Below are 216,024 nucleotides of genomic sequence, written 5' to 3' on the forward strand. Positions count from 1 at the left end.
TGGGGCCCTTTATAGCTTGTTGTTCTGTGTGAGCCAATGCTCCGTGTTGAAGGCCGTACTTTAACCTATAATGGTTTAATTTTTAAATTGTTATTTGGATGGAGAGTTGTCTCATTGGCACTCACACCACATCTTCCTATATCTACCAACAAAGCTAAAACGGACTGTAGATAACAACTGCCATTTTCCTGACTTGGAAGAGGACAATTTAAGAAAACCTGTTTGGTTGAACCTGTTTTATGTTTTGGCTTTCGAACTTTTTTTTATCTGATCGCGTCACTGGTTAGACTTGTGTGGACAAAACGCGCGTTTGGCGTATTAAATTATAAACATGTTACATTTTGTAAGCTATTAATCGTGTGTTTCTCTGTGTTATATGTTCTCCCCTTTATTTGTATCGTAATCCTGTCATGTAATGTTGTCATTTTAACGTTAGTTATATTTAACATTGCCATAACATCCCGCTTTTATGGTAATGTTTAAAATACCGATAAAATGACAATACGCGATAGGAATACAGTACAAACAAACGCAAGAACACTTAGTCCAAATAATTATGACGTCTTGAAAGGCTATTATAATTTTTTTCTTTGACGCCTTACTTCGAAGTAAGGCGTCAAAGAAAAAAATTATAATAGCCTTTCAAGACAGTAAGGCGTCAAAGAAAAAAATTATAATAGCCTTTCAAGACGTCATAATGAAGTAAGGCGTCAAAGAAAAAAATTATAATAGCCTTTCAAGACGTCATAATTATTTGGACTAAAGAACACTCAGCACAGAGAAATGCATCAATAAATAATACGATAGTGCATTACAACATGTAAACCAACTGAAAAATAACAGACAAATCAAATGACGTTACGACACCACAGTGTCAGCAAAAAACCACGAGTAAAGGTGCATATTTAATAATTTTTGTGATTACAGGTCAGAGACCACAGTTATTTCGTAGTACATTTCCTTTAGACAATAAATGAACTAAAACAAAAACCACCTGCGCTTTCTGAATATTTTTTTACAGTATGTTGTTTCACTTTTGGGACAAATTATTTCAAAGTTATAGAAAACTTTATCAGCTGTAACTCAAAATATGTAAAATTTTATGTTTAGGGGGTCTTGAAATCTTTTGACAGAAGCTGGAACAAATCATTACTTGACTTCTCAGTTCATAACCCTATTAATCACAGTGTAATTTTACCCCCTAATTGCCATTTGAAGCATAAAACATAAAAAAAAAAGGAAGCGGTATAAAAAAATCGGCAAGTAACACACTGTCCACAATAGGGACAATATTTGAGGACAACGAAAATCAAAGGACGATAACTGTGTACTCGGACCAACAAATGTTACATTTCATGTCTTGAACTTACTTTTCTCGCACTTGTTCCTGAAATGTGCCAGTAAAAGAAATCGTCTGGTTTTTCATCAGAAGTTAAAACGTGATTTTTTCTTTCTTTTCTTTATACATTTTATGGAAACCATGATGATCCTTTTGTCTTTTATTTGAACTAGGTTTTTCAAAATATTCCATTCAGTTGATGTATAATTGATAAGAGCGCAGGAATATGTCACATTTGAAATAAAACAGCTAGGTCACCAACAGGATGAACAAATTATCCTATTTACGACTGTATTTCACAAATAAAACAGATATTTTTTTCAACTTTGCCATACCAAAGGAGGTACCTAAGATGTCTGAAGAGTTAACTAAGTTGAGTAACTTTTATATTAGAATGTGCTGTAACTAACATGTTTAATTATGTAGCAAGAAAACGAGTCCGATGACCATTTTTTCCCTTTTAAGCTTTTCTTATCACTTGGCGTTCGTCGTCCGTCTTCCGTCGTCCGTCGTCCGTCATCCGTCTTCCGTCGTCGTCGTCGATAACTTTTGCAAAAAAATTCTCCTCTGAAACTACTGGGCCAAATCAAATCAAACTTGACCACAATCATCATTGGTGTATCTTGTTTAAAAAATGTTTGGGGTGCCCCGGCCAACCAACCAATATGGCCGCCATGGCTTAAAATAGAACATTTGGGTGAAATGAAGATTTTCGATTATAACTCTGAAACAAACGAATTCAGAGCAAATCTAACGAATCCATCACGAATCCTTTGTTTAATATGCACAAAGACCATGGTGAGCGACACAGGCTCTTTGAGTCTCTAGTTCTTATATAGAGCCATATTTTATCTTATATTTTAATAATGGTCCCTTTTAAGCCATTGCTGTCTCGTTTTTATTCCCTCATATTTCGATAATCCATTTTTAACTCTACTTAGTATTTCCTTTAAAAGTTACATTGTCAATGTAATGAAAAGGAATTCAAATATTGAACAATATTCAGCTAGTGACCCAATAATTTCGATTCGGACTGAACTCTATGATTAAGGAGTTGTATACTTTCTTGCAATTTATTAATGCTGTACCAGGATTTCTCTATAGCTAATTAACTGCACTTTTTATATTTTCTCTTGGTTTACAGATTCAAAGTTTAAAGGTTATGCAAATACAACAGTTTCTAATGGCACTAACCAATATTAAAACAATTATCTGCTGGCAAAACAAAGCCCGGTTTATACACTTTATCCAGACAACAATATCCAACATACCATTTAAACTGTTTCAGTGATAGGGTACCTATATAAAAACAAATTACGAGAGCGACCTCTTTGCTGAAATTCACCAAAGATTATACAAGTCTATAATGACGTGAAAATTAGCGTTTTTGGTACGTTTAAGGACGAATCTGTAACTTTAGTTAATTTAGAATATAACTCACGAATTACACGATCTATCAATCTATAATTAACTTCAATTTAACAACCAATTAAAATTTTATGATGATAGCAAAGTCAGAATCTAATGTACTTTTCGCTGAAAGGATATAATTCGAAAGGCAAATCCAACGCTCGTTAACTATTCTAATACTTTAAAGTTCAAATTATCATACAAGGAAGCTCAAAATAATGTACGAATAAATGAACTATGTAATGAATAAGATGTTCAAGTGTCATTAAATGATTTTTCTAAGCACATTTGATTGAAAGTGTTGCATAATATATTTCGGATTACTTTTTGGAGCACTTCAGGTTTATTAAGGACTCTTTTAGACGATGTTCAGAGAAGCAATTACAACGTTTATATGAAAGCGTTTATCAAAGAGGCTCAGCATTCATTGAATTTACTGTCCGTCACTTAATCCTGCTATTTGTTTCTTCTGAGATGCCTAGTTTGTATTGGGTTTTTTGTTGCTTTTGTATTGGTTTTTTTTACTTTGTCTTGTTTGTTGTTTTTGATTATTTACTTAACTATAATTCTTTATCATACGGGTTATTTCTAGTGTGTTTTGTGAATTTTTGACTAGATATCAAGGGCTAATACAATCAGAGACAAAGAAAAAACAGACAAAATCATCTTTAAACAGAAAGACATAGTTTAGCTTGTTACGTATCAAATCATAAGAAGCCTTTGATAACTATTCACACACGACGCAATTGCAAAAAGGCTCTACATTAATGAGATGGAAGCAAACAACTCAAAAATCAAGATATGATTTTCAACGATGAAGGGTTCTTGACTTTGATTTAACTCTATGATAGCATCTACGCATATTATACCTTGAAAGTAAAAAGACGAAATATTCTAATTTTTATTTATTCAATCACTGAAGACTAATGTGCTCATCGGTACAAATCAGTCGACACTCATCATGTTTTAATGACAAAAGTGTGTCAGAAATCATATCTTATATTCTTCCTCAGTCACAAGAACGTTCCTTCCATCATTACCGAACTGAACGAAGAAACAACACGACGGGTTAGCGTATACGGTGCAGAAAATGCTTACCCTTCCGGAGCACCTGATATCACTCCCGGTTTCGAGTGGAGTTCGTGTTGTTTCTTAATTATTATTCATAACAATTGATGTAAATGTCCTTTGGATTTTTGAGTCTTTGTTTACTCCTTGGTTTTGATTGTTATTGTCTAAAAAAAATATTAACAACAACAACAACAAAAATTTAAAGCAATATGTAATTGTATACCACTTTGAACATTTTTGTTTAGGTATAAGAATAGAGAATCTGATATAATCCTTCTATACTGCATTCAATGCTCAATACTTCTAAAGCTATTTTGAGAGAAATGTTCAATTTAATAATTATAATATAACGTTGATAGTAACTGAGAATAGCAATGAAATATTTTAAACATGGAATTAAACAGGTAGGAAATCAGCAGGAATCTCTATTACCAAACTTAACCGACGACGACAGACTTCAGTGAATAAAAAAAAACACCATTTTAACAGTTTCATGCATCACAAGCCCTTTCCTTGATGGTTCATCAGAAAATATTTGAAAGCAAGGGACGTATCAGATCAAAACATGAAAAGAGCTATATGATCAAATTAATAGGAATTCTTCTACGGTCATCTTTGCAGGAGACAGTTTATATAGCAATATATACTTTAAGGAACTTTAACTATAATTCATACAAAAATCAAGTATACGATTATAATGTTTTAAGTATTAATCATAGAGGATTTTGATATATAACATTTCGTTAAAAGCAGTCAACTTGAAAGACATTTGATAAGCTTAAAAACCTCGCTGATGTATTATTCACTTGCAAGTCAATAATTTAGCCTCATGGAATCGGTATTCATTCGACGTGTTAGATAAATGAATACTTTTGACAAACAACAAACGAGATTCGAGAGACAATAAACATTTTAAAGGAGTCTTCTCAAAAGAAGTAATGATTTTTTTCTATTGATAACATAATTTATCATTATTCATTACGTTAACCCAAATGAAACATTTTGAAGTAATGATTTTATTATTTTCAGTCAATTAAAGTGTGCCCTCTTTCTACCAAACCAGAAAAATTTCAACAATCTGAGATTTTGTCCAGCGCAGATGACGCCATATTGTACCAAATACTAAATTATAATCCTGGTACCTTTATTTGATAACTATTATTAGCACGGTATTTTCTTATTTTATGTCGCAATTGGTGTCTTGTGTAAGGCGTCATTAACGGATAGCGGTTAGCATATATTTTATCTGCTAATATAAAAAGGTTTCTGGGAAATCAAGTTGTAGTCCGTATCCTATATCTGGCATCGAGTTAGATTGTTGTGCATCATTGTGGTCGTATGTGATTTTGGTTGTCAATCAAAACCTGTGTGTGTATACAGTGCATATGTCTGTGTTCTGAATAAAACTGTTCATGTGGCTCGGTTTGTGGGCAATAAATTGCATGAGATGTACCATCTAGTGCCGCGACTGCGTTGGGTAGTCCTGGCCATCCACCTTTTAAGGACAACCACCCGTTATTCGACGGCAATCCAATGGCGAAAATATCTCCCATAACAACGGTAATATACTAGCAATTGTATGTGACACAGTAAATGAAGAAACATCAAATAACAAAGACAAAATCAAATAACACGGATATGTTCTTAAACATCAAAAGTCGATTTCTTGGAGAAAATTTATGTGGACGTCCTCTAGTCCCAACATTCAGTGTTCCATTGCAAAGTAAATTTAGTCTTTTTCATTTTTAGCCATGGCGTTGTCAGTTTGTCATAGATTTATGAGTTTGACTGTCCCTTTGGTATCTTTCGTCCCTCTTTTATGGATTCCCCTTATTAAATTGGCTGTTTACGCGATTAGATAGCAATGATAAAAGTTGTTATTGTAACGTGAAAATCAATAATATATATAAGATGCTCCCTAATTCAATTGTCTCAACTATAGACTCTCGACTCTCTTGCTCGCTATCTATTCATATTTATTTATACAAATGTATATATATATATAAATCTTTATTACCTTCGGCAATCTAATGTCATCTGGAATTTATTAAATTCACACGGGAAGTGGATACATACTATTTAGTCCATGCATTGTAATTTTCTTTAAAATTTTAGATGTTTAGAAATTCAAATGTTCATTTTGATTATGTTATCAATCAAATATGAGAATTTGAGATAAAACGCTGAAAGGGAATTTGAAAGCTTATGCTCCTTTGTAAAAAACGTTATAACAAATCAAGTCAGTGTTGAAGCACTAACTACTAAGTTGGTGTTACCATCTTGAACTGAAAATTACTGCGTTGTTTTCCCTTTCAGTCACCACAATTAATAAAACTTGATGCAAACAATAATTCGTTCATTAATTGTTATGTTTTCATAAAACAAAAATGTCATGTATAACTACAAGAATTAATAGTTACGAAGTCAACAACTGATACAAAGATCCGATTAGGAAACAAGAGCAGTGCCTTCGATAAATATATTTCCCTAAACGTATTGTTGTATTTCATGGTCATTGATTGTGTTGACCTTAAATATACTGTTCAAATGATCCTTTTATTCAATCCACTTATGCGACGACAAAGACCATACAAGGCTACTCATGACTAGGTTTCATATTAAACAGATTCGATAGATGTATATCAAATACGCCATTCTCCAACGATAATTAACAAAGGAAATAATAAATGAATTATTAAAAATCATACCTTTTATTTAATAGCAACACTAAGTCTGATTTATACAACATAGTTTACAATAATGCCAAACAAATTAATGTTTCAGTACTAGAGTACCAAAATAACAACAAAAAATAGATCGAATATTTGTTTAGATTTTCTATACAGTATAAAATTTAGAAAAAGAGGGACCAAAGATACCAAAGGGACAGTCAAACTCGTAAATCTAAAACAAACTGACAACGCCATGGCTAAAAATGAAAAAGACAAACAGAAAAACAATAGTACACATGCCACAGCATAGAAAACTAAAGAATAAACAACACAAACCCCACCAAAAAACTAGGGGTGATCTCAGGTGCTCCGGAAGGGTAAGCAGATTCTGCTCCATATGCGGCACCCGTCGAAGATATGGTATGACTAACAATTAGACAAATATCCACCAGGGCCCAAACAAGACGAAGAAGTTAATAAATACTATAGGTCACACTTTCATTCTTCAACAATGACCAAACCGCATATCGCATAGTAAGCTATAAAAGGACATGAAATTACATAAGCTAAACAATTCAAACGAGAGGACTAACGGCGAAATTTATGTACAAAACTGTAAACGAAAGTCAATATGATACAGTAACAAACAGCAACCGCTGAATAACAGGCTCCAGACTAAGGACTAACACTTTACAAAAAAAGAGGAGTTTAAACATATCTGCTAGCGCCAACTCCCTCCCCTAACCTGTGACACTGGTGTTATTGTACAACATAAGAACTAGCTATAAAAATCGGTTCAACATGGCTTAAATCATCAGATCAATAAAAAGCATACAAAAGCACAAGACACAAAATACCGACCTTAGAGTGCTCACAGTAACTGAAAGCTAGTCCAAGCTAATAATATGAGTATATCTAAAATATTAATCAGTAGAAAATCAGCCCCCATTTGGTTCAGTGTAAAGATGTCATTAACAGTCATAACAATTCTGACCTAGTGCAATGTCTAAATATAAATATCGACGTATTATATTACATATTAAAACTGTATATATTCAGGAATCTGATGATCAGTTGTTTGTTGATGTGGTTCATAATTGTTTCTCGTTTTTCTTTTTTTTATATAGATTAGACCGTGAATGGTTTTACACTCGTAATTTTTGGGGTCCTTTATAGCTTGCTGTTCGATGTGAGCCAAGGCTGCGTGTTGTAGACCGTACTGTGACTTATAATGGTTTACTTTACAAATTGTGACTTGGATGGAGAGTTTTCTCATTGGCACGCATGCTACATCTTTATCTATTACAAAATCAGTATTCATACCTATTAAACAAATTACAAAGCTGAAGTATAATTTAATTTAATAACAACGCGAACTATCAATCTATAATTCACTTCAATTTCTCAGCAAATGAAAATATCCTTATAATGAAAAAGGTTTGAATTCCATGTACTTTTCAATGCAAGTATATAATTTCAGACGCATATTCAAAGCACGTAAATTTTCGTGATACTTTAAAGTTTAAATAATCATATAAGGAAACCCAAAATAGTGTAGAGAAAATGAACGATGTAATAAATACGGTATTAAAGTGTCGTGATTTGATTTCGCTAAGCACATTTGATTGAGAAGTTACATAATAGATTGCGGATTACTTAACATGAAGAACTACGTGCTTATGAAGGACTCTTTTGGACGATGTTCAGGAGAACAAATTGCAATCGAATAGAAATTGTAATCAAAGGACCATTTAGTGACGTGTTATTTGACTATATATAAACCACTTTATTTAGATGATGTCTTTGTTGAGTTTGTTTATGTGTTGTAATACTTGTCATTAGGTCTTATTGTTGGGTGTTGTTTGTTATCGATTATTAATTGTCATTTCGTCTTTTTTTAGTCTTTAGTGAACTATATTTTTTTTCAAACGCTTTTTTTGTGTTTTGTGAACGTAGATGCTGGTTTTATTTATTTGTTGTTGTTTTTTCGCTTTGAACTTGCTGTCAGTAAATGCGACTACTCATATGTTTAGTAAGCTTTCCTATATTGTAAAGGTGTATACGAATACTGCCACATTAAGTCAGTTCATGTTAGATGTATTTCTGCTTTGTATCGAGCAGATGACTCAAGACTCAAGCCTTTTTTCAACTTACTTATTTATGTTTTTTTCTTTTGTCGTACTGCTTCACTTCTGTCCCAGGTACATAGGGTTTTGGGTTTGGAGTGTTGGCATGCCTTCTAACTGCTTTAACCCTGCAACATTATGTATGTGCCTGTCACAAATCAGGAGGCAGTAATGCAGTGATTTTCTCTTGTTGCTGTATATTATACTTATTTAACGTTCCTTTATTTTGTACATCAATCAGAGGACATCAGGGCGTTAGTTTTTGTGTTTGAAAATGTTTTACATTTTTTCATTACGATTTCTTTTACATCCGACTATGCAGTATGGATTTTACTTATTACCGAAATTGACCTGTATTCTTTGGTCTCTTGTGGAAAGTTGTCGCATTGACAATCGCACATCTTCTTAATTTTATAATATTTGTCATTTCATCTTTATGATGTATTTGTAATTTCGTCTTTCTGTCTTGTTTTCTGACTATTATTTGTTTTTTCGTCTTTTAATTGTGGTTAAGAACTACAATTTGCCTTTTCATTTTTCAAGTGTTTTGTGAACTATGATTTGTCATTCCGTCTTGATGTTGTGTTTTGTAAACTATTATTTTTCATTTCGTGTATCGGTTTGTTTTGTGAACTAAAATTTGTCATTTCGTCTTTTTTGTGAACTTTTATTTGCCATTTCGACTATTGTTGAGGTTTTGTGAACCGCTTTTGGCCATTACGTCTTCTGCTTTGTTTTGTGAATTTTGTTGGCCATTTCGTCTGTTTGTTGGGTTTTTTTACCATTGTTTACCATTTCGTCTTTTTGTTTTGTTAACTTTAATTTGTCGTTTCGTTTTTTTTGTGTATTTTTAACCATTATTTACCATTTCGTTCTTTTGTTGAGTTTTGTGAAATATAGTTTGCCATTTCGTCTTTTTGTTGCTTTTGTGAACTATTATTTGTCATTCGTTTTAATGTTGGTTTTTGTTTCTATTATAGACATTTAGTCTTTGTGTTTTGTTTTGTGAACTATAATTTGCCATTTTGTTATTTTGTTATTTTTTTTCACTATTATTTGTCATTTCGTCTTTCCGTTTGGACTTGGTAATGCTTTACCTTCTTTATTTAAACAATAATATGTGGTATGAATACAAATGAGACAACTCTCAATAGTAGACCAATTCACAAAGAAATTATCAACTGTATATCACTTTAGTTGACTATTTTGGGGTATTTATTTTTGAAATATCTAGTGCAGTTAGTTACCTCGTAAAGTTTTAAAAGAACCAGAAGCGAAAAGACTCTGAATTGATTATAAGAAGCAGCACATAGAAATACTTATTATCACAAAGATCAGTTAATTCTTTTACACGACGAAAAGAAACCATAGTTTCATTCAATATTAAAATAGCGTCTATTTATAATAAATTTCAAATCAAAAGATTTAACTTGATAACAAAATTTTGAAACATTTTATTTTGTTAGTATATACCTCTATGTACAAATCTTTTAACAATTATAAACCAAAAAATTACATCAACAATAAATAAACAAAAAACAAATACTAGTTGTCCATTAAAGATTTCTTCAAGGTACAATGTAGTTATATTTTTTTCTCCATTTTTAGTGACTTTTCTAGTAGAAACAAGCACTTGTTTATTTCTCACCTTTTTATAACATTTTAAGAAAATTTTATAATGCTTTGTCTTTTAGATAAAAGGGTGGTATATCAAATGAATTCAGTCAGTAGTTTTATTTTCAACAGTTTAATCTTGTGTTATCTTTTAACATGGAAAATACATCAAACGCCTGCATATTAAGGTGGTAGACCTAGGTTAAGGGAATAAATCTTAAAATCATCAGTACGTTTGTGTCAGCCATTTAAAATACGTTCTAAGCTTCTAGGATACATAGATTATTTTCAATCTGTTTCAGGTAAATGCTTAAAATACATTAATTAAACTTGCCTATAACAAACGTATCACTGAATTAAAGAGTTATCTCCCTGGACCAAGGTCTACCCCCTTAAGGAAAATTTAACACATCATACAGGTCAAAATATCTCTTCGTTCTTACGCTTTGCATTCATTGTAAAGAATTGAAAAATGATCGTTGTATTTGTATCATAAACAGACAAAAAATCAAATCGAAATATCTCAAAATGTTGATTGTTATTTTTTTTTTTATATATCTATTGTTCATATTAATGGAAAATTCAAAGAGTGGTCTCTTTTATGTCTAACATGTCTGGCTTAACAACTTGTGTGAAATGATATTAGACCAGGCAACCAAAACATAGAAATTAAGAATTTAAGATAGTTACTTCCAGATCTAATTAATCGTAAAATACATATTTCTTAGTTCGATTATATCACTAAAACGAAATCTTTAAAGAAAAGGAAAAGATTTTTAGAGCCACAATGTCTAATATTTCCAAAATTTATAAGTTCACATATTTTTCCTATAATAAAAAAAGATGAATATTTAATTTAAAAAATCATCACCGATACCATACATTTAAGTACGAAAGACAGTTGTTTGGTCTTCATAACACTTTCATAAGAAACTGAATGAAAACAAAACAGATGAGCGCCAAATCAATTACAAAGAAACAGTCCTCTACTTTGAACAGACTGTTTGTCTCTGATAAAGATTGTAAAAAATAAGACTTAAAAAATTAGTGGTTTCACAATGCTCATAAAAACTGTCGTTCATGACCAACTTATCTCATAATTCATTAATCAGTAGTAATTCAATGCGATAAAAACTTGTGTCTACATTTATACTTCCTCAGACTTTTCATCACTACTTTTGATATCTTTGTCGTACGCTAATTGGTCTATCTTGTTACCACTGTCAAATAAAAGCTGTTCTACCAGTTTTCATATCTGTTACAATCTGTTACAATATTTAGGATTGATTTTAAAACTTTTTTCAAATTCAATTTCATATTTGAAATTGCGCATGCTTTCCACTGTTTTATACAATAAAGTATATATATATATATATATACTATAATTTTTCATGTGACCTTCATTCCCAACTGGTAGATATAAAATATTGTCAATTTTCATTTAAGGTTTTCTGTGTGTTCATTTAGTTTTGTTAAAAGATTTTCAATTTATTATTTTTCAGCTCATCAATTTCTTTTTCAAGCTCATATTATCCATGCCGTAAGTCTATCCCTTTTAACTCGTGGTAGGTTCGTAAGATTATACAAAATCATCCCATTTGCTTACCACTGACACACCATTTTAAACTGATTAAGAACATCTTGCAAGTTCAAGCTCCATCCAATCTTGGCGGTTATTTTAGTTTTTCTTGAGTTGATGAACTACTAACTCATATCAGTGGTATACAAAGTGAAAAGTAAAAAAATACTGAACTGTGAGAAGAATGCTAAACAAAAAGTCAACTTTCATATAGCAAAATCAAATAATTACCCAGCTACGTAAACTTCAGTACATGAGTTACTCTACATTGAAGGCATTTTGTTGTTTCATTTTGTCATATCAAATTTTACTTAAGAGTCACTTGTTGAGAAATTGCCATAACAGTTTTTGAAATGAATGCCTTTTTAGTTATTTATTTCCCACATCTACCATTTTCTCTTAAATAGAGCGTAATAATGGTCAGGCTAGATGGTAATTTATTTGTTATCTGCACATCTTGGTTTCTTTCTATGTAAGAAAACAGTTCAGTTTGACAAGTTCGTAAATATTGTTAATTTTTCATGATCATATTATCGACAGTGAGATAGTTGAGGATATTGTTTTAGGTCTTCCTAATACAACTTTTTTTTTATTCTGACAAAATCTGGGCGACTGAAGACTAGTCGGAAATTCGTGTCTCAAAAATAGTTTCATGTATATGGCTGCATATAATATTCATAGTTTTTACAACAAGGATTAACATTGATAGAATGTTTTTATTGGTTTCAGCCAATCTTTTTCATTTGTCTACTGCAAATATAAAAATAAATTGTGGTATGATTTGCATTGCGACAAAGCTATTCACCAAAGTTCAAATGAAGTGCATAATAGCACATGAAATAATTTAAACATCCTTAACAACACAAAGACACTAAGTGTAGAAATGAGTGTACTCGCAGTTACTGACAGACATTCAGTTAAAAGCCAAGTACAAAAACATGTATTTAACACTCATTTATCAATCGTTACACCCCAGCTCTATTGTTATACTTCAAAGTTTCTATTTTTGAAACACGAGTAAATTGAATAGATCTATTGTTACGAATAACAATGGATTTTGACCACAGGCTGTGACAAGCGGGGTTTCTGGAAACCCCTGCTTCTACATCCCGCAAACAAAGTCCATTGTTATTCGTAACAATAGAAGTTGAGTATTCTTTAAATAGCATGACCACAAGAAATTACGTACAATGTTCACTACAAATTGTTTCAAGATATAAATAAAAACATTTAAGGAAATTCCAATAGCGAAAAAAAAATTAAGCATTTATTTCAAATTAAAAAAAATCCTTCAATTACTCCTTTGCTGAAAGTAATATTTTTTTTTATCCCAGTCATATGTTTCTATTATAAAAAGGGGAGATTCTAACTCTCGCCCCCTGTTATCCAGTGGCCGATCCGGGGAAGGGGCTCTGCGGGTTGGACCAGATTAAAAAGATCAATGTATTTGACTTATTTGAACCCCCGACCCTTTCTTTTCAGTTGGGAACCCCAGCTGGATCAGCCCCTCTTCCGCAAAAGAGAGAGTTACGAAATATTAAATCTGTATCTTTGTATGCTGAGCGTGTCTGGAAGTCGGGTTTCTATTGCAGACACACTCATCCCTTTGTAGGTCTGAATATAAATGTTTATTCTTTCTCGAGAAGAGGGGGGGAGCTTTTTTTCCCATAAAACCGTAAGATAGAAAATATAGTTATGATTACCTTTATTAAACTGATACAGGTGAGTACTTTGGGTTATAATATTGCCTTCATCTTTTAAATTAGTCTCATCTACCAAATCCAACGCTTGCTAAGAAATGTCGTCCGTCTCATACCCTTCCATATTGACAACTGCATACAAGGAGCATGACGTATTTTTTGTTTTTAATATGAATACACGATACGGTCAACCTTGACCTGCTGATCCATATCACCCTAAGGATTTATTTGGAATATGCAAAACAACCTTGACATTGGTAAAACATACTCACTTGTCAAAGTGTGAACGAAGATAACCAAAAAAGGTTACTAATGGGTTTTCATGTAATAACAAAAAAATCTTATAAATAATGGTTTGATATTGTCAATTAAATATATGCTATCGTTTTTTTCCATTTTATAATCAATGTTAACAATATAGAGTTTAGAATGGGGTGTAAGTTAGTTATACACCTCGGGATACGGCATGTCTAAATAAGAAACCCCTACGGCCTCCGGCCGACGGGGTTTCTTATCCAGACATACCTTTCCCTCGGTGTATAACTATTACGTACACATCCAACATACAAATAAACTCATTATCTGTACAATGGATTTGAATGTACAAATGGCATTACCAGTCAGAGAAAAAAAACATGACCTTGTGCAATGTCAAAATAAAGGTATCGATAGCTTGTAGTACCATGAAACTGCAAATGCTAATAACAATAATATTTAGTACGATTCTAATTTACAAAATAAAACATTTATAACAATACTAGCAATATTTGCAAGGGTCGAATTACAGTGCTCAGTTGGTAACCCTTGAGGATAAGACTTTTAAAAGGATTGATAAATTTACAAGGATCGTACATGTATTTATGCCATTATTATAAAATTTTCCTCGTATCTAAGAAAAACCAATTCTAAATGACATAAGAACGGATTCTTGTTTATTGGCAATACCAACGATAGAGTCTGTTTGTTTCTTTTTTAAAATGTCACTTTTAGAAAATGCCTGTACCAAGTCAGGAATATGACAGTTGTCATCCATTCGTTTTATGTGTTTGGACTTTTGATTTTGCCTTTTGATTTTTGATTTTCCTTTTTGAATTTTCCTTGGAGTTTAGTATTTTTGTGTTTTTACTTTTTTTGTATCTGTCCTTGTCTGACACAGAGTAAAAAAAGCAAGAGAAGCGAACATCCTTAATAGTTTAAGTACAAGAAGAAGTACTGTACGTTTATTCATTTATTTATATACATATATATTCATTTAATCTTATTTTATAAAATACCGAACGGCATGCAATCTTACATATTGAGTCAATTATTTAGCTTAATATACGTATGAATCTTATTTCACCTAGTTCCATATGAAAGAGTAGGAGGTTATATTGAAAACTAAGCTAAATTGATGATTTCACATTAATACTTTCAGCTAAATTAAACTTGAATTAAACCGTCTATTGGTAGCTATTAATTATGATCAAGTGTGAAACATCAAAGCTTTTACTAAAACAGAGGTGTAAATTAAAATAAAATATGACTATTCTAAAATAATAACATGGTACAGTAATACTTAACTCTCTTTCGTATTTTAGAATATTTGCCATCATCCGATTTCGAGGGCAAATTTAATGTTTGCAAGTTTGTATTTTATCAGATTTATTGAGACTCAATAAATATGATTCAGCTAGTATAAAAGAGGGACGAAAGATACCAACGGGACAGTCAAACTCATAAATCGAGAATAAACTGACAACGCCATGGCCAAAAAATGAAAACAACAAACAGACAACAATAGCACACACAACATAGAAAACTAAAGAATAAGCAACACAAACTCCATCAAAACGCTTGGGGGATCTCAGGTCTCCGGCAGGACAAGCAGATCATGCTCCACATGTGGCACCCGTCGTGTTGCTTATGTTATAACAAATCCGGTAAACAGTCTAATTTGGTAGGTCACATTCCTGAAAGGGAAGGGATTGATGTTACGACGTAAGGAACATCTATACTATTAAACGAGAAGACCTCATTTTCGGTGTCGCTTCTCTTCTTTCCACAATAAATTAATCATCATGCCTCTGTGTTCTATGGGTACAGTGCATAATCGCATTTGTCATCCATTCATATGATTAATCAGATTGAGTTATTTTGGGTAAAAAACGAGAAAAAAGACGTCCGGATATGTTTCCGTCATTGGGCAAAATTTTAAGTCAGATTAGACTTCCGGTTTGCGTTTTTCTGTATTCTTGATACATACATATATACTACGAATAAAGTGTATTTTCTGTCTGATATCATTTTCAAGTTTTAGTCACAGGGTTTACTTAATAGAGAGGGTCTGAATAATATTTCAATGACCGCTGTGGATCAATTATTAAACTGAGAATTGACTGTAAAAAGAAAATACATTTTCGGGACGTCTGGAACGGGTGTTTTAAAGGTCGAAATTTCGGGATCCGGGATTTCTTTTTTTCGAATTTCGGGATGTCGAGATATCTCATTTATATAATAGGTTCAAAACCTCGGGATTTCATGTTTTTAAGCCCGGGATATTGGGATCAGGGCCCTCCTCAGTAGCAGATCCAGAAATTTTCATACGCAGGGGCCCGTTGACTGCCAAAGAGGGGCCCGCTCCGGTCATGCTTCAGTGATTCCCTATATAAGCAACCAATTATTTTCCAGAAAGGGGGGGGGGGGGCGGGCCCACTAAATCCGCCTCTGCCCCGACCCCCCTTTAATGAATAACAGATAAGCGCTAAAATTATTAATGTGTCATTAGAATTAATAGAGAACAAACCATAAAAAAGGATTTTTTTGTGGAAAAAGGAGGAGCCGGGCTAGAAAAACAATTATCCTGTCCCAAATAAACTATGACTTTTGATACCTTTTCTGAAATTCTTAAGTCACTAAATGTTTAACAAAAAAAAGAAGATGCAGTTTGAATGCCAATAAGACAGCTCTCCACAAGAGAACAAAATGACACAGAAATTAACATTTAAAGGTCACCTCACGGCCTTCAACAATAAGCAAAAGCCGATACTGCATAGTCTGATATAAAGGCCCCGAAATGACACTGTAAAACAATTCAAAAGAGAAAATTAACAGCCTTATTTATGTACAAACAAATGAACGAAAAACAAATATCACTGAACCACTGAATAACAGGCTCCTGACTGGAATGTTCATAATACATGTACACTAAATGTATGTTCATAATGAAATTAATAGAAAACAAAAAATAGTAATTTTGGAATAAAAGGAGTAGGGTTAAAAAAAACGTTTTCCTGTCCCCAAGTACCTATGACTTTTGATACTTTTCCTGAAAATCTCAAGTCATTAAATCTTTTCCTACAACAGTTTACATCCTTTCAAATACGCTCTGAATGCCCGCGATTTCGCGGGTGTGTTCTAGTATCATTGATTTATAAAACATGTTTTAATCCACCATTTTATATACATGAGGAAATAATTGTTCTAAGACCGCAATGGGACAGTCGTTTTCCACTCGTTTGATGTGTTTGAGCTTTTGATTTTGATACTGCAGGAGGCTTTCCGTTATGCTTTAGTCTTTTTTTATAAATATATATATTTTATATATTAAAGTCAATCTTGATCAACGGTGATCAAAAATGGACTTTGCACAATTAATCCATTTTGAAGCAAAACTTGATTTCTAGCAGAAGTATGTATAATATGTTGGATAACTTTTTTGAATTGTATAAGAAATTTGAAAATTGAATTTCGCCATTTTCAAACATAATAATAATTTTCATTAGTAACTATGCTCCTGTTTACCTTTAGAATGTGTGTATTTATCTATGTTAAAACTCAAGAGTGAGACATGGTATAGGAACAGCTTGTCCATGATTTACTTCAACTTTGTAATTGTTTGGCTTTCTAACTATTTTGATCTGAGCGTCACTGATGGGTCTTTTGTAGACAAAACGCGCATCTGGCATATCAATTTATGAGTCTGGAACCTTGATAACTATTAATATGTATGCGTATCTGCCATCATAGTAATTATTAGAACACACCCGTGATATCGCAGGTCCGTGACTGAATTAAGGTAAATAACTATGCGCAAGCCTTATTTAATTATTAGTATTGTCATCTGATAAAGTCATGCCGATTATAAGATACACAGTTTTTCTCTGCTTTCAAATCTTTCTGTTTGAACCCGTCGAACTGGAACTTATCAATTATTGGTAATATTAATTATTTGGAAAACAAAAGGTCCTGGAATGGAGTATTTTTTAATCAACAACATTGTCCTATATTAGTTATTATATTATTAATACAAAGATGAATTTTTGATTCGCTGTTTTACGTCATGTATGCCCACTAAAAAATTGAAAAACCGTTCCTCATTTTTAGTCTTGTTATCTTAGAAAGTCTTACTGATTAAAATACTACAATAGGTAGCTATTTGACAATTTAGTAGTGTCAACTCTGTGATTAGGACCCGTGTATATGGCATGTTAACCCTGAATACACCGTTTGGTTGTGCGCCTGTCAGGTGCGGAGCGTACAGATTAGGTAATAGGTAACAGGTGAATATACTATTGGTATCGGTATCGGACTCGACCCGGAACTTCTTAATTATTGGCAATATTAATTATGTGGAAAACAAAACGGCGCCTGTAGTGGTGTAATTTTCAATCTACACCTTTGTACTATATTAGTGATATATAAAGTTGAATTCTTTGATTCGTCGTTTTTACGTGATGACGGCTGAAAAATTGGATTTCGTAATTTTAGTATTATAGATATTCTCACATTAACGTTGTATAGAGTATGGGAATAATGTGACCGCACAATGATAGGCGATCTTGTCGGTTTTAAATTGCGTGTCCCAACTATGGTTGCGCTGTAAAAAATGTTTAAAAAGGCTGAATTATATCACTTTTGTATAATTCGAACGCAATAACCCGGGAAAAATTGCACTAGCTAAGAAAAAGCAAAACATGTAATTGCATTGTTTAAATAAGCTAATAACTATTCCAAATTTAGAAGAAAAAAAATTTAAATAGCCTCCGTGGTTTTCATCACTTATACTGATCAGAATGAGACTTGCCGTGTTCATGCTGTGTAATGGACATAATTTCCTAACGATTGGAAGAATTTATTTTCCTTTGCAAATTAGAAGCAATTTATGGGATATGTAATTCCACAATCTAGTCTCTCGTTAGTTCTGTGTCTTCAGTGATATTAATGAGTCGCAAGGGGTATATAGTTGTTACTTAAATGATTGTTGCCGTCTGTCGCTAATATTCAATAAGCTTTATTGAGTAAGAAGTGTTGACGGCATACTATAAAAGTTTCTAATATATTAAATACTTGGTATTTTACAAATTAAGATATATTAGGTGTTCCAAGCCATTATTATTGTCATATCTCATTTGATAAAGCAAGGTTGATGGTTTCGTTATTAGAAATTGTTTTGAAAAGAAAAAAATTGTTTACAAAATATCAAGCTTGTATAACTTGATGACAACTCTACGGTACAAACATCAAAAGAGCCTCAAATCGAGACAATTGTTTGATGATGTCCGTGTTGAACTTACGTGAAACATGTGTGATTATATCCAAATCACCAAACTTTTTTTTATTCTGATTGGCATTTTTCTTTTCTTTCCTGCAGAAGGTGTAAAACTAAACTAAATTGGGATACAATTGTTTATATTCTTCTCTCAGGTAATAACTTTATTGCGTTGAATTTATTGTACTTGATTCGCATTTAACAGCACTAAATGCAAGTCAAGTGTCTGTTTAATTTTACACCAAAAAGCAGGAACGAAAAAGAAAAAATACCATCAAAATCCAAAAAAGATTTTGTCTTTCTGAAAACGAAAATTAATTTAACTTAATATATCTAGTGGATGCCAGGGCTTATTTATTTCTAAACTACACAAGTAAGTGTGTTCTCAACTAAAATATTTAAAAGTGAAAATACATTCATTTGTTATGATAAACCCAAAATTAGTACGCATTTAACTCAAAAACATCATCAATAATTTCTTTGTGACTTTATTAACTTTTATTTATGACTTTAATATGACAAGGAATGTAATTTCTTAGTGAGGATTTAATTATTCAATTAGCTTTGATATATTATTTTACCCTTAATATTGAAGCTTTATTTTAATCCTTCAATTAATATTTCGTGCTCGTGCTATAAGATGCAACGTTATGCAACACGATCATAAGGAACGTGATTTGTTTTATCGGAAGTCTTTTCTAAACATTGGAAAAATGTAGTAGACTGCGTTCATACAACTTGGTTAAATGAAGATTAATAATATGATTAGTACGGAAGCGTATTAGGGACATAGAAAAAATAAAATTGGCAGTGAACTTTTTTTTTCAAAGTCGGAATTTTGACATTTCAAATCTCGAAATTTTGACTACAACTTGAAATTTTGACTTTTCAAAGCCCGAAATTTTGACTCAAACTTAAAATTTTGACTTTTTAAAATCTTGAAATTTCGACCTTTTTTAAAGTCGAAATTTAGATTTTTTGTAAACTCAAAATTTCGAGTTATTTTAACTCGAAATTTCAAGGTATTTTAAACTCAAAATTTCGACTTATTTTTAACTCGAAAATTTCAACTTCAAAATTTCGACTCATTTTAAACTCGAAATTTCGACTTATTTTAAAGTCGAAATTTCGACTTTTTTTAAAATCAAAATTTCGACTTTTCCTCAGTATTTATACGTTTGCGTCTATCACATTCACAGTCATTTATATCAACAAGCGGAGAGCCATATACATAATAAATATGATAAGCATATTTTAATAAACTAAACCATTTTAAAGAGGTTATTTTAGATAGAACATCTTTTTTTTTTGCCGAAGAATAAATAAAATATGTTTCTCGTTCAAACACCTTTTTCAAGTCTGGACTTCAGATATGTGTATCAAGATAAACTCGTTATTCCGACATACTTTTATTCAACAGTCTAATATATAAAGACAAGGGTTAATAGTTGTGTCATAAGAATGCAAGCGGGTACAGTTTAATCAATGTTCCAGAAAAAAGAACCAATTCAAAATTTCCAAATTAGAAAACTGAGCAGCTCATTAGTTGGTTGCTCTGAATATGCATGGCATTTTTGGCAACTTGATTTACCATTGTTTAAACAAGGCAAAGTCAGTGACTTGCTATTGGGAAATCAAACAGGCCTTTGAAACTGTGATGCTAATTATCATCAGATTGACGATCCAATGACAGTGACGTGGAAGCTAAATAATGGAATAGGGGGGGGGGGGGATTTTGTTGTCAAAATGCATGTTCTTTCCGAATGAAACTCTTCAATATTAAATGCTAATCCATATCTTAATTCAAGAACAAACGAATTTCTGAATATAAATTGCAAAATGTCTGGATGACGCTTTAATAATTTCCGTCCATGTATACATGTCTACTCCTTCTAAAATTATAATAACTGTGTTTGAATAATAACATCAAAGTTTTCATAGTACTTAGAAAAGTCAAAATTTCGAGATTTCAAAAGTCAAAATTTCGAGATTTCAAAAGTCAAAATTTTAAATTTAAAATAAAAATTTCGAGATTTTAAAGATGAAATTTCGAGTTTAAGAAAAGTCAAAATTTGAAGTTTAAAATACGTTGAAATTTCGAGTTTAAAATAAGCCGAAATTTCGAGTTTAAAAAAGTTGAAATTTTGAGTTTAAGGTTGAAATTTTGACACTTTATAAAGTCGAAATTTCGAGTTTTAAAAAAGTCAAAATTTCGACTTTAAAAAAGGTCGAAATTTCAAAATTTTAGAAAGTCAAAATTTCAAGTTTAGGTAAAAATTTCGGGACTTGAAAAGTCAAAATTTCAAGTTGTAGTCAAAATTTCGAGATTTGAAATGTCAAAATTTCGACTTTGAAAAAAAAGTTCATTGCCAATTTTATTTTTTTCTATGTCCCTAATACGCTTCCGTAGATTAGAAAGTGAAAAGTTTGTTGCAATATATTTTAGATGTTTTTTTTTATTATCTTGGGATATAAAAGTGCAATTTAAAGATGCATATACATCATTGTCATTGCAAACACATTATTTACAAAGAATAAGTTCATTGTATAATCCAAGGAGATTCTTAATGACGTAATGTATGAAGGTACTCCATCAAAATGACTTTCATGTAAACAAAAAGTCAAAAATAACAAAACGCATAATTTAACACATAAGACCTAAATTTTATTTACTCTTGTCATGATTTACAGCAGTATTCACCAAAATCTATCATTGTCGTTTTATTAAAACGGGTTGTGTTTTAATGTTTGGTGTTATGATTTCCATTTCAGTTTAACAAGTGATACATTAAAGGTTTTATGATGGCCTCATATCAGGGACAGGCTAGGTCAGAGGGATGCTGTATAGTACGGGTAACACAAAAACATGCTAAAACAAGTTTCCAGGATAGTTGTAATAACCTTTAGTTGATATTTTTTTTTATCTTTATTAAACCTTTAGTTGATATTCATTTGAAATATTAAACTTTCAATGGTTTGTTTTGAGCAACTATGATATATGGTTTGGGTGTTTAACAGAGAATTTAAGGTCCAGATTTTCAATCAAGTTAGCAAAATTTGATGCAGGAATGCAAATAACTAATGTGAATTTGCATTCAAAAGAACAAAGTTATAAGGTTATAACTTATAAATATTAATATTTGTACAAGTGGTGATTAGTTCTGCTTGAATTTTAATATTTTTAAATTGGCGTTCTAAGGGGAGGTAACTCTTAAATAGTGATTTTCTTAAGGAATGTACATGACATTTTGCTATATCGTATTTTAGCCGAAAAAAAACGCACGGTGACCCTATCTTTTCTTTTGAAATTCTCAAAAAGCTATCTTCTCGTATTTTTTTTTTACAATTCTATCATTCAGTTTAGCTTCTAATCACATAATGTTTATAATCCATACAAAATGTGTCATTTTGTTGGACCTGTAAATTGAGAAAATGCACGGTGACCTATCAATTTTATGATATTTTTGAACTTATATCAATAGATACTACGTTTGGCAAAGTATGAACAAATTCTAATTTTTAATTAAGACTCCTATATAATTTTAATTTCATTTAAATAGAATATTATGTTTTCAGTGCAAATCTAGGGATTGGGGACTTTTCGATTTGATTTCCCCTTGAGTACAGTATTTTTGTGATTTTTCTTTTTTTTTCTTAACCATAGCTTGTTTGTTGGTCTTGTGGGATTAAGGGTATATTTCTTATCTGATTATAAAAACTTAGCATTTTGAGCATGACTGGCATAAAATTGTAAATTTTCGTGACACAAATGCTGCATTGAATGATATTGTTAAATTTTATATGTGCTTCATTGTTTAATATTTGTTTGTTTTATTGTGATTAAGATTATAACACAATGGTGACTGTCGTATCCCCAATTTTTTTTTAAAATATGTCTGATTGTTTTGTTCACTCATCGTTGTCAATATAATGGAATTTGATGCGCCAGTCGGACAAGTGCGATGTTTACTGCCGGGTTAAATCCACCACTTTCTACATAAAAAAACGCCTGTACCAAGTCAGGAATATGTCAGTTGTTATCCATCCTTTTGATGAGTTTGAGATTTTGATTTTTCCGTCTGGTTAGAGACCTTCCGTTTTGCATTTTCTCGGAGTTCGTTTTTTTGTGATTTTACTTTTTTAATCGATTTCGGTTGCTTTGTCAACCCCTTTTTTAAATTAAACTTGAAGCTCTGTATTTTTGTTTTCATTTTTTTTTATGATTATGAAATAGTGTGGGGAAAGCAACATTTAGTCTTCAATCAAATGCAAGAGATAATAAAATAAACGCCAACAAACAGTCACGCAGACTTTTTGTTTCGAATTTTCCTTGGAGTTCAGTATTTTTGTGATTGAACTTTTTTTTCAAAAATACAGTCAGGCGTCTATGCAATATGTGACTGTCAATTGATCTAGTCAATGAAACAACATGAATAAAAAAATGTTAACAGGAACTATCCAAAGTCTACAATTTAATTGCACCACATTCTAAAAACTATAAAAAAAATGTTGCTAATTGACCTATGTTTTACCAAAGATAACGTGAAGACAATACTTAAAATAGTGACATAGACAAAAACGATGTATGCGTATTTAGAGTATTCGTACATTTATCTAATGTAACTGCAAGCTATAATTGTAGTATTCCCCCGAAGCTTACTAATGTGTAAACTGCATTTGGCTTTACATCTTTTGACACATGCTTAACACATATTTTGTCCAGATAAAATCCTATGGGCCTTACAAGGCAAACCGCCATTTACACCATCAGACGCAAATAGTCGTCTGCCTGATTGACACGCTTGCTCTCCGATCTTTTGATTTCCATTAATCTCTTTATTCAGTATACTCAACTGACACTTTTTAGATAGACATACATTTTACGGGTTGTTTTAAAAGAACATAAAGTTCAATGTGACCTATATAAAACAAGTACAAAATTCTGTTGTGCTTCAGCGAAGCATAATTGTGGTTGTGATTAATGTAAATTGAGTTAAGCTAAGCAGCAAAAATATGTTCTTTGTTTTTGCTTAATTAGATTTTTGTTTACATACAGAGCCATTTGATTTATCATCTCTATATATAACTTAATCAAAAATCCCTATAGATTTCATAATGTGTTTGCTCTTTGTAAATGGTGTCTTCTTTTTGAGAAAGATAAACGGGAAATCTGCAAGCTTACACTTTTTTTTTCATTTATCTTCAAATGTACAGTTCTTTACCCATGACAATACAGGCTAGAACAAGTTTAATTGTCTGTGTAACATATATAAAACATTAGATGAATGATTTACTTGCAAAGAATTAATTGTTTCTTTGAACACTAAATCAAATACGTTGTAATGTACTGTTATGCGCCAAAGGAAAACGCAAACGTGCAGGGAAAAAAAACAGTAAATTAATTTTGAACATAATCAGTCATTTTCAGCTGAACCAATCTGAATAGACTACACACAATGAACAACTAAGTCTTGTTTAGATATACAATACATTCAAATTCAGTGAGTTCATAAATGTATCATATTAATAGGATAACATCTGCATATTGACTTTATCTAACAGTCCTTGGTGTTGCTTTTTATCTTGGCATTACCTGCTCATTAAAATAAAAAAAATATAAAATATAAACTCTCTCTACCTACACACTTATTGATGATCATGCGGATACATATCGTCTCATTGAATCATATACAATTAACTAATCAAACTTTTTTATTCTGCAGACAATGTTGTCTTGGCATACAACAGTTCAATATAATAAAATATGTTTGGGTTTCATAAAGTTTTGCTGAAGGATGTTCGATACTCTTTGTGTTTGACATTTTGGTCCGATAACAGAATCCACTAATTTAATCCATGCACTGCCATTGCAACCTGTACCCGCTAACCCTTTTCTTTTTGTGATTTTATCACATATAATAGTTCTTATAAAATCCTTGTACAGAGTGTTGAAGAATAAATGTGTCAATGTAAAATGTATGAATAATATAGAGAGAAAAATTTTCCGCTAAACAATGACGATTTATATCTAAACACCAGGACAAGGCCCTTTTTTCTGCTTTTTAAGTCACCTTATTTATGTACAAAGATTTTTAACAGTCTTTTTAAAAGCTTGTAATTTAAAAACACCGGATCGAGCATCTTTGGGACGTAGAGTTACTTTCTTGTATATCAGTTGATCTTTGATAGAGAGTTGTTGTCTCATTGACGATAATACGGCATCTTCATATTTTTGATATCACGTAAAAAGGAGTTTGACCACTTGAGTCAATATAGATACAGAGTTGAACCATGCTGACGACCCACATCTGATAATGATTGCGAGATTATATGGAAGATCAAAATGATTATATCTAGTGTGTTATGATTACACCATACTGTATACAGTACAACACACTTCGTACTCGTTCTATACAATAATATACAAACAGTACACACGAATGCAACACGTTTTATCTTGCAATCCACTTTTCCCCTAATCCAAATATAATTTGAAATTTGTAAAATTATCACAACGAAAGAATCAATAATCATATAATTTTCTTTTGTCCAACATTCAAAAATGATTTTTAGGGATCATTTAATAAATTACTTTGTTAAAAATTGAACAAATGCGGTCAATCGCCTTAGCAAAATTATTATAGATCTGGCTTTAATATATTTATTAATTACTCATGATTATATTCTGATTGTATAGTACTATTAAACCTAATTACAGCAGCCAGGCCAATATGACATTGTGATTATAACAACCACCCCCCTATAAAAGGTTAAAAATGTGAAGAAAAAGGGGAAAATTAGAGCCTTTTTGTTTAGTTTTTTTTTATTCTTCTGACCAATTCAATTCACCAAATATTGGACACATCCAATTCTATACAACGATAGGATTATGGTAATCGAATTGAGATAGTAAGTTCATCTGGTGGATATTACTTACCTATGTGGTAAAGCAATCTTATCGTATTGATACCGTGAGATAATATGACATCAAGTATGTATTTAGTTTGTCATTGAGTATTCGTGTATCTAAATAATTTTGGTTTTCATAAGAAATGCGAAAGAAACCAACGATTCCAACTCATCAGTCGAAAACATACTGACAATGACATGACAAACAAACAACGAAAAACATACTGACAATGCCATGACAAACAAAACACATACTGACAATGCCATGACAAACAAACAACGAAAAACATACTGACAATGCCATGACAAACAAAAAACATACTGACAATGCCATGACAAACAAACAACGAAAAACATACTGACAATGTCATGACAAAAAAACAACGAAAAACATACTGACAATGCCATGACAAACAAACAACGAAAAACATACTGACAATGCCATGACAAAAAAACAACGAAAAACATACTGACAATGCCATGACAAACAAACAACGAAAAACATACTGACAATGCCATGACAAACAAACAATATACTGACAATGCCATGACAAACAAACAACGAAAAACATACTGACAATGCCATGAAAAACAAACACCGAAAAACATACTGACAATGTCATGACAAACAAACAATATACTGACAATGTCATGACAAACAAAACACATACTGACAATGTCATGACAAACAAACAACGAAAAACATACTGACAATGCCATGACAAACAAACAACGAAAAACATACTGACAATGCCATGACAAACAAACAACGAAAAACATACTGACAATGCCATGACAAACAAACAACGAAAAACATACTGACAATGCCATGACAAACAAACAATATACTGACAATGCCATGACAAACAAAACACATACTGACAATGTCATGACAAACAAACAACGAAAAACATACTGACAATGTCATGACAAACAAACAATATACTGACAATGTCATGACAAACAAAACACATACTGACAATGCCATGAAAAACAAACACCGAAAAACATACTGACAATGTCATGACAAACAAACAATATACTGACAATGTCATGACAAACAAAACACATACTGACAATGTCATGACAAACAAACAACGAAAAACATACTGACAATGCCATGACAAACAAACAACGAAAAACATACTGACAATGCCATGACAAACAAACAACGAAAAACATACTGACAATGCCATGACAAACAAACAACGAAAAACATACTGACAATGCCATGACAAACAAACAATATACTGACAATGCCATGACAAACAAACAACGAAAAACATACTGACAATGCCATGAAAAACAAACACCGAAAAACATACTGACAATGTCATGACAAACAAACAATATACTGACAATGTCATGACAAACAAAACACATACTGACAATGTCATGACAAACAAACAACGAAAAACATACTGACAATGCCATGACAAACAAACAACGAAAAACATACTGACAATGCCATGACAAACAAACAACGAAAAACATACTGACAATGCCATGACAAACAAACAATATACTGACAATGCCATGACAAACAAAACACATACTGACAATGTCATGACAAACAAACAACGAAAATCATACTGACAATGTCATGACAAACAAACAATATACTGACAATGTCATGACAAACAAAACACATACTGACAATGCCATGAAAAACAAACACCGAAAAACATACTGACAATGTCATGACAAACAAACAATATACTGACAATGTCATGACAAACAAAACACATACTGACAATGTCATGACAAACAAACAACGAAAAACATACTGACAATGCCATGACAAACAAACAACGAAAAACATACTGACAATGCCGTGACAAACAAACAACGAAAAACATACTGAAAATGCCATGACAAACAAACAACGAAAAACATACTGACAATGCCATGACAAACAAACAATATACTGACAATGCCATGACAAACAAACAACGAAAAACATACTGACAATGCCATGAAAAACAAACACCGAAAAACATACTGACAATGTCATGACAAACAAACAATATACTGACAATGTCATGACAAACAAACAACGAAAAACATACTGACAATGCCATGACAAACAAACAACGAAAAACATACTGACAATGCCATGACAAACAAACAATATACTGACAATGCCATGACAAACAAACAACGAAAAACATACTGACAATGCCATGAAAAACAAACACCGAAAAACATACTGACAATGTCATGACAAACAAACAATATACTGACAATGTCATGACAAACAAAACACATACTGACAATGTCATGACAAACAAACAACGAAAAACATACTGACAATGCCATGACAAACAAACAACGAAAAACATACTGACAATGCCATGACAAACAAACAACGAAAAACATACTGACAATGCCATGACAAACAAAAAAAATACTGACAATGCCATGACAAACAAAAAACATACTGACAATGCCATGACAAACAAACAACGAAAAACATACTGACAATGCCATGATAAACAAACAACGAAAAACATACAGACAATGTAATGACAAACAAACAACGAAAAACATACTGACAATGCCATGACAAACAAAAAACATGCTGACAATGCCATGACAAACAAAAAACATACTGACAATGCCATGATAAACAAACAACGAAAAACATAATAACAATGCCACGACAAACAAACAACGAAAAACATACTGATAATGCCATGACAAACAAACAACGAAAAACATACTGACAATGCCATGAAAAACAAACAACGAAAAACATACTGACAATTTCATGACAAACAAACATTAAACTGACAATGTCATGACAAACAAAACACATACTGACAATGTCATGACAAACAAACAACGAAAAACATACTGACAATGCCATGACAAACAAAAAAAATACTGACAATGCCATGACAAACAAAAAACATACTGACAATGCCATGATAAACAAACAACGAAAAACATACTAACAATGCCACGACAAACAAACAACGAGAAACATACTGACAATGCCATGACAAACAAACAACGAAAAACATACTGACAATGCCATGAAAAACAAACAACGAAAAACATACTGACAATTTCATGACAAACAAACATTAAACTGACAATGTCATGACAAACAAAACACATACTGACAATGTCATGACAAACAAACAACGAAAAACATACTGACAATGCCATGACAAACAAAAAAAATACTGACAATGCCATGACAAACAAAAAACATACTGACAATGCCATGATAAACAAACAACGAAAAACATACTAACAATGCCACGACAAACAAACAACGAGAAACATACTGACAATGCCATGACAAACAAACAACGAAAAACATACTGACAATGCCATGAAAAACAAACAACGAAAAACATACTGACAATGTCATGACAAACAAACAATATACTGACAATGTCATGACAAACAAAACACATACTGACAATGTCATGACAAACAAACAACGAAAAACATACTGACAATGCCATGACAAACAAACAACGAAAAACATACTGACAATGCCATGACAAACAAACAACGAAAAACATACTGACAATGCCATGACAAACAAAAAAAATACTGACAATGCCATGACAAACAAAAAACATACTGACAATGCCATGACAAACAAACAACGAAAAACATACTGACAATGCCATGATAAACAAACAACGAAAAACATACTGACAATGCCATGACAAACAAACAACGAAAAACATACTGACAATGCCATGACAAACAAACAACGAAAAACATACTGACAATGCCATGATAAACAAACAACGAAAAACATACAGACAATGCCATGACAAACAAACAACGAAAAACATACTGACAATGCCATGACAAACAAAAAACATACTGACAATGCCATGACAAACAAAAAACATACTGACAATGCCATGACAAACAAAAAACATACTGACAATGCCATGATAAACAAACAACGAAAAACATACTAACAATGCCACGACAAACAAACAACGAAAAACATACTGACAATGCCATGACAAACAAACAACGAAAAACATACTGACAATGACATGACAAACAAACAACGAAAAACATACTGACAATGCCATGACAAAAAAACAACGAAAAACATACTGACAATGCCATGATAAACAAACAACGAAAAACATACTGACAATGCCATGACAAACAAAAAACATGCTGACAATGCCATGACAAACAAAAAACATACTGACAATGCCATGATAAACAAACAACGAAAAACATACTAACAATGCCACGACAAACAAACAACGAAAAACATACTGACAATGCCATGACAAACAAACAACGAAAAACATACTGACAATGACATGACAAACAAACAACGAAAAACATACTGACAATGCCATGACAAAAAAACAACGAAAAACATACTGACAATGCCATGACAAAAAAACAACGAAAAACATACTAACAATGCCATGATAAACAAACAACGAAAAACATACTGACAATGCCATAACAAACAAACAACGAAAAACATACTGACAATGCCATGACAAACAAACAACGAAAAACCTACTGACAATGCCATGACAAACAAACAATATACTGACAATGCCATGACAAACAAACAACGAAAAACCTACTGACGATGCCATGACAAACACGCTTCGGGTTCGTTATTCTTTTAAAAATTGGGGATTTTTTCATTCAACAGCTTAACTATTTTGAATAGGTTTTGTTTTATTGGCAAATCGGCTTTATAACAACATATTTTAAGTGAATATGTTTACTCTCTAGAAAGCGGAATTGATATTAACTTTGCTTTAGCCTCTCATTTCCCCTTTGTCGTCGACCATGGCATTCATAAAATATTAACAACTAGACGTTTCCATCTATCAATCAATCAATCAATCAATCAATCAATCAATTAATCAATCTCTTTTGCCTTGAAATTGATCTGATGATGGCATTTTTAGATCGATCATCCCTTTTCTACAGAAGGTTATGCAATTTCAGCAATTTCTACTAAGTATTCTATTAATATTCAGGACGATTTGGCTTGAGGAGAGTACTACTATGTTCCGCTAGTCTTGTGTTGTTTCCTATATATGTTTTATATATAAAAAGTACGCCTAAACAAGTGACAACTCTACGACAGAATCATGCATTGAAAAAACAGTGAAGGTGAAACATGGCTGAAACACATATTATATCCATAATTACTCTAAATATTAGCACAACCATGTTTCAAAAATATGCACAGCAATGTTCTAAAAATATGCACAACAATGTTCTAAAAATATGCACAACAATTTTCTAAAAATATGCACAATAATTTTTAATCGGTACATTTGCATAAGGAATGTGTTGTTCTTCCCTCGATAGGATTTGAACTCATGCTATTGAGATATCGAGATAAAACCTTCTGTACTGTGTATGGCGCTCTAAACCACTTGGCCACCTCGACTGTACTCAAATTCAGCTTTCGTTGGCCGACTTTTAACTTCACTTTTCGGTAGAATCTAGAGTTCTATCATAGTACATGACGAATAATCCGTGATCGATTAATTAATTGCAGATTAGCTCAATTATCTCTTGAAAAGAATGGTAATATGCAGTCACAGACATAATTCTATGAACAGTATACGTCTAAATAAGTGACAACCCATTAACATATCCAATTGTATAACTAAAAACGAATGGCAATATACAACATTATGAATAATACAGATGTCTAGATTTTAAAAGTATGTTTTGGCTTCAAACACCTTTGGTCACATGCTGATGAAGCTTGTACCATAGAGACGTGTTGTGGATATAGAAATCCTGTCGTCCTGCTTTACTCGTTGTGGTATCTGCGAATGTGAATAGTCACTAGTTTTTTACTTGCCACGGACAACACGACGGGAACCACCTGTAGAGAAAGAACTGTGCACCTGAGTTTACTCTATGTTTAAGTATTGGGTTCTCGTTGCTCAACCTTACGGTTTTATGTGTAGTGTTTTGATGATTGACTATTGTTGTCAGTCCGTTTGTCTACCTTTTTATGTAAATCTGCTGTTTATTTCTCATGCCATATTTAAATCAATGATCAAACAAGAGACAAATGTAAAATAAACAACCCAAAAAATACAAGAAAAATACAACTACTGAAAAAAAATGTATTGCTTTCACAATATATTAAACTAATGTCATAACAGTTATAATCACTCTTTCAGTGCCATTCATCTTATGAGTATATCTTTGTGTTATCTTACCAAAGGTTTGTAATAAACAATTAATAAATGATAAAATAGTAAATGAACATCAGAATGTTTTAATCGATTTATTTCTGATGTTTTTTGTTTTGTTTTTGTGTTTTGTTTTATTACTTCAGACAGTGTTACATTTGTCTTCCTTGAATTAATTATATGCATTTACATCTAAAGTGTGCTGAACTCATTTCTTATTGAAGGTGTTATGCAAATAAAAATGTTTTTACTGTTTTTTCGCTAACTTCTTGTGATGATCAGTTCAGCTTGCAAGTTTATGACATAAAAATTATTATATTATACTTTGTGTATATCAATTATTGAATTATATGCAGAAATGTGTCAGACAAGTCGGAAACACTGTGTGAGGACTGTAAATTATTACAATGTTGTAAATACATGAAAATAGCCTGTCTAGACAAAACAAATAACAAACTTATCTTTTAAAAGATATTCTCATTTCAGTTTGGAACAAAAAATGACTTATTATCTGTATTTCATTGTTGTTGTCAAATATATTGGGTTTTTATCTAAAGTAGCATTGATATAATTTGTAAAAAAAAACACCTTATAAGTTGTTCTTAACAGTTAAATTAAATAATGAACTGTTTTACACCACTGTTTTAGTATAGGTGCAGGGTTTTCAAATCCAGATATTTCTTTATGTGTTTGTTCTAATACACTGTTAAAATATAATATCTTACGTGATTGGGACATTCAATCCTCATTTTTTTCACATTTTTTTTCCCAAGACTTTTTTTGTATTTGTAAGTTTACTATACGGTATGTATGAGTTCAGCTCATTGTCGAAGGCTACACGGTCTCATGTAGCTACTAACATTCTTGGTCATTGGTCTTCGATGGACAGTTGTCTCAACACCAATCCCATCATAGTAAATAGGTTTTTTTAAGGATGATGTAAATTAGTATTAGGTTTTAATTCATATGCTGTTTCCATTTTTGTCATGTCTGTATACATTTGGTAACAATGAATGAGTGTTCTGGTTCTTCTATCGGTCAATATCTATTAGTCATTTCTAAAGGATTTGCTTTTTGTATGTTAGTTTATAATGTAAATGATTGGCCAGTTTATTGAATCTGTTTCATTCTTAGATTAAATTTAGTGAAGTTAGTAGAGTATAGTTTATATATATATATATTCCAAACGATTGTTAAGAAAAGGCAACAGTAGTATAACGGTGTTCAAAACTCATAAATCGATAGGAAAAAAAACACAAATCCGGGTCACAGACCGAAATCGAGGGTAAATATAAAAGAATGACGACACAACATTAAAATGTAACACACACAGAAACTAGTTACATGTATTTTTGTTACTTTATCATCCTGAAACAATGATGAAAATACACATTGTTCCAACAGGTCATTTTATTTTTCCAATAAAGAAACAGATTGTGTGAACCAAATTTTTTAAATTATAGTTTACAACGCATTATCATTTGATGTTATAGAAAATTAAAAGCAACCCCCAGTAATCAGTATATATGTAAATAGATATAGGAAGATGTGGTGTGAGTGCCAAAGAGACAACTCTCCATCCAAATAACAATTTTAAAAAAGTAAACAATTATAGGTAAATTTACGGCCTTCAACATGGAGCCTTGGCTGACTCCGAATAACAAGCTATAAAAGACTATTATATAATAAGATAACAGAAATTCTTCGGCATAGCAAATTCTATAGTTTTACAGTAACTCAGGCGGTTATCTTTTGTTTGTAAATTCAAAAAAATGCATTATTACCTATTATATGCTATTTGATATTTTGTACTGGTTTATGCTTGACAACCAAAATAACCAAACATTCGGTAACTGTATACATATATTGTTTCTCTAATTCTTACCTGATTTATCCTTGTCCTGACCTATTGATTATTTTTTAATTTATCAACGTGTGTTTGTTTGATGGCAGTTTGTCATTGGTCAAAATATGATTTAGAAAATCATGAGGAAAAAACCCAGGTTTTAGCCACAGTTATCTCGAAAGTATTTTTTTTAATACTAACATTTGAACATTTAACTATCGTATTACACTCGATGCAGTTGTAGAATCTATATATGTTTGTATCGGTATTGTAATTAAAGACCAAACATTGCGAACTACTGGACGTTTAGTAACTACATATATATTTCTTTCCTGTTTACAATATCTGTTTACATGGTTGTACTAGCTGCCAAATTCTTGTTCACCGATTTGACTCAAATTCTCATATTTCATTTATAACAATATAAAACATTTTTCAAAACTATCAAAAGTATAAAAATAACCAATTTACAGGACATGGTCTCAATAAGATGTAGCTTCGTTTCATGTGAATTTTAGCAAAGACGCCATCTAACTAACTAACGAGTTGACCTTATATGACCATATAAGCGATGTAAACATAAACAAAGACATAAACAACTCGTGCAACTGGATTTTTATAGGTTTGTTAAATTCTGTATTTAAGAATTGAATGGTTTTTTTTGTAAATTTATTGGGTGGTAAAAGCGTTGACCGAAGTACATTTTGTATGAAGCGCGGAAGCGCTTCATTCTAAATATGTAAGCACGGTCAACGCTTTTACAACCTTATAAAGTTTCAAAAAGAAGCATTCAATACTTATAATTACATTTTTTAGCTAGGATCATGAAAACACGTGTTTTATCCAGTTTTATTTAATTCACCTGTGCACTTTATTGTGGGACCTCGTGTCATCATGCATGATAAATGTTATTGTCTGATGCAATTGTTTACGGAATAACATGTGATGTGCTGTTAGCCAATCAGAATATCGTATTATAATGAAACTTACATCTAATGTAATTATAATAGATTAGAAATTTATGTTTATCGTAGTTTTTACCTTGATACGAACGATTTTTGTGGATCGAATCAGACAATCAAATAATTTACGTTATTTTATCTCTTTCTACGGGGTTAAATTGAAGTTCACATGAATACGGATTCAATGAGGTCGAATTATTCACTTGCAAGTGAATAATTCATTATGAATGTTTATTGGCTTAATTTGATAAAATTGAACCATTTTAGCCGATAAAATCAAATTATTATTTCACTATTTCGCACACATTGAAAATTGAACAAAAAAAATCATACTTTAGTTTTTTTATATATCTCGTAGCTAGTGCCCCTTTAATATGAATATTTGTAGTGTTTTTCCTTTCAGAAGTAGATAATTTACCAGTCATTTGGGATATTTCGAACGTATTGCATGTGAATATTGCAAAGACGTAATCGTAATGTAGATCTATAAAGATAAAACATTTGATCCAGTTTTCTCTGTAACAGACGCGTAAAATGTTAAGCCATTTATAAGCTTTTATCTATACATGTATATGTCTTCTTACTTGTTTCATCATATTTTTGTAGATTTGTATTATTTTTTATGAAATTAGTTTTCCCGTCTTTTGATTTTCTGTTTTAAGTACACTTTGTATTTTTTAAGTACTCATCTGCTTACACGTGTTACGTTACGTTATGTCACATGTATGAAACTATTCTCTGTCTTTTTAGTGTAACTTATAACAAGTGAAAATATAGATTTTAAAAGAATAAACAAGGACTAATGAACATTTTAACGACACAATATATTGTACGTGAAACATTATGTCGTCCCACTCAATAAAACAGTATCATGACCTATCAATTTGTGTATTGATTTATTAATTACAGAAGCCTATTTCATTCAACCATTTCCGTTTTCAAAATTTTTAATGACGCCATAATGAAAATGAGAATAGGCAAAATTCGGCGTACAAATGTCAGAATCATAATTATAGCAAAAATAAAAATAAATTTGGTTTGTCTTATTATGCTTATTTATTACTCAAGAAACAGTTCCAGCACGTTTATTATTACAAATGTTTTCTGTTGTCAATTGTCGTGATTTCTGTCTGATCTTTATCCATTTGTAAAAGGGCTATACGATACAGTGACAGGGGAGGTAATACGTCGCTAGCATAAAGTGAAGGTTGCAGTCTTGTAATTGACTACTTCATAGGCTATCATGTACAATAGCTGATTTTTTGAAAATAAACAAATTAAAAATGCTACATAGAAAAAAAAATCATTATTATATCATTTATGTAGTAATGTGAAATTGTGAAAAGTAGGTCATGCCACGAATAATAAAAAGTCAATTTTTTTCGACTTTCAGTTTGCTGTTTTACAGTGATATGCAGTGAAGTTTAGCATTTGATAGTTCATTGATAACATTCTGGCGTATCATAAACAAACAACTTGTAACGTCTCATTTCATTGGCCGAAAGATTTAAATACAACAGCAATGTAGTCAGTCTAGTCAGTGTGCACGTGAATTGACACAGGTGACCGACAATGGAATTTACTATGTTACTACGAACGTAAAAACAATGATTTGTATAGTTTACAAACCTTTGGCCAAAAGATTTAAATAAATGTTTTGCTAACTTCAAATAGTGGGTTCGAAAAAGTATACTGATATTCTAAGTTCTTTATGCATGCAGCAACTCAATTATCTTGTACCCGGCATGATGAGAAATATAAGGATAAAATAAAATACACGTGCCGCTTTTATACGGATGAATAAATGAACCACTTTTAATTTTTTTCATACCTACGATAGGTTACAATCCTTACAATGTCGTAGTCACTTAATATAAAGTATTTCATAATACTGATCCTGCTTTACAATAATAATTTATTATGGGTTGCACTGACATTCCTCCTTTATCATTTTCATGCTAAAACATACACACAGTAGCTACCATAAAAGGAGGAAGTTGTTCCCCAAAGATAGAAACAAAATATCTAATAGTATCATTTGTGCACCTGAATGAATTCAGTGAAAATTATTTCTTTCACATGTTTGGAACTAAATAAATATTAATACTTGTGAGAAATGTCGTAGTTTATAAGGAACAACTCCCGTTTGAATTGTTTTTGCATTGTCATTTCGGGGCCTTTTATAGCTGACTATGCGGTATGGGCTTTGCTCATTATTGAAAGCCGTACGGTGAACTTTAGTTGTTAATTTCTGTGTCATTGTGGTCTCTTGTGGAGAGTTGTGGCATTGGCAATCATACCACATCTTCTATATTACATATAAATGTACTGTTTTCGATTATGAATGGGTGAATATTTAATTTTTAAATTTATACTGTAACAATAGAGTTGCATAACATTGTTGAACAATCCGCTAAAGTATATGTAGTATGTATTCGTATTTGAAATAAAATACGAAACGAAACGTGTATGATAAACTGATAAAAAAAATATCAAAGAAATTAAGGATGACTAAATGTATGTACAAGATGAAACTCACCTTTTTATAAATACATTTAAATGTTTTAATGAATACAGACATTGTTTGTTTCTATTCACATAGATATAGGAAGATGTGGTGTGAGTGCCAATAAGACAACTCTCCATCCAAATAACAATTTATAAAAGTAAACCATTATAGGTTAAAGTACGGCCTTCAATACGGAGCCTTGGCTCACACTGAACAACAAGCTATAAAGGGCCCCAAAATTACTAGTGTAAAACCATTCAAACGGGAAAATCAACGGTTTAATATTTACAATATATAATTTACGTTCGTTTTTTCAACCGAGAATAGCAAAACCTCATGAATTATTTCGTTTGTATAAACTTCATTTAATTATCCGCTGTGCCATGATTGGCCATCTCCATTTTTTCTTAACAAAGCGTGTTACATGTTATGAATTTACTTACAATTTCGGAATTTATTTTTTTCCTTCAAGTTAATGGAATCAGAAAAAAAATCACTATTCTATGAAGAATATCTTAAACTTTGCAAACAATATGAAAAGTGTTTGTAGTAAAGTATACAGTTTCATTTTTCAAGTACAACCTTAATTCATCGAGTCCATTGAGTAAAAGAGAAGGCGGGATAAGCAACTTGGGTGTGTCAATGAAAAAAAATATGTGAATTGAGTTTTTTTTTATCCTACATTAAACTTTTGATGTCGTCCCTTGATTAAGAGAAGATATTTAAATTGAATTTTTTAACTTTTAAGATTTTAAAGTTTAAACTTTACTACCAATTAATTGCAGAAAATTATAAAACAAATGAATTTCACATTAAGCTAGAATTGTGATTAGAATCATGTATGCGAATACGACGATGGAAGCTTTAGACGACCTTGACCAGCTACGTGAATATTAATCAGTCCATTCAACGTTAAAGTACGTGTGTTCTATTTTTGCAGGTGTGAGGTCGAAGGTTTGAATTGACCAATGAAAACGATCGTTCCTTAGAGAGTTAATCTAATAAAGTTTGTTTGTCTGATTATGTCGCACGACCTATCGCGAAGCTTGGCCGCAGTTGGGTATACTATGCCGCAACCCTTCCTATAAACATGATATCCTTCCAGTTTCCTGGATTTATATACCAAATGATGCAAGATATTTTTGAAATCAGTATATATGTTTCAATTCAGCATAAATGTTTAGCAACACAAACAAAAAAATGAGTCCAGAAAAAAAATCAGACAAAATGGACTATTAAATATCACTCCATGTTTTGGTATGCACCGGAATCATGCACAAGAAACTGGAATTGTAATACAAGACTGGTACCTGAAATCATTTTTCGCGATAACAAACTTTGACAACATTGATAAATTAATAATGAATTTTTGGACAGATTTAAAATTAAATCCTTTTCTTAAAAAAATCCGTTTTCCCCAAAAATTTGACTCAACCAATTGTCTATTTAAGGGACCATTCAACTTATTTTTGCTATGTGTGTGACATTGCTAAACACATGATTGATTGTTGTTGTTTAATTTTAAATTGCGTATGCTTTTTACGATAGTGAGTGGGGATTTTATTATATTATTTGTACAAAGTCGCATTTTAATACAGATTTCAGACTTAATGCATTTACCTTTCAGCAAAGCAAAATATTTAACAAATTTAGCTAATGCAATAACTGTGTATTTATTATAAGTTTGGATATATGCAATTGACTGCTCTTAAACTGAGATATCCCACAGCTACATATGCCCATATTCTTAATATTCTTGTCGATAAATCAGTGCTATTTAAGTGTTTCTTAATCATATCGAATGATAATGAGAAAAAGTTGATCGTGATTATTTCAGTAAATCTTTATCGAATTCATTATATGCTGCATGCGATCAAACCGCGATTTTATCAGGAGGTTAATATCAAACGTAGATAAAAATTTAAGACGATATAATAGCTTATAACAAGGTATTTTGTAATAAAAGGTGTATGTAACTTCAGTTGCATGCACGTGCTCAACAGAATCATACACATAACTAAATGAATATGATTAAGCACCGGACAGCTATATTCCAAATGAACCGTAGTAACTTATGGCATAAGGATCTTTTGAATAATGACGTATACTCTAATACTACGTTATAGGATTAATTTATGAAATTGTTTCAGATAGTGGAATTGATTGTTGGAGTTCTGTGGTTATTATCACCTTTGTCCAATAATATGGCATATTTAGATTGAGGAAGCTTAGTTAGTCAATCACTATCTCACCAAAGAAGTGATTATATTGGTTTTGTAATGGGAACCAACTTTCTTATCTTCCTGTTATATATATCATCCGGTAAGTTTTTAAAAATATTTCAATTTTTTATCTTATTTTATCTTTTATTTTATTTTTCACAATATTAGGTTTATTTTTGTTAAGTTCCAAATTTAGTTACATCAGCTTGAAAATAATATGCACAATGCATTTTGATAGAAATTACATTTGTGAAAATTGCATGTGTTTAAAGGTTGTAGTTCGGTACCAGGATAACAATACAGAGGTAATCATGGTAATGAAATGATAAAAAAGTAATTCAATTCAAATATACAAACTTGCTGTAATTTAGATATTCAACAAGTCGTTTGATGCAAATTACCGGAATTTAAAATATATGTTTTATACAGATACGGAAATTATCAGGAAAGATTTGCAAAACGTTTTGATAGTGATACAAAAGATGTACACGTAGATGGGCGATTGTTTTATCTCTATTCAGAGAATTTTGTCTTGATGAAAAATCGTTGATAGTCTCCAATGTTTGATTGAATTCGATCACAACTTTTCTAGACTCTAGACGATTTTAGAGGTGTTTTTTTTTATATTATCCATATTAAGTCCATTACTAGAGCTCTCCTATTATATATAGACACTTGTACACTTTTAACGACCATGTGTTGATCTCATTTGGAATTGTGTGTTCCACCTAATTTTTGTTTATTTTTAAAAACAAATAAGTTGACATTATGTGAAATGAGTTAATAGTTATCAAAGATACCAGACTTATAATTCTAAACATCACACACGCGTTTCGTCTACATAAGATTCATCAGTGACGCTCAGATCGAAAAAAAAGTTTAAGAGCCAAAACAAGTACAAAGTTGAAGAGCATTTAGAATCATTAAGATTCATGTATAATCTGGAAAACTTAAAGATTCTGGAGCAAATTATATATCATCGTAAAATAATAATAATAATAATAATAATAAAAATAATAATAATAATAATAATAATAATAATAATACAAAAGTATATAAAGACAGCTGCCCAGAGCCTTCAGTTAAATATGATTAGGAACAAATATGGTGGATCTTAATATCATCTAACTTAATCAAAGGTTAGTTGGAAGCAATTAATGGAGTCAGACAATAAAACCAAATATGCCGACAGTAAAATGAAGGTTTATAGGAAAGTATGAAGGGAGTGGGTTTATAACATTATTACAATGTGTAAATAAATGAGACGTTTAATAAAACAATTTTTCACAACTTAATATCTCAGTCGGCTTGACATGAAAAAAAGAAACTATGTGCGACAGATTGTTTCAGATCAAAAGATCAATTCAATTTCCATCAAACATGATAATACTAATAAATTTAGTTCAATTTAGTATTACTTATTAATCTCCTTTCAGAAATCCATTTATTAACGTCAAACTATTAATGAAAAAATATAAGATGTTTCATATGAGTCTACCCTTTATCTATGTAAATTTTGTCCCCACAGTATATGTTATCATACGTAGGGTCTCATTTCTGTTTCATTCCTGATAACACTCGTCTATAAGATGAGTTAAGCATACAATCTCATACCTCATTACCTCTTCGGTAAAAGTAACTAATAAATTAGTTGTTTCAACCACCTTAAAGTCCAACAAACTTGATTCACTTTGTGAACAGATAAGATTGTAAGAAACAATTCAATCATATCAAAAAAGTAAATGATTTATATGTATACAATGTATCATTCATTATACTTGACAAAAGAAAGGATGCTTTTGTCTGAAAAATTTATAGCAATTTAATTAGGTGTATCTTTCTTTTGTTGTATCTGCGGTACTTTTCTATCCTTGTGTTACAAACCAAATGTTTAGAATACTTAACTGGTGTAAAACTCAATACGAGTATTTTCCTCAATGTGAAAAAGTAAAGAGATGTGCTTTGATTGCCAATAAAACAACGTTCACCAAAGTGTTACAACTACTGGTCCTAGGCCTAATATGAGCAAAACTCGTGTTGTATACGTTACGACGTATATTAAACAAGACGAAAAGACAAATAGACAAATAAGAGTACACAAAACAAAACTTAGAAGACTAAAGCAAACCAACACGAACCGAAAGGTGCTTTGGAATTATTAGCATATCTGCAGACCATGTGGCATTTAAAATTTATGTATACAAACACAGTCAACATAAATGAAAACACGAGTAAAATGATAATTTGACATCAAGTTTTACATATAAACCTAATTGCTGGTTAACAGCCTAGAAGTGTAAAATTGTATATTGACAACAACACTACAGTACTGACAGGATGATTTGTTGTACAAAAGGTAGCATTTGCGTAGCAAAAATACTTATCTACAAATTATTTTTGCATTATATATTTACATATTTCATACTAAGGTATGCATTTAAGATGTTGTTGTTTATTGTGTGTGCCTTTTATAAATCACCTTTCAAAAGAAGTTTGATTCACCACCGAATGTTGTATTAAAAGACAAAATATATTCATAGAAAATTTCGTGTTAGATTAATTTACAGATATTGGACCTTGAATGTTGGTAATTTCTTTAGACAATCATTCCTCCGTGTGATTAAATAAAGACGAAAGTAGAAATAGGTCAAAAGTAACATAGACGAAAATATAATGTTATGATAAATATTGTCTTTTACCTGAAATGCATTGCTCCATTATGTGCACAATTATTTTTTTCAATAATTGGGACAAAGTGATTTTGACAACTATGATTACAAACTGTTCTTCGCAGAACTTTGTGTTTTGGTTGTCATAATTTATTGCGACACAATAATGGTAACTCAATATTTACTTTTTATTAACTTACCTTCAACAAATTTAGTATGTCAGTGAATTTGATCTACATGTATGTGTTCGACAGATGAACATAGCGATTTGTTCCCAATTATATCAGTATGAATTTGGTTGTGCACGACTTTGTGTACTCAATACCGGTATATGCTGTGCGTCGCGATGTGCGTGATTAATCAATATATGTTCAAACTTTATTCTCCGAAATGTGATGGCTTACCTTCAGTACTTCCATAAAGCCATCCTAATAAACCTCAACATATGAAATTAAAAAAAATTTCGTTAACCTAAACAAAACTTAAATCTATATTTAACAATGGAATTCTAAATAATATTACAAGGAACGTTTTTCTTTTTATACTTTTTTTGCATGTTCCATAGCCTTTCAAGATATTTCTAAAGATAACAGATTTTCTATTTAATAACAAGCTTATTAAGTTAATAGAAGGATTGGCAAGACAATCTTAATATGTTTTATGCTGCAGAGGAGTAAATGTATTTACCTATTAATACTTTGTATAAAGTTCTTGCTTTATAATGATATTCGCTATTGACTTTACTGATATGAATTATAATCACTGATTGAATCGCATGATCTTATTTATAAATATTTTTTAATGATCACACTATCATGTTTTGCAGGAATGTACAGCTGAATAACATTTTATGTAAGGTACATCATTTAAAACTCATTCAAAAAATTGTTGTATGAATACAGAATATAGTTCCGGTTTTTCAGAACAAAACAGATTTTTTCATATACTGATTTTTAAACGAACTATAAAAATGTAAACTTCAAAAATGTGCATTTGTTCCACTCTTCTACCATTAAAGTATTAAGAGTCTTCTTTTTCGTTTTTGCCAAAGAATTAGGTGCATTTTTTTTGTTATTACTAAGTATAATAGTTTTATTTGCAACATACTTATGATTGATGTGAATAAAGATAAATCTTCAATGGTTAATAAATATTGAATGAACGAAGAAATGTCTCTAATGTGAATGTTCAAACTTGAGTTAACTCAGTCATATACTCAGTATAGAGGATTCATGTTTGTTGTTGTTTCAATGGCCGCCAGGATGTGAACATTCAGTTTATTTTTTATGACTTTACATAACGCGCTCATTCTTAATTCATATAAAGAATAATCTTATTGCAATCCTTCGGTTATAAAAATTCTTATCCATGAGGTACAATTTCTTGTAAATGTCATTGATTATATTTTATGTAACTATTGAAAGGAAGCCCGTCTTATTGAGAAATACTATTTCACTTAGAAAGAGTTTTTACTCGTGCCATGAAAGGTTGTTAACAACTTATGACGCTAATTTAATGGCCAATTTGAATTTTTGTCGCATTCTGCAGTAAAGTATTGGTAAACATTGCATTTGTGCGTCAAAGTGAGAAAAGGAATTATAAATCTTGAATTTACGAGTTGTTTTGGTTATTCTCATTTTATTCAGCTTGTATATTGACAACTTCAAAGCAGTTCCATGATTTAAGCTATTTTAACAATGATTGAATGAAATTTATGCTCTTATCCTCAATGCATAAACGGCTAATGTTGAAAAATCTTCAGTTGTTTATATTCGTTACACAAATGCAGTATGCACTATTTGACACTAAAAGTGACGCAAACAACTTTCAAATCAACCAATCGCCCAAAAGATGTTAGAAAATAAACGAACAACAAACCTACGCCAATGACAAGTCAACCTAGTGGAAATCCGGTACTTTTCCCCCTAGATGTCATTACATAGTGTGATTGATACGTATAAACATTAATGTTGCAGTAATCTTCTATTTGTTATAAATACCACACTTCATTAAACAGGGATATTGGATGTGGCTTCGATGAAATGTAACTTTGTATGAATAAAGATCCTTTCTGTTTTTGCTTTTTGTGAGATAGTCTGTTTGCCGTATAGATATTTGTTTATTTTTTGCAAAATATTATGCTTGTTGTCACAATTTACCACAATATAGCCAATGAATATTTAACGACTTCGAGTTTGTCCGCCATTATAAGAGAAAAAACATACGTCTTGAAATGTTAAAATAATTTGTTTTCCCAAACGTCATTGCATTGGATCGACCATCGTAGGATTAACGTCACTCGTGTAAACCCCAAAATGGTTTGCAAACTGCCGATGCATATACTCTATCTCTTTCTTTATCCTTTGATTTGAAATAATATAATGATCTTTCACAAATTCTTTATCTTACTTTGATGTAGGTAATGTACATACCAGTATGTATTGTTGTTTTCACAACTAATTGGTGGTTATCAAAACGGGTTTCTTTTTAAGTTGAAGATGTAAGTAGTTTTCAATATTACCTATTAACTCTGCATGTCTCTACCGCATAGTAATCTATGTTATCAAACACGTTCCAGCATTTTTATAAAAGGTATAAGTGCAAGGTGGTAAAATAAACAAAGCCAACTATCCATTTGTAAGAGAACGCTTGAAATGTTATATATAACGTTGAAGTAAGAACAAAAATCAATTTTGAAGTCTTAAGTTTACTGTGATCGAGAACAAAACAGATCTTTTAAGTTAAATGTAAATAAACACAGCCAATGCATGTCCAAAATCCTTAATCATATTAACACATTGCTGACATTTTCAAATATATCTGTTAACATTGTATACATAACTTTGAAGTTATCTGCCTCTCTTTGTGCGGTTTTTCTCGCATACGGTTAAAGGCACCGTTCCTCTTGTGATCATACAAGTAATCACTAAGGTTAACGTTATTTTGTTAAGAGTGTTGCCATCAGTAACTGTTGTTACTAATGCAGCTCCTGGGATATTGCAATAAATTCTAGAAAGAATTCTAAATATGAACATTTGAATAACAAAAATTTGACTTAAGTTTCATTTAGATATTGCAGTTTTGAGCCCTTCAGCTTGGTCACTGGTCAATCAAAACGCCGTACCGCTGATATAACAGTGGTATAAACACACGAAGTCGCTCATGTTAGTACGGATTGAAAAACTCTTAAAAGTTGCCTCTCGTGTAAAATACATTGAGATGAAATCGTTCCAACATATTTTAAAGTCTTAGTTGGTTCTTCGTTGTCTCATCAAATTTGGTTCTTCTTTGTCTCTTCGAACTTGTTTCTGCGTTGTTTCATCTGCTTTTTTCTTCGTTGTCTTATCGAACTTGGTTCTTCGTTTTGTCCCGTAGGTGTTTTTCTTCGTTGAATCATCGGATTCCGTTTTTTATTGTCGTATATATTGAACTTGCTTCTTCGTTGTCACGTTAGCAAGTGTAGACTCCCTATATACATCTCAAAAGGAAGTTGAATTAGCAACAAGAAATGAATTCATATAAGGTGAAATTTTCTTTTGTGCACGTTTAATGCATATTTCTGAACATGGCTAATTTCTTCTATTCAAATTTCATTATCATATGCTCTTTATAGTTTATACAATGTTTCAGTGATTGTCATTTTGTTACTATATGACATGAAATAATTAACCAAGTCTGTATTCTGTTTCGTAGCTGAACTTGCGGCACGAAATTCCAAGGAAGCCAATAATAGAAACCTGTTAATAAAATAAATGGCACTAAATATCGAGTTACAAACCGTGGTAATGCAACAACAATGTCTAATGAAACTATTCATGATTGAAAAAGATGTTTTGTTGTGTGACATAGAAATCAAAACATGCTGTGATGAATGCTAAACAGAATATATAACGAGCTATATTCAGCATTACAAGGCAAATGTATGTTTAGAGGTACAAGTCTGGAGGTGGCGAAACAAACAATTGCATTGTTATATATGCAAACACAAATACCAAAGGAGGTTTGCTGCGTAGATAATTTGAACTTTAATCTTTCAGTCAGAGCAATTTTACTTTGAAAGACAAAAAACAAAATATTCGGGTGAGAATTTTTTTGAAAAGAAAACATATTTTTGTAAAATAAGATATCAATAATGGTATACCAGGGATGAAAAATTAAAATAAATGAACAATATATTGATGGATGTTGAGATTTAATATCTACACTCGTATTAAACGTACATGTATTGTCACAATTTTAAAGAATGATAAATAAAACGACATACTTAGTTTCGTCCGTTGGTTCAATTTTAATAGACTATTATTAGATGCACGATCTTTTTATTATTTGTTAGAAGCTTTGAACTTGCTGTCAGTTAACAGCGAGTACTCTTCAGATCTGTACCTTATGTCTTTTTGTTTTTGGGATATTCAAGTACCCGTCCACGTCCACTTATATATATATATGTTTGTCCACCTGAAGAGTTAAGCCTTTTTCAACAGATTTTTATATTTAGTTCTTATGTTGTACTGTTATACCACTGTCACAGGATAGGGCCGGGAGGGTTGGGATCCCGCTAACACGTTTAACCCCGCCACATTCTGTCTGTATGTGCCTGTCCCAAGCCAGGAGCCTGTAATTCAGTGGTTGTCGTTTGTTTATGTGTTACATATTTGTTTTTCGTTCATTTCTTGTACATAAATAAGGCCGTTAGTTTTCTCGTTTGAATTGTTTTACACTGTTTCGGGGCCTTTTATAGTTAAATATGCGGTATGGGCTTTGATCATTGTTGAAGGCCGTACGTAGACCTATAGTTATTTATTTCTGTGTTATGTTGGTCTCTTGTGGAGAGTTGTCTCACTGGCAATCATACCACATCTTCTTCTTTTTTAAAATTATATATGTTGATTATCAGTTTTGAAACATAATTAAAAATTTTATAGCATTCCATAACTTCATTTATTTGTTTCTAAGACGAACCAGTCAAACTTCTTTCCCGTAGTTCAAAATGACAAATCATGTGTAACGTGGTGATTGCCATCTGTAGGTATGTGCCTTTCCCAAGTCAGGAGCCTGTATAATTCAGTGGTTGTCGTTTGTTGCTATGTAAACATATATTTTTTGTGTATTTTTTTTTATATCAATTAGGCAATAAGTTTTTCTTGTTTAAATTGCTTTACATTTTGTCATTTTGGGACCTTTTATAGCTGGCTATGCGGAATGGGCTTTGCGTTTAATCCCGCTGCAAATGTTTGCACCTGTCCTAAGTCAGGAATCTGATGTACAGTAGTTGTCGTTTGTTTATGTAATATATACGTGTTTCTCGTTTCTCGTTTTGTTTATATAGATTATACCGTTGGTTTTCCCGTTTGAATGGTTTTACACTAGTAATTTTGGGGCCCTTTATATAGCTTGTTGTTCGGTGTGAGCCAAGGCTCCGTGTTGAAAGCCGTACTTTAACCTATAATGGTTTACTTTTTAAATTGTTACTTGGATGGAGAGTTGTCTCATTGGCACTCACACCACATCTTCCTATATCTATTTGCTCATTGTTGAAGGCCGTATGGTGACCCAAATTATTAATGCCTGTGTCTTAAATTGCCTCTTGTGAAGAGTTGTCTCATTGGCAATCATACCACATCTTTTTATATTTAATTGCGATTGGTTACTTGTATTTTGACAACAAATGCATATGAAAATGAACATGCTGTGTATTTACGTACGCACAATCTACACAAAGTAAATCCAAATAAAAATTATTTACTAGTATTATCACTAATAAGTTTCAATTAATAACAGTAATTCGCGTTTACAGTCAGGATCCTACTTCGTCAAAATTATCTCCCCATTACGCCAGTTCATTTTCACAATCGTAGAAACGGAAGCCATTGTAGGGATGACGCGCTACAAATTTTGCTCCTGGAAACCGATAAATTTATCCACAGTGCACCATAACGATCCCTATATGTCAGTTGTATTTTTAAAGACAAATGTATCAACTAGCTAATGAGCATCAGTTGATAATCTTGTCTGCATTGATTCAACTTAAAACTATTGTCTGATCGGTTGTCAGGTGGAATTTTCGAAAATTCATAAACATTTAAAAAAATTCTAACTAAATATTTTGTGGAAGGGCACACGAGATTTTTTTAGTGTATGAAGACTTAAACTCTAGTTATCAGACACAAAAAAATAGAATTTTTCGAAGATATGCATTTTCATCATCCAACTTGAAAGACTGTCGTCAAGTACTTTCAGTAAAAAAAAAGCTATTCGAACACACCTTCTCTGTTTTTGTGACTCATTAGATAGGTATTTCACTTGACCTATATATTTCATCTTTTAGTACTGTAATTTTTTTGTGTTATAACGTCAACCTGTAGCTTTAATATATAAAAATAATAGAATCTGAAGCGAGACGATGTATGAAATATTCTTACTTTGTACGATATCAAGAAAAAATACTCAACTCAAACACGCCCTAACATAAAAAGGTGCACTCGATTTTCTCTTTTCGATACAATTGTTACCCATTTTTTGGAATTTTTTTTTCAGTCACATAATGGAAGAGCATACACGAAAATTACTGAACTTATAGATTAATATGTTTTCGGTCCGTCGTAATTTTTTCAAAAAAATCGGAGGTTATGCATTTTTGTCATCTAACTTGAAAGATACCCTGTCGTCGACTTGATACCTAATTGTTCTGTTTAACTATGAACTAGATAAGTTGAAAACTTATGCAAATGGTGTTTTTAAAATAAAACACCTCGTAATTGAGAAAAAAATTGCAATTTTATTTGTTTCTATTAACTTTTCAAAATTTTGTCACTATAGTAAAAAATATAGTAAACTTTTATCGCCTTCTCTAATAAAGAGCTTCGATTCTTTTGTTCTATTTCAACCTGGTTTCCGACTGTTTAATCACCTGGCTGTAATATATTTTATATCACAAAAATCTATTTTACATATCATTAGATGAATGTCTCTGTTAGATGCTATTATTTTTTTTTACCCAACAACTATTGTAAATAAGTCTGCTACCAGGATGTGTTTCTCTTGCTTAGAAGATTTTAAGGCTTAATTTGCTCATAGTGTGCCTGTATTTACAGTTATAAAAATGATTTACGAAGGACGCCAAAAAACATTACAGACTCAAGGGAGTATAATTACCATAGTTGACGCAGGCAATTTTAAACTCAAAAGACACACACACAAAAAAAAGAAATAAGACAATACTGCACCATTGGTAAAGAAATAAGGCAATAACGCACTTAGGCTAAACGAAAGAAGACAATGTCGTACATGGTCAAACAAATAAAGACAATGCCATGCCATGGATAAAGAAAAACACATCCACAAAATATTTTCATATGTTTTAAGCGTTTGAATGCTGGCTCATTGAGCTGTACCTGATGGATTCTCATTATATATCTACTCAGAAAACTAAGCATTGAGCAAAACTAACTCTATCATTAACCGGGGTTGAACTCAGATGTACATGAGGGATTTTCTACAGAATAACTTTATTCCTGGTTATTAAAACACAATCTTTTAAGAAAAGATGAAAAAACTACCAAATTCCAAAGAGAGTGTTTTGGTGGAAGCAATGACACACAAAACTTAGTGGAGATGTCATATTTGACAGCATATTCTTAGTTATGTAAATCCGATTTAATTGATTTACCAGCATCCAGTGCTACAAGGGAAATATCGGACGGAAACTTTGCAACATATTTTCATAAACGTTTATCGGATTTCCCATGACTACTGCACGAGTTGTAATTCTATTACAATTTGATCCTCTTGTCAAACAGAACAAAATATCGATGCTTAAAATTATCAAGTTTGATAAAGCTAAGGGTAAAAGTCGTTTAACTTATTGATACCAATTCTTACGTGCTGACAAAAAATTAAAGCTACAAGATCCAAATAATATTTACCGAATTCATAAAACTATTAAAATGTCATTTAGCGAAACAAAATGTCATTGGCCTTTCCCGATTTTTCTAATCAAAATGAAACGATAATGAAATACACTTAAATCAATTACAGCCGAAAAATGTGTATGTTGGTGCTCAAATTAAACTTGAAGCGGATTTAATTGCGTTTGATTATTCCTAAAAGCAGAAAACAAATCAAATCTTTAAAAATTAATAAGGATAAATTTCTAAAAATTGTAAACGCTTTTGAAACTCAAAATTACGCAACGTTATAGTGTAGGCTGTTGTTATCTCAAATTGAGGCAAGTGAATACAAACACAGTCTATAGAAAAATAACGAATCACATGGACTATTCAAAATATTGTTGACTTCCTAAAAAAAGTACCATTGTTACATTAAATGCGCATTCATACGCATTTGCTGATTTTCGTTCAAGTACATGTTTTCCTAACTATAGATTACAAATAAAAGATTAGTAGACAAGAGAAGATGTGGTATATGAGTGCCAAAGAGAAAACTCTCCGTTCAAGTACCAATTTGTAAAATTAATTATTATTATAGGTCACGGAACGGTCTTCAACACGTAGTCTTGGCTCACACCGAACATATCATATTTAAATAACAGCATCCCAAGCTTGGAAGTGAGAAATATTGACGATACCAAGATAGATAATATGAATAAGACAGCCACCAATGACGACATAAATATGATAACAATAATTTCACGAGTGAATATTTTTTCGAGAGACGCTAATCCTGAAATATGTTATATATATATATATATTAAATAATACTTCCAATCATTGTTTCCATGACATACCCATAATTATTCTCAAACTAAGTTGAGATACTTTCATTCCAAGGTTTATCTTTTTTTTTAAATCGAAAGCAATAAAGGAGCGAAAACTGGACAATTTCGCTGTTTAAAGCATTTTATTAAGTCACATATGCATATGGTTTATGCTATTTTTCACTGATTGCAGATACATACCATGCGCGTTCTGTAATTTAAGATGATTTCAGTAAATATCAACTAGTATTAGAGAACCAGGATAAACATTCATAGATTCAGATTCAATAGTTTATTAAAGTCTCACCACATACAACATGATTAAAACAAGATACAATTATAAAATTAATTATACAGTAAACATAGTTAAAACAATTAAATACATGTATGTGCCATTCTTAAAAGAATTATGAGAGACTATTAAAATAAAAATAATACTTATTCATTTTATAAAATACTACAAATACAGTAGTTATGATATATAATACTGTTTTCCTTGTTAAAATGTTATTGCAGGTTTTGGCAACAATATTACAAATATTGGTATTTTTAAAGATATATATAAATTTTTCTTCATGAGACAAGTTTAAAAATATATCATTATGACATGTAATATATCAATAAAAAGAGCATGTCTTAGATCTTCATACAAGGGACAATTTAAAAGTACATGTTTTTCATCCTCTGAAATATTGCAGTTAAAACAGACTCTTTCGTCTAGATTTTTTTTCCATATGTACCATTAGTACACTGATTAATTGGTTTCCATGATCCTGTTTATATCAAAGAACCAATAAGTCCAAGGTGACCGAAGTGCTGAAACAATAACATTTGAATAAGTAAGACTTGACTGATGATTCTTATACCAAAAAATACACTTCTATTGTTTTATTGTGTTTTACAAGTGTTGTTTGTTTGACATATACCCTCATCTCCATCATAGTATCGTATACCAATTTCTCTTTTCATTCGTACTTCTAATTTCCCAATTGGTCAACCTTTATTTTACATAAACAAGGCAGTTAGTTTTCTCGACCTTTTTAGCTCACCTATCCCGAAGGGACAAGTGAGCTAATGCCATCACTTGGCGTCCGTCGTCGTCCGTCGTCTGTCGTCGTCTGTCGTCGTCGTCTGTCGTCGTCGTCTGTCGTCGTAAACTATTTCAAGAATCTTCTCCTCTGAAACTATTGGGCCAAATACTTTCAAACTTTAACTGAATGTTCCTTAGGGTATCTTATTTATAAATTGTATCCGAAGTTTTGATCTATCAACAAACATGGTCGCCATTGCTAAAAATAGAACATAGGGGTCAAATGCAGTTTTTGGCTTATAACTCAAAAACCAAAGCATTTAGAGCAAATCTGACATGAGGGTAATATTGTTTATCAGGTCAATTTCTATCTTCCCTGAAATTTTCAGACGAATCAGACAACCCGTTGTTGGGTTGCTGCCCCTGAATTGGTAATTTTAAGGAAATTTTGCTGTTTTTGGTAATAATCTTGAATATTATTATAGATAGAGATAAACTGTAAACAGGAATAATGTTCAGCAAAGTAAGATTTACAAATAAGTCAACATGACGGAAATGGTCAGTTGACCCCTTTAGGAGTTATTGCCCTTTATAGTCAATTTTTAACCATTTTTCGTAAATCTTAGTAATCTTTTACAAAAATCTTCTCCTCTGAAACTACTGGGCCAAATACTTCCAAACTTTAACTGAATGTTCCTTAGGGTATCTAGTTTGTAAATTGTATCCGAAGTTGTGATCTATCAACAAACATGGTCGCCATTGCTAAAAATAGAACATAGGGGTCAAATGCAGTTTTTGGCTTATAACTCAAAAACCAAAGCATTTAGAGCAAATCTGACATGGGATAATATTGTTAATCAGGTCAAGATCGATCTGCCCTGAAATTGTCAGATGAATCAGACAACCTGTTGTTGGGTTACTGCCCCTGAATTGGTAATTTTAAAGAAATTTTGCTGTTTTTGGTTATTATCTTGAATATTATTATAGATAGAAATAAACTGTAAACAGCAATAATGTTCAGCAAAGTAAGATTTACAAATAAGTCAACATGACGGAAATGGTCAGTTGACCCATTTAGGAGTTATTGCCCTTTATAGTCAATTTTAACCATTTTTCGTAAATCTTAGTAATCTTTTACAAAAATCTTCTCCTCTGAAACTACTGGGCCAAATACTTCCAAACTTTAATTGAATGTTTCTTAGGGTATCTAGTTTGTAAATTTTATCCGAAGTTATGATCTATCAACAAACATGGTCGCCATTGCTAAAAATAGAACATAGGGGTCAAATGCAGTTTTTGGCTTATAACTCAAAAACCAAAGCATTTAGAGCAAATCTGACGTTGGGTAATATTGTTTATCAGGTCAAGATCTATCTGCCCTGAAATTTTCAGATGAATCAGACAACCTGTTGTTGGGTTGCTGCCCCTGAATTGATAATTTTAAGGAAATTTTGCTGTTTTTGTTTATTATCTTGAATATAATTATAGATATAAATAAACTGTAAACAGCAATAATGTTCAGCAAAGTAAGATCTTCAATTAAGTCAATTGACCAAAATTGTCAATTGACCCCTTAAAGATTTATTGCCCTTTAAAGACTTTTTTCACAATTTGTTCATCATGTTGACTTACTTTAAATAATCTTCTCCTTTGAAACTGCTGTATCAATTTCAGCCAAACTTAGGCTAAATGAGTTTCAGAGTATCTAGTATAAATTTTATATTTTATTTCCTTGTATGTCAAGAAACATAGCTCCTATGGCTAAAATAGAACATAGGAGAAAATGATTATTTTTTTTGTTTTTTTAAGAAAATAGGACGATCCAAAAAACATTTAAATAAATTGAAAAGCCAAAATAATCATTGATGAGAGATTTAACCAAAAGAATTAAGGTGAGCGATTCAGGCTCTTGAGAGCCTCTTGTTTCTTTTCTTTTTTAGTGACCTATAGTTGTTAATGTCTGTGTCATTTTGGTCTTTTGTGGATAATTGTCTCATTGGCAATCATACCACATCTTCTTTTTTTATACTTAACCGCTTTGAGAATTGTAATCTCGTAACTTTACAACTGTTAAAGACAGACATCTGAAATACGTTTGTATAATGTACTATTGTGAGATATCAGTCTACATAATCTTTATATTAATGATCTTTAACTGTGTCGTTTGGTCTCTGGTGGAGAGTTTTACCATCTTATTTTTATAACTCCTCGTCGTTTACAGTACAAAAAGGGCGTTTAGATATAATGCCGTAATTGCGTACCATCTTATTTGAAAACGTTTTATTTCATTTGTTTTAACATTTTGAAGTTCGTAGGTTTGTTATTAACATTGAGTTATGTGCTAACATTATATATGAAACATTAAGCATTTACAGTGCTACTGCTGTGCAATTTGTCAGTTCCGTCTTATCATTTTGGCTCATTTAAGTTTATGCTATCGAAAAATTACGAAACAATTAACATGTTACACATTTTTTGTTGTAAAACTGCAAGAGGGAAATTGTTAACGTTTACTTAGTAACATATTGACAACTAATCCGTCTGTGTTGTCTGATGAAGGTGATAGCTGAAGAAAATTAATGAGCCTTACTGTTCGGGTAATTCTTTGAAAGATTACTATATGTAATTACATGTGATCGTTGTAAAGTGGTAATAAATCATACATAAATTTATTACATCGCTTTATCAGACAAGTTTGATGTCGATTAATTTATAGAAGTGGTATAATTTATATTTTTGTACGATAAAGAAAGAATTTTAATTGATTTTTGTTCTTTGTACGTCTTGGGTTTTAATGAAATGTGACGTACGGGGTATATATACTTCAATTAGACAGCAACTTGTCGACAACACATATCTAAAAGACATCTGGAGAGCCAAATATGTCAAGGTAAAAAACGTCGACAAAAATCTGGATTGTTACAATGATGAAAAAAAAGTAAAGAAAAACATCTCCAGATACTATAAATCAAATAATGGCTTTGTTCGTATTTCAGCTTACCTGTTTTCCAAACTGTCTATTGAAAATAATGAAAATGGCGTTTGAAGCAAACTTCAATTTCTATATTTAAACGTTCTTTATCTTTTACAAATAGTGACTTGGATGGCACTCTTCTTATATCTATTTTAGTTCTGATATTGTAACGACATAACAAGAGTATCCTCTGATTTATTCTGGTTTAATAAGAAGTAAGCTTTGTTGTATAATGTTACTTTTAAGTTACATTTTCTACAACTAAATTCCCTTTCATCCTTTCGTCGCTAGTTAATTAACTTTACTGTTGACATGACTTATCAATTAAACATTTATCTATTGTCCTACACTGAAGTCACCTTTCTTGATAAACATTTATCTATGGAGTATTTTAGAGCCAAACGTTTTGTACTGCATAAAAAATAAAGTATTGTTCGGCACGAAAATATACTTGTTCTGGAGACCGACCGACTTAAGTTATCTTTTTCTTTGGAAGAATGCAATTTTAGTTTTAACCTAAAGATAAAACATAATTGACTGGAAATCGAGTATTTTACTTAGGAATCATACTGCAATCAAGTACGATTAAGGATGATATGAAAAAAATATCATGTGTAATTATTAGAGGCATTAAAACAATCTGGAACGGAGACACACGACAGACATACCCTGAACATTTTGTATCTTGACTAACTTTCCCCATGTATTGTAAAGTGTTAAAGTTTGTGACTTTTTGTTATAGCGTCATTTACAGATTTGTAAATATGATCAAAGACTGTATTAGTGAAAGACAGGCTCATTTATTCACTACAAGCTGAAAAAACCCTTCTGGGAAATTCCTGTTTTATGTCTGCTTTTTTAAGTCGATTAAAATAAGCATGCACATTTTAACACAATCAAAAGAAATTGTTTACTTTTTTAAATTAAAAAGAAAGAAAATGAGAAAATAATTACAAAAATTATTGTCCTTACGGGTTTTTAACACAATTAGATGAAAAATTACTGAATTTAAGTGGAATTTCTCGGTCAACATGCGATGTTCTGACAAAGGGTGTGCCATAACAAAGATATGTATTTTTTTCATTCTTTTTGTTTCAGCATCACAATATTAAAAGCCGAGCTAAAACACATTGCAGGTTTTTTTTCAGCAATATTTCCTTACATATCATAATTTGATAGGCAATTACTTAGAAGTTGTTAATAGAATATTTAAATGAAGTGTTCATTCTTTGGTGTTTTTAATACCTACATGTATTAATTAATTCGGTTGATGAGCATACAATTGAGAATGGAAATGGGAAATGTAACAAAGAGACATTAACCCGACCATAGAGCAGAAAACAGCCATATGCCACCAATGAGCATGTATATAAACCCTCTAAGAAAAGCGAACTTTTAAAGAAAAAGTTTTTTTTGACATAACGTACTTTTAAAAACACGCAGACGATGAAAAATAAACTTTTTAAATTTTGTTCATTCGAACCACTTTTTAGGATTTAACTTTGATAAGATCTCAAAATAAAACTGTTGAAGCCACGGATGTTTAAAGTCTAACTTGTGAAATGTTTAACTCTTTGAAATTGTGTGTACATGCGAAAATTAAGTTTTATGAATGCTTGTGGGGCATGATGACCACCAGCAAACATTTCTGTAGGTACTGCTCAGCGGGGAATTGTAGATTTTTTTTATTTCTTTTTAAATATCTGAGATATGAAAAATATTTAAACTTTGAGTCTTAACAGTAATATATCTGAACCATAATTTATAAGAGTGTGTTTTTCGAGAATGACTGACAGTTTTGGATTACTAATGTCTTCGATAATACGCCACTTGATATTGTTTTTGTATTTCTTTGAACACTTTGACCTCGGGCTTTTTACTTAGCGACAATTGATAGTGGTGAGTTGTCAGATTTAGTTTACAAGGATGAGTATGGATAAAATGGTTAATTATACACCAATGAATATAAATACAGAAACAGAACAAAGCCATGAAAGTTATATCACGTCAACAAAACAAAGCCAGGAAAGACATTTCACGTCAACAGAACAAAGCCAGGAAAGACATATCACGTCAACAAAACAAAGCCAAGAAAGACATATCACGTCAACAGAACAAAGCCAGTAAAGACATATCACGTCAACAAAACAAAGCCAAGAAAGGCATATCACGTCAACAGAACAAAGCCAGGAAAGACATATAACGTCAACAAAACAAAGCAAGGAAAGACATATCACGTCAACAAAACATCTCCTCGTATACTATTTGTCAAAACTCTTTCTTTTTCGTACCTACATTTGTATATACACATGTAGCTTTTAAACTAAGTTGTGAATAATTTGTTACAGAATACACCTTATATCACATCGGAGTTCGTGTTGAGTAGTCTATGGTTTTCTGTTTGTTAACTGAAGTTTGACTGTTCTTATATCGTTACCGTTTATCAGCTATGAAATTGTCAGTTTGTTTTTTACTTGCGACTTTGAATGTTCCTTTGAATTTGTTCTCTTTGACCCAACCTTTTTCAAGCATTGCTTTCATTAACTTTATTTAGAACGTTTATACTAACACGTTCGGGTTTAAATGATGTCTAAGTGGTTCTCAATCCTCACCCTTTAGTCTTGGAGTATTGCAATAACAGAGACAAACGTATAAGAAGAACAAAAACTCAATTGAGAAATAGCACAGTTATGTTTTAAAATAATTCAACTTTTAATCGATGACAGAAGTGACACATACAAAATACAGAAAGATCTGACATTTTATTTACTGATATGATTAATCTTACTCTTAATCAATCATCATAGTGGATTTTAATATGCCGATAAAGCAAAATGAATTTCTCAACCTTTCACTCTCTTTTGTCCTCACTTCCGTTGAAAATATGATAAAAACTTAGAAAATTGATTTTAGGCATAAACTGACTGAAAATATTGGCAGTGATTGTACAACATTGGGTAAATTGAACAGCTCTACAAATTTGCTTTTATCAAACCCAGGAAGCCATACACCAAAAGGTGAAAGGTTTTCTTTCTGGCTTACGTGAAAAGTCTTATTAGTAATGATTAAATAAGTCCAGCGAAGGCGACCCACCAGGGAGTTATAGTAATCTTGTTGCTGTAATCTTATTTATAATTTCCAGTTAATTGGAAATAACTATATATAATTACAATCTGATATTTATACAATTATTTCTATGGTTAAATTATTGGACTTTAACACTTTAGATTACGTATAAAGCCACAACATGCGTACATATATTACGTGAAAACACATTGCTTTCAAATCAGTTAATTATTCTTAGTTTAAATCAAGAACAGTGTTAGTACAATAGAATATTACTAGTAAATGTGCACGTCACGTGGTTACGGGCATAATCCAATACACCACATATCAGTTTCATCATTTGAATTTGCATGATTGTCTAGCATTTGATTCTCTGAACTTTTGTTTCTTTGCGCATGCCATTGCTCGTGTGTCTATGTTTATGCTTCGTATCATGTAGCATTGTCTGAACTTGTCAGCACACGGTGCAATATTGCTTGGACCTTGAAGCTCATTTCATTTCGAAGTTGCAGTGTTTCAGTTGTTTTTGTTGTTGATGTTTTTTTTACTATAATCATGAATATTCTCTCGGTCTCTGTCTTTATATATCACCTAGAAATTGCACATGAATAAAAATGCAAACATTTCAGGTCTTATTAAATGAAATTTATAAGCGTATTTTCATCTTAAATGTGTAAATAGCCTTTCGGGGCCTTTTATAGCTGACTATGCGGTGTGGAATTTGCTCATTGTTGAAGGCCGTACGGTGACCTATTGTTGTTAACTTCTGTGTCATTTGGTCTCCTGTGGAGAGTTATCTCATTGGAAATCATACCACATTCTTTCTTGATATTTACCTGCATGTGCGATCACGCCGAGTCTGTCGAAGGGTCGTGGTTCGAAACACTTGCGGATCTTATCCAATATTTATAAAATTGGAATTAATGTTTACCTGTATTTGAAGCTGTATTTATAAAATATAGAAACAAAATATTTGTTAAGAGATAGAATATGTCACGAGTGTGTGTTGGTAGGATAACTTGTCTGCGGGAGGATTACCGTATGAAATAGCACGTTAAATACTTTGACCATAGTACCAAGTGTAAATATATCATTTAGTAATTTCTCATTTTTATGCTAGAGTATCCTTGTTATTTTATTCCTTTTTAACCGAAAACATTATCAATTAAGATTTTCTAAGTTAAAAATTATCATTTTTAATAGATTTGTATAACTACGGTCAATGTAGAACGATGTGTACTTTACTTAGGTCAGTTTGGATCTGTACAACACATTTGTTCGGCTGCAGTTTTCGAACTACCCAATTAAAGCACACCGAGTTGCATATAATATGTTTTAACAAGCTTGCATTGGCTGTAATCCATTATTTTAGCAAAACTTAATGAACAAAACCCAGAGGTACGAAGAGTAAAATATAATGATCAATAAATAATTCCCTGCCAAAAATCAGTAGTTATAATAGGTTTGATTTGTCTTTAGTTTTCTATGTTGTGTCATGTGTACTATTGTTTGTCTTTTTTCTTCTAAGTCATGGCGTTGTCAGATAATTTTCGATCTATGAGTTTGAATGTCCATCTGGCATCTGGTATCTAGATATATAACGAAATTCATTTATCAGATACGGCCTTTACTGCCAAAAATCAGATATTGGAATAGTTTGAATGGTTTAGAACAATTTTTAGACAAGGTCTGAGCTGCTAAACATAAGTTATTAGATTAGATCCGAACAACCAATGGTGTATCTTGAATTGGTCTGACTGCTAAAAATCTGTAATTTGTATAGATCTGAACTGCTAGAAATATCTAATTTAAATAGGTCTGAACTTAAAAATTCATAAAGAGATTAGTTTGCACTGACGAAAGTCACTTGGTAAATTATTTATTACGTCAAGAGAATGATTTGTGTGATAGCAATTCAAGAGTTTATTAGCAGTATAATCTGTTAAATTAATAAAATATTGTAGTCTTATTTTCATTTGCTTCTCGTGAATATTCCTACCGAAACGCTGAGGTATTAAAGCATTTTACCCTTAGAAATGCAGTCTCAACTATATTTATTCATATTAACGAATCATCCATACTTCTATTTTGTGACCGAAAGGAAGTTAACTTAACTCTTCAATCTTATGATTTAAATATGGCAAATTATTGTCTTCAAGTGTATTGATACTAAACCGGTCATTTGCCTTTAAATAAAGCATGCAGATGTTTATATTTGACAAATAAAACTGTATGAGTGGATTACATTTTAAGTATGAGTGATCGTGACACAAGATTACCTCATGATTATTGGCCTGTCAAAAATAAGAACTGATATTGGTCTATTATAAGAAATGTTTTGTAAGTTTTATAGCTAAAAAGGTTGACTAAAGATGATCATTGTACACAACACAAGTGATCTCTATGTGGTTTACTACATTCCCAACACTTAATCGCCTGTATTGAATCCTGGTACTTCTGGAACTGCATTTACAACGTTGTAATAGTTTGTCATCTTTATGTTCCGGAAAGTCATCTATCTTTGTCTCAAATCACATTATCTTTCATTATCTGAAGCAGTATAACATTAATACCTTGCAGTCATAGTTCTAATGTCGGAAGTGTTTTTTATGTCTAAATAACATTATTAGATTTCTTTTCTGAAACATCTGATAGTCTCATTAAATATATAAATATCGACGTCCTCAATTGGTATTTAATGTTCATATTATATTGTTTACTTCATACATTGAATGAAAATAAAAATCAAACACACATAATATTCATGAAAACGTCGTTGGGTGTATGGTAATGATACAACAATAAAACAGAAAACGAAACAAAAACAAAAATAAAAACAAAACAGTTATCAAAGCTATCATATTTCTGTCTGACGAAATCTATTAACATCAGAAATATTCAGATAGTTTAATAATTTATCGATTTATTAGTTATAATTATTATGATTTTATTATCAATCCTGCATCCTGTGGGATTATGAATTTTTATGAACATTTGATAAAGCAAATAGGAAATATGTATTTTTATTCCCTTCCGGTTATTGGGTGGAGTTCATATTAAATTCATCTTTAGTTTTCGGTGCAATGTTTTGTCGATTTTTGTCGTCGTTTGTCTGCATCTTCTGGTAAAAGTGTTATCTTGTTTCTTCAACTAGTAGGTTTGTGCACAGCCTGGTTGCAACGTAATTTTAATTTCTGTCGTTGAATATCCCTGGGTTAGGAAAAGATTTGTACAAAGAAGATGATGTATTTCACGAACAGATTTAACTCAAATGTACCTTGTATTCTTTAATGATGTAACAATGACATGAATTGGCTGTCAGGCAGTCTTGAGGTAATTTCTTTGAGTCAACCCATCTTCATGTTAGCTGCAAATCAGAGGAACACGAGATAATTTGATGGCATAGATAAGAAAGAAATAAAACTTGTTTCTTTATACTTTCGTAAAATTATGCTGATAAGAAATCAGTTTTCATAAATCAACAAAAATTCCCCACAAAATTTGCATTGTTGTGCCAAAAAGTTCAAGTATCATACATATCACTAGAACAATAAACCATTCTGATTTACATAAAAGTATTCAACTAGGTGTACTTTTTATCTATTTTTTTTTTTAGTTTATTTTGGATTAGTCTATAAATTCATTAATTCATTTATTTCTGGCATTTATTAGCTGCTACATCTACCAGATGAGTATGCCATGAGTTCATGAACTAATTAGAACGAATACTCGGTACACGTTTGAGAAACCAGGTGTGACATTATTAAGGTGGTACCTAACACTACAGGGAGATAACTCTGTAAAATCAGCAGAACGTTTTAATGACGTTATATTGTTAAGGAAATATTAAGCTTCTCAATGATCAATATAAGTTTTTGTCAAACTGCTATAAGTGTAATTTTTCGGATTAAACGGTTGGTTCAAATTTTTTTTTAATTTTTATATTTTTGTCAAAGGGTCAAAATAAATACTTTGTCAAAATTTTAAGAAAATTAAACGAGCCAAATTAATTTTAGTTAAAGTGTTGGGTACCACCTTAACAGAACGTTATATGAACACTTCATAAACCAGGTTTTGATATAATGCACCACGTGCTGCTGACCCTTCCGGAATACTTGATTATCCCTGTCAGCTAAAATGTGTGTCTCACATACATAAGTGTACAGTTTTGGTTATATAATGTTCTTGGTCTCACATACATAAGTGTAGAGTGTTGTTTATATTAAATGTTCTTGTGGTTTTTATATGCCAGCTCTATTGATAAGTGTCTATAATGTCGTATACCACGCTCTTAGAATAGAGTCTTTGTATGTGCCTGTCCCAAGGCAGGAGCCTGTAATTCAGTGGTTGTCGTTTGTTTATGTGTTACATATTTGTTTTGTTTTTTTACATAAATAAGGCCGCTAGTTTTTTCGTTTGAATTGTTTTACATTGTCTTATCGGAGCCTTTTATAGCTGACTATTTTTGTGGATAGTTGTCTCATTGGCAATCATACCACATCTTCTTTTTTATATCTTAAGAATATATGAAGATGCATTCCAATGCCTAACAAAGATTTACTTTCAACAATAAATGCCAGAAATAAATGCAAACATGTCAAGTTTCCCGACTTGAGACACCCCACGGTTAAAAGAAGGATTAAGCCATTAATTAATTCAGACTAAATTTGCAAGCATCTATCCATCTTGATATCAACAAAATGTACAAAGAACTAAAATGATGACATGCAACAGTTCTTAATATAACAATTCTTAAAATCGTAACGTTATACTGAACATGCAGGAAACATTTGCAACTGGACGTTAAGCAATCAAGAATCAATTAATTAAATCACAGAACAGACAACATCAATACTTCGTAAAAGATTATACCGCATCACACATTTATAAAATTGCCTAATTCTTAAATTGTCTTGTAAACTTTTGACATATTTATTTTCCAAATAACAGCCGCTGCAGTACTTTTACAGTCCTTTCCCTTTATGATATCTAATATGTTCTAACGACATTAAAACATTGAATACATTAAATCCTAGCATCTGGACGTTTTCTGTCTTTTTGTCTATCTCACGGCATCAATCTCATTGTATATCCATTTTAATTAACCGATCTAACTACATATAGGTATACGTATCACCATATTAACAAAACCAGACGCGAGGGCTGTATTGCCAGTCAAGGTCGTTAAAAACTTCTCTCATTGTATCGACAAATGATAATTTCGAACTAAAGAGTCATTATTGTCGTAATGAGCATCTGGAGCGCAGAAACATGTGTACCTTTAAAAGTATAAGCTAGTACAAAATAGAAAGGTCAATTTGGACGTTATTTGTCCTTTTTGAACAATAAAATTGAGAATGGAAATGGGGAATGTGTCAAAGAGACAACAACCCGACCAAATAAAAAAACAACAACAGAAGGTCACCAACAGGTCTTCAATGTAGCGAGAAATTCCCGCACCCGGAGGCGTCCTTCAGCTGGCCCCTAAACAAATATATACTAGTTCATATAGAATATGTTTTAACTAATATAAAGGTTATTTGATACTAAAGTTGTCATCTCACCACAGGAGTAAAATATTGTCATCCGTCAAGACCCTTCTCTAATGAGAAATATTGATACGAAATATGAAAACGCAAATTTAAGTAAATTGTTTTAAATTTTGAAAAAGACTAATGACGATCTTTTAGTTTGAATAATTCTTGAATATATCGTAAGCAGCAGAAATGATACTAAATGTTTTTTTCTCCATATTAACAGATGATAAAATTTCTGAAATTAAACGATAAGCAAAACTTTTCTTTGAATGCACATGGTTGATAGCAAATTAGTTATACTTTAATTTATTTACAGCTTGTTTAGACTATTGATGATTCGAAGCTTGACATGTTTTTATAATAACATTAAATGTATGTTTCATTATAATACGTTATTCTAATTGGATAACTGCACATCATGTGTTATTCCCTAATCAATTGCATTACTCAATAAAACTTATCGTTCATGATAACACGAGATCCTACAATTAAGTGCACAGGTGTATTAAAAAAAATGATGAAATTCGTGTTTTCATGATCCTAGCTAAAAAATGTAATTATAAGTATTGAATGTTTGGCTTCTTTTTGTAACTTCATAGGGTTGTAAAAGCGTTGACCGCGCTTCATACAAAATGTACTTCGGTCAACGCTTTTACACCCCAATGAATTTACAAAAAGAAGCTTTCAATTCTTAAATAAAACTTGCCTGTTGTTAAAGATTGTATCATGTAACTTCTGGATGTCTTTTTGGTTATTTTAATGACAGTGTCGTTGTCTTGCTGTCTCTTCAACGAATATTCAACATCTGCATTCATTGCACTGAAATATATTTCGTTTATCTAAACGCAATAACAACGCTATTAGAGTGAAATAATCCTTTGAAAAAAAATATGTTCATCTCATGAAAGTACATAATGATTTAAGTATTCAACATCAAACATTTTCTCGGGGTTATGTAACTAAGGTTAAGCTTCTATATTGAAAATAACCAGAACAATTGCAGGTCAAAACATAAAATAAAACATAATTACTGAAAAGAAATATAACAGATGTTGAAAATACGTTAAGGTCAACTTTTGTTTCGTCCTTTTGAAGAGTGTGTTAAGTATGAGGATTACTGTTGTGTCGATAATGTGTGTTTATATGGTTTCAACCATACAGTGTATAACATGCAATAACAGCCCAGCTTTAAAACTTCTCCTGTTTCGAGTACATACACATTGTGTATTTGTCAACATTGTACGTATTTTGTTTTCATCGTGTACATCGATGTTCAAGTTGAAATTCAGTTTCATAGTATGGCATAAGCGCAGTTTTTAGTACGGCTTTTATCGTTTTACTTAAACTCTGTTCAACAGTACTGATTTTATTTTATTGCTTATACTCAGTTTAAGAGCCTTGCTTTTTAAAAACGAAGTTTAATAGATTTGCTTGAACACAGACTACGAAGTGGACAGTAAATAGAACTGAAACAATAACACTAATTTGTATATTGTAGTTCTCTCATAAAATAAGCTTGATAACAGATGAAATTTGAAGGTCTATTTGTTCAACTGTATAAAAATATTCTGTAAATTGGACGAGTACAGGATACAAGTATTTCTGCTATGTACTCGATTTTTTTTTCTTCATATATTTAGATGATAGTTAATGTTTTTTTTCTTCCTAAGCGCGAACTTAAATACTTGTGTAGCAAACATATTGAAATACTGCTTGAAAATGTGGGGACTTCATGTTACACCAGAGTTCGTAAAAAAAATATAAAATGAACTCGTAATTGCAAAAGACGTTTATCTACATTTGTGCTTGTCTTGTATATAATATATCAAAATCTCAATAATATGTTGTATGATATGCTGATATTTCTTTTACTTCAAAGGAAATATTCTATTTATTTTTACCGTTTTATTTACTTCTTGTATGCATGGGAATGAAGGCTTTACTTAATATCTTTGATTAATGAAAGAATTTTGTCGAGTTTATGATGTATGATAAATTGTGTTTATTCCAATGTTATATGTTACATTGAGTCTCAATGCTCATATCATTAAACCAAAAAATACACTTTGATAAATTCGAGAATAAATTTCATTGCAAACAAATATTTCTGGAAATATCAATTCATTTAGATATGAAAATATCTTTATGAATGCCTTTTTGAATTGTTAGTACTTTAATCATACTTTATTAGAATCGTAAGTACGTTAAACATACTTTGTTAGAATTTTAAGTCCTTAAGCAAAGTACATGTACTTTGAGCAGAGTTTATTAGAATTGTGAGTATTAAAAATTATTTTATGTGAAAATAATATATTTTGCTTACAAACTTAATAGTAAGTGCAACCAATTAGTTTGTGAGTCAGTGAACAGAGTACTATAAAATACTTACCCTTTTTGTTATTTGCAAGGAAAAATAGACGAATACATTTCTCTATAGTAAGTTTTCACACACTGGCATACAAGTGAGAGGTTTAGCTAGCTATAAAAACAAGTTCAATCCACCATTTTTTAGATATGAAAATGCCTATACCAAGTCATGAATATAACAGTTGTTATCCATCCGTTTGATGTGTTTGAGCTTTTGAATTTGCCATTTGAATAAGGACTTTCTTTTTTAAAATTTCATCGGAGTGCAGTATTTTTGTGAATTTACTTCTTAACACTCAAAGCATGATAGCTCAGTTAACATGGATATGTTTAACGTAAGAGTCTGCCTTTGAGGGTATCGCAGAGTCGGTAGTTACGATGTCATTGATGTCTTTTGCTCTATTGGATTGTAAAGTGTAAGAACATAAAAGATTATCAAGTCAGAAAGATTTCATTTATCTCTAACTAGATAACTAGATTATTAACGGAAGGTAACTCAGAAATAGTTTACTTTCTTAATGAATCTACTTGATTTCTTTCTACTTTATGTTATAGCAAAAAAACGGAAGATGACCCAACTTTTGCTTTCGATGTTCTAAAAGCATTTTTCGAAGAGCTATATTACCTTCTATTTACACAAATGATGCTTTTCACTTTAAAATTAATATACAAAATTCATTTTTTTCACAACCTGTGGCTTATAAGAAGAAATCAACGACCTATCGTTTTAATTATATCTTTGAACATACCACAATATATACTACAAAGTATGAAAACATTCTATCATTTTACGTTTATTATACTACAATACCACTTCAATTTGGACACATACTTGATACTCAGTAATTTATTGATCTTAACACCTACGCACGCTTTATCGTTTTGCTGCTAATAAATCTCTCTTTCTTAAGATTTACAGAGCATTCGAGTTAACCTTAAATACAAATGTCCCTTTAGAGTACAACAACAATGAAATCACCATTCATGATTCGTTATCGTATTCATTAGGAACTTTCTATCCAAAGCTTTATTCTTATCGTTCCTATTACCCGACTTAGGAACCTTCTATCTAAAGTCTCAGTATTCTTATTTGGAAACTCGTTTCCCGTAAGTTATGGGAATAATTTGTAGAAGATTTGTTCGTTTCAATAAAAGACAAGTTTATGAAAGCATTGTTACTGATATAATCGAATATGGTATATATGATAGAATTCCGAGACAAACACATTTAGATCTGGATGTATTTCATTCCGCTACTTCTCACTATAGAAAATTCTAATCTTGACAAATAATAGATCTTGATTATATCTTTAGACAGACATTATGTGAGGCAAAAATATATCTATTGTTGTAGGATCTCCCTTTAAACCTCGTTTTGATATGACAAATAGCTTTCCATACATACAAACGTCTCAAATAATTTTTGGTAATGAATGATTAAGATTACACAGAAAGCTTAATATACGTTAAGGCTGGACTATCTATTCTGATTCATATATCGTTGTAAAATAAAAAGCGTCATGAACGTCAGGTCGAAACAATAAATTAAACGAAGTCTATACAGAGCAAGATGTCTTAGACGACAGAAAAGCAAAAGAAAGATTTATACATTGTCTCAGACAGGCTATGATTTGATTAAGAATATATCCGCCTTCCTACGTTTTAAATGAAACAGAATGTATACTAATTTATCAAACTTTATTTTGAATAATGACATCCACAACTCTGAATTAGTTCATGCAACTGAAAACATATTGAATTAACCGATTGACTTTGTATATGATACTTTTGCTCTTTAATAGTTGGAGTCTTACACTTGGCAACGCACAAAATAAGAACCACAACACATTAACGTATATACGTAACATTGAGCCACAACACATAAACGTATATACGTAACCTTGAGCCACAACACATAAACGTATATACGTAACCTTGAGCCACAACACATTAACGTATATACGTGACCTTCAGCCACAACACATTAACGTATATATACGTAACCTTGAGCCACAACACATTAACGTATATACGTAACCTTGAGCCACAACACATTAACGTATATACGTAACCTTGAGCCACAACACATTAACGTATATATACGTAACCTTGAGCCACAATACATTAACGTATATACGTAACCTTGAGCCACAACACATTAACGTATATATACGTAACCTTGAGTCACAACACATTAACGTATATACGTAACCTTGAGCCACAATACATTAACGTATATACGTAACCTTGAGTCACAACACATTAACGTATATACGTAACCTTGAGCCACAACACATTAGCGTATATATACGTAACCTTTAGTCACAACACATTAACGTATATACGTAACTTTGAGCCACAACACATTAACGTATATACGTAACCTTGAGCCACAACACATAAACGTATATACGTAACCTTGAGCCACAACACATAAACGTATATACGTTACCTTGAGCCACAACACATTAACGTATATACGTAACCTTGAGCCACAACACATTAACGTCTATACGTAACCTTGAGCCACAACACATTAACGTATATACGTAACCTTGAGCCACAACACATTAACGTATATACGTAACCTTGAGCCACAACACATTAACATATATACGTGACCTTGAGCCACAACACATTAACGTATATACGTAACCTTGAGCCACAACACATAAACGTATATACGTAACCTTGAGCCACAACACATTAACGTATATACGTAACCTTGAGCCACAACACATTAACGTATATACGTAACCTTGAGCCACAACACATTAACGTATATACGTGACCTTGAGCCACAACACATTAACGTATATACGTGACCTTGAGCCACAACACATAAACGCATATACGTAACCTTGAGCCACAACACATTAACGTATATATGTGACCTTCAGCCACAACACATTAACGTATATACGTAACCTTGAGCCACAACACATAAACGTATATACGTAACCTTGAGCCACAACACATTAACGTATATACGCTACCTTGAGCCACAACACATTAACGTATATACGTGACCTTGAGCCACAACACATTAACGTATATACGTGACCTTGAGCCACAACACATTAACGTATATACGTGACCTTGAGCCACAACACATAAACGTATATACGTAACCTTGAGCCACAACACATTAACGTATAAACGTGACCTTCAGCCACAACACATTAACGTTTATATACGTAACCTTGAGCCACAACACATTAACGTATATACGTAACCTTGAGCCACAACACATTAACGTATATACGTAACCTTCAGCCACAATACATTAACGTATATACGTAACCTTTAGTCACAACACATTAACGTATATACGTAACCTTGAGCCACAACACATTAACGTATATACGTAACCTTGAGCCACAACACATTAACGTATATATACGTAACCTTGAGCCACAACACATTAACGTATATACGTAACCTTGAGCCACAACACATTAACGTATATACGTAACCTTGAGCCACAATACATTAACGTATATACGTAACCTTTAGTCACAACACATTAACGTATATACGTAACCTTGAGCCACAACACATTAACGTATATACGTAACCTTGAGCCACAACACATTAACGTATATACGTAACCTTTAGTCACAACACATTAACGTATATACGTAACCTTTAGTCACAACACATTAACGTATATACGTAACCTTGAGCCACAACACATTAACGTATATACGTAACCTTGAGCCACAACACATAAACGTATATACGTAACCTTGAGCCACAACACATAAACGTATATACGTAACTTTGAGCCACAACACATTAACGTATATACGTAACCTTGAGCCACAACACATAAACGTATATACGTAACCTTGAGCCACAACACATAAACGTATATACGTTACCTTGAGCCACAACACATTAACGTATATACGTAACCTTGAGCCACAACACATTAACGTCTATACGTAACCTTGAGCCACAACACATTAACGTATATACGTAACCTTGAGCCACAACACATTAACGTATATACGTAACCTTGAGCCACAACACATTAACGTATATACGTGACCTTGAGCCACAACACATTAACGTATATACGTAACCTTGAGCCACAACACATAAACGTATATACGTAACCTTGAGCCACAACACATTAACGTATATACGTAACCTTGAGCCACAACACATTAACGTATATACGTGACCTTGAGCCACAACACATAAACGCATATACGTAACCTTGAGCCACAACACATTAACGTATATACGTGACCTTGAGCCACAACACATTAACGTATATACGTAACCTTGAGCCACAACACATAAACGTATATACGTAACCTTGAGCCACAACACATTAACGTATATACGCTACCTTGAGCCACAACACATTAACGTATATACGTGACCTTGAGCCACAACACATTAACGTATATACGTGACCTTGAGCCACAACACATTAACGTATATACGTGACCTTGAGCCACAACACATAAACGTATATACGTAACCTTGAGCCACAACACATTAACGTATAAACGTGACCTTCAGCCACAACACATTAACGTATATATACGTAACCTTGAGCCACAACACATTAACGTATATACGTAACCTTGAGCCACAACACATTAACGTATATACGTAACCTTCAGCCACAATACATTAACGTATATACGTAACCTTTAGTCACAACACATTAACGTATATACGTAACCTTGAGCCACAACACATTAACGTATATACGTAACCTTGAGCCACAACACATTAACGTATATACGTAACCTTTAGTCACAACACATTAACGTATATACGTAACCTTTAGTCACAACACATTAACGTATATACGTAACCTTGAGCCACAACACATAAACGTATATACGTAACTTTGAGCCACAACACATTAACGTATATACGTAACCTTGAGCCACAACACATTAACGTATATACGTAACTTTGAGCCACAACACATTAACGTATATACGTGACCTTGAGCCACAACACATTAACGTATATACGTAACCTTGAGCCACAACACATTAACGTATATACGTAACCTTGAGCCACAACACATTAACGTTTATACGTAACCTTTTCTGTGGATGTTGGCTTGCTGTTTATACACGTATATATATTTTGTCTATTCACTATTAGTTTTGTGTTGTTTACTAGAACTCTTTTATTGTCTCTTTTAAATTAATTTATCAGAACGGTCTAAATTTTTGATTAAGATATAATTGTAAATCGTACGGTGACGTCGAGATGTCTCTATCCGTCTTATTGTGTAATTGTGTTATATTACTATCGTTTAATTCATTTTGCAAAATGAAAGGCAGGAATTTTCAAATGTTTCCCAAACGAACATAAATATTATCAAGCAAACTATAACAGGCTTTAATCAGTTCTTTGCATGTCAAAATAGAAATTTGTTTTGTAAGTTTGATTACGGAAAAATGATTTTTTATGCTTTTAGCAGAAATTTTACAAACAGCAAAATACTTCTCTATTACATTTTTAAAGTTATACGCCAATAATCGAATGATTCATTTGAACCGATCAGTTTAAGAGAACGAAGTTTGTTAGATATATTGCGAACTAATTAGAATATGCCATATAATATGATAACGAGTGGTCGTTTATACAGTGTTGGTAAGATAAATTATATTTGTAAGGGGCCGATAAACCACTGGAACGGTATTTCACATAATATCTTTCTACATGTCTGACAACAAAGGACATTCCGTCAACAACAAAAATTGGTCTTTATTTATTCTGCACTTATCTCCTATTAAAACGTAAAGCATAGTGTTATTTCCCCTGCATATATGCAGGTCTACCATGAACGAGCATCAGGGATTGAAAAGTTATTTAAATTATCAGAAGGTAATCCGGAGAAAGACAAACAATATATAGTACAAAGAAAACTTAAACTCTAAATTTCTTATCAAATACAAGAAAAGCAGTTGTAAACCATAAACAATATCAAGAGGGCAAACCTATAAAAAACAGAAAATATAACAAAGGAAAGTGTCCAATAAACCATTACACAAAACCGAGCTTGGGCAAGCCGAACCACGGCATAACAAGGGATGAATGCACGTGTTACGGAGATGTACGTAACATATCTCTGTTATATCTATATCTTGATTAGATTTTGATTTAAAAGTAAAGATAACAACGATATTTATTATCCGTTAGGTATTTACAGTTTTTTATTCTTTTTTGCTTGTCATGCAAAAAGGTTTCTGGCATGTAAATAAGTTTACAAAGATATAATTATGTCTAGTTTAATGCTTTCAAGATACTTTTTAAAGATATGTAGACTTGCAATAATTGATTTAAGTTTGTTTATTCGAATATTGCATTGCCTATAAAACGCTACCTTGTATATGTCATTATTCATGTTGTAACAAACCGATGGCAATAATATCATTTGATCTTTCAAATCAAAGAGGTAAACAATATGGAAGACTGAGGGAAACTGAAGTTGCTTAAGACCCAAGGGTATTACAAAGTCTCGACACGTTCTCGCAGAAAAATTAAACCATTATCTCTTGAAGGATTGGTAAATGATGACGTAGATACTTTTTATAATGCTTGTTCGCTTTCTATATGTATTATGCTAACAGCTTAATTTTTCCGAAGTTCGGTGGACCGAAATTTACTGTCAGACATATTATGTAATGCCATTTTAAATAATCAGGTTTGCCGGCTTAATTGACGTATCACTTAGCATGAATAAATAAAGAAGCGTATGTTAGTCGCCAATTTGTCAAATAGAACTATACCTTTGTCAGTCACACAAGTCATCATGTTTGTTAAAAATCGTTTTGTAAGATAATTCCGACTTCTTCACTTTGAACAGCAATAATTGGTCTGTTTATTTGAATACTGTAATCTGAATGAAATGACATGTGCAGAGTGTGCATTGATCTGCTCGTCAATTTAACCTAACTCGTTTGTTTTAATGTTCATATGCTGGTTTTTTCAGCCATGTAAAGACTGTCACAGCAAACGGATCAGATAAAAAAAAGTATCAAATCGAGTTGTCCTTTATTAAGGTTCATGTGGACCCTATGGCTTAAATGGCCGTATTTTCACCTAAAATTTTTCTCTGAGTACAGGCAAATCTGTGCATCTGGAAAAGTTTTAAGGCATAGCATGCCCTAGATAAATAGAATTCAAATGCATTGTATGATTTAGAAAATTCATAACTTAACTGGATTTTGCCGTACACTTTTTTTCGTCTCTGCAGAAGATGATAAAATTAACAAACAGTTGAGTTTACCTTGATATGGTCCACTCAGGTACACAGTTTAAATAACCAATTGTTGTCAGGTAACTATTGTCCATCTAATGTCCATGTCAAAAAAAAAAAATGCTCACATTAATTTTTACCTGTGGGGAAGTTCTCAAACCTGTTTCCCAACTTAGTTTATTTTGGCACCTTCTGGAGGAATGAAAAAAAGTGCACGGCAAAATCCTGGTAAGTTTTTATTTTTCTTAAACATAAAACATACTTAAAATTCATTTATCTAGGGCATGCTATTCCTGAATGTTTTTACAGATGCGTAGGTTTGTCTGTACTCGGGGTAAATTTTGAGGTGAAAATACGGCCATTTTAGCCATAGGGTCCACATGAACCTTAATATTTCCTGTATGAGAATGTGGAAAATTATTTTTCGTTTACTGATATATTATGAGAACGAAACAAGTAAGTTAGATTAAATTGGAGACTCTGCAATGATAACACAGCAAATGTACAAAAAAAAATGACCATAAGGGATTCGAGAAAAAATTGTGATTGGACTCTGGATATATACCAAAACATGCCAGTTATATCTCTTATATTTGTCGTTTGAATAAGTTTGTTTGTCCTTTGGTATATGTCGCTTTTCTAAAATTATCATATAAACAGTAAATATTTAAGTGCAGTTATAATGCATCTCTAGAAATGCCTGTATCAACAATAATATTGTATTATGGAATATTACCCTGGACGCGGGAAAATACAAATCTGTTTTTTTTATAAAGAGTTATCGGACTCTCTCTCTCTCTGAAATTGAATCTACAGTATCTGATTATATTTTACATTATAGTGGGTGCTTATACATCCATTAAGGTTCTTGTGGACCTTTTTGTTAAAATGACTGCATTTTCACCTCAAACTTTACTCTAAGTACAGACAAACCTGTGCATCTGGAAAAGTTTTAAGGCATAACCTGCCCTATATAAATAGAATTCAAATGCAAGGTATAATTTAGAAAATTCATAATTTAACTTGATTTTGCAGTGCACTTACTTGTCGTCCCTGCAGAAGATGTTAAAATTAACAAAAAAATGAGTTTTGCTTCATATGGTCCACTCAGGTTCACAGTTTAAATTACCAATCATTTTCAGGTATCTATCAAAATTGAGAATGGAAATGGGGAATGTGTCAAAGAGACAACAACCCGACCAAATAAAAAAACAACAGCAGAAGGTCACCAACAGGTCTTCAATGAAGCGAGAAATTCCCGCACCCGGAGGCGTCCTTCAGCTGGCCCCTAAACAAATATATACTAGTTCAGTGATAATGAACGCCATACTAATTTCCAAATTGTACACAAGAAACTAAAATTTAAATAATACAAGACTAACAAAGGCCTGAGGCTCCTGACTTGGGACAGGGGTTAAACATGTTTGTGAGATCTCAACCCTCCCCCTATACCTCTAACCAATGTAGAAAAGAAAAAGCATAACAATATTTTGTCCATGTCAATCAATACAGCTCAATACAGCTCACTTCAATTATTACCTGTGGAGAAGTTCTTAAACCTCTTTCCCTTCTCAGTTTATTTTGGCACCTTCCGGAGGAATGAAAAAAGTGCACTGCAAAATCCTGTTAAGTTTTTTTTTCTAAAACATAAAACATATTTGAAATTTATTCATCTAGGGCATGCTATACTTTTGTCTGTACTCAGATAACTTAGGTTTGAGGTGAAAATACGGCCATTTTAGCCAAAGGGTACACATGAGTCTTAAAGTCACATGAAACGATTTTCTAATTACTAGTATTATAATGTTAGTGAAACGATTGAACAAATGCATGCATATATACTAAGCTAAGAACTGTCTGTATTATCTATATACACATTGCCTTTTAATGCTTTTATTACGATGCATAACGTATAAACAACAAACAATATTTCATTGAGTGAACGCTGGTCAAAAACTGTTGCTGCCAATGAACTTTCGAGTTTGTTGCCGAAGTTAAGCAATCGTGAACTTGATAAACAATCAAACATAGAATCAATCATACAGCACATAACAAATGAACGAGTTGATAGAGCGATGTCAATCCCATGTTTTCAATGTTTTTTTATGCTGATTAAACTTTGTAATAACACTTGTTAAATATTTTGCGAATTAATTTTTCTTTCAGAAACGTTTGTTTACTTTTTCATCACAGTTTTCCCTCGCACTTGTGCTGATCAGTTTCCCCAGTTCTTACGAGAGATTTCGTGGTTAAGGTCACTGCATACGGAAAATCCATCTGCGAATAAGAGTATACCGGGAAGAAAATAATTCAATAATATTAATAAATTTCAGAAGATTTTAATATAATTAATAAGACAAAGAATTTTCGTTTACAATCAAGTTCATTTTCACTTACTTTATATAAACAGTAAGCTTTTCAAATAAATAAACATATTAAACTTTTTTTTAAATTTGAACTTTCAGATAATATTTGATTGATATCTAAATGACATTATACATGAAGGAGGTAATGAAGGGATGACATTAACAGTTAATCAAAATGTGGATATTCTTCTTAGAAAAACTGTATGTAGGATGATGTATCATACACCAAAGGACATACACAAAATAATTCTTAACGTAGAGTCCACGAAAAGTAGACAGTGTCAATAAAATGGAACCATGTTTCACACAAAAATGTGTGTTGGAACTTTCCAATGTACAATGATAAATAATTCTACTTCCGTTGTATCATAGTAGTTCATGAAATAAATCAAAAACTTTTATACAGATTTTATTTCATATCATCATATTTTACTAATAGTTTGCATCCGAAAATGCCATTATGGAATCATCAATACTTTTTCAATTCTGTTTAATGGCTTATCTATCATATTGTCATATCTTAACAAGTGGAATTTATCATATAAATGGTTTTATGAGAGGAACATTCCTACTTTGTTAGATATACAATGCTCTATAAATACAATCAAATCACTTAAGCAGTAGAAATATAAGTTGTTAACAGCGTTATAGTTTCCGAGTTTTAAGATCGGTTCTAATAGGTATCTTATCTGATGCTGATATTCAGTTATGTTTTTTTTAAACTTTTTCACGATTTATTGACTTTTATTTTTTACATTGGATTATATAGTGTGAAATACGTGAAGCCTCGGATTGTAATAAAACGTACATATGTTTTCATCGTGTATCATTGCTAGTTGACTATGTACATTTATTTTTATTTTTTATATAAGTCTAATGAAATATGTATCTGATCTTCTGTTCTTTGAGGGTTTTTGTTTTACATTGAGTAATTGAGATAAGCAGAATAGATTTGAAATAATAAATTTATATATCCTAGTCTGTATCTTTAATTCTTAAAAGTCAGGCGAAAGCTACAACAGTGACCTTCAAACTCATTAGTAGACAATAAGGGGACAACGTCATGGTTAAAAAAGAAAAGACAAACAGAAAAACAGAGAAACAACAACTTTAAAACAAAAAACTTAAGACTAAACCATGCCATTTTTGCTATGTTTTCCTTAATTTGATTGATTTTTTATCTAATGAACGTTTAGATCTACCCAACACATCCTGTCATACCCGTTTAATGAAGATTGCTTAAGTGTACAGTGAATTTTTATTCGATTCATATCATTTGATCAAACATTTGTAGTTTATTTGAAATTATAAACACACATGTATGTATCGTAGATACGTTATGCTTCTTTTACGGAAAAAAATGCAACATATAAACAAACATAAGATGTATACCCTTTATCTTTTGCTGAAAAAGTTTCAGCAACTTTCAAGATTAACAACAACAACATTAATGCAAATACAATAATTTGTCTAAAATATCCAGTATATATAATGAAAATTAAATCGGTATCCACACTTTATTACCAGTCCTTCTTTGTTTAAAATCTGAATGTATAGTTTGGCAAAATTATTTTCGTTTTTTTTTATATATATAAATAAAAACGATGATTAACTACTTGAATATGAAAAAAACAACATACTAGAATAAGAAAAGCACTCATCTAGGAATATAAACAAATGAAGATGTGAGGAATACATCAATAATACAACAACAAACAACAGACAAACATAACCAAAAGTCATTGAAAGGGCAACCTAATGTCTTTATCAATAGATAGATATCTGTAAAATATATCAACCTTATACTTTCCTAATCATCAATACTTACTAATACCATTGTCCATGAATAGATCATTGTATATTGCATTTTAATATGATTATATTTATTTCAGTTTTAAGCCAATACCTTAACGAAGAACTAGTAGTCGCTGATTTTGTCAAATGTGAAGGAAAAGACGTGTTCCATTGTGATGACAAACAAGCAGAATGTATATCTAAAGACAAGATATGTAATGGTGTAAATGAATGTAGTACAGGGCGAGACGAAAGTGTGGAGGAATGTGGTAAGTGTACAAGTCTCATATTCTTAAACAATATGAAAAAACACTCCGAGGAAAACTCAAAACGTAAAGCTCCTAATCAAATGTCAAAATCAAAAGTTCAAACACCTCAAACGAATGGATAATAACTGTCATATTACTGACTCGGTACTACAGGCATTTTCATATGTAGAAATTGGTGGATTAAACCTGTTTGTATAGCTATAAAAACCTTTCACTTGTATGACAGTCGCATCAAGAACAAGGTTACCTCATTATAATGATAGTATATCCAACGAACAGAACCATTATATTGATTGACAAAAGTGTATGGACAAAACAAATATACATTAAATCCTTTTACAACAAGTTTTTTATGATTATTTCATGAGTACTAGTTTACCACATTATTTGACGACAGCAATCACTGTTAGATTCTATAACCAGATATGTAATGGTGTCATCTGCAAATATGAGTTAGGTTGAATTAAACCCAACTGGTATATCATTGATGTACAAATATAGCAGACTTTTGACTAAAACAGAACATTAAGGATCTCGTTTTGGACTGATTGAGAACTACATGATAAAAAGCCCTGTATCCATGCATTTGTTTTGTTTTGTATCACATGATGATTTTATATTTCACATGAAATTATTATACCATAGACAAATTCAAGTATGATTGAAATCGAGTGTTTGAAGTTTTGAAATGAATTAATCTAAGAAAATTTATATTTCTTATAGAAAAGAATCCATTGCCTTTGTATTTATAGTGCATATAATTCATCTTTTCAAAATGTAAAGTTTGATAAGATGTTCCAAAATGCTAGACAAGTTAAAAGGATTTTTAGATATGATTTTAAGTTCATTGGTATTCTTTTACAATTTATTGTAATTGAAACTAATAAAGTCAACATCTTAGTTTTGATATGATTGAAAGTTGTATTTACAATTGGATTATGTTTCTTTTTCAAATACTTGTAAGTTAAAAAAAATTATTCTTAGTACAGAAGAAGCACTTGATTTGATTTCTTTGTTATCATTAGTTGCTCACAGCCACTGTTAGTTGAAATTCTATAAGTAGATACACAAATAATACAATATCACAATTTACGTAATGATGTTATTCAACAAATAGGTAGTGTTATAAGATTGGCATTATTTGTTCGATACATCTTGAATTGAAACTAAACAAACATGCCAAATGTTATTTTATATTGAAAGTAAAGTTTATAAATTTCGAAATACAAAATATCACGAGCAGATACTTGATTTCTTGCCCAAAACAAAATCTCAATTGATAACGGGTTTTTATGTTAGCTGTTTCAAAGCTTCGATTGTTTGACTATCAGTAGGTCATTCATTTTAATTATGATATCATATATAAACCTTCAAATGAAAAGGAGTACTTGCTAAAAAAAACATTGAACCTTGAAAGTTGAAATTCATATTAAACATGACGCGCCACTATCATTTTATAAGCTGTGAGTGCAGTAATTCGACTGAATCATGAACATTTAGTTTTTGTAATTTTTTTTCAAACTTCCCCCTCTCCACCCGATGCCACTCGTATTTATTGAAATTTAGTATACCTTATAAACTGCACATATTGATTTGATCGTTTGGACTTTTAAAGCCTTTTAATCAAGGTCAAATTAAGATTTCATTTTCACTAATGATATAAAACTAAAAACTGTATACGTATGCAATAACTGTTATCAAAGTTACTCATTTTTTGGTATATCAGATATTTTTCTCCAAATTTTTGATTTTAAACGAGAGAGAAGATACTATACAAAAACTATAAGTCGAAAGTAAATAATCATGAAATAAACTTTCCAAAAACACTAATCGGAAAGATAGAAAATTAGCAGAAAAAACACAACAAGGATAGAAAATAAAGAAGAAAAAACACAACAAACAATAAGAAGTGAACTTATATGGTTTCAAAGGGTACACAGTTCCGAATCCCCTAGTGTAAACTATCATATTGTTCATGGTTAGCATTATGTCGGTGATTTCATTTCTAAAAGGAATAGTTGTTAATACAATTTTGTGACACATATACCATAACTGACAAGGGTAACACCGTCATTGTTTCCCCTATTAATTTTTTGAAAATTGGCATTGTCAAAACATTCTGCAAAATATATCTTTGTCAAAATAAAGAAATGCTTAGCATGAATAACGTTTCATCCTTCAACATTTTAAGAACTATGTACAGTCAGTCGTGTCATTACATATAGGGAAATAACGATCACCTGAGGTAGACCAAACCACTTTTTATTTTTTTCTCTCTGCTTTTCAACATGAAACATTATTTGGTGTACCATTTTTAGTTGTATTTCACCTTGTAATCACCTACCCATCTGTTTAGAAAAGCATGATAAGAACCCATATCTTATAAGAACCAACGGAAGAGTGTTAAACAACAGTCATATCCCTGACTTTTTAATGGAGTTTAACAAAGAAATGCTTAGTTTAAATTGGTTTTATAACTAGTTAAATCTCCTATTTGTATGGTAGTTGTTTAAAGTTTCATTATTTTGACAAAACTGGATCAGCAACCCAAACAAGTATATTGATTACTGTGACAATCCTTATCACCAATCTACCGTTTTTTTACATAAAGAAATGCCTGTACAGAATCAGGAATATAACAGTTGTTATCCATTCGTAAAAATTGTTTGAGATTTTAATTTTTGCTATTTTATTAGGGAATTTCCGTTTTGAATTTTCCCCGGAATGCGAACTTTTCTGATTTTACCTTTTGCTAAACCAAACAACTTAAAAATATAAATGGTTGTTGCACGACCTGCTTCAGCAAACCCATTATCCATCTTTAATTCTCATCACATGGATATGTTACATACTAAATAAAAATATATAAAACAAAAACACTATTTGTGACCATATTTAGGGATCGGTACTTAGAATTTATACTATTGCAATGCCTTTTCAATACGTTAGCTAATTACAAAATTAGTAGAATTGTTAACTTGTTAAAGGATTTCAACTTGAAATGACATTTCGCAAATATTACTTCATTCCTTTATAACACATTATGCTCCAGCAAGTAATAGATGTTATTCTAAATAATGTTTTCATTGAAGTCTAATGAATTGCAAGAAACAGATGGGTTTCATTTAAACAGTTTCATGACCTTTTATAATGCATTTATCTCTGAATGTTGTCAGTGTAATTTTCTAGATGAAAATGGAATATTTGAAAGTTTAAAAAACTGTAAAATTGATGCCATGTCATGTGTGAAGGAATTAAAACAGACAACGTTACATGGAAAACTTGTTAACATAGCAACTTTAATTTCGTGCATATGTTCTGTTGATGCAACAAAATTACATCATACATGCAAATAACCGTCGCTTCCAGTATGTGCACAAAAAGACGGTTTAGTTAGATATAATTAGATCGTCGATATCATCTGTTCTTCACAAATAAACCAACGTCATGTTTTCTTCCTTGATACTGATATCAAATGTTATTAAAAAAAACCTCCTTTTTGTTCCTGGTTTAGCTATGAAAGTACCAGGTTTTGAAATAAATCATACTTACAATCCTATTAGACTTTAACTCCACTTCATTGATATTATGAAAAAGAATTGCAAAATTTCTTTATATAGATTCTAATTGCAACAGGTTTTTTTCAAAGGTGTAAGGTATTAGTTTTAAAATTGCAAAAAATTTTTTCAAATTAATATGCATGCTATACATCTTTCTTTAAATTAATCTCTTGAATTTTGGAAAAATATACTATAAACTTTGATATATACAGTACTCTTGAAATTTTGAAAGGAGATTATATTAATATTTAAAAAGATCCATGCTACAAGATGATCTCCAATTTATGCTATCGAAAATTATAAACAGTGTATTGATAATATTGGTACATTCGATAATTATATACACCACTGGGTCTATGCCACTGCTAGTGGGCGTTTCGTCTCCTAGGGTATTACCAGCCCAGTAGCCAGCACTTCGGTGTTGACATGAATATCAATTATATGGTCATTTTTATAAATTTTCTGTTACAAAACTTTGAATTATTCGAAAAACTAAGGATTTCTAATCCCAGGAATAGATTGCCTTAGCCGTATTTGGCACAACGTTTTGGAATTGTGGGTTCTCAAAGCTCTTCAACTTTTTACTTGTTTAGCTTTACAACTTTTTTTTATCTTAGCGTCACTAATGAGTCTTTTGTAGATTAATCGCGCGTCTGGCGTATTAAATTATAATCCTGGTACCTTTGTTAATTATTGTAATTTCACAAATATTTTAGACACTTTTTGAGTTAGGTTTTAAACGATATCTGGTTTTTTTAAAAACTTTTAAACATTTATACTTAAAATAGACTGAATATTCCAAAACGAAAAGCAAACACTAGAACAGCAAAAACCTCAAATGTATTCTTTTACAGTGGTGAATTACAGCCTTAGTTTTTCTCCATTATTTAGAAGTTAAAAAGCATGTGTCGCACTTATCACATGGTAGTATCTAATCTATCCGTGAGATGATATTACCCGTGACTTATAGTCAAACACCCTGATTACTGATTCAGTAAACTAAAAGACAAAATCATTGTTGAAATTACATTCATCATGTATGGCCAATTTATTTCACTTGACTGGGCGGAGTTAAACCGATTCGCTCACAATAAACCAGTCCATCTATATATAGGTGTTTTAGGATAAACTCATCAATGAAGTGTCCAGTCATTGTTTTGTAAATTCCTTTGATGACAATGATAGGTGATTTGAAATCAGTTATAATTAAAACGGTAATCATCCTTATCACACACATCTTCTAATAGACTGTCCTTATGCAAATTAAAACGGAAGCTCCGCCCGATCAGTTGAATTAACATTGGTAATACGTCCGATTTAAAAACAAATATGAAATCTCCTAATATAAAAATATACAGAACATACATACAAAATTCATAACAAACAAAATATATTGGAAGACATACAATATAACTGACATTACACTAATGGAAGCCAAAAGTAAGGAAAATTAAGGAAACCATGTAAGACAGAAAGTGTTAGGAAATCTTATCTGCTATATCTAACAAAAATGTACATCAACAATACTTAGCCTTCAAAATGGAGTCCTTGTAAATATTTCATCTATATAGGACACTAAATGAAGTAGAAGTTGTAGATGACCGAACTGCATTCAACAATAAGCAAAACATATGCCATATAAAATGGAGCAAGGTCTAAAAGAGTCCGACATGAACAATGTAAAATAATAAAAAAAAAAATGAGAAATCTAGCGATCTGTTTTATGTACAAAACAACATGGTGATATAAATAGAAGACATTTACGCAAAACCTCCAGGAGTGACACTCGTTATGAGACACCTTTGTGGTGAGTTGCGACAACTATGAACATTATAGTACAAAAAACAACCTCAAAACAACGGAAGTATAGAATGATATTATATAATCTGCAGATCTCTAACATTTCAATAAAATTGAAAAGTTGCCATGCTTCATAACAATTAGAATGTCAGATATCAAAAGGTGAAAAACACTTTGATAAGCATTTTTAGTGAAACGGAAATTATAAGATTTCACCTGCATTAGCATTAATATATACTGACAAAAATAAGCACGTAAAAACATATTTAATTAAACATGGACAATAAAACTTTAAAATAAAGACAATAAAATTCATTTTGTTATCCTATTACTGTCTTTCATTGACAATATGTTGTCTGATTGTTTTTTAAATTATTGTTTACTGCCTAAATCGTCTATTAGTTAGAATCGTCTATTGTAGTTATTTTCATTTAGAGTTAAAGCGATGTCGATCAAAATACGCATTTGAGTAGATCTAAGATTAATATTTAAGTGTGCATAAGTAATGAATGTTGACTCATTTCTGCAGCCCAATATAAAAGGTTCAGCAGTACTTCTAGATAACCAAACTAAATAGGTTTCGGTTTATACTAAAACATTACTGATCATTTTGGCGAAATAGTAAATTAGATATCAGGGTAGACTGAATATTTCGATTATAAACGGGAAAAGATATATGGTTTACAGCATAACAAAAAAAATAAAAGCAACAGAGAACGGTCGGATTGTAATTGTCAATGACAAACAATCATTCGTACCGTATATCTCACTTATTGTTTTATCTCTTGATATACACTGTGATATCAACCACTATACTCTTAATATATCTTGCTTTTGAGTAGAGAAGAGCGATACGACCTTGTGCATTGCCTAATGAAAATTCAAATAGTAATGACACGGATAGTGAAGCATTATTAGGTTGTAAATTTGTTTTTTTTCTTACTTCACAATTTAAAACAAACGGAAAATATCATCTTAAAACTATATATGTATATGTACAACACTAAATTGTGGAAGCATAACTGACAACGCCATATCTATAAAATAGAAAAACAAACAGACAAATAATAGTACACAAGACACAACAAAGAAAAAAAGAATGAGCCACAAATACTCCAGCAATAACTGAGGGTGATCTCAGGTGCTTTGGAAGGGTAAGCAGATTTTTCTCCACATGTGGCACCCGTCGTGTTGCTCATAGTGTTACTTACCTGTTAAATAGTCTAATTCACATTCATGAAAAGGGAATGGGATTGTATTTATGATATAAGGAATATATCCGATACCATCATAGGCAGTCTTTGATAACGAAAAAAATAATTGCAGAACTATTTCAAAAATATATGAAATATAATACCAAGAGCAGATATTTTTTTCAACATTAACTTAATAACCAAATCACCATGGTATATGGTTATCCATTGAGTAACTGATTTTTCAATCGTTGTCATCATAAAGTAAATATTGTATGATAATAAATAAAGTGAGATTGTTTTTTGAAAATAGTGCTGTGGGAAACAAACCAATGTTTAAATTTACTAAGAAACTCGGTCAATACCACAACGAAAGCCAAACTAATATTACTCAACAAATTGTACAAATTGTCAATTCTGTTCACAAATTTATGATGATTTTTTAAAAGATGTAATTTCCCTATACTTTCGTGATGTGATAGAAGTACAACAGCCAATGCAATATCAATAAAATGAAGTAAAGTGGTTTTGTATTTTTTTTTTATAATCGAGACACAAGGAGGATGAATGAAGTAATCAACAGTCGGTTGTTTTGAATGTCTGTGATGGATGTTTATACAGTTTTAGCTCCTAGATCCCAAATAACTGTCACCTTAACCTTTTATAACGGTTGACGTTGCTCACCAAGTTCTTTTTAATTTAACACATCAAATTCCGTTAAAGGGTGAGATTAAGCTAGCTGTCAAACTAGGTTTAACCCACCATTTGGAAAATGCATATAGTAAGTCAGGTTAAGACAGTTGTTTTCCACTGATTTGTAAAACAATCCTTTAATCATTTTTAAATGATTTCGTCTGTTTAAACTTACATAGGCGTTCGGTAATCTGGTATGTATAAAACGGTATCAATGCAAATAGTAAAAGTATCATTTATTCTATATACCTTTTGGTTTTCTATGTTGTGTCATGTGGAGTATTGTTTGTCTGTTTGTCTTTTTTCATTTTTAGCCATGGCATTGTCAGTTTGTTTTGGATTTATGAGTTTGACTGTCCCTTTGATATCTTTCGTCCCCCTTTTTGAAGTTGATGATGATGGAAGTTTTTAGCGACCTAAACGACGTTGACTTGTTATGCAGCCCTAGCACGGTTGAAGTTAAAAGTAAAACTGACAAGAATTTCATAAAAAAGTGCAATTGATATTTTTTTCACATTGAGAGTGGAAATGGGGAAATGTCAAATAGACAATTACCCGACCAAAGAGCAAAATACAATCCAATGCCCACTAAATTAATAAATCTCTAGTTTACATATATTAAATTGAAAACTGCTTGACATAGAATCAGTTCAAAATTTCGCGGGTAACTAGAAAAAGGTACTTATATTTCAATTTGTCAGAAATATCAACAATGTCGAAGTAAGTTAGCATCGTAATGTCATAATGTACACAAGTTTAAAAATAAAAAGTTCTCAAAGATTTGCATTGTCAACAAATTGTGAGTATAAACATGTTACACTATTTGATACAGGTATTTATAAGTTGTCTAAACACTCTAAAGTTCAGTGACATACCATGTATGTGTTAATATGATACACTATGTGGTACAATTTTTTCATCCTAGGTTGTCTGAAAGACATTGAATTCCAGTGTAATGCCAGTGTGTGTATAGATATGATTAGACGTTGTGATACAAAACAGGATTGTGTCGACGGAAAGGATGAGGAGGGGTGTGGTAAGTATAATACTCAAAGTCCAAAAAATGTTTCATGCCCAAAAATCAGTGAAAATTTTGCCCATTTTCAGTGAATTTTTGAGATAAATCATAATAAGAGCTATTTCGGACGTTATGCATGGATTACTAGTATGTACATTTTCAACAAAAAGATTTTTTTAATCAAGTCATTGCATTATCGGCGATTTCTTGCGATATTAGTCAATTTATTCTAATTTAAAGTTGTAACTCAAAACAGGAGCCATTTTAAGGCCTTATCGAGCACACTCTTTTGGTGTATTCTCATTTGATTCATGATTTCACGGAAACTGGAAGCATATCATCATTAGCAGTATCGACAAAATAATCCGATACTCATGACAACCATAGCAAGGACAAAAGAAACAAAATCAAAATATGTTCAACTTTGCAGAATGTCATAATTTGGTATTGGTTCACTATGAGTATCCCATTACTCATCTTTTGAATCGACAATATTTAATAATATAACATGTTTGTTATGATTATACTTATGGATGTAACAGTTGTTTTGTACTTATTATTGAAATATTTATACCAATTTCAATTGTTCGTGTAAATATTCTAAGTTAAAATAAATCATTTTCTATAATATGATTTATTTCAGCCGTGAAACCAATATCAAAATATATCTTTATCCTTATTACTCATGGCAATTAAGGCATTTTATTAAGCAGGAACATTATTCAATACAGTCATACGATCTTATTTCAATCAACCTTATCTTCGAAGATCTTTTTTGAAAAGCTTTTCCATTTGTTTTGCAATTGACATACTTTAAGATAAACAGCTTCGTATATGCTTCATTAACAGTTGCATAATATTTTGAGTTTACTGGATATTATCTCTCAATTACGGAGAAATATCATTTATAGGCATATATGGATTGAAGTTTGTCTAATCATCCGTTCAAGTTCATGTTGATTTCTTAAATATAAAATGACAATTTCAAAGTTGAAATCAATGCATTATTATTACATTAATGACTTCAACTTTTATTTGATCACTCAGACACAATACATACATACAAACAATGCATACGTGTAACAAGAGGAATACAATACAAACAATACAAAACAATAGTGGGTATAACAAAGGAAAAACATAAAAAATACATTTTTAACAATCATTTTTCAAAATGTTCTTAAGTTGACTTATAAACATATAATGAAGTAGGATATCACAACACATTAAAATCTTTATAAAAGTAAGAAGATGCGGCATGATTGTCAATGAGATAACTCTCCATCAGAGACCAAATGACGTTGAAGTCAGCCATTATAGGTCAGCTTAAGGCCTTGGACAATCAGCAAAACCCATTTGACCAATTTTCATTTCTGTGTCATTTTATTATAAAAACAAGGACATTCGGTATGAATTTTAAAATTAAGATAATTTTTGGTACCGCATTAGTTATGTTAGGCAATTTTGACACATGAGGACTTGAAGATTCATAGATATGCATACGTCACTAACATGTAAACGTGCTTTTTATTGTAAATTATATATATTTTTTTAGTGGTATACGAATGTCCACCAACTCACAGTAAATGTAAAAACCATTTTTGTGTACCACGTGATGCAGCATGTAATTTTGAAAACGACTGCGGTGATTGGTCTGATGAGCAACACTGTGGTAGGTATTTAATGTTAGGAATAAAGTTAGTCAATACGACGGTAAAAACAAACCAAAGATACAAAGCGTATAATTTTGTAGGTCAGGTTCATGTTTCTTGAATCATAACATTGGATTGCCAACTGTTTTACAAAGTGAAAGAGTATTACAAACCGAAAATTCAGAAATGTTCAAAATTCGACTTTTGTAATCTATGCCAGGAGAAAGAATACTTTAGTGTTAAAGTTAATTTTTATGATTGGCCTGCACATTCAACACAGACAACACATGTTTATCCAATACTTAAAGATTTGATGGTTCAATGTTAGATATAAAGACATAAACATATTGTGTAAATTATCGAATAAAATATTGATTTGTGTATCTTTCCTGAAATTTAGACGTTTTTTTCTTTTATAGTACTCTGGCTGTTTCCACCTATCCCAGTTTCGCTGTTACAATTCTCAGTGTATATTTTTTATCTTTTAGAGTATTCGGACTGTTACCACCAATCCCAGTTTCGCTGTAACAATTCTCAGTGCATATTTTATGGCTATCTCTGTGATGGGGAGATAAACTGTGAGGACGCTAGTGATGAAACAAATTGTGGTCAGTAACATTTCACTGTTAATTTTTTTTGCATCCATCTCTCTCCGTAACAGTACATCTAAATATTTATTGTGCTTATGTATACTTATGGTTATTTTAAAGTTTCATTTGATTAACGAAACTCTTGCATACTTTGGGAATTTGGTTTTGTTTTGTCACAAATAAAATCTAAAGTTTAATTTTACATTTTAAACTGCCCAAAAATAATCTCCACAACAAGACCTGTGAAGATATACACTTAATGATAACAATGAATAAAAGTTGTGAGCAGGTACCTTTTGTAAACATAGTCAACGTATACTGATGTTATATTTATGTTTCCGTATTCATACCATCAGAAAAAAAGTATTCTGCGGATATATAATTAAACAAACGTTGCTCACAGAAAGTAACTAAACTTGTACAAACTTTATTTGCGTGTGCCGGATGGACACATACGTTCATTTTTTAAATTTATATAAACACTTATTCCATAATGTATCTTTATCAAATAAAACATCAAATTCAACTGTATGAACCTTTTTCTCCAACACAACTTAAATATAACTTCATCAGGACAGTTTTCCATATATCGCATGACGACATAGTTTGGCATTGTAACATGACAAGGGGTATACAACAATTTTCTAAATACAGAAATGATATGCAACTAGTATTGAGGCAATTATCTTGCTGGTACTATGAAGATAACGTTTACTTTATGGTCACTGCTTTCTACCGAAGGCAAAGTTCAAATTGTTTATGAATAGAAACTGTTGGATGAACATTAAAAAAAGACAATAATCAACAAACACAATAATCATTAACGTTGAAATCCTAAATAAGATTGTAAAGGGTTTAGCTAATCAATAGAAAATTAGGAATAATTATTAAACAACAGGAGTGAATTGCAATAAAGCAGTTGTAAGCATATCCTCAACTCATATGACGGCATTTATGATATTTTCCTAAAATAATTACTGATTTCTGGTTATGAGTGACTTCCATTGTTGGAGAAATATAACTATTAAATATATTTTGAACTGAATCGGTCATTTGATTTGAACAGTTCTAAAAATGTTCACAATGTCAAATCTTTCTGTCCCTTTTCCGAAATATCCACTGTCAAAATTCGGTTAATGTCTTAATACAATCATTGCAGTAAACTATGATCTTTTTGTTATTTCTGACTGCTTAAACGTCATTACATAGAGAATATCATATGGCTTTTTCAATATCGCATCCGTATCAACCCGAGACACTAATATAATCCCAAGAGCTCTGCTCGAGGGATTATATTGGTTGAGGGTTGATATGGTGTGTGATATTGAAAAAGCCATATCATATACACTTTATTATATACATATACCTTAAGTAGATGTTTTTATGTAACATGACGTCATACAGATAAGGAGGTTTGAAATGACGTCATACAGATTAGGGATTTGATAAAGCCTTTGCAACAGTGACTGCAATCGATGACGTGACGTCATACAGAATGAAGGTGTGATAAAGCTTTTGCATCCGTGGTGATATCGATATCATCACGGGTGGGTGATACAGCAAGCTTGCCAATGACTTTATTACACATACCATTTATCTGTATTTACAACTAAGTATATAAGAAATATATTTACGAACGAAGTACTGTGTTGTCTGAAACGCTCTTGAATATTGCTATTTAACTGCAAGTTAAACGTCTGACGTGTACTGAATTTACATTAGGAAATATCTAAAAAACAAATTTTGATAAAAAATTTCAACAATGTTTTATATTACAAGACAAGGCTTTTAAGATAATAAAATTGAGAATGGAAATGGGGAATGTGTCAAAGAGACAACAACCCGACCAAATAAAAAAACCAACAGCAGAACAGAACAGTCGTTTCAGAGTTAAATTCATTTACTAGTGAATACTTATATTAAAATTGGAAGAATAAATGCAATTGATTCCTTCTGTAATGACTTGGATATTTTTTAGATGCAATTGAACTAAAATTATAAAATCTATAAAGATATGATAAATCTCTACATTTAAATTGAAATACAGATATGCAATTATTGGAAAATATGTTAGGCAATTATAGATTAAGATGAAAGATTTATATCTCTGTAACGTAAAATGCAGTTTCGCTGTAACGTGTGAGTTCTATATCAATAGTTGGAGACCCACAAAAAGTAAAGTACACAAAACAGCGACACTTATCCTTTCTTCACTAGTTAAAAAATCTTTTAAAAAATATATCAGAAACAAAATCACTGACACGAATTTCAAGATAAGGAGAAGTCAATAGTTGTCAAATGAAGTCAAAGCAAGTACATGTAGGTCTTGTTTTATTTACGACTCAATTGATGGTATGTATTACAGCTGTTCAATATGGCTGTTTCTTTAATCCTTTTTTTCTACATAAGGAAATGTCTGTACCAAGTCAGAAATATGACAGTTGTTATCCATTCGATTGATGTGCTTGAGCTTTTGATTTTGCCTTTGGATAACGGAATTTCCGTATGAATTTTCCTCGGAGTTTCATTTCTTTAGTAAAGACATGTCATCTGTGAATTTTCGAGTAGTAGCAAATGTAAACTATTGTTAATTAAATATTAAAGAATACTAAAGATGAAACATATTTTGTCTAGAAGTTAGTGATGCTTATATTTGTCTGCTGATCACAAACTTTTCATGGAAGTCCCTAATAGTTAAAATTTAGTACGCCAGACGCGCGTTTCGTCTCCATAAGACTCATTAGTGACGCTCAGATCAAAATAGTTATAAAGCCAAACAAGTACAAAGTTGAAGAGCATTGAGACTTCTAATCGTTTTGTGAGTTATACACCGATTTTACACACAAATAACCTATATGCAACAATTGTTGAATCCTATAATAAATTGATTGTTGTACAAATACCTTAACCAAGGTTTCGTTTGCTCAAATCTTAACCTTGAGATGAATTATCACGAGCATTACCACACGCAGGCAACAAGTGTCTGTTATGATTAAATATATTAAAAACCATGTGCTGAGTTTGTAATGATTTGATGTATTTTAAGTGTTTTTATTTATGTTTTTTAAGGCTCTTACTTCAGATGTGGTGATGGAACATACAAAAATATGGACTTAGTCTGTGATGGTTGGGTGGATTGTAACGACCAATCGGATGAGACTAACTGTGAGTTATTTTGAACTTTTACCCTTAACTTAGATATAAAAACAGTACCTACACGGTACACGATATAACCGATATGACATTGTATAGAACAGACATGTTTTGGTCCGAGTTTAATCAACAATGTTGATAGTGGTCAAGGCTTCTAGGATTGTGATTTAGTACGCCATACGCGCGTTTCGTCTACATAAGACTCATCAGTGACGCTCATATAAAAATATTTATAAAGCCAAACAAGTACAAAGTTGAAGAGCATTGAGGATCCAGGATTTGTATTCGTAAATTGAAACATTTGTCATGAAAATATTTGTTTGTGGCCTCTTTGTTTACGTTATAAACATCCAGCATTTTGCTTTTTTTAAAATTAATTTTGGATGTAACTCGTCTTCTGATTGCCTGACGTTATTTTGTTATGAACCCATAGACATAATTTAGTCATGTGACCGTGACGTCATCAACGTTTTGTCATGGTTTTCTACGGTTTAAAATGGAATTTAGAATTAAATTATAAGAAATGACTGTAATATTTTTTTCTGTCTATTCGAAATAACATACAAATTTGGTGAATACTGTTAAATAACCCGCTACGCGCGTTATTCAGTGTGCAACAAGTTTTTTTTTATGTTATTTCGAATAGACCGAACAAATATTACAGTCATTTCTTATAATGCTCTTCTCTGTCATGGCACTGCTGATTCTATTTGTTTATTTGTATAAATTAATCATTCATTAGAGCCAAACATCAAGAGTTATTTGCTCAATTGCACATATCTTCAACAACATATGGAGTAAACGATGCTTACCATAGTCTAAAAAAGATTGATTAATAGGAATATTGGGTTCTTCAATCGGTAATAACATGTTTTCTCTGGTTGTGACAGCTCCCAAACCAGATTTTGCAATAAACAATTTTATTTATAACATAACATCTACAATTTACCATATCATGTCCATTGTCTAGTCATTAAGAAAAGATGTTTTGGAATTTTTACGATGGTATATATAAAAGAATCAATGTGATTAGAACGTTGACAGTTGACAACCCTACCAGAGCTTTATTTTATATGAAAATAGATTACAGAAAAAAAAATATAATGAGTATAATAAAAATGAAAGACTCCTGTTTAATTATCAGAGGTCTTGACAGCTTCCTTATTAACAACTGTCACAAAAATCCACTTTCATTGTCCTAATCGGCACAAATAACATACAATATTCTATGATTAAGAAAATAGTAAACCAAATTTTGAATCTAATCACCATGAGATTTAATCAAGGTTTTGAATGTCTCTTTATCCTTAACTTTTAAATAGAAAAATGCAAATCATAGCAAATTTGTTTATTTGTGTGAACAGATCTAGCCGTAATGTATAGTCCAATGATATCATGTTTGACTGTTAATGCCTAATAAACAGCTATATACGGAAATGACATGCAACCATTAATGAGGCAATTACCTTATTGATACCATGGACGATAACGTTTCTTTTATGGTAACTGATGTCCACCAAAGTCAAAAGTTCAAAATGTTTTTGCATACAAGCTATTGGATGAACTTTTGTGCAGGCTTTGTGATTAGAGTTGTTGGGTTAAAAATTATGCGCGGCAAACGTAAAACATTAAATTACCGTTGCAATTCATAAGCGATAAATGTTCATCTTATTTATAAAATGACCAAAGCTCTAATATGGTTTAGGCCCTCTCTGACTTTCGAATATTATAATGGGAGATATATATGGTTTTTAAGGTTGTACATAACACTACAGGGAGATAACACTTTAAAATCAGCTGTAAGTTTTAAACGTTATATGGTGAAAGAATATTAAGTTTCTCAATGATAAAAGTTGGTTTTAGTCAAACTGCTTTATGCCCAGTCAAAACTTAACGATACAGTTTGTGGTTAATTGTTTTTGAAATTCTTACGTTTTTATCAAAGCGACAAAGTAAACATTTTGTCAAAATGTTATTAAAATTAAACGAGCCAAATCAATTTTAGTGAAGGTGATAGGTATCACCTTTAATTAATAAAAAAGAATCGAATTACTTGAATTATATTTCGGATGTATCCGATGTACATATTGCAGGATACTGGAATATGTTATACCTTAACAATTAGTTATATAACTTGAATACAGCGTTATTCATTTATTAGCTTCAATTGAATATTGTATTGAATTATTAATTTGTTTCTTCTTTTCAGGTGGTCCGTGTAAGGCAGATGACTATCATTGTGGAAACGGTAGATGTATAAGGCTATCAAATGTTTGTGATGGCAAATGTGACTGTGGATATAGTTGTGATGATGAAAACACATGTGGTAAATATCTACTAAATACAACATTATCATAAATAATATATTGGGTTATTTTATGATTATTTTTGTCAATCCGACGTCTCTCTTCGATGAATTGATCTTTACAAGAGTTGTTATCCATCTTTCTTTATTTTGATCATATAACTATAACAAAGTTGGACTTAAGGGAGTAGACCTTCGTTCAGAGAGATAACTCTTTAAATCAGTTGTGCGTTTGTAAAAGTCAAGTATCATCAACGTATTTAAAGCATTTACCTGAAACAGATTGGAAATAATCTATGTAACCTAGAAGCTTTGAAGATATTTATGAAAATGGTTGACACAAACATACTGATGATTTTAAGAGTTATTTCCCTTAACCTAAGTCTACCTCCTTAAACAGCACAAAAGCGATTATATAAATCTATAGAATGAGTTGTTGCTATTGAATAAATATTTCTTTGGACTATTTTAAACACAAAGACATCCAACATAGATAACAAGTAAGAACGTCTATTTGCTATCTGTGCTTGACACTTAGAAATACGTTTCGTTTTCTCACAATGGTGTATCCCCATAAGACAATAACCCAAATGAACGCTCTTTTGTAATATTTTAAAGTTTGACGAACAGTCATTTGCATAAGATATTATATCTAAATATATAACTTTGCCTTTCTAATTGATAAACAGTTTTTAACTTTATCATGTGTGAAATTTTCCTAGACCGTAATCTTTTTGAAAAAAATAAGTGTGTATATTCTTTCCTTATCTCTGCTATCTCCTTTTGCTAATTCTGATTAATGTCAAAGATGAACTATATTGAAAATCAAATATCAAATTGAAATATCATCGTCATACAAATGTATAACGAAAAAAGACATAAAAATAGCCAAAATCCATATCAGGTAAACTTGTCTAAGAGAGTTGAAACCTTGGTTCAAATTATTCATTGGTCCATTATGCTTGCTGGACTAGAATTTGCAAGACTGTGATGAAAACTGAAACATGTTTTATCGTAAACAATCTCAATATTACATCCACATAAGTAAATTGTACCCTTTCTAGATCTAGCAAATCTCTATCGAATTACGGTTTTAACTTTTAAAAATTGAACGCTAAATTCAGACACATATTCTTCATGTATCACGTAATATAATGATCGGGATTTTAAATTCATAGCAAATTATCTCGACTGTATCTTGAAAGAAAAGTGCAACTTAGAAATAGGTTCACTTGAAGTAGGAATTAAGTGTTATCGCAAACATTCTTTATGACTGTGCATCAATTTTATGTTCATTGTGCAATTTCACATTAAAAATCTCTTTGCAGATTATTTTTTTTAATGCATTGCTCTATACCCACTAATTACTCCTAAGTGATGCGATTAATTACAACATGAATGTACATAATGATAATTATTAAACAAAATCGCGCTAGTCTGTGTAGTATAAGAAACACCTGCAGTATTATGCATGTATGTTTTTATATTTTGCATTTACTGTGGGTGAAAACATTCTGTCAATCAGAGTTTCCATAAAACGTTTGATTGATCGTGCACAGCTGTTAAATTTAAATTGTTAAAACAAACATGAAACCTGATCAAGCAATAAAGTATCGCCAAATGTAAACAAAGTCTTCAGAAACGGGAAGGAAGCTACTTTAGAGCTACTTTTTATATGTGCAATCTAGTAAGCTTTGGCTCATGCAAACAAGATTATAAAGTGGAAACAATTTATTTCACAAACCAATCTAAATTTGGTCCAATACTGAGAATAAAAATGTAAAAAAAATGTTAAACAACTTGTTGAATTATGGAACTGTCTTTGGACTGTTGTACATAATTAATACAACATTCCGTTGAAAGAATGATCAATTTGGAAGTTTGGTTGAAAACTTTCAGATCATTTGAATGAATAATTCTCAAGGTTATCAGTCTAACTTGACAATGAGATATTTGAATATTTATTTTAAAACAAACATTAATTAAGGTATCATGAAATTAAAACAAAGCATAATTAAATTGTAATACAGCTACAAAAATTGGACTGTTTTTGGCGGTTTAATACTGAACACTTTGGATTACGCAGATTGATATATAGTCTCGGATTCATGATTTTATATCATTTGTAAATGGATTTAATTTAGGGATTGAGTAGAGGTTTTAAAACTCATCAAAGACGTTGGTGTATAATAACTCATACGTGCGATTCGACTATACATAGGACGCATCAAGAATGGTCAAATTAAAACAGTTAGAAGGTCAAATAAAATATGAAGTAACACGGCAACTTTGAAAACTAAAAGCTCATTGAAATATTTATGGTTTTGTTATATATAATAATACCTTCTATGTTTATACATTAATTCTGTCCACGTTTTCTGCAAACATTGCAGATTTATAACCGTTTTGAGATGGAACGATATCATAACGATATTTCGATGTAATGAAATATTATACATTGCCCCAATGTATGATCATCCGAAGATTCAAGAGTACATAAACGGATCGTGGATACGATTAAGTGAGCAGTAGAAGTATAAATGATGAATGTGATTCAATACACTATAAAATGTTTCATTTATCTGATGATAATGTGTTTCGTTGTTATAAGTCTGTTATGTTTGTTTTAATTGTATGATACTTGATTGATACAAACTTTGGGAAATTTCAGATTATTTGAGAAATATTTTTTACGTGCTTGTTATGCGTTTAAAAAGGAATTCTTAATTTCTTGGAATATTAAGTAGTGTGTTTGTTTGTATATGCTGTTTTAGCCTTTTTGTCATACTATTCATTAATCACTTTTCGTTATCGTCTTGTTTAACCTCTAAACGTATTACATTTCCAACAGAAAACACTGAGGTCGGATCAGTAAATTCATACTTTTTCCATTGTGGAAAATATATCAATTAATATCTGCTAAGACAACTGAAATTGCAGGGTAACATCAATTTATGTAAATACTACATGTCAATGGTCCCCAGTTTGTTTTTGTTTTCATCTTTTTCTCTTATGAACTGAATGCTCACTACCTGACAAGAAGTTAATACTTGATTTATTTCACTTGACTGGGCGGAGTTTTACCTGTTCGTTTATCTAAGACCAGTCCATCCCGATCTATAGACAGGTGTTTTGGGATAAACTCTTCTATGAATTATCCAGTTATTCGTCCCATATTATAAACACAGTTCATTTGTATATTAATTTGGTGACACTGATAAGTGATTAGAAATCAATTATAATTATAACGGCTATCATCCTTATCACACATATCTTCAAATAGGCAAATTGAAATGATGCTCCGCCCAATCAGTTGAACTCACATTGGTAACAAGTCAGATTTTAGATTTGTTTCTATCTTGTAAAGAACTTTAGACACTTCTAAATTATTCATAGTCCGAATGTATGATTTAGGATTAACATAAAGATATTACAATGTTTTAAAGTCAATATAGAGAATACAAATTTATACAAGTGTGTCTATCTTTTTTTTTTTAAAGATATTATATTCCAATTCAAAAATCATTATTAATTCAATGCAGAAAACAACAACACTGAAGAACATTATGGTTGTAAATCTTGGATAAGTAAGAAGCGTAGTTATGTTTTCCCTTCTAAACGGAGTAATTATATTACCCTGTAAAGATCCCTCACAATCTAATGAATTACTATCATCAGTTCATTGGGCAACGCATTCAAAATGACGTAATCTATCTTTCTGAAATTTAACAAATGGAATAAAAAGACATACGTCGGAAGAACAACGAAACCTTCACTAATCTTGTTATATAATAGAAATTAATTAAACAATTTATCTTCTCCTAATAGCAAACTTCTTATCAATGGCAATAGCTATTACATTCAGGGTCGTATTTTGTGTTTGAAGTCATAGTTTAAGGGAGGAAAACAACAAATAAAATATTAGTTTGCGGTATCGGCTTTATCTATACAATTGTACAATTAGTATCAACTGAAAGTTGTATATTACTATGAATATTTTTGGTGTTTAACCGGGTTGGAATCTGTAGGTTTCTATGTAACCAACCTCATTTTGTTAATTGTCTGTGCCTGACCAAAACCTGTATGATGATTTATTAAAAGTTGTCCAATTTACTACTACAGAACATTTAAAACGTTGTATAACGTTTGAACCTTACATTGTACCTGGAGAAGTTTCTTTCACTTTCTTTATAATATTGCCGTTTTGGAATTTAGATAAACATTTGCATTCTGTTTTCAAAAAGTGTATTATACATCCCCTAGTTTACCTCTAACAATTTGTGGCTTCTGGAAAAGATTGCAACCCATCTAATTTTTTCCCTTTTTCATACGGTATACAAGAGGGACGAACGATACCAGATGGAAAGTCAAACTCATAAATCGAAAATAAACTGACAACGACATGGCTAAAAATGAAAAAGGCAAATAGACAAAAAATACTACACATGACACAACATAGAAAAAGAATAAACCCCACCAACCCCACCAAAAACTAGGGGTGATCTCAGGTCCTACGGAAGGGTAAGCAGATGCTGCTCCATATGTGGCACCCGTCGTGTTGCATATGAGATAACAAATCCGGTAAATAGTCTTATTCGGTAGGTCACATTTATGAAAGGGAAGGGAATTGAAGTTACGACGTAAGGAACATATTCGATATCATTTGTGAAACGGTTATTCCATAACGATCAACTAACTCGCGATGGCGTCCGTAAAAATTACGAAGAGATGATTTCAACTTCACCATTTGGAACTCTTGATTGAATAGCTTCATTGTGCGAAACAACCCTCTATCAAGAAAATCATGATAGGAAATGCAAGCACGGGAATATCGTATCAATTGGGAGATGTTTACACGTATGCAGATGCTGCTGGAATGTTGCTACTAATAAATGAAAAGTTCACAAATGGGAAGCTGAACTCATTTCTTTTGTCGTAAAACTTTGTTTTCAATCGACCCTCATTGTCAATTTATAGACGTAATCAACATATGAGGCCGACTTTACTGTATTTGTTGTATCCTTTATCTCTAGTTCAATGGGATAGAAGCTTTCGACATGGTCACCAGATGTTGAATTATTTAGTGAAAGAACATCATCGATATAGCGTAGAGTCGAGTAGAGTTGAAGGATATAGCTAACTTCTTATCTTTCTCCCTAAGAAGTTCCTGCATGAAGTCTGCCTCATAATGATAAAGAAACAAGTCACTAAGAAGAGGGGCACAATTCGTTCCCATTGAAATGCCGATCGTCTGTTGAAAACCATGTCCTCCGAACGTAACAAAGATGTTGTCAATAAAAAAATCAAGCATCTTGATAATGTCAGTTTCAGAGAATTTATCACTGAATCAGAGTGATTCTTTACAAAGTAGGATTTATCCTTTCCTTAGACAAGATCCTTGTATCTTCGTTGGCCATTCTTTTTCATGAAACAAAGCAATACCAACTCTTTCAATTTGTCTTTTAGTTTGGAATGTGGAATACTTGTATAAAGTGTAGAAAAGTCAGATGTTTTAATACTATAACAAGATGAAAGAGAGTTAGATTGTATGTACTCTAAAAGATCTTGGGAATTTTTAAGTATTTAGATCTGATTCACGCAACCTCTAGAATAGTCAGTTTCACAATAACTTTGCAGCCCGTCTTTGATTGCTGATAAAATAGATGTTAATAATTTACATGTATACATGTTTCCTTATGTCGTCTTAAGATATATGACGATAACTTATACAATAGATTTCTGACTTGAATCATGAATTGAAAAAAATTTCACAACAAAAAAATCATTTTGGTCTCTCAATTGTGAATTTTATTTTTATATGAACATTCCAGCTGTGCCTGCAATTTGAGAATACATATCTCAGCTTTTATTATATTGCATTTCAGAAATTGCATTCCTATCATGATATTTTTACTGAGATTCATTGCTTTCATTAATGCAATTTAACCAAGAGTTACAATTATAAAGTTAAAATCACGCCTTCTATCATTTTATAAAAGCCAAAACGATTTTCACAGATGACGAAAGCTAAGTTCAAATTGTCGTAACCACTATCAAGTTTTACCGAGTTATACTTATTCGGGTTTTATAATAAATGGTGCATGTAGAGAAAGATATACCCACCTTTTTGGGTTCATCTTAGTTCTCTCCCCTTTTGTCGTTTTTTTTTAGGGATTCGTTTTGCCGAGTTCTAAATTTTCATAGAAGTGTTTTGTAAACTGTATTTTGTGTTTTTAATCCTCTTCTTTTTTCTTTTTTTTACAATTGCGTTTGCAGTTTTTATTTCACATTGGTATGTTTAGTCTCTCTTTTTATAAAGTACACATTTTTTTAAATGTCAAATTGATCCTTTAATAAAAGCGAAGGTTTTTTTCAAATATTAATGATTATTAAAAGAATTTAAGCTCGAAGCTAAGCTGCAGTAATGATAACTATCAGGTTTGTCTTAAATTGATGTTACAAAGCTATCATTTTCGGTGGGTTAAATTATCAATTCTCCTTCCAGGGGCACTAGTTAAAACAAAAATGGAAATTATGATGGTAGAACTGAAATTACTTCCTCCTTATGATAAAGAAAGATTATGATCGCCGCTATAGGCTAATTCCGCTCTAAAGTATTTTTTAGATACAGAGCTGTTGCACGGATTGCAATGAAACATGTTCGCTGCAGTATTACTTCAAGCTATGCAGTTTTTGGTGCTATAAAGTAAAAAAGTGCAATTATAATATTGAATAAAGAAGGAATATAGAGTAAATAAATGCATGATGCGAAAACTATACAACCACATGATAAAAACTAAGACAAAGAAATCTAAAGAATGGGTACAACAAAACTAAGTATGCGCCCTTTTCATGAAGAAATGTTCTACGGCCACCACACAACATGATAATCTTACTAAACTTGTTCCCAGGACTATAATTGCAATGCAATGTCGTTTTGCAGATATATTTTATTCAATTTAAAGATTTATATATCTGTAAATAACAAGTATTTCAATAACGTTGCAAAAATCATTTATCAAATCTGTTAAACAATTTATGAAGTTTTATTGATCTCGTGAGGTTATTTAACCGTTGGGAACTTTAAACCTTGGTTAACAAAAGACGTTGTTGTAGAGTCTATGATGGATGAGAGGGATAGGTATGATTGATCTAACTTACATCCCACTTCTATAGCTAGAATAGTGAAATTACCTATTAATAGAGTGTCATTAAATGTAATTTAATAACTTTTCCCGCCGTTGTCATCCCGGGTAATTAAGATGAGATTCCATTACTGGAAAGGTCACAGTCACGTACGCTAACAACCCTACACAAATAGTATAAACTAATAGTTGATATTTTGATATCATTATGAAGTGCAAAAATAGAATTCAGATATTATTCGTAAGAAAGATGTTTATTTGTTTTATATAAAGGCAACGGTGGTATACCGTTCGAAACTCATATGCATATGAGCAAATATTGTGAACAACACAGTTACAATTGAATTATTTCATTTTTTTTTTTATTTCAGGCCTCTAATGGCCAATCATACGCTTATTGAGTTTTCTCATTGTTGAAGGTCGTATGGTTGACTGTAATTGCTAAAGGCCAGTTGATTTTAACGTTATTGGGTGATTGTTATATTGGCAATCATACACCATCTCCTTACTTGTATGGTGTTAGTGTCGAAACCTGCATACATATGTAAACTGGAGCAGTCAATTCGACTGTTCTCAATTAATTTAACCTCTATTGGTGAAGTTACTTCTACTGTTACTTTGAGTATTGTAATATCACATGATGAATACATTGCCTGTTTAATTTGATTTGGTGAAAATCAGATAATGATGAATGATAATTTGCCGGTTCAAAAGTTTAAAAATTATTTTCAAATACGAAATATATCTCTCGAATGAAAATATCGATTCTTTCCTGGGCTTGGTTTATATGTATTGTCATTTTATGTAGCTTTTTAATTTGTCTTAATTTTTTTATTTTCAAACATTTTGCCTTCGAGCGTCACTGTATACATTTATTGTCAAATGTCAATCGATCGTTTCTCTTTTATTGTCAAATGTCAATCTGGTGTAGAAAAATGTTTAACGTTGATAGTAATAAAGCCTATGCACATACATGTACAATGCATATATGAAATATTGATTTTATACATGTTTGCAATAGTGCAAATGTAATTCTTGTTGCAATAATTATTGTCGTGATGGTCACCCAAGACATATTGCTGTATGCAAATATATCAGTTGTTCATTAAATGTATATATTTTTTTCTTTATGTCGTACAAATCAAGTAAAACGATGTGGAAATATGCACCTATAAACATATAGACTTATAGACTGACTCCTGTTGCATTCAAACTATTTTAGAAATAGAGCTAATTTCCCATGAATTACATACACACCGGGTATAAAGCTAGCATTGACAGATGTTTTTGGAAATGTTACAAACATCCTTATATTTGAAATAAGCAACATGTGGATAAGATTGTCAGAGGAATAAATAACAATTCAAAAATATGAATATATAGTTAGATTTGCAATCAGACAACTATCCACTATGGACCAAACAAGACGCAGATGTAATTAATCAGAGGTTACTGTACGACCTTCACCTTTGATCAAAAGCTATTCGTCAAAGAACGTATGAAAGTCCCCAGCGTGATAAAATGTGAAACAGTACAATGAGATTCGATGACCTGATTTATTCTTAAATAACAAATCAAAACTCAAATAAGGCACACAGCTATCAGCGACAACCTCTCACTTGGGACATGAATGTTTACAATGTGGCGGAGTTAAACAAGTGTTTTAGCGTTCGACCGAATTTTAATCTATACTGAACGACTTTAGAACACTCATTTTGTTGATTTTTTTTATCAATGTTTTTTTGATTTTCTTACAACTACTTTACATGCTTATCATGCTTCTTTCTCCTTACAAAAAATCAAAATCTGACTTACCTGTGGTCATTGAACATACCGAATTTTTGAAGTCGCACGAATTTCTTAAAGCGAAATTTTGGTCCCATGAAAGATTGTTTCAGTTTTTTTTGCTTTGTGAAACAGTTCTTTCAATCCTTTGTCTGACATATTTTTTTCTTAAATGTTGCATCTCCATTTTGCCAAGTCTGAGAAATAAAAAAAACAAAGAACTGAATTAGCCCTTAGGAATACTGCAAAAATGAAAACATAAATGGGCTGCAACCATACCGTATGACTTCAGACACTCGTCCTACTGTCCTTCCGACAACGATACAAGTAGACAAGATATGTTGCTGGCCATCAATGAACAGATCAACGTGTAGTGACAATGAAACATCAACAGAATTTGATTGTGCAACGTCATTTGCCAATCATGTTTACGGCCGCCACGTCAACTTTAATCAAATTGCAGAGTGCCATTGAGTACAGGTTCATGATATAAATGTTTCCCATGAACTGCATTGCCATAGAATTGACTGAAGGAAAACCTGTAAAGCCCTCAAGTTCCAACCGCATAATTGCCAAAACCAATTAATGGGTTGAACAAATGCAAAATCAGAAGGTATAAAACAGAACTAAAAAAAAGTCAGACAGAATTTGTTGACCTTTCTGACAATCATTTTGGCGTTTGTAACAGACAGTCATCGCTTTTGAAGTTGACACATTCATTCAAAGATAACACAAAAATAATCTAGTGTTGCGTTTCTAAAGTCGGTCACTATATAACAGATGTACAACACTACACCATTACAAAAAATATTTTGACAATGTTTTACTCATTAGAGTATTTATTTGATACATGCATTTCCTTATGTAATGGTTTTAACCTGACTTTGTTTAACTAACTTAAATTGAATCATGTGTGTAATATCAGAGCACAAGCATTCAGCACTATTTGAATCGTGTTCTTATCATTTCTAAATTAGTCAAATGTTTGTTAAAGACAAATGTTTTCAATTGCATTTATTTGTGAGAGGGGTGGGGTATATTTCGATACTTTATTATTATTAGCAAGTATTAGAAAACCCTTTTTATTACATCTCTCTCATATTGCTATTTTCTGTTTTCAAATAAACTGTAGAAATACGCAGTTTTTATTCTATTTTCATTTTCTATTATTGTTTTTGTATATCGAAGTCTTACTCACTAACTCATCTTAAATATCTACACAACAGAGTACTCATAAAATATTAGACCCTGCAGTTTGGTAGGAATAACAATTCTAAAATAGCCTTACAAATAGGTTACGGAACGAATCATCTTACGTAAATATTATAATAAATATAATTCCGCCGCATTATTACCATTTGCTTACAAGTGTAAAAAAAAAATAAAAAAATCCTACATTCCTTTTTCTAAAATTAAGAACCATTGCGTAAACAAATATATAGGATATATCATCTAACATGCTCATAACAAATGGGTCGATTTCATTTCAAATATAAGTATTTTATGATTTGACTGTTCTTGCATTTGTTTATACAGTATTGCTCAGCAGTATTGTCATTATGGCGATTTGATTACGGACTTTCCGTTTCGATTTCCCCAAATGAGAGCATTTTTATGATTTATTCTCTATTTGTAAAAAATGTAAGTTAACAAATTTCATTTTGTTTTGCATTCGCACTTTTAATTCGAAAGGAAATCCAATTGCGATGAAAATATTTATCCTCTGTTTCATTTCATCCAGATAATTATTCATGTACTGTTGGTGAGAACTATCCATGTAGATTTCACCATACATCAACTGTTCGGTGCATCGACAAGAAATACCTTTGTGATGACAGGAATGATTGCTGGAATGCTGAGTCAGGTTCTGACGAATCTCTTTGTTGTAAGTATCATTTAAATAAAAAAAAGTTTCAATCATTTCTTATCCTTTTTCCACTTAGTATTATTTTTCTAAGAAAGTTAAATGAAATGACATAAGACACACAACGGATGCCATATGTGCTGCAGGATCTGCTTTCCCTTTTAGAGCACCTGAGATCAACCCCAGTTTTTTGTGGAGTTTGTGTTGCTAAGTCTTTAGTTTTCTGTGTTGTGTCTTGTGTACTATTATTCGTCTGTTTGTCTTTTTTTTTTTAGCCATTGGGTTGTCAGTGTATTTTCAATTTATGAGTTTGACTTTCCCTCTGGTATCTTTCGCCTCTCTTTTTTAAATGACATTAGTTATTGTACTTTACTTACCTTACTTATCCTCTTCATTCCAAGAGGCACATAAGGCCAAACAATTCTTTACTGTATGGTTCCATATCATTGGATAGATTGTGTCAACGAAGTTAGGAAAGATAGTTCGAGGGGTGTCACAAATCAAACAGAAACTGGTAAACTAAATTCTAAAAATTATGATTTCATCGCAGATGTTGGAATTAGTTTCTGTTGGATTAAATTTTACTTTTTCACGTGATGTTATTGAAACACTTGTGTGTTTGTTTGTCATTTTCATATAGTCATTTCATTCTGCTAAAAATATGTCAATTATTGCATATTATATTACATTCATTACAAGATAAAACCATTAAGACAAAAGCAAAAACAAAAACAAACTTTGACCTTTGATTATTTTTCCAAATACAAAATAAGTACATTAATATTTGGGTAACTATTTTGTGTTCATATCTTCACAAGCGTATGTACCGGGTATTTCTTAAGTGAAAAAATAAGAAACTGCGACCTTCAAACTCATCATTCACAAGTAAGGCTATAAATCCCATTTATATCAAGATAAACATCCTCTATATTCAAGGTGTTTTATTTATGTCAAGACGACATTGATCAACTAATGCTCGTGCTGCTATGATATAAAATTGACATGATCAAAAGCATAAGCAGCTGTCACAATAAAAGAAATTGTCCAAGAAGCAGGACATCGTATTAATACCATGATGGTTAATATGAAATACCGGAAGGTTACTGACCGTTTGAGGAGAATCTTGCTAGAATCTGTAACTTAACAAATCTGTTCCATTTCCAGTGGATTACATATTAAAATACTTGTTTTCCCAATGAATGGCATATTTGCGTGTCCGTTATTAATTTCTGACGCTTACTTATCCTGAACATATGGCTGGGAACTATGTGTTTGTTGACAATTATAACTGTCTTATATTTTTGTTGCCGTATTCGCAGGAGGTTGATTTTTATAATTTAATGTATCAAAGTTGTTGTCTGTTTTCTTCTTTTTCGTGGCGTTTGTGTTTTCCCTTAAATTCAAAACAAAATTATTTATAGCTTTATATTCTGAGCATGTATGTGTAAGCCTTTTCTTGTTAATAGTTTGATCCGTATTACTGTTATGGATATTCTCGTTCGTGAACTAACCTAGTGATTCATTTGCATTTTCTACGTTAACACTATTTATATGACATCTTCTTACTTTGAAATCTGAACAAATGTATCATTCCGTTATTAGCATCACTAACTATTTATGGAAACAAATATGACAATTATGAGGTTTTGAATTAGTTTGAAGATTTGCACATAGAATTACTAAAATCTGCAAATGGTATGCTAGGGGTGGGCAAATTGCAAACAATCTTCTTATCCGTTACATTTTATCCTATAAAATACACTGTATAAGAACTAGTTCTCAATAATAGTGTTGTTATAATGAATTAAAGCTTTAAATGTTTCATTCATGTTCCGGCAAATGAAATTAGAAAGAATTACGACTTCAATTATCTTATTAAAGGTTCTGGATGGAAGCTGGTACTAAGACTGACACGAGTCATTAATCAGCCGTTATTACCAGTGGTAATCTTGCAGTAATAATATGATAATAATATAATTTGGTACATTGAATCTGTCAGAAGCAATCAGAAATAAGTTAATTGATTGATTGGAGATGGTTTTTCGGTGTGGTCCGGTAGTACTTTACTAAATTCTTGTATTCTCTTGACTATTGAAAATTTCTGTTACAATCCATGGGTCGATTTTACGATTTCTTATAAGAATCTATTTACTGTAAATTCTTTGAATATTTTCCTTTATATCTATTTATGATTTGAAGCAGGGTTGAGAACTTATTATTTATGATAATCATTTCTGTTAGTAAATACCTATTTCATATTAATTTCTTTATTTCAAGATATCGTGTGTTATGGTTTTTTTCATTATTGTTTTGTTCCATAGCCTTCTTTACTCCTCGATTTTTTTTTGTCTTGTACTTGTCGGGTTTTTCTTCTAAGTAATATACCTGCACTTGTACGTATATGATAATGATTTCCCCTTTCGATTTATTTTAACATACATGTTGCCGTTTCATTTTTCCCCTCGAGTTGTTTTAGTCGACGTTTAATCAGTTGGTTGTATTATGTGCTGGAATGTTGTTTTTTTTTAATTTAGTTTTCTTCAGACAAAAGTATAGATACTTTTTTCTCCGATTTTGTTGTTTTCTTGGTTTTCTTTTGTTCTCTGAATTTTTGTTTGCCTTTGAACATAGATTATTTGAAACTTATCCTTTTAATTTTGTCATAGGTTTCTTAGTCTTTATTTATCCTCGTGATGTTTTTACAATCAATGTCATTGGTACCCCCTGAATATATGTCTTTGTTCTTTTTTATTTGATATAAGCAGGGATGAATGATTTTTATTCCGATCTACAATTGTATTTACTTAATTTAATCAAATACTTTGGGCATTTAAAAACATGTTGTTTGGTTTAAATACTTGTTTGTGTTGGATGAACGTATGGTGACGTCCTGTTGTTTTATGTTGATTACAAGAAGGTACTGACCGGAGTGAACATCTTTAATGATGATACATGCATTCATTTAATTTATATCTGATATTGTCAGCAAATCGTAGTATAAAGCAAAAATAAGGTTTTAACAACCTTGAACCAAACATAATTTTATAAACAGTAATTGAACCAATTTCTTTGAAATCATCCTTGAAATCGCTAGAAGTAAACATTTCACATCTAATAATGAAAGAAGGAAGTTAATGTTTGCATTTGATTAGTTCGATCTGAAAGATTTCTTTAAATAACGTTAGAGTTGCTTCTAGTTCAAATAAACAAAGTCCCATATAACACTAATAAAATGTTGGCAATTTTCTTTTTGTATTTTATTACACACTGCAGTTTAAATAAACATGTTCTTTAAAAAAAAGAGTATGCCATAAAATTTGTAAATCATTAGCTGTACTTTTTTGTATTCATTTAACAGTTTAAGGGTTAACAAATAGTGCTTTCGCACTTAACAGTGTAATGCTTAGTTGAGGTGGTACCCAACACCTTAACTAAAATTAATTTGGCTCGTTTAATTTTCATAAACTTTTGACAATGTATTTACTTTGACCCTTTGACAAAAATATAAAAATTTCAAAAATTTTGAACCAACCGTTTTGTCAGAAAAATTACACAGGTTACATAGCAGTATGACAAACACCGATTTTGATCATTGAGACGCTTGATATTCCCTTTTCAACACAACGTAATTAAAACGTTTTGATTCTCCCTTGGTATCATCATATTTTTTGTCCTCATATTATAATGTAAAATATATAATGGGGTTAAAATTAGTTTTTTTCATTATGAAATTGTTTATGGGAAGCCACACTGATTGTAATGAAAACGTGCACCAGTTTTGTTTGGCTCGTGCGCATATACACAAATGTTGGAATATTCTGTTGTAGATTGTTTTTTTGTTTTTGATTACACATTTTCGTGTATTATTATTCACATTTTTATGTGATTGAGTATTTTCAAATAAAGTATTATTATATTGTTCAAATAGATCTGTTAGTTTATAACGTGAATATGTAGGACCCTTCCGTTAATTTGACTTACAACAGTTTCAATAAATGTGTCTTATGTGAAAAAACCTCTCTGATTTGTCTCAATCCTGTCTTTTCTTAAACAAATTTATAATAAATATTGCCCAAAAGAATAAAATTATGTTGCTGAAAAACTTTCAGAATACATGTATTAAGATAAACATTTGTAAAAAATTTAATTCATTATTACGCGTCTGGCATATATAAAAAATTTAGTCCTGGTATCTATGATGAGTTTATTTACAACCACTGGGTCGATGCCACTGCTGGTGGAGATTTATTTCCCCGAGGGTATCACAAGCCCAGTAGTCAGCACTTTTTGTGCTGACATGAATTATCATTAATATTGTTATTTTCATAAATTAGCTATTTACCAAATTTTGAATTTTTGAAATACAAAGGCTTTTCTACCTCAGGCATATATTACCTTAGCTGTATTTGGCAACACTTTTTGGAAATTTGGATCTCAATGCTCTTCAACTTCGTAATTTATTTGGTTTTTTAAACTTTATTGGATTCGAGCGTCACTGATGAGTCTTTTGTAGACGAAACGCGCGTCTGGCGTATATATAAAAAAAAAAATTTTTCGCTATAATACAATAATTACATTATAGTATAATTTGAAAGTAGATACCGAACAAAACAGTCATATTGCCTTGTTTTCAATTAGTAAATAGGGATGATCGTGCTGAGATTAATCATATGAATTCATTCTGAATGCGTTCACTGCAAAGTAATTTTTAATCATTAAAATCTAAGAGAAGCCTCATTTACAAAGTTGTCCATAGACTTTTTTTCAACTGTCCAGGCTTCTAATGGGAGAATAATTGATTAAAGTTATTCTTGAGTCTTATGTGTTTCGCAGCAAATTAATTTGGTATAGGTATGTATGCACTTTATTTTATTGTTTGGTTTTAATGAGAAAGAATGGATGGAAACGTTCTTTTATATTTACAACTTTCTTCATCATTAAAACATAATTTCCATAGCAAACTGATTGATAGCTCATATCTTTCTTTCAGTAAAGCCAAACCAGACGTGCGCGGACTTGCCATATCTAGCTGAACGACATATAGAAAAATACTTCATATGTCCAGAAGGCCGATGTTTACCAGCCTCTGGGCCTGAAAATGCAACATGCAATTATTTTTATGATTGCCTGAATGGAGAAGATGAAGAAGGATGCAGTAAGTCTGAAAAAAAGATAAGATTGAATTGTCTTGAAATTATGGGTCTCAAAATACGACTTACCTTCATAAGGAGCATTCAGAGTCAAATCTGATAACATTAATCCAGGAGGTGTACGTATTACATAAGTACCATTAGAAGAAAATACAAATTCATTTGATATTAGAAATCTTGCAGCTATCATTTTTTTTGGATAGATTAAACCCTTTTATGGAGTGTAAACGACAAACATATAAATCAGAATCCGATTATTCAAAAAATCACCATATCAGGTTACGCATTCTAAAATGATAAAAACTACTGTGGATTCATTTATTTTTTCGTGGGTACCAATTTTCGTGGATTGAGGAAAACTCGAATATTCGTGGATATTTAATTTCGTGATTTTGGTAAAGACTGCATACATTCCTTTAGAATATTTGTAATTCGTTGAACATTTAAATTTGTGGTTCCCCTGTACCCACGAATTCAACGAAAATTAGTATCCAACGAATATTAATGAATCCACAGTAATCCACTTGTAAACAATACCATTCTTGTTTTGCTTAGTACTGTACGGATTTTATCCGACAAAGAAATATTTAAGAGATGCTATACTGTTGACAAATTCGACAAAACATTGTTTAAAGGTGATTCCATTAGCAAACCTTGCATTTTACATAATGAACTCATTGCACGAAGTCAATCCGTCAGAAAAGAACTATCATCTCTTAAATTTGTTTTATTTCTTTGTACTTAATCAATGGGGTTGGAGTATCAGCTAGTATTTATAAGATTTTAACTTGTATTAAAACAAAATACATAAGGCATATATATGTATAACAGCATCGAAGTAAATACATATGATTTATGTTTTAAAGTGTTTCCTGATTGTGCAGTTGACGAGTATAGGTGCACTAATCACCAGTGTATACCTGCAAGTCGACAGTGTGATGGAAATTTTGATTGTTTTGACCGGACAGATGAGGCCAACTGTGGTAAGATCGAATATAAGATCTTCAATCCAAACAAATCCCTCAAACACAATATGTCTCAAGTTTCCATAGACAGATTATATTCGTTTTTTACAATGAAGTAGACAATATATAAAAAGGAAATGTGGTATGATTGTCCATGAGACAACTATCCACAAAAGACCAAAATGACCCAGACATTAATAACTTAGGTCACCGTACTGCCTTCAACAATGAGCAAAGCCCATTACACATAGTCAGCTATAAAAGGCCCCGATAAGACAATGTAAAACAATATGTTCATTTGATAAAGCTAAGTTCAATATACCTCTAATCATTCTTATAAAACATGCATTAAAGAAGTCTTCATAATACTTCAATCAGACAAATGCCAAAGAAACATAAAAACCATTAAACTCGTGAAGAGGTCAACAAACATTTGTTAGCAATAGACAAGTGTTTATCTCGTATGACAAGTTGTTAATCAACTTCTATAGAGGTCAGACGACTTTGTTTTGTAAACTATGCCTTATACTAGCGTATTCAGAGTTTTGAAGACCATAATTGTACACCTGCCTATTTAATTAGTACAAAAACAAATTAAGAAAATTGAAATATGTTTGACTGAAACAAATTAGGTATTTTTTAAATAGATTTTACTTTGAACAATATCTTACGCAGACCTGGGTGACACAACTTATAGAATAATGTCATAATGATAAATCGATCAGTAAAAATCAAGTCCTGTGGCAAACGAAAAATACCCTCCCAGTCAACTATCTATTGTTGTTTCGTATCATTAGTATCATGATAACGTCAGGCAAAACTAAAAGCTTGACCAATAAAGTGAAAAGCTAATAGTCTAGATAAACTCAGAAGGAAAACAAATGGTGAACAATGAAGCTATAAACCTTACAATATCATCTATTTACCACGAGGGTTGAAGTAAGTTCAAATTGGCTAAAATTATTTTCAGGATTAACTGCTTGTCAAACGGGAGAAATAAAATGCCGGAGCGGTCAATGCATACCCGAGGTCTGGTGGTGCGATTACGTCAGAGACTGTCCAGATGGTAGTGATGAGACACAGTGTCCTGGTAAGTTTAACAAAGAATATTATGTTGTCATAAAGAATGATTTATTGTCAAAATACGCGATAAAATGGGTATCGCTAATGTTTCTAGAGATGAAAGACTGTTGGATAGGGTAAAAGTTTAATTGAAATGTTAAAATGTGATTAAGAAAAACAGCACTGCCAACCGAATTAGTAGTACTAGTTATTTTACACATTGTTGGCTGAATCGTAACTAAGGAGTAGTTGGCACTATGAAACGCCGGTATGAAAGACAACAACAACCGGCAAAAAAATGTAAACAACGCTGATTTGATTAAATTATATCAGGAATGATTTTAAACGACAACCACTGAATTCCATGTTATTTATTAGTATGTATTAGCAGTCTTTGAATTATCTTTTAATAACTGTGAGATCTCTAAAAATTGATGGTTTGTATCGTCGATCTTTTTGTGTGTTATTTTTGTGTTATGTGTTGGTGTTGGTTCAATGCGTCAATTTCGTTTCAACTAGTTGTACATTTTTTTCTGATATTGTTCTGTTACACTACATAGCGAGGCAAGGACGAGTATTTAGTTCGCGAAAACGTGTTCAACCTCGCTACCTTCGGCATGTAGGATTTGTACATAATTTGTTTTTCATTTGAATTGTTTACATTTTTTTTATTACCTTTTATAGCTTGCTTTGTTGTGTTTGTTATGTCCATAGGCAATGTTGTTCTATGGTCTCTGTTTGCTTACATTATCACCATTTGCCTATAGTGAATATTTGTCTGATTGGCATTTTGTATTCAAGCCTTTTTTATTTGTACTGACTTTGTACCATTCAAGGGTTTAAGTTTTAGTAGAGGTATCTTTAAAATATTTCTAACACGAAAGAAATATCATCTTTTGTTTTTTTTGTATTTTCTATTCTACGCGTTTTGCATTTATTTTCTCTTGAACCTTATTTTTTCATCTTACTTTTTAGAGAGGAGATCATGTGGTCCAAATGAATTTACCTGTAAGAATGGCCAATGTATTGATATGAATCATGTATGCTATTATGATCCAGATAACCTCACAAGAAAAGGTTGTGCTGACAAATCTCATCTACTTAACTGTAGTAAGTTTATTTGACATAATTATGGCTTGTATTTTTATATTCCAAAATTTTGATTTGGATCGCATACAATGTTAGTCTATTGCAGAAACACAATATTTAAACTTGCATAGAAAACACGACAATGTTGAATAGGATGCTAACTATTCGTTTTGGGGTTAGGGATTGCAGATAATGTCGAAAAAACCTTATCAAAGATATCTAGCTTGTGATTGTATATGTCAGACGTGCGTTACGTCTAAAAGATAGGCCCCATCGCGCAAATAAAAGTCAAATAGGCTAAATAAAGTACGAAGTTGGAGAAATTACTACAAGCAATTCTAATAAATAAAAAAAAAAGTATGGTCTTATGATTTTTCTTTCTCAAGTGTTTTCTCTCCTTTGTAAAACAAATTATCCGAAATTTTGTTTTTCATTATCATATGTATTGATATTAAGGTGATGTCAGAAGTCAAATCAAATAAAAAGCTATTTATATATATGGAAATATATATAATGATTCCCATGAAACCAAAAACCAATCCTTAATTCAGAAGGTACTAATGTCTTCATGACAGTTCTGAGTTGATAAGTTAATAAAACGATAACTTGAAATCAGTGCATTAATGTACTATTGACAATGCAATATATATTTTTCCAGGAGTGAATTGTTCCGAAATAAAACTAAAATGAAAAGATTAATGACATACCATTGAAAGTGTTTTCTTGATTTAAGTTTTGTACGGACAATCGCCTTCCTTTAAACATTCATTTCTCGCTAGTTAATCAAGCATGCAATGAAACGCTTATTCTCAAATTCCTTTAGTTAATAAAACATTTGTGTGAGACTTTAGTTATTATTCAATTTTCGTTTAGTTCCAAATGTCAATATTGGATTACAGACATATCTAAGAGTCCACCAACCCACTTACGTCGAACATTTTACAAATGAGTCCAAATAAGTAAAGCTGAAGTATTATATTGTCATCAATAAACAGTTAAACCTGAAAGGGTCACCCAGTAAATATGCCGAAGAGGAAACCTGGTAAATAGAAAAAATATTTTTTTAATTCACGAAGAGGAGGATGTTCTTTTCTGCTTTAACTTTTTATAAGCATTATAAATACAAAATAAAAATTTACTAATTTTAAACACTTGAAAAATGACACATAATATGATTAGTTCGGCTACAACAGGTTCTTATGGCATTATCTTTGCCTAGTAGTTTACATAAAACCGAAATTTCTAAACCATACTGATTAAAATTTGAATACTACAAGTATTTATCAAAACTAAACAGTAAAGACAAAACCACCTTAGATCAGGTTTGTTTTATTATTTTTTTGTTTCAAAAAGTAAAACATCATTCTATATATTATAGTTGTAAATCTAATTACCACCGTTTACATGAATAATGAATGGACGACAAATTGGAATTATTTTTCGCTGTTCTGAATTTCTTTTTTTTTTCGAAAAAGGATCTTCTGGCTAATTTCTTTCTTAACAATTGCTGTTGGTTTTCTATGAGTCGTGAATTGGTGGCTTGTATGGACTGTTGTTTATTCTACTGTTTTACGTTATTCTTGTTATTAATTGCATGTATTATGCTAGGATGATAGGTGATTTAGTCAGATGTAGATATGTAATATAACTGATTGTATATTTTCAACTTTCTTTGTGTGTCGTTCTTTGTAAGATGACATTTGGGAGATAGTTTCTTATGCATGTATGACCTTTCAATGCATTTGTGGAGAAACACGAATTAAACGAATTAAAAGTGCAGCGCTTGCGATCAAATTATAAAAACTTGCGCATAACCGGAAACCCCGTGAAAAGGTATGCTCGCTACTATTCGACGCTAGATAGGATAAATTCAGTTATTCTTGGGTTAAAGCAATGGACATCAAAACATTATAATAATAACAACCCTCAATATATGGAATACAGATTGTGTATTTAATCTTTGTCAGTGGTCAAACATTTGGAATCTTCTTTTTTATTTATTTGATATGTCATGGTTTAACTTAAACAATAATGTTGATTAGAAATTTATAATTAGAAAAGACAGTTAGTACCTCCGCGATGTATTGGTTTATCTTTGCTTTTATCAAAAAAGTTTGAAACTGAACCGCACAGTATTTTTACAAAACAGGTTTGTTACAACTAACTATTTTCAATTCAAATATTTCACATCTCTGGCAACTTATCATGTTTATGCCTTAAAGATTAAAATTTTCTATTATTCATTCTAATGATAGTTCAAATTAGATATACAGTGTTTTGTTTATATAGATTAGACCGTTGGTTTTCCCGTTTGAATGGTTTTACACTAGTAATTTTGGGGCCCTTTAAAGCTTGTTGTTCTATGTGAGCCAAGGCTCCGTGTTGAAGACCGTACTTTAACCTATAATGGTTTACTTTTTAAATTGTTATTTGGATGGAGAGTTGTCTCATTGGCACTCACACCACATCTTCCTATATCTATTATCAGCAATTACATATTTCCATGCAAAAATAGCAAAGTCACGGAAGGTTATAATTGCAAAAATAATTGTTGGCGGGTTATTCTTTTTTTTTTAAATTAAAATCTACAAAAAATATAAGTATTATTTTATCACTTAGTAACTGTCATATAGACTTGATATGCAAAATATAATGTTTACAAGTTTATGAGTTATTAATTGAAGATTTAAAATGAAAAAGAAAATAAAACTCGCATCACTTAACTACATGTACTGTTGTCATCCGTTATTGCAGTAAAATGCAGATTGTGAGTTCATGCGTTTATTATTGAAATAAATAGTAAAGGTTGACAGACTTTAGGGGAATTTGAAAACTAAAAGGTCGATAGAAACTGCCAACTCCATGGAAAAACACGATGCTCAATCCTCAATAAAAACCAGAGTTCATTGGGGATGATGCTTAAGAAAGCTGCAGATCGATTTTCATTAGTAACAGCAAACGTGTTCTCCCTATCAAAATACATTGAAATGCATGTGATTCCTTACTATGACCTCACTCTATAGCTATACAAAAATGTAGCCGTTTTGTTTTTGTTTTCCTTACACTGTAACGCCAAATGACCACTTGAATAAGGTGCATGGTATATGTGAGGCACTAGAAATAAGTTCGTATTTTAAAAAGTTTTTAGCATTGAGAGTGTGAAATATGTGAAGTAATATTTTGATTTTAAAAATAAAAATGTCACCCCATGGCATTATCTTAAACTATACTATTGACTATGTGTTGTGCAATGGAGCTCTCTCGTTGTTTATATCTAAGTTCATGTTAATTTGAACCTAGTTGCTATAAATAAAGGCAATAGTGGTACACCGCTGTTCAATCCAGACTCGCACCACACAACCATTTTCTATTTAATCAAGAAAAAGAAATGTTTTAAAAAGCTTAAATAAGTTTTGATTTATAGGTTCGTGGCAGTGTCGAGATGGTCAGTTTAAATGTAATAAGTCTTTTTGTATTGATGGTCATAGACTTTGTGATGGAGTTCCAGACTGCACAGAAACATATGTGGATGAAACAAACTGCCGTAAGTAATTAAACATAAGAAACCTTTTATTACGTAAAAGGGATAAAAAATATAGTGCCAAATTCATTTGAGTTAAAAGTATACCATTCCAAGGTACTCTGTTCTGATTTCATCTTCATTAGAAATTGTCTACATTTCGATACTAACATTCTACTTTATGTTATTTTTATTGCTTTGTTGCTGTTTAACTTTTTAGCAAATGTGTCAATTGGTATTAACTGTGTAGCATAAGATACAGACGAGGTTTAAGAGCGTTCTTCTAGTTTTATCCAATCCCATATTAGGTCTTGTTCTCTTGGCCCAAAATGTGTGGTAAATTGTACTTTTTTTAGGATTTTATATTTTTTGGTTCTGGTGGTATCATTTATGACAACTCTTTTTCATGGATGTCTAATTCCATTGCATAGGAAACAGTTTAAAATGTATATCTATTATTTCTTTAGAGATTTGTCCGAACCTATTTTATTCATGTTGAAGATAAAAATATTCTTTCAAAGTTTTCATGTAATTGAATATCTATTTGAATCTTTATTTTGTATCTTTTCGACAGACACTTTTTAACGAAATCAACCGTATAATAAAACTTATAAATGTTTAAATTTTAACTGTTGGTGTTTTTGCAACATATATAATTTGTATTTTTTAAGATTCCCTATACACAGCATTCACCAAATTAATGTGTACATTATTTTTGCAGCTTATTCATGTCCGTATCAGGTAGATGTATGCGTTTGTAAGGAAGATGAAATGAATTGTACTAATCTTGGTTTAGAAGATTTGCCTGAATACCTGACTCTAGAGCGTAATCTAATCAAATTGTAAGTTTAAAATTTATTGCGTTAACTCTAATTTTAAGTCAAAGATAAAAAAAAAAGTTCTGTACATACCTTATCAAGACTTAGCAGTAATTTGAAAGATGCAGTGAAAAGCGGAGTTTAAGTCATTTCACTGTAAATATCTAGTCTAAAACTAAATTCGCCCACCCGCCCCTTTATATCCCCCCTTCCCCGCCCCACTTTCAATATTTTCAATCTGCGGGATCCTTATTTCATTTCATCTTTTATCAAACTGCCAAGTTTAATATTTGTATTTCAAAAGGTAAATAAATTATGAGGAAAATCAACATTCAACAGTACAACTCGTAGTTATACTAGACATATCTAAGTTCAGACGACAGTAGTTTACTGATGTTCATATCTCGTAAATCGATCGAAAAGAGAGACAAAAGAACTGATAAACAGCTGTAAAGTATCATCTATCTTAGTGTAATTTCAGATACTACAAAATTGTTTATAAACGTGTATCTCTGTCCTCTGAAAACATTTCCGGTTCGAATTGAATAGAGATTTTTTAGTTGACTGCGTACAATTTCAACTTCTAAGAATGAGTTTTATCGACATTGCCAATTTCGTTCAGTGACATTCAAAAGTACTGATGTCAAATAATAGGTTTATTTGTTGTCAGTGAACTAGACGTAGTTCAAAATTGAGGTTCAATGTTCAGTGTTTAACAGGAAGTATGGAAATAGAATCGTTGTTTGCAGGCTAAGAAATTTACATAATTAAATGTAAGATTTTGTTCTTCTTTAGTATACTGAACATCTTCATTCACTTTAAGTGTACAATGCCCTGTACTTCAGATGTAGCTGTGTTTGTATTCAGGCCTATGGTAAGGGGTAAAGCTTAATTTTATGGTTAGTATAGGGCTGTATTGAATGGGTGCCTCAAAGTAAATGAATTCTTGATTTATTTATCTATTTTAAATTTTTTTCAATTTTATATCCTTTGCTTAAACACAAAAAATGAAATGCTACCGATAGAATATTAATATTGAGGCTATCATATGTTTAGTATATAAAAATATAGTAGTATATCTAAGGAATTACTCTTATATACATGTTTGTTCTGTAAAGCACACTGAATAACACGAATTCCATGTTTAAGGAGTAAACAACATGACAAATTTTGTCTATGAACTGAAGGATAAAAACTTTTCGGCCAACCAGAAGACGTGTTGCACCCAAATTAAATCATTTGGAAAATAATTTCAATAAAATTTCATTATTGTCTTCTTTGACAAATTGTTTAAATTATACATTTCTATATGACATGTACCTTTTTTCAGTGTACTCGCTGGTAACCGAATAGGGATGACATTTAATGCAGATACATTTTTTGATCTAGATAGATTGTCGTACTTGTAAGTACAAGTCTTTTAACTTTATATTTTCTATTCAACCGAACAGACTTCTTACTTATTACATCAAAGACATGTTAACGAGGGATATTCAAAATCTCGTAAGGAATTTTGTACGAGATTAACTTTTTGTAACTTACGAAACTATTCCTTGGTCCGATGAATTTTTTTAATAAACTCTTAAGCTACTAAATGACCGGAAGTAAAAAAAAGAGAGTTGTGTATAGCTGCTACTAGGGTTTGCTAATGTGAGCCAAGAGAATACTGAAATATTTTTGATTCATGAAAAACATACTTCTTTGATTGGTTTACTTATTTTAGAATTAAAAAAATGGATAGATGGATGGTCCGAAGATTAAACAATTGACAATTGAAAAGTATAAATGTAACTTATCAAGTCATTATATTCATTCTTTATAGATCAGTTCGAATTTAAATGGTCGTTTTAGTTCAGAATATGTTTACTTGTGTCTTCTTATTCACTTTAAACTAACTCTGAGCTCACCAATAAATCATTTCAATACACACTGCATTATTCTAAGTGACGAAGTAACAAATATAAATGTTCAACTTTGAAACAAAGAACCCCACACTGAAGACAAGGTCACCATTGATAAACGTTGACATTTACTCTAGTTGATCGATATTTGTTATTGGATCTTTGAAGCCTTGCGTGCCCACAATGAATTTTTCAATAAATGAATTATGTTATATGTATCCTTTTTTGTTAAGAGTTGACAATTTTTTTTACGTTAACAAAAAAATTAAAAAGTAATTCTAATTCTGTGACGTATGAAATATTTTAAGATGCAGATTGTATAATATACAAAAACGCTGTTTGTTTTGATAATTTAGTAATACTGCTTGTTTTGATAATTAAGCCGGAAGAAAAACATTCCTACCTTCAAAATATTTGATAAATATTACTTTCAAAGTTTAAAAAATGCATACATCAAATAGGTACGTTTGATTTGTGATTACATATAATGACTTCCGTTTTCTAAACCTTATCTTTAGTTTCTGTACTTTTCTACTACCTCAAATTGTACAAAGATGTATTTAATTAAATTATTATCAGTATTTCAAACCAGTATCGGTGCAGTACTGAGGTAATGAGCTTTTCCGACTCATATATGTACTTAATATACCTCATTGAAGTCTTGATAACATTTACAAATGAATATAATTGATGAAATTGCACTTTTCATATTCCGTTCTATGCTCAATTAGTTTCCCGGAGTTCGTAATCACTTCATGCTATGCAATCATTATTTTCAAAAATTACTAGTCTTTAGAAAAATCATACAAGACGTTGACCGCAAAATCATTAAAATCTGATATGTTTATGTTTAATGCATGCTCAAGATATGTCACCATATAATGAATGGTTTCAACAAAAATCTAATGAAACGATATGGGGTACTTTTAGCGTACTTTCAATGTTGCCACTTTAACTTTATAAAATTTAGCAATTTCTTTTTTTTTTTGTGTCTTACGTTTAAAATTGCTATCAACATTATGAACGGAAAAGAGAGTTTATTAATGTTGAAATCGTTCATTCTGTTATATATTAAGCATACTTATTGATTAAAGTATGCTGCATGATCATTTCGTCTTTTTTATCAAGACACTTAAGACACTTTTAAGACTTTAAGTTGAAGAACAACAATGAAATTGCTGGTTTTTTGCTGTGGATATTGTGACATGCGTTCGGGTATAAATTCTAGGATTTGTTTAGAAAATCCTTTTTAAATTACTGTAAGGACGTTTAATAACTTATAATCAAATAGGTAGAAACATGCATAGTCACTTCGTTTCCTTTTGTAATTTTCAACATTTTATCCTAGGGATATGAGCAACAATCTAATAACTGAATTACCAGATGGTGTTTTCCAGAATTTGTTTCGTCTTGTTACATTGTAAGTGTTAATTACAGTATATTTATAGTCCTTTTACTTGATTACTACTACGTCAATTCCATTTGAAGATTGTATACTTCTAAGTCATAATTAGTTGGTGTTAGATCCTTTTATTGACTACAACTGGTTCAATACCAAAACGTGATGGACCTTTAAATATAGCTAATAAAGGCAACAGTAGTATACCGCTGTTCAAACTCATAAATCCATGGACAAAAATCGGGGTAACAAACTAAAACCGAGGGAAACGCATTAAATATAAGAGAACAACGACACAACACTTAAATGTAACACACACAGAAACGGACCAAGCATCACACGAAATCCCAAGAGAATAACAAATACAACATGAAAACCAAATACATGAATTCGGGATAGACAAGTACCGTGACACGTCTTATCGCTATGTGAATTTACACTAAAAAATAAGAGAAAACAAACGACGCAACGTTAAAATGTAACACACACAGAAAAGAACAATAATATAACAATGGCCATATTCCTGACTTGGTAGACGAAACGCGCGTCTGGCGTATTAAATTATAATCCTGGTACCTTTGATAACTATTGGTACAGGACATTTTAAAAAAGGAAAAATGGTGGATTGAACCTGGTTTTGTGGTATGCCAAACCTCGCACTTTAAAAACTTTCGCAAAACTAGATCATACAAGTTTGTGAAGAACTCGTAGTCTCGGAGTCCATTCAGTTAGTTTTTTTTAATTTGCTGATACTGAATCAATAACCATTGCTGAATGAGTGCAACACAGCCGATGAAATGTTCGGCTTATCCTTTTCTTAATTAATGTAAGAATGTTTTACAGGCAATAATTGAATAGGAAGAAATATGTGTCACAGTTACTTCGTTTATCATTGTTATTTTCCACAATTTATCCCAGGGATATGAACAACAATCTAATTAAAGGAATATGACAGTTGTTTTCCATTCGATTGATGTGTTTAAGCTTTGTTTTGTGCCATTTAATAAGGAACTTACCGATTTGAATTTTCCTTGGAGCTCGTTATTTTTATATTTTTTATTTTACTTTTTACTAGGTGAATATCACTTAGTGATTAATTGTTAGTTCCTATAGTTTCCCACAATGATGTCAATACCCAATTATAATGCTAACACACAATTTGGTTTAACAAAAGAAATGGAATTTGTTTCTTTGGGAAAAGAAAAATTCTATGTACACATATTTATTTTGGTTTTGCTATGGCGTTGATGGTTTATCTACGACTGTTAAAGTTTTAAGTAAAAAAGCTTTGGCGTCTTCTGTCTATCTGTCTCTCTTTCTCTTTTCTTGTTTAGTACTGGTTAGTGATGGACTAATGCTCTCCTAAATTGAGTAATACTATGTCGATATAAATTAGCGATGGACTGTTTATTTATGAATAGGGAGTTATTGTATGATTACCAATGATACAAATATCCAACTAAAGGATTCGGATATTGATGAATACACTTCACCAAACGGCCTTCAACAATGGTCAACACCTAAACCATATAATCAGTTATTTAGGGTCCTTTTAAGTTTAACTAGTGGGTATTCTACTACAGACTAATGATTCACTATTTGACTTGCTGATACTAGGTGGATACCCATCGGTAGAAAACAGTGGTTGGACTGTTAGTTCCTCCAATCATTTCGGACTCTGTCGATACCAATCGGTGATTGATTGTTAGTACCGTTTATGATTTGCTAGTACTCTGTCGATATTAATTGGTTATGGCCTATTATCCTCCTCAATTTTTTAATACGTCAATACCAATTCGTAATGGGCTATTGGTCCCTTTAACTTGCGCCAATTAAGTACATGGTTTATTCAAAACAAATTTATACTATATGCTATAGAAATATCAAATGATTTTGACTCGTCTTTGTTCCATATGAATCTGTCGTTATTTCTTTACTACATGATCTTCTAATTTTTTAACCATTTCCTAAATATCACATAGGAGACCTTTAATATAGACTATATATATACACACGTAAGAAAACAATATGTAACGATACAACAACTGTCATATTCCTGACTTTGTACAGCTTTTCTTTATGTAGTAAATGGTGGATTGAACCTGGTTGTGTACTTAGTTAGCTTAACCTCTCACTTTTGGGTTGAATCTGATTTTATAGCTATCTAAACCTCTCACTTGTATAAGCTGTCTCATTGGTAATCATACTACATCACCTTATTATTTATGTATGAAAACTAAGTAATAAATCTTAGACTTTTACAAAACTATTCTAAAGTCAAGAAAAATCTAACATGTATTTAGAAAACATACTTCAATTAACTCATTTATTGGTGTTTTTTTTTAATTATTTAATTACTTACGATGTATGCTCATACTCAAGACAAACGTGTAAAAATATAATGTATGTTATAGGCAATTAATATGATAATGATAAAAGAATCGAATTTGCTTAATGTATTCATATTGTTTTGCATGATAAACGATAAACGAGTAAACTAAAGGACAAGTGAAAGATACAACCTGTTAACTAATACAGGTGCAGTGTTGTTCTTTCTAACGGTGTATTTATATTTTTGTACCCATTCCTAAATAATTTGTATTATCTATTATCTGTGATAGGAATTTAAAAGATAATCAGATAAGGAGACTTGGGAATGGTTCTTTCAGTGGACTCACCAGTATACGTGCGCTGTAAGTATAGTCTACGAAATTCTACGTGACATTCACTTGTTACTTTCCCTCTCTGTTTATCTAAGCGTACCAGGTGTAGGCTAATCTTGAATAAGAATAATTTTAAACGTCATTCCTTTCTAGATAAGGTATAATTTAAATCACCAGCAAGCTTATATCATTCGTTTAGTATAATACAAAAAAGTTGCACAAGATACAATTTCTTTCTACATAAACATTATCTGCAATTTCCGTATTTTTAATGTCAATACAAGCTGATATTTTTGAAATATTTGTCACGAAAATATATTTACGGTTTTAAATGAAATCAATTGAAAGCATAAGTATCTTAATTGCATTCATGTCTTTTTTTTCAGATATTTGTCTGGAAATGGTATAGAAGAAATTTACCCCTCTGCCTTTGTTGGACTTTCACAGCTACAAACACTGTAACTATTTAGTACTAATAAGATTACCTTATCAAATATAAATAATTGTAAAAAACTGCTCTGTAACTCATGTTTCTTCGGTATATATGCATTCGTTACATACTATTATTCTTCTTATCGTATGTAAAGATTAAACGTGCATCTTATCTGTATTTACTAAATCAAAGCATTGCATATAAAAATAGCAGAGGATTACATTGAAATAATTTTAGTTATGATAAAATAAATGTTTGTTTTTCAGAGATTTAAGTCATCAAAGACTTGTTACACTGCAAAGCGGAACATTCCTTGGATTACGTAGCCTATTCAGCTTGTTAGTATTTATGAGTTTATACTATTAAAACCTGATTTTTTAACTCATTATAAAAATAATTATTGTATTGCATAATGCAGTTATAGACTGTTCTCGATGCCCTTGTCACTAACGGAAAATATTGAACAATAAGGTTATGAGGTACAAAATCCAGAAGTCATTGTCACAAAACAGATGTATGATCAACAAGGACATATATAAAAGTGCATTGTATAAGCTTTGATTATTAACTCATTGTAAAAATAATAATGGTATTGCATAATGCATTTATAAGACGTGCTCGATGCACTTGTCACAAATGGAAAATATCGAACAATAAGGTAATGCGGACCAAACTTCATTGTCAAATGAAAACCTGGTGTATAATCAACAAGGAAATATATAAAAGTACATTGTATAAGCTTTGGAATGCTTCAGGGAAAAGGGATTTTCAATGGTTTTGTTAAAACTATTTTTCGTTTTGATGCCTATAAACATTTATCGTTTTTCAATATGATATATCTTAAGTGCACTTGTGGGAAGTACTGGTATTTAATTCAGCCGTACCAGTACGCATTAAAAAACAAATCATACATTAATGTTTTGACCGAAACCTAACCGTTCTCAAAATAAACGGAATTTGAAATGTTACGCATATCAAAAGGATATACAAACTAGCAAACAACACCTGCGTTATGCAATTATTTATGCTAATATTCAATGTAGAATATATAGAATATATGTAAAGGAAATTAAATGTATGAGAGATGAAGGTGCGCTATTTCTGTTGAAATATATACAATTAATATCAAGAAGTCTTGTCTTTAAACACATTCAGTGCTGGAAGATGTAAATCAGATGGTAAATTTATTCAACGCAAAACATCAACAAACACAGAATGGAGTCGACTTGGAGTCTGAATCGCTCTTTGGTTAAATAAGAACTATTTTAAATAATTAGCAGCATAGGCAGCCTTGCTCCCATGCTTATTAAGATATGATTTTCATCCATAGTCAATATAGAAATATCTAATCAGTTTTTTGTTTCAAATTTTGGTCAAACATCGTCATTTAGGTGTAGAATTATTATAAAAACTCGATCCAATAATTTAGTTATGTAGAAAAAGTTTTAGATTATTTGTGCTGTAGACATTCAATTCTCTATCCATTGAAAATCTGAAGAAAATAGCAAAATAAAGAAACATGAATGAGCATTTTACAAATTGATATTCCAGGGATATATCTCTAATAAACAATATCGATGGTTCAAATTTGCTGTTCAAATTCTCTTTATTCAATATATTCAGGGATTTGTCATACAACACAATACAGATAATACAAGGTGGTGGTTTAAATGGTTTGCTGAAACTGCTCACATTGTAAGTCTACCATTTTTTTCATATTCATCATTTTTTTCAAACATATTTCTAACACATCTTTCTCTTTTTTTTCATTTTTTGATAAAAAAAAAAACAACAGATAATTTCTGACGACGTGTTATACTGATACCGGTATGTCTGTCAATACCGATTGCAGTTTCCAGTGACTCAATCTGTTACATGTTTACATATTCTATGACATTTAAAACAGCAATATATTGAATGCTATACCGATTAAGTTCATATTTGCTTTCTGTCAAATTGTTAAATGGTGATTTACATTACACCTTTCTTCATTTTTTTCTTTCATTAATCTTATCTATCTACACTGTTTCGGCACTTACATAAATCTTAATGGTCATTATTCAATATCTGTAGTGGTATATTGTTTGTTTTGCAGGGATATATCAAACAACGAAATTATGATGATAGAATCAAACGCGTTTCACGGTCTTCCAAATCTTCGGACGTTGTAAGTATTTCTTTAAAGTGCTATATATTTTTGTTGATATGTTTAAACAGCTTAAGTTCTTATAGCCGGGAAAATAAAAAAAAGCGTATTAATTAAAAGTAGACATTAGGCATGAAGAACATCTGCTGATTAATATCAAAATGTAAGTGATTCAGTGTTCATAATACGATATCGGTAAACTTCGGAAATCCTCGTAATACGTCGGAACACAATAAGAATAGACTTTGTATTTTGATCTTGTATAAATTGATATATATTTAAGGAATGACTGTAATATTTTTTCTGTCTATGAAGAAATAACATAAAAAAATTTGTGCACATGAAATAACCCGCGTAATGGTTTATTTTAAAGTGTGCACCACATTTTTTATGTTATTTCGAATAGACAGATTAAATATTACAGCTTATAATTTAATTTTAAATTCCATTTTAAACCAGAATTAACCATTTTTAAAGGTTGATGACGTCACAGTCACATGACTGAATTATGCCTATGAGCTGATAAACAAAACGACGTCAGCCAATCAGAGGACAGGTTACATCCAAAATTAAATTATATTAATGTGGATATAAAATTCATTTATATTAGAAAATGATATGCAAAATGTAGTTTATAGACAAAAAAAAGCATGCTGTCATTACGGAGTGTTTCAGCGTTCATAACACGACATTTCTAAACGTTGGATTTCCTCGTACTGTTATGCGGTTATACGTCGGAACTCAAAATAAAAGTTATTAAATATTGATTTTGATATTTTAAAGTAGTCTACATATATTCACATAGTCCGTAATATTGCCGTAACCTCGATATGGTAACTATACCTTTATAAACTCTGTAATGTGTAGGAATTATTTTATAATAATCAAATGGCTTAGTTGTGTATTTTGTTTTCTTTTGAGAGACATACCGATGAGTTTCCTTACTGCTGTATGGTCAAGACGGTGGAAAATTGCTACCCAAAACCAGACGAATTTTCGTCTTGTGAGGATTTGATGTCGAACTTTGTTTTACGTACAAGCATTTGGATTCTTGGCTCCCTTGCATGTTTTGGAAATTTATTAGTAATTGGATGGCGAATAAAGGATTTTAAAAATGGAAAAGTAAGTACATTAAATTATTTATAAAAAGAGTACTAGTAATTGCTGTAATCTGGAATACTTATAAATAAAGGCAACAGTAGTATAACTCTGTTCAAAAGTCATAAATCGATTGAGAGAAAACAAAGCCAGGCTACAAACTAAAACCGAGTGAAACACATCAACAATAAGAGCAAAAAACAAAATTCAACAGAAACATTGAAGTGTAACTAACAACAAACGATAATGCTACACACACAGAAACGAAATATAAGTTAACGACTTCCATTCTCCTGACTTGGTACAGGACATACTATCAGCTAAAATACTTGGTATACAAACTGAGGTATCATTTCTCATTTATTATGTCCTCTTTGAATTGAGTATGTGTAGAGCTTGCTATGAGGTATAAAACTTTGGAGATACCTATGGCGTAAAGATGCTCAAATGTTGTCGTTCAGTGTTTTTTTGTAAGTATCGCATCGTTTGCATTATCCCTCAAAACCCTTTTTTTAATATGTATATATCTGGATTTGGTGGTCTCATCGATTTGTTTCAAATATACCCTTAAGTTCATTAGAGAAACACACATGAGTATTGTATTAAGTCATCTGATCTTTTTCGTGACATTGCGACATCAATCTGTGTTTGATCATTTTGGAGGTTCAAACGGCGATATGAGGGTTTGAGACGGCATGATTTATCTATCAGAGAATTGGTTGATCTCTAAAATTGTAAGCAATTTTTATAGTACAAAATTGAGAAAGGAAATGGGATACGTATGATAAAGAGACAACAACCCGTCCATAGAGCAGACAACAGCCAAAGTCCATCAATGAGTCAGTTTAAAAAAAAACGTATCTCTTTGACCGATGAGTCTGAATGTCCCCGTGGTATCTGCTGTCTCTTTTGTTCGAATAAAAAAAATCAGATTTGGCTTATAAAATTTCATCAGAAAGATTTTTCTTTAAAGGGAATGTATGTATTTTAACATATATTTCATATGTTTTTTCTAGACTTTAAAAAAAACTATATATAAAAAACGGTATTCAATATTTTTTTTCAGGTTCACTCCTTTCTTATAGCAAATCTTGCTATTGGTGACTTTTTCATGGGTGTGTACCTTATGATAATAGCTGTAGTGGATACTTATTATAGAGGAAATTATTATATATATGACAGATATTGGCGAGAAAGTGTGATGTGTAAATTTGCAGGATTCATTTCTACATTATCTAGTGAATTGTCCGTATTAACTCTTACAGTTATAACTTTAGACCGATTAGTATGTATAATATTTCCATTAAAACTGAAACGTTTAGGAATGAAAGAAGCACTTATAGTTATGCCGTCTTTATGGGTACTGGTAGTCTTTTTATCCGCATGCCCACTAATGGGTATAGAATATTTTGAAAACTTTTATGGTCGTTCCGGCGTTTGTCTCGCCTTCCATATAACACCAGATCACGTTGGAGGATGGGAATACTCAGTTTTTGTATTTCTTGTGTTAAACTTCGTTTCATTTCTCTTAATATTTCTATCATATTTGTGGATGTTTTTCGTGGCAAAAAAGACTACAACAGCTGTTAGAAAGTCTAAAGCGTTATCTGACAAATCAATGGCCAAGAGAATGACTCTTATTGTAATGACTGATTTTATGTGTTGGGTACCAATTATTTTACTTGGATTTGCATCACTAGGTGGTGCTCACGTTCCACAACAGGTATGTAGTGATTCTCAATGGTCAAGATTTTTTATCAAGACCAATTATCAGTTTACTGATCTTTCATATATTCAGAACCAATATTTACTTATAACTATTTAGAGACTTTTTACTAGCTCGGTAGACGTTTAGAAAACTCAAAACAACAACCACCACAAAGTACCAACCTGAAAGACAATTAGACGGAAGAAGTTAAAAAGACATTAAAATCGCTAAAAATCGTTCAATTCAGCATACGTAATGTTTACTTAATCAGTTAGTGCGAGTTACAAAAAAAAGTTGTATTGTTTTCAAGGGAAAATACCTTCAGTTTAAAATTGTCTCGTTACTTTTTATGCACTAAAACCCTTTATACTTTTTCGCTGTTTATACTTTTGGTCTCAAGGATATCGAATAAAGGTTGTTCCATAAACACTTGTATTGTGTCCTTGAATTGATATTAGACGTAAACAACTTGAATCCGGTTAATACTTCAAAGTACACATACGCGCCAAAGGAAATGTTAAACAATGCATGAAATCAAAGCAAAGTTTAAGCATTTCGATATTATTTTAGGCTAAAACGTTATCTTAATAACAACTGAGATGACCTCTGAAGACTATCAAAAGTTCTTTGACCTTTAACTATGAATAGACAAAAATGTATGTTCAACGGTTAAATGACTATTTTTTCTAGACATGTTTGGTTTCATGTCATAATTGAAATATATATAGGTACCGTCGATTAAACTGTTTACGAATGATTTTTATTGTCTGAACCAGTCATCGAAATGACAATACTTGGTTGCTCCCTTCGTTTCACTTGGCAATGATAACATTCACTAGTAAATTAATTTCCAATATCTTTAACGTCATATGGATTATAACACCATCTGAAAAAGATGACAATAAAATGTGTTGTCAACGTTCAGTCATTCAGTCAATTCTCAAACTTGTCAACTGCAGTAAATGTATTACTTTTCAAACAGTTTGCTTGCAGTTAATGTATCACTCTTAAAACAGTTCGCTTGCAGTAAATGTATTGCTCTTCAAACACCTAGCTTGCAGAAAATTCGGCATTTCGGACAATGCCGTGTGATACTGAGTAAATACGGGTAACTAACATCTTCTTAAAAATCTGAACTATGCCTGACCAGTTCTTAATTTAATGCAATTGATTTGCCGCAACAGTACCGAATGTACCGTAGTGAACAAGTCTGAAATTTAATGAAAGTCTGAAATTGACATAACAATTTACTTTTCAGATCAAACCGACCGTTTCAGATAAAAGTTAGTTTGTGTTGAATTCTTTCTTTTTTCATAACAAAGCTGAAAAAAGCTGGTCACACTCATCTCCAGTCAAGGGTCAAATAAAAAGCTGCGTGCAAACGGACCCAACATGGATCAAATTATTTACTTGCAAGAATATTAATTATATCATACACGATATTGAGTTTCTTTTAAAGAATGAAAACGAAATGGATGCTAATAGCAAATAATTAAATCAAATGGTCCACTTTTAATAATATTTGCCAAAAAACAATCCTTTCATTTCTATTTAAATTGTAGCTAAAACCCTATTAATGCTTCTGCATAGATATTTACTCACTTTGTCACTTACTTATATGAGTAATGACAAAGTAATCAAATTTGCGGCTGTCTTATTAATTTAATATAATTATCATGTCTACGATAGTTCTTACTGCGTTAGAATTCACAACGACTGACAAACTGTGATGTAATAATATACTTCAACATTGATTTTACTTAATTTTCTTTACATATATTACAACGACTTTTTGAACATATCACACGTCATGGTAATGGGACAGTTTCAACGGCTTCCAGTAACGAGTATCAATTCATATATATAAACATCAGTTGATAATGACCCCATATAAAATTGTGAAAACGTGGCATTGTTTGTTAGATATTATAATAATTGTTACTTAGGTTCACTGAACTGATATATTTTACAGGTGTACGCATGGATAGCAGTATTTGTACTTCCATTAAATTCCGCAATCAATCCAGTTTTGTATACAATTTCAACGGCGACTTTTTTAGGAAATGTTCGAAAAAGAGCCTGTAGATTTCGGAAGTCTTTCACTGGTGGTGGATCGTATAGGTCCACTGATACTAAACATTCTATTGTAGGTCAGTACGTATATTTCTGTCATTGTTTTTTTTAATTTTCTATTGAACGTTAATATTTTAAAATATTAATACAAGTATCAGAGCAAAACAAAATAAAAATATATACGTTAGGGAAACAAAGTGACAATTAAAATTAAGAAAGGAAATTGGGAATATGTCAAAGAGACAACAACTCGACCAAAGAGCAAAATCACCAATGTCGATTAAGGGTCTTCAAAGCAACGATAAAATCATCCCGCAAACGGAGGTGGGCCTCCGCAAGTTATACTATTTGATAACATTAATAATCGAAGACTTTTTTATTTGAAATATTTTAATAAGGCCCATTTTCATTATAATTATTACATTCAGCATAATCTTCGTTTAGTATTTTATGATTCAAAAGCCAAGGAAGTATAATTATAAATACATCGCATAGCTTTTTCTCCCTTTAGCTCTTTGACAACTATTTCACATGTTATAAAATAAATCTATCTAGATACACAAAACAGCAACGTTAGTGGTATCCAAACCGACATCTATAAATAACCATACGAACACAAACGATAACCATGTGCTACTTATGTGCCGTTCAGCCGCCCGAGTTTGAGACCATTTGTTTGTGATAGCGAAATTGCTGAAACTCTAAAATAAACTCAAAACTGAAAGGATTACGAATGAAGAGACTGCTTCAAAATCATTGTATGTATCTCAAACAAATACGCAATCATCTCTAGTGTGTAGAAATACATTTTATAATTATTCTTTCATCCATTACTTTAAACTCACATATGCTTTTTTGTTACATTTCAGATGACAAATATATGTGGCATAGAAACTCAGGTTATAGACAGTTAGAACTAACACGTCTTCGTGGCCTCAATAAGTCTTATTCGCTCACTGTACACAATAATCATAGCACTATTTCACGTATGTGACAACTAGTGTTGTTATATTTTGAATGATTTTGCCTTTGGAGTAATCCATTATTATACATGTTAAATGCTTCCTCTTATGGAAAGGACAGTACTATTTCAATTTGACATGCTTTGAATATGATGTTTATTAATAGTCAATTTAAAACTGGCAGGGACAATTCCAACCAAAGGCTAATATTTACGATTAAGTTACCCTTATATTGCTCCAGGTTTCCGATGATGGAAAACTTTAACGTAAGGATAGAATTATCCTGTCCCTATTACTGTTTAAGTTTTAAAAAAAAATATAACCACATATCAAAGAAATGAAGCCCTGAAGAGCGTGTCTGGGTCTGCAGGAATCACGGGATATTTTAAACAACAACACACTAAAAAATCAATCGAAAGTATGACGTGCATTCGATCTTACTCTATAGTTTTCCTTGATTCTACCTTAATGTGTTTAAGTAAAGTGCGGAATGGTTAATAGCTTACTTTAAATCAGTTAAAGGAATGATTTTGATCTTTTTACAGAGCATTTGTATTCTTTTGGGTTATATAAATGGTTAAGTTGCAAATCGAATCACTTTAATGTAAATATATTCCAGTTCACATAGAAGATGTACTAAAGGCTAAAATTCAGTATTATATATTTTTTATTTACATTTATATTCCATTTTTGAATACAGCTGGTGACTGTATTTTATGTAATAATGAAAATGTTATGTTGCTATGACAATTGTTAATTTGTATCATGTATTTATTGTATTTTGACTTCACATATGTATTTATTGTATTTAATGCATAAATTGTTATTCCAGAAAGTCTTTCGTCGTTATTTTTATAGATATATATACATGCGTTTAGCAATAAAATTGAGAATGGAAATAAAGAGACAACAACCCGACCATAGAGCAGACAACAACTGTACTGTTACGATATTGTCACTAAAAATTGTCTAGCTTCACATCTAGTTTTTCAGTAGACTGAACTTTATATATAATGACTCCGGTCGTCCAAATATTCATGCATTTTCTGGTCAATAATTATCCCTCATTTTGAAAAATAAGATGTCTACCAAAGAAGTACAAATTTTTACATGATTCGGAAAGATTTATTCCAATTGTTGAGGAAAAGATTTATTTTTCAAAAGTTTCTTGCCAATTATTACAGCCCCCTGGGGGGGGGGCGGGAGGGGGGGCTGTCCCTTTTCGCCTTGAAGCACTAAATAGTGAGGATATCATTTTCAATAGTTCTATCAATTGAGTCAAAACCACAAAAAAAAACTAAAAAATGTCATGTGTATAAAAAGCGCTAACATTACTGCTCAAAGGCGAAATTATTCTGTATGATCTACAGCTACCTTCAATTACTTTTATTAAAATATAAACAAGACGACATCAAAATCAATAATATCAGAACATAACACAAAAAAAACAATTTGAAAGAATAAAAAAGCATAGAACATCAAAGAACAGGAGACTCGTTTACTATGGAACAGTTCCTGTTCTAATACTGACACCATCCGTGCTATCCAAGTACGAACACGTTGATGGGTAATATGAGGCAATTTTATGATCCCATGATTTTAACAGATAGGTGAATGTGTCTTCAGTTTACCCAAATGTGTAACCAAATACGAATATGAAAGTTTGAGATGAAAAAATGCTTTTCGGGATAAAGGATTATGTAAGTTTTTCACACATTTTAATTTCAAACCAGTTTAAGTCCTAAACATTTGCATTACAAGTTAAGTCATGGGGAAAAATACTAAGATAGAATTCGATGTCATCAACATTAATTTGTAAAATTTAAAAATACCAATACAAATGACAATTAGAAGATATGGACCTTTAGTCCTAAATGCTTGATTTGTTGTGTTAGTTGGTATTGGGTTTGAACTAGCTATCAGTAACTGCGTGTGCTCGTCTTTACTTATTGTCTTTTTGTTGTGTGAATATATAAATACCCTGCAACCATCCGGTCTGTGTTTTGTTACTTGTTGTTCAACCTTGAATCGATCTTATGGGTTAAGTCCTTTTCAACTTATCTTTATAGTTTGTTCATATATTGTGGTGTTTCACCACTGTTCCAGGTTGGGGAGGGATATGGACGCCCGAAAACATGGCACATATAAACCCAGCCGGAGTCTGTTTGAACATGTCCTATGTCAGGAACCTGTAATTCAATGGTTGTCGATTGTTTTTGAATGTCAAATTTGTCTTTCGTTTATTATTTGTATATAAATCAGTCAGTTGTTTTTTTTTTTATTGTTTTACATTTGTCATGTCGGGGAAGTTTATAGATGATTCTGTGGTATATATTTTTCTCATTGTTGAAGGTCGTACCGTGACCTATAGTTGTTAATGTCTATACCATCTGGTTTGCATGTTTATACATGTATACTTTGTGTTTCTAGAAAAACACGTTCAATATACTAGATATATGGATAAATTGTATAAAAGTCTAGCGATTGTAATGTAATATTTCTCTTTACCACAATTTCTATCCAGGACTTTCAATTAACAACGACACATGAAACAAAGTGTTGATAAATTGGTAAAAAAAAATGAAGCAGTTGCGAGAAATACAAAAGGGTTGGTGAAAAAGATTGCAGCAGATGCGAAAGATAAGAAATAAGTATACGTGTAGGATCTATGCATGAAACATAAAGTCTTTCACTCTCGATCAAATATTTCAGTTTAAGGATGAGTTCTAGTGAGTATGTAAAGGAACACGCATGATATAGCTGTATAAATTTATGTCTCTTATAGCAAATAATAAACTGTTATATCTAGAACACGCAACATTTACATATAAATCGAAATCAGCGGATATTTATAACATGAGGAATAAATCAGATAATCTAAAACGACAACAATGCTCTTATTTCAGATGGAATGTTAAGAAATATGAACATACTAAAACAAGCATAAAAGACATGAAAATGAAATAAAATAGATAAATACGCATATTTCACATTCACTTAATATTAATGTTCAATTGCTAGACACATTTTCCCAAGAGTTCCATCCGTTAAACGCATTTTGTCTGTACAGGGTAAATAAACACTTGTATAATATCTACTTGCGAACTTCATCAGACAGAAATAATTATCATTATATACATGTTTTCTACAGGAATCTTTAAAATCTTTAAACTTAGTTACATTCCATGTACATTATCATGGAAAGCTAAATACATACGAAGTATATATTTATAACGATAACACATTTAACAAAACAACAAAATAATCCAACCGCTTTTGTTCTTCTGTATCTGAGCAAATTTTTAAAAAATAAGACCATCAAGCCGAAATATACCCTTGGGTCTGACGAAGAAAATGCCAATTAGGATATTTAAATTCATAAGTCGAAAAACAAAACAGACAGCACAATTTCACATAAATTAAAAGGACAAACAACAGACAACAACACACTAAACAGAAACATTTAGCTTGAGAAACACGATCCCAACCAAAGGGTAAATTAAAATGTCCTTGAGGAGCAAATAGTTCCTCCACCACTAGCACCATTCTAATAATTAAAATACACCTGCATGGGTCGTCCGATGAAGGTGATTCGAGTTCTACCGTGTTACTTTTTTTGCTACACGTACACGACAAAAACATCTCAGCTGATATTTGACAAGTCAATGCCGTCTTTCTAGAAATCAACAGCGCCTTACCTTGAAGTATTATCAACTGTTTACACCTACCTAACCGTTCGAAGGTCGAACTTTTAATATAAAGTATTGTTGTACAATTGTAATTTACAAATCAAATAAGACACTTAACACGTATTGCTATTAAGGACTTCATCTTTTTATATAATACTTGTCAACATTTTTGTCTCGTAAAATTTCCGATAAAAAGTCTCACGACCTTGATCAGAGTGGTTATTTAAGTAACTCATATTTTTTTCTCGTGTTTTGTTTTCGCTGAAAGTTTTGCAAGTGATCGACATGACGAGAATTAGTTATTTTCTAAATATTGCGACTTCGTATATTCGTTGCGCTGTTTTTCTAGTAAGAATCAGTATAAACATTTTATGTGATTGAATTTGCATAAAACAATATGTACTTGACGTTGAAATATTTATATTTGCATGTGTCCAATAAATGGAGATCATATCATGTTAATTTTCAGTCTTATTGCACTTATCGGTATTTCTATTTTTGTTGATAACGTCAAATAAAAATGGGATCGGAAATATAGGAATACGTACAGCATTATATTGAAAAAGGAAAAGTGATAGAAAATACATTTATAGATTATCGTTGATCATCTCAACGAGATTTATTTTCTCGCTTGAGCTGGTATAAAGCATAAGCATACAAGATTTATTTAAAGTCGGTTATACATATAACAATACAACATTAGCTCTGTAGAGCTTTTATCCGACATACATATAAGACAAGCATAATACATAAAACACATAAAACATAAAGCACATCATGCAAAATAAATAATGTTATCAAGCACAGCAATTAATAAGCACAATTAAAGCATAAAAGCAAACATACAAAAAATGAATGCAGATTAACTAACATGCATGCAATAGCTATTATAAAGCACTAAAAGTAATTCAAGCATTAAGAACACAAATGGAAAAAAAATAAAAAATATGCCAAATAATTTAAAAGCCAGAGTATACAAGACAAATAAATAAACTGATCTACCGCTCATTGAGATCTGCAGGAGGAACACTGACACGAACTGCCCTCCCAATTACCAACCAAACTTTTAAACTGACCCAATGGCATTTCTTCCCTCATTTTATTTGGCAGTTCGTTCCAGAGTTTGGCTCCTGCATATCTGAATGAGTGTAGCCGATGGGTAGTTGTCCTTATCCTGGGAACATCTGCTATGTTGTTATTTCTAAAAGAGTATTTACATTTTTTAATTTCAATAAGATCATGTAGATATAATGGACATTGTTTGTTAATAATTTTATATACCTCTATTGCTATCATTCTGATTCTTCTAATTTCTAAGCTTGGTAATTTTGATTTAATTAATAGTTGTTCATAGGTACTACAATAGTCTTTATATATAAATCTTATATGTACAGCGAATGTGAGAAAAGCAATCGAGTTGAGATGACCTATGAAAATCTGTTTATCGCTATTTTACCTATGACGACGTTGTCAATTTCATGTCAATTTCGTTAGCAACGCTACGTGGCCTCTTTAGTTTCTAGCGATAATTTTTCCATTTCAAGCGAGAAGCATGATATGAAAATTATCACAAAAAAAGATCAAAGGAAAACTGCACAAAATAGCGATAAATATAAATATAAATTAAAGATGATGTACATCATTTAATTTGTTAAACTGGTTGAGTATTCTCCGAAAAGGAGGGCGATATCACTGGCATATGTCTCAGAAAAAAATCCTATATACCTTAAATATTGGGGCGGAAAATCTGAGACTTTTACCTACATTGGCGCTATGTAAGTCCTTGCCGTTTTAACATTTTAATTTGTATTGCGATTTCAATTGTTATTGGTCTCACTTTGCGTATCTCCATATTTCACTGTATAATCGTATGTTGGGTCGCACATTTCATCAGATAATTCCTGTTTCCATACTCTCACTTCTTTATCTAACATTTCTATGCTGTTACCGATTTCTTCTGGACATGGTTAAGTTTTGAAAAGATATCGTTGCATTTAAAAATAATTTTAAAAGAAGGAATAACATTGAGAAAGAAAATGGGGAATGTGTCAAAGCGACAACAACCCGACCATAGAGCACACAACAGTCGAAGGGCACCAAAGGGTCTTCAGTGTAGCGAGAAATTCCCGCACCCGTAGGCGTCTTCAGCTTAAAAAATATGTATACTAGTACAATTATAATGGACATCATACTGAACTCCGAATTATACACAAGAAACTAAAATTAAAAATCATACAAGACTAACAAAGGCCAGTTCTTGACTTAGGACAGGCGCAAAATTGCGGCGGGGGTTAAACATGTTTTTGATATCTCAACCCCCCCCCCCCCCCCCCCTATACCTCTAGCCAATGTGAAAAAGTAAACGCATAACAATACGCACATTAAAATTCAGTTCAAGAGAAGTCCGAGCCCAATGTCAAAAGATGTAACAAAAGAAAATAAATAAAATGACAATAATACATAAATAAAAACAGACTACTAGCAGTTAACTGACATGCCAGCTCCAGACCTCAATTAAACTGATTGAAAGATTATGTATTTATCATATGAATATCAGGCACAAGCCCTCCCGTTAGGGGTTTAGTATCATACTATCATAAAATATATGAGAACAGCATAACCTGTGTCATGCCAAAAACTAGTTTTTAAATAAATGTGTTTAGTTCCGACCCTATATAAGTGGATCAATATTAAAGCCAAAATATGCCATCTTTAATGACCTGACAACAGTGTTGTAACTATATCCCTTCTTTATAAGTCTGTTTAAAGGTTTTGTAAGCTTTTGAGGTCAAGTTTAGATCAACAAATTCTCAAATCTTCGTATTTGTACTCTTCAAATAAAGAAGTGATACAAATTGCTCAAATCTTCGTATTTGTACTCTTCAAATAAAGAAGTGATACAAATTGCTCAAAGTAAGTTCCAGAGGCGGATTTAGGGGGGGGCAGGCCCCCCCCCCCCTTTATGGGAAAAAAATTGGTTGCTTATATAGGGAATCACTGAAGCGTGATTGGAGTGGGCCCCCTCTTAGGTCAGTCAGTGGGCCCCCACTTATGAAAATTTCTGGATCCGCCACTGAGTTCTCCGTTTAGGATTCCAACACTTTTGTTCTCGAGCGTAAAAAAATTAGATATAAGAATATAAATATATTGTACACTTGCCAATGGAATAGCTCTCCTTTGTAGACATTAGGACAATGAGTTAAAGTCATAAGAAACGAGTGACCGGTGAAAAATAATGTTCTTCCAATTCTTAAACCAAATGCATACACACATCATAAACTCAGTCTTCTGTGCACGAATTTATCATTTTTTTCGTGTAAATTTCGTATAATCCTCAATTTTGTTTTCAATAGGACAGTGTTGTTGTGAAAATATGGCAGGTAATTAAAGTTCGTGTTTTGAAGCCGAAGTTTAACGATTGTCACCTGTTTGTCAACAATCGACAAAAAATCAACAAAAAAGCAAGGAAAAAAGCATGTGTTTAACATGTTAAGTCAGATATTTAAAGGACATCCATGCGTATTGTGATCACCGGATTTTTACGAGATGGGTTATACTGAGGTCACTTTGCATACGGAAAAAATGTCGGGGGAATTGCTTCCTGGAAGAAAGCAATTTAATATAAACTTTTTTTCAAATATGAATAAATTAAAGAATTTTTCTTAAGAAAAAAGTATATGTACATAAGTTTCATAATAAAAACTATCCATTGAGTTATCTGCATTATTTTTTTTGATGTGAGGTTTATTGAATTTTCAGAATTCTTGTGATTTTACTTTTTACTATGTGTCTATCGATAGCTTACGTTTAATCGTTGGGTCGCTGCATCCGCCATCGATTGTTACTGTTATAGACATCAACAGATAAAACTATCTTCCTGTAGCTGGTATTTCTGCACAGACATTATTTAGATAAAACTTTTACTGTCAAATGTGAGTTTTCACATACGTAATTTGTATTAAATAAAAGAGGAAATTATTTTGGGTAACGTTGGTCTGTGTCCGTGTTTGGTTGTGGTTCCGTTGGGGTCTGATGAAGACCCTTGCGATATGAGTTCCTTCTTGAAATTAAGACTCCAATATATCTGATAGAGATTTGTACAGAAACAGATACTGAAATCAATAGCAGATATCTTAATCATTATCTACTCACTGTTGATACTCTTGAGGATTAAAACACGTTAAATGTATTTATCCAAAACCTCTGAGTCAGCTTCATTTAGCTAATAGAAATATTGTCCGTTTTCAGAAATAACTGTTTCGATACAAAACAGAAACATTTAAATCAAAACATACACCACAAAGTAGTTGTAAATAATTTTACCATCATATCTTTTTATTTTTTAGAAGACACATCCTATATGTATAGCGTATGTATACAATTGATAACTTGTACGGAATGCTAGCATATATATGTTCTAATGAAGCGGACTTTAAAGTGGACCATGAACATGAATTTGACAGATAATGCCCATTTAACGCAAATACATAAATTTTCACTAACCTAATTTATCGAGTCGAATCCCTACATGATAATGTGATCGAACTCGAATAATATTTCAGAGCAGAGAAATAACGAGACTCGCAAAATGTAATAAAAAAGAATGTTCTGTCAGCAAAAAAATATCCCGGCTGTCTGCCTAGTTTAACGGTGCTTGATAAATAAACTCATCATAGATACCAGGACTAAATTTTGTATATACGCCAGACATGCGTTTCGTCTACAAAAGACGCTCGAATCCAAAAATAATAAAAAGGCTAAGTTTATAAAGTACGAAGTTGAAGAGCATTCGGAGGACCGCAAAATTCCTAAAAGTTTTGCAAAATACAGCTAAGGTTATCTATGCCCGATAAATGCACATTATATCTGGAACTATACAGCATACAAGATATAAAGTCCCAGGTTATATTAATGATATTTATAACACGTGTTGCAAACTTAACTATTAAACTTACACTATCAACTTCACTAGGATAGTGCGTAAAATCGGGTACCCGTAAAATTTTCATAGTCGCATCCAAATCTAGTTCAGTGTTTTAGTTGTCTTTCATAACTGGTTTTCGTCCCACTTCCTACTGATTTTCTCCCTTGCAATAAAAGAAACAAGCCCCAGGTTATGTTTACATTGAAATCTCTGAACTGTCAGGTAATTATTAGTTTACAACACGTGTAATAAATATTTGATCTATTGTTCAGGTATGACAATCATTTGTAAATCTTTATTTTAACAAGTTTATTTCTGTTGAGATTTGGTAACAATACAGTACAACGAATTGTATGCATGGATATGATGTACATTGTGTAAAAATAAAAATATTTCAAAACTTGATAACAAATCTCTTTTTATTTGGCTAATGGGAAATGAAGATAAAAACATTTTGATAATAATTTGTCAGTTATTAGAGGTTTTAAATATAAACAGAAATACAATATTAAATTAGATTTCTCTACATAAAATTATGTATGATCAAATATGCATTTACATAAGTTATTTCTTTTACACTTGATAAATTATTAGTATATACTACGAGGTGTGCTGTCCAATAAAGGGACCAGAATAACAGACTATTGGTCATATTGTATTATATATGTTTATTATTTACAAATTGCCTACTTCATTTTCTTTAATATTATATCAATCAACTAAATCAAAATCAATCATATTACATGTATGTACTTTGTTTAACCTATTTTGAATTTACTTTACATTATGTTTGAAAATTGTATTATAATTATTCTGCTCATTCTGGGCGCCGTGATTGGCAAATAAAATATTTGTTTGTTGTTTGTTGTTTGTGTACTTTGAAATGTTCACTTTCACTTTCAATACTTTATTATTGAATATTCTTTCCCTTCGATGATAAACCAGCAATCTTCTACTGGAATTCTTCTTATGTCCACCTTGTTACAACATCAAATCAGTAGTAATGCATCTGCTATCTACATTTATGTCATTTATGTGTATACATACATTGTATTTAAGTATTTGGATGAAGGCATAAAGATGTATATAATCCAAGTAGACTTATAACTATTTAATGGCGACTAGCAATACACAGTATACAAAGCATGTCTTATCATAGCACGTGTAACTCATTAACATAATGAGGTAGTGTTACTGAAGTATAAATAGATAAGGTATTTATAGCCAATACTGTTACACATTGTAGGGCCTAAGGTATTTATAGCCAATACTGTTACACATTGTAGGGCCTATATGTACTATAAATCCTTCACAATAATACATTTTTTTAATGTGGGTCTCATTGGGGTCTAAGCGTGACGCGGGATTGAAAATTTTTTGTGAGCGGGACACATGAAAGTCAAATTTTTGTGTCGTTAAAACGGGAAATGACAAAAAAATGAGAATTGCTTACGTACATAGTGTAAGCGGGATACGGGAATCTGATAAACAGTAAGAGGGATCCGGGATCGGAACCCCCAATGAGACCCCCTTTAATAAGAGGGCCATAATGGAATGGACTGGGAGGGGTACATTAATGACAAATTCCTGTTAAAATTCTTGATTGACATTGACAGTAATTTTGCATGGCAAAAAAATGTACCTTTCTTTTAACTAGACGATAAAAAAAAATGACTGATTTTGACTGATCACACTAGTTTTTTTCCCAAATTAAAGATATGATAATTATTTGAGACCTCTGACAAATCACAATTATATTATAACCAATTTGACGCCTGACAGTAATGGGCATTTCTACCATCATCATAAATACACTAAAATCATCAGATCTACTTTTGTTCTGTCATTCAAAAGATTTCATGATATTAGGGTAATCTTTCGAATCAGGAATCTTCTTATGGTTTGGTATGAAACCTTCAAAACAAATAAGAAAGACCGTTGCCCATCAATTCACCACTAACATGTACATTTTTTTGTATATCATAAGAAAACAGAAATCCTACATGCATGACAAGAAAGATAATCCTGTCCAGGTTAGCATTTTAACTTAAGTATATATCTCCAAAATTAAAGATAAAATTACTAATAATCATAAATCAAAACTGGTGCATTCTTTAACCTTATTACCCTGAAGATGTATGAAATATTTCAATTACATTTGCCAATTTTAAGAAACCAATCAATCAATCCATAACCTTATTTGAAGACAATGAAATCAAGTCTAAAACCAGGAAAACATGTACGGGTATACATGTATAAATTGTATTATATTTATTTCAACTGCTTAATTGATTCCTTAAAATGAATTGGATATACATGTAACATTTTTAAAAAGTTTAATTCATCTATGATCATTTATACATCCAATACAATGTAGAAATCACTAAGATCATATATTTTATTATTTTCACTTCGTTAGTTAAATTGGTATTGAAATTAAATTAAGTCTTGAAATTCATGAAATTAGCTCCTATCGTTGATTAACTCAGTGTATTTAACATTATCATGAACTGATTTTATTTTCAGAGTGGCTCTAGATGATTTCAAATAGATAAACTTCTCAGTTTTATACAGAGGAATAAACAAAAATTGTCATCAGAATGGCATCTTTCATTGGAATGGCGTTTATACCATATTATAATCAGTTAATGGAAATACTTGCCACAAATCCTGATTTAAGGGCAAGTGCAAAAGGTAACCAAAAAAATTAGACTCTATTAGAATACTCTTGTAAAAAATGAACAAAACAAATTAATTTCATATCAGAATTCGAATATATATATTGTAAAACAGATTTTCATGTTTTAACAAAATATTTATCATAGCCATCCACTAATGAATGTTTTTGTGTCTCTAAATTAAGTCTGTAACCTCATGATGAATAATTAGATTGTATGTTATACTTTACCTACATAGAAATTGATCTACTAGTACTTGACTATTCACTTATTGTGATTTTATTTAATGTAATGCAGTATGGTAAAAGATTGGGATTTCCTTAATATAAAATGTAAGAGAGGGACGAAAGATACCAAAGGGACAGTCAAACTCATAAATCTAAAACAAACTGACAACGCCATGGCTAAAAATGAAAAAGACAAACAGAAAAACAATAGTACACATGACACAAACTAAAGAATAAACAACACGAACCCCACCAAAAACTAGGGGTGATCTCAGGTGCTCTGGAAGGGTAAGCAGATCCTGCTCCACATGCGGCACCCATCATGTGGCTTATGTGATTACAAATCCGGTAAATAGTCTAATTCGGTAGGTCAAACTAATGAAAGGGAAGGGGATTGTAGTTACAACGTAAGGAACATATCGGATATCATTTTTGAAACGGTTATTCCATAACCATGATAACGGTCAACCAACTTGTGATGGCGTCCATAAAATTTACAAAGGGATATATTATGTTTTTTAATCTTTTATAGACAACATTGATGTTTTAGAGTTTCTGAAATGTTTTGAGTATTTCAGAATCATTGTTTTATATTGTAGGAATTTTCAAACAGGTAGCATATGGTGCATGTGGCACTGCTATAGGGGGTTGTGTAGGTGGACCTCCTGGAGCTTTGGTTGGTGGCATTGCAGGTAGGTACTTATTTAAGAAAGGTACATGTAAATATTTACTATAGAACTTACTTGACTAGTTATCTGTAATATAATAAAAACATTCTTTACTTAGTTGGCATTGAATTGGTAGAGTACCCCACAACATAATATATACAGATTTATCATACAAAACACAGAAAGTATCACAATTACATCATCTTAAGAAAACAAAAAAAGGTTACTTTTTCTGTGTTCTACTGTGGAATTAAATGGTGTTAGGTCTATATTTTACCTATAGTTGGTAGTTTAAACTTAATAATCTTAGTCATGTTAATAGGAAATGTTAACAAGGAGATCTATTTGCATTTGTATATACATTTTAAATATGCAATACTTCACAAATTGCATTACACACAGCATTTTTTTAATGACTACTTAGTTTGCACAAAATAAATTTGTTGAATAAATGGATAATATTGAAAAGACCATAGAACATGTATAATTAAACAATGATATTTACCTGCTTTTAGGATCAGTGTTGGGTTACTGGCAGTCTGATGATTATGATTCACTATTAAAAGTGTTGTATAGTTTATCTGATAGTGAAAAAGCAAAACTTGTTCAGAAAGTACAGGAACTAGTAGGAGGTACAGGAATTGAGGCTTTAACCAGATTCATAGGAAACCAAGCTCAAAGAGAAGTCTTATTACACCTAATACGGAACTTTTCCAAGGATCCACAAGGTGGATAAAGATGTAGAGAAGGAATCATTCATGGTTTCATATCATTAATATAATAAAGTTATATATTTTTACTAAGTCACTTTAAAAATCATTGAACTTGTTGATTTTAAATGATTGCGTGGAAATTAAATTGAATTGTTATTTTTCGCCCTTGAATATACATACATTATATACACTGCTGGAAGGTGACATTGACATTTGTTTTATTGTCTACCATGATTTTTATTTATATTCTAGCTTTACAATTAGATATTTATAACTTTTTTGTTTTTAGTGGAAGAAGACGTCAAGTCTTCTGAAGACTTAAGGGGCCGACCCTTGGCATTGAGTCTCCGTATGCCGCATTCATTTCGTGTATTACAATTTCAAAACAACTTAAGATTCCTGACACCGATTTTTACACATGATTAGGCATCTGAATCATTTAATTTGTAAATTATGATTGTAAAACAATCACTATCGTAAACATGACCCTTTTATTTATGTAAATTATTAGATTTCATCTCGTCCACATGAACGTTATTTGTTTACTTGTATCAGGATGTTTTAACTGTAGATATTTGTATTACGCATGCGTGAATTCGGGACAACTCGCCCTGTTTACAAGTTCGCCCTTGAAGTTACGAATTTGCAATCCTGCAGACAAGAAGATTTTGTTTTTATATAAATAAAAAGGATATATAAAGTGTTGTCTTTATTCATGGTTTTCCTTTGTCATGTGAATTAGATGCCCTTCGTATTACATACATGTGAACCTCCCGAAGGGAGTACAAAACTCCCGTTTTCAGGGGTCTCCTCCCGTCCTCCCGTTTAGGAGAAAAAACTCCCGTGTATGAAATATTTCATGAATGAAAATTTTCAGACGCCATATTTGATCATTTCTTACTACTGTACGGGTGTAATTGACACCTGTGTTAAATTTTACCTGAACATCAAAGAAGATGTATAATTATATGGCTTCACTTGACAGCTTGGGTGTCAAACATACTGGTAGTCAACGATGTTTACCTCCGGCTAACTGCCGTTGTGTTATCAAAACGATGTGTTTCTTGGGAATATTGAAATACTTTTTTGTTACTTCCCTTTGTTTTAGCCTGTTTTCAGTTATTTTGCTTTCAAAAATGTAAATTGTAAAAAGACTATAAATGATTAATATTTTAATCAAATAATCATAAAATGATGTTGATAAAATGAATTTAAATGATTTTGGACAAATAAAAAAAAAAAAAATTATAAATTATTTTAGCAATCTAGACCTCCTTTCAAGGATGACATTGAAGTTGATATCATAAATTTGTTTTTAATTTATTAGATGTCAACATACAATATGTGCAACTAGACTAATAAAAGGTCTAGTAGTTAGATTAATTCCTAGTAAAATCTTGAAATTTAACATTTACAAATGATAAGGAGATGGAGACATGAACAAAAATATATACAGATAAGATATATAAATATAATGATTCATTTGCAAGCAGTGAACAATCATTTGTCAAAATCAAAACCAAAACAAGAAACAGATTCTTCTTATTATTTTGTTTTATTCAAATAGAGAGGCAATAAGGGAACTATAAACATTACAATTTGATGGAAATTTGAAGAAAAAACACAATTTCTACATCATTTGGTTACATTTACGACAAAATTTATGTCGATAAAAAAACATGATGTTTTGACCATTCAGTACTTAATAGATGCATAGTTCTTGGGGAAAAGTTTCATCAAATAATATGAATATAAATGACTTTTTTTTGTGCTCATTTTTTACAGTGGGTTGTGATGATCTTCCAGTTAGTTGGAGTATTGTTCCCAACCTGTTAAAGGTCCATCTTTGTGCATAATTCAAAATTGTAAATTTCAACAAGCATCTAATATTCTTAATCTGGAAAATAAACCCTGGTCTGCTAGCTTCATGTATATTTTTTCTACCAATTTAATATATAACATTGATATGATCTTCTTAATTTTACTGTCAAATTAAAGATTTTACCTAATTTTCATAGTCAAGTGAACATAGAAAATGATTGTACGGATGGGAAATCCATGTACTTATGACCTTTTCTTGTTTGAAGAAAAAAATACATTTTAACAATAATGAAACAAAGCAGCCTGGGTAAGTGGGGCTGCTTTTATGGTAATTCAAGTTACTTTTTATTCACCTTCTTCCACTTCAGAGCTATCAGCTCTTTGATTACTATACCTACAATGTATAAAGTACCACAACTTGTTAGTCACAGCTTTATACATTTGAAAACCAAACTCAAGTGGATTCTTAAAGAAGTTTGATACACATTCATTTTTATAAGTGAATGCACAATGAGTTGTTTTAAAGGATATCTTGGCCTATAGTCTTGAACAAAATGTAGTCTTTTTCGTTTTGGAAGCATCAAATTCCCAAAGTTGGACCCTTTGATTGTTTTTAAGCTATAAAAATATAATCTCTCAAATGTGAATCAAGGTGTGCCCTTTTGTGGGGAAAAATTGGTTTATTGTATAGGGAATCACACTGAAGCATGAAGTGAGCAGGCATCCCTTACGCCAGTGAACACCAGCCCCTCCTTATAAAAAGTTCTTAGATCAGCCACTGTCTTGATTCAAGTTGTGAGCTTGTTATACCTACACATCCTGCACTTGTTGGATAACCTTTTTCCAGTTGACCATTTTTACATGATTTCCATCTTTGTTGAATTACTGTCTGCCATTTTGCATCTGTTTGTGCATATATGTTAATTTATAGTTTCTACATTATCGTCATGAAATTATTTATAACCCAATAGTAATAATCAGAAATAATTTTGATAATCATATTCTTGTATTTTCAATAATTATAAATAATGTATGTCCCAGATATAAGCTGACTGCTCAGGATATTTCAGAAAAAGAATAAACTGGCATACAGACTTTCTTCTCTATACAAGCTGTAAAATACAAATGGGTATCTAGTAAGTTGTTGATGATCATCTGTTGGCCTAGTTATACACAATATTTAATTTCTTTTATTATATTTTAAATTGAAAAGGGTACAATTGTTTTAATATTTTTTGCATCTCTTCTAAAAGTACTTACTCCTGCTCTCTTGATTTTTTGTGCAATGCCAAGAAAAAACCCATATATTAATGGTGATTTATAATCAGTGAATTTTAGCCTTTTTTTTATGAAAATATTGTATATGTGTATATGTTATGTATAGCTTTACAATGTCAACATCTATGTGGTTGTTTTGTGTCTATGTCAGTCATTTTTTTTAACCATTCCAGAGTTACTTTTCTTTGAATAATTAACTAGACATTTTCATGATTTTTTTTAGAGATATATATTTGTACATTTACATTTACAATAAATTGTCATTTTCATTAACAACTGTATTTGTTTTGTGTTTGATTCATAATTCCGTTGAGTTATGAGACGAAAGGCATTAGTTGCTTGTCCACGTTCAAACATAACAAATGAAAAGACACAAATCATTGTAAAAACGAAACCTGAGGGAATTCCATGAACACCCAAAGAGTTCAGACATTATGTGTTGAGACAGAAGGTGTATTCTATATATCTTACACCCACCATGCGAATGCTCAGTGCTAACTCAGTCAATTCTTTGCAGTTATAAATACATGTAGTACACCCTCTATACTCTAGACACAGCCGATTGTTGTGGTATCTTAAAATCGGCAATTCAACCTTAGACTACTCAGATTCAAAATACCAGACAAATTTTATAGTATCATAAAATCTAATACCTCGATAACATATCACAAGTGAGTTTACACACCAAAATATTGCACAGGTCAACCATTTCGTGGTTTTGACAGTAAAAATCATGTTTGGTATTACATTCTAGTGTTCTCAGATATCCAAGTCACAAAACGATAATACACCTGTCAAGAAAAATACAAAATATTTGCAAGGTGCAGCCAGAAATCTAATATTTATTCTAAAGATATAAATGATGTCATTGGTAAATTCATCTTTAAAAAATGGAGTTCTCTCCCATTGTCCAGGATTTTAGTTAACTACTAGTCAACTACAACCAATTGCTTTATTGACGATGCAACATATTCAATTTTACTTCCCACTGATAAATTAACCCAATCTTTACCCTTATGTGCTTACAGTGCTCCGTTTGAGTAAGGGACACACGTTCCATGTTAAAAAAAAGGTATGCATTTTGAGAAATGGGAAGTTAACAATAGGAAAAAATTGAAATTATCCTCTTATTGATTCTTATCGTAAGTCCATCTTTATCAGCATTGGGCGAACATTTCAAGTTATAAAGCAAACCTTATAGTTTCGGAAATATCCTTAATCTCTTATTTGCTGGGATAGATGAGATCCAACCACTCACAAACATGTGTGGGTTAAATTGATTGATAGGATATCAATTTATTTGAAATTGAAAGACAAAAACTTTGCAAGATGTTTGTTAGTACCTTTAAATCTTCAAAACATTTTGTGCTAATGCGGCGTAAAGCAACCAACAATCAATCAATCAAAACATTGAAAAAGTTATATTACTACAGTATTCATTAAAGTCAAATACCAAACCCTAAAACCCTTTCTTCTATACTTCAGTGAGTTGTGACCGAATATTGTAATAAAAGCAAACCCTAACAAGATGACTATTATGAAACCTTTCCAAAAATGTATTCCTTATTATCTAGTTGTGTATAGTTTTCAGTTTAATGTAGAATCACTCTGTTTCATCTTTAAAGACAACATTTGCTGCATGATATGTATATGTCATAGGAACAATATTTTTACAAAGAGTGTTGAGTGTGTTAAAGGAAATCTGTTATGAAAATTTTGTATTCTGAAATCCAGATATGTTAAATATCTCGTACACGTTTCGAGTATTGTATTGTCACGATAAAGACCACAAATGAAACAACAGCTCATTTGATAATTGGCTGTTTCCTAAGTTGGGTGTGTCTATTTTCTGTGCTGGTGTTTGTATTATGTATCCTGGTTTTGTTTTCTGTAATTAGTTAATACTTCAGTTTTATCATGTATATCTTTTATATTCATTTGATAAAATTTACTGTTTGCAATAGCATACATTGTTCTAAATAATAAGGATGTTCTTGTCCCAAGCAGAAAACCCTAGACGTATTTGGCACAACCTTTTTCAATTTTTGATCCTCAGTGCTGTACAACTTTGTACTTTTTTTGACTTTCGAACTTTTATATCTGGGCGTCACGGGTAAGTCTTGTGTGGACGAGGCGCGTTTTTGGCGTATTGAATTTTAAACCTGATGCCTTTTGTTATCTATTATTCATGTGTTTCTTTGTCTAATACGTTCTCCTATTTATTTGTATTATAGTCCTGTAATATTATGTTGTCATTTTAATGTTATATTTAACATTGCTATTAAAGTGCGAGGTTTGGCATGCCACAAAACCAGGTTCAACCCACCATTTTTTTACTTTAAAAATGTTCTCTACCAAGTCAGGAAAATGGCCATTGTTATATTATAGTTCGTGTCTGTGTGTTTAACATTTAAATTTGTGTTTCCGTTATGTCGTTTGTTTTCTCTTATATTTGAGTGTGAATTCACATTACTATAAGACGTGTCACGGTACCTTTCTATCCCAAATTCATGTATTTGGTTTTGATGTTATATTTGTTATTCTCATCGGATTTTGTCTAATGCTTAGTCCGTTTCTCTGTGTTTTACATTTTAATATCGTGTCGTTGTTCTCCTCTTATATTTAATGCGTTTCACTCAGTTTTAGTTTGTAACCCCGATTTTGTTTTTTGTCCATAGATTTACGAGTTTTTAACAGCGGTATGCTACTGTTGAAGCTGATGGTGCAGTGTAAATACTTTGTATTACCACTTATCACTTTTTAACAAACATTTGATTTATTTGTGCAGTGTTATTCCTCGTATAAACTTTGCCTTCTTTTTCCTTCTCTTAACTTCTATCTCTTGATCAGTACTCAGATGTATACTCCGGCTCGAGTCCGGGGTATATAAGAATCAGTATATTCGTTCGTCATTCTGTTTGTTTCAAAAGAACAAACAGCTGTCGAGATTGTTGATTTTTTTAATTAATTGCAATTTTAATTGAAAGTTTTGGGCAACAAACTACAGGTTAACTTTTACCAATCCAGAGATATGGTAGGCTTTGTTGACAAAATAAGTTTGTTCACAGATACTATACAGAGAACTGCTTTGTAAAATTTGGTTGACATTTTGAGGGAAAGTATTGTACCTTTATCAATAAGTTCAGTTCAGTTTTCACTTGATGCCGTCCGAAAATTGTGGTTCTAATTGTAGCAAAAAATGTGTTAAGTTTCCAGATGGTAAAAAAATAACTACAGTTTGACATTAATTCAACTGGTTTTAATGGAATAGTTTAGACCACTGTATACAAGTTGAAATTAGTTCGATTTTCGCCGTTTCTTACGTTACCGTTTCAGAGATTTGTTGTTCGATCGTCGAACAAATACATTTTTGTTTGTTTCTAGATGATAACTTTGTGGTTTACATGATCTCATTCCGGAACAGTGGAATTACCTTGTTTTAAGTTTCCTTATCCCTGATGCAATGAAGTTACTTTGTGTTTAATTTTATTTCATTCACGTACAGTTTTCTTACTTTGTTAAAACATTCTCTCCCTGATGCAATAGAGTTACTTTGTGTTTAATTTTATTTCATTCACGTACAGTTTTCTTACTTTGTATAAACTTTCTCTCCCTGATGCAATGAAGTTACTTTGTGTTTTATTTTATTTCATTCACGTACAGTTTTCTTACTTTGTTAAAACATTCTCTCCCTGATGCAATAGAGTTACTTTGTGTTTAATTTTATTTCATTCACGTACAGTTTTCTTACTTTGTTTAAACTTTCTCTCCCTGATGCAATGGAGTTACTTTGATTTTTATTTTATTTCATTCACGTACAGTTTTCTTACTTTGTATAAACTTTCTCTCCCTGATGCAATGAAGTTACTTTGTGTTTTACTTTATTTCATTCACGTACAGTGTAATAACTTTATTTTAACCTTCTTTTTCGCTGATTCAATGACATTACTTTGTGTTTTACTTTATTTCATTATTCGTGGAATAACTATGTTTTAACTTTCACTTTACCTGATGTAATGTTAATACTTTGTGTTTTACTTTATTTCATTCTCCGTGGAATTACTATGTTTTAACTTTCACTTTACCTGATGTTATGTTATTACTTTGTGTTTTGATTTATTTCATTCTCCGAGCGGAATTACTATGTTTCAACTTTTACTTTACCTGATGTAATGTTATTACTTTGTATTTTACTAACAGTGCAAGCACTTTGTTTTCACTTTATCATTCCCTGATGTAACGTCCTTACTTTTTATTAGCTCACCTGGCCTAAAAGGCCAAGTGAGCTTTTCTCACCACTTTGCGTCCGGCTTCCGTCGTCGTCGTATCATCACTTTAATAGGGATGACCTCAGTATTTCCCCTGAATTGTCTCTTTTTAGCTAACCTGACCCAAAGGGCCAAGTGAGCCTTTCTCATCACTTGACGTCCGTCGTCCGTCGTCGTTAATTTTTACAAAAATCTTCATCTCTGAAACTACTGGGCCAAATTAAACCAAACTTGGCCACAATCATCATTGGGGTATTTAGTTTAAAATGTGTCCGGTGAACCGCTCAACCAACCAAGATGGCCGCCACGGCTAAAAATAGAACATAGGGGTAAAATGCAGTTTTTGGTTTATAACTCAAAAACCAAAGCATTTAGAACAAATCTGACATGGGTAAAATTATTTATTAGGTAAAGATCTATCTGCCCTGAAATTTTCAGATGAATCGGACAATCTGGTGTTGGGTTGCTGCCCCTGACTTGGTAATTTTAAGGAAATTTTGCTGTTTTTGGTTATTATCTTGGATATTATTATAGATAGAGAAAAACTGTAATGAGCAGTAATGTTCAGCAAAGTAAGATTTACAAATAAGTCTGCATGACCGAAATAGACAGTTGATCCCTTTAGGAGTTATTGCCCTTTATAGTCAATTTTTAACCATTTTTTCGTTAATCTTAGTTAACTTTTACAAAAATCTTCTCCTTTGAAACTACTGTGCCAAATTAAACCAAACTTGGCCACAATCATTATTAGGGTATCTAGTTTAGAAAATGTGTCCGGTGACCCTGCTAACCAACCAAGATGGCCACCATGTCTTAAAATAGAACATGGGGGTAAAATGCAGTTTTTGGCTTAAAACTCAAAATCCAAAGCATTTAGAACAAATCTGACATGTGTTCAATTATATATCAGGTCAAGATCTATCTGCCCTGAAATGTTCACATGAATCTGACATCTCATTTTTGGGTTGCTGCCCCTGAATTGTTAATTTTAAGTAAATTTTGCCGTTTTTTGTTATTATCTTGAATGTTATAATAGATAGAGATAAACTGTAAAGAGCAATAATGTTCAGTAAAATGTGAAATAAGATCTACAAATAAGTCAACATGACCAAAATTTTCAATTGACCCCTTAAGGAGTTATCGCCCTTATTAGTAAATTTTTGACATTTTTCGTAAATGTTTGTAAACTTTTAGAAAATATTTTCCACTGGAATTACTGGTCCAAGTTCATTATAGATAGAGATAATTATAGCAACACGAATGTTCATTAAAGTAAGATCTACATACACATCACCATCACCAAAACAATATTTTGTCATAAATTTAACTGTGTCCATTGTTTGGACAAAATTGCTCAAAATATTACAACAAATAACGTAAATATATTGCATAAAGAATAAGAAAAACAGACCAAAACACAAAAAACTTAACTATAACCACTGAACTATGAAAATGAGTTCAAGGTCAGATGACACCTGCTTGTTGGACAAGTACACCTTACAGTCCTTCCATACACCGAATATACTAACCCTATTACTTAAAGTATCTGAGATATGGACTTGACCACCAAAACTTAACCTTGTTCACTGATCCATGAAATGAGGTCGAGGTCAAGTGAAAACTGTTTGAGGCGCATGAAGATGCAAGGTACGCACATATCAAATATAAATATTCTATAATTACTTATAAGAGAGAATACAACATTACAAAAAATCTGAACTTTTTTTTCAAGTGGTCACTGAACCATGAAAATGAGGTCAAGGACATTTGACATGTGACTGACGGAAACTTCGTAACATGAGGCATCTATATACAAAGTATGAAGCATCCAGGTCTTCCACCTTCTGAAATATAAAGCTTTCAAAAAGTTAGCTAACGCCGCCGCTGCCGCCGCCGTAGCCGCCGCTGGATCACTATCCGTGTGTCGAGCTTTCTGCAACAAAATTTGCAGGCTCGACAAAAACGGCACATGAAATGATTATTACGAAACAAGCAACTAACAGAGTAAACGGTTGGGAAAGATACTAACTATTCCATCTACGGTTGGAATATTAACTGGAGGAACATTGGATGATGTATTTGAACTGGACAAGAGGAACAAGTCGCTCAAAATATTCAATATGAGCAGAAGAAATGTTAAATTGATTTTTCATATACGGGCCTTTTAAACGCGACTTTATGGGTGGGTTTTTTCATTGTTTTAAAAGGGTCGTACGTTCGCCTTTTATAGTGCTTACATCCACTTTATTTGATTTTTTAGGGGGGATACTTGTCTCATTGCATTGGCAATCATACATGTCCTTATCTTATAAGTATAACAAAAATGCACATGACAGAAGTTTGTCTCTTGTCGGAGACAAAATCTTAATATTCCTGTATTTAATACGGCCATTTTCTTGCTTCTAAAATGCGGCAAGAACTCATGGATAAAAAAAATGTATTCTAAAAGGCAGAAGCTGTATCGAACTCAAAAATGACAAAAAAAGAAAGGTAAAAAAATGAAGCTTATTTAAAGAGGGAGGTTCGGCATGCCACAAAACCAGGTTCAACCCACCATTTTTTCCTTTAAAAATGTCCTGTGCCACGTCAGGAATATGGCCATTGTTATATTAAAGTTCGTTTATGTGTATGTTACATTTTAACGTTGTGTTTCCGTTGTGTCGTTTGATTTCTCTTAATTTTTAGTGTGAATTCACATTACTGTAAGACGTGTCACAGTAGTTATCTATCCCAAATTCATGTACTTGGTTTTATGTTATATTTGTTATTCTCAGTAGGATTTTGTCTAATGTTTAGTCCGTTTCTGTGTGTGTTGCATTTTAATGTTGTGTCGTTGTTCTCCTCTTATATCTAATACGTTTCCCTCAGTTTTAGTTTGTTATCCCGATTTTGTTTTTTGTCCATGGATTTATAAGTTTCGAACAGCGGTATACTACTGTTGCCTTCATTAAATACGGCCACTTTCTTGCTAGAAGGCAGAAGCTGTATCGAACTACAAAATGACAAAAAAATGAAAGATAAAAAAATTAGAGCTTATTTAAACATCTTGAAATAAGGATTACAGAAGAAAACAATACATATTAGGCTTTTTTATATTGCACAAGTACCGAAAGAGAATTCATCTAACGCTTTTACATAGACTATCGAAGGCCGAAGTCCGTGAGAAAGTATGATGCATATCCGACACCATGCAACCCGGATGGCTGATATTCTCGAAAATGTCAGACCGTCAAAAGTATATAAATAATCTTGATAAAAACAGTTAATTATATGACATGTACTCGAAATAAGCAAGATATATTATGATGATAAAGATGAACAAATATAGACATTTAAGGAAATATAAAAAAAAATAAGTTTGCAACTGGAAGATCCATTATGTACATTTTTCCTATAAATCTTTCACAACTGCCTTGTACCAGCACTACCATTTGACCTACCTGAGCTTCGTGAAAGGGGGTAGGTAGTTCACTGCTAAAATACCATACTCCACCGTACTAGTACATGATTCGTATACTTCATCCTCGTTATTCGAAGGATAGCTTGCAATAAAAAAACGACTATATATAATATATGATATAAAGGAATTTTGTTCAACAGGTGTTGGGTTGATGTCGTTGATGCTTTATAAATTACATTGTATTACACAATCGGACCGTGAAAATGTCTCATACAATGTAGTATTTGATTTTTTCAAAGGACCTTGTATTTACTTCCAGTAACTTATATCATAGGTACAGCACTTTGTACAGACAGTGGCGGATCCAGAAATTTACCTAAGTGTGGGGTCACTGACTGACCTAATGATTCCCTATATAAGAAACCAAATTTTTTCCCGGCACCCCTGCCCCCCCTCCCCTAAATCCGCCTCTGATAGAGACTGAAAATCAATTGTTAGCTCCCCCTTTTTAAATATGGAAAAAAGGGAATTAAGGATGTACACCTCTGAGGAGCCAAAAATTTCTAGAATTAAACTTTTCTTCTTAACCTGATTTTTGGGTTTATAAGACTATAACAAAATAATTGGTGAAGAAAAAATCATATGGTGGTGCACTTCTTTTTTTGCTACGGCCCTTTGAAAAGGCCCAATTTTGATGATTTTCCCAGTTTTCATCGATTTTTACCTTTTTTGGGGGTATTATCGAGAAAAAAATCAAAGTTCCACAATTAAACTTTTTTCATACTTTCTATAAAGAAGAAGTAAACCAATCGGAATAAATTTTACTCACAAAAACTATAGGTAGGTGTTAATATAAAAAAGTTTTATCATATTTTGACGCTTTTTTGTGTAAAATGTACCATGCTGTCAATTTTGTATTTTTGTGATTTTTCTCAGTTTTAAGTACAAAATGCATATTATTTCAACTTTTTAGTTATAAATGATTGAAATAATACCTATCTAAGAAATTTGAAAAGACCAAAATGATATGGGATGTACATGATTCTTGTAAAATCATTTTTTGCATCCCTTTCCCATTTTCTCAAAATTCGGGCTAAAAATACTTACTTGATTGGTCATAAAATTTTGAAAGCTGGATTACTCAAAAACCATTTATTGTCAATACGCATTTTTTTTTACAGATTTATGTTTGATTATAATGTTTTTAAAATTCATTGATATTTTCCACTTCTATTACATGTTTGGGAAATAATTCAAGAACGAGATTTCAACGTGACTGAACGTGACTTAAAAGTCAGAAGAATACATCCTTAAGTACTGGTAAAAAAAATGTCCTGTAACCAATTAAACAGTTCTATGACTTTATATTAATGGAAATTATTATTGAAAAAAATATATCCCTCCAACAAAAAACGTGTCGTCCTTACTTAAGTGTGTTAATCTTTGAATAATACAGCAATGAGAAGCGCATCTCGCTATTCAAGATCATATACGATTATAATATAGATTTGTTCCTGTTTATTTTACATCACTTCATATAACTTTAAATACCTTAAATGTTACAGTTGACTGAAAGAGAAAGTTATTATATTTTAGGGTAAACAGGTTTAAAAGAATCAAATAATTTTAAACACATGTTTTTTTATATATGGCACTCACACCACATCTTCCTATATCTATGATGCTGATGGAACCTAATGATTTGACTGTTGAATTGTCAATAAATGACATTTTGTTTAAAATAATCTTTTTAATAAAAAAAAAACAACTATGTCTCCCTACAGTCTAAGTCGACTCGTCTATTGTCACCCACCATCTTTAATAAACATTTGAATGCATGTATACTGAGCAACGTGCATCTAATGTTCTGAAATTTAGAAAGGTAAAGGAGAAATTTTTAAATTGCAGTTTTAAATTAAAAAATGTCGAACTTGTGTACATTATGTATATGTGGGTAAGTAATTTTATTAAGATTATCTGTTACAATTTATAAATACAAATTTAAAGGGCAACGGGCACCTGTTCATCGTATTACCGGTGATTTAAAAAAATAACGTATCGGATTATACTAATCTCTAAAACTTGTTATTGGACATTGTATTGAAGACAAAGAAGTTGCTGAGATTCAATAGTAAAATCAAATTAAAATGCTGTTTATTATGATTTTTAACAAGTCTAATTTCTGTATCATGGGGGATAACTCTACACTAAAATAGAGTTGGTTAATGAACTACAATCATCTTTGATTTGGGACTTAAATGTTACAATGAAATGATGGATCTGAACTGTGTCAATAAAGACATTGATAGACATGCCTTTGAAATCATCTTGGTCCAAAATGTATTGGTCTCAGAAATTAAATAAACCTGAATGCTCAATTTATATATTTTGAGACTAACACCATTAATTGTTACTCTATTGTAAATGGCAACATACAAGACATATTTGGGGAAATAGTACCCTTTTTCAAATAATAAATCAATGGATTGTATTTTATATCTAAAGACCACTTATCAAAATATTCCACTAAAACAATTCTATAGAGCTATATATGTATCTGCCCCTATGGCCTAAACAGGTCCTTTTTTCAAGTACATTATGTATCGTAGTGATTTGTCATATTCTATAGTTGATGTATATCAATGCTAAGATATAAATTTACATCTATTATGTTATAAGACCAAAAATATTAGCTCTATATACATGTATGTTTGAATCAATTCCTTTTGTTAACTGTCCAACCAATAATTTCAAAATTCACACATGTTTTAAGATGAAAATCATTTTCATCATGGATTTTCATGGGGGAAATCATACCCGTAGCCAGGGGGGGTAAACAAATTAGCACTGTTAAAGTCAATAGACTGTTCGAATTGTGACTGTTAAAGTCGAGTTTTTGAGTCCAACGAACCCCCCTCCCCCTGGAACTTCCTGGCTACGGGCCTGCATTTCCATTACCAATTAATGTCCTAAGAACCATTCTAATTGGCACAAAAGTTCCATCTATTTTGTAGTATAGTGGGGTCTTCTACTGCATATTCAAAGCAATTATATAATATATTTGATATGATATATATGTCACTGAGATGATGAACAGCAATCATGGTTACATGTAGCTTCCAATCGTTGGAATACGAGTGGAATACCTTCAAATTACTCATGGTGATCATGAATCTAGGAATTCAGCATATCCATTCTTCTACACCATACAAACATAAGCTGCTTTATAAATGCCCAGACATTTTAATCCATCATTTATAGTGGCCTTTTGTATAATCCTTTACTAAATAAAGTAACTTAAGATTGTCATTTATATATATGTGTATACATACCTAATTGGTTTGTTCAACTACATGTAAAATTATACTTTACTTACATTTTGATTTCAATAACACAAAAAAATGATGTAAAAGCTTCTTCGTACTACTGTTTTTCTCTCTGCTCCAATGAATGAATCTTGCTTTGCATTTAAAAATACTATTGTTAATTTGTATAGTTATTATTACTTAAGTTTGGTAGTGTCTAGCATAAAATTAAATATTTATGATAAGTGAGCATTTCTTACTATTGAATAGATCTTCATATGAAATAAGATGCATTTGAATGCACAAATTAACACTTATATTTATGAACAAAAATGAAATGAACTGTATAATTGTGTATAAATTCTTTTTAAAAATCCTTCCTCAGTAGCCTTTTTATCTTTTTATCTTCAAAACATATTTAAAGTTGATATTCAAATAAATAAACTTTTCAGAATTATTGAATAATAAAATTGTATATACAGCTGTATACATGACATATGAACAACTGAAAGCATAAAAACAAAGAAATGTTTATTTTTAGCTGTCAAATTTTTTACTGATATATTTTCATATGGACAAAGAGAACTCTGTATTATACTTAACTTTACATTAAATTATAAAATATGACCATATCAGTTTCAAAATGAAAATAATCAATAGCACTATACGAGAATACACTTTCCAAACTTGTTGATCCATGGAATATGAAAGAAAAGAATATTTTAAATGTTATACTAAACCTTTCAAATATATCTGTTGCAGGAAAGCTGTGAAATTTCTAAACATTAGACTAACTTTATTGAGTATTCATTAAAAATTGAAAACTTATTGAAATTAATCAAATTATTCAATTGAACAGATTTGGATAACAATTAAGTCATTGTAATATGTATTTTATGAATAGGAAGGGTTGTTTTTGCATCAAAATCAATACTGCTGAACATGATGAAAGAATACTGCAGATAAATGATTTCAGTGGTTATGTTCTTAATTCACGATGTTCAAACGAACATAACATATTTATGTGCTAACTTGCTCTATTTTTCTTGTGCAACTCTGCTCCTGATTGAAAGTTGAGCGAGTCATATCATAATGCATGCATCCTACCCTGAACTAACATTTTGCTCTTGATAACATACCAAGCACACCCTACATACCTTATTAGCATTATTTATTTTCAGCTGGTGTTACTGTCTGTCGGTATTTATTTATTTTTTATTTTGGTGATCTTTGATTCTAGATTGAGTTTTCGGTTTAGGGTTTAGAGATTAGGTATCTTTGACTGCCCTAGGTCATTCAGTTGATAGTATTTCTTAGTTTTTAGTCTACATTGATATACAGATTGAGGTACTTGTTTTGTGTATATATATTTTATTTTAGATTTTGATTTCATCCGTTGTACATTTTGATTTGATTCGTCCGTATTATTTTTGTTCGGATATTTTTATACTACTCATCATGGCAGAGCCAGAGAAGATAAAAGAACAGTATGATACTATGTATAGCACTTTTCAAGCTATGGGTCTCAACCACAAGGGAGATACTCCAGAGGACTTGGATAAATGGATTAAGGATTACATCGAGCACCAGAAAGAATACAAGTCAGTAGAAAATGTACTTTTGTCTCAACCACCTATTGCTGCATTGAAAACAGAAACAGGAGCAGTATTGAAAGTTGCCCCTAAGCCAACAGTTACCATGTCATCATATGCACCCAAGGTTAGGAACTTTTCTGGTGGAGATAACAAGGGCGAGATTGCATATGACATATGGAGATATGATGTGCAGATAGCATTAAAGGATCCCACATATACCAAAACACAGAAAGATTTTGCCATCCGTCGTTCTTTATTTGGATCAGCTGCACGTATGATAATGTACCAAGGCTTGGATAAACCTATCAACGACTTATTGGAAATTTTAGACAGCGTTTATGGAAGTGAAGACAACAAAGAACAACTTCTGTCAGAATTTTACAGTGCCCGCCAGAAGGAAGATGAAGATGTAACAACCTGGAGCAATCGTCTTCAAGATATTTTAGGAAAAGGAATAGAAAAGGGTATTATTCAGTATCACGAGATGAACACCATGCTTCATGCCATGTTATGGACTGGACTGAGACAGGAATTAAAGGATGTTAGTGGCCATAAGTATGACTCAATACAAGATTTCAACCATCTCAGAGTTGCTCTTAGACAAATAGAGAAAGATCATCAGCCTAAAAAAAACATCAAGCCTAACATTTCTAAGGCAGCTACTACTTCACCTGAATCAAAGGATGTTGAAGAATTAAAAGGTATGGTACAACAACTGACTCATCAATTTACAGAATTACGAGATCAACGCCAACAGGAACATGCACCATACAGAGGTAATGGTGGGTATAGAGGTTCTGGTAGGGGAGGCCGCAGAGGCTGGAACCAAACCTCAGGACAGAACAGCAATTGGCAAGGACAGAACAACAATTGGCAAAATCGAGGAACACATGATCTGGTACAGCAAGATCCTCAACAACAACAACAAAGGAACGACTACCCTATAGTTTGTCATCGTTGTGGACAGGATGTCATTTTATTTTTGCTTACTTTGCGTTGATGAGTTGCTGCATGTAGATATTTTAATGTTTTACCGTTTTGTTTAGTTTATTACTATTTATGAAATTCATGTAGAATATATTATTTACATGGTAACAGAATATTTATTGCAATTAAGTTTATGAGATGCATAAACTAATATATGTAAGACGCAAGTTTATGTTGAGTCTTTGAGATAGAATTATAGATGTGAAAGGGAATATTATTTTATTAAGGATGTTATACAGTGCAATGTACTTGTTCATAAACATGTCAGAGTTATCTATCTTTGCACCTGTATTTATAGTATTTTATAATTATGTTTTGTAGGGTCTTTATACGAGACAACCGTTTACTAAGACCTTTAATAAAGAATCCATAATACTACAACCGAGTCTTTATGATGCCCATTTCCACCCGGTTTCATGTATATAAATAAGACAAAAATAGTTCTGATACCAACAGGCACAATGACCATTTCTATTTATTCATCATAATTCACAATCAACTAGTAATCAATTTTCTATAAATGTCTTTTCATTTCATTTCATCAAACAATAATGTCCTAAACATCTCTGCGTAAACACTTCATCATATCAAATCTATAGAATAAACATTACAAATCAGTATTATACTATATATACACATTTAACAATACACGAACAAAAAAAAATGTCTGCAAGTCGAATGGTCACCGCCCAGCCTTCGATAAACTTAAAAACCCGTTTTCTATCTATTAAATACCTTACTAATTTGCATAACTATTTTATTCTATTGTTAAACAATAGACTAAAATAGAACCGAAAATTCATACGCATACCGCACATAAATTTATTTAACAAATATAAATGAAAGGATATGATAGAAATATTTGATTAATATTTCAATATAATATTATTTCTTTTTGTTGCTATTCCGTTTTAATCAAAGGGTATCTCAAAATGATATAAATTATTGAAATTATGTATAGTCAAATTATTAATTCATGTTGAAAAACAAATCTTTTAGTTCTTTTACTTATAATATATACATGTATGTAGAATTTCTTTGAGTAAACAAAATTTGATTTTTTTTATGTTGTCCCTTAAGCAACCAACAAGCAATCAATACATATTACCTTATTTGAAGACAAAATCAAGTCTAAAACCAGGAAAACATGTAGGGGTATACATGCATAAATTGTATTCTATTTATTTCAACTGCTAAATTGATTACTTAAAATAAATTGGATATACATGCAACATTTTTAAAAGGTTTAATTCATCTATGATCATTTAATTATACATCCCATACAATGTAGAAATTACTTAGATCATATATTTTATTAATTTCACTTTGTTAGTTTAATTGGTATTGAAAGAAAATTGTAAGTCTTGAAAGTCATGAAATTAACTCCTAGCACTGATGACTGACAGTTATTGAGTTTATATTTAACATGATCATGAACTGATTTTATTTTCAGTGTGGCTCTTGGTGATTTCAAATAGATAAACTTCTCAGTTTTATACAGAGGAATAAACAAACAATTGTCATCAGTATGGAATCTTTCATTGGAATGGCGTTCATACCATATTATAATCAGTTAATGAAAATACTTGCCACAAATCCTAAATTAAAGGCAAGTGCAAAAGGTAACCAAAAAAATTAGACTCTATGAGAATACTCTTGTAACAGATGAACAAAACAACTTAATTTCATATCAGAATAATTATATTGTAAAAGAGACTTATCTGTTATCATGTTTTAAAAAAATATTTCTCATAGCCATCCGCCAAAGAACATTTTTGTGTCACCATGGAGTATTTTCTCTCTAAATTAAGTCTGTAACCTAATAATTGTATGATATACTTTACCTTACATAGAGATTGATCTAATAGTAGTTAACTATTCACTTATTTGTGATTTTATTTAATGTAATGCAGTATGGTAAAAGATTCGGATTTCCTTAATAGATTTTGCTTCTAATCTTTCATAGACAACATTGATGTTTTAGAGTTTCTGTTGTCAATTGACTATTTCAGAAGCATTGTTTTATATTGTAGGAATTTTCAAACATGTAGCATATGGTGCATGTGGCATTGTTATAGGGGGTTTTGGAGGTGGACCTCTTGGAGCTTTGGTTGGTGGCATTGCAGGTTGGTATTTATTCAAAAAAAGGTATATGTACATGTACTATACAATTTACTTGACTAGTTATCTGTTATATAAAAAAAAACATTCTTTACTTAGTTGGCATTGAATTGGTAGAGTACCCCACAAAATAATATATACAGATTTATCACACAAAACACAGAAATTAGCACAATTACATCATCTTAAGAAAACAAAAAATGTTACTTTTTCTGTGTTGTTCTACCATGAAATTAAATGGTGTTAGGTCTATATTTTACCTATAGTTGGTAGTTTAAACTTAATAATCTTAGTCATGTTAGTAGGAAATGTTAATAAGGAGATCTATTCGCATTTGTATATACATTTAAAATATGCAATACTTCACAAATTGCTTTACACGCAGCATCTTTTTAATGACTACTTAGTTTTCACAGAATACATTTGTGACTGTTCCCACTCCCCTTATAATTACAGCCCGGCTGGCCATGTTATAACTGGGGATCTAAACATAATTCAACATGAAAATCTCCGAAAGGTGATTTCTCATGGTCCTTAGTTAAGAGAACCCCAACACATCAATTGGAACCATAACTACAAAATAATTATGGTTTCTATTGAGGACTACACCAGAGCATGGGCTAAGGGAGAAGAAGTTGAACTGGACACTTTGTCAGAATGGGTTAAAACTATCAGGTCTCTGATAAAACGTCGCATTCACAAGTTGAAAAACTGTGTGAACGATCGATCAAAGTCCGTTTTCAGAGACAAAGAGGCCATGAAATGTCTATCAACTCTTCATAATAAGTATGTTGTTGTTATGCGGACAAAGCTTCAAATAATATTGTCTTTGTATGTAAATCGTATTACTACGAATGTCTTGTAAAAAAAATTGGGTATAACAGAGCACTCAGGTAATCCCACATACAAAGACATATCATTTGACAAGGATGAGATTTTAGCAAATCACAAGTCCTTCATGGCTTCAATAAACATTACATTGAACACCAAATCGGAGGACTTACCTTGTTTGTATTGGATACCAAAGCTTCATAAAATTCCGTACAAACAACGGTATATTGCTGGCTCATCTTTATGTTCCACTAAATAATTGTCCATTAGATTGACTTAAATTCTGTCTGCAGTGAAAGAGGGTCTTCAGAAATACTGTGAAACTGTTTACTCGCGTAGTGGTATTAACCATATGTGGATTCTTAAAAATTCTAAAGAACTTCTAGACAATTTTAAATTTCGGTCTTTTTCTGAAATTAGTTCCATCAAAACTTTTGATTTTTCAACCCTGTATATCACCATTTCCCATGTAAAATTGAAAAATCGCCTAAAAGAAAATATCCACAATGCCTTTCATAAAAATGGTAGCATACGCTATAAATTTATTACTTTGGGATTTCATAAGGCATATTTCATCAATAGTGACAAACAAAAAGGTAAAACATGCTACACAGAAGAACAAGTGGTCAGTATGCTGGAGTTTCTTATCGATAACATATTTGTTGAGTTTGGAGGTAGACTTTTCCAACAAATTGTCGGCATTCCTATTGGAACAAACTGTTCGCCTCTTCTTGCCGACCTCTGCTTATTTTCATATGAATCGGAGTTCCTCCAGACACTTGTCAAAAACAACAGGATCAAATAAGCCAGATTATTTAATTTCACTTATTCAACTTATTCGATATTCAAGAGCTTGCAGCTCCTACTCAGACTTTGTAAAACGTCATCAGTGTCTGAGTAGAAAGTTGATGAACCTGGCCTTGCGGTCATAAAACTTTTAAGTCAGTTTTGTTGTACTCATACTCGAAAATAAACCAATGAAATTGCTTGATTTCTTGTTTCGAGCATGACTTTTGTGCTCCAAGCACTGAGCAAAGTTTTATGCCATCAAGGCCAGGGGTATGTCAAAGAACGTCTCGTCCTTTTTCTCAAAAAAGTTCATCGGAAGGTACCAAGACCTTGTTGAAAAATATTCAGTATCAACTTCTCAAATAATACACGATGGTCTTGATGTATAGATTCTGCGTATAGATGTTATTAATCATCTTAACAACATGTTTTAATGTTCTTTCATTTTTCTTTGTTCTATTATTAATATTACTTTTATTGTTGAATGGTTTTATGTGATATCTGTTTGACGTGGCTCGGTACTTAAACATCTCGTCAATGTGTTTGTATTGGCTTTCATTTTTTGGGGGGTTTGTTTTGCATATGCGACTCTTTGTATTTCTTTTGTTCTTATAACGTGACTCTGTACTTTAAAAGATCCCGTCAGTATGATATTGGTCTATTATATGCCATTATGATATATTTCTATTATGAATTACTATATACGTTGAACCACAAACGTCAAAATCATTCAATCGCGTAGTGGAATTAACTATTTTTGGATGCTCATAAATTCTATCTTTAACTTTTTGACTAGATTGAATCTCGTTCTATTTCTGTAATTTATTCTTACATACTTTTAATTTTTTAACCCTGTATGCTTACATTACCTATGTAAATTTTTAAATTGTTTGTATGCACATTGATTGACAAATTTATGTGACGTATAAAAAAAATTCAGACGTCAGACACTCAAATCAATCAATGTGTTCGTAGATAGTAGATGTTTTTGTGTTCTGTTACATTGTTCCTTTTAAAATTGTTATCCGATGATGACTGATGTACCCATATTTTGACTATATTATTAATTGTGACTTTTTATTTAACGCATAATGTAAATATAACGGAATTTGATCAGACTGTTATTTAAGTAAGAGGGTTAGTGCTATAGAACCAGGTTTAATCCACCATTTTCTACATTTGTACCAAGTCAGGAATATGACAGTTCTTGTTCATTCGTTTTTGATGCGTTTTGTTATTTGATTTTGCCATGTAATTATGGACTTTCCAAATTGATTTTCCTCTGAGTTCAGTATTTTTGTGATTTTACTTTTTGTTGAATAAAAGGATAATATTGAAAAGACCACAGTACATGTATAATTAAACAATGATATTTACCTGCTTTTAGGAACAGTGTTTGGTTACTGGCAGTCTGATGATTATGATTCACTATTAAAAGTGTTGAATAGTTTATCTGATAGTGAAAAAGAAAAACTTGTTCAGAAAGTACAGGAACAAGTAGGAAGCACTAGAATTGAGGCTTTAACCAGATTTATAGAAAACCAGGCTCAAAGAAAAGTCTTATTACACCTTATACGGAAATTTTCCAAGGATCTACAACGTGGTTAAAGATATAGAGAAGGAATCATTTATGGTTTTATATTATTGATAAAATAAAGTTAAAATAAATATTAAGTCACTTTAAAAATCATTGAACTTGTTGACTCTAAATGATGGCGTGGAAATTAAATTGAATAGTTAATTTCGCCCTTGAATATAATGCATTCTTTATACTGCTGGAAGGTGACAATGACATTTTTTTTTATTGTCTACCATAATTTTTATTTATATTCTAGCTATACAATTAGATATTTATAACTTTTTTGTTTTTACTATACCTATAAAGTACCACAACTCGTTAGTCACAGCTTTATATATTTGAAAACCAAACTCAAGTGGACTCTAAAAGAAGAATATCTATGTATTTAAACTTTACATAGATAAATAAAATCTTATAAGATCAGCAAAATGAGGATGTTAAATTTGATGTATGCCTTTTTTTGCCTATTTGTTACAATTGTTGTTTTTATAGTGTTTAAGATGATAACACAATGTTGACTACTGTACCCCTATTTTTTACATTTTTACTCTTTGAGTATGTTTGCCTAAAAGAAATTATCAACAATGCCTTTCAACATAAAAATGGTAGCATACGCTATAAATTTATTACTTTGGGATTTCATAAGGCATATTTCGTTAATAGTGACAAACAAAAAGGTAAAATATGCTACACAGAAGAACAAGTGGTCAGTATGCTGGAGTTACTTATCGACAACATATTTGTTGAGTTTGGAGGTAGACTTTTCCAAAAATTGTCGGCATTCCTATGGGAACAAACTGTGCGCCTCTTCTTGCAGACCTTTCTTATTTTCATATGAATCGGAGTTCCTCCAGACACTTGTCAAAAACAAGAGGATCAAAGAAGCCAGATTATTTAATTTCACTTTTAGATATATTGATGATGTTCTTCCCATAAACAATCCGAACTTTTCTGATTGGGTTCCATTGATATATCCCCCAGAACTAGAGATTAAAGAAACAACAGACACCGCTTCCTCCGCCTCATTTTTAGACGTATATCTCGAATTTGACTTACAAAGTCATCTCAGTACAAGAATCTATGACAAACGAGACGATTTTAATTTTAAAATTATAAATTTCCTCCACCTTAGTAGCAACATACCAACTTCACCTGCATATGGGATATATATTTCCCAACTTATTCGATATTCAAAAGCTTGCAGCTCCTACTCAGACTTTGTAAAACGTCATCAGTGTCTGAGTAGAAAGTTGATGAACCAGGGGTATGTCAAAGAAAGTCTCGTCCTTTTTCTAAAACATTTCATCGGAAGGTACCAAGACCTTGTTGATAAATATTCCGTATCAACTTCTCAAATAATACACGATGGTCTTGATGTATAGATTTTGCGTACTGATGTTGTTTAACATCTTGGCAGCGTGTTTTGCTGTTCTTTCGTTTGTCTTTGTTCTATTATTGATATTTCTTTTGCTGTTGGATGGTTTTGTGTGATATCCGTTTGACGTGGCTCGGGGATTGTACATCTCGTCAATGTGTGTGTGTTGGCTTTCATTTTTTGGTGGTTTGTTTTGTATGTGAGACTCTTTGTATTTCTTTTGTTCTTATTACGTGACTCTGTACTTTAAAGGATCCCGTCAGTATTATTTTGGTCTATTATATGTCAGTATGGTGTGTTTCTGTTGTGAGTTACTATATACGTTGAACCACAAACGTCAAAATCATTCAATCGCGTAGCGGAATTGGCTATTTTTGGATTCTCATAGGTTATGCCTGTGACTTTTGGACTAGTTTAAATCTGGGTCTGTTTCTGTGGTTTGTTCTTACATACTTTTGATTTTTTAACTGTATGCTTACATTGCCTATGTAGATTTAAAAACTTTTTGTATGCATATTGAACGACACATTTATGTGACGTATACAAATTTTATGACGTCAGACACTCAAGTCAATCCATGTGTTCGTAGATAGATGTTTTTGTGTTCTGTTAAATTGTCCCTTTTAAAATTGTTATGCGATGATGACTGATGTACCCATATTTTGACTATTTTATTAATTGTGACTGTTTATTTAATGCATCATGTAAATATAACGGAATTTGATGAGACTGTTATTAAAGAGAGAGGGTTAGCGCTATAGAACCAGGTTTAATCCACCATTTTTTATATTTGAAAATGCCTGTACCAAGTCAGGAATGTGACAGTTCTTGTCTATTCGTTTTTGATGCGTTTTGTTATTTGATTTTGCCATGTGATTATGGACTTTCCGTATTGATTTTCCTCTGAGTTCAGTATTTTTGTGATTTTACTTTTTGTTTTGTTCACGCATCATTGACAATGTTATGTACTTTGATGCGACTGTCATACAGGTGAGAGGTTTCGCTAGCTATAAAACCAGGTTCAATCCACCATTTTCTACATAAGAAAAATAGCCTGTACTGGGTCAGGAATATGACAGTTGTTGTCCATTCGTTTAGTGTGTTTGGACTTTTGATTTTGCCTTTTGATTTTGGACTTTCCTTTTTGAATTTTCCTGGGATTTCAGTATTATTGTGTTTTTACTTTTGTTTTTGATACACATTCATTTTATGAGTGAATGCACAGTAAGTTGTTTGAAAGGAATCTTGGCCTATAGTCTTGAACAAAATGTAGTCTTTTTCGTTTTAGAAGCATCAAATTCCCAAAGTTGGACCCTTTGATTGTTTTTAAGCTATAAAGATATAATCTTTCAAAGGTGAATCAAGGTGTGCCCTTTTGTTGGGGAAAATTGGTTTATTGTATAGGGAATCACACTGAAGCATGAAGTGAGCAGGCCTCCCTTACGTCAGTGAGCACCAGCCCCTCCTTATAAAAAGTTCTAGATCAGCCACTGTCTTCATTCAAGTTGTGACCTTGTTGTACTTACACATGCTGCACTTGTTGGAAAATCTTTTTCCAGTTGACTATTTTTACATGATTTCCATCTTTGTTGAATTACTGTCTGCCATTTTGCATCTGTTTGTGCATATATGTTATTTTATAGTTTCTACATTATCGTCATGAAATTATTTATTACCCAATAGTAATAATCAGAAATAATTTCGATAATCATATTCTTTTATATTCAATAATTATAAATAATGTATGTCCCAGATATAAGCTGTCTGCTCAGGATATTTCAGAAAAAGAATAAACTGGCATACAGACTTTCTTCTCTATACAGGATGTAAAATGATCATCTGTTGGCCTAGTTATACACAATATTTAATTTCTATTATTATATTTTAAATTGAAAAGGGTACAATTGTGTTAATATTTTTTGCATCTATTCTAAAAGTACTTACTCCTGCTCTCTTGATTTATTGTGCAATGCCAAGAAAAAAAAATATATTAAAGGGGATTTATAATCAGTGAATTTTAGCCTTTTTTATGAAAATATTGTATATGTGTATAATTATGTTATGTATAGCTTCACAATGTCAACATCTATGTGGTTGTTTTGTGTCTATGTTAGTCATTTTTTTAACCATTCCAGAGTTACTTTTCTTTGAATAATTAACTAGACATTTTCATCAATTTTTTTTAGAGATATATATTTGAACATTTACATTTACAAATAAATTGTCATTGTCATTAACAACTGTATTTATTTTGTGTTTGATTCATAATTCCGTTGAGTTATGAGACCAAAGGCATCAGTAGTTTGTCCACTTTCAAATATAACAAATGAAAAGACACAAATCATTGTAAAAACGTTGAATCAACTACAACCAATGCTTTATTGACAATGCAAAATATTCGATTTTACTTCCCACTGATAAATTAACGCAATCTTTATCCTTATGTGCTAACAGTGCTCCGATTGAGTAAGGGACACACGTTCCATGTTTAAAAAAATGTATGCATTGTGAGAAATGGGAAGTAAACAATAGGAACAAATTGAAATCATCCTGTGTGTCATTGATTCTTATCGTAAATCCATCTTTATCAGCATCGGCGAAATTTTCAAGCTATAAAGCAAACCTTATAGTATCGGAAATATCCTTAATCTCTTTTTTGCTTGGATAGATTAGATCCAAATACTCACAGACACGTGTGGGTAAAATTGATTGATAGGATATCAATATATTTGAAATTGAAAGACAAGAACTTTGCAAGATGTTTGTTAGTACTTTTAAATCTTCAAAACATTAAAAAAAAAGTTATATTACTATAGTATTCATTAAAGTCAAACACCAAACCCTAAAACCCTTTCTACTATACTTCAGTGAGTTGTGACCGAATATTGTAATAAAAACAAACCCTAACAAGATGACTGTTAAGAAAACTTTCTAAAAGTGTATTCCTTATTATCTAGTTGTGTGTAGTTTTCAGTTTTATGTAGAATCACTCTGTTTCATCTTTCAAGACAAGATTTGCTGCAAGATGTGTATATGTCATAGAAACAATATTTTTACTAAGATAATTGGCTGTTTGCTAAGTCGGTTGTGTCTATTTTCTGTGTTGGTGTTTGTATTATTCAGCCGAGTTTTGTTTTCTGTAATTAGTTAATACTTCAGTTTTATCATGTACATCTTTTATATTCATTTGATAAAATTTACTGTTTGCAATAGTATAAATTGTTCTAAATAATAAGGATGTTCTTGTCTCAAGCAGAAAACCCTAGACGTATTTGGGACAACATTTTTCAACTTTTGATCCTCAGTGCTGTACAACTTTGTACTTTTTTTGACTTTCGAACTTTCATATCTGTGTGTTACTGGTAAGTCTTGTGTGGACGAGGTGCGTTTTTGGCGTATTGAATTTTAAACATGATGCCTTTTGTTTTTTCTATTATTCATGTGTTTCTTTGTCTCATACGTTCTCCTATTTATTTGTATTGTAGTCCTGTAATATTATGTTGTCATTTTAATGTTATATTTAACATTGCTATTATGTTCGAGGTTTGGCATGCCACAAAACCAGGTTCAACACACCATTTTTTTCTTTAAAAGATTCCTGTACCAAGTCAGGAAAATGGCCATTGTTATATCATAGTTCGTTTCTGTGTGTTTAACATTTTAACTTTGTGTTTCCGTTGTGTCGTTTTTCTTCTCTTATATTTGAGTGTGAATTCACATTACTATAAGACGTGTCACGGTAATGTTGTGTCGTTGTTCTCCTCTTATATTTAATGCGTTTCCCTCAGTTTTAGTTTGTTACCCCGATTTTGTTTTCTGTCCATAGATTTACGAGTTTTGACAACGGTATGCTACTGTTGATTTTCTTTATCCAATACTATATCTCAAAAAGTAGCAGTATCTTTGTAGATCCGGAGTTGTTACTTCCTAGGAAAATACAGATTTGTAAATCAAAAGTTCACACAGAGAAATCGGAGGAATCTCTTTTTCGTAAATTTCATTTTCAATCGTGTGTCACACAATTTTCAGAATCAGATAAATGTGAAAGGACACATGATAAACCTACAAATATCCTGTCTGATCTTAGTATTAATATATTCAGTCAAGTCATCGATGTTCCTATCATTAGTCATATTTGTTTATCGAATTTGTGTCCTTTTTGCTTTTTCATCATCTATTGCTTCTTTCTTTGTTATTTACCGCAATCAAATATTGAATCAAAACAGACAACGCCATATGGCAAAATTTCTTATTGTAACTTGGAAAAATATCTGAGCCTAGAAAGAGGGCGTGGTATAACCTATTTTGTATTCTGATCTTGGTCATTCATTGATATTTTATCGTCTGTAATTGAAATTGAATTATATAAGTTTCTAGCAACGCCGAGTACAATGTAAGACGTTCCTTATTTTGATTTCCATTTGACGTTTTGAAGAGCATTTACCATAAACAGTTTTCTATTTTTCACATTGTAGTCATTTTTATCAAATTTATCTTTCTGTAGTAAATTGTATTTACTTAATTTCTTTCAATCGTATCTATCTGTGAACAGTGTAATTTCTTTCAATTGTATCTTTCTGTAAACAGTGTAATAACTTTGCATTTATTTAAATGTACTTGATCGACATTTAGTACAGTGTAATACTTCGCATTACTTTACATCTTGTGAAGTGTCAATATTTTAAATTTAGTTTCCTTCTAGTGCAGTTGTTTCTTCTTTGTATGAACTGTGTCTACTACTGATGCATTTTTTTTTAATAATTTTCGTATTAACCTAATCCAACTCATATGTAGTGTCAAACTAATTACCTTGTTTTTACGTATTTCTTTGATGTAGTGTAATTAATTTGTTTTTATCATATACCGCTGCTGCAGTTTTATTAACTGTTAAAGCTGATGGTGCAGTGTAACTACTTTGTATTACCATTATCACTTTTTTACAAACATTTGATTTACTTAATATACCTCTGGTGCTGTGTAATTACTTTGTTTAATTACATATAATCACCTCTAGTGAACGACCCCGGTAGTTGGGTCGTAAAGTGACCGTCTCAGGTGCAGGAGATTACATTGTATCAACTTTTATTTGATGCGGTTTAGTTACTTTTTATATCTTTACCTCTCACGCAGTATTTTAATTGTATTAACCTTTTCTATCTTTTGTGTAGTGTAAAAAGTAAATTCACAAAAATACTGAACTCCGAGGAACATTCAAAACGGAAAGTCCCTAATCAAATGACTAAATCAAAAACTCAAACACATTAAACGAATGGAAAACAACTGTTTAATTAATGATTTATCTATTCTGAAGCTATGTTTTACTGTGTATAGTAACAGTATCTACCTCTTGTGCAGTGCTATAAGTTTGAATTAACTTTATCTTTCTTTGATATTGTGTACTAATAATTAATTTGTTTTACTTTGTCTAATTCTCGTTCAATGTAATTACTCTGAATCTACCAAGCCATTGGTGCAGAGTTATTCCTTGTACATGTTGTATAAACTTTGCCTTTTTTTCCCCTTCTCTTAACTTCTATCTCTTGATCAGTACTCAGATGTATACTCTGGCTCGAGTCCGGGGTATATATGATTGAATCATGATATTCGTTCGTCATTCTGTTTGTTCAAAAGAATACATAGCTATCGAGAATGTTCATTTTTAAAATTAATTGAAATTTCAATAAAATGTTTTGGACAACAGAATACCAATCCAGAGATATGGTATGGTATATTGACAAAATAAGTTTGTTGAACTGTGATAAACAGAGAACTGCTTTGTAAAATTGGTTGACATTTTGAGGAAAGTATTGTACCGTTATCCAAAAGTTCAGTTCAGTTTTTCGTCGTTTTCACTTGATGCCGTCCGAAAATTGTGGTTCTTTTTGTAGCAAAAAATGTGTTAAATTTGCAGATGGTAAAAAAACAACTGCATTTTGACATTAATTCAACTGGTTTTAATGGAATAATTTGGACCACTATATACAAGTTTAAATTAGTTCGATTTTCGTCGTTTCTTACCGTCTTAGAGATATGTGGTTAGATCGTCGGACAAATACATTTTTGTTTGTTTTTAGATGATAACTTTGTGGTTTACATGATCTCATTCCCGAACAGTGGAATTGCTTTGTTTTAACTTTCTCTATCCCTGATGTAATGTAATTACTTTGTATTTAACTTACCTTTCTCCCGAACAGTGGAATTACTTTGTTTTAAATTTCTCTTTCTGATGTAATGTAATTAATTTGTATTTTACTTTATTTCTCGTTCAGTGTACTTACTTTGTTGAAACTTTCTCTCCCTGATGCAATGAAGTTACTTTGTGTTTTAATTTATTTCATTCTCGTACAGTGTAATGACTATAGTTTAACCCTCGGTTTCGCATTCAATGAAATTACTTTGTATTTAATTTATTTCATTCTCAGGCCGTGTTCACACCAAACGCCGTGTAAAGTAAACATGTTTACAATTAGTTTACCGTAATGTACACTTGTTCCACATTACATTTGTTCACATCTATACACCTTGTTTAGCTACCTGTACATAAGTTTTGTTCACACTTGTAAACTATATGTCATTTAAATGTTCATTACGTAGAACTGAATTCAAAGTTTTCGGACATTTTTTCTAGCAGTGAGGGAACGACCATTTGACTTCAAAAGGGGGGATGGAAATATTCCGATCCCCAATTTGATAAAAAAAAAAAAAAATCTGGTCATACAGATGATAAAAAAAATATTCTGAATCAAGAGTTTCCCCATACATTATAGTGTTAAATAATGAAAAGTATTTGATCACCAAACCGGAATAAAAACGTACGCGCGAAAAAAAATCTGACTCAGATAAAAAAAAATAACCCTCCCCCTTTTTTAAGTTAAGAGGTTGCTACTTTATGAAAGCCATTTTCATAATTTGTAGTAGTTTGAATATACTAGAGCTGATGTCTCGATTACGCATTAGAAAACGTTAGTTGCAGCAGCGTGCTACCAGCCGAAAAAAAGATATTAGGGATCACTACATTTTTCATGTTTTTATCTTTTCTGTTTGTTTCATATGGTATTTCTTCTCCAAAGAGTATTTGGTTAAGGAATAGGGTAGCGTTTTTTTTTTTAATTTTAAGTGTTATTTAACGGATCTGAGATACTAGACAAACATGTCATTTATCTGACACTTTTTTAGTCATGCATTAATGCGTGAATCGTCACGAGACCAGTCACGAATATGTCTGTGTACGACAAGTCGATTCGGGAAGACCTTTTTAAATGAATTAGGCAAGAACTATTTATTTCATTTTTTAGGGGGAGCGAGGAGGTGGGGGTTGAGGGTAGGGGAAGTAAGCTATAGATTTTTTTCAGGAAAAATTTTGATGACAAGTCGAAATCAATTTTAATATATAAAGTGGCAGCTGACAATGCTGAGGGTGAAACAAAAAAAAAACAAATTCATGGCCAAAAACTGGAAACATTTTTTTTCTAAAACAAAATCCATAGCCCACCACCCCTACCCCCACTCCCCTGCCTTTATGTTTTGTATTTACCTATAATAGCTCCCCTCCCCGAAAATCAATTATGGGTTCGGCAATGATGCTGCTTTGAGTCTTGATCAGGGGTTAATAAAGAACGTTAAATTTTCTTTTTAAATTTTTTAATTATTATCAAAAATATCAATTTTACTCAAATAGTTTCCTCCTTAAATATATAAAGGGTAAAACTAATGTTCTAAATGCCTAGTTTTGTGTACAATTAACCTACACAAGGCCTACATTGACTATCGACTGTGTGTAGGTAAAACATGATTTAAACTACATGTAAACATTGAGTTTTATCAATGGGAACGCAATTGTGTTTAGTTTACGTGTGAGTTACGCTACCACAACACCGAATTTAGGTCAATGTGAACTCGGCCTCAGTTGAATTACTGTTTTAAATTTCTCTTTACCTGATGTTATGTTATTACTTTGTGTTTTACTTTATTTCATTCTCAGTGGAATTACTGTAACAGTTTTAACGTTCACTTTACCTGGTGTTACGTTATTATTTTGTGTTTTACTTTATTTCATTCACAGTGGAATTACTGTTTTAACGTTAACTTTACCTGATGTTATGTTATTACTTTGTGTTAAATTTATTTCATTCTCAGTGGAATTACTGTTTTAACTTTCATTTTACCTGATGTAATGTTATTACTTTGTATTTTACTTTATCTCATTCTTGTACAGTGCAATCACCTTGTTCTCACTTTATCATTTCTTGATGTAATGTTCTAACTTTCTATTTTACTTTATATCATTCTCGTACAATGTAATTACTTCGTATTTAGCATACGTCTAGTGTAGTAAACTTTTAATTAATTTACTTGATTTTTCTATGGTAAAATAGTTGTCACTTTGTATTAAGTTATCTTCGTGCTGTGCAGAATACTAGTAATTACTTTGCATTTTTTATATAGATTAGACCGTTGGTATTCCCGTTTGAATGGTTTTACACTAGTAATTTTTGGGGCCCTTTGTAGCTTGTTCTTCGGTGGGAGCCAAGGATCCGTGTTGAAGGCCGTCCCTTGACCTATAATGGTTAACGTTTATAAGTTGTTACTTTGATGGAGAGTTGTCTCATTTGCGCTCATACCACATCTTCCTATATCTATTGAACTACTTCTGGTGCAATGTTTTCACTTTGAAAACCACAGGTGCCAGGTACATGAGACCAAACACTACAGCGCAATTACTGTTCGTTTCGAGTTTTGTCTCGTTACACTCTTATATCGCCTATAGTCCTTCCTAGTAGATTTCCTACTATATCTATTGAAAGCCATTGACAAAAAAACGGACGATAAAAATATGTGCTTTTCCTCATGTTTTTTTTTTTACGACGGACATCACAAATCGTCTTAAAACAGAACATGGGGTGTGGACATATTCCTGTTATATCTAGCTATAGAAAAGATATTTTGACGATACACGTATTTAATTGAATATATGTTTTTTAATTATCTTCATTAAACATAGGACCAAAGAAAAAAAAAGAAAAAAAAAAAAAGATAGATAAAAACCCATGTTAGAACCCCACAAAACAAAATGAGGACATGTCTTTTGATAATAAATACATTAAGACAATAATTATTAACACATTTTCCATTTTTCGTTTATTCAATTATATGCATGGTGATTTACGCAATGCTTGTACGCTATTCAGCACCGTTCAAAAACATGCTTATTTCTTCGCTTCTAACACGCAGGCAGCATCAAATCGTTTATCAACATATATTTCAATGTTAAAAGACACAAACAATATGCTTGTCTCTTAGAATATCATCGAAAATTTATCAAGCAACATGCTAGCAATACTCATAAATGAACCTCCTTTCTCATCGGCAAGAAAATAAGGAGATATAAAGTACCAGTCAGGGTGCCAGTGAAAAACAACCAAAACATGAATCTGTCGAGAACTGTCCCTGCTTCTTGCCATTGATTCCGTAAATTTGTTTCTCGGTCTTTTTCTTCCTCTCTATCTATCAGGTTTTGTAATGTTTGTAATACTAATTCTTGAAATTTCTCAGTATTTTCCTGTGAAGTGTTATATGGATTTGGCTGATTTGAGTTATTTACTTCGTTTTCACCTTTAACGAAAAGTATGCTATCACAGACTCGGGTAGTTCCGTTAACCATCGGTAATTTTCGGAAACTTCCATTTCCTGTATAAACAGTTTCAACTAAATGAGTCTGTGACGGTTTTGGCTGATATGGTATATGATATAGTGTCATGCACATTGCTTTTGATAGAAATGTCACAACCCTTTTAAAACAATATGGAAGCGGCACTGGATCATGCATTCCCTTCATATAAATATTTGATACAAGGACGGAAAAAATGATAGAACAAGAAGTAAAGGACATGGCGGTGATCAGATAAATTCCTAGAAATAAAGAAAGAAATGTTATTATATCGTACTGTTTAGATATTTCAATGAAACAATATTAAGAGCAACATTAAGTATATAAGTTGCTGTCTCTTTGATGTTTTTCTCAAATGAAATTTTATTTTTAAAAAAAAGTAATATTTATGTTATCTACAAAAAGAAAGGTATGCGCATAGGGTATCTACGACAAGGTGACAGCCTAAACACAATTTAACTAAAAAGGAAAACATACAAACGCCAAACGGTAACACATTCTCTATTCCACATGTAATATTTGAATCGCCAATAGTAGTTTATACAGTTTTGCCTTTTTTGTTGACGATTTCTCCTTTGCATTAATATATTTAGGTACTCAACTTTTTGTTCGTGGTACACTGCTAATGTCTAACACATTTTAATATATTAATTGTTGTAAAGCCAACACATTGTGTGGTCTAGGAAACTAAATATGGTTATCTCCCCCTTGTTGGTTCATACTTACAACGGTTGTTCAAGTATTATTACACTCATGACTTGATGATTACTAATATATATACACTTAGTGTCTAGACTACAGTTGTAATGTATACAGTAATAGGTAATAACCAATCGTGTATGTATCTTCTATGGTCTATTTAGAGGTTTAGCTAGCTATAAAACCATTTTAATCCACCATTTTCCTCTCAAGGAAATACATATACCAAGTCAGGAATAATTATGACAGTTGTTGTCCATTCTTTTTATGTGTTTGAGCTTTTGATTTTATCATTTGATTGGAGTCTTTCGGTTCTGAATTTTCCTCGAAGATTAGTATTTTGTGTTTTTTTCTTTTTTCTATGATATATAATAATTGCCACTTGACATAAAAGCAACAATCGATCAATACATACTCTAAATGTACTATGCACTTTTAAAGAAGACAGACTTATTGGTTTTTATTTGAAAATACCTACCAAGTAATGGGACATAGAATGATGTGGCCGGAGTATTCTCAGCAATAAGTAACATAAACACGGAGAGCGAGAGCAATACGGTTAACCCTAGGGTTATCTTCTCTCCGCTATCTGGACGAAGCCAAAATCCAAGTAATGTCAAGGACGCTAACATGGCTGATGGAATAATCACATTGTACATATAGTACGTGGTCCTGCGACGAATATGAATATGAAACGTAACATCGGGGAACGGTGTCGGACAACATGGATAGACAACTACGTTTCGAATAGCTTTTGTGTCAATTAACTTCCATTCCCCATTTTCTACATAGTTAGACAAATCTATATCCACAGATCTGTTTGTAACATCAACTTGGAATCCATCATACAACCAAGAACCCATCTTTAACTTGCATATTTGGTCATCAAATGGAAAATAGGTTATATCCATTTGGCAAGTGCTACGAAATTTGACTATAGGAGGCCAGAAAACGTTTCCATCATTACTGACCATTGCTAAAGATTCCATATATTTGTTTGTGTAGTCATTGGCACTGAAAGATAAAAGAAAATTAGCAAATACATCTGACTTCAAAAAGGTTTAATTAAAATTCGCTTCGGACTGCAGGGACGTAGTAATGTGGTAGCGAAGATGCAAACACAAAACAAAAATGAAGAAAATTGAAAAGGATAAGAAAAAAGAAAATTCTAAGATTATCTATTTGCTACTTATTCCAGATGAAGAAAATATTCGCGGATTAACTTCATTAAAATAGCATTGACATTATATTGACTTTCGAGGGAAAAACCTTTTCAAACATTATACCAAATCTAACCTGGTTTAAGATTTCCCTGACGTCTGACGGTATTTTATAGACTTTGGGCGGACGTCGGGCGTCAGAGCGCATTCCACAAATAAAACATATGAAATGCCATTGAACCCAGACTTTGCGCGGCAGGTTTTTTGTCTCAAAATACTTAGAAGTAGTAAAAAGTAAAATCACAAAAATACTGAACTCAGAGGAAAATCAATTTGGAAAGTCCATAATCACATGGCAAAATCAAAAAACAAAAAACAAAACGCATCAAAAACGAATGGACAAGAACTGTCATATTCCTGACTTGGTAACTCGTTTTCAATGTTAAAATATCCTTTCCATATTGTTCTGAGTAGGAAATATGTTTGTCAGAATTTCGTTTTTTTAAACATTATGAAGCTCAATCGGTTAAAACTTCCATGTTTTCTGCGGTTGAATTTATCATGAAGAAAACATATTAAACACTTCTCGGCATCACTGTGGTGTTCTTTACTTAGTCCTTCACGATCTTTTCAAGAACATAGTACAGACAAGGTAACTGTCTTTAATTACAAGTCATGCACTTTTCATCGTCAGTTTGAAACAGATGTTAGCTCATTTTCATTTAATTAAATACTTGGATCAGAAAAAAACGAACAACTGTACCTGTTATAGAGTATGATATCAGGTCTCCATAGTTTCGTACAAGGTATTCGGAGCAACTCTAGCCCGTTATAATCAGCTGGATCCCAAAGTAGCTTTTCATCTTTCCATTCCTATCGTATGTAAAGGTACATCAATCATCAATGTTATCAAAAGTTCATTTTTATATCATGTTATGAAAAAGTTAATAAGAACGAAAAGTTGTTTTTTTATCGAATAAAAGCAATTTTTAAAATAATATTTGTTCGTGTAAGATAAAAGACAAGTATATATTGTGCAAACGACGGAGGCAAGCGTTGCACCCTGGTAGAACATGTTATTTTGACGTTTAAACGACGGAGGCAAGCGTTGCACCCTGGTGGAACATGTTATTTTGACGTTTAAACGACGGAGGCAAGCGTTGCACCCTGGTAGAACATGTTATTTTTACGTTTAAACGACGGAGGCAAGCGTTGCACCCTGGTAGAACATGTTATTTTGACGTTTAAACGACGGAGACAAGCGTTGCACCCTGGTAGAACAAGTTATTTTGACGTTTAAACGACGGAGGCAAGCGTTGCACCCTGGTAGAACATGTTATTTTGACGTTTAAACGACGGAGGCAAGCGTTGCACCCTGGTAGAACATGTTTGTTATTTTGACGTTTAAAAAAGAAAACTACAGCAGGTCGAAAAATTTTGTCCTGCATTTATTTTTTTTAGTTGTAATCTCTGTCCTGCCTTTTTATTTTTCACTTTATCCGGTCCTGCTTTTTTTTTAGTTTATCCTGACTTTTTTTACATAAATTGTCTCACTGACTTTTTTTTTGCAAGTGTCTCATCCTGCCTTTTTTTTTACTCAAAACTCCTGCCCCCCCCCCCCCCCCCCCCATAAAAATCAAATGGTAGCTCCCTAATATAAAATAGAAATAACAAATACGTATTAAATATGAATAAATATAGGCTTTGTTTCTGTTCTTATACTTGACCGTTGCTAGAGGAAGCAAGATCAAGATATATATGTATAAACAGTTTGATCATAAATCGAAGGAATAAATCTTTAAAAAAGCGAAACAAGAAAAGCAATACAATAAACACAGCACATTAAGATCTCTTTGAGCGAATTGTTGAATAAATCGCAAAAGTTTCCTCCGAAGCTGATTTCACGTGGATAAATGCAGGCGCCTGGTAAAGCTTGCGTGTAGTAATATAAAGCGCGACTCTAAACAGAAAATAACAAAAGTTTATATCACTCCTGAATCGCGGAATATTCCTATATTATTTTTTATAAGTGACACTTTATGATTTTCATCAATAACCGCTACAGTTATCAAATGGAACAATAATCATTACGGATTCCCGTTCAGTTTTATTGCAGCCTTTGCACTGGTTTTTCTTATATTTTATTGTACGGTTACTTTATTACCCGACATAAGTTTTTAAAGTTGTGTTGTTTGGTTTTTTTTAACATCTGTCGTCTGTTTTGTAATTTCTCTGTCTTGTGTTATTATCTTTAACACACGTTCGCTGTCGCCGGAATGAGATTCTTATAGTTTATATTGTAATTCGTCACGTTTTGCTAGGGTATAAATGCTGTTCAGAAAGACATCTTACTTTTTGTACGAAGATGTACATACCTGATCAAGCCATATGTTCAGAACTAATACTTGATTTTTTTCATCCTGTGAATAGATGTATGAACATTATGTATATGTTCAAATTTTGTGAATATAAGTATTTTACTTTGATATGAAATAAATAATTATATATGTAAATGAATTTTAAACAATAAGTAAAATGCCACGTGATTATGTATACCATTCAAAAGATCAATGTAATAAAAAACCTAATCAAGATAAGGGTCAAACATCATTTATTTTGTTGGTGTGATATTGTTCCTTTTTTATTATTCATTACAATCTCATTTTGGCCTTTTCGAAGTTATTCAGTAATAGAAAAAAGACACAAGTGAGAGGGTAAGCTAGCTTTGAACCCACGTTTAGTCTACCATTTTTTACATTAGAAAATGCATGTACCAAGTCAGGAATATGACAGTTGTAATTCATTCATTTGAGCTTTTGATATTGACATCTGATTAGGAACTTATCTTTTTGAATATTCCACGGAGTCAGTATTTTTTGTGATTTTTCTTATTAATATGTTCTGGATTCTTACACATCAATTAACTCATTATGTTATGTATTAAATTTTTTTCTGTTTGTTTGGTTTTTCTTTAAGGATGACCTGTATATGTGACCTTTCTTAATATCTGATGATCTCTACTCACAACATCAAACAGCTGAGTTAATGTTATTCCCAATCGCACCACAACCGGATGTGACGCATTGAATACAGGTCTGGTCTCGCTGCTGTAATGTTTCATCAAAACAGATAATAATCGTTGTTCATCTGTCATGAATAATCTTTGTTCATTTGTGAAATTTTGTCCTTGGATTACTGAATATAAAAATACAATAATTTTTAACCAATTTTGTGAAAATTCTATTTTTTTTTGTATTTTGAATAGATAGCTATATCTATACGAAATAGCAAATTCAATACTTTTTACACAATAGATGGCAAATCAATATTCTTGTCAATAGTTTAAGAATTTATTTTTTTTATTGTTTGTTTGTTATATGTAACAATAAGAACATAATATTCAAAACAAAAACTAAATATGGAATTAATAAACAGTAGATGAAAATTAAACTAAAAAATACAATGATAATGACTTTTAAAGCACAAAAATTGCACTGTTATTGTTTATCTTGCTGTCTTTTGTGTTTTTCAATGCGTTTTTATCTTCTTTGATTAAACGATTAGTATATTCGGTCACCATGTATTCCTATATATTATTCCCATAGTCTGTGTCTGTCATAAGCCCTCGGCCTAGGTTAGTTAATTAAAAGCGGTCTCTGTTTTTGTGAAATCATTTATTTTCCTGTCCTATTCTTCTGATCTCCTTAGGCTTTCTTGGTTAATAGATTGAAGATTAAAAAAAATACAGAATTATCAAATTATTTGAGTTGCTAGATGTGGGAGGTTGATGAGGTTTAGAGTAATTTGAGGGATACTGGACAGGTTTTTTTTTATTAAGAATTTAAATTATCTGTTTTGTTGTTAAACATTTTTAAAAGAGTTTGGTTTTTTTAAATGGGCTGTCGGAACATGTTTTTCTATTTTCGTTTTTGTATTCTGTATTATAAAAAAATATACATGTTTTTTCTAAGAATTTTATTGTATAAAAGTCTTAAGTTTGATTTTGAATACTAAGAATAATAAGAAAAGAACAATTAACTGTAAGAATTTCATTTATGATAAAAAATAAATAAAAAAAAATAAAAGAGAAACTTTATCCTGCTTTCTACTTGACCGATACGCTTGGCTGTATATGTTACGTGCTAGTTTAGATTTAAGTTAGCTTTCAACATGACGACATGTCATACAGACTTTTACAAGGGCCTATTTTTCTGACTCCGAGACCACCAATCTGCTCTTAATCCTAAATTGGCCGTGTTGATGAGTAACGGCAGACAATTTACATTTACAAGTCTTTGCCGCACCAAGTACATGTAGGGTATATACATCCACTACATCACCCCTTCAAAGTGACGAACATGCGAGTATCACATTTGGTGACAAAACTAGCTCATGCATCAATTTGAAAGTTTAATAGAATTAATCTTAAAACACTCTGTATAATATATCATGGAAGACTTAATTAATAAACTGAAACTAGATTCGCTATAAAATAAAAAGCCTACGATGAAACTTCTTCCAAATACAAATTGACGAAAGAATAAAATGCAAAACGGCGAAAAGAAATTTGTTAGCTACGATACATCTAATTCTCTAATTGTCTTTAAATAATGATGTGCAAAAACTTACCTGAATGAACTAATTTCTGTAGTAATAACAGCACAAAAACTATAGAAAAGGCTTCGTCACATCTCATTTTCTACAGACATAATACTCCAAATGTATAGATCCTGTTAGATTCCTCCTACTGAAACAGAAACACAATTGAATTAGCATTAGGATTTATCAATTAACCTCTAATTAGAGGATAATATTCTTCTGTGCAGTATTAAATTCAGGTAACTATGACCTTTCAGTAGTAGTTACATGGTTCATTGGGCTTTACACGGCAGGTTACATTCTACTATTTGATAATAGTTACAACACATCCTATTATTGCTGAGATAAGTCGTTCGTTTATTTAAGATAGGCTAAATAGTTTATATTTACGCGTACAAACGAATTTTACAGAGTGTTTGCTTTTTATTTATATTTGTAAAGATTTTTTCAACTCATTTTCAGTCTTGCTTTAGTAGAGAAAAACGTCGTAAGATAGTTATTTCTATTGTTTAGATTTTCAACTGACTTTGGAACAATGTGATACAATAATAACTAATTTCGCTTAGATTTATACATCATTTTTTGCTTCACTTAATTTGGGAAGGAAATTTGCGGTAAAAGAGTATTTGCGGCGTTAAAGATCTCAACGAGTTGGAATAACAAACTACATGTTTCATTTGTTTCGGTCTATAAATTAAAATGATTATAAACAAAAAACTTGCAAACTTAGTAAATTCTAATATTCCTATCGATGTTAACCGTACATTTCGTAGGAATATAATAAAACAATTTGGTCGGAAAAAGCAGTATAAAACACATGCATAACAATAAACATATTAAATAACATAATCTAGACTTTATAATAAGCCAAAATCAGTATTCATTTAGGAATTTAACCTCATGTTGGTAAAATCTAAAATATGCGTATGCTTGAAAAACTTTTCCGGATAAATCATGTCACTGCTGAATTATTAATCAAGTTTTGTAATGTCATTTATAATCAAATACACAGACTATCAAATGATACGTTATTTCTTCATCTGCTAAAGTGCTTTTATACCTGAATTGTAACATGATGCATTTTCCATAAAGTGTATGTTAAAAGCTTATCTTAAATCTAACAACGTTGCAATTGCGAACCAAAGTTTACAGATGATCACTTTAGGAAATTATAGACATTGACATTGTCTTTGAAACAAATTCAAAGACGTATGGAGTTATCATTGTATGCAATGTGTATACCTTCTGTTGTTGTCTTTTCTATGGTCGGGTTGTTGTCTCTTTGACACATTCCCGATTTCCATTCTCAGAGGCGGATTTAGGGGGCAGGGTGCCCGCCTCCCCCCTTTTTGGAATAAAGTATTTGACGACCGACAAAACAGAACACAGCTCACCATTACAGAAATGAATATACTTTGAAAAAAATACACACACCATGGAGCCTCACATTTTAACATTTGTTGCCTTTTAAATCAAAATCGTTTGTAATAAGAGTAGAGAAATGTTTGGGCTTAAACTATTGCTCAATTCATTTTATGTTTTGTTAATAGACTTCTGAAAGTCAAATATAAAGAGTCAATTTCCTTTTAATTTCTTATTTTTCTTTTTAATTCTTTTGTAATCAGTTCGACAAAGAATTAAGTGAAAGTTGATATTGTACATCTCGCTCATCTGGTAAACGGTAAACGTCTGGTTCTGTTAATCATGCAACGAAGATAATATATATAGAGACAAAAGATCTAAAGTCAAATACCTCAGTCAAATACAAATAATAAATACTTATGTATACCTTGATATGATATACCCTTGCATTGTTCTTTCATATCTAGATATCATAAATGCTTTTGATCACGTGAGCCTCGATCCGAATGTTTTAAAATGCAATAATTGTACATAATTGATAAGAGTTGAAATGGTAAAGAAATCAAACCACATTTTGCATATACGACGTGGAATTTATTTGTCCAGCTATTGTCAATAGAATTTTAGTTGTTTAAATTCTACGTTATTCTTTGATGATATGTTATTCATAGATTTATATCTATATTTTCTAACTTTGATTTCATGTAAATATTATTTCATCGGTTTTCTTATTGCGATCTTCGAGTTCGGTACATACATTTTCACAATACAAGTGTTAATTCATATATCATTTAGAATTGAGATAATATAATGTCAATCAATTGCATATTTTGAGGTCTGTTTTATGTGATTTTACTTGTTATCTTAGAGTTACTGATCAAATCAAACACACGAATTGCACTTATAATTTGTCATTTATTTATCTAAATCGCTATTTTTTTTTATTTTTTTTTATTTTTGCATTAATTCGTGATATTCATCTTTCTTAGAACATAAAGTACATGCATGCATTTATCATCTTATTTGTAACGAACTTGAAGTGCATCAGAATTTTAAAAAAACATGAAAAATGTTAATATTGAAATTAGAAAATGTGGTATGATGATAACTCTCACCAAGAAACACTCCTTTGGGAGCGTGGGTTGGTCGGCGATAACGGGTGCCAAACTTAAATGTGTATAAGAAAGTGATAGTTTTGCTCTATTTTAAAGAAGATGTTAAAATCATACTTTTAATTTCAGTAATTTCTCTATTATCACATACCATTAGTACCACCAAAGTGTCATAACCTATAATTCAAAAATAAGGCATAATGTGGTATGATTGCCATTGAGACAACTGTCTACTAAAATTCAAATGTAGTGGATGTAAGCAAATATAGACAGCTGTATGGGCTTAAACAACGAAAACAATCATGCCGTATGGTGGGGTATGAAAAATGTGAAACAAATCAATTGAAAAAAATAACGGCCTGATTTATAACGAAACCGTTTATGAAAAAAACAAATATGACAGACATAAACCCAGTTTAATGACAAACACTGGACTAAATTAAATAATGTCTAGTTTAATTATAAAAAGGATATGTGCACTGATTTATACCGATAATGTTTATTTTAACAACAATATGTACAATGAACGTTTTGTTTTATCTTTGTTTTCCATAATTCAATGTCAGTACACCTTGAACAACAATAACCATAACTTGCTATTTCAAGAGTCTGATTGTAATGATTGCACCAGAAACATACTTACATCATATTAATTAAGGTTATAGTTGTATTATCCAGGTACATAATATACGCGTCTGTCGGTATCATCTATAATAAGTTATTTTTTTGTATAGCTCTCTGTTTTTAGAAGATAACTAAGTCGTGTGTTATTTTGTAACTTATCATATAATTATCATTGTTCAATATAATCGAACGACATTGATTTCCGTGTACTCGACGCACTATTTCTCTGATATTGATTTCCGTGTACTCGACGCACTATTTCTCTAAGATAATCTAGGTACGCTCGAAAGGCTGTTTCTGGCGGATAATCCGATATTTCTATCAGGAATACTCGTGACTAAAATTTAGGGATGATCAAATATAGCATGTTAGAGACCATAATTGTAAAACAGATCAATTTGCAGAATGGCACATAGGCGGATCCAGGAGGCACTGGGATACCGGCACCCTCCTTTCCGTGGGAAAAAATGATCACAAAGAGAATTACTGAAGCATGACTGTAGAGGGCCAACTCTTACGGCAGGCAGTCAGTCCCCCCCCCTTTGTAAAATGTTCTGGATCCGCCACTGTGACAAGATTGTTTGAGATCAACTTTGTTTCATACGTTTTGTTTTATCAATCAACCTCAGTGGTGATTTAGCACATTATAATGTGCATATGATTCTGATCTGGTAACTCTATGCATTATCGATATACCAGTCAATTCAATTTTATTATAAACACGTTTTTCAGAAGTTTTTGCTAATTAAATGCCTGAAGTATTTCAACCTGTTATATTAGTTTCGACACTAGCAGTCATTTGTTAAATCAGATATGTAACAATAAAAGCATTACAATAAAGGTTACCAGAAAACATAGTTAAATCTAACATACCGTGGTACGTTAGGTCAGCTGTTGCCTTTCTGATGTTTTGTTTGATGAAATAACAATTCAGATTAAGATTTCATGCAGAATTAAAAGATAAAAAAAACAACTAAATGATGCTTTCGTAGAAATTTTTTATGTGAATATTTTGTAATGATATTCCTAATGTCCCACATTGCGGTACATACATGGAAATAACAAGTTGTGGTATGAGTGCCAATGACTCTCAAATTCCCATTCAAGTCACATTGTTTAAAAAGTGATCACCTAATAACTCACAACACGGCCTTCAACACAGACACTTGACTCACATCAAACAGCAAGCTAAAATGGCCATAAAAAGGCTAGTGACAAACAATTCAAGCAAGCAAAAACGGTTTAATATATATATGTATGTATATAAACGAGAAACGAGCAACCATAATAATCTACAACAACAAATGACAACCACTGAACATCAAGCTCCTGACTTCGGACAGGTGCAAACAAATTCAGCGGGTTTTAAAGTTTTAATAGGCGCCAATCTTTACCCTCAAATGATATAATAGTGTAACATTACAACATAGAAAGATACCCTATAAAACATAAATAAATATAGATGACTATGTATAAACTAAATCTAGGAAGTCACAACAATATAAACCCTTTGAACAAAGCCAAGTCGACATCGTTCAGTGTAAGTAAAGCACAATTTATTTAATGCATATCAAATTCGTTTCTATCAGACAAAAACACCTCATTGTAAAGCAAAAATCTAGAATACATATTCAATATTTCACCATACATATTTAATATTTCACCATACATATTCTGGGAAATGGGCATTGTTAGTTTTATGACAAAGCAGCTTGTTGATACAAGGTACTCATTAATATGGTATTGAATTGATAAATAATGATAATTGATGTTTAAATAATTTATCTCGTCGTTTTTACTGCGGAAGATATGAATTGTAATTGATGTAAAGAATGATAGATAAGTTATACTAGAAAATAAGTTTTAAAATTATTTCAAAAGAGCGACTCATTTATTGCAGCTCTTCATCCTGTGAGATACTACCAGTGTAAACAGTTATATACATCATTACAATATATGCAGACAGTACAAAGAAGTTACACGGCCATTCTATGCATACTTAATATAAAAAAGAAGATGTGGTATGATTGCCAATGAGACAACTGTCCACAAGAGACCAAAATGACACAGAAATTAAAAACTATAGGTCACCGCCCGGCCTTCAACAATGAGCAAAGCCCACACCGCATAGTCAGCTATAAAAGGCCCCGATATGACAATATAAAACAATTCAAACAAGAAAACTAACGGTCTTATTTAAGTTCACCATTAAATTCAAAGTTGTGTATAAATATTACTGTGTTCTATTAAAATTATATATATATATGTATATATATTCTTTTAGTGGTAAATCGTCATTGTTATTTAGAGCTTTATTTATTTTATTTATAGCTTAAGCGTTTCTCCCTTTTCAAAAGCAATATTTCAGCTTAATTATTAACTAAGTGCTTTATTGTATTAATTTAAAATGAATAATTAAAAAAAAGTAAATAGATATATAGATATAAAGCAGTCAAATATACTCACGCATTCGTTACAATTCAGCCGAAGTAAAAAATTATCCTCTTGTAACAATAAATGTAACATTGCTAGATAGATAATACATTGTGTATTCACTACGACTGTTTCCTTTTAGTTAATTAAGTAATAATCTGGTCGGTCATGTCATCATAAACTCTAATGTTTTTAACACATTAAAATCAATTTTGTTGTAAGAATTGATTATTTACTTTGGTCATTAGTTGGGTAACAGCTGAAAAATGATTTTCTTACGGTGATTCAAACTTTTTATACGAAGCCTCGAAACTTTTCATATGAACTGAAAATAACTAATCATTGCTCAATAAATAAACAACATATTTAAACTGACAAATAGGATAGGAAAATAAGCTATATAATAACAGTATCGTGTCTAGCTATGGAAAAACATGCATTGTAAATAACGGACATATTTTATAAAAAAAAAATTCGCAATTCAGTTGCAGTGATGATTGCTGCTATTGTGTTTATGTAACGTACATAGTTTATACTTGTAGGTACTCTCTTCAGATGGTAATTGCTATTACATATTGCTATTGTACACCTATAGATGAGGGTTAAACGCTGATACCATTACACGTTCCTGATTAAAAATGGTGAATACCACTTGATCTGAACCTTCCTATTGCACGTAAAGACTTAATTACGAATACAGATATACCAAATAAAGAAAACGTGTCTGTCAATTGTTTTCTTGTTTTTTGTTGTTTCTTTTTCAGGTTTTTGTTTGTTTGGTTGTTTGTTTGGTTGGTTGGTTGGTTGGTTGGTTTTGGAGGGTCATTTTTGGTGGAGCGGGAGGGGGTCTTATCAGACGAGTTTAATAGTGTGGAGTTTATCCTACACCATAGTATACTTTTCATAGAAATTATATGATAGGAAGAACAAGATTTGATGTTTCAATCTCAGCTAGGATTACATACTATTCTGGGGACTGTTTAACAGACTTTTGCTTACATATGATATAAACGTAAATGACATTATCAATATCATGACATAATTTAAGAATTTCTGGATTTATGAACAAAAATAACTTAAAGTCTCTAAAGACTTGGTTCAACTTTTTGTACATAAGTAGATCATCTATGCCTAAACTTCACGGCTACTATTATCTAAACGTTTCTCAATCTTGCTTGCTGTATACTTTACATCTGGTTGATACTGTTATTTTTGTATTGCACAATGTTAAGTGTTCTTTTTTAAAAGTTTTCTTATATAGTGGTGTTAAATTACTGTTTCAAATATTCAACCCTGTCACATTCTGTATATGCTTGTCCAAAGTCAGCAATAGTTGTCGTTATACGTAAACAAACATTTGTATTTGATAACTTTATTATTTCTTTCCTAATCTGACATTTTTTAGCATCTTATGCACGTTATAGGCTGTACTTTTTTGAAACATGACTCTGCATCTGTGTTATTAAATGCAAAGATATAGCTTAAGTGATCGACATTCCCGGGTCGACATCTTTCAAAGAGTGCTACTCAAACAGGAGCGTGGAGCCTTCCTGAACTTGTGATTACATTTGAGATTTGATTTAAGTACTAAAAGTACTCTGTAACTCTTAGATGACGATATAAGTATTCTTGCTGAACTTTTTTTTGCAAATGCCTTTTGGGATTTGATATCATGATCTCAACCTGATATCAAATAAATCATGATATATAGGTGTGTTTTGAAGCTTGATTTCACGCAAAGTCATCAAGATTCGACACCATAACACGAGTGCTTTACATTTCCAAATTACATTTCTTGTCAACAAATGACTAAGCTGACATCTAGTGTTTACAGATCACTAACATAACACCTTTTTTCTTTGAAAGATCCCTTAATCCATATACACAAACTTACAAATAATTAATAGTTGAATCATAGCCTTCTTGATTTAATTGCTGTGGAGAGGGTTCAAGCTAGTGACATCCATCAGAAGGAAATTCGTAGTTATCGTGGCCAATATATCAATATCGACAGGCATAAAAAGACAGATTGTCAAAGGGAAGGATATTATTTTCTATAAAATGTGCAGGTCTTTAAGTGCTTTATTATTGAAAAAAGTGAGAACAAAAAGTTCTTGATACAATCTAATTAGCTGTGTTATTTAGAATGTTGATTTGTTTGTGACTTCGTTAAGATTGGCGTAAATTATTTGGCATGTTCAGAACAATCCCTGCAAAACTTTCAAGTACACGTCTGTCAGGAAATCTTTGAAACATAATTACTCACGGTGTACCATGTAAATCTCAGACTATCTACTGCAGAGATTTAAAAAAAGTAAATTAAATTTTAAAGACGCCCATGTATAAAAAGCTTTAAGATGGATTTAAAGTATTTAAATGAAAGCCACGCGTCGCATTTATCTCTTTCAACACGTCTGGCTTACATGCACTCTTCAAACACAAAATATTGGCTATTGACCAGAGTCTAAGTTATACAGAAAAATAAGAATATGGTGCTTTTGCAGTTTAAAGTTTTAAGATTTCTTACCTTGGCATTTGACATTTAAAACCAAACAGTTACTTTTATAAAGGAGAAGGTCCGGTAAGGACCAATTCTGGCCTCAAATTTCAGGTTCATCTGACGAAAGATTTTGAGCACTTTTTAAACACTAAAGTGTTTATTTTATTTGATTCTATTAGTTTATGTTAAAGATTTGAACTGAAAATATTTTGTCATTAAAAACGATCCGATTCAAGCTCAAATATGAAAAATCTACAAAATATGCCCAAAAATGTCACTTTTTAGATGGTTTTTGTAAAAAATGAAAGTGGCCGCATCCGTGTTCATCCTCAGCCTTTATATATGTTATGTATTATCATCAAATACAACTTACATTTTAATATTAAGGATGAACACGAATGCGGCCACTTTCGTTTTACACGAAAACGTCTAAAATTTAACTACAATGCTAGAATTGTGCAATTTCAGTGATTTAGCATGACTTAAAGGTGCTAGTACCCGATACATGTGCATTGTAAGTAACTAAAAGTTTATTGTTTAACAATTTTGTAAAATTGCTATATTTTGGGGCCAAAAAGGGGTCTTATCGGACATACTTCTTTATTTTTTAGAGACGGATATGGAAATTAAATAGTCACTCGTTTGATGCCTATATCCTTCAGAGAACACACACTTTCATGTGAATAAAACGAGATCGAGATTTGAAATGCATTCTATTTAGACAACTCGATAAACATGCTGTTGTCTGCTATTTGGTCACGTTGTTGTCTCTGACATATTCCCTATTTCCATTATCAATTTTATGACCGAGTATACAATTACACATTTTATTAAAAGGTCATTCTGAGAAAAATGGTAAAACATTCGAACCCGTATTCAATCTCTTTATAAACAAATATTGTGTGTCTTTCGTTGTAAAATCTCGCTTTAAAATGTAAAAATAGAAAAAAGATAGAAAATTTAAGAAATGAAGACCTCCCGGACTCAGGCCAGGTGGAAAAGCAATATGAATTTATATAATTCAAATGTGTATCAAACATTGATTATAAGTCATTAAGACTGGCGAATGTCGGTTATCGGTCTTTACCCATTTGATTGATATGTGATAATATACTTCTTCAACAGCTTTCTTATTGAATTATATTAAACCTTTTGAGCCTATTTACAAATATCCTTTCATCTGCTTATAAAAGACATGGGAGCTAAGGCAAGTGTAAGCAAGGAAGTCGTTAATGCTTCAACTCGTCAACGTTTTGATAATGGACGCATCGGTTTCTTATCAATCTGTGGTCATCCAGTGGTCGTATGTAGTTATGAAAGGTTTGAAATGTTTCGCAAAGGTTTGCGTTAAACATAGGTAGAAATTTAAAAAAAAAATGTGTGGCGTTAACTTATACGCATTATGTTCATGACGTAAATCGTATTTTTTGCTCTTGCAATGATTTTTTGAAATTGATCGCAATGAATTTACTGTTCATGGAAAGCGTAATTTTTCTCTTAAAGTGTTTTTTGAAATTGATCACAATGAAATTATTGTCTCCTTTGATAAAATGTTTAGAGCATAACAACCCTTTCGTGGTTTTAGGTAAATAATTTAGAAACGGAATTCCAAAGTGCTTTATAGTTTCTTTATTTTATATCACTGCAGACTAAAACTGTTACCTCCTATTAAATTAGATCTGCTTTGGTTGACAAAGTCACGTGCAAATTTTTAAAATATTGATTGACGAATTCCTTTGTCCAGCGGCAAAAAGTTCGCAGATATCCCAGTCGAGTAGCAGATAACGTAAACAGTATATGTAAACATGTGTTGCTTTTATTTACTAATTGTTAATTCACTAGCGATTGATAAAATCAAAGGATTTAAAAAGGCTATGAAGTCAGAAAATGCATAACAATAAAATATAATAAATAGTTATCAAATCCTATTTAGCAGATGTGCAAACTTTTCTACTTTTCTTCTTGAACTAAAAAGTTGACTAATGCACTGACAAGAGCAACAACTAAAACGCATAATCTATTTATCAGCACATTTAAGATGTTAATATTGTTTTAAACTTAAGGAAAATATTTCATTTTTAACGAGTCGCTAAAATAAATCGACAAATAAAAATCGGAGAATTAACATAGTTTACATTGCGTGTTTTGTATAAAAAGGCTCGAATATAGATTATAAGCCATTTTTCCATATATTTTTTTTCATTTGAGGATCTATCGCAATTTTATTCGTCTTTTTAAAATGATTTTTCTAAGAGTGAGGCATTAATTTATCAATTTGAACATATTAAACAATCACCCATTGCCGATGGAGTTGTTCTTCTATCGTTTATGGTTCGTTGTAGATAATCTGTCGCCACAGAATGTTTTTTTAATGGGTGTTATGTTATAACAATAAAAAATATTAGAAAATAAAGCAATATTCTGAAACTTCAAATGATTCAGCAATTCAAATGACTGTGAAATAATTAAACGGCGGAATAAAATAATACTTTTTCAGACTACAGCCTCAGTTCAAATAAACAATGAGTACATATTGATAAGAACATGTTCGTCTTTTTAACAACAACAATACAAAAAATACATGCATTGTTTTCTTACTGGATTAATAAGATTTGAACATCGGTTAGCTCTAAGTCTATCATCTTTTTAATTATCTTTATTTATTTATCTTTTATAAATACACATTAATTACGCAACCTGTTTATAGCAGAATATGTTTAAAATATCTTCCACATATGTATCACATGTGTTCACAAATGAAATACGCAGTTAGTCAGTAATACTTACTAGTATTCAATTCTAATATATTTTGAATAACCATTATAAAGATATATCTAGTACTATTTGGCCAACCCTTCTGGACTTTTTAATTGTACTAAGCATTGTACGGAATTTCAAATTGTAATAAGCACTGTACGAAATTTCAAATTGTACTAAGCATTGTACAAAATTTCAAATTGTACTAAGCATTTATAGAATTTCAAATTATACTGAGCATTGTACAGAATTTCAAATTGTACTAAGCACTGTACGGAATTTTAAACTGTAATAAGCACTGTACGGAATTTAAAATTGTAATAAGCACTGTACGGAATTTCAAATTGTACTAAGCATTGTACGGAATTTCAAATTGTAATAAGCACTGTACGGAATTTCAAATTGTACTAAGCATTGTACAAAATTTCAAATTGTTCTAAGCATTGTACAGAATTTCAAATTGTACTGAGCATTGTACGGAATTTCAAATTGCAATAAGCACTGTACGGAATTTCAAATTGTAATAAACACTGTACGGAATTTTAAATTGTACTAAGCATTTTACGGAATTTCAATTGTACTTAGCATTGTACAGAATTTCAATTGTAACTTGAATTTTAGTGTAGTTTCTCTATCATATTTTTAAAACAATATCATATGTAGACAAGCTACTTAGTTGATGTCCCTTTACAAAGCTTTAAAAATCTGACAAATTGTATACAATTGCTTGATAGTATATCTCGGGTAATAAATGCATAACTGTACGCAGAATACGTACAGTCGTCTATTTAGGCAGACGGTCTTTTAATGTGGTAGCCAACACTTGCACTAAAATTAATTTAGCTCGTTTAATTCATAAAACTTTGTCAAAGTACTTACTTTGACCCTTTAACAAAAATATTCTTTGAACCAACCGTTTTGTCGGAAAAATTACTCAGGTTATATAGCAGTTTGACAAACACTAATTTTGATCATTGAGAAGCTTAATACAATGTAATTAAAACGTTTAACTGATTTTACAGAGTTATCTCACTGTAGTGTTAGGTACCACCTTACGCAAGTTAGAATGTACTTTAGCTTCAACTTTCAAGATTTAATTGACAGTGTCTTCTATTCATCATTATAATATTGAAAAAGGAGATAAATGGTCTTTCAATTAGTTTTTTATTCAGTTATTTCTCCAGGGATGTTACATACAAAAGTGTCTGGTAAATTTCAATGACGCATCCTGTCTGGCCCTAGGCAGATAAGCTTAAGCAATACCAAAATATCCTATGACCTCTGATAAAAGAAGCAGCAACCGAGTGGTAATGTGATAATCTTTATGAACTCCTTCAGGTGTCCTACTATAATAGTCTATTACTACAACAATCGAAGTACAATTAAAGTACCATAGTTTAAAATTGTTCAATATGTTAACGAAGTATCCAGTGGTGTTATTCGTGTTTTACACATACATATTGACTTGTCTAGCTTGTGGATAAAAGTATATGTCATGGTTATTTAGGACAATTCCAATGATAAAAGTATATTACATGGTTATTTAGGACACTTCTAATGATAAAGTATATGTCATGGTTCTTTAGGACACTTCTAATGTTAACTGCACTTTAAAAATCTTTAGGTAAACTCTGAACTATAACTGTACTGTTAAGCGTTCACAGAACATCTTGAATAGAAGCCTGTTGTTATCTTGTACCTGTCAGCAACCCCTGTTATTTAATTATTAAATTTTTATTTATAAATTGCTTTTTGCGTACAGGTACTCATTCAAAGATAATGAGATGGTTGCAATTTAGACAGCTGTCCACCAAATATATATCTACGACATACATAGGATTGTATTGTCTGATTTTGAATTTGTTTCGTTGTGGTTTGGATGTCTGTTTTGTCTGTATTGTTTATATTTGCACTATAGACTATATGCTAGTTTTCACTTGTTTGTTTGCTTGATATTACATTATGTTATTAATTTTTGACATTTTACATTTTACATAGTCGATTTGTTACTCTTTCGCGCTACATATCTGTAATCATTATTCGCCTTATGATCAAAGGGGAGGTAATTCTCTATCTGGTTTTGCAATTATCTTATGTAAGAAAATTTCTAACGTTAAAAACAACTAGAGTTAATGTAGACATACGTAGAAAAATGTAAACAGTTAGGGTGCTAGTCAATACAACAAGAGAGAAGTTCAGTCACAATGTTTATGCTATCAGTTTTTTCACTGCGGGTATGCTACTTATCACAGTTAATGAGAAATATTTAATTAATTTAACACTTATTGTGGAAATAAATAAATAGATAATTGAAATATCTTCACCAGTGACGAACAGATATAAACACATTGCTATAAAAATAGAAATCGTGACGAAAGAAAAATTACATTCGATATTTCAAAGAAGTGATGGGTATGAAAACAAATAACGAACTTTGAATTTTTCGAAAAACTGAAGATTTTATTATCCCAGGAATAGATTACCTTAGCCGTATTTGGCACAAATTTTGGGAATTTTGGATCCTCAATGCTCTACAACTTCGTATTTGTTTAGCTTTATAGATATTTTGATATGAGCGTCCCTGATGAGTCTTGTGTAGACGAAACGCGCGTCAGGCGTACTAAATTATAATCCTGGTACCCTTGATAACTAATTACCTTCAACAGAAATGATATGCAGTGTATAACATTTGGTTTTTATGAATATATGTGAAAATGGTTTCAGTACATATGTATCACTCTCTTAAATATTAAAATGTATTACTAATATGGTTTTGTCAAATTTCTGCCTAATCATAAGTGATAGGGAAATCAATTTGTGACATAAATTGCCCGTGTCTCTGTTTCATATAAAGAAATCAGACTATGTGGTTTATATGTTTGAATCACCTGTTCGTCCATTCTTTGTAACATTAGTTTGATTTTAAAAGCAAACTTTAATGAAATAAACATACGAAAATGCATTTCATTTCAACATAGTATTTAAAACAGCAATCATTATATATATTAAGTATATGAATGCCTCAAAATTCAGAGGTTGTGCTTCCTTCGGATAATGGTATGCATTTTTCAGTTTTTAAAATGATAAAAAAAAAAAACCTTCCAAGAGTGAGTTATTTCATTGAAATTTACCATGATGACTATAACTTTGAAAAATGACCATGGCAAATCATTAAAACAAAAGAGTGGTGTATAAACAAAAAAATGTCGATATAACAATATAATGTTATCACCTGCTATGTACCAACCTTGATAATGGTAACCTGCTTAGGTTCAACTGAAACTGTTACAATGTTATATTTACATCAACAGATTGTTCAAGTCTTCTGGGTATATTTATTTTATATTCTGATACAAATATGAATAAAGCACATGTCAAGAAGTTTCTCAGAGGTTAACTGATCAATATATAGAAATATCTCTTTCTATAAAGACTATGCAAGTGTTTCTGAAGGGTCAATTCCCATTTTCACATGTAGGAACTTATGATAAAGTGAAGATAAAGAGTGTCCCTTTATAGACTAGGTTTAGAAAGGAGCGTCTTGTTATAAGGGATAAAGGATTCTCAAGTAGCGTCGCGTAATAATTTAATTTTAAGCAAAGTTTTGGGGTCATCTTTTTATAGACGAACAAGGAGATTTAAATGGCATCTCAAAATCTGTGAAACTCATAAAATGTATTCAAGTCATCTCTATCTATAGAAATCAATCCATGTGTTCGTAGATAGATGTTTTTGTGTCCTGTTAAATTGTTCCTTTTAAAAGTTTTGGATTCTCATAAATTATATGTATAACTTTTGGACTAGTTTGAATCTCGGTCTATTTCTGTAATTTATTCTTACATACTTTTGATTCTTTAACCCTGTATGCGTTCATTGCCTATGTAAATTTTAAAATTGTTTATAATCCTGGTACTTTTGATAACTATTGTATGCACATTGAACGAGAAATTTATGTGACGTATATAATTTTTCTGACGTCAGACACTCAAATCAATCCATGTGTTCGTAGATAGTAGATGTTTTTGTGTCCTGTTAAATTGTTCCTTTTAAAATTGTTATACGATGATGACTGATGTACCCATATTTTGACTATTTTATTAATTGTGACTGTTTATTTAACGCATCATGTAAATGTAGCGGAATTTGATGAGACTGTTATTAAAGTGAGAGGGTTAGCGCTATAGAACTAGGTTTAATCCACCATTTTCTACATTTGAAAATGCCTGTACCAAGTTAGGAATATGACAGTTCTTGTCCATTCGTTTTTGATGCGTTTTGTTTTTTGATTTTGCCATGTGATTATGGACTTTCCAAATTAACTTTCCTCTGAGTTCAGTATTTTTGTGATTTTACTTTTTTGAAACAGTATACATAAGGCATTATAGCCTTCTGGATTATAATTCTAATAGTTATCAAAGGTACCAGGCTTATAATTTTGAAACGTAAGACGCGCGTTTCGTCTACATAAGACTCATCAGTGACGCTCAGATCAAAATGGTTAAAAGGCCAAACAAGTATAAAGTTGAAGAGCACCCAAAATTCCCCCAAAATGTGCCATATACGACTAAGGTCATCTATACCTGCGATAAGAAAATCTTTAGTATTTCAAATAGTTCTTACTTTTGCAATCAGTTAATTTATAAAAAAAACAACAATATAAGTGATATTCATGTCAACACCGAAATGCTGACTACTGAGCTGGTGATACCCTCTAAAGTGTATTTGAAAAACTATTGAACATTTTCCTCATTTGTTTCATCTATGTTTAATATTGTATTAAAAATGCAGCAAGTACTGTAAAACATAAAATATATAGACGGGTATTAGCTAAACATGTGAATCATTGTCAATCAATGAACTATATAAAAAAAAAAGTAAAATCACAAAAATACTAAATTCCGAAAAAAATTAAAAACGGAATGTCCCCAATCAAATTACAAAATCAAATGATAAAACACATCAAACAAATGGACATCAACTGTCATATTCCTGACTTCGTACCGGCCTTTTCAAATGTAGAAGATGGTGGATTGAACCATATGTATGTTGACTTCTAGTATGGGTTCATAATATTGTTGAAAGATATTGTTTCTTAAATTTAACGTGTATCCCATGTATATCCTGTTATTAGTTTCAACGGCTTCACACACCTAAACAAAGTCATACACTGTGAGGTTAAATATCAAGATCAAATTCTTTAATTTTTCATAATTTCAAAAATATGTCTTTCTTCTTTTGAAATTAAAGTTTAAACCATGAAACATTGATCCTATTAATAAATTAAGTTGAAGTATAGGGTAACGTAATAACTATACACAAAGCTTACCAACACCCTTTCAATAGTAGAGGTTTGAAATTCCTTACTGCAAAATTTAAAAGTCAGATTTTACGATGTGTGTTTCACATTACATTTATTGACTAACGTGTAATCTATATCTAAGTCTGCTTTAAGTTTTAAATGTGTTTCTCAACTGTAAATATCAACAGCACTTTTGACGTTTTTTATGAAGGCTTTTAAATTGAGTTGAAAAATTACCATATAGAACCATATGAAGGTGATGCATCTTCTTATGTCGATAATAATATCAACACAGTTATCAGTTATAATTGATAGTCTACAAATGCTGGATTGTTTTACCATATAAAAAAATCCGGTTAATCTAGATACATTTTAAGGGTTGACAATAGCAGCTGCTTACGCTGTTTCTTTTAATTAAATCTTGATGAAACTATTCGACCATTTTACCTTAAGGTTTCTGACACGATTTTTTGTTTTTCTTTCAACACAAACAGATGGATTATCCGAAATGATGCCGTATAAGACACTGAATCTGACATATTATATATTTAAATCAAATTTCAATAGAAACCTGCATTGTCAATGCAAAACACAAATATAGCATAGTTATGGCAAAAAGTTAAAACCAAAAAAATACTGAACTCAGAGGAAAATTCAAATAAGAAAATCCCTAATCAAAAGGCAAATTCAAAAGCGCAAACACATCAAATTATAAAAAAAATAAGTTTTAAATACCAGGAAACTTTTTTGGGTTCAAACAGATTGACGGACCACTGAAAGATAAGCTTTCCCATAGACGAGATAAAAGTATAAGGCAAAAGCAAGACAGACAAAGCCATAGCTAAACAAAAATACGAATCTACTACTTACTTCTTCCCACATTTCTCTGTTTAATGTACTGTCCTTTCTATGACCATATATTTTTTTATAGAGATTAGTTTATAAAACGGTCTACTTTTAAAGTTCTTAATTCGATTAACTTCAATAACTTGTGACATTTATCTTGTGGTTACATTTGTTAAGTCCTTAATTCAACACACCTATATATTAGTATCAGAAAGAGTTATGAGATCCAGCAGTGAGACTTTAAAAATATTGAATCGCTGAATCGTTAAGATTTCTATAATCTGTTTATTTTATGACATCTGTCATTTGGAATTGAAACGTTAATCTACTTTATAGTAATTGGTTCAATCAGATTTGTGTTAATCCATTTTGCATGTCTGACCTTTAAATCTATGTATGTACTTTAACACACTGCATGTTTTGAATTTACATTTCGTAAGCAAGATTAAAGTTATCGGCAAAACACCGCCGTGGGTATACCGAACTATCACCCGAATTATTAGAAGTGCAGGGAAAAAAACAAAGAAAAACAGCTATAAAAACACCCATGTAGCCTGAATACGGATACGGATATTGTTTTATTCAAATTTGCTGAAAATAAAATTTTAAAAAGGACTATGTATATTTCTAATGCAAAGTTCAGATTCTTTGTCCGGTTTTGGTGTTACTTTAGTTCCTTTTTGGTCTATTAGCTCGTCAACATTTTTATTAGGTTTTGGAAATTCAAATATCTTAAGCATCACTGATGGGACAATAGTTATCGAATCGAATATCTGAAGAAATACCATTAGAAACTTAAATGTTATTTGAGAAAATAATCAATGCATACGTCTGTGGTCCGGATAGAAATCCTTATGCCAACATTATATGGTCCGTCTCGATTTACTCAATGCCTCAAAATGTGGTCTGTGTCGAAGTTCTAACTTGTAGTTGAATCATGAAATTGTTGGACAGACTACCAGAACAAATATCGATAATTTTAAAGGAATAGCATCACGGATTTTCAGGGAAATGCCCTGCTTGCCTTCTGAATATTGTGTACTAATCAGTGAAAATGAAAAATTAATTATTTCTCAGAATCGCAATTGATAATTCTTTGTCGTACTCTTAGGAAACAGAGGATATGGTTTCAAAGATTTCTTCTCAAATTGGTTCTATATGTCTTTTATTTATACCATTAAACCGCTAAATAGTTTACTATATGTCATTTTATACCACTACTAAATAAATTTGTTCTATAGAAGAAATTCAACGAACTGTACCCGAACTACATAATGTAAAAACACATAGCTAAGTATCTACTGGTCACTTAGCTTAACAGTTAATTCGGAAACTTTAGGTGGTTAAATATTCATCGTGTAATACAATATAACATGTATTCTAATGATACAGGATTTTTAAATAACAATGCCCTACACTACATATTGATATGTGCTGATTTTACTGAAACTACATTAAAATTTGAAATAAATATTTCCATCACAGGTTATCTTAAATATCATGTCTTCAAACTTATGATTTATTAAACAAAACATACTCTAAATTAATAGACAGGGAATATCTGAAGAATAAGCAAGTAAAAATTAATATCATTTCACTTACAATAGATAATATAAATTTGATCATATCATTCAAATAAATACTTTCTGAAATTATTAGTTACTTAGCAAGAAACAGGCATAACAGAATAGTACATCAATATGCAGGCAAATATTTTTAAGGTTAACACTGAACTCAACACGTTGTTTTAGAAGTGTTCGTTAAACTTCTTTTTAAAAATCAAAATATGTACGTTACCTACTAGCACTGCAAGTAATGTTTTCCAAAAACGATTAGCATTAACAGTTCATTCTTAGTCAGACGATCATTGTAATATACATTATACAACGTTAATAACTATTATTTATCCCGGTTGATCTACTTAATGTCAATAATGACTTATAAAACAATACACATTTAATCCCAGTTTTATTCGGTGCATGTTGCACAAAAGGCTAACAACGATATAAGATATGCATCTTAGCTGCATTTTTATAAACATTAATTACTCAATTGCACAACACTTATTCAAAAGAATTAATTAAAAGGTTATATTATCAAGAAGATCAAAGATATCGACCAGGAACCGTCTTGGTTTGATTTCACCAAGTCAATGTTTTTTGTCGTACATACCTGTCTATCAACCGCCATGAATTAGTCCCATCGCAGACTGGCATGTAATAGTCCAGTCAAACTAAGATTTAACCTCAAACTAATTGCAACAGAAAATGTTTTAGTTTTAATCTATACTATTATGTCCTTTATATACACAGGAAAAAGTCCCAAAAAATCTAACATGAGGAAAACTCAAAATCAGCAATTTTGATTTCCTATGGAAATTAACATTGGAAGGGGAGATAACTCTTGCAAAAATGAGTCTTTTTTGGGCAGTTTTTGGTTGTTTTTCTTAAAATTTATGTAAAGTATGATTCTTTAATGGGGTTGTAAGTTTGAATATAACTAAATTATATAAGCTTCTGCTCATGAAATGTACAAAACCGAAGTGTTATGGGTAGTTTTATTTTTTTCGTGCATTTTTCATTAAAGAAATTGCAAATTTGAAGCTTTGTAACCATTTTGAAAAAATAATGTGAAAATTTGGTATTGTTTATATCTGTATATTATATTGTTTCAGCAACTTACTTATCTAAAGAAACTTTAAACCACAAAAAGAAGAATACATGCTTAATTATTTTTATTAAATTTGAGATTCTTTAAATTGACATGTTGAAAATCTGGATTTCTTAATTTATTAGTTGACCATTTATTGAATTTATATCTTGATAAAATATATGAAAACACCTTTAGAGTTGTTTGTTATACTTTAAAGACAGCTAAAAACTCAAGAATCAATACATTCTGATGAATAGAAGCGGTAAAGTTATAATTTTTTTATTGATATTTCTGCCTTTTTTGCAAGAGTTATCTCCCTTTTCAATGCAAATCTCCATAGGAATTTTAAATGGTGATTTTTTTAGTCTTCCTCAAGTAAGATTTTATGGGACTTTTTTCTGTGTATATTTGGGGTATAATGCTAAAGATTGAAACTTAAAAATCTTCTGTTGCAATTACTTTTAGGTTAGGGTCAAATTTATGCTAGATTGACTGGACTATAAACTTTTGACCAGATCAACACAGATAATTCCCATTTCAGACTGACATGTAAACGTATGACCAGAACAACACAGATTACAAGTCAGACAGTACAATCAGTACAATTCAAACGTTACATGTGTCACCAAAAAAAAAGAAAATGTTTATACAATATTGTTTGAAAAATTGTGGACTTAAGGTTTTATCTCTTGATTTAATTACCATTTATAGTTTTGAATTTTTCTTGGAGTTCGGTATTTTTGTTGTCTTAAATTTGATAAACTACTCCTATGTAGTATTATGTTTTTTGCTTGCACACTGTGTCATATATGTTGTATTTTGCTGCTTATCATTTGTCATATTTGTAACATATGTTTTGATTGCCATAGCATGTATAAGCGTTTGCAACTAAACGCATGCATTCATCAATACATCTATCACTTAATATATTGTCCTGATGATCACAAGGAACCGAGCATTTGCTGGTTGTTTCTTGTTATCAAAAAATCAAACGCCATTTTGCGTTTTCTAATTAAAAAGTTGTTTCAACGGAACAAAGAACTGAAATTCAGATTGTGTTTGAAAAAAAGGGAACATGTCGCCAATATATCTCACAATTATTATTTCTCACAATGCAGAGAGCATACTCCAGCTATAGTCCAACTGAATGTAGCTGACCATGCAGAGAGCATACTCCAGCTTTATTCCAACTGGATGCAGCTGACCATGCAGGGAGCATACTCCAGCTTTATTCCAACTGGATGCAGCTGAATATTTTCAACAATTGGTTGTCCTTAGTGATATCAGATGTATTTATAAGAATATTTTTGATTTGTCAGAAAGCAAAATATCCAATAAACATCAATTATACCCAATGATTGATGGTATTGTGTTCTCTGCTGTAACAATTAAAATCTTATTGAATATTTTGATTGCTTCACCTGTTCTATGATAAAATCCGAGTGTCAGCAATATGTTATTTAAATAATTCTGAATGTCACTGGTTTATCAAAAAGTGTTTCTAATGATGCCAGTTGTTGGAAGTTATCATTCAAAATTGAAGTTTTTGTGAAATTAAGTGAAATTTAAACAAAGGCTTTTCCACATTTATAAGATACAACCACAATGTGATTAAGCTATATAACTGATAAAATAGAAATTTAATAAATAAAGAGTGATAGCGAAAATTATGGCAAGGTGGTTCTCTTCTGAAGTACAACAAAACAATCAGAGAGACACCTTGCTGTTAAAATCAATTTCATGTAATTGTGACATGAAGTTCAGCTTGTTTTCATTTTTGTTTCTTTGTTTCTTTTTTCTTTCTTTTAGATTATGATAGTTCTTTTAATGCATTTGATGTTTTCATTTTGCCATTTAATTAGGGACTTAACGTTTGGAATTTCCTTCGTTTTTTGTTGTTTTTTGTTATTTTTTTTCGTATACCTCTCACATTTATATTACGTTAATTACAGACTCTCATACATTAAACACTATAGTATACGTATTTTAACTATTTGCTGATTAATTCCTATTTCAGACAATTGTTTATGGGGATATATAAATATAGATAGTTCACATTTCAAGATATGTTTCAACATGGAACAGAAGTATTTGAAATAATCATAAAAGCAACATCATTCTAAAATGCTGTTATGGTATTTAAATGGTCGTGTTTGCTCTTTATGTTTTTTCTTCTATTATGTAGAGGTTCGAGTTGCCAAATCTTTAGTTTGACGCTGTTGATTGGATTTGCGTGAATCAATCTGAAGTTTTCTGTTTATATTTTTTTTTCAAATGGTTGTTTGTCTCTATTAGTCCATTCACCAATTGGCCATGATGTTTTCATCCAAATATGGATTCTGATTGGCTTTCTTTTCAAAGTTTGCAAAAATATCAAACCAAACTATCGACATGAGTTCTAGTATATAAGGTTTGATCTTAATCGATACCACAAATTTTATTTCAAAAAGACATTTGAATATCAATGTTCACCATCTTATTCAAATGATAAAACTAATCCATTTGGCTTGACATATACAGTGCTGAACTGGTAATTTTAGGTTTGTGTGTTTCAATATAAATTAGATTAAATCACAAAATACGAAGGAGTTTAAATAATTCCTTTGATCACGCTTTAAATACATAATTTAGTATGTAAATGTGTCTTTTCCTTAACAGAAGATTCTCATGTTCTTTTGAACGTATATTTCAACGATAATTAAAAACATAAAGTCTTGTAGCATTAACATTATAGATATTATGTTGCTTTGTGATTTTGTCGATTTTGCCATTAAATCTTTTTTATTGTAATTTGAAAATTTAAAAAATATCTTAACACGTTGTTGCTATAATTATCAATTTTTTTTTTCTCAAACCTCAAAGCTTATTACGTGTTCTACTATTTGTAGGCAATATACCAAAGTAAGTTTGCGTACGCAAATATAAAAAAGTAGATGTTGTATGAATGTCAATGAGACAACTCTCCACAACTCATAAATCGAAAATAAACTGACATCGCCATGGCTAAAAATGAAAAGGACAAACAGACAAACAGTAGTACACCTGACACAACATAGACAACTAAAGAATGAACAACACGGAACCCACCAAAAACTAGGGGTGATCTCAGGTGCTCCGGGAGGATAAGCAGATCCTGCTCCACATGTGGGACCCGTCGTGTTGCTTCTGAGATAACAAATCCGGTTTATAGTCTAATTCGGTAGGTCACATTTATGAAAGGGAAAGGGTTTGTAGTTACGACGAAAGGAACATATCCGATATCATTTGTGAAACCAGTTATTCCATAATGGTCAACCAACTCCTGATGGCGTCCGTAAATTTTACGAAGAGATGATTTCAACTTCAACATTTGGAACTCTTGATTTAATAGCTTCCTTGTGAGAAACAACCCTCTATCAAGAAAATCATAATAGGAAAAGCAAGCACGGTAATATCGTATCAATTTGGAGATATATACACCGTATGTCGGTGCTGCTGGAATGTTGCTACGTAGAAATGGAAAATTCACAATTGGAAAGCTGAAATCATCTCTTTTGTCGTAAAGTTTTGTTTTCAATCGACGTAAATGAACACCGCGATGTATGAACCATAGAGATACAACATAAAAGCATACAACATTATTATGAGAACATGTCCAGCAACTTTTTTAACAAGATGTTACTGCTGAACAGTTGCACGTTGAAAATAAGATATCAGAAAATCATCACGATAGTCATAGTTCCAAAAAAAAAATTTAATGCCCATCTGCGTTTTCCTAAAACATAGTTATTAAACTTTTAATAAGCATTAAAGGAAGAAAAACATTTGAACATCATTCCTCCAAGGTGCTTTCAAGTTTTTATTTATACTCTGAAAGCTTAAATTGAAAAATTGAAAGACAATGATTATAAGAACGAGACCAGTTGAATGGCTATAAATAAAGATATGGCCTTAAATAGAAGATTGTTTAGTCTTCGATCAGCTTTTACTGAGGGAGTTGGAACCTAAGTTTGTTAACAATTTCTGATTTCATCAATGGATAATTTCTTAAGGTATGCTGACAATCATACTATCGAGCTGATGATACCATCGGGAACTAATAGTCCACTAGCAGCGGTATCGACCCTTGCTGAAAAGTATGAAAAAACACAAAGGTTCAACCAAATGGTAATATATTGAAAGTGGTAGAGGGATTCATCGCGTTTGCACAATCATAATTGTTTATCGACGCAAATAGCCTTAAAGAGGAGTGTGACAGTGGTCCAGTATTATTGTCGTATAGCTGCGGATTAGGAATAGGGTAAGAGTAATTAAATCCTAAGCTGTTTATTAAAATATCGATATTTTCATTGAAGCCTAAACCTAGGCAAAATGAAATGAATGAGATGTAACATAATTTTATAGAATAACACAAATACTAGATAGATAGTTAAGAATAAAAATCTCTCAAAAACAGTAGGACTGCAAGGTAACTAAAAGACTGCTATGCAAATGTATGTTTTGCTTTAGAAGAAAAAACAGCCAGAAGATACAAAATAGAAAAACAAAATCTGATATTCCAAAAATAAATCGACACAATAATATAAAAAATTATTAGGACTGCATTAACTCCCTTAACATTCGATGATCTCTGGCGCTGCAGAAAGGAACTGCTGATTGATTGATTTAAAATGGTATTTTATTTCTTTCAAGAAAGAAATCACTCATCAAAGATATCAAGCTTATAATGCATGTACTAAGTCAGAAATATGACATTTGTTATCCATTCGTTGATGTGCATATGATTTTGCAATTTGCATCGGGACTTTCGGTTTAAAATTTTACTCTGAGTTCGGTATTTTTGTAGTTTACTTTTTTGTACGGTAGGCAAGTGATTGGTAAAAAAACCTGGTCAGAATTAGTTGAATCGATCCTTCATTGCTTTCAATGTTCTAGTTTTGATATGTTAACATCGCGACATTGTAATGCATGTCCGTCTATGTTATTTGAAATATGCGAATTCGAGCATACACTTCTCTCAAGGGACAAATTGAAAATCTTTCTATTTGAGTTTTATTTTGAGAATAATCACGTTGGCAAATATAGGCAGTTAAAAACCTGGTGCATACATGTCTTACGTATAATTCAGTCAACCGTGTCGTTTTCAACAAACCGAATACTTATCTAACATGTTATCAATATGAATATCTATATTTTGTATACATATGCAATTGATTATTTAATGAAATTACCTATCAATTAAATATAGATTGATAAAAAGTCATGCCTTATTTGATCGTATTCCGATTTATGTGCAACTTTGAACTATTAGTTTGTGCTAAATCATCCCTTAAAGTAACCGAAACGTTTTTCATTAAATTGAACACCATTAATATTGAGACAATGTAACTGATCATGCAACCAACTGTCATTTTATTAACAGCCTTTAGTTCATAGGCACTACGCATAGTTTTATGGACTTTGCTTTATAAGAAAAACATGTCAACCATATTAGCAGTATTTATTTTTAAAAGAGGTTTTTGACGCTTATTATTTATTACACATTAATTCTGTTAACTGAATATATCTATATGTTATATGCCATGTTGTTGAGGTTTATACCAAGCGAGCAAAAGCTCAAACACATCAAACGAATTGATAACAACTGGCATATTCCTAACTTGGTACAAACATTATTTTGCCCAAAAAAATGGTGGACTTTAACTAGTTTGAATTTTTCAAAAAACTAAGGATTTTCTTATCTCAGGCATATATTACCTAAGCCGTATTTGGCCTAAGGTTTTGGAAATTTTGGATCCTAAATGCTCTTCAACTTTGAATTTGTTCGGCTTTATGAATATTTTGATATGAGAGTCACTGATGGGTCTTATCTAAACGAAACGCAAAATGCATTTAACTTTTATATAACTAGTTGATGTCAGACATTAAAACTTTTCAAACTGGACAGGCAAGTCTGTTCAGGAAGTAGCTTTTAGCATGCAAATACAACCATATTTGTTCGTTTATTATGATGAATCTTAAAAAGAAATGAACAGACGAATCCGTAATTAATAGTATATAAAAAAAAACGCTAGATTTCCCCCATCCCAGGGGATGTTCCGATTATAGCATGAGGTTTGCCGGGTAAACAGTCTATATTGGACATTCTTTAAATATAGACAGAAGTTAACAATGAGAACTCCTACATTGATGGGAGAACTCATGATAGTGACAGCTAGTATAAATAGCTCTTATCTAAGGAACAAATGAATCAAAGCTAGTAAACAAATGTCTTTCACAACGAGATGGTTAAAGGTAAAATCAAATTGACATAAACTAACAAATATGTATAAAACTTTTTCTTTAGAACTTTGCCTCGGAGTTCGTTTTTTTTTAAACTTTTTTTCTCAAGGAATCTAGAATTTAAATGAATCTCAGAATTAAATGCCATATTATACTTGAAGAAAATACTAACAAAGTGATAGACGCTTATACTTTGTGCACTTTAAAGAAAAGCCAGTTTAGCCATTTAAACAATTTTGACACTTATTAGTCAATTATTGTTTGTATACTAATAACTTTGAAATTGAAATATTGTATTTATGCAATTTTTGAGTTTGAATTGGAAATAATGGAGTTATTTGTATGCACGCTTTATAATTATATATCATTGAATGTACGCATTGTAAGTACAAATACGAGTTTAACAATTTAAATCAAATATTACAAATAAATGTAAAATGACTAACCCTGGGGACGCAATTTATAGGAATACTACACCAATGCATGCATATTTTGCAGATCATATAGCTTGAATAATCATTGTCAAAATGGCAGAATATACATTTATCAATAATTGATAAATAAAAATAAGTCTATTATAAAAATCAAATAAAATTCTAACACTAAACGTCATAAAAGTAAAAATAAAACCTACAACAACGTAAAATTAAAAAAAACAAAGAATCTACTTGCAGATTGTTACTATATTTCATAACACTATGCGACACAAATTTTAGTTGACACAGTTAATTTTTCTTAAATAGCCATAATCGGTTACTCTAAAGACGTCAAACGTTTGAAAAGTCAAATACATTAATGAAAAGAATCAAAACATAAGAGTAACATTAGTTAAATGTAGCATAATTACATGATTTTATAATTGAAAAGTCAAAACAGTTATAACATAAATGATGCAAGTTAGTGGTTGCTGGGTGGATAGTGAACTCGGGTACCGAGAGTCCAAACACTGCGGTACCTATAGTAAAAGTATGTAATTTTTTTGTGAAAAGTTCATTATGCAAATCATAATGATTACTTCTAAATGTTCAAAGAGCCTTAAAGGAATCAGACAGCGAATATTTAAGAACCATCTTTAGTTAAATATCCATTGACAAATCCGTACTTGAAAATAAAGGTGAAAACACTACCTATCAATGTATCCGAGTGTTACTAGTCTTGTCATTGGTAATAAACTCATCAAACATATCAGGCTTATAGCGTGTACGAAATAGGCGTATATACCAACATAAACAGTTATCAAAGGTACCAGAATTATAATTTAATACGCCAGACGCGCGTTTCGTCTATATAAGACTCATCAGTGACACTCAGATCACAATAGTTATAAAACCAAACAAGTACAAAGTTGAAGAGCATTGATGACCCAAAATTCTAAAAACTTGTGCCAAATACGGCTAAGGTAATCTATTCCTGAGATAAGAAAATCCTAATTTTTTTCGAAAAATTCAAAGGTTTGTAAACAGGAAATTTATAAAAATGACCATATAATTGATATTCATGTCAACACATATAAAACATATGATAAAATTAGCTTACCATTAACGTTGAATACGTCCAACCAAATTGCTGGTCGAGGTACTTATATAACCAGTATATAAGTTCTGCTTCGTAAGTGGAGTTTTAAATTAGCAGAGTGCTGCTATGCCCGGAAAAACTAACTCAATTATCATTTTACACACTTCTATCAGCTATTTAACGGAATAGTTTTTCCTAGCGTACTTATATACAATTCCTGCACCTGTTAAAAGATTTAAATTACCGTAAAATCAAATACGAAATATTTAGATTTTTAAATTGATCAATTCGTTGAGGTGTGAGGCACTAAGCCTAATATTCTTTCGTAGTTTATCAATGTTATTTCGGCGATTAGTATTTTTATTCCAATGACAGTTAATTAATTAAGCATGTTCGTGAAATTGTTATCGCTGTCTTATCTATTTACAAACACACTGACCATCAAAGAAGTAGATTTAAGTAAAGATATCAAATCATATCATTTGAAATATAAACCCACGATTTATCTACTAAACATAACCAGTTTCTTTAGAATGATCAGCCCATGTAATTCATTTTATATACATTCATTTACTTTACATGTTTTAGTAAACATAACAAATAGCCGACACTGCATCAAACCATGTACAACACAGACCATTGCTCACACAGAGATTGGAATAAATATTTATGAAGAATGGAAATATAATTACTGGCGTTTATATAAAGGGTTAAATGTCTTAAGCAGTTATTATAGCCTAAGTAAATCTTGAACGGTAAAATAAATTGCTTTTTCCTCTCCCTTAAGCATAACATTTACCGTCGGTATGAATGTGACACTTTAAATGTCATAATTTCATATTCTGTTTTTCTAATTATTGTATTGTTATATCAGTTGTATAAACTATTTATTCAAAATGAGTGTTTATAGAATAAACGCGTACTGAAATTCAGTTAAATGTAGATCTTTATACTTCGATTAAATAAAAACCGCTGCATTCAAGATCTATAACAACTGTCACTAGAAAAAACTGTTCTTTAATATTCGAAATTCTGAAACTTGTTTTTAGAAAACAATGCTATAAATGTTACCTTAAAAACGACATTTTAAAAGCATCTAGAAAAATAAAGAAAATTGAACTTACATTTTTTAAATGCAATATTTCATACATAGAATTTGTGGACTACTTGCCACAAAAGAAAAACTTTTAGTTATAATCATACGTTAACATTTCTCAAAAACATTGAAAACTCGAAAACTCTTTTAATACTATGCATCTTATACAGTGTAAACATAAGGAGATGTGTTATGACTGTCAATGCGACACCTACCCACCAGCGATCACAAAATGAGAAATTTAACGACTAAGTGCATAATATAAGTTATCTACGTTCATATCCGTAGATATGGATATTTTAATACCCTGAAGTACCCAAGTACATCATGAGGCGTAGCCGAAGGGTGTACAGGGTACTAAAGGGTGTTAAAATATCCATATCTACGGATATGAACGTAGATAACGAATTTATCCCCGGTCTTATTCCGAATCGGGCGAGTTTTATGGAAACTCGGGTACAAAGTGTAACGCGAAAACAACGTTTTTTTCATTTTCTAAAAAAGTTTTATTGAAATTTGGAAATTTTACATATTTTTTACGGGGTGTAGGGTACTACCTTTGGTAGAACCCTACAGGTAGTCAAATAAAAGACGTTTTTAATACGGAGACAGAGAAACTGGATTGAGTCAAATTTGGCGCCCAATGTTGTGAGCGTTACGCCATAGATGGTGTGACGTCAACGTGGGTAATTTTCATAGCTAGGCCAGTAGTCCCATTCCTTGAAAATGTGGCAGTCAAGTGATGCATTTAATGGAATGAGTGTAAATGATCGGCATAATAGGTCAAAATCGGTAATGAATTAAATATTTAATTACAAACATCATGGATAATCTACAGAATTCAATTTTTCACAAGGAGTGATCATGGAACTAAGGAAAATTTGCGTGCAGTTCCCCGGAATAATGGTTAGCAACGTCCAGGGATATGGGTTAGCAACACCCAGGGGCTATGGGTTTTGTAACGACGTGCGTTAACCAATCAAAAACCTAGATATATACTAAGCCGGGGATAAGTTACTATAAGTCCTTCTACAAAAAGCAGTATCGTATACATGTTATAAAAGATATAAAAGGTTTTGGCATGCCATACTGTGGAAAAAAAATCAAATTTTATAGAGAACCTACAGCATGATTTATTCTTTACAATAAAAGAAAAACTAATGACGCTTGTAGTAATAAACGACAATCACTGGATTACATGTTCCAGACTTGGGACATGCAAATCAAGAATGTGGCAGTATAAGACATGTATGTGCTCGTTCCATTATCTCATAACCATGATAGTTATGTAACAGCAAACCACAGAAAACAAACTATGCACACCAAAAAAAATCTGGGAAAGTACTTTTATTCGTTTGAAACCAATTTTCCTGCTTTCGTGGATGGCTTTATCCACAAATTTAAATGTCCAACGAAATATTATAACTGTTGTCCAAATCAAGACATGGTTTGACTACATGGATACAGGCATGCCTTTAAAAAAAAAAGAGGGACGAACGATACTGGAAGGAGAGTCAAACTCATGGATAGAAAATAAACTGAAAACTCCATGGCTAAAAATTAAAATACAAACAGACAAATAATAGTACAGAAGACACAATATAGAAAACTAAAGACTAAGCAACACGAACCCCACCAAAAATTGGGAAGGTTTTGACTGTCCCTTTGGTATCTTTCGTCCCTCTTTTAAGGGTGGCACATCTAGAGAATAAATCGAATATCGCCAAATGCACTATGAACTGCAACTGCATGCAAAATTACACATTTTCATATATATTTAATCTTTTTAAACTGTACGAATTTTAATCTTTATACGTATACAAATATATTTGTGCAATGAAAGTCAGATTTACGGTGATGATATGCTATGACGAAGTGTTCATTTATCTCATAATACTTCTCATTCAGAAAAAAGTTATTTCATGCTGGGCTTTCTTTTAATCAGAATTAATTTTACAATTCAAGGTACATTTATAGCATAATAATTATGTACAATTAACTGTTTTCTTTAAGTGACATGTTAATGACATAATTATCACATTTGATGGTCTTTAATCTGTTGTTCACCCGATCTCGGGTTAATTAGTGTCATCTCTTCTGATTACACATGTGCAACAATTCAAATGTTAACTCACCAATTTCCGTCAATCAGGACAATTTGTAATCGCAGATGAAAGCAGTTTTTGTTATTTCACATTTTTTTAATATAGTAATTTTCTAGAGACATCCCAGTAAGTGAAAATGAACACCTTACTTTGCAATGTTCACAAATAACTAAAGTACTTGCACGGTAACAGAAAGTCAATGGACAGAAAGTTTAAACCTACGAATACTCTTGGTTACTGTTAATTACATGAAAGAACAGTTTTACCTTTAATATGAGTTATGTTTTTCCAAATGAATATACGGACTAATTGAATATGCAATATTTAAAGCTGTTCTTTAAAAATTGAAGTCGTGTATTGGATCCTCAATGCCCATCAACTTTGTACACTACTTGTTTGCCTTTATAAATATTTTGATATGAGCGTCACTGATGAGTCTTATGTAGACGAAACGCGCGTCTGGCGTACTAAATTATAATCCTGGTACCTTTGATTATTATCGGATACTGTCCAGTATCAAACAAGATAATTAAAATGTTTACCAATATTTAAATGTTGATGCGAGTGCCAGTGATTCATCATTTATAGACGAAACGCGCGTCTGGCTTATTTGTATCTATGATGAGTTTTCTAGCATTGACTATATCACAAGTTTCAATGATGAAGGTAAATCCAGTAAAAGGGTTATAGAAGTACAAAATTTGTAAATTGTTACTGGAATTCACAATGGTTACATGAAATTAAAAACGGACATGTGCTAAAAAGAGGTATAAAGGTAACTTAATACTATGGTTTTATATGATGTTGATTAATTGTTTGATTGTTGGATGAATAAAATGGTTGCTTGATTTATTGATTGATTAGTTGATTGATTGGTTTAGTGATCATTCTTTGGTTTGAACAAATGTCCAGTGATTGAAAACATAGAAATGTTCACAGAACAATATAATAATTGTCATCGATCTCAGTAAACTTTTTGCGGTTATCTTGATATGACGACATCCAATACTTATCTGTTGGGTAATTTGTATTATCTTTTCCCCTTAGATGTCTTATTATGACTGACCTGGTGTTTGCCATTTAATTTAAAGACGTATAAAGAAAACAAATTACGACAAAGAATGATATATCATGATCTTATCATATAATTGGTCAATTAGAGAAATAAAACTACCAAATGACGTTATTTCCTTTGTATTGAAGAAAGGTAAACCATAATAGTTGAGATTTTCGACAGTGTTTTAACTTGTTTGACATTTGGAGTGAATCTTGAATCAAGGTTTATTTCCCCACTCATGATAATGATTCTTGTGATTGGACGTTTAAAAAAAATTATAAAAGAAAGAATCCTTCACTGTTTCAAGTGTAATTGATATGATATTAATACTTAAGAAAAAGTTAACCATTAACATTTCGAAAAACTGGGCACAGATAGTGCAGCAAGACCTGCATTTAAATTCAGTCGTTTCTACCACTGTATGATATTCATCTCGCATATAACGACCATACCAACACATTGTGTCTATACATACATTGTCTTCTAAAAGTGTTATAAATAAATAGGGTAAATATGTCAGGACTTATATGAAATCACGTTCTGTATATATTCCGACAAGAAGGAGTTTATATAGAGTGTATAATCGAA

At 31.4% G+C, this 216,024-nt stretch overlaps 4 protein-coding genes across 10 annotated transcripts; 3 read left to right on the forward strand and 1 right to left on the reverse strand.

Moving 5' to 3' along the window:
• Window positions 1–39,510: 39,510 nt before the first annotated feature.
• LOC134714857 (G-protein coupled receptor GRL101-like) lies at window positions 39,511–132,168 on the forward strand. Of its 2 annotated transcripts, none has more exons than XM_063576498.1 (25): window positions 39,511–39,771; window positions 77,529–77,699; window positions 85,871–85,981; window positions 87,519–87,635; window positions 88,104–88,223; window positions 91,275–91,370; window positions 93,568–93,684; window positions 104,335–104,478; window positions 109,448–109,612; window positions 110,474–110,590; window positions 111,543–111,662; window positions 112,610–112,744; window positions 116,148–116,267; window positions 116,965–117,085; window positions 118,392–118,466; window positions 120,311–120,382; window positions 122,983–123,054; window positions 123,411–123,482; window positions 123,724–123,795; window positions 125,081–125,152; window positions 125,553–125,624; window positions 126,527–126,725; window positions 127,768–128,424; window positions 130,382–130,563; window positions 131,352–131,446. In XM_063576498.1, exons 1-25 carry the CDS (start codon window positions 39,729–39,731, stop codon window positions 131,353–131,355), a joined length of 3,246 nt encoding a protein of 1,081 aa, XP_063432568.1. In that variant the 5' UTR covers window positions 39,511–39,728; the 3' UTR covers window positions 131,356–131,446. The 2 variants fall into 2 exon arrangements, with proteins under 2 accessions (XP_063432568.1, XP_063432567.1); XM_063576497.1 differs by having other exon boundaries at window positions 39,512–39,771; window positions 130,382–130,559; window positions 131,352–132,168.
• Window positions 132,169–140,166: 7,998 nt separating this feature from the next.
• LOC134714858 (protein C19orf12 homolog) lies at window positions 140,167–147,642 on the forward strand. Of its 2 annotated transcripts, none has more exons than XM_063576499.1 (4): window positions 140,167–140,279; window positions 142,584–142,751; window positions 143,562–143,654; window positions 144,146–145,588. In XM_063576499.1, exons 2-4 carry the CDS (start codon window positions 142,658–142,660, stop codon window positions 144,364–144,366), a joined length of 408 nt encoding a protein of 135 aa, XP_063432569.1. In that variant the 5' UTR covers window positions 140,167–140,279; window positions 142,584–142,657; the 3' UTR covers window positions 144,367–145,588. The 2 variants fall into 2 exon arrangements, with proteins under 2 accessions (XP_063432569.1, XP_063432570.1); XM_063576500.1 differs by having other exon boundaries at window positions 140,230–140,329; window positions 144,146–147,642.
• A 14,810-nt stretch (window positions 147,643–162,452) lies between these two features.
• Window positions 162,453–166,351, forward strand: LOC134713799 (uncharacterized). Its single transcript, XM_063575081.1, has 3 exons — window positions 162,453–162,619; window positions 163,031–163,123; window positions 166,126–166,351. The coding sequence occupies exons 1-3, from the start codon at window positions 162,526–162,528 to the stop codon at window positions 166,344–166,346; spliced, it is 408 nt and encodes a 135-aa protein (XP_063431151.1). The 5' UTR covers window positions 162,453–162,525; the 3' UTR covers window positions 166,347–166,351.
• A 10,434-nt stretch (window positions 166,352–176,785) lies between these two features.
• LOC134714859 (neuronal acetylcholine receptor subunit alpha-10-like) lies at window positions 176,786–211,346 on the reverse strand. Of its 5 annotated transcripts, none has more exons than XM_063576502.1 (7): window positions 211,200–211,346; window positions 183,848–183,965; window positions 182,244–182,413; window positions 181,594–181,638; window positions 179,982–180,091; window positions 178,537–179,072; window positions 176,786–177,601 (listed from the first exon to the last, which is right to left on the reverse strand). In XM_063576502.1, the coding sequence occupies exons 2-7, from the start codon at window positions 183,912–183,914 to the stop codon at window positions 177,033–177,035; spliced, it is 1,497 nt and encodes a 498-aa protein (XP_063432572.1). In that variant the 5' UTR covers window positions 183,915–183,965; window positions 211,200–211,346; the 3' UTR covers window positions 176,786–177,032. The 5 variants fall into 5 exon arrangements, with proteins under 5 accessions (XP_063432572.1, XP_063432573.1, XP_063432574.1 ...); XM_063576503.1 differs by lacking the exon at window positions 211,200–211,346 and adding an exon at window positions 202,548–202,656; XM_063576504.1 differs by lacking the exon at window positions 211,200–211,346 and adding an exon at window positions 200,775–200,871.
• Window positions 211,347–216,024: the final 4,678 nt, after the last annotated feature.

This window comes from Mytilus trossulus, chromosome 4, assembly GCF_036588685.1.
Source record: "Mytilus trossulus isolate FHL-02 chromosome 4, PNRI_Mtr1.1.1.hap1, whole genome shotgun sequence".
Taxonomy (NCBI): Eukaryota; Metazoa; Mollusca; class Bivalvia; order Mytilida; family Mytilidae; genus Mytilus; species Mytilus trossulus.

Bases quoted from the DNA above. Each gene is read 5' to 3' on its own strand.
- LOC134714857 (XM_063576497.1), top strand. From the start codon at position 39,729: ATGGGAACCAACTTTCTTATCTTCCTGTTATATATATCATCCG. The intron at 111,663-112,609 runs GTAAGTTTAACA...CTTACTTTTTAG, and splicing joins TGATGAGACACAGTGTCCTG to AGAGGAGATCATGTGGTCCA. The intron at 130,560-131,351 runs GTCAGTACGTAT...GTTACATTTCAG, and splicing joins TACTAAACATTCTATTGTAG to ATGACAAATATATGTGGCAT.
- LOC134713799 (XM_063575081.1), top strand. From the start codon at position 162,526: ATGGAATCTTTCATTGGAATGGCGTTCATACCATATTATAATCAGTTA. The intron at 162,620-163,030 runs GTAACCAAAAAA...TTTATATTGTAG, and splicing joins ATTAAAGGCAAGTGCAAAAG to GAATTTTCAAACATGTAGCA. The intron at 163,124-166,125 runs GTTGGTATTTAT...ACCTGCTTTTAG, and splicing joins TTTGGTTGGTGGCATTGCAG to GAACAGTGTTTGGTTACTGG.
- LOC134714858 (XM_063576499.1), top strand. From the start codon at position 142,658: ATGGCATCTTTCATTGGAATGGCGTTTATACCATATTATAATCAGTTA. The intron at 142,752-143,561 runs GTAACCAAAAAA...TTTATATTGTAG, and splicing joins TTTAAGGGCAAGTGCAAAAG to GAATTTTCAAACAGGTAGCA. The intron at 143,655-144,145 runs GTAGGTACTTAT...ACCTGCTTTTAG, and splicing joins TTTGGTTGGTGGCATTGCAG to GATCAGTGTTGGGTTACTGG.
- LOC134714859 (XM_063576502.1), bottom strand. From the start codon at position 183,914: ATGAGATGTGACGAAGCCTTTTCTATAGTTTTTGTGCTGTTATTACTA. The intron at 182,414-183,847 runs GTAAGTTTTTGC...TTTTATATTCAG, and splicing joins ACAGAAATTAGTTCATTCAG to TAATCCAAGGACAAAATTTC. The intron at 181,639-182,243 runs GTGAGTAGAGAT...ATCTATTCACAG, and splicing joins TAACTCAGCTGTTTGATGTT to GATGAAAAAAATCAAGTATT.